This window comes from Chamaea fasciata, unplaced genomic scaffold (genome assembly GCF_029207755.1).
Source record: "Chamaea fasciata isolate MVZ Bird 193981 ecotype frontalis unplaced genomic scaffold, bChaFas1.0.hap1 SCAF_6, whole genome shotgun sequence".
In the NCBI taxonomy this organism is placed as follows: domain Eukaryota; kingdom Metazoa; phylum Chordata; class Aves; order Passeriformes; family Sylviidae; genus Chamaea; species Chamaea fasciata.
In genome coordinates this window covers 57,989,521-58,277,878 of record NW_027094091.1, presented here as the reverse complement: position 1 = coordinate 58,277,878, position 288,358 = coordinate 57,989,521, and the positions used below count along the sequence as shown (strand labels likewise).

At 42.9% G+C, this 288,358-nt stretch overlaps 3 protein-coding genes and 3 long non-coding RNA genes across 17 annotated transcripts in view; 1 reads left to right on the top strand and 5 right to left on the bottom strand.

The window, feature by feature from the left end:
* Window positions 1-43,882, bottom strand: part of LRBA (LPS responsive beige-like anchor protein) — a 364,153-nt gene extending 320,271 nt beyond the window's left edge. Inside the window, exons 1-7 of one of the 3 annotated variants that reach the window (XM_066186497.1) lie at window positions 43,676-43,882; window positions 42,874-43,345; window positions 4,953-5,184; window positions 4,719-4,819; window positions 2,406-2,501; window positions 317-438; window positions 85-211 (exon numbers count right to left, since the gene is read on the bottom strand). In XM_066186497.1, coding sequence (XP_066042594.1) covers window positions 85-211; window positions 317-438; window positions 2,406-2,501; window positions 4,719-4,819; window positions 4,953-5,184; window positions 42,874-43,095 — 900 coding nt within the window. In that variant the 5' untranslated portion in view covers window positions 43,096-43,345; window positions 43,676-43,882. The other 2 variants (XM_066186496.1, XM_066186498.1) reach the window with 2 other exon arrangements.
* Window positions 43,883-44,974: 1,092 nt separating this feature from the next.
* Window positions 44,975-47,918, bottom strand: LOC136291435 (uncharacterized). The gene is made up of 4 exons (XR_010721531.1): window positions 47,723-47,918; window positions 46,875-46,982; window positions 45,273-45,629; window positions 44,975-45,061 (listed from the first exon to the last, which is right to left on the bottom strand). It is a non-coding gene; the product is annotated as an uncharacterized lncRNA (long non-coding RNA).
* An 18,790-nt stretch (window positions 47,919-66,708) lies between these two features.
* Window positions 66,709-72,979, bottom strand: LOC136291436 (uncharacterized). Its single transcript, XR_010721532.1, has 3 exons — window positions 72,750-72,979; window positions 71,017-71,156; window positions 66,709-66,790 (listed from the first exon to the last, which is right to left on the bottom strand). It is a non-coding gene; the product is annotated as an uncharacterized lncRNA (long non-coding RNA).
* A 752-nt stretch (window positions 72,980-73,731) lies between these two features.
* Window positions 73,732-92,055, top strand: PPM1K (protein phosphatase, Mg2+/Mn2+ dependent 1K). Of its 2 annotated transcripts, none has more exons than XM_066186495.1 (7): window positions 73,732-73,828; window positions 76,805-77,251; window positions 77,801-77,901; window positions 85,044-85,209; window positions 85,704-85,848; window positions 86,676-86,810; window positions 87,327-92,055. In XM_066186495.1, exons 2-7 carry the CDS (start codon window positions 76,812-76,814, stop codon window positions 87,456-87,458), a joined length of 1,119 nt encoding a protein of 372 aa, XP_066042592.1. In that variant the 5' UTR covers window positions 73,732-73,828; window positions 76,805-76,811; the 3' UTR covers window positions 87,459-92,055. The 2 variants fall into 2 exon arrangements, with proteins under 2 accessions (XP_066042592.1, XP_066042591.1); XM_066186494.1 differs by having other exon boundaries at window positions 73,753-73,828; window positions 76,737-77,251.
* A 2,822-nt stretch (window positions 92,056-94,877) lies between these two features.
* On the bottom strand, window positions 94,878-246,695 carry WDFY3 (WD repeat and FYVE domain containing 3). Of its 8 annotated transcripts, XM_066186492.1 has the most exons (68): window positions 246,355-246,695; window positions 215,093-215,187; window positions 197,434-197,644; window positions 190,183-190,306; window positions 183,129-183,238; window positions 181,942-182,103; window positions 180,664-180,856; window positions 178,060-178,246; window positions 175,226-175,392; window positions 172,259-172,726; window positions 170,822-170,920; window positions 167,829-168,022; window positions 165,248-165,705; window positions 163,237-163,320; window positions 157,818-157,995; window positions 155,033-155,247; window positions 153,760-153,872; window positions 152,203-152,434; window positions 150,552-150,652; window positions 148,427-148,645; window positions 146,136-146,317; window positions 144,877-145,108; window positions 144,063-144,223; window positions 142,808-142,919; window positions 142,197-142,387; window positions 140,568-140,720; window positions 138,906-138,979; window positions 138,642-138,803; window positions 137,184-137,278; window positions 135,504-135,624; window positions 134,534-134,751; window positions 131,628-131,863; window positions 130,215-130,349; window positions 128,958-129,137; window positions 127,437-127,481; window positions 126,741-126,974; window positions 125,278-125,377; window positions 124,460-124,620; window positions 123,680-123,909; window positions 122,702-122,811; window positions 121,660-121,842; window positions 120,632-120,789; window positions 119,707-119,784; window positions 118,768-118,995; window positions 117,915-117,968; window positions 115,934-116,102; window positions 115,618-115,781; window positions 114,694-114,842; window positions 114,322-114,442; window positions 113,882-113,967; window positions 113,544-113,624; window positions 113,090-113,144; window positions 112,622-112,741; window positions 111,813-111,930; window positions 110,567-110,673; window positions 109,880-110,033; window positions 108,180-108,271; window positions 107,635-107,847; window positions 105,778-105,925; window positions 104,809-104,963; window positions 104,367-104,525; window positions 102,889-103,068; window positions 101,657-101,839; window positions 100,960-101,056; window positions 99,602-99,931; window positions 99,300-99,411; window positions 98,789-98,986; window positions 94,878-98,268 (listed from the first exon to the last, which is right to left on the bottom strand). In XM_066186492.1, exons 3-68 carry the CDS (start codon window positions 197,611-197,613, stop codon window positions 98,148-98,150), a joined length of 10,629 nt encoding a protein of 3,542 aa, XP_066042589.1. In that variant the 5' UTR covers window positions 197,614-197,644; window positions 215,093-215,187; window positions 246,355-246,695; the 3' UTR covers window positions 94,878-98,147. The 8 variants fall into 8 exon arrangements, with proteins under 8 accessions (XP_066042589.1, XP_066042582.1, XP_066042584.1 ...); XM_066186485.1 differs by lacking the exons at window positions 215,093-215,187; window positions 246,355-246,695 and adding an exon at window positions 209,842-209,980; XM_066186487.1 differs by lacking the exons at window positions 215,093-215,187; window positions 246,355-246,695 and adding an exon at window positions 209,842-209,980 and having other exon boundaries at window positions 131,673-131,863.
* A 1-nt stretch (window position 246,696) lies between these two features.
* On the bottom strand, window positions 246,697-255,276 carry LOC136291431 (uncharacterized). 2 transcript variants are annotated; one of them, XR_010721529.1, is made up of 4 exons: window positions 255,189-255,276; window positions 250,986-251,253; window positions 247,259-247,320; window positions 246,697-247,040 (listed from the first exon to the last, which is right to left on the bottom strand). It is a non-coding gene; the product is annotated as an uncharacterized lncRNA (long non-coding RNA). The 2 variants fall into 2 exon arrangements; XR_010721530.1 differs by lacking the exons at window positions 246,697-247,040; window positions 247,259-247,320 and adding an exon at window positions 249,794-250,063.
* Window positions 255,277-288,358: the final 33,082 nt, after the last annotated feature.

Here is a 288,358-nt window from a genome sequence, read left to right as displayed (position 1 = left end):
TAATTAATAACTACAACACAGACTCTCAGGCTACAATTTTAGATTAATGAAACATGTTTGAAAGATTTTATTATTTTCACTCACCTTTTGTGGCTTGAAATCAAATTTTACACAGTGCTGGAAACCTTTTCCCTTTGATTTTATGGACGTTACAATCAAGCAGCCTCCAACAAAGTGAGCAGAATAACCAAGTCCTTTGTTTGTTCGAAAACTGACAAATCAGAACAAAGTCAGCACATGCACAGATGGATGCAGAAATCATTGAACAATTAATAGAAACTGAACACCAGCAATATCAGCTTTACATAATACTCACCAATATAAATAAGGCTTATCCTTATCCACATTAATATTATTTACAGGATCCATTCTTAGCCAAGTGTGGAAAGTAAATCCATTCTGGTATGGCCACTTGGCTATAGGAGGTAAGGCAATAGCCTGAAGAAAGCAAAAAGTTATTCATGTAGAAAGATCAACACAATAGTAAAAGTGTGCAGCTTAAGATACGCTCTACAAATATATGCTGATAAACAGAGACCCACGGCAAATGTATACAGTTCCTCTATACTAAAGAAAAAAACCTGGCCTAGCTTCCGTTCTCTTTGTACTCGATTGTTACAATATTTAATTAACCTAAATATTTAATAACTGACCTTTACACCTCGAAAAAGATTATTAATAGTAACCTATGCTTCAAAATTTAAATGCTTTAGTGAAAGCCTCATGGAATAACAACTTCTCAAAATGCAAATTCAGATCAGTTTGGTTTTATGGTAACCTGACAGAATAATCAGTTCCATTTTCACTTAGTGTTGGTGTTCGGAAAAATAACTGATCACGAAGGGAAAGCTGGCCACATTTCACTTAATAAATTATTTTCTCTCCTGAAATTCATATCTATGCAGGCTTCCAGCGAGAATAACACAGAATTACAAACTTCCTCCAAAGAAACATAATACAATCTCTACCAGACAAAATCTTCATATCAAACACTGTGTTTTTAGTGCAAAGCCCTTGAGTTACAAACCGTGTGGCAGAACCCTTTGTTTCAAACAGCTGGGGTTTATTTTTTGGAGCTTTTCAGTTGACTGCGTTTTTTTAACACTACTATTAACTTTCTGCTGGTGTGCAGCCCAGATTCACAATACACATTTCAGTTAAGATTGCCATAACCTGTGATCAAAGATGCCGCCTAGATGATCAATACCAATGAATGAAATAATAAACAACTCAAGTGTCTCCAGACTTGTTATGATGTTCCCATGCTCCATTCAGCTACTCCTGTCCACACAAAATGCTATAAATCCTTCTGTATGCCAGTTAACTAACCAGTCTCCACATCTTTGCACCCAGCTCTTGGGAACTGGTAGCACAGTATCACTTGACTTAACTCACAATAGATCTCAGAGTAACTACAGCAAATACTTAATTTCTTAAACTTCTTAATTTAAATACATCTAAAAACACCTACATAAAGGTTACTGAGGCACCCCAATCTCATAAAATATGGTTCAAGCATTCAACATAATTAACAGAAGTTAAATACAAACCAGAAGTTAAATAGAAAACCATGAATAACCAAAATGAACACAAATATGCCTGTGCACTGCCAAGTTCTGTTGCATGTGATAAAACTGCAGGAGCACTTTTCTAGTAGTCTGCATTTTTCAGTCTCCAAAGTTCTCATTCAAAAAAATAATTCATTATGTCACCAAGTTGGTGAAATTCAATCTCAAGCCACCAAGGCAGAAAGCTAATGGGTTTATGTGAAGAAAACTGGAAAGAGTCATCTGATAAATCTTATTCAAATCCTATTTTGAATTAAGCATGAAATTTTGAACATAATTTTTCATTCTACAATTGTAGAAGCAAAAGTGCTGACATACTTGAATTCCATCAGAAGATTCTGCACAGAGTTTTCCAACTGCCTATTCAGTTTCAAATTCTTTTTCAAGTGAACACCACAAAACTTAGAAATGAATCACAGGAACAATTACAAAAAGACTAATCGATGCTAAATTTAATCCTTTTCAGTATTATTCAGCCTGTAAATGTCTAGGATCAATGTCTTCCCAAAGATTTCTCATCTACAGTGAAAAGCAGGTATATTCTCCTTGCAATGAGATTTAACTGAACCAGTCTGAAAAAATCCAACTAAATACAGAAAAAGCAGCCTCGTTTGTATAAATTCTTTACGTAATAGTATTTGTTCTTCTGTAGTGATATTGCACATCTATTATAAACACGATTTATTCAGGCACTAGTACAGGTGTCAGGCAGAGAAAAAACTTTGGTTAAAACTCTACGACAATGACAGATGAGACAAAGAACACCACAAATAAAAATAACCAAGGGCCTTAACAGAACAATGAACAAACAAACAGGAAATGTAAAAATCTACATACTGCAGCACTTTTTCCTGGAAAGTTGAAGAAGGCATCAGGTCCATACTTCTGAGGCATGTGTTTTAACACAGACAGTAACTTCCCAGCATGTGGTGGCTGACAAAGAGAATTACTACATTTGTAAATAAATAAAACAAATCCCTAAGAAAGAAAAGACTATACACACAAAAAGCAAACTCGAACACATTTTAAAACTTCGCACATGGTTGAAGAACACCCTGCTAAGACACTCAGCACTTTCAATAAAACAACATTAACAGTCAAGAATACCTTAACACAATATACAGTAGCTGCACTGAATTACAGTTAATTAGGTAACTTCACTAAGGACTTGAAGGCCAGAGCCACTTTCACCCAGCATAAACTAAACTGACCCTGAATGCTGACTCCTGCCTCTGTCTGTTCATTTCCATCAGCTCTCTGTATGATTTCGCAGTAAGCTAAAGAAAATGGACTAGGCCAGATGAAAGCTAGCTTTGGGAAAACAAACGCAAACCAATTTTTAATTACAGCTGTTCTGGGCCGTGGCTGAGTGAAACCTGTGCCAGCACAAGGGAGATGGGGAGTACCTAGCAAAAGGGAGAGGGAAGAGCAGCAGAAGGATTATTTTCATCAGGACTACAGTCATGTATTAGATTAAATTGATCTGGTTTATAGTTTCACCTAAGTCCATGGAGAAAGATTCAATTCCCAAAGGCAGTTTGGAGCACCAAAACTGAGTGCTCAGTGTGAATACTTAACACTTCTCCACCACCCATAACCTGGTGATTTTCCTGACTCCCCACCACCCATATACTGCAACTATAAACTCCAAATCAAGTGCATGAGCTCACAACAACAGAAGAAGAGCAAATAATGATCACAGCGACAGGACAATTTTGTGTGCTGTCTTTCACCACACCATATCTTCCTGGCAGATCAAACTACCATTTTATAATCCTGATATTTTCCTGAAAGTGCCCTTTTTCACCCTGTAGTTAACAGCTACCCTCTGAAAACCATGCATGATGTTGGAGCATTGCATGATGCATTACAAGTATTTCAAATGTACCAAAGGTGCAGCCAGCTAAGCAATGCTTCAAGAATCTGAGTTAAAACTGAGGAGGAAATGTTGAGAGCTGCTTAGATGTCTGCAGTGCGATAGAATTTGACCAGGTAAATTGTGTTGCAGCAAAATGCTTGGTCTCCTTACAGTTTTGCTGATTTTAAGATTTATGGAGTTGTACAACTCCTTGGCAATCCAACTGTGGCATTTTCCTCTTGCTTTCCCCTATATTTGGTCTTTAATAAGGAAAGGAAATTAAATGCAAATAGCAGGGAGACAGGAAATGAAAAAGTTAACGTTACAGAGACAACTTTAATTCACTTACAGTCAAATATACTCTCCATGTTCAATTATTAAGTTGAAACCATCTATAAAGTTTAAAGTATTTTTATTTAAGGAGGTTAAGATCTCCAAAGTTATGTATTTCATAGGACCTTTTAAAATCTGGACAATTATGTGTGCATACTTGCTTTTATATGGCATACACTTCTTAAAAATTATATGAAGTCAACAGAGACACTGCTACCTTACCCTTACACTAGCCAGAGTACCTAGAAATAACAGGAGCTGAATTAAAATTGAAAGCAGGTAAAATTATTGACAAAACAGTTCCCAAGTCCAGTGAAACAATTGTGTTGAAGAAAACTTTATCAGGTGGCCTCTACAACATACACATTTTTACTTTAGGGAAGATGGTTTCTTAGCTGTAAAAGGGACGCTTTCTATTCCACACAGGAACAAGAGAAAAATTATACAATTTTTCATTGGGACTTATTTCCTTTAGTTCAATTTCTGCCAAAATTCTCACTTCCCTAACTGGGTAATATTTTAATTTTCAGGTGAAATATAGCAATGTGAAAATGGGAGCAAACAGAACTGCCTATGTAGGCATTTTTTTATTATTTCTCTCTTCTGATTTAAAAAAAATTTAAGCCTTTTTCCTTCAATTCCACATAGCTGGAATCAAAAAAGCAAAATCATGTACATAGAAACACTCAAGAATCACCTGATTATTCCCAGGTGTTCAAAAAGACCAATATAGTCCACAGGTTCAGGAAGAAATTTAACTTCATCACTATTCTACTCCCTGTATTTTAATTGCTTTCAGGTAAAAAGATTCTTTATATAATATAAGAAAGCTTCCTACATTTTTTGGCACATTCAAAATTTGTTTAGCATGAAGTTTATGGAACAATCCTGACTTGTGAAAATTAGGAAAAATAAAAGCAACACGACAAAAATTGTTTCAGTTTTGTGCTTTGTTTTACCCATCTCCCTTTTTCTCCTTGCAGCTTGCTGAAGAATAACTTCAGCTCTCGAACTGTCAGGTTATAGCTAGCCAACACACCCAGCATGTCCACCAAGAGATCTGAAAAGCAAAAAGAACAGCGACAGAAGTGCTTAATAATAAATAAAAATTTTATCATCTAATCAGTAACTGAGTCCATGAGCTTTTGCCTAGAAGCAGCCCAGTTTGAGCCCCACACTGGGGGAGGCTGTACCTGCAATCATGTTGTCAGCTCTGTCGATCCTCCCGAGCACTTGTTCCACCAGCCCCACCTCCGTGCAGGCCTGCAGGTTCCGGATGCTTTTCTTCAGGATTGCTGTGAACATGCTCCAAACCTCAGCCTGGCATGTGATGTCACACTTGTCCAGTAAGTCCACCATGCAGGTGATGCCCTCTCCTTCTTGGATGATAAAGTTCATTTCCAAGTCAAACTGGCCCCCAACGAGCTTTCAGAGAAAAAGATTTTAAAAAAAAAAAAAAAAAAGCTTAAGGCAACTGTATCAAAGTATTACTCCACGTCTAAAGTTATTCATTCTGTGAGAAGAAAACTATGCCAGATGTAAGGGAAAAAAAAAATAATAATGAGGCCAATATCAATTTACCACCTTATTTTTCTTCTGTTTCAAATTCTGTTGAGTAACAAAGGCACCCTTAAGGTGTCACCAACAATTAGACAATTGCTGCAGAAAAACACTTGGGTAGTTTAGGATAGAGATGCCCCAAGTTGAGCAGAAAAGTGAAGACACCAAGTGAGTGTTCTGAAACAGGTGAGCCCAACAAAGCAGTCAAGGCATCTCAAATGACCTGGAGTGGCCCTAAAAGCTTTCCTTCACATTTGCTTAACAAATCTCCATTAAGAAGGCAATTTTAGCCAAAAGGAGCAGATGCACATCAGAAATATTGCCACTTATGAGCACTTATGAGGCATTCCCAAGACAGTGACTACAGCTGGTTAAGAATTGACTGCTAGGTTCAGCAGCAGTCCCAGGTACTCAAAGGAAGCACAGGCTTGCTGTATGTGCAGGAATGTGGAACAGCAGCACTGCTCCAAGCCTTTGGCTGTGATTTGGCTACGACACTTAAATCCAGTAATATTTCAGGTCTCCTAGAGGTAACTTTTGTTTGAACATACACTGAGTAACTAACCACATATGCCTGTGCAGAGGAGGTGGAGGGGGGAAGGAAATAACCTGCTCTGCTCTCGCTTGCCTACTTAATAAAACAAAAATTCCAGGTGAAGGCAAAATGCATTATACTAAGTTAACTTCTTTATACCAACTCCCTCCACCCACTCTTTGAAGTTCTCTTGGACTTTAGAGCTGCATTAACCTTAAAAGTGTGCCATGCTTACCAAAATACCCATTATATGCCAGCATGCAAACAGGAATTCAGATAGCATTGACTCAAATTATCAAAACGGACTCATGACCAGAAATATTTCAGCTTGTTCTGATTTCTGCAAGTTTGTGTTATTATTTCTGTCCTGCGTGGTGTTCCTTCCACAGGCTTTGACCATCAAGAGCTTCAGTGACCGTCACCTGCTGAAGCCTCACCATGTGAAAACTGCCCCAAAATCCATACACTAACTTGCTTCCATAGTAGCCCCAACAGCTTCTCTCAGCTAGGCAGGATCCAAAGATCAACTTACCCACGGAACAGAATACACACTCTTCATTAACCACTGAAATTACCATACATTTTCCTCAAGTGTCTAAACCTTGTCACTTTGAAGAAGCAATCTTTGGACTTCTGGGCATAAATCAGTAGTGCCAAACACACAGGAAGCAGAGAAAATTACCGCTTTTATGACAGAATAGACAATGTCTCATGGCAATGATTTCTAAACAGTAATTTACACTTTTCCATTTTCTCCTCTCTGGGTCATGAAAAATAATTATGCAATTTACTATCAGATGCTTCCATAATATCTCAGAAAACAGCAAGAACTGAATGGGGTGACTTGAGTTATATTCCCAGCTTCTCTATATCAACTCATGCTGTCAACTCAAACAAATCTATCAAATCATTACCACACTCCAAGCCTTAGTTTTCCCCTTCCAAAAGGTGGAGCAGAGGCCTAACTCAAGAAAGCTCTGCAGGGTATGCTAGGCAGAACAAATTAACAGAGAATTATCTCAAAACAAATGCAAAGAAAAATACACACCCCCCCTTAAAAAAAAACTCTCAACAGAGCATTTGCAAATGTAATATACCTTAGTGTTATACCTCGTTTCACTCTGAATTTGTCCTCTACAAAACTGAAGGATTCCTCAAGAAGCTGCTCTCCTTAAAATCAAGGTAAGAAACAAAAAACCACTGTGTTCAGTGTAGAGACAGAACAGCTGAATGTTAAATTCTGGCCACAAACCACCTGCTAATCCTTAACAAGAAATTCAACTCTTTATGCATTTGGTTTTAACTATCAGCCAACCATCAATTACCACACCAAAACCATATACAGCTACTGGAGGTGACCTTACCTTCACCCTATAGTCTACACCACCAATCTTTCATTTTTGGCTACATACACTATTATCAGAACCCACCCATCCAGGAAGCTGTCAAATTAGGTTTCCAATCTCATCTGCAAGCATAAGCATTTCAGCAAGCACATTCTAGGAATAATATGCTACGGTAAAAAAATAATTACCCTTTTAACACTTCCTGTGAGGGAAGTGAGGACAAAAAACATTGCCAGGGAAAGCAGAATACCCCAGGCAGGGTGCAGCTGATGTACAATGTGTATGCACACCCATTAGATGCACACAGGCACACACCCCCCCCACACTATGTCATATTAACCCTTTCTAATGGTGATTTGAAACTGATCAACCTTCAAAACACAAATTTGTTTCCAATGACAGGGATCATAATCCAGGTCCGTGCATTGGCTAGTTATTATCTCAGCTGCAGTAATGGCTGTGCACAGCAAAATGTAATCTTCCCAAATGTCACAGTAAGTTATGAATATCTGAGCAGCTTAATGCACCTTACTAGCCATGAAGTGTGAGAATGTAATCTTATTACCTTTTTTATGGTTGTATTTTTTTGAATAATGTAGCCTTTGAACTGATGTATAGTCTTTCCTTGCACTTTAGCATGATTTGGTCTCCTGTGTCGTACAGGACATTTTTCAAAATTCTCCAATTCAACGTATTTTAAGTCCTATGCTGAGCTGCATAAACAATCTTTATGGCAACCCACAGGGTGGCATAACGTTTTCTTTCTTCAGCACGTGGAATTAAGTACAAGCTTGCAGGAATGGTTTTAAAGGGCAGCATTCAAATTCATCCTCACAAATTTTGGATTTTGCCAGTTATATCCACCTTCAAAAATATATAAACTAAACCAATAGCTCGAGCTTCTCAGTAAAATGGTTCTACACTTAGCTGACTGAGAACAGGGAAAATACAGCAATTTTTGAATACACAAGCAGAAAGTGTATTTTTCCTCCCCTTAGAGAATTAAACTAATGAGAAGTCAACATAGTAGCACTGATTTTTAGTATAAAATAGCAGTACAACACTTCTAAATAACACCAAAAAAGACAATTTAAACACATTTAACCATTCTTTGCAATGAAATTATGTGAGATGTGAAAGAGATGGTTCACTGTTTGGGTGAGCGTCTAGCAAACCACTGCATGCAGAAAATAGCTCAGAATAAACAGTCAAGCTCCACTTTCCTGAAAGAACATGAGTTAAGATTATTCACCTAATTAAAATTATTTCTCCCATTAACAGATATAAAATATTTAGAAAGCCTGAAAGGCAATCCAAGAGAAAATATTTCCATGCCTATAACATAAAAAGAAGAAACCAAACCCAAAATCAGCATTTCTCCTGGAAAAGCCAAATTTACTACACTTGGAAGAATTACAGGGCTGGACCTTCACATTTTTATCTCAAACCTCAAAAAAAGTCTTCCCTTCTATAGAGTTTCCTTATCCTCCTGGTTGCTAAGATATGCCACATATCAAGTAATTGCTTTGTTCCCCAAAGTCAGGATGAAGGACTATTAACCAAACTGTGACCTCCCTTTTCCTCAAGATGATGATTTTTTAATATCAAAATTGTTTCTTTAGTAGGTCCAAAACAAGGAGTAGAAACACGTATCCCATGAAGAAAAAGAAATGCAGTCAAACAGGCTGGTTCAACCTCAGTGAATTTTTTTTTTTTTAATTTAATAAGAAACTGCAAAGCTGGGCATTTATAATACTTTTTGCCTATGTTTATTCTTATCTTCCACCAAAGAAATAAACCACCTCCTTGACTCTATCCTCTTTCACACACTCAGAAATACATTCTACATATTCAGAAACTCATTGAATTTAGTTGATTGATATTTATTGATCATCAAAAATAAATGCCAAAGATATGGGAAGCATAAGAATTAAAATCTCTTTAGGGTGAGAGTCTCATAGGATCATGGATGATGCCAAGTTGGTCAGATTCCTAGGGTACATAATAAACAGGAAAAGCCAGCACCATGATACACATTCACGATGTAATAAAAAGATGGCTGTGATTTGGAACGGCTTCCACAGAACAGAAGAGGAAAAACATTGGGAAAATACTACCTCAGACATACTAATAACTCAGAAATACTAATAATACTAATACTAGTAACTCAGAAATACTAATTTCCATGCATTCTTTTCCATCACTAACACAACACCTGGAGGGGAGTCCTAAAAAGATCTGGCAGGAAAGCCTGTTGATAGTTTGGTGAAGTATAACAAATAGTGACATCAGCATGAACGTCAAGTCAGTGAAACAGGGCTCAGGCTCAGAGTGGTTAACAGGGAGGGCAAGAAAGGGGCAGAAAAAGCCTGGATGTCAACTTTTTCTTCATTATATTGTTACTATATCAACAATAATGCGCTAGAAAAACTAGAGAAAACACAAAGAACTTGAGTGGGAAGACCCACTGAAGAAAAGTGAGGTTGCACCTTCCAGCAAGACACAGATCATTTAAGGTCATTTGGTACCTTGGTTCAAAGTTTAAAGTAAGTGAGACCACGAATGTGCAAGTGACCAGTGACGCCTTCACAGAAGGAAAGATTCTGCTCCAATCACTTCTGTAAGCAGAAGATTCCTCTTGAATCTTACTCCAGTTTTGGACTTGGTTTCTCCCATTTTCAAACAAAACCAGAAGTGACAAAAAACCCCCAAACAAACCAACAAACCAACCAAAACAACAACAAAGAGCAAATAGGTAATTTTTGCAGAAAATCGCAAACTTTTCCTGCTGATACCTCAGGCTGAAGTCAACGATCTCCTCATCCAGCACCACTCTACAGTTACACCACACCAAAAAAAAAGAATACTAATAGTACTAATCTACTCTACTTTCTAAACGAAAAAGGATGGTAAGGAAGGAAGGGAAAAAAACCACCTCCTTAATTAGCTGCCTTCTCTCCTATTACCAAATTCATAACGAAGCCTGCAACTTCATTTGCCTGGCAAATGAGAAGTCCATTTTAAACTAGGCATATCAAAAGTGACATTGCACAGCACCATTGCACCCACTTTAACCTTGACACTTCTGTAGGATTCTGTTAAACTGTTATTAACTATGATCAACGCTGGATCATTCGGGGGAAAACCATTCTCATTGCTTCCCTTCAAAGGGATGTAACAAAAATGGTTTGCATTAAAATAAAATTTCTTCAGGTCTGTCTCTCGTTTGGAAAACTGCCTGAACGTGAATTCAACAGGCACCCACAAGGTGTTAAGAGTCTACTGCTGCCACCTAATGTTGTATTTGAAACCATTAGCCCAGAATTACACATTTTTTTATACAGTGTCTCAGCACTGTATCATCCTCTTCCTCCTCCACACACCTCTATCAGCATGCTTTATCACAATTAAGAAAAAAAAAGAGCTCCAGGAAGTCAGACAGGATAAAACTTCCAAGTAGCGAAAGAGTTTACATTTAAGCACTGGCTTCTATAAAACCAAAGTCTCATTAACTTTGCAAAAGCTAACTACAGAAGGCATACAACTTACCCAGGAAAGACTGGCAAATATCTCCTACCCAGTTCATCTGAGACATAAACCACTTCACTAAAATTCTTCTTTAAAAATGCACTCAGCTAGGCATACATGAGAATCACTCTCTCAGTGAAAATAAGAAATGCAAAAAAGCAGAATTCTTGCCCATGTAGGTACAATACATCTGGTACATGGGTTTCTCCTTCCCAACAGAAGGAGGGGTGGAGGGAAGATAACTTAAAAATACAATTATGCTATAATCAAGTATAGCTAATAATCTAGTATTTTCACTCTATTTGCAAGCATTTTTATGTCTAATTAGTTCACTAAAACAATTAGTTCAGTTTGTAGCATGCAGTGAAAGCCCAGTGAAAACAGAGCAATGCAAGGAAGAATTACCTCTGCACAATGTTTTTAAACGTGGGGGCTGGGGAAACAGCCCTATGAATTTCCAATTTTATATTTTTTGTGTTTAATCTACTTTAGAAAGAGCCATTAAATATCTTTTAAGTACATAGCAAAAACTGAAAATCAGTGTCTTAAGGGAGCAACCTCAGCCTTAAGTGAAATGATTAGCAAAGTTAAATTCTATCCTACAGAAACAGAGAAAAAAAATTCTACATTTGTTTTATCAGTTGGGTATCCATTCTAAAAGGGATCTTAGTACAAACAGCTCAAATTAAAACACCATGCTTAAACTCAAAACAGCCACAGCATTCCATGCTAGATGATGCATCAGACCTCTTCCAACCAAGCCCTTCTGTGATTCTATGACACCCACCATGCCCTGTTACCTCTGTCTTCCCTTCCAGAAACTCAACAACAAATTCCAGATTCCAAAGAGGAGAGGCATAAACAAGCCCAATGTAAGGAATTTTTCCCTGCTCCCAATCTTTACTGCCCCATCAAGAGGTGAGAGAGCTGACAGACAAAGGATTGACAAGAACACAAAACACAAGTCCCAGGGACTCACAATGGCACTGACCAAAGAGTGGATAACACCCAGCATGCCTGCAGCCATTGCAAAAGTTCAGCTGGGAAAACAGGATAAAACTGATCCCCTACCAGATTTGGTCCAACACACAACACTGGGTATAAAGGCCCTTTGCTCCAAGGAGGCTGCAACACTGAGGTTTATTTCAAATCCCTCAGGGAACAAGGAATTACCAAGTTGGCTTTCTGCAAATCAAACAATTTCAAGACTAAATTACAACACTCTCCAAACAGTGGCTAAAGGTGTATTTACTACACATGGCAGTTTCCCTCGTTTGAGGTGCATCAGGTATTTCAGTAGATATTATCATAGAAAATATCGAAATCCAGCTGAAATTCCCATCATTCCAGTACCTGTATTAACAGCATTAAATTCTCCTTCTGTTTTAATTAACTTTTTTCAGTGTACCTTAACCTATGATCCTGTTCAAGACGTACAAGAAAGATATGACTGGGAGATGGTTTAATAACATGCAAATTTGTAGCTCCATACAGGAAATGAAACATCCTAAATCTTTGCATCACATCAGATTCATATGTGCATTGAAAGCAAATAAATCATTTAAACTATGATACAGAGAACCTTTTTAAATTTGCATTTATCTACAGTAAATACTGCCATGTTCTTTAATAGCTTGCTAGTGCAATCTTAGCAAACTAATGATTTATGGTTTTGACATTTTAAAAATCAGAAATCTGTCATTTTATGACACCCAGTAGAAAGTCTGCTGGAGTTGGAGTTACATTACTCTGAATTAAAACTCAGATACATGAAACATACATAGCAAAGCACTGTACCAAGTGCCCATTTCATTATTCCAGCACTTCCCTCCCTAGCTACACATCTAAAAGTTATCTAATGTTTTTACTTGAATTAATAATCAATTTTTTTTTTCATCGAGCAAGATACCTTTTTGTCATCCATCAGTGAACAAACCCAATCTGCTGCACACTGAGAGAACCATACTTCAGCCACCAAGCTGCACAGGTCTGCATCATGTCCTGCCTTAACCCCACCCCTCTAGGAAGGAGCCCAAAAGATAACATTTCTAATACCACATTAATCAACAAAAAGTCCAGAGTGGGGAACAAACCCCACAGTCAGAACAGCTTTACAGGGAATAATACTCTGCTTGCACACACATCACTCATGAAATTTATGCTGTAAGCAATTTTTTTTTCTGCCCACAGACTAAATCAGAAAAAACCCAACACTGCCCACCACTGACACCGTGCCTGAGCAAACAGAGGTGAGTTTACACATACTTAAAAATAAGGATCCACACAGAAGTTAGACAGGTAGGTTAAAAAGATCAAAGAGGACTGATTCCCACCGCCAGAGAAGAGTCTTCTCTGCCAATGGATAGTGACAGAAAAAAACTTCAACTCTGCTAATACATTTAGAGACACCTAAAAAAAAACCAAAAAACAATTACCTGAAGCAATTTGCCCAAGCTTTCTTGCAATTAAATCCCATTTTCTAAGGTCCTTAGTGTTCAACATCTAAAAAACTAACAGCCTGCTGCTTTTTTGTTACTTAAATGCAAAATATTACCAAATATATGTTTTCCTTCAACCAAGCTGGTGTGCAAAGACAGCCACCGTATTTCATCAAGAAAACATTTTAGGATGCTTCATTTAAACATTTATTTTACTTATGATTTTATGAAATACTGTATTCATTTCAATTTGGCAAGGAAAACCACTGGTGTAGAAAACCCACTCCCATTCTAAAGAAATACAAACAATTCTAGAATTTTTCTTGTGTATGCCACTTACACTGAACAGAAATGCTTCTAAATATATATACAGATATATATCCACAACAAGTAAATAATGTACAAAACACACCATATTTCAGCTTCTGAAAATTGCAGCTTCCCAAGCCAAGAAAACTAGAAAGAATGTAAATAATTCCCAAAGAATCTTTCAGTACATACAAAGAGAGGTATGAGCACCCAAGCAAGACATTCCTCTGGAACATGGAAAGAAAATACTTCTTGAATTATTACTAAAAAAAATTAAAATTAAAAAATTCCTATTTTCTCTTTAACTCTTTTTAATTCCTATTTTTGTATTTGTTATAATATGACAGACTAATACAGCAGCAGCAGAGATATAATTTATAAAAAATAGTATATATCTATTGGGGATGAATGACCATCTCTTCTTTTTTTAACTGATGGTTCGTGCAATCAAAAAGGTTTGGAGTCCATTTCCTTAGACATCAGAGAACAGACAATGTATCCCCATATTTTTCTCCAGATCAGAAAATCTGTCTGGTATTTAACAGTGGACTGGGGGCAGGAAGCCACCAGTCCTTACAGAATCTGAAGTTTACATCCTCCAAGTCTCATAGGAACAATTCTTCACAGAACTTTCTAACTTGTGACTTAAATTTGATAGCCACTTTGTGACAGTGACAAAGTACATTATTTTCAGAAGCGTGTAACAATATCAGTCTACACAAGTAAAAACAAGGTTATGAGTTAATTCTAGAAAATATGTTTGAAAGTGTTTTGCTAGCCTGTAGAAACTAGGGAATAACAGCTACAAGTAAAGAAGAAAGGTGAAAGAAACAAAGGAAATCAAAGGGAAATGACAAACCAGATGATCCAAACATGGAATTGTATACCGACAGCAAAAAAACTTACAAGGGAAATAAACCAAAGCTCAAAAAGCCAAGAAAGAATACAAGACGAAGAGACGAATCAATTTACTTATAAAGCTCTGGCAGGTTTCATCAGATTTAGCAACCACAATGCTAAACACTTCCTCTCCTACAGGAAGGTGCAGCTCCCCCCTGCCCTGTAGCTCCCCCACTGCCATCACCTTTCACAGCTCAGCAGGGAAATTGCTGGGAATTTCAGCACAACTAAAGGCACCAGCTTACAAACTCCAGCAGGAAGCAAGAACCAGCACATCTGTTTCCATCATTTCTGGCACTGCCTCGATCCAGAACAGCTGGAAAACACCCACCACAGTTGCCTGCTCAGAACTGGCAGAGTTTCCTGCCCTGGCTGCAGCAGAGACAGTCATGAGCTGGGATGCAAGGAACATTACTTGACATGCTACAGGAAATGTAACACTCAGCTTGCCCTCTTGCCCTTTTAAAAATTTTCTGTAGCTGTGATCAACATGGGAAAAACAATCAGACAACCCTGGCTAGAATAGAGGGTGCTTACAATAACTAACTTGGTTAGCTGCTGGTAAGTGCTACAATAACTTGCTTCAGTCTTACCAAGTAATAACTTTTTTTTTTCTGCTTTCAGATTCTGCCATTCCTTTGTTTAGAGTTTTAAAAAATGGGTAACTGGAAGCCCGTGTATGGAAATATTGCTAAACCAAGGGTTTCTACTAACCAGAAAACAAAAGTGCCTTTGTGAGAACAGGTACAACAGTAAAGCCTCCCCAACTAGACCATTTTTATTTTTATTTCTTTCAAGGTCCACAAGGCAATTCTGAAAGGAAGGACAGAATTGTGACTCTGACACTTAACGTTTGGTACAAGCGGCTTACATTTCTACATTTGCAAAAACATCTTAAAGCTTTCCCTCCTCCCTGATTTGCCACAACATATTTTTTTGGTTGGTTGGGTTTCTTTTTCCTCCTGATATAGAAACTACTACTACTCTAAGGCTCTACCCCACCTTGATTTCCCTCTTGGCCCTTTTCTCAGCATATAGGCAATGACTGAAACAAATTGTCTCCGAAGAAACAGGCACAACAGTAAAGGAGAGAAAAAGAATCTCACAAAACCACAAAGAAACAAGGAAGACAAAGACATTATCACTATCACCTACAAACACACTCTCCTGTTCACAGTGCTGTGACCAAGGTAATTTTAATTGCTGACCAGTGCTGCAATTAAAATTGGACCTAAAAAGGCAAAAGCAGCCCAAATTAATGCAAATCCAAATATATTCTGTTTCTTTAATTTGGCAATCAAATTACCAACAGCAACTGCCACACACTGTTCAGCAAACCTGGCAAGACCCTTCCATTCCCCATGACCAGCTGCAGTTCAGACTGGAGGAAAGTAACAACTGTTAAATAAAACGGGATTGAATTACATTTTAAAGCAAGCATTTAGCCAGTAAAGCCAGCATTTGCTTAGGCTTGATCTCTGCTGTTAACTTCAAAAAGAATTTTATTAAAGCATCAAATCCAACAGATTTATCAAAAAAATCTGACAAAAAACGCAGCATTAATGGAGTTCTCACCACGTTTTTATCAACACTGTCACATGTATCTGCACTTCTAAGGCAAAAAGGCTTTTTCTGGAATTACTACACTTGCAAGGATTCAAGCATTTAGAAGGATGCTTAAACCCTGTCCCATACAAAAAACCTGTGAATCAAAACTAAATTATTACCCACAAGTGATAATACATATAAGCTGAAAAGGGCTCCGTCCGAATAATGTACGAGTTTGTGACACGGTGTTTCTTAGAACACTCTTTTCCCTAGGAAAAGTGTGATTAAGTGAACAATAAATCTTGCTGCAGGGAGATGGTGAAGGAAAGAACATCTGCCACTATGGAAAGCTACTCAACTTGAACACAAAGAAAGTGTCATTATCAAAGGAGAGGTTAATGCCATCAAAACAAACAACAGTATCATCTTTTCAGAAAAATCTTCTCTTTCATTCCATATCCAAATTATTTTTCCTTTTTTCTTTTGTGATAACAGCCACTGTGCTCCTAAAAAACATAATTTCCCTCAAATTCTATACATAGTAAAGCTCTACAATAATAAAAGAAAGAGTAACCATCCTCCTAGTTTCTTAAAATCTCTCTCCTATATGAACTGTATTTCTTTACTAAATCAAGTTCCAAAGAAAACATAAAACATCTATCATAGTCACGGATTCTGGGGCTGCAAAGGTAACTACAGATTTTACTGACAGAAGAACATTTGGAAATCACAGAGGACTTCAATATTTTTCATCTCAACAAATAAACAGAAAAATAACTTCATCTTTAATGAAATCATTTCGATTTAAACTTTAAACCTGGAGATTTGGTGAAGCTTCTCTCAGAGGAGCTATTTTGTTCTCTTTCCTCCTACAGGCACATTAGCAATAAAGTTTTGCCAAGCAAATTCGGCACTATGGAGAACCACAGATGCATTCCTCAAGATTTATCAAATCAAGCTCCTAGTGACAGCATTTCCTGCAGCTTTCCATGCACATAAATATTTACTTAAATGAGCAAGAGGTTTCCCAATACACCAACGGAAGAAGTAACTGCCACAAAATCCAAGAAACAAGTTTCAAGGCAGCAACCCAATCAACAGTATAAACTGTGGTCTCTAAGGTGTGAAGCCAAAGTCCAGCAGCAGTATCTGATATTTGCAGTGGGATAACGGAGCATGCCGTGAAATTTATGGATATGTACGCCTTTAAGAGGAAGACAGAAAAAAAACCCTCACAACAACAACAACAACAAAAGCCTTTAATCCCAGGGTTTCCTTTTCCTTTCAGCCTCCACCTTACCCTTTGTTCCAGTGTAACTTGGAGAACAAAGCCCCAAGAGCATTACCATCTACCACCTGCCCCAGCAGCAGCACTGGTGGGTACACGCACGCTCTGCGCAGCTCACCACGCTTCTCTGAGTAGAAACACAACTTTAAAGTGGTAGCTACGACTTGGTGAGATTAAACCACCATTAACATCACACCAAATTTATTTATACACTGAGCTTTAGTGTTGGTCCTTTTTTTTTTTTTTTTGTCGAAGATTAAGTCATATGGCTCTGTTCCAAAGCTCCAGTGTCCTTCTAGTACGCACATTTCTGTGTAAGGCCACCAGTTACTCCCTGCAGCGGGTTGACCCTGGCTGGATGCCAGACACACACAAAAGCCTCTCCATCACTCCCCTGCACAGCTGGACAGGGGAAGGAAAGTATAACTAAGGGTTCATAAGTTGAGATAAGGACAGAGGGAGATCACTCACCAAACTGTCACAGGCAAAGCAGACTCAAATTAAAGACATTAATTGAATTTATTACTACGAAAATCAGAGCACTATAATGAGAAGTAAAATAAGACCTTAAAAACACCTTCCCTCCGTCCTTCCCAGCTCTACCTGCTTCCCCCCAGAGGCACAGGGAGACAGGGAATGGGGTCCTGCTCCACCCCTGTAGTCCCCTCAGCTACCAAAACCTGCCCACACAAACACAATACATCCTCACACCTTACCTTCTTCCAATCTATATTTCTCTAACCCCCTTAATTTTGCAACCATGTTTGCAGCTCACAGTAGCTGTAGTTTTTCCATTCATTCTGTTTCTGCACAGAAAATGTATATTAAAAAAATAATCATTTCATCAGTACTATTTCTGTTGCTGTTTGGAATTCAGGAAACTCTTCCTGAAGCCAGGATAAATGCAAAAGGAAGTTTCCTGAAACTTCCATCTCCTAGGCTTTAAGTCACTAGGGATCACAGAGCTGTTAGGGTTGGAAGGGATGTCTGGAGATCATCCAGTCCAACACCCCCTGCCAAGGCAGGGTCACCTGGAGCAGGTGACACACTGTCCAAGTGGGGTTTGGAACATCTGCAGAGAGGGAGAGTTCATGACCTCTGCGGGCAGCCTGTCCCAGTGCTCTGCCACCCTCAGGGTAAGGAAGTTTTTCTTTGTGTTGAGGTGGGACGTCTGTGTTTATGGCAACTGCTCCTCATCCTGTCACTGGACACAGCTGCAAAGAGCCTGGCACCGTCCTCTTGGCACCTGCCTTTGGGATATTTGGGATATCTCCAGACTAAACAGGCCCAGCTTCTGCAGTATCTCCTCATAAGAAAGAGGCTCTGGGCCCTTCATCATCATCTTCATCCAGCCCATCAGATGAGCTGGCACAAAACCACAAATATTTGATGACAGTGGTAATCCTGTCAGATTGTCATCACACGTTTTTTTCCAAACAGAATAAAACAGGGATGGTTTAAAATGGTTACAAACCAACCTACATCAAACTTGGGGTACTCTGCACACCAAATAAACTCAACTACACCTATCCAGCTCTGTTACCTATGCTGGTTGAACATCTCAAGCTCATACGCAGTTAGTTTGCAAAGTCACACCAACCAGAGTAACTGAATTAAGAAATCACTTTGTACATCACGTGTGGTCAAATCCACAGAGAGATTTTTTTTCCTTTTTGAAAAACACTGATCAAAGAGTACTGCACTAGCAGGAAGGGGTACAGACTGCAGAAAATAAGTTCAAAGAAATAAACGTGAACCTCAGTCACTTATACACGGTTTGAGGTGTAAGCAAAACTACAAGGTCTTTAAGCAGGTTTCCTACAAAGAGTCAGCTTAATTTATATGGATGATGTAAACAGGATGTAGTACATGAAAACTGACATTACAGTGTGAAACTCCTGATGTTACATTCATGTTTGTTTTCCCTGTAATGATACTTTAATATGAAACTTTTCATTCAAACTTTAGTATGAAAAAAATTCCCTACTGGACCATAACAAAAAGAATACTCACTCCTACTTCACACATTTCTCATAAGCCAGAGTCACTTGTGAGGCTGTAGCAAGGTGGGAGTTGCTCCCTTCTCTCAAATAACAACCAATGGGACAAATTAAAAAGATCCCAAGCTGTGCCAGAGAAGGTTGATATTGGGTATTAGAAAAAATTACTTCACAAAAAGAGTCCTAAAGCACTGGAACAGGCTGCCCAGGGCAGTGGTTGAGTCCCCAGCCCTGGAATTATTTAAATGATGTGCAGATGCGGCACCTGAGTACATGGTTTAGTGATGGACTTGGATGTGCTGGGTTAATGGTTGGACTCAACGACCTTAAGGGTCTTTTTTAACATTAATGATTCTGTGTACTCTGAACAGTCAGAAAATCCTGCCATTTGATTTTTTTTTAAATTATTCACACTTCAAACTCATGAAAAGCATTTTTTAATTGCTAGTGAAAGATTCCCAATCACTTATTCTACACCTGCTTAACCTGATCCCTCCAAAAACTAAGCAGGCTTGAAGTCAAAGCCAAGTCTGATGCCTTCTCTGCTTGTCAAGACAAGGACCCATTAATGCTGACAGCTGAGTGCAGGCAGCGTGCTTCGAATAGCTGACAGCTGCTGTGTCAAGGAACCACAAAATAGTAAATTTCAGGATACTGCCATCAAAAATTAGTTATTTTACTATGGTAGTAAATTAATTTAAAAAAGTTGATTAAGAAAATATATATAATTTGTTGTAACTGGGGGAACACCGTCCCACAACTGGTGAACTGGATGCAACTGCTTACTCCAAAACCTATTCTCATCTCAAACACAAGGTATTATAAGCATTGTTTGTTTCAAATCATAGAACCATAGAAGAAAAAGCAGTTCTTAGTGCAAAACAAAACTCACACAAGTGCTTCAGCAGTCATTTCAGTGTACAGCGGCTTCCCTAATGTAGAACAAACAGCAAGTGCAAAATACGTGTTTTGATTCTGAGAAAACTTTGTGGTTTAAGCTTTATTCTTAACAAATTTAAGACATGTACCATCAGCTCAGTAAAGAGTGATTTATTCAGAAAATCTGTTTATTGCCTATGTACCCACAAGATTACATACAAGGAGGTTTTTTGCTTGTTTGTTTCACATTTTTCTTTTTTCCATTTGTATGAAAATGCCCATACAAACAATCTTGTTTCTAAGCTGTGTGGTATTCCGAGCTGTAAAACATTCATTTCCTCAGAAACACAACTGCAATGTTTTTAGAATTATTATTACAAGACAAGCTCTCTTTACACTCCCCTATGAGAATGAAAATACTGATTCCTGGGGAACCGCACTTAAACTTAATTCTCTGAAAACGTACTCTCTTTGAAGTGTTCAATATGAAATTTGCACTGTGAGAAATACCAGTATCTGATGAGAAATGAGGTTTTCTGCACCATGAAATAAAAACACTTTTTGGAATGAAACAATTCTTACAGACATCACTTTTAAGAATTGTCAAAGGTTCGAAATTTGTGTTTTCGTCGTATGAGTTGTAGGCTCACATTCTCCTCATTTATACTGGCCCTACTTTCAGCTGAGCTATTTTTTTCTGACACCAACACAACAATCTCTAGGATTTATTTAGTAGTCTATCTTGACTTCTTCCATAATCAGCAACTTCCCTGAAGCACTGCAGCATTATTTCTTGTTAAATGAAACAATCCAAAACAAGGCAGGAAAACCTGCAAAGAAGTGAAGGAGAAAACAGATCTGAGGGCACAAAGAGAAAGGAATTATTTTTAAGGGACAATAAACAGAAGGAGAATTACAGACTATCATCTCAGTGAAATAGTATGGTGAGAAGACTAAATCTAAAGCAAATTGCCCAGGTTCCTCAGAAAGAGGGAAAGGTTGGAGGACACAAAGGGGCTTCAAGGGAGCAATACTGGAGTCTGAAGAGGAAAAGCAAATACTGCTTTTGTACTACATTATCCTGTATTGTAGAAATACGTACAAAAATCATATTCCGCTTGTTTCCTCTTCTGCATACACTGGTACTTTCTTCTCCTAGTTTCATTCATCTTTTGCATAAATATTCTCAGAGCTAAAATCTCCTTTACATAGGTTTTCTTGCACAGTGTGGACTAGGGTTGGAAAACTATTTGTTGTCACCTTGCCTTTTCATTCTTAAACCTTACCTGATCTTCAATTACTGCTCACATACGTTATCACAGAATCTCAGAATGGTTTGGGTTGGAAGGGATTCTTAAGATCATTTAGTTCCAAGCTCCCTGCCATGGGCAGGGACAACATCTGCTAAACTACGTTGCTCAGGACCCCATCCAACCTGCCTTTGAACACTTTCAGGGCTGGGGCTTCCATTATTTCTCGGAGTAACGTCTTCCTGGCCTCATGACCACCACAATTAAGAATTTCTTCCTAATATCAAGTCTAAACCTGGTGTCTTTCAGCTTAAAGCCATTACCCACTGCTCCACCAGTAGAGCTGGGTAAGAAGTGCCTCTCCAGCTCTCTTGCAGCCCCTTTAGGTACTGAACAAGTGAGGTCCCCCTGGAGCCTTCCTTCTCCAGGCTGAACAACCACAACTGAACAAACCCAGCCTTTCCCTGTGGGAAAGGTGCTCCATCCCCAACCATCCCAACACACACAACTCAGCATCAATACACAAATGACGCAGCTGCTCCTTTCACCATAATCATCAATTCAAAAATCAACCAGAAAGACTTTCCAAATCCTCCTTGCTCATCTCTCTCAGCCTCCAGTAGCTACTATACAATGATGCCAAATCACAGTCCAAGATTATTCTTTCTAAACTGTTTGTCCTGCTCATTTCAGCACATCCAGAACACCTGCAAATCCTTCTGTTCCAGGTGAAATCAAACATTCCAAAATGAAAACTTATATTTCCATTTTCCCAAAGGAAATTCAACCGGAACTTACTTTTTTTTTTCTTTTTCACCTGATACCAGAAGAAACCCTGCTTTTCAATAGATACTTATCTTTTACTTACTGTGGTTTTATTCTTGTCTTTGCTTTACTTCTGGTTTTGCCTCTATTTTTCTGTCAAGGTGCTCTTCTCAAGCACTTTAATATCTTCTATTCTATGCTGCCCTAGCACTGCTTTCAGCAATCACTGATAGAACTGAACATACAGGCAATTATCACTAAAGTTGCTTACTTGATCAAAGCTATAGTGATTTGAGAAAGAAAAAAAAAATAGAAAAAAGCCAATAAAATCACAAAAGAAACATTGATCATAGCACCATTCACAGAGTTTGGAAGGGAAAAGAAGTTCCCAGAGGAAATAGATTTTTTCCTATGTCCTCTTGGTCTGATTTAACTTGAGCAGCCTGTACAAAGATTGTCTTTCTACAGAACCAATCTTTGAATATCTCCCTTAGATCAACAGGTTTAAAGCTGCCCTCATTTTCAGAGGCCTGTAATCTCTGCTAATAATACTTAGCAGATACTTTCCTTGAGTGTCATCTTAGTCAATTACAGCAGAGGCGCTGGTCACTTCATCTCACTTCTCGTACAACCAACCCTTGTTCTCACACCCATCCATCAATATTGACAACTCCTTCCTTGGGAGTTCAGCTCTGTCACTTGTGTCCTCCTCCAGAACTCCCAGGTTCCCCAGACCATTCAGGTCACAACCCTCAAAATCACAAAAACAGTCTGAAACTCAAAGTGAAATAACTCATTTGGCTCTACCATGCTGCAGCCTACTGCAACTATTTCTGTAACCTTACTTCAAACAGAAGACTCTCAACTTCTGCCTCTTATTTTGCTGTTTATCTCCCCATCTTGCATCTACAATTACAGAGTACATTTTGAGAAAACAGCACTGGGGCTTCTAAAACTCAGTGCAGCTCAAAGACAGGCTGGATGAAGATTTGAGCAGCCTGGTCTAGTAACTGTGTCCCTGGCCATGGCAGGGGCTTGGAACTGAAAGATTTTTTAAGTCCCTTCCAACCTAGACCATTCTATGACCCTTCCTGCCTTAGTTAACAGGAGTTCAACATTTCTGTCTTCTCTCCTTGTTATAGGCTATCTGCATAACTCAAGGAAGAAACAAATCAAACACATCAACCTTCCCCAGAAACATTACAAAACAGAACACACTGCTGTAGATTAGTAGCAGAATGTTTTCTGAATAATAAAGAAAACTTCCACAGATCTTAGAAAAAAAAAGACAAAAGTAAAAACCAAGAAGGAAATAAAGCAGCACAAAAAGGATACATGTCTAAACACTTTCCCATCCTTTGGCTATTTAGAAACACATTTTTACCCCCAAAAAATAAGTGCTAACCTATCATTTGTGTAAACTAGCATCAAATCCATCTGTCCAAAGATAATCTGATATCAAGACTGGTTTTACACAAACTTCAAAAGAGCATAGTAATGGGTATTTTGTCAATTAATTCAAGGTGTTGGCAGTTAGTTTTTGGTTTTTTTTCTTTCTCTTAGGAAGGCAACAATGCCAATCACTGCATCCTTACTGGGTAGTCAGAACCATGCACAGTTCTGTTGCTGCACAGAAACAAGACTGATGAGCACCATCTCATGGGCATTTCAGGTAACAGATTTGAAACAGAAAAAAAAGAACTTAGTGAATTCTCCAGGCTGTGGATATACCTTCCAATATAAATACGTTGAAATTGAATGACACACAAGCATAATTTCAAAGTTTCTGATGCTTAAAATGTGGCTCAAATTAAGGATTTTCCTAAAAATCGTTCATGCAAATATATCTGACAGGAACATCGTCACATTCACACAGGAAGAATTTTCGAAGTATTTAGCCACTAAAAAAAGTATTTATAAGCAGTGAGGTACATAAAAGTAACACCACACCATTCCAAAGAATCCAGTTTCTGACAGAGGAACTCTAAAATAAATTCTTATAAAATAAGAGCGGTAGCAGCAAAACTCTTATTTCCCTTTTATGCACGTACGTAATTTTAAAAATAACTTCAAAAGCATGATTACACACTTGCATGTTTTATTTTCAACTGTACAATAATTAATGAGGTTCTAAGAGATTGCTTACATCCATTCCAGCAGATCCTAGAATGACTAGAACATGACTCCTTAAAAACAGTCTTGAGAGCCACACTGCTTGGGAGTGTTTGACATTCAACAATACAGTTCCTCTGTGGCCTGAAATTTTACCCAGCAACAGCAATACCTCAGAGAGAACAACCCCTTTCACTTGTCTACTAGTTCAGGTTACAAAGACACTCCTGTTGTAGCTCATGGCATTTTTATCTTTCTCCAGTCAATTGGAAAGTTTATTAAATTTACAGACAACTACTTTTGCTAAGCATATTTCTGATAAAATTTTGCTCACTATGGTTTCTGTAAGCTTTATTGGTAAAAAATCTTGTAAGTGCCACTGTCAAACTAGTTTTACTCCTTCGAGTGCTAAATTTTACCAAGCCCGCACTTCAAATGAAACTTTGTTTACTGTCTTTATTTATTAGACACCAGTTAACAAACAAACCAAGGACCAAACAAAAACAAAAGATCAACCACAGCACTTTTAAGCACCACTGCAAAAATTAGAGAGAATAGAGATTCTGCCAGCACAGGCAAAGCTGCTCCACGCTAGGCACTCCACTACAAAAACCAGATTTAATTCTAGAACAGAATCACGTTTTGAAAGATAAGAAGCATTGTCGTCTCCCTTGCCCCAAACACCCTCCAGTTATGGGAAAGGTGTTCATTAGGCACCTGGAAGAGGAGGCCACAGCTCTGCAGCCATTGTGTCACCTGCCTGCACCAGCTCTGCAATCATTCCCCTGCAGCTGAGGGTCAGGCCAGATCTACTGTTTCAGACGCAGATCAGGATGACTGTGTGTAAACCTTCCGAGCCAGCCCGACAGTGTTTCCTTGGCTTCCTTCCAAACCCCACTCACTGCAGTGACCCCTCTGCACAGCCTCTCCAGCACAGAGGCTCAGCCAGCTCCCCCTCTCACCGTGCATCAGCAAATTTGCCAGTCTAGATCCTCCCCAGTAGGTGAGAAGGAGGATAATAGGTTATAAATTCCTGTTACACAATTTGCCATGTCACAACGTGAATCTCCATAAAACTATCAGGATGCCTTTTCCCGAGTTCACTTTTACCAGGGCAAGTGTATCAACTCTCAATCAGCTGAAATAATTCTCCTAGTGAAGACAGGAGGCAGCAACCCACCTGTAGAAATTGACCACAGAAGAAACTACATTTGGTCACCAATCCTGCCAACTAACAAGGGTTTCCTGCCTGGTAACAAATACTTCAGCTCCATCCCATGAATCCCATCTCACATCAAAAAATTAGGGCAAGACACATTTTGTATGAAGCAGAAAATAATTATCACAGGCCAGACGCTTCAACATCTTTCCGTTCCTGACTCAGGCAGGTCTGTACCAACTCAAATATCATCTTACTCAGGTTTCCAGATTTCTCTAAGAAAGATGAGAGATTTCTGCAGGGCCAAACACACCAAGTTCCACCCAATGTACCAAGTCAATTTCATCATCTTTGGATGATGAGCATTAGAGCACTGAAATATCTTCCCTTCACAATCAAAGAGTTTATGCATCATGCATTGTAATAAATACAAAACCCAGGCTTTTTTTAATTACTCTACAATGCTGATCTGCATTCCGTAAGACTCCGTGGAACTGATTTTAGTACAGTGTTTCCAACATCTTCAAATCCCTAGCAGAACACCTCATATAGGAAACTCTTGGCTGTTTTTAAGTTTTTGCACGGTTAAACTTACTGCCATTCAAACCTAAATGACTCCAGGCTTATTGGCAATTGTTCTAAGCTGTCCCCTAATCCACTTTGCCAAGATTTATCATTACACTTAGTCTGCTGACTAACTGCATAAAATATTAGTTGGCCTTGTGGTTGATGTTATGCAGGAGGTCACATTAACACATTGATCCCTGGGTCTTATAATCTATACTTGACACTCTTTCAAGGGATGCTTTTATTGGCAACTGTAAACTTTTAAGTGCTATTCCAAGATAAGCCTTTCAGTAGCTGTGTCTTAGGAGGAATGTTGCTCTTCTCTCAAACATTGGTATCTTTTTTAACACTTGCACTTCCGCTGTTAGAAAACAACAGTCCCTGCTTTCTACGTTTTCATTTCAGCCACCGCAATTACGGCACAGAGCACTACACTTCTAAAGTTGGATCACTCTGCTTCAATGGAATTCTAGCAACTGGTTTTGTTCAACAGTATTACAGTTCTCTTATACTCCTGTGTAGTGCAACAAATTTTAAAAAATCCATAAGCATATCTATAGATGCCACACATATTCAACACTAAAGAGAGCAATACAGCATCATATGCAGGTAAACTTAAATAAAAAGCTACAAAAAGTCTGCAAAGCATTAGGTTTTGTTTCAAATTCAAAGAGTCTGAAAATAAACACTTTCCAAGTGTAAATTGCTACGTCTTTATGCACTAAGTACATTGCAAATAGCTTTGTACACTTCCCTGCAAACCTAACTCAGGCTGGTCTCCAAATGTAAATATCCCCATTGTGTTTTCCAGATCGAGTTAATATAAAAACCCAAAGTAAACCTGTCCTCTCCTCCTACAGGCATGACAGGTGAGCACACAATCTGTATTACAGAACACTTCACTTTCTGTAACTGAAAATTGAAGCAAGAAATACAAATACAAGTTTTGGCACAGACACCACATTATTTCAGCTCTATCAACTGCTGAGTTACGAAGAGTAAGAAAGAAAAAACTGTCTCTATTCACTCTAACACTTGCAGTAAGAGCTGTGAGGTCTTGGAAATCCAACTAAACTTATAAACCCTAAGTTTTCTGTAATGCCCTTAGGATGTTTGCAAAGTATGGGGTTTTCCACCCAGCAAAGTCTCAATTTTCCTTCTGAGATTTATGATATATCTTTTTCCTATTTAGTATTTACTTAAGACTGAATTATGCAGTGTGAGTGAAGCAGATTAACATTTTATCCACATTAATCCCTCTTCAAGGGAATAAGTCTGTGGAAGCACATGGGTGTCTCATGTATGACTACTTAGCCATACAATTGTAGCTTTCTTATTTTATAGAATGACATCGCTACTGAAGTATACTTCTCCTGTGAAATTGTAGCATTACACAATTTCAACAATCATGTTTGTTTGGGATTTTTATACATGTAAACTGAAATACTGAAAAAAAAATTGCCAATTACCAATACTGGGGAAAATACGAAGGCAATGGATGGAAGGTGAAAGGAAAAATATTTTTTTTCTTCATGTATAACTAAGGGATAGGATTGTTCAGTTCTTATTTATTATTGGACACTTTCTGCAAAACATTCAGCACAGAATACAATTCTTCAGAAACCGTTCTTATTTCAAAATGAACCCAAAACTTATTGCATCCTTTTGCTGCCATTCACCTGCCTTCTTTTATGTGCAACGCTGCTTTTGGCAAAATTTTTACCTAAGAACAGCTGGCCAATGACAGATCTGGAATACAAAAGGGTTGCTGGGATACAAATATTATTCAGAAGTTGAAGAGTACTTCAGTATAAAAATTTCAACTTTGTTCCTTCCTCTCATGTCAATTTCAAGACAAGAGACAGGAAAGGGACATGTGAAACACATTTATAGTCAGCCCAAGCAAATACTAATGAAACACATACGCAAATGTTGAGGAAGAAAAGCAAAAGTTATAGAAGAAGAAATTCAAGGTACACTTCTCTGTAACCTTATCAAAGTATAAAGCTAGTGTCAATCATGCTCTGACAAAATACTGCCAGCTACAGTTTGTAACCTTTGTACAAAGCAATTTACAGACAGGCCAGGAAAGAGAACAGCTTTCAGCATCTAGAAAAATTCTAACAAATGAACACTTGACTGCAACACCGACAAAACACATTCAAATAACCATGCTATCCCAGTGATTCTATCAACTCAAAGATCCCTTTTTTCAAAAACAAGATAAACTAAGCTTTAAGGAGAAATCAACATTACTTAAAACGCAACTGCTATTACAGTCACTACCTAACTGAATGACAAGTATCTTGCTGAATGTCAGTCCCCTTCCAAATCAAAAGGTCAAATGAAGCAAGATTCTATTTTTGATTTACGCACTTCCCATTAAGACAACTACCCAGAGTGCTGAGCACCTTAACCCCCTCTGCTTCTTGAACAGGCCATGACCTGTTTGCAAAAGTTTGGAGGTAATTTAGGTGTATAACTGCTGCAAATCCTGATGCCACTAAAGTAAAGAACTATCGTTACAGTGCTTCTCTCCCTTTCTGCATGTGGGCAGTCCGGGCCAAGAGGAGAGGCTGCAGCAAACGTAGGGTAAAGAACTAACACAGCTCTAGACTGAGCAGGAAACACAGAAGAAACAGACCATAACTGCATTCTCTCTGAGAAAACTTAGCAGTGACTAAGTTTTGCAAAGCTCTGCACTGAGGGGATCAACGGGGAAAGGAGAGGGCCGTGGAAAATAAAGCTACAGATAAAAACCCCTCTCCATGGTAGACAATTAAATTCCTACAATATTACGTACTCATTTGCTTGGCAACCATTTTTAATTTAACTGTGTTTATCCTATTAGACTACTTTAAGTATGTTACACATGGCACTACAGATGGTGCTAAATGACTCCAGGTAATCAGAAGAATGCTCTGCTGAGATAACAACATTCAAGAAGTGATAAAATTAGATTTCTTTTTCTCGTTATGTTCCAGTCCTATTTCTCACTGTGTTTAATACAAAACTAATTGCAGCTTTGTAGCACAGTAACATTTTTGGAACCCAAAAATATGTGAATGAAGTCAGTCATGCAAAAACCAAGACTTTGGTAGAATGTCATAACTAACCTGAGAGATGCATCCAGTTAAGGGAGAATTTTAAGGAGACTGGTAGGGAAACAGGAGGAAATTTCTCTGTTTATGCCTCCTATTACTCCGAAAATTAGGAATAGCTTTTATTCACAATACACAAAAATGCCACATTTGTGAAAAAATCCGATTTACATATTTCCAAATTTAATATGCGTTCTGTCCACGACTCACCCTACTAGCCTTAATTCTATCCATCAAATCCACAATTAGATTCTCATAAATTCAAAAGCATCATCCTAGGGGACAAGGGATCTTAATTTTTTTCAAATTACACTAGTCCAATTAAAAAGTTTTCCACACTGTGAGTATAAAAGCTCTTGTTTCTAACCTGGGATGGTTGCTGGCAGTAACCATGACTTTGGCCATCTGCAGTAATGGCAGGGACAGCAGCTGCAGCCAAGGCAAAGCAAGACAGAGACTTCAAATTATGATTATGATGTCCTTCCTCAGGCATCATCCTTCACACCTAGCATGTGCTGCACAAAACTGGGCAGCTTAAGGATCTGTCCACAATGTATCAGCTTCACATGACGTACACAAAGTCCAAACTTTAGCTGCTAACAGTTAGACACTTCAGATTTGAAAATCTGAGAATTTTCACTTCTCCCTCCATTCAAAGCCGCTTCTTTAGCATGCACACTCCAGGGAATTAGCAGTAAAACAGAAAAACAATTCCCAGTGTCACCTTTAGGGCCTAGCAAACAGGACCACCTCTGGATTTTCAACATGCTTTCTTTGGTAATTATTTTTCAATATAAAGAGCAAATATTACTTCTACCAATACACGTTAATACAAACAGCAACTGTTACTCTTCCTCATAGGTGTTATTCTTCACTTCAAAGGAAAATAAAGGAAGCATTTTGCATTCACACAACTACTATTATCTGGGTTTGGTTTCAAGCAAGTATCACACAAGTTCTAGCATGACTCCAGGTTTTAGGATACCCTACTTTAGGAATTTGTTTGCACAACTCAGCCTGTCTCCTGCCTTTACAGGAACAAGCCTCTCACTGCACTGTCAGTCACCAGGAACAGCTTTTGTGCTCAGTTCCCCTTGCATAGCTCAGTACTATGTAAAGTAGGGGTCGGCAATAAGATTCTCAACACAAAGATGAAAAAGTCTTTAATCTCTCACTGCAGTTAACAGAAGGCTAACTTCAGGGACAAATAGACAGTTTCAACAAAACACACAAGGCCATCATTTTCCTAACAGATTAAAAAAAAAAAAAAAAAAGAAAAGAAAAAAAGTTGTAGCTCCTCAACCCCAAGTCTATCAGAGGATTTGAGTGTTTACAAATATTCTTCAGTGACAAACTAAGGACCAAACCAAAACAAAAGATTATTCACAGCACTTTAAGCACCACTGCAGAAATTGTCTGCAATTGTCTGTCCCACTGTTACGGGACAGGTCACAACTACAGCAAGACAAAAATCTCAAACAACACAGCTTCATATTCAAGTGACTCCATGTTGTAGTGATATCATCCCTGCTAGAGCTTCAATCTCTAGAATATATAGAGATTAAAGATTATAGATTATAATCTCATTTCAGGTTTTAGGTAATTTCTTTCTGAAGAGCTTCAGTCACAGTTGTAACAGGTTAAAAACAGCTAGAGAAAATACCTGTATGGCAAATTACATCCTTTAAAAACTAGACTTCCCACCTCTTTTTTAATATTGTGCAACTACAGAAATAGCACATCAACATCTTACTGATAATCTGGCTCTTCAAGAATATTGTTCTTTTGGTGTTCACAAAGTGATTAATAGACACCCACATTGTCTTAGAACACTGAAGTTTAGCTCATTTGACAGTTTCCCAATTTCTAGTTCGCATTTGACAATTTCACCTATTACTTTCTTGTTTTTAAACAGATTTTTACTTTCTGTTATACACTCCATTCTCAGGAATTGGAAAACAAGTATCTAAATAGCAACCTACACATAGCAAGTACCCCTCAGAGGTCGTTTCAATAGCAGTGGAATCTTGCAGTATATTCTGATATTATTGACAGAAAATTGTATGATCACAGAATTACTCCACCTGTTTAAAACACCGGGAAATTAGAAGAGAAGGAAAAATCAGCCCTCCATAAGAAGGACTGCTTGTTACACCTTCAGAATGAGAACCCAGCTTCAGCCTTCCAGCTGCCCTAACAACAGAATTTGCAGATGAAACAGAACCAATTCTGTGTAGACCAGGTAGAAGAACAATGGGTGCTGCTGAAACTGCAATATTTCGTTCCAGTCTGTAAAGGTTGTGTGGCTATTTATTGGAAAAGTCACATTCTGAGTTACAACAAACAGAATAAATGTTTTCCTTTCTTCCTTTTAAATGCAAAAGGAATTCAGCCTTCATGCAGAAACACAATGCACCAAGCATAATGAGGCAGCTCTAGAGCCAGGTAGTTGGACTCAATACTCTTTGATTATTAAGGGCAATAGCTCCTCTTGGCCAAATTATTAACCTTCCACCTTAAACAAAGGCATCTTCGCCTTCAAAATTCTGGATATTAAGACTGAAGTTCAGGCACCTTTTAATACAGAAATTTGCACTGCAATCGAGAAATCCTTTACTCTGCATCGATCCCATTGTTATAATGATCGATACTTGTTTTAAGAATCCATATGGGCATTCAAGCATTCTTTCCAATTTGCACGGTAAGGTCACAGGCAAACAAACCCTTCTAGGAGTATCCTTGGTGAACAAAACTCCTTAAGAGTTGAGAAACAGAACTCTAACTACAACTCTAGCCTCATATATGTAAGCAATAGAGCTATAGGAAATATTAAAGCTGACTCTTAGAAGTTGAACATCCAACTGGAAAATTACTATAAATGAGCATTTAAAGCTGTTCACCTCCTTCCCCATATACCTATTTTAACAGGAAATTGAAGCATCAGGATCACTCAGTGTTACAGAACTCAAATGCACTGCCAACCTACGGAAGACACACTGTAAGTGTATGTCAAAGCTAAAGAACTGTCCTGCACAGCAAGTGTCATGCATGGTGCAATTTGGTCACTAAGCCCATCTCTGACCAGCCCTATTGTCAGTAACATGCAGCATTACTACACTGAAATGCACAGAAACAGCCTGTTCAGGATGATACTGGAATTCAGCTACCAGCACAGGAATGAGGCATGAAACACTCATTAAACCCCACATGTCAGCAATAGCTACAGAACAGTGTCACACCGCGGAGCAAATGAAAACACAGACACTAAACAATACGTGACAGGGATGGCACAAATCAAAAGCCACTGAAATAACTCTCCCTCCCCTCCCACCGCATGTACATTACGCTTAAACTTCTGGCACTCTTGCATACTTGAAAGTGGCTTTTCCCATAGAAATTAACAAAGAATTGTTAATTCAATTCAATCAGCAAAGTACAAAATCACCAAATGGTTTAGGAGGGAAAGGACCTAAAAGACCATCCAGTCCCTCTGCCAAGGGCAGGGACACCTTCCATTAGACCAGGCTGCTCAAAGCCCCATCCAACCTGACCTTGAACACTTTCAGGGGTGGGGCATCCACAGCTTCTCTGGGCAATTCCTTATCCAGTGAGTGGTCTGTCCATCAAACCCACACCTCTCCGGTTTATACACAAGGATGTTGTGCCAAATGCTTTGCACAAGTCCAGACAGATGACATCAGCTGTTCTTCCCTCACCCACCAGTGCTGCAACCCCATCACTGAAGGCAACTAAATTTGTCAGGCCCTTCGATGTGACCCTAGTGACAACTTGTTGGCTGACACCAATCACCTTATTTTCTATGTGCCTTCACACAATTTCCAGGAACATCTGATCCAGAGGTGAAACTGAACAGCCTGGAATTTCCTGGGTTCTTCCTTTCCCCCTCTCTTTTAACACTGGGAGTTATGTTTTCCCTTTTCCAGTCACTGGTAACTTCACCAGTCTGCCAAAACTTTCCTAATAGGACAGATGGTGACAAGATCCTGATATTTAGATAGTCAGGATTTGAACCCAGAAGCTTGAACTTGAAACAAATAGCTTATAATCAAGTTTTATAAAAGCACAATTACAGTGATTAAACTGAATTGTTCATGTGTGATGTTATTTTATGACAATTTCTTTGGGCAGCTTGGTTGCTCCTCTAAACTCTTAACTCTACTTCTATTCTTATGTCTAGAATGAGATCTCAACAACTCCTTGCATACCTAACTAAAGAATCCCCACAGATACATCCATCTTTAAAGAACAGCAACAAAGACATCAAGACTAACTCAGTTCTCAAGTGAAATTTGAGTCTGAGTGACTAGAAAACCTTATTCAAACACTTTAACCACAAGGTCTGACACTTGTTCCTTTCTGTGCCTTCTCCCCATACTCATGAACCTGGCGGGTTTTGCTGTTTATTAGCCTGGTCTTTGCAGAAGAGGTGGAACAAGTGCTCCTTTACAAGTCACTCACAGCACCCTCAATCCTGACAAATGGCAATTGGAATCTCCTGCTGCTAAGGAAAGAAATCAGGGTGCCTTTCACTCCTCTCAGAGGTGAGACTTTACCAAACCAGCAAAACTCCCAAAGAGCCACATACATTCTGCTCTAAAAGCTGTACACAGGAAGGGCACAAGTGTTCAGCAGCAGGTCTCAGATGAGTCATGGAATAAACATCTCCCCAAGGCAATGCTCCTGCCCATCAGCTGATCCACAGCAACTGCAGCACACAGGGGCATTCCCAGATTCCCAGCCTGCTGCAGATTCCAGTGAGTGCTCAGGATTCACTTCTGCAGCCAAGGATGAAGGCTGCAGGTGCCAGGTCATGGAAGAGGAGGCAAGGGGAGCAAAGAAAGGACAAAGCAGTGTCCTGGTGTGAGGTTAGGCAGTAGATAACCTAGCATGGCACAAGACTGGGACCTTACTTTTAAGGTAGAAACATGGCAATAATTTCCTCATAAGCATTTACTGATTTATATAAAGATGGGAAACCACTGGTAAAGTTTCCAATCCGGAGAACTCTTTCCACTGTACTTTACTGTTCAGTTGGGCACCACTGCTACCCTGTTTAAAACAAGGACATTTGAAGTGTTAAAGACATCATAGCTTCAGAAGGTGACCCTTAGCTATAGACTATAGCAAATTGGACAGAGAATCTTTTGCAAACCCAATTGAAATATCCATTTCCAACGACTCAGGTGTTATCCCACTCTGTAACAGCAGCAATATATTAAACATACACAGCTTCCCATCCCCTGTTTCAAGTTTCAAAACACATTCTAAAAAATGCAATCACAGTTACTCAGTCTTATACTCCCTATCAGACACCTAAAAGCCAGGCATTAGGGCACCTAAATTACACACCGGAACCAAACCCTACAGTATAAGTAAGCTCCCATTATACAGGGAGAAAAAAAAAAAAAAAAAAAAAAAAAAAAGCTTGCAAGTTCTTTTCAATCAAGTTCACAACCACAACTAGAGACAAATCACATGCTTAGTTTCAACAAAAACATTAGCAGGAGGCAGATGCTGACTGGACTGATAGTTTCCATTTGTTTATTTAACAGTCATGCACCATTCACATTAGTCATTTGGTTCTTCTCTTCCCCTCAATGGCATTGTTTCAAGGCTCATCAGCAATTCTACTTCTGTATCACCGGCCATACTTTGTAACTTTACAAAGTCTGCGATTCCACATTAAAAAACACTTTAGGTTTGGTTTTCGTGATGGGTTGTTTGGTTTGGAGGTTTGTTTGTTTGTTTTCTGGAGGGGTGAGGGGTGGTTTTGTTTTTGGTTGGGTTTGGGGATTTTTGGGGGGTGTGGATTTCCTCAAGCACTGCTTGATTACAAACAAGGCCCACCTGGATTGTTAACAATCATGCAAATGACAATTGTCCTTAGGAACACTCTTTTAATCCCAAGAAGTGTAAACAGCACAACTTAAAAGCTTCTCTATTAACAGACTACTAAAACTTAAAAGCCGTAGGATCTGCAAAGCCCTTATTGAGCAGTTCTACAACCACAGGGTTTACCTCACTCCTCACCTACCCCACCCAAATCAGTACAATTCCCACCCAAACATACAGTTTGATAAAGGAACCGCTTTGTGAGGGGTTTACCATGCAAACATCCAGCATCCTGGACTCCATAATCGCATATTTCCCAGTTCACTGGGAAATGCTACAGGTTCTCTTCTTGCTGCTCTTTCATTACAGAAATTGCCCTCCTACTGCAGTTACCTGCTGCTTCATGGTGCCTCTTGTCTTTCAGCATTCCCAAGGAGAGAATAAATAAGTTACAGGCCACGCTATGCATTGTTACAGTTACTGTTTTACAGGGCTAGTCCAGGACAAACCTAGAAATTTGGAGTATCCAAGTGGGGCAAATAGAATAGGCTCAATTTAGTGAATTTATCTCTGTAATTTCTGCCCACAACTCGGACAACAACTGCTGACAGCAAAAGGGGAAATGCTGACACACACAAAACACACTTTCATACAACAGATGAATCCTACACAGTTACTCTGGTTTTGATTTCCAACTGCAAAGGAAAGATAACCCAGAAGCTCTTCAAGTCTTGATTTCTTCAGTTGCATCAACAAAGGAGAAGAGGCTTTTACCTGAACGATTCCATTCCAGCTTTTCAATCACACAAAAAATAATCTGACTTTTCTGCATTGATGCAAATGGAATTTTTTTCCTAAACATATGCAGAAGGCAAAAACATCAACAAAACTCTTCATATGCAGGCTGCAGTAAAGAGACTTGCAGCTCAAACTCGTGGAACTTTTACAGGAGGCAACAGAGCACATCCTATTCCCACTAGCAATTCTCATTTAAATATCTTCTCAAGGCAGCTATTAATAAGAAAATCATGCCTGGGACATAGCTGCTCCCAGCTCCCCAGTTACAACTAGGGGAATCCAGCGCAACAGAAGGCGTTAGATCTCTCTTCCCCACAAATTAGTTTCTATTCAGAAACTATTTATGCCTACTTGTAAAGCTCTGGGGCAACGCAAGCTCTTCACAAATTATTCCAGGCTCCCAGTGTCAGCACAAAGCCCCCAGTGGCTGGGGGAAAGGTGCTGCTGCAATTCCTGCAGTATCATCACTCGGCGATACTGCAGGAGTCGTGCAAGGATGCAGCTCGATTGCTATCTGCCCTAAGCACAGAGCGCTGCACGCTGGAAACTGCGGTCTCCACGCAGAGCATTCACCAAGCAGGTGGCAATAGTATCCTGTTTTACCATATTCATGGAGACCTCAGACTCCTGGCGAACGGCCAAAGCTCACAGACAAAGCCTGAGGGTTTCCCAGAGTCAAAGAGAAGTGGCCGAACTAGCTTTCAAATGGGCAGTAACATGCTCTAGCCTGATATCAAGTCCACCAGAAAAATCCAGAATTAGTTAAAGCAGAAACGTAATCTAAATTAGGACATTAGTAATTAGGTCAAGCTAATACCAAAAACCATTATGCAAAACGTTGCGAAGAGGCCAGCAAGGCCTCCGGGGCCTGGGGAAGACACTTGAACAGCAGAAAGTTAGCTTACTGTAATTAGTGATTATGAACAAAAACTTTCTGCCAGATTGACCCATTTAAAATAAATAGAAGTTCTTTAAAAAGATATGCATAAATTTAATGCACGCAAGGCTGAATTTGACAGAATAGATTTTTAAAGAAGACAGAAAAAGACAGAAACACCAAAGGTAGCAAGAAGCTATTTCACATTCCAGTGACTAAACTGCAGAGCTTATTTCATCTGTGCAATGGATTAAAGCTTCTTCCTTAAGGCTCATAAAGAACTTGATGACTGCATGAAGACAGAAGCTGTCAGTGCTTTAAGCTGCCAACTTATCTAGCAAAAAATAAAAGGTCAGAGCACCATGTCAAGTGAGACGGCTCAGAATGAACCCAGGTTCACCAAGAGGTGGTAAAGCAAATATATAGATAGTGAATGAAACCACAGACAAAGCTCATTTTTATCTGTCATCAGACCTCAATCTGTAACACATGCCAAAAAAATATCATGCTTGATGATCTTCAGAAGACTGGGACTGCTCAGCAAACTTCAGCATCTGAACATACACCTGACTAGCCACAGAGTACTGAACCCTGTACCAAACCAACACTACCTCAAAAAAGAATTGAGCAAACGCTTCATTTCTGATTCTCCTCAACCTCTAATGTTCAGCCAACACAGCAACTTCAAAAGCCTTCTCTTCACTCACACTCATCTTCAAAAAGACAACTGGAGGAGTTATTCCAGTTAACGCTGGAACCAAAGCGTGCTGATTCGATGTGCATTTATAATTATCCATTTCTGTATCACTCTGCAACGTCCAGCCTCTGTGGCAACCTTGACATGCCATCCACCTGCTTTCCCTGATGCTTTTGACTAATTTCATTCTATTCCCTAATCCCCAGATGCTGTTCCTGAGCCACTCCATATGGCCCCTGGGTTTCTGTGCTCTCTGCACTGCTGGGTCAGGCCCATGGTCCATCCAGCCCAGGACTGTCTGGCAGAAGCAGCACAAAACACAACCCAGAGACAGCAAAGCAACTGCAACAGAAACCTGACTCCCTCTCCTCTGTTACCAGACACCACCTTGAAAAATCTGTCATTGAACTGATGTGCTCCCCTCTAAAGAGGACTTCTAAGCCATGCTACGAACATATTTTGACCAGGTTTCCTTGTAGAACAAACTGCTAATTAAAAATTGTCTAACAAATATTGCATTATTAAGACGTGATCTATGTAAATGCCCAGCTCAGCTTTGCTTTTTTGGCTTTGTTTTATGTTTGTACAGAGTCTATTAATGTCAGTACAGGATGCCAACACTGCTGGAAAACACAGAGCATGTTCCCAGGCTTTCACAGACACTTGAAATCCCAGACTGGACACAAGAAGCTATAAAAGTCTGGCAACTTAGTGGAAGAGTAAGCAAAACTGAACACTTTCCCATGCAGTCTTTAAAATTTTGTCCTCAGGATTCTGCTGCCTTACATTGTTTTTTAAACTGCAGTTACAGAAGTGAGTTGACACTACAGCCAAAGTACAAACCAGCTCCTCTTCAGAGCCTAGACAATTTTCTTCTAAATTGTTACATGCCTAATTAAAGGCTGCCATTACCACCTCACTACATTCCACAGCTTTCTCAGCCAACCACAAAATTTCCCTCAGTCCCTGCACATACTACACAGGGTGATTTTTCCACTAACTGCAAAGTAATGTCCGAGTTGCATCAACACCTGGAAAAAAAACCCCAACATGCCTCACTTCAATAAGTAAAAACCATGCATGACCTCTAAGACAGCTGAGTGTTCAATTTAGTAGGATTTTTCTTAAACAAACCCTACAAGCCTGACCCAGCTAAAGCCACAGACTCACCTTATCATCTGTACTGTAAGTGGACAGAAGTGACTGAACTGGGATAACTGTAGCCAGAGGTGTATTTACTGGGAAGCTACTAAGGAAGACTGCATCCATTAAGAAATACACAATATTCAGTGATATTCTAGGAGCTACTTGGTTACTCTCACCTGTCATCACCTTTGATAAGTTTACGTAGAAAATAAAGTCTCAGAAACATACAGTAATGTGAGGAAAGGATTGTCTTTCCTTTATTGTTATAAAGATATTTATGGTGGATTTTTACTACTGCAATACATTTAATTCTACCAGCATTAGCTTTGGGGGGTTTCTACAACATGACACATGCTAAATAAGTCTGTGACGAGACAAAAAAAAAGGGGAATTCAGCGTTCATAAAAACCATTATGAGTTACAGTGTTCTAGTTGCATCAGTGTGCCAAAACCATCCAAATTAGAAACCTGATCTATCAGCATGAAAATAACCTGTAAGAACTTTTTAAAGTTAGGTTGAGTTTTTGTTTGTGGCAGAAATGAAAGAGCTGACAAATTAAATTTACAAAGCAATTTAGCCTCTGCTCCTCAGATCCCATTATTTTTCCTCCAAAGGTGATAAAAACTTGTGTTTCTTCCTTATTTGCACTTTGTCACTCTTGGTGAGGATCTCATAATCCATGAACAGAATCAAAAGCAATAGCACATTCTCTTTACCAAAGAGAAACTTGAAAAAAAAAAAAAGAAAAAAGTCTTTCCAACACAGACTGAGGGGAAGAAATTGAACCAAATCAAGTAACAATCTATATAATATCCAATAAAACAATTAGAAGCACTAAAGCTTTTTAAAACAAAACTGGCTTAGAGTTATTTTAAGTTAGGAACAGATCCCACTGTAAGTAATTTATTTTTCCATTCTATCATCTTCTCCAACCAGGAGGGGTTTTTATTTTAATAAACTAAGGGAGGGTAAATATGAGGTAATGAACAAGAATTCACCTGATTTGTATGCAAAGGAAATTCAAGGAGTTATTGCTGCTCGAAGTCAATTAAAAATAAAATTCACAATGCATGAGGAATATATATCCATAGTTTAGCTTAGTCGGTCTAAAAAAGTAACAGAACAGATTAATACTTGAACAAGAACGTGCTTTCAACGTTTTCCACAAAATAATCAATTTCTTCAAAGCCCCTATTTCCCTCTTCACTTTTAAGAGGTGCTGAAATATACAAAGACAATCAGCATGGGCGGGGAAATTGTGTTCATTGAGAAAACTGACCACAACAAAGCAGATCAGCTTGTATATTTCTACGAGTAGAATTTCCAAAGACAACAAAACGAGACTAGTAAGAGTTTTGATGCTAGAAGTGAGCTCACTAAGCACTTTGTTACACTGCTGGACAGAGAAACTGTCAGAGGTGGCTCTCCAAGATCCAACACTGCTGAAGTGAACAACTTATTTGCTCAAGTAATCAGAACTACAGAGGCTTAAATTTCTTTAGTAAGCAGCAAATCAATTACTGAGCACTTTAGAATTCTGACCTCCTGAGTCTTTCACATATGGAACGTGACCATCTCTTAAATACTTAGAGATGAGAAACATCAAGACAGCACTTCTGTCTTTTCTTGATAACTCCCATATGCTACAGCAAGTTGGAAGGGCATAATTAAGACCAACACATTTTCTCAAGAAATTAAAATTAGGGCACACCTAATGTTCCTGTTTGAAAAATAATCTTTCACATTTGAGGGTGGTTATGCCGTAAAGAGTAAATATGCTAAGTAAGCCACCTTTCCACCCAGATTCGCCCAGCCCTCCTTGCACTCTGGCCTAAAGATGCCTCATCTTAGGGACCAAACAAACCCCAGGCAGCACAGGTGCCCTCTTCCCAAATCATGGGAAGCAGCCTAGCAGATCTCTGCTCAGTCCTAGTGCCTGCAGCTGTGAGTCACCACGCAGAATGAAACCAAACAGGAGAGGATATGTGGGCCTTAACCCCATCAGGCAGCAGCAGATCAGGGTGTGACGGTCATACCCCCAGCTCAACCCACACACACCTGAGGAAACGCGCTCCCAAAGCCATTGGGAAACAAACCACCAGAAAAGCCAGAGCTGAGAGTCACCTTTCCAGATAAAAGTTACAGATTTTCTGTACACCCACACAGAGAAAAGCAAGTACACCACTGCTAACCAGTACTTGGCACACCTTAAATTCTGGCCAGCGTGATTTCAGAGGCATTAATTGACAAAATGGTCGCACGGAACAAATGGACAGAGGCAGAACTCTGAGACATGTGAATGAGCATTGCTTTGAAGGGACACTTCATATCCCTCATATCACAAAAGGCCACATAAAAATGTCAACTTCACAGTTTTTATTAAAAAAAAAAACAAACTAGAAAGTAATGGCTTTCTGTAACAAAAACTACGAGTTTGCTGGCTGGTTTGACTTTTTTTTCATGCATTTCAGTTTTAACAAAGCCACTTAACCTTGAGACATCTTCTTCCAAAATACCTGATTTGCCAGCTAGCTGATGTTTTCCTGGGACTCAAGAGAAATTGAAGGGCCTACTGTTCTTGCTATTGCTCCAAAATTTGGATTTGGTTCTCACATATGCAGGCAAAGTGTCCCTACTATCAAACTGTGGGGTGTGAAATGACAGCCAGCAGCTGATAAAATAACATTGGGCATGAGCACAACCTTTAGCCCCCCACACGTGGGCAGGCGTGCTGAAATGGTTGAGGAATCTTCTCAGAGAGGTCAAGGATGCTGTTTCACTTGCAGAAAAAGTGAGAACGCTGTTTCAAAAATTTCCAATGCCAGAAACTCTCCCCTGTCTATCTGCGAAATGAAGATCCAGGAAAACACAGTCCACAGGTCAAATTCCCCAGACCTCTTAAATCTGAAGTCAAGGATACTCTAAATCATGCTGAAGTTTTTGCTCCTCTCTTGTCCAAAATGGAACAAAACAGGAACCACAGGAATCGAGGAGGTTTTACATTTTTAATTATCCTGATGAATAATTATTCTCTTTCCACTGTGCCATAAAATACACCTCCAGCACATCACTCAAAAGACCACACTAGAAGCAAAGTAAAATTTAACAAGCCCATGAACAACTTCCCCTCACACAAGTGTGAGGGGAAATTCTAAATTATTCACCAGAATTTCCTTTTGAACCTCATGTCCATATATGTGAGCACTGGGTTTAGTCCAGGACATTGTCAAGTGGACTCCAAGTAACTTAAATCACTTCCTCATACTTGAAGCATCCACGAAACCTCTGATTTGCACTTTGTCACTACTGCCATTGAGACTTTCATCCAAACAATCTAGGGCACTACATTGTTAATACAAAAATATTCCAAAGTAAATATTTATAATAACCCAAGAAGATAACACCGAAAAACATGAAACAAACTTGCACACAAATACTTAGTGACCACTACAACTTGCATGTAGCAAAGAACACTAATAACAAAATAACTGAAATTCAAACAGCATAAAAAAAAACCCAGTATGACTTCTGCCTCAACTTTCCTTGTTACTGAGCTTATTAAATGCTCTCACTTCCTGGTTTGTCAGAAACCACATTGTTTTAGAGTCAGACCTGCTCACTCAAAGGAAGAAGGAGGAACAATAATTGTTTTAAGAGATGTTTTAAGACCTCTAGTAATAGCAGAGTATCTTTGTAAACTCGAGAGTTTTTCTCCTAACGTCTGAGCTCCTGCATCAAAGAAAATCATGCAATTTAAAGCAATTGGCCCAAGAAGTTCAATGGTATATATTCCATTTGTAGCCTCAACAAGGGAAAGTTGTACCCTCAATGTTTAGTGAGATCTGTTATGAAATATCAGATACAGTCACACAGTGTTCACAAAACAGCAGCAAAAAACATGAGTCTCTAATTCATTAATTCAAAAAAAGACACTGAAACCATATTCTACTCTCCCCAAAAAGCAGACTATGTAACACACGTTTGAATTAACTGCTCCCTGACACCCTCACCCCCTGCACATGCAACATGAAAGTTCTACCTACTTCCAAAGCCAACAGGAAGCAAGAAGGGATGTCAACATCTTTGAAAAACTGCTTTGACTTAAAACGGTGTGTGTTTTGATGACAGTTTGAGTTACTAAATAAACATTTAACTTTCTTGTTGACCTGTTAAATGTTTAAACGTAACAATGTTTCTCAGTTCTAAATAATGCAACAATTTCTCGGAGGAGGATGCTTACAGTTGTTTCAAGTATTAAGTGTGTATATAAAGAGGCTCATACGCTTTTTTCTTTTTTCCCAGCTTTTGTGGTAAGTAAAAAGAACATGGTTGAAAGCCAGCACCGTGAAAGCGTAAACATGTAAAAAATTATTAACAGAAGAACAGCATCCAAAAACCTGCAGATTCCTCTGCACACCCATGCTGTTCTTTCCCCTCATTCAGACAAATCAACTTACCAGGTTAAACACAGTGTCAACTATGTCTCTGTTGGACACCTCACCAACTTCCACCAGTCCTGTCAGCACAGCGAATTTCATCTTGATGCCTCGGATGGGGACTCCTGGATTCAAAGGCTGCAGCACACTTCCCCCTTCGGCAGCATTTCCTTCTTTTCCCGCTCCTCCTCCTCCTCCATCATCACCTGTTGGCTGAACAACTTGTTTGCCTTCACTCGCCATGGCCAGTTCACCGCAGGCTACGGCTTCCAGCGCCAGCTCCACACGCTCTCCGCTCCGGGAAGACCTGGTCAGCCGGGAAGGTGAGCGGCGGCCCTCGGCTTCCTGCCCCTGGGCTCCGGCTCCCGAGGAAAGCGGCGTCCGGCGGGGGAGGGTGTCAGGCGGGCGGGGAGGACGCGCCCTCGGAACCGCGGCTCTCTCCTCGGCGGGAGGCGTCTGTCAGAGCGCTGCCCTGGGGCAGGTCTCGGCAGCCCTGAAGGACAACCCGAGGTGTGTTTCAGCCCGCGCTCCGTCAGGCGCTGCCCACAGCCCGCACGTCCCGGCCCCTGCCCGGCGCCCGGCGGGAGCCGCCCCGGCAGCGCTCACGCCTCTCCCCGCGGAAGTGCTCCCGGACCCGCCGCGCTCCGAGCCCCCACCTCAAGGGTTTAATCTGCTTTCTTCGCCTTTTTCTTTTTTCCTATTTCTTTTTTTTAACCTAGAGGAAACACGCTTGTCCTCCCCGCGCGGCTGCTGCCGCCGCGGCCCCGGCTCGGCTGAGGCGCGGCCGCGGGCAGGTGCAGCGCCCCGCCAAGTTCGCACTCACCGCAGGCTGCGGAGGGGGCGCGGGCTGCCCGACGCGCGGCTCCGGGGCCGGGAGGCGGCTGCGCTGCCGGGCTGCGGGCTGCGCTGCGCCGCGCCGGCCGCCGCTCCGCCCGCCCAAAGGCGCCTCAAGTTCCAGCCGCTGCTGCCGCCGCCTCACAGCGCGGTCCCGGTGAGCCCCATCTCCTTCCTGCCGGCGCTGCCGCCCGCTGCCGCCATGACAGCGCGGAGCCCCCGGAGCGCCTGCGCGGGCCGGGCGCGGGCGGGGCCGCGGCGCGGGGCGGGAGCCGCGGGCTGCGCACGCCCAGGTGAGCGCAGGTGAGCGCAGGTGAGCGGCTGCCGCGCCCGCCCTGCCGGCCCCCGCATCGCCCTCATCCCCGGGGATGCTGCTCACCTGTGGAGATGCGGCGCCCGCGTGGACCCGGCCGGTCTTGAGGCTGTGCGCAATAACTTGTCCCAGACTATTGCAGTGTTCGCTGAATTGCTAGGGAAGGGGCCTCTGGAGACCATCTGATCCATTCCCCCTGCCAAGGCAGGGTCACCTGGAGCAGGTGACACGTCCAGGTGGGCCTGGAATTTCTCCAGAGAGGGAGAGTCCACCCTGGGCAGCCTGTTCCAGTGCTCTGCCACTCTCAGTATAAAGTTCTTCCTCATTCTGAGGTGGAATGTCTTGTGGTTTGGCTTATGGCCATTTACTCCTGTTTCTGTCGCTGGGCACCTCTGAAAAGTGTCTGGCACTATCCTCTGAGCATCCACTTTTGTGATATTTATGTGCATTAATGAGATCCCCTTCCGTCTTCTCCAGACTGAACAGGCCCATCTCCCACAGTCTCTCCATAAAAGAGATGCTCCTGACCCCTCATCATCTTTGTGTCCCTTCGCTGGACTCCCTCCAGCAGCTCCTTGTCTGCCTTGTCCTGAGGAGCCCAGAACCGGACACAGCCGTCCAGACGTAGCCTCACTCGGGCTGAGTTCCGTAACTGTTCAGTAACAGAAGTCTGCCCTTCCTGAAGCAATTTTCTTTTGGGAGGAGTAGTTTTGGAGAAGGGACGGGTTTTTGTTTGGTGGGGTTTTTTTAATAATCAAACCGAATGCAAAGAGCGGGCCCCCAGCCGGATGGGGGTTCGCTTTCGCGGACCCTCCCCGGAGGAGGAAAACCGCGGCTGTACAGGAGCAGAGGATGTTTGGATGGTCCAGCCCCAGCTCTTGCCGCCGCCAGAACGATCCTGGGGAGGCGGCTGAGTCGCTTCCACCACCTAAACCTCCAGCACGGGCGGGCGCGCTGTCGTTCTTCCTCCTCCTCCTCCTCCTCCTCCTCCTGCTGCTGCTCCCTGGGGAGCGCAGGGGGCGCGAATGTGGGTCATGAGAGACGCCACCCAGATGTGACGAGCTGAGGGAAAAAGGGAGCAGGATGAAGGAAGGAAAACTCGCTCTCCTCCTCCAGGTGAAAAGCCTGTGAAGGCGGCGCCGGTTGTTTCGGTTTCTCAGAGCCGGTGTCACAGGCGCTCCCCAGCCCCAAAAGGTCTCCCCGAAGGGGCGGCAGTGCCGAAGCCCCGAAGCCCCCGCCGAGCCCCGGGGTGGGTGGCGGAACCTCCACGTACCACTAGGGTAAAGCACGAGAACTGCTGCCCTTTTTGTGCTCCCTCCGAGGGTGACGGGAGCTACAAAGAAGCATCGATCCTATCAAATTTATTTGATATTAATCTGAGTATCTGTTAATAAAGAAGTGGGAGGGTCTGCTCCTCTGAACTCTTCTTTCAAGGAGTCTTCAACTGTCCATTTTTAAGGAGACTGCCTGTGTTAATAAGGATTAGACACACTCCTAAAGGCTGTAGGGTCTTGCAGCAGCTGTTTACCACACAGACAAGTGTTTGAGGTTTATTAACGAAGTATCACGGCCAACGTGGCAGCATCAAAGATTTCCAAAGGAAGGATCATCTCAGGAATGTGAACATAACCTGCAGACAGACAGATATAGAAAACAAATATAAGCATACGTACATTTTAACTCTTCACATCCTCTGCGATACAAAAAGCTGTCATTTATGTAATTCTATGGAGGGAAAGGGAATGAATCTTTGAACTGGTAAAAATTTCTGTGTTTTGAAATCTGGCATTAAAGGATTTCCAAGAAGGACAACTGGCATTTTTATGGGAAATAAAAATTTCTCCTTACACTTGATACGGCACCAGTTTGGTGCACCTGTTTGGGACAGAACCATTTGGATGTACCCCTCCCTGACTGTGTTTATGCAGACAAAAAAAAGGTAGAAGCACACTCAAACCACAGTTTTTCTAGAAAATGCTTTTCTGAAGTGATCTGCAATGTTCCTTATAAGCATACCAAATATGATTGCAATTATTTAATATTAATTATTATACTAACTGGATTATTGCTATTCATATTAATATTATTAGCAACATCCTATAAAATTTTAACTTGCCTGTGGCCTGATTTCAGAATGCCATACTTAGTATGTGTAGGTATCAAATTTCCCATGCTTTTGGGGCAAAAAGTATGAGGCACTCAAGACAAGACACATTCCATTATAATGCCTGTTCCATTCCCTTCCTACGTAATTTTCTCACATTGTTACTTTTATCTATAGAGTGCATGTCAAGACTAGAACATTTCGTAGCTGATCTTCTGTTTGAATTTCCAAGTCCTAAGAAAAGACTAAGCTCCTTTTTTTCCTTTATTTTCTCATTTTCCTTGGTTACATACATAGGCATACATTATTAGGGAGGGATGGTAATCTCTAATTTGAGCAGCAAACATCTGCAGTTTCCTCCTCAGAATGAGAAATGTTTAGAACTGTAATGTTGACACAGTCAGTCTCTGCAAAACTACAGTGATCTTGTGTGGCTACACACACACACACTGTGTAATCTTGAAATTTTAATCTTAGTGTTTGCTGCTGCCAGCATTTCCCATGCATGTTTTGGATTCCTTACATCTACATCCTTGAGCTTCTCTGTCTTTCTGAGTCATCTGTAGTTTGCTAAAGTATTACGTTCCCTCTTGTGAGGAAGGTACAATTTTTATTTGAGCCTTTATACTGGTTAAGTACGCAAACACATAAATTTTTTCTGCCTGCTTTTAAGTGTCCCCTCTCTCCATGGTCAGCCTTTATGGTTTCCATCAGGCTATTCTCCACCAGGCAAAAGCAGAAATTAAATAATGTCTGAAATATTTTACACACCTAGTGCCTTGGAGTATGTGTTCTGTTTGTGGCCTCTCCTGTCATCCAAAGAGAATGTAACATTCGTTGTTAATATTTTCCTGCTTTCTTCTTTGTTTTAACATCTGACTAGAAAGAAAATAAATAAAATACAATAATTGCAAAAATCGAACTTAATGGTTTTCAGATGTTTTCATCTAAACTGCATACTCCAATAGCCAGCAAATCCAGCTTGCCAGGGAAAGCAGCATTGTCACATTGAATCCTGTCAGATCTTCCTGTATTTCCTTACAGATAAATAAATACTCCCTGACTGGCCTTGATTGTTACAGGCAGTGAGGGATGTGCATTAGTCAAGGCCAGTAAAGTTCAGCAGACCGCCAGTTTAGAGTTCCATAGACAATTGTTTAAATTTGATTTTTCAACCGGGAAAAATCAGTGTTAAATTCTTCAGCTGACCTGTTGATCTCAATTTGGGCTGGGCTTATATTCAACCAACCATGCCAAAAACCCGTTACCAAAGATCTGGAGAAACAGACTAGATTAGATTAAATAAAAATTATTTAAAAGATAGCTGAGAGTTGGAAGTAAAACCTGTCATTCTGAGCTTCCCAAGTGTGGTTACAAGCCCAGTGCTGGCTCTTCCTCCCACAAGCAAACTGGAAGTGTTGCACTAGGGGAATAAAAAATGATAGAAGTTTTCTGTAAAACTTACACTCCAAAAGAAAAATCAGAAAGTGTGGATTAAAAATGAATGTAAACCAGATCCTGGGAATGAACTCCACAAGTTCTTATGGAAAGTACTACTAAAGTCTCTAGAAATTTTAAGAAAAATTATACTTTCTCTTTAAATACCCTTAAAGTGTTACCTTGGGTTCTGGTTTAGAAGCTTTTTTTTTTTTTTTTAAATTCAAATCCTCTGAAGCCTCTGTTCATCACTGGTCAGACCCCTTTGGGGACGCTGTGTCCAGTCCTGGGCTCCTCAGTACTAAGGACACACAGGCACACTGAAGCAAGTGCTGGAGCAGGCCCCAGAGATGGTGAGGAGACTCAAGCATCAGGTGTAGGAGGAGAGCCTGAGGGAGCTGAGGGAGAGAAGCCCTGGGGGTCTTTTCAATGTGCATTAATAACTGGTGGTGAAGTACAGCAGCTGAGGAACAGACCCACTGCCAGCTTCATTGCATCTGTTGTAAGAGTAATTTTTGGCAGCTGGAGCCATCGCCCTTTAAATTGCTGCGGATAAATCTGAGCAGTGCTCAGGGATCAGATCTTTTATGTAAAAGCTTCCATTTAGTTCCTATAGGATAAGAAAGCAAGGGTCCACAATAACTCATATCTTTCTTCTGCTTTCACAGTGGAACTAAATTGATGTCCAGTTTTGTTAGGGTCTGAGGGGACTTTGTGACACCTAGCAGTGTCAGAAAAAGTTTTAAACTGAGTACATTTTAGCAACTAAATACTCTGCCTTTAAGCAAAAGGAGGGAAGTGAAATAATACATAATTTTATGACTTTTTATGACCAAATGCTTCTCAATCTTGAGCAATGGATGAGAAGAAATGGCCACAGGTTGTGACAGGGAGGTTGAGACTGGATATTAGGATCAAAGGGTTATCAAGCATTGGAACAGGCTGTCCAGGGTAGTGGTAGTCACCATCCCTGGAGGTGTTTATAAGATGTGTGAATGGGGCACCTGGGGACATGGTTTAGGGCTGGGATTGGCAGTGCTGGGTTCATGGTTGGACTCCATGATTTAAAAGCAATTTTTCCAACCAAATTGATTCGATGATTCTGTGATTTAGAGCTTCTTTAAAAATCCTTGACTGGATGTTAAAATTCAATTTTAAAAGCTGCTTTTAAATACTGTTCACCTTAAATATGAGAGGTCCTCTCAGTTTTTACAGAGAGCATAGTCCTTCAATAGAGCAATGTCATCCTAAAACAAAGATCAGCCTTGCCTAAAGAAGAAGTCTCCTTTCTTTTTGATTAGGTTTGAAGGTTTTTGCGGTATATTTTAGATGGAATCATTTCATTTTTTAGATATACTTTGGTGCATTTTTATAATTTAGGATTTTGAATTTTTATAATGTACTTTTAAAAATGTATATGGTGATTTTTTTCTCATTTTTCTTTACAAGTGTAATCAGTACAACTCTTCATTTGTCTGCATCATGTGCTCATGATTGGTGGATTGCTGCTATCATTGTTCTTAAAAGCACTGAATTAATAAATGAATGTCCAATGAGTCTCAGCTAGGTGGCATTGGAAAATGCATTTCCATTCTCTAAGGAATTTATGCAGGCACTGAGCTGAAGAAGCTGCTTTACCTCATTTCTTTGGTTCTTTTGACCTAGAAGAAATCTTCAAAACGTCAGTGTAATTCCTTACACTATACAGGTTATATCAGGAAATATCTCAGGAACTTTTTCCACAGCAAATTCTGAATAAATTTATGAAACATCTCATTGTGCACTACTCTCAATGAGCAGCCTTTAATTTTTGTTTTGATTCTGCATCCTTATTTTGTTAGCTTTTTTTTCCACTCCCACATTTGTACTTAAAGATGTGATTGTTGTTGTTGTAGTCCTCTTAAGAATCCAGCTTCTGCCAGCACTGAAAGAGACTTCTGCTTTGTTTTCTGCTTTGGTAGTAAAGCCTACATTTGTTTTGGGCAAAACAAAGGTGCCTGACATGAGCAAACAGAAGACACTAAAAACCATGTTTCTTCACCTGGGCCCTGTTCACTGAAAGCCAAATTTAAATTCATGAGGTCAGATTTCTGTGCATTTGCAGAGTGTTTTGCACCTGTGCTCACCTGCCTTGCTGTGCTGCATCCAAAGGATTCTGTGAGCCTGTGGAAGCAGCTGCTCCCAACTCTTCCCTCATCACATTCAGCTTGCACTGCAGATGTTTTTCATGTACTGTTCAAACTCTCCAGCCAAGCCTGGTCCGTCCAAAAGAAGCATAAAATCCAGAAATAGCTCCATATTAGAGTTTTGAGAGGGATTATGAGAGGTTTTCTGCATAAAACTCTAGTATGATCTCAGAGGATGTTTTGAAATCCCCAACAAATTGCTTCTCACAGAGGCTGGATTAAGATCTGTGGAGTAAATGCAGTTACAGGACTGTGCTACATTGCAGCAAGGAATGAGTAACAAACACTTGAATTATTACTATTATTATTATTATTATAAAAACAGCTCACAGTTGGTAGGTATTGTGATGCTTCAATCTTTTAGTCCTGTTGTACAGTTTGAACTACAAAGGTTTGAGATGCTCCTGTAACGGACACAGGAGCTGTATAATCTCCCTCTGGCTTTTAGTACTTCTCTGGATCACAACACTGAAGCAAAAACAGAAGAGAACACACAAGCCTGAGGATTTTGGCAGTCATTGTTTCCCAGAGACCACGTAGCAACTGGTGGCTACACAAAAAGGAAAAAAATAAAGGGGAGGGCGTGTCTCTCAAAATTCATGCTCTATTTGGTTTTCTTTTTTTAACAGCTTATGTACATTTTGGATTCTGTATTAATTTTGGCTCACCTGAAACCTTTCTATTATAGCTACTAATCCCTTACATTTTTCTGTCACACGTATTTTTTTATTACTTCATTTTCTTTTCAATACAGCTCCTCCTAAATTGATGCTTTTCTAAGATTCACAGGGAGGAGGCTCTGTGGGAGGGAGGAAATTTAATAGGGCTTTGTGTAGGAGGATGAGCAGGTCAAGGAAGAGAAGGTGATCTTCAGGTTTTAGAAGGAAGGAGAAGAACAATATCAAAATAATGAGATGAATTTAACAGAGGATGGAACAGCAGAAAGTGAAAGGAATTGGGACTAAGAGCCTGTTTTAGGGAAACAGGAATCAATGGCAAGGAAATGCCCAGGGAGACAGTCCATACAGAGCAGTAATGAATCTGTTCTTGCTTCAGGAACAGAATGGAAACAGGAATGAAATATTTAGAAGATTGCAGTTTTACCAACCTGCAGTGTCTTTCATTAGGTTATTAGAAGCATGCACCAAGGAACATTCTTTTACTTATCTACCTGAGGAGTCACAAAGTGATCAAGGATTGTCTGACTGGATTAACTGTGGTATTTTGCATATCAAGGCACTCAAACTGACTACTTTGCAAAGCAGTCAGGTACTGTAAGCCAGTAGCCTATTGTTAAGCATCAGGCACTGTGGAAGCCAGTATTTCCTGAAGATACAAATCTTTTACATAATCCTTTCTGTATTATCCCCTATATCCTATCCCCACTAGATTTATGAAATGAGCTATTCGCCACTGATCCTCGCCACTGATCCAGTTACTCCAGTTAGGACCAACTGAAAACAAAAAAAGTGCTTCCACCTCAAAATGCTGTGAGCATCTAGCTAACTCAGGGGAAATGGGAGAGCTGAAGAAAATCTACAGTCTGGTAGTGGGGATCCTATATTAGAACAGAGAATTAAGGTGAAATTAGGAGGTAGGATTAAGGAATTAATTGAGCTAAGGTAGATCTAAACAATCTCCATTGCATCATTCCCTCTTGGTCTGGTAACACTTGACCAGATGGTAAAACATTGATAAGAGGTGCTATGGATGTTACAGCAATTCATTTGTGCAAGCACCAACAAGGGACACAAAGCCAGTCCCAGCTGTTATCTTGATGAATACTCTGAGTGAAATTCATCTTCTTTATGTTGATAAGAGGTGAATTGCGGGATGAGTCCATGGAGTTGTGTGGTGACTTAAATATGATATCAAATGATCTCCCCAAATGTTACTGGTAAAAGCAGGACCATTGTTATCTCTGCAGCTGCCAGCCACCTACTCACCTGCCTAAGGGATAAGCTGATCCATTTCTGTTAATGAGGATTAGATGCTGTTGTGGAAACTATTGATTTATGTATGACCAGATAAATGAAATCAAACTTGTGATAAGTTATTGCACTTTCAGTAAAAAGCCCCAGCAGTATCCTAGCACTTGAAAACATTGAAGAATTCTGATCCAGACTATGATGCACAGCAGGCACATTATCCTGTCTAGAATTACCTTTCATTACTGCTATCTGCTGCAGAGTTTCACAAAGGTGCTTAAGTGTTGTTTCACTCTGGCTCCGGTACTACAATCCTGATAAATGCAAAAAGGCCCCAAAGATCCAGAGGTTTTTTTGTTGTTTGTTTGCTTTTTTTTTTAAACTTATTCTAATAGTTCTCAAAAATCTGAAATTCACAGAGAAAATTTCAAGAGAAAACATTCCTGGGAGACTTTGGTTTCCTCACATTCATGCACAGAAGGCTAGAGAGATGTTCAATAGGATTGTTTTAATCAATGATCTGCATCAGATGAAGAAGCTGTACACTTCAGGTCACTGGAAAATGCCAAAGGAGGAGGAAAACAGCAGAAAGTTAGCAATGCATATCATATTTTCCTAATTTTTGGTCTATTTAGGAGTGGAATTCTTTTCATATGGGAAAAGAAGAGAGATGGGAGAATGCTGCAGAAACAATTGCATGATTGTGATTATCTAACAGCCAAGTAGGCATTGGAAATCTCTAGACAGAACTTCCCAAATCACGGCACATGCAAGTGGTGGTACACAGACCACTGCCAAGTGCTGGTCAGGAAAGTGCCAAGAACTGCTGCTGCCTCAGGGGCTTTCAATAGCTACATCAGGTGCTGCACATCCTCCCCTTCAGGCCTGCCCAGAGATCCCAGAGCACATTCCCAGAGGCAAAGGCTCCTGTGAAGAACCTGGTGAATCCTCCTTCAGTTAGCACTGTCTGTGTGATTCACTTCCAGACACTTTGTAAATCTGAGGGAAGATGAACAGTCTAAGTTATCCCACATCCTACACTTCCATCATTCAGAGTGCCCCTGGTAGATATTACTACTTTTTTTTTTTTAAGTATAGCTAATTTTGCACTATAATAAATTTTTAAATTATTCCTAATTAACTATCTTTTTTTTTAAATCATGCAATTTTTAATTACTCTGCCAAATTCACCACTAATTGGTTCCCTATATATTAAAAAGCTAGCTTTCTTCTGCATGTTTCCATTTCTTTGTTATGTTCTTATGAGCTTGCAAATCTGTAAGCACTTTTCTCCATTTGCAGGCCAATGGGGGGAGGTCAGGATGTTTATAAAGACCTGGAATTCAAAAAAATTCATTTTGCATTTTAGTTTTGATTACTGCCACTTAAGCGTAATGCCAACATCCATCCAGTTAAAAGTTCAGGTTCATTGGAGATTGCTTTTTTTCCCAGTGAAACACTGCTAATCAAAAATGTATGAGCAATGCTTTCATGAGTAAAACAAAAAAAGAAAGGTAAAATAGTCTCATAAAATAAAATAAAAAATGGAGAGTGAACAACTTTCTGTTCTAACATGGCCATCTGTCATTCATAAAGACATCACCCCATTAACCTGTCTAATCAACTCCATTCTTTTTTCAAAGTTGGTTAGGTAAGTTTATGAGGAGACATAGACGTTCTCTTGATTAAATCTGTTGTAAAATGGCCTCCCTGGTGTTCTGCTTTGTGTGCATTTACACATATAAAGGTAATTACAAGTACATATCACTACTGTAAATTCCATGCTTGTCATATTACAGTACACGACATTTTCATTTCCTCCTGGTGAAAATGAAATCTGATATTTTCTGTTCAAGCAATAATGACCAATTAGAATTTGTTATTATTAATGTTTATCCAAAAGTACTCCAAGTCATGAGGTGGTTTCCTGCAAGGCAGCTGAATTTATAACGTGGAAAAAAGGGGGTTGACATGTCGCTATACCACCTTCAGCCATTCCCTCTCAAGCCTGGTTATTCCTTCAGCAAACAGGGAGATTCCTATGGAAAACCCACAATGTAAGTGTCTTGGTTTAGGAAGACAGGTATCTGCTAGGTAAAATTACAATCAGAGGCTCTTTGGCAAAGATTTGGGAAATAGGAACAGCAGTTCTTTACTAGTATGTAATACAAAGCAAACAAACACAAAAAAAAAAAAAACTCCCCCCCCCACCAAACAACTACAGCATTAATGACAAAACGACAACAGTACCAAGAACTTTGAGGGCTTTGTTTCACAAAACCCAGGGCAGTTTGGTTTCGGTGTCCCTGCAGGATTCTCAGAGCACCAAGCTGGAACAGTGGAAAAGTCCCGGGCTGGTAGCTGGGATGGCAGGGTGTCCCGGCAGGCAGGGGCAGGATGTCCCGGCAGCGCAGGGAGTGCAGGGTCACGCTGCAGCAAGAGGAGCAGCGCCGAAGAAGCTGAAGACGAGGCAGAATAGCGGCCCAGCTTCTCCTCGGCGTGCTTTGCGGCGGCTGAGATCCTCGAGGAGCGGCTGACACGCGTCTCCCGAACGCCGGAAGCAGAAAAGCCCGCAGCCGCCTCAAGCTGTGTCTTTTACCTGCGTTATCTCCCCCTTCCACCTTTTGTCCATCTCTTTGTTTCAGCCAAGCACTCTCAAGTATCCAACACCCGGTCCCCTTGGCAACCCGTGGGGAAAAAATTCCCCAGAGAAAGAAGGAACAAACCCAACCCCCAACAGTAAGGAAGAACATTACTGAGTTCAAGTTTAGAAATGAAAACCCTGAGATGAGCTCAGCTAGTCAGGGCCTGGTGCTAATAATGCCAAGGTTGTGGGTTTGATCCCGGTATGGGACATTGACTTAAGAGTTGGACTCCGTGATCCTTGTGGAAGCCTTCCAACTCAGAATATTCTCTGAAAACATTCCTTTCTTTTGCCCTCACAGAAACTTCAGAAGTCTCTCTCTGCCCTCTCCTCCCTGGCATTTTGCTTTTATCACAGGAAGCAGTGCTCAGCTGCCCTGTGGCAGTCAGAGGCAGTTGAGTTGCACCAGGCCCGGCACAACGTGGTCAAGTTATCTACACCAAGATTGCTTCAGTGCGCTTGGGTGCCACCAGCAACTGGGGGAGCTACTGCAAACTGACCCTCGGAAGAGCTGCCCAAAAATGAATCCAAACAACTGCGCTGTGCCTGGGAACCACAACAGGAAGGCTTCTCTAGCCTGTGGTCAAAGTTTATGGAGATAGCTCAAATACCGAATAAGTTTCAAATACCTAACTGGTCACTTAGGGAAGTTCAAAAACAGGTTGTATTTGACAAAATGCCAGTTTTTTCCACTGCAAATTTCAGCATTTGGATTATTTTTTAAATTGCCTACTCCTTTTGTTTAAAATAAAATACACATCCTCAAATCCTGAAATGTGTAGATTTACACATATTGAGAACTTTCCAAAATTCCTTCAATAGTGATGGAAAGCACCCTTATTTTTAGAGGGGTTTTGAGTCTGAGAAAAAAAAATTTTATTTGACATCTTCCCTCTAGAAACTTTCCTCTCTAGACGTAACCTGAGAGAGAGATGACACACAAACCCACAATGAAGAGAGAGGAGGAAAACCAGCTCTATATTCTTTGGAAAGAGAGAGAGGGTTAAAAAAGAGCAAGCAGTTGGAATTATGTTGTTGCATATCATAGGACAGAAAGCAGATGTTAACTTTTGGTGTGCTCCATTTGGAAGATGGATCAGATCTACTCTACTCTCACTGAAATTCAGTGGAGGAAGCTGACTGGGGAGTGTTACAACTCAAGGAATGGCCAGGACATCTCTTGACATGTCCCAGGGTATTAGAAATTCAAAGGCAGCCTAAAAATATCCACACATGAATCAAATACCCACAACCTTGTCTCAAGCATAGAGACAAGAAGAATGGAGAATCTGACTGGCCACTTTTTCCTCTTTCCCGGGTCATAAGCGCCTGTGTCACAATCACAGACAAAATGTGGCAGCTGTTTCACCACCTTCTTCCCTCTCTGAAGGAAACTGACACTTGGAAAAACAAGGAGTAAGCTTATGGCACCTTTATGGTCTGAAAAAAACAGGATATGATACCATGCAGCAGCTATTTTTAAAAAATTTAAAAATCATATAGTTTTGAATGATTTGTCCTTCACTGGCTCTTCCCTATTTTTTTTTTTCACTGAAAAGTGAAGGGAGTTAGTATCATAAGCAGAGAGTAGAAGTACCAGTGGCAGACAAAAAACTGAACTTCCACTTGTCCTGTCAGCCAATAGACAGGATCTCGTGAGAAGCTATGGATGTTCCATCCCTGGAAGTGTTCAAAGCCAGCCTGGATGGGGCTTTGAGCAACCTGGTTTAGTGGGAGCTGTCCCTGCACATGGCAGGCAGGTTGGAATGAGATGATCCTTAGGATCCTCTAAACTCAAATCATTCTGTGATGCTGTGACTCATAGCAGGGTGCTCTGAAGGGCAAAGGGCCACAGAGACTGGCCAGTCTTGGATGCCAACCTCCTGAAAGCACAGGGACCATCCACCCAGAAATGCAGGAAGATGGGTGTACACACCAGGCAGCCAGACTGGTTCAACAGGAAACTCCTACCTCAGTTCAAATGTGAAAAGGAAGTGTGTGGGGCTGGAAGTGGGGATGGGCTGAGGAGCAGAAACAGAAGTTTTGTGGCTCTGCAGGGATGGAGTTGGGTGTTGCTGCTACACGTTGCCAGACAGGGTGTGGAATCAACAACCTTGGAAATTTAAAAAAAAAAAAAAAAGCTTGAATGCATAAAACCCTGAGCAACCTGACTGCACTTTCCAACCTAAAATACTCAATGATTCTATGTTCTTTACAGAAATCAGAGTTGAAGAGGCCAGCCTTTCTTCAGGGCACTGTCCACCTGCGTTTTTACTCTACAGAAAGGCTACTTGCCATTTTAACTTAGTCATATGAAATGAACCTAACTTAATCCTTACCGTCTCGTTTCTGGCAGTCTTTCTTTTAAATTTGTGTGACATGTATGTACCAGTATATGCATTTCTTTCTTGAAGGGGATGTCAGTTTTCAAATCAGGATCTGCATTGTTATGAGGATTTAAAGACAGAATCAATTAACATCCTGATTTAATGCACGGTAGAATTGGTTTTTTCTAAAGAAATACAGACTGAAGTCTACCTTTTCATTGCTCCTTTCTATGTACACAGGCAGTTTATAAATGTATAATGTGATATTTTTTAATGGGTGGCACTTCAAGTTCTTGTTAAAAATTGTCTCATTTTGAATATTTGGGTTCTAAAAAAAACAGATTTAAAAACGTTTTCTGATAGCCAGTCACATCCGAAGGAAAAAATCCATGTGTTGTTAGCATGATGAAAACTAAAGAATACAAGAGTAGCAGGAATGTTCTACAACAATCACTTTTTATACAACATTATATATAAATGAATAGATCTAAAAATATTTATAGTAGGGAAGTGAACTAGATGACTTCTTGATGGCACTTCCTGTAAACTATTTCTGTGATTTCTTTGTCAGGATATCCCATTATTACAGATGTAAGCCCAGGGCTGAGAAGTCTTTCTGCATAAGCTCATGCATATTAAAATATGCTGAGGTCTCTTTAGTTAAATCATCGTATTTAGCTAAAAAAGATCCAATAAAGAAGGTCTCAGTGCAGAAATAAAGGTTTACATGATCTGGTAGTGCAGCTGGACTGATTTTGATGAAAATGTTGTGGGTCTTCTTTTCCCCCCTTTTATATTTTAGGTACACTTCCAGTAGAACGGCAAGGGTATTTATCCATTTCAGAAGAATCTCTCTTTTTCAACTTAAACTTGTATCTTAAAAGGATACAGAATTAGAAGAGGTGTTATCAGATGTTAGCATGTAACCTCACTGTTTAAATTTAATAAGTATAGCAAATTGGAATCTTGCTTAAAGAAAGAAGCAAAAAGTGAGCAAAGGGTTTGGGATTCAGCTGTAAAAAATAACTCTAAGCATCCATGTGTTTTTAAAGGCTTGAATTCCAGCATTACAGGAGTGTGAATGTTGTTGGGGACTGGATATAGTATTATTCTAGTGATAAGTCTATTTGTTGGTTTTTGAAAAAGAATTTTCCACTAAAATAGTAGCTGCCAAATTTCCTACACCACTTGCTTCCCTCAAATATTTTGGAGGCTCCCATCATCTTAATATAATCTGTAAAAGGGATGATTTGGCCCTGAGATCACATATGCAGCAGTTCCTGTCACACTTCAGACAGCTGGTAGTCTGAAAAGCACAATTTGAAAACACTTATGTGAGCAAATAATCATGTTCTCCACTTACTAAATTAATTTAATGAGCCACATTGTAAAATAATACTGCAAGCCATTCCCGATCCTTGAGATGAAACATGCTACTCTTCAAATAATGCTGTACAGTGAAATACTTATTCCTTGAAAGTGAAAAAAATCACAGAAATATCTTAATTTAGCTGTGGGATCTGATCGTTCATATTTTTAACATATGGACCCACTAAAAGTGATGATTGGGTAAATAGACATTCAGGTATATGCCTTTTAGACAAAAAACTTTAAAGTCTCATTTTCTTAATTTGCAGTGGGTGCTGGATAAAATGCATGAGGAAAGTCAGATTTTTTTTGCCAACTACAGCATAGTGGAAATCTTCTTGCATAATGAAGTGTTAACTAAGTCATGCTTTTGGAGAATGATTTAAAGTGTGATTCCAGCACCAAGAGACTGTGAAAAAAGCAGGGCACCATGGTGTCTCAGTAATTTCAGCATAGGATATGTTGAGTTTGCGAGGAAAAAAAGGTGGGAATGTTTGGTTTGGGATTTTTTTCCCCTTCTTAATTTCCAGCTGCCCAGACTCCTCCTCTGGGAGTTTTACATCTCATGCATGATTAAGTGGAATAAATTATCATGAGACTAAATTGCATGATTGACTGCAGCTGACTTGGCAGGAGAGAAGGGGAGATTTTAAGCTGCACCAGGGGCAAATTTGGTGGGCATTAACTGATAAAGAAAATTCTCATCCACCTCACTAGAGCTCTTTTACAAAATAATATCTTATGGGAGAATCAGAACTTTCAGAATAGCATAACAATGAGCTATAGCATAGCAATGAGCAAACAAGCTTGTATAAGAAGATGCATGATATCCAAGTTACAGGAAAACTCACTAGCAATTTTATGGACCAATTCCAGATTGTTCTATCAAGCATCAAGAAAAAAACCCAGGGAACTGAGAAGCACACAGATAAATAAAATTTTGATGATCAGTCCTTTCCTTAGGATAAAAAAAAAAAAAAGGAAAAAGAAGAGAGAATACACAAAAATGCCCTAAAACAGGTAAATCTGAACAATCAACAGAAGCATAACCTAAAAGAGCAGAGAATTATGGAGGACAGGCATTATCTGTCCCCCCACTCAGTTTAGATAATTTGCAGAAGTGAAAAATTAAGAGGCAGCATACAACATCTGGCCTCTACTCCCTACAGAGGCCACATTTAATTGTACTTACACTAAGAGACGATTACTTTGTCTTAACAGCTTTCTGCTCTTTCAACCAGAGAACTCTTAGGACTCTGGCTCTACCTGTGCCCTCCAAAGCAGCAGCAGAAGGAAATGGACGGAGTTTCTGGGAGAGAGGGCAGGAGTGGCCACTTCCAGGGAAGTGGGTAATATGAGAGGTGAGAGGGGCTGGAAATTCACTGTGCTCTCTGTTATTACAAAAGCTGGGAGGTGATCCATGCTAACGGTAGTTTTTTCTTCATAATTTATGTGTTATGCCATGATGTTTTGCTACAGTGGGATCTGAAATATTCCAAGTATTTTTAATTAACGAGGACCCACGAAGGAAGAATTATATATCCATGCAAGAAAATAGGACAGCAGGGAGGTTCTCTTGTGAGCCAGGACTCTAAAGAAAATATTGCCAATGAGGCATAAGGCTGCCTGCATCTGGACTTATACAGTGCTGTAAATATTTTGGATGAGTGAAATAATGTAAATTTGAAGCAAAATCAAAAGCAGAGCATTAAATAGGCTGCAGGAGTGCCATAGAAGAGCATATCCTCACCAAAAATGAACACTGGGTGACAAAGTCCTTGGACCTTGATTTTTTTCCTCCCTAAATTACACCTGAACTGTTGACCAATGTTATTCCCAATGAAATTCAGGTTTAACTAATCTATTCCTTAATACCTGTTTTATTTTGTAGGCAAAAATAAAGTGTTATACGTGTCAAAACTAAATATTTTTCCTAAATTAGAGTATTTTAATATAAAGTTAACTGAAGTGAATTTGCCATAGAAGTGGGCCATCAGGATCTGGCTGTGCCAAGGTACAGAGCTGGCTTGGCTTTTTTGCTGTGCAAGTTATTTCTGTAGATATACCCTGCCTGTAAGGTTTGCTAAACTAGAAGTGCAAAAACAGTTGTAGGAGTTATCTGAGAAGGGGAGAGGAGGATTTAAAACAAAGAGCTTGTGTTTTACTTTGCTTATAAAGTGAAAGCAAAGGGAAATTTGGAGATAATGTGTATTATGTTTGCTTTCTGACAACTAAAATAAAAGAGGAGATACTTTTTTTACATCTGGAAATAATAATTGTCTTGATTCAGATGCTAAATAAAATGTGGATAATTCCTCCCTCAAACATGGAGTACATAAATAAGTTATACAAGAATACTGATTTTGTTGTACAGTATATTCATAAATATTAGATAAAAGAAGAATCTCAGTTACAGAAAGCAACAAAAGCTAGTGTAGTCTCTTGGGTTTTCCTTTTATTAAAATAAATTAGTAGTGTTGCTTGGATTCTTAAAAAAAAAATTCTATCCAGAAGTTAAATATGTTTAAATAAATGGACTGCACAGATTTCCAACATTACAGTCAGATTTCTGGAGAAGGTTTCTTGTTTTTATTCTTGTAGATTGAAAAATATATTTTATATAGGGCACAGTTTCTGTTGATTACTTGATAATAGTTTTTATACGATGTATTTTTAAAAATGGTTTCTAGAAAAGAGTCTGTTTTGGTAGGAACTAAAAGTTTTCACTGGTGCTTTAAAAAAAAAGACACCATGAGGTTACATTTCTTAGGAACATTTAAAAATATCTTTGACACATGTAGCAATAAGAAAGTGTTATTCAAAGCTTGATCATTTAAAGAGAATTAATACAAATCCATTTTGTTCAGACTGGAAACCTAAAAGGACAAGACTAAACAAGACTTTCATACCACTTTTTAAAAAAGTAGAACTAACAGTCATATCCTGAAATGTTGATTGAGCTGTGCACTCTTAGTTCTCCTTGGCTTTAAAGGTGCCCTTCTCTTTGTCTGCAGTGTGTGATAAGGGAAGTGACTTCTCCTTTCTTAACCTGTATAAAGATCCTTGGGACTGATTTGATTTAGGGAAGCTGACAACAGGAAAGTTTCTGGCACTTCCATTGTCCTTACCTTGCATCATGGTTGCTAGCAAAGGGCACTACAGAACCTCTTCATGTTGAGGAAAATGTTGGCAAAGACCAGTAATTTTGGGTGGTATAGACAAGATCTCAAAACAGATAAGCAGTTGCATGGAAATGGACAAAGCTAGAGGGGAAGGCAAACTTTGCTTCCTCTGTGTTTCCAAAGATTTACAGGACACTACATAAAACATTCTGGCTTCTGAAGTAGGAAATCATGTTTATTCCTAGATGGGGGTTAAAGCCCTTCATAAGGAGACAAACAGTTCCTTTTCCCACAAAGGCTTTCAGCTAGAAATAGAAATGAGTTAGACCTTATTATTTAAAGTGAGAACTTCTTTAGACCTTAATCATTATCTTTACACATACTTTTAAAACCCAGTGCTAGCACAGACCTGTATTTCATTACCAGTTCTGACCATAGGAAATAATTTTGTCTGACATGGTGGATATAAAACCCACATTCACAGCTTACCTTCACTTCTGTCTCCTGCCAATCAGCAGGAACCCTCATGGGCTAGTCTGATGGGGCAGTAGACAGGAACACCTCTGCTGCTTACAGCCTCTGGTGAAGCCAGCTGTTTTCTTAGAGAAGTTCCAAAACCTAATGAAGCCCTTTACTCAGCACTGCTAATACCACACCTGGAGAACTGTGAATGCCCAGGTGGCCAAGAAGGCCAATGGCATCCTGGCCTGTATCAGCAAGTGTGGCCAGCAGGACCAGGGCAGGGATCCTTCCTCTGTACTCGGCACTGCTGAGGCCACACCCCAAATCCTGTGTTCGGTTCTGGATCCCTCACTACAAGCAGGACACTGAGGTGCTGGATGAACCCAGAGAAAGGAAAAGGAGCTTGGGAGGGTCTGGAGCAGAATTGTGATAAGGGAGATAAGGGTGTTTAGTCTGGAGGAGAGGAGTCTCAGGGGCACCCTTACTGCTCTCTAAAACTACCTGAGAGGAGACTGTAGACAGATAAGGGTTGGTCTCTCCTCCCAGGTAATAAATGACAGGACAAGAGGAAATAGCCTCAAGCTGAGCCAGGGGAGGTTGAGATCGGATAATTAGGAAAAATGTGTTCACTTAAAGGGTTGTCAGGCTGTGGAACAGGCTGTGTGGAGAAGTGCTGGAGTCACCATCCCTGGCGGCGTGCATAACCCATACACAACCCATTTGCTTTTGCAGTTTAGATGTGGCACTTGGGGACATGGTGTAGCGGTGGGCTCGGCAGTGCTGGGTTAGCGCTTGGACTCGATGAGCTTAACCCCTAAAGGTCCTTTACAAGCTGCAGGGCTCCGTGACTGTGAATCCAGCTCAGGGCCGGGATCAGGCGCACCAAGCCCGTGCCGCAGTGCCTCTGTTGTGCCGCCAGGTGGCGGTCGTGAGCGCGGCGCTGCCTGCCCGGCCCCGCCGTGCGGGCGGGCGCTGCTGCGGGGCCGCGCTCCGGGCACCAGGCGGCGCCAGCGAGCCCCGGGCGGGCGGCGCTGGGCGGGAGCGGCACCGCCGCGCTCCCAGCCCCGACTGCATCCCGGGGATACACAGCCTCTGGATGGCCCTGCGCTCATCCTGCTGGGAGATCTGCGCTATTGCGAAGTCACCCGGGGAGCTCGTTCCAGCATCCAGCGCGGGATGTTAAATTACAGCTGACGCTGTTTCTTCGCCCCCTCCGGGCAGGAAAAACCCCCAAGGCCAAGAGAGGAGGGGAAAGGAATGAAGCGTCTTGAGGCACAGGTTTCGCGGAGGTCACAGGACTCAAGTACACTACTTTTGCTGGCCATCATTATGGGAAATAAATACAAACGCGGACATCCTGGTCTCTGAGGAGGAAATAAGCTGCTTTTTGTCCCGCGTTAATAAGCTCCCGATAAAGTTTACTCAGAGGCACTGGGCAGACCCTGCAGGAAAGCACCCTCCAAGCCATTCCATTCCTTGAGCAAGGCAGACCAAGTGTTACAGTGTTGAAGGCAGTTCTTATCTGGCAATTACTCTGAGATACTTAAATCAACTTACTGTTACCATCTTGGTCCCTCCCCCAGTTAAGGAGTTGAAAAACTCCCATCTCTGCTGGAGTTCTTTTCCCGTGCACAGATGGAGATTCAATGCACAGGTTTAGCCATGGCAGAGTTTGCCGAGAGTGGGATGCCCTGGGAACCCAGATACCTGAACTACTCCTGCCTGCAGGCACCACCCTGCAGGTTTCCCTCAGAGACCAAACTGAAGCAGGGAATTTAAAATGTGTTTTCCAACGGTTGGCTCCTGTGACACTGTGCAGACAATCCCTATGACAGCTGCTGATGGGGGGAACCACAGCCCTGGCCAGGCACAGGCCACAAGAACAAAGATCTCATCTCACACACACAGGCTGCAGAATCTCAGCAGGACTTGGCTGGTACTCGTGTTTGTGCTCTTCTTCATGCAGCTGGCACTCACACCATCTATTCAAGGAAAGGGGAATACTTGCTAATACAAATCAGTGCAATAGGAATTGCAATGCTTTTTCTCTGACTGGCACGAGGGTCATGTTTCCTGGTTTATTTCTGTACCAGAGGCCAAGGTTATATTTAAGTGCCCTTTGCATGTTTGCTGGGAATGAGGGAGGCAGATGAGCAGACACAGGTCTCAGAAGAACTGCTGATTTCAGACCTGGTCTTGATGATGAGCAGCAAGACACAAAAGTAATTTTGTCAGTGAGCAATGCATTTAGAGATACATTGCATTTCCAGTGGAGCAGGGGTTGACTCTCCTGCACAGACAATGACACAAGGGAGACTGTGTCATTGCTCTGTAGGGAGACATATTTTTGCCCATGGAATGATGTAGGGAAAGGGCATTAGAATAACTTTGCAGCTCACCTGCCATCTCACTCGCAGCTTTTGGTGTTGCCCAAGATATCTATGAGCATTTTGGTAGGAAAAGACATTATGAAAAGCCACTGTGGTCCTGCATTTGTAATTCTTTGTCATGGTTTAACCCCAGCCAGCACTTCAGTCCCATAGAGCCTGAAGGGAGAGAATCATAAGAGTAAAAGTGAGAAAACTCATGGGTTAAGAGAAAGACAGTTTAATAGGTAAAGCAACAACTCCACACACAAGCAAAGGAAAACTAGGAATTCAGTCACTGCTTCCCATGGGTAGGTGTTCAGCCTCCCCCAGAAGAGCAGGTGACTTGGGAAGACAAACACCATCACTCTGAATAATGAACATCCTTCCCTTCTGCCTTTTTGCCTCACCTTTACATGCTGAGCGTGACTCCATGTGTTCTGGGATATCTCTTGGGTCACTTGGAAACACCTGTCCCAGCTGTGTCCCCTCCCAGCTCCTTGTGCAGCCCCAGCCCCCTCACTGCTGGGGTGGGGTGAGAGGCAGAAAAGGCCTTGGCTCTGTGTAAGCAATAACAAAAACCATACCTGTGTTATAAACACTGTTTCCAGCACAAATCCAAAACACAGCTCATGCCAGCTACTGTGAAGAAAAACAACTCTGCCCCAGCCAAAACCGGCACAGCCTGCTTCTATGAGAGGCCTCAGTTATTAAAAAGGAGATACGAGAAGGTCCCCTAACCACAAAAGGTTAATGCCACCTTTTGTGGGGACCCCAAAAGTCCTTTTCCTTTAGCACCCAAGAGAGACACAATCAAAAGCCTACATCTTTACCCAGCAAGGCTGCAAATAAAACCAAATGGATTTTATTTATATACCTCAAAATCTCCATAGCAATATACTCATTCCAGATAAACACAGCATCACAGACAGGTTTTCTTGGTGTCAGGCAATTAAGCCTTTATCAAGGTATAAATCGAAACACCAGGTTACAAATCCTTGTCATCAAACATTGCTGGAGGTTGTGTTTGCCTGACTCTTTTCTACAGCTCACTAACTGTATCTTTCTGGAATATGCTCTTTTAGATTTGTCAGAGAGTAATGCAGAACTTGAATTCAGGTATATGGATGAGTCTTAAAATATTGGAAATGACTTTGTGAACATTTGTTAAAGCTGCTTGTGCCTTCATTCATTGGCTGTTATGTTCACTTGAACCCATGTCATGTTATTATGGAGAAGTGAGCACAGACATAAAGCTCAGATATGTCACAGCTAATTGTGTTGGACTCTAAAGAGCCTGAGGGTCTGTCCTGTCAGCTGGATTGTGCACCTGTAACTGATACCCACCTCCCCAGTTTATACATGTTGGGAAGGTGCCCAGCAAGGAGCTGGGCCATCTGCCAGCTCACTGATTTCTGGCTGTCACAGACCGAGGTCTGTGAAATTTGACTTTGCTGTGCTACACTATTACTTAAGTGTATTACCTGCCCTATGAGGCAAACAAATCCAATTTGCTGCTGCTTCTGTACACTGTCTTGTACTGGGCACTGTGCTTTTCTTTATTCCAGCCTTACAGCATCAAAGCTCTCATTGAAATAAGATGTAAAATGGAAGGCAACAAACAGTCTGCATTAAGTGACATTTTACTGTGCAGGTCATGCTGGAAGGAATCCTGTTTATCTCCTCTCTGTTGCTCATAGTCAGATCTTTTAAAAAGGAGAATATTTTTGTATGGCTTTATCAAACATTTTGAATGTACTTTATGCAAAGGTCAAGTGTTCCTATGTGGTCAATAAGTGATAAGTCATGATTCACAACCATTTGAAATACCGGTTGAAAGACAATCTGAAAGTGCTGCTTTTCCAAAAGCTCATGCAGGATTCAGAACATGCTGAACTCAGAAGCAAGTACATCATGACTGCTGTGGGAAGTGGAGGCCAAGCAAAAAGGGACAAGGTGCCTGTGAAGAAGAGGAGCGATAAATCTTGCAGGAACAACAGCCAACTCCATTCACCCTTCACAGGGTATTAATGCTAACCCTAACAGCTGGCCTTGGTTCCCCTGAAATGAAGACACAAGGGCCTGTGTCTCTCCATGTCTTCCGTGTGCCAGAGTGCTGCTTTTCAGCCCCTACAGAGGTGTCCTGCAGAACAGCTGGGGCTCCTCCTCAGCTACGCAGAGTCTGCTTATGGACAGTGCATGTGGAAAGGATCCTCCACTCCCTCTCTGCAGTTTGGGCCCAGATGTAAAGCAGCATTTTGGAAAAGATGCACTCTAGCATCTCATTGGCTGTTCCCACTGTGATTTACAGCTGTTAAGACAGAAGCAGCACGTACACATGTTTTTGTTTGTCGCAAGGGCGTTTAAAACCAGACCTTGTAAATCTGCAAACAGCAGTGGTGTTGGCAACACACTGTGCTCTGTGCAAGGGAGAACTCTGGCCAACCATAGCTGGAGCATGAGGATCACAGGGAGGAAGGGAATGGGGCCAGAGAAGGGAAAGATTGAATAAAAGTTAAATGTGCTCTCACAAAGCATTTTGGCTGGTTCTGTGCTACAGGAAAAACTTTTCTTTGTGGCACCAAGCATAAAATAAGTTTTTGCTTATTTAAAAAACATGGGTCAAAAAGCATTAGAAAAAGAGTCATTTCACAGTGGTGTAGAAAAAGATGAGAACTTAAGTACAAGCTGGGAGCAACCTGAAACCCCAAATGAGAGAGAGGGAACATATTCATGCACAGATGCAACTGTGCAAAGTGACTCACCTGAAAAGCAAAAGGCTGAAGAGCTCACAAGAGACTCCAGCAGCAGAGACTGAAGGCACATGGAGCCAGGACCCATGAGAATCTGTAAGGGAACGCTTCTGTTTACTGAGGTTTCCCCAACTGATGGGATAACCTTACATGTTTTCATTCAGGACTACAGCCGGGCCAGGCTCCCCCAGGGTTAGAATACAGTAGGTTGCAGACTGAATCAGGATATGCCTACCTGCTCAAAATTACCATTCCCTTAGCTAGCTGCAAAAAAAACAGGTAGGCTCTGCCACCTCCTGTCACAGTAAAGCCAAGAATTAGGGCCATTCTTCATTTTTGTTTTCATCAGTATATACTATCGTTTCTTTCGAAACAATTCTTTTCAAAATAGGCTTCTGAATTACCCTCCACTTGGTATTGGAAACACTCAAGTAACATTCCTAAATATCAGCCTGCTCAGGTGGATTAAGCACAGTGGGACATTTAAGAGTGTAACCATCACACCTCCACCCTGTCAACCAAGCTAAATGCAAATATTACTTCTTTCCTCTCCCTGTATTGAGCTGTCCTGAGAACTAAGCAGACTTTCCCTTCAAATGCTGACAATACAATTTGTGTCATTCAATCAGCACAAATGTTGAGTTTCAAAATAATCAGAAGTGGAAGATGACAGCAGCAGATATTCTGCAAGTGCAGAATCACAGCACCCCAGATTCCCAGTGCCTGTAATGGGCCAGTACAGAAGGTAGATGGCAAAGCAGCTCAGATCACACACAGAACATGCTTCTGCCTGACACTCCCATGGCAAAACCAAGGATCACATGCAGCTGTAGCTTCCATTCCATGCTAGACATGATTTTGGATGCATCCATCTTCCTGTGGACCTGGTGCCATTCATGCTAAGGCAATATTAGGATTCTCCCATATTTCCATATGCTTTGGGTCAGGACCTGCAAGTTCCCAGGCTCACTTATAAACACAAGATTTCAAGAAATTGTTTGCATTTCAAAATGATGCTTCAGGATTTCATTTTGCATGTGGGCCCTGTTTTTTCTGGTTTTATACAAGCATATAATTATTTTGAATATTGCTTCAGTTTTGGTCTTACAGAAGAGGTATGGATTTACACGGCTGAATGATAATTATCCTATTCTTATTTGCTCTTAGGATAAAGCAGTAACCCTTTCCATAACGGCAGACGGTGGCTGGATAACAACTAGTAAGCAAAGATGAGTAGGAAATAAAAAGGAAATAAAAAGGAAAAGGATATAAAAACTGCTAGCTAGTACAAGAATGCCACAGACTGGGTCACATATAAGCTGTCTTCTGTATGACTTCTACTTTGAGGAATTTGTGCTGATTTCTACCTTCAAACCCACGAATACAAAGTAGCAATTGCTTTCAGAAAGCACTCTCTTTTTCTGTGTCAGTTCTAGAAAAGCCTTTCTCTTGAGGGTTCCAGAAAGAAAAGCATGGCCAAGCAGGAAGCTACTCCGACACATCAGGCTCACCTAAAGAAACACAAATATGAGAATCTCTTCAAGGATGCTTGTCAGCAATTACCTCACTCCACCAACCCTGTTTTCCAAGTCTGTCCCCAGAGACCCCAGCACTGCTGGGGCATCCAATGAGGCTCCCACAGGGCTGATAACAAACACCAGGCAGGTGCCCTCCATTAGGATCACTGTTTAGGAAATTCCTCTGAGCACCATTTGTTTTCTTGAAGATGCTCAGCTCAGTTCTGCTAAAGCTGCCTTAAATCCCAGATGTCCATGGCAAATAAGGAAGCCAATCCAAATCAGAATGAATACATTAAGTGGAAAGCTTTGGAGGAGAGCAGGAGATATTCTTCTCTACATTAATGATGCCTCCAGGATTCTCCATCATTAATGGCTTTACATTCCTATTGATCTTAAATACTGAATATGGGGTTGAAAGATAAATTATGCGATGCCTCAGACAGTTGAGATGTAAGACAAAAAAAAAAAGAAAGAAAAAGAATGCAGGCTGTGCAGCTAAGAGCTGTGCTTGTTCTCTCTTTTAGAGGGGAACCACAAGTCTCAAGTATTGTCTTGCAGTAGGGGGGTGAAAAGTAGATGAATGAGAAATAACCTCCCATTCCTCGGGGCTGCTGGACAACGCAGCCAATGTGAGCACGGCCAGCTCCTCCACCCCTCGGGATGCCGACGTCAGCTCACCAGCAAGAGGTGTGTCCTTGCTCGTCTGGAAAAAAGCCTGGCAGGCAGCGAGCTTCCCTCTGAGCTCCGGGGCTGCCGGACAGTGCGGAACTGCGCATGACCTGGCAGTGCTGGGAACAAGCGACTTCAATATTGCAAGGCGAATCCGAGTCCAGCAGGATACTTAATAGCGTGCGTCGATCTCTAAAGAAGAGTGGTTGCCAAGGAAACCACTTAAAAGCCTGCTTTAAAATATTTGCTACATATCCAAAAGCCACAATCATTTCCTGCTGTCAAATTACAACAGCTCTTCAAAGATCATTAGGAATATTCTTTAATCAACATGGCAAAAGGAGCCACGTGGTTCTTCTCAGTAGACAGATGACTGAATTCTGATCTGAAATATTATCTTTGTAAAACCAAAGCTATGACACTGAAACAAAATCAGCTCTGCTACTGAGCAGCCCTCCCAAAAATCAGATCTTTCAATTCCTAATACAAAGTTATCATACATGGCATTCTCATATTTTGGAGTATCACAGCTTTAACTTATGATACTTCCTAATAAAATCACACAATCATTTAGGTTGGAAAAGTTCAAGGAGCAATTCAATGTACACAGCTAACATGCTGTAATTGGAGAATGCCAATGGCACAATGTGAAGGGCTAGGAACGTTCTGTTCTAACTCACTTTTCCCTGTATTTAAGAAGACATATTCTTCACTAGGGGCACAAAAAGATCAGCCAAACCTTTTTTTAAAAAAAATCTGTTTCCAAATAAACTGCTTGAGTACTCCAAAGCCATTTAAAGTGTCAGGATAAACAATTCAACCACTTTCTTTTACTTTCAGAAAACACAGTGCACTGGGTTAGTTAATTTCCTCGTAGCAGCCCACAGTGCTGTGGTTTGTATTTGTAGCTGGAGCGCTGTTGAAAGCACAGCAGTGGTTTGGCTACTGCTGAGCAGTGCTGGCACTGCTCCCTGAGGAGGGGGAGTGGCAGTGGCTTCGCTTGTTGGCTGCTGTTATCCCACCACACTTGGGATCACCAAGGAATGAAAGCTGCCTTTGGTTTGAATGACAACAGGCAATCCCCTAGGCACGCTCTTGATCTGATCTTCCCACCACAGTGTTTGGATCCAGCTTATTTTCCATCTTCACAAGGACAGAAGCAAGCCATGTCATCTGAACTGAGAGGAATCCTGTGGGAACAGATGTACATCTGACTCCTGCCTTCCCTGTGAGTGAGAATGGGTTCAGAGCCTGCAGTTTGATCTGGGCAGTCCTGGGAGTGTGCTAAAGCTATACCACAGCCCTCCTGTTTCAGAATGCCTTCTCGTCTGTGATTAACCATGAGTCCCAAATGAAGTAGAAACTTATTGAGTGAGATAACCAGAGGAAACAAGATTACCATGTTGCAAAGTTGGAGCACAGAAACTTTGTCACACCACCAGTAAAAGTATTGAGCATGAGCTTGAGAATTGCTACACATCATTTGAGCAGTATCAAAACCAATATTTTTTTTATTTCTTGTTTCTAAACATAAGGCCTATTAGCCTACTTAGTCATGTTTCAGTGTTCACACTGTGATTATTTATGCAAGCCCAATACCTGGCAAGAGTGCCAAAAAGCACATTTCCCTGGAAGAAGAAAACTGCTTTTCGCCCACACCCTGAGGACTGTGTACTGCCCTCGTCAGCAGGGAGAAGCATGGCTGTTCCACCAGGGCTGGGGATAAGGGAATGGTGAGGCAGGCAGGAAGCTCCCTGGCAGTTCCATGGCACCTGAAGGAGAGCCAGGCCAGCTGGGGACAGCAACACAGGTTAGCTGCAATCCAGGGACCACCAAGCCTGACCACAGAGACAAGCCAGGTCCAAGGCCAAGACAGAGGATCCATCAACCAGGGAAGTACAGGATCAGTGAGGTACAAGGCCAGGCATGGGCACACCCACAGCATAGCTAAGGCAAGGGCCTGAACTTAAATTTGACTCCTGATCCAAGGAAAAGAGATCCCCAATAAGCTTTCCTGCAGCTCTTTTCTCATGACCAATGTCCACACCGAGAGCTGGACTCTCCAGAGCTGTCCATGAGCACACGCAGCCCAATGGCCATGGCAGGGGTGGCCTTTCCCACAATAGCTCACCTGATTTTGAAGGGCTGCCTTTGAAAAGCGCCGTGAGAAGTTACAGCTGTTGCCAGTTATTCGAAAGCTGGTGTTAAAATAGCAGCCAGTTCACCCCAGCCACAGGATGTTTTCTGGTCTCTTCTGACCTGCTAGCAGACCTAGATTGTACAGACAGATAATTTACGAGGAGTGTACCATAAGGAAAGATTCTTCATTTATGAGGATAGAAAGCAGGGTGTAAAAGTAAATTCCCCAACCTTTAATGTCATGTGCTGGTGAGAAGAACACGGGCTTCAGAACCACTTTGTCCTGCATTTATAGCTTGGTCTGAGATCTGATACATGGAGATTCCAACAGACATTTGTTTTCCCCCACCCAAGAATTCCAGCTGCTGTGTGTTCAGTTACAATGCTGGGCAGAACAGCACATAGACAACCAACCTGCCCCTGCTCCCAGGAGTTTGGTTTGTTTTCCAGCCACACAAGACAGTTCCAGAGTAAGGGTTTAGAATTTGAAGGTGGAAGCACACAGGAAAGAAAGATGAGTGGAAAAGGGAAGAGGCAGCAGGAGAGAAATAATCACAGAAAAATATGTGCAAATCATGAAAGAAAAGGAGAAAAAAAATAAAGTAGAATAGGTGGAAGTGGGGAGAAAGATCAGGAATGTGACAAAGCAGCAAAAACAGAGGCAGTAAGACAGAAGAGAGAGAGAGAGAGAGAGAGACAACCTTGCAGGAGCAGAAATTCCTTGTGAGGAGAGCTGGAATCTAGAAAACTCAAATCATTTTTTAGGGAAAATAAACTTGTGAGGGGAAAGACCCAATTAACTGTTTGCAGTCAAAACCAAATATTGCACAGTACAAGTTCCTGCCTTTCCAGTTTCAGATTTTTTTTTGCCTCTTGTCCTCCAAGTGCTATCAGAGGCCCTTCAAAATACCAAATGCTGCACTGCAGCCCATCCTGCCTGCCCTGTGCTCTGACCTGTTCCTCTGCCTGTTCTTGCCATTGTGCCCTGACCTTGTCTTCAAGCCTTCTGCCTTCTCACAAAGCTATTCTTATGCTCACTGCCTCATTTTTTCCTGCTGCCTCTCCAGATGCCTCCCACTTGCCTTCCAAAGCCTTGTAAAGATAAGAGCAGTTCTACTGCACATAAGGGCTCAACATGAAACATTTATCATTTCCATGCTGGCTTTTCACTGCCAACTCAACAGGGCAGAAATTGTCTCCCAGCACTTGTGCCTCCATATCGTGTAGGACCCTGGCACTTCTGGGAAGACCCCACTGGTGCTTCTCTGTAAATAGCAATAGCTGTTTTACAGATAATATGCTGGTTTTCTTCTCAGCAAATTTACTGTGCTAGCTTGGATACACTCCTGTATGAATCCTTTGTGCTCAGGAGAACAGCTGCTCTCAGCCCAATGCCAGGAGAGTTAGCAGGAGAGCTTTGTTTTTCCTGTCTCACTGAGGACAGGAAAAAGGGGAACCAGAGAACAACCTGCAGTGGCAGATGACACTATTGCTATCCCAAAAGACTCCCAGGATCAAATTCCACTCTAGATGCTGTGTGGGACACCACACATCTGGAAACCACAACAATCTAGAATGTGCTGCCATGCTCACCTAACCCTTCCTTCTACAGGCAGGGCTGTACAGTGAGAGGTCTGAGGAGTTTTATTTTTGCTTTTCTGGCCAGAAGAAGCTGGCTTTTGCAGCAACCAAAACCTCACTCCAGCAAAAGAAAAGCTTCTTTACCTTAGGAGAAACTCGACAGTGACCTCCTTAAGCTCCTAAGGAAATTGTGCTGACTCTCATTTTTCTCTCAGGTGTCTGTTTCCCAGTGCTCTGGTCTCTGGCAGACAGCACGAGGTGGAATGGACGACGTGTTTCAAAGGCTTTTGTAATCAGAGCCATCTGATTTGCCAAAGTGCATCAAAGGTCAGAGACTGGCAGTAGCACAGCGTGGAGCAAGTTATCCCTTTAAACTCCTGATGGGACACGGGTCACGTCAGAGGGCAGCAGGGCTTTGCTCACGGAAACAGCTGCCTCGGAGCAGCGCACCCAGCTTTAAATCTTTCGGAGAGCTGTTCCGTAAGGGCATCGCAGCTGCTTCCAGAGGCCTCTGGGGCAGCCGGTGGGCAGCAGCTGCAGGCGCAGCCCGGCTGTCCTGGCCTGGGCTCCCACCTGCCGAGGGCGGGCTGAGAGGCGGCTGCAGCCGGGCGGGCTCCGGCTCCTCTCCCGGGGGACCAGCGGGGCAGGACGAGGGGACGCGGCCTAAAGCTGCGCCGGGCGAGGGTCAGGAGTTGGACTCGATGCTCCTTGTGAGTCCCTCCAACTCAGTAAATTCCGCGATTCTGTGAAATTAGGGGGAATTTCTTCACAGAAAGGGCGATTAGACATTGGAATGGGCTGCCCAGGGAGGCCATGGAGTCACCTCTCGCTGGATGCGCTTAAAGAAAGACCGGACGTGGTTGGGCTCGATGATCTCTGCGGTCTTTTCCAGCCTAAATGATTCCGTGAAACGGCGGGCTGTGCAGGGTCACCTCGGCCACAGCCATTGACGCCTCCCCGCTCCCGGCCCAGCGCCAGGCCCGTGTGAGGGGCCGGGCGCGGCCGGAGGGCGGGGCGGGGGCGGTGGGGGAGGCTCGGCCGGCGCGGCCGCCGAGGCCGGGGCTGATTGGCTGGGCGGGCTCGGTGGGCGGAGCCGATTGGCCGGGCGGGCCCGGAGGGCGGGGCCGGGCGGTGGCGGCGGGGCCGCGCTGCAGCCTCGGCCGGGGAGGCGCCGCTCTCGCACCGCTGGGCGCTGCCGCCGCCGGGCCCGGGCGCGGGAGGAGGTAAGGGCCGCCTGCCCGGGGCATGGGCCGGGACCGCGGGAGGGCGGGGGGCCGCGCTCCCAAGCGTCTCCTTCTGTTGCCCCTTCCTCTCGCTCGGCTCTCCCTTCTCCTTCAGCTGCTGGGCGGGAAGGGCCGCGGCAGGGCTGGGAATGTCAGGGAGCGGGGCTGGCACAGCACGGAGCGGGGCCGGCGTTCCGCAGGGGCTGCCGCCGGACGCCGCAGCTTTGACATGCACGGAATAAACGCGGCCCGTGGTTATTCGTGATGAGCAAACTGCAGGAGAGACATCTTTATATTGCTGCTGCTCGTGTGCAGTTTGATGTCCAGGCTGGGAGGCGAGACTGGATTGTCACGAATTTAAAAAAAAAAAACAAAAACAAAATAACAACGCACCTGCTTTAAGGCGAGCTTAACACCCAGAACCGTACGGTCCTGCCCACATCTGTGGGGTTGGGAAGGCGCGCGAGGCAAGTGCACTTGGAGTTTTACATTCCTTTTTGCATACGTCGGATCCCCTGGGGCAGCAGGCATGCCTTCGCTTTCTTCCGGGTTTCCTTTTCTTCCCCTTTTCTCCTGGCAAACTGGAAAATTTCCATCTGCCGAGCAGCAGCCAGTCTGTAAAGCTACATTTTAAATCATCTCATCCCGCTTTAAGTGCTGTGTTTCCCTGCCTGTCTGTAGGAGCTGTTTCTCTGCAGGAAAATGTGTATACAGATGATCAGGATCAGATGGAGCACCTCCAAGCAGATTTCCATCTAGAACTGTCCGTCTTGGACTTTGCCTCTAACACCAGTGCCCCCCTTTTCATACCTCAGTGTTGTTCTGCCCAGATGGGTCTGCCCAGTGTTTGCAGACTTATCACCTGGGAAAGCACGGACTGTTTTGTGTCCAGAGCTGTTTACATAACAAACTAAAGAGCAGGTTCCCACTCCTGACTTGCAGAGACACTTGGAAGGCACAACTATCGTCACTATTTTTACTTTCCTGGTGAGAGTTGAATTTAAAAGGGAACATTTTTTTTTTTTAATTACCTTATGAGTTTGAACTGATCTTCTGATTCATGCTGGGGATCTGGGTAGTCTAAATATAGCGAGCATTTCATGTTCTCTTCTCAAGCTGACAGAAGTGAAAGCGAGCGTGGGTTTTGCTAATTGGCAGGCTTTCGTTGTGCTGTGTTTCACAGAAGGAAGTTACCATGCTGTTGTTACCAGTCAAGGATAGCAGGAAAGAAAAAGCAGCTCCAGGAAGTAAACCAGGTTTTAAATACCTGTAAGTAAGCTAAAAGTAAGGGTGTGATATTGCCATCACCCCGCAGTAAAATGGAAAACCTCAAGATTTCAAGTAGTTCCATGTTCAGCTGGTGCAACAACAGTGATTTCCAGAACATTCAGCCTTTTATCTAGTCAACAGTCAACCTCTAAGTGCTAAGTAAAGAAACCTTTCCTCCTTTCATACAACCTAAAACTGCATGAAAGGTAAACCCACAGCATCTGAAGCAACATGCTTTGAGCTGGGGACAACACGTTTGTTGAAGGCCTCCCAAAAGCACTGTGTCTGCCATTTTCTACTTAAGCAACCCCTTACTAAGTTACCTTTGGTTGCATGTTTTTTGCAAGTGCACAGATTTTTATCTGGCAATTTAAAAACATAGTTTTAACAAATATTTCAGATCTAGAGATGCAGTTGTGATTGGCTTGGGCAAAGGACAACAGCAAGGCACTGCAGCCCAGAATTAAAGTGTCTCTGGGGTACAAATGTTGCTTTTTGCTGCTCAATTACGTCAGAATATTCTGCTGTTTTTTTTTTTTTTTTCTATTCACCGTAAGCCTGGGTATTTTTAGATCTTTTGTTATGCCATATAATACTTTTCACTCATAATTTTGCCCTTAGCAAACTTTGAGCAATTAAGGTAGAAATCCCTCACTGGGCTTGTATCTTTCGTGTGGTTAGTTACAGTGATTTGTGTGCTCCAATTCAAATTACTCCAGTGCAACAACATGTAAATATTACAAACTGCATCCCAGCCTGCTGGACTTGGGTCAAGTTGGGTCTGCAAAAGGTCAAATAATTCAAGCTTTCTACACTTTTCAGCATGCTAGGTGAGTCATCATTAGCGAATTTTTGTCTGTGCTGAGCCAAGTGTGGTGTTTGAATTTATCTGGACTGGAAAAGAGATCTGAGAAGCCAGTAGAAGGCCTTGCCTGCCTGTGTTAGCCCATTTCAGGGGTTAGGTGGCCGAGAAATTCAAGCCAAAGAAAACAGCAAATAGCTGCATGGGGGTTTTTGAGGGGGATGTTTGTGTGTACAATTGTGGATGTCCATGGATACATGCTTAGTAGTCATTCTTGGCATTTAAAAAAAAAAAAATCACAATTAACTTACAGCTCTGTGTTAAAAAGTACTGTTCAAGATCTCCATAAATGTGACAGAACCAAATCTCATGTGCAGATAAAAAAAAATTTAAATCTAAGCAAATATATTTTTTCCTTTCCCCCCTGGGAGTCAGAGTGCAGCTATCACAGCTGGTGTTTGCAGAGCATGCGTGATGAACTCATTTTCACAACCTTACCTTGGATTTTCACACATTCACATTTTAGCATTATCATCACTCCCATTTGCTCCATCTCAAGCCCTCCAGCCTTTGAAAACTCGGGCTGTCTTTGTGCAGGGCAGCAGCAGAAGTGCCTCCCTGGCCCTGTGCGCAGAGCCGGGGCTGGATGTGAGCTGCTGGCTGTAGGATAGCTTCCCGGTGAGTCACGCAAGATCCCGCTGCAGTCGCTTCCAGGGAGTGCTGTGCTCCGCATGATTAGCGGGCTCTCGGGGTGACATTGCTTCCTGAATGATGCAACTGAAAATTCCCTTTCCTGTGCTCCTTGCTTCCTGATCGGTTTTCCCTTTGTTCTCCAAGAGGTTCCAGCAGCCGCACATCTTTTGTTCCTGGTCTTTTTTTTTCCCCCCCTACGAATCTCTGCGAAGACAAGTGATGTCCACAGCTACTCTAATCACCTTGGTACGGAATGGAGGGTTCCAAGTGAGAAGGAGAGCCGCGCTCTCGTCCCGCTTCCTGCAGGACGAGAAGCGCCCCGCAGGCGCCTGCTCCATCGCCACCTGCGAGCGCCGCGCCTCCCGCTTCGGCTCCGACGGCAGCGGGCGGCCCACCACATGGGACACCTTCGGCATCTGGGACAACCGCATCGACGAGCCCATTCTCCTCCCGCCCAGCATAAAGTACGGGAAGCCCATCCCAAAGGTGAGCCTGAACAACGTGGGCTGTGCCAGCCACATCGGGAAGCGGAAGGAAAATGAGGACCGGTTCGATTACGCTCAGCTGACAGAGGATGTCCTGTACTTCGCGGTGTACGACGGGCACGGCGGGGCGGCAGCTGCAGACTTCTGTGATAAGTACATGGAAAAATATATTAAGTAAGTGCTTGGTGAGGGAATGCGTGTCAAATAAATTCCAGCCGAGATTCCTTCTTTAGGGAACCCGTGGGTTGTACGTTGTAGCTAACCCTCCCGGGTTGTGTGGCCTCCTGTCCATATGGGACAGCAGGAACACTGGGTAGGACAGACATGCCATGAATTACTTACTCTGTGTGGGGGCCTGCCCTATTGGGAAAGCCCAAAAACACAGGAGGGGAAAGCACCATTGTGCCCCCCGTGTCCATGAAAAGTCTTGGCACACAGGGAGAGTATGGACTGACTGTTTTCACACAGTGATTGCTGACCTGTGGTTTGCTTACACTCCTCTGTATCTATCACATCCCTGGGTGCTGGATGAGGAACTTAGATATTTGCAAAATTACAGGATTATGCTTTTAGTGCTTACAGTTAGTATAATCACTTTGCCTTTTCACTCAAGTCCAGTATCATTCGGTGGGTGCAGGGAGGAGATAAGACTGCAAAAAACAGATTGATTAGGATGTATATTTCTTGGACGGAAGTTTAATTTCTTTGCTTGCTTGCTTCCAGGGAATTTCTTGCTGAGGAGGAGAACTTGGAAAATGTTTTGAGCAAAGCTTTTCTGGAAATAGACAAAGCATATGAAAGGCATGCTAATCTCTCTGCTGATGGTAGGTAAAAAAATATTCTACTCATATAGGTGTGGAGAATAAAGTTTATCTTATTTGCTCAGTAGTTTTACAGTAAAGTGCCAAAAAAAGCTCTTAAAAACAATTTTACTTAACACAGGATTTTGCTCTGGTCACTTACAGCAAATAAAACAATTATGCTTTAACTCCTAAAAATGGAATAACTACTGTAAGCGTCAGTCAAATTTACTGGAGGAGTTATCAATCTGAATGTTAGCATTATCATCGGTTAATTTCCCTTAATGCGATCCTGAAAAGGATTATGTTTGTCAAGGTAGCAAAGAGTGATATAGATTTGCAAGGACAATAATTTTACTGGTAAGAAATGTGGAGATGGTTGTTTTTGATTTGTTTTTTTGGTTTTTTTTTTTTTAGGGGTGGGGGGATTGGTGTTTTTATATGTTTGTTTGTTTTAAAGCTGTTACTCCTGTGGATTAAAAGCAAGAGTGTCAAAGTTCCCCTTCCTAACTTGGCTGCTGCACCTGAGGAGGAACGTAAGCCAAAATTAATGCAATCGATATTGCTTCTGCACAAACAGAATCACAGGAGTAGCTGAGTGGGAAAGGGAAAAAAGCAGTGAAGAGGAAAACAAGTTTGGCTGTGGTAAGGCTGTGGTAAAGCTGGCACCAGCCCTTTTAGACTCCCATTTAATCCTGGCTGTTAATGAAGTTCTTGTATATGTGTCTAGAGACTAAGTACATCTGAAGTTCCAGTTGCAGCAAGTAGAGCTTATAGAGAGTGACTTAGGAAGGGAGATAGAAGTGCCTGTCCCAGTTCTGTCACAGGAGCTTTCCCAGCCTTGAGACACAATTTTGAGAGTCAGTTTAGCCAGTCTTAAAAAGAAAACCCCAAACAAACCGAATTAAAAAAAAAAAACACCCCCCCCCCCCCAAAAAAAAAAAAAGAACCCCAAAAAAACCAAAAACACCAACCCACAATAGGAAAGAAAACCAAACAAAAAACCTGTCCCAGTGCCAGTGCAGGCACTGGCCAAATAACTGAGGTTGTTCCAGAAGAACAGAAACTGTAAAAATCTCCTCTCCAGGAAAGACTGGAAACCAAGAAGCCCTGTAGGGGCTGAAGTGATACTGCATTCTCAATCTGCTTTTCTGAACCTGTGGCTGAATAATGCAGTGGCTTTCTGCACTCTAACTGCTAGATGAATCTAGGTAGGCTCAAATGCAGGACAGGTAGCCTGACTGTTCCAGCACTGCCTCTTACCTTAGCCTGCACCAGGGATATGGAAAAAGGTCTTAATTCCTGAGATGCAGCCCTTAGAAAAAGGAGGATTGAATCTATAAAAGTAATTTTCCTGTTGTATTTCATGTGGGAAAAAGGATCAGAGTTACTTTTGACCTATGGGCTGGGTTTTAGCTGAGCTCATGAGAGACATAAGCAGAGCAGGTGTGCTTTTCATCTCAGAGCCTCCTTGCAAATATATTTTCTTACCAACACAAATCCAAGACAGCATTTGAGTACTAGTTTATGTGCTTCCCTGGATCAGACCATTTCATTTTCAGATATAATTGTCCCCTTCCCTTTCCCTTTTGGGAGTAAGACAGCTCTTGGTTTTGGCTCATTGTAGTGACCTCTGTGTCAGAGCAGCTCCTTGAGGAGAAGGATTGAGAACTGTACTGGATGTATTATTCTGTTTTTCTGGAAACTGTTTCCAATCATAACACTTTGTAGGTGACACAGAACTGGATAAGAACAATATTTAACAGACAAACTGTGCAGCAAGCAGATCATTTTAGAACTGCTCATAGGGTTTTTTTTTCATACCATTTAACTAACTGTTGCTGCTTAATGCCAGAAAAGGTATGCAACGGTTACCAGGATACTGCACAAGCCTCCTTCATTAAAAAAGCAACACAGAGGGTAAAAGAGTTGCCAGACATCCACAGGGGCCACGCTCTGGCAGGCACTCAGTGTTTCTCAGGTAGGCTGAGCACCTGCAAGCTCTTGCAGGAGCCTGAGGCATCTAAGAGAGCCCATTGTTCTTGGCTGAAAATCAAGCTCTAAGGCAAAGAATGGAGTAACAGGGTGCAAAGTCAGGTCTGGATTTCTGAACAGATTAAACTCCTTGCATATCTGTTGTTAAAGTAACTCAATACTGTGTTGACTGCTTTGTGTGGATATTTTTGTTGTTGCTGATGTTTTGAAAGTTACATAAAATTTCAGTGCTTGGCATGTATCTTTGTTAGAAGGCTACTTCCAAACCAATTCAGTTTGCCAGCAAAATTTCTGATTAAGTGTGGCTATTCTGGATGTGACAGTCAAGACAGTTGCTAGAGTACCTTGAAGATACAGGTTGATTGTGTGACTTGGTGTATCTGGGTTACACTGGATGCTCCCCAAGTCTGACCTCCTTTTGAAACCTGGTCATAGCTGATGAAATGCAAAATAGTAGCTTTGACTTGTTCCAGCAGGTGACCCTTCCAGGGTTCACTCCCTTCCCTGTGCCTGCAAAAAAACCAGTGTACATTCAGGATGTCCAGGCCTTTACTAACACACAACCAGCTTTAAAACTTGTACCTGGGTGTTTGAAGGAAGCTAAACCCTGGGACAAATCCCTGTGGCCAAAATGGCACGTTGGAGGCATTGTTTATAGTACTATTCAAGGGGTAAAACCTTACAGAAGGCACAAATTTACCAGGACTAAAGATGTGCCTTGTGGGAGACCCCAGCAATGCCTTCAAGGGCATGGCCCTCTGTAGGTCACTTAACAATGGTACAATATTTGAAATTAGAGATGGAAAATACATGGCACGGTAGTTGCTGTGACCTTTCAATAATAAAAATGGTTTATGAGTGTGCTCCAGGTACTGCTGCTGTGGCTGGCATGCAGTTAGTTCACCAGTGCTATTGGAACTGCAGCCTGGTCCAGTAACCCCTCTGACAGTGACCTATACCTGTTGTTTCACACAAAAGCGTAAGAAACTTGCTCTAGGCAGGTCTGGGATAATCTGTGCTCTGTCTAAATCCTGTGTAATCTCAACAGCTTAGGGCCATGTCTGAGCCCTGAAGCTTGGTGTTTGGTGCCTCTTCAAAAACGCATTTTCATTCCCTTCTGTGCATTTAAATATAGCCAGTCACTTTCAAATCACTGCTAAATTTAGGTATAGAACATCAAGGAAGCTCACATCCAACAAATGACATTATCCATGGGACAACTGCCAGAGATGGGCAGAATTTTCTGCTATTTTTTACCAGCCATAAGAAGTGAAATCTAAAGGCTGAAAAGCTTTGCTCAGCAAGGATGGAAATAAGAAATTAAATTCTATGCTTGAGGAAATTTGAACATTTCCCTGGAGAAATGTGAGACAAATGTGAGACTCCTGGCCTGCTGGAGTCCTACCAGGTATTGTTACTGCTTCTGTTCACTGTGCACCAGAGAAAACAAGAGGGAGTTTGTCCAGCAACCTTCACAATCAGTGCATCCAGCTGTAATCACATTGGCCACTCACTTCTGGAATAGCCATCTGATTAAAATACAGCCAGGTATTAACTTCTCTACCCATGTTTGAAAGGGTTCTTACTTATGGAATCTTCTTATGCTGTCAAACAGTAGAAGTTATTTAAAAGTAATTACATTTTTAAAGTAATGTTTGTTTTGTTGGGTTTTTGTTTAAGTTACCATTCAAAAGAATGATTTTTATTTCTTTAAATATGTTAACCTGCAACACTGAGGAAAAGGGAGAGCTGCAGAAATTGTATTTGAATATTTCATAAATTTATCAGCATTGTAGAGGCAGCCTTTTTATCCAAGGGCCCTGCTTATTACCTAATCAATTTAGAAGATACTAATTACAATATTAAAGGGATGTTTATTTTGCCTGTTTTTCCATTAGTCAGATAAATTCATATACTTCTATTCAGTGCCTTTAAGATGGCCCCATTTCATTTGGCACTGGTTTGAGCTCCTCATAATGGTGTAATTACCTTGAGGGAGAAGATGTTCTTCAGAGTGGCCACTCTTGCCATGTATGGGAAAGCTGGCTCTCTAAGCATTGATAAAATTCTTCATTTGATCTGTCAGTTGGTTACTTATCTCCATAGGGGAAGCAAAATTCAGATTTTATTTGGGCTGAACTTAAACTGGTTTTGTCACAGTTTTATCACGAAGGCAAGAACAGTGGCAATTCCCCAGAAATGCCAAGGCTGATTTGCCAAGGCCAAAGATGCAGGTGCATCCTAAATGACCTGCACAGGGCACTGCAGGCAGACCTGAGAGCGCCCCTTTTCTGCAGCCCTTATTCTTGCATCTCCAGTGTTGCAGGTTTTTTCTGTTTGAACAAAGTCCCTGGGTGAATTTCCTATTTGCCTCTGTGTACGTGTTATTTGTGGCAGACACTGTACCTGGTCAGCAGCTCTAGAACTGGAGGCCCTGGACACTTTAAGCTGGGCTTCAGTGGAAAGAGAGATCTGCTTAATTTTGTCCCAGGTGAAGGAGTCCAGCGGTTCCTAGCCTGGACTACTGGAAGGTTTCCACATCCTCTTTGTCACATTAGTTGAGATGACTTGCAGTAGAAGTTGTCCAGTGAGTGTTAAGAACCTATTGAAAGATCTTAGTTTTATAGTGATACTGTTAGGAAAACAAAATAAACTCTTTAATTGTTAAAACCAATACATGTGCTGATGCAATGTATTTTGTCTTAAACAAGCAGCAGTTGTAGAGAAGCATTAGAAATGTTATCCCATCACCATTCCTGTGGTTTTGAGCTGTGCTGGAAATCACATAATGCTATGGTTGGCTTCATGCATATTCCTGCATCCCTACCCAGAGCATGAACTGGATCCAAGGAAGAGATTGTGAGCAGCGTGTACTTTTTTCTAGGACTTCTATTTAACTAATAAACAAACAAAGTTCAAATCACTATGTCTATTACTACAGTTCTGGACAATATCTTGTTCTTTAGTACCAGCCCTTGATTTTGTGATAGCAGCTCTTTTCTTTGGGAGTGTGCACTGTAAAGATGCAGATCCGCCTGAATTCCAAAGGTTTCCAGTCTTCTGTGAATTGAAGACTATGATTTAACTTTTTGTATGTTTCTCAGCATAGTTCTAAAACCACAGAATGAAATGGGAAAGTAGCAGCAGTTCTGCATTAATTTTAATGTCTAAATAAAATGTATCTTCTGTAAAATAAAAAGGTAGTTTTACATAGGTTGCTCTATTTCACTTGTTCTAACTGTTGGCTAAAACAGGTATTTTACTGGTCCTACTAAAATTTCTCCTTGCACTGGTACTTTTTAATATCTTATTTTCATAATGTGCCTCAAAGTGACCCTGCACTGGGCTAGTCCTTGCTTCAGATGAGAAACAGGATGTCGGTGCCTATCCACCTGGATAGTCAGAGGCTGCCACATCCAGTTTCCAGTGTCCCAGCCTGAGGTGTGACCGTGGCTGATGGTCACCCCTGACCTGCTGGTTCAGCACTCAGCTAAACCCAGTCCTTGCTGCAGTAATAATACCTGTTTTAAATAATAACACCAGCTTAGTTAACACCGGGTTGTGGGGGTTTGTGTTTGGGGTTTTTTGGATTCATGGACTCACTGCTTTCACTGCACAACAAGGCTCAATGCATCTTCCAGAGCTTGGTGACTTCAGTGTGCTCCCAGTTTGACTTACAGGGTGCTGAGACCTCCCAGGGCTGGGGAAGGAGGCTGTCAAGGCCTCACAGCCCTTGCATTTCTGTTGTTATCTGTTGGCAGCTGGTCAGATTTGGGGATGCCTGGCATTCCTTGAGATCAAACACAAAGTCCTGTCTCAAATCTGTCCCACGTCTCTGGGGTCAGGGCTGCAGGGCCAGAGGTAGAAGCACATGTAGTTGTAGCTGATCTGCAGAAACAGTGGTGGAAAGACAGTGACATGTTAACTGTTAGTTACATGAAAACAAGAGTATAACTGGGGAGTCACATTCCTAAGGAAGCCCAAAACTCAGCTCAAATTGGCTCGCTTTGAAAAACTGGAACAACTGGAAAAGCCCAGAATGCAGGTGACCTACGGAGGGCTTTTCAAGGGGATTTGCATTGGCTGCAGATGCAAATGTATTCCAGGCAGTAGCTGGTCCTGTCCAGACATTTTGGTGTAATACCTCAAGTCAGCAGGAGCTTTGCAGGGCTCTCTTGCTGAGTTACCTCTGCAGAATTTGCAGGAAGAGAAGATAATAACTGTAAAGTGGGACTTGCCCTTTCAAAAAGCAAAGAAAATGAGGAAAGCTGGGCAGTATTTGTGGCATTTTCCTCGCTGCAGATGATACTACAGATCTTTTTCCTGAAATAGGCACTTGGATTTCTCTTTTTCAAGAGGGGTTTTTTTTGTTGTTTGTTTTTTTCCTCTCTCCAGATCATTGTAGCAATTGAAATGAGAAGCCCTTAAATCTGCTTGCATGAGTGACTCCAGGCAGGTCCCTGAGTGCAGTCAGCCAGCTCAGCTCACTCCCTTCCTTTCCCTGCAGAGAAAAGGAGGGCAGCACCAGGGCTCTGTTTTGCCCTCTGGGCACTCACAGTGACCCCTGTCAGGGGATCCCAGCAGTGCCCTGGGCAGGCTGCCCAGACAGTCACTGCCACCTGCACCAGTTTGCAGGCACAAGGCAAGGCTGAATCCCAGAATCCAGCTTCACTATAATTGTATATTACTATACAATTGCCTGCTTCACCATCTAACAGAAAGAGCCATCACCTTTATGGTGACCTACTTGTGCACTTGTGCAGTCACTGTGCCCAGGAGGAAGGACAATAATGCTGTAACTTGAGGTGAGCTCAAGAGGCTGAAAAACTCTGCTACAAACTGAAATGAAGCCACTGTACCTTATACTGCTTTTATCCCACTTGCCCTGTTTGCATGGAGCCATGTTGTTGCACAGAAACACTTAATCCTTCCCACCTCTCCTCTCTTCCATGGCCTACATGCATGCTTCTTTTTTTTTTTTTTTTTTTTTTTTTTTTTTTTTTTTTTTTTTGTATGTGTAAATTTAGTTTAAACTTAAAAGCAGCTACTTGATGATTAGGTAGAGCACAAGTTGTCTTCCTTTTACCAATTGAAATTGTTTGTTGCTGTTTTTAATGGCTCCACACTTTGAGGCAGTGCTAAAACCTCTCTCTCTCTGATGACATTTGTAGCAACTCTGCTGAGCTCTGGGACCACTGCAACAGTGGCTCTGCTCCGGGATGGAATTGAGCTGGTTGTGGCGAGTGTGGGAGACAGTCGAGCTCTGCTGTGCCGGAAGGGAAAGGCCATGAAACTCACCATTGACCATACTCCAGAGAGGAAGGAGGAGAAGGAAAGGTACCTGCTGGCTGATGATGTGGCCTCAGATGGGATGGGCTTGGGCTCTGCTGCTGGGGAGGCAGGAAGAAAGCAGAGTTGAATATAGAGCCCAGAAACTACTCTGAACTGGCAGTACGCTCCAGTTAATGCACCGGGTCTTGTTTAGAGGACCAGGGATGTGGAAAGGCCTCCATGAGCATAAACTGCCTCAGCAGTAAGATGGGCATTACTGAGATTCAGAACAGAGCTATGACCACGCGGTTCACACTTGTCCAAAAGTGCCAGGTTAGAACCTGAGGAAATGTACTGTGACTCCCAGGTCAGGACACAGCCCACCAAGACACATCGCCCCCGTGGAGCCCTTCAAACAGCCAAAGCCAACCCTCATCTTCCCAGCTTAGCTCTCCATACATCCTTCCTCATTCTAGCTAGTGACAGAAATAGAGGATAGAGATGGGGGTAATGGTGAGAAGCAGTAACTCATTCACTTTTTCTTTTGTGCCTCTGGACAGGATTAAGAAGTGTGGTGGCTTCGTTTCCTGGAACAGTGTGGGACAACCTCATGTGAATGGTAGACTTGCTATGACGCGGAGCATAGGAGATTTGGATCTTAAAAACAGTGGTGTGATAGCCCAGCCAGAAACAAAAAGGGTTCAGGTAAAAGAAGGTCTGGTTTACAGGGACAGCAACACTTGGACTAAAGGGCTTCATAGGTATTTGATGCTGTGGTGGTACCCACATGACACGAGCCCAGGTGAAGCCTGATGGCCAGGCATTTTTTTTACTGAAATAACCAGAGAAAAACTCTCATTAAGTTGTTTCAGATTAACACTAACAGGACAGAAAAGAATCTGGTACTAAATTCGGATCAACTTCCAAATCCTATTTATGACAATAATATATATGATGAGGGAAGAAAGATAACACATGATATACATTACAGGTGTTTGTTTGGGTCCTGTGGTCAAATGGATAATTTTGAGGTTAATGCTGGTATAAAACCATCACTGAGAACTGGGTGGGATATGGATGAGCTGCCATCCAAAAAGTAGGATGTGTAGAGACTTGCAGAGTTGAGAGGGGGAGGAGGAAAGGACAGCTGCATATATCTTACCAGAATTCTGTAGTGGTCTAGAAAACAAATTTAACACTCAGAAGACATTCAGCCTCCACTTTGGCAGGAAGCTCTCCTGTCAATTCACATTCTGTTCGTTACTTTTCCCCAGTGCACCTCCCAGGGCCCCAAGAACTTATACCGTTTTGGTCCCAGTAAAGTGAAACCCACTAGGTGTTTGGGGAGATGACTGAAGTGCAATCATGTCTTCCTTGAAATCTCAGCTTCAGGAAAAATTTTGCAAGGGAGCACGCAGCACCCCCAGGAAAAAAAAAAAAAAGTGCTTTGCAAGAGCGTAAAACCAAGCGGGCAGTTCCCTTGCCTTGCAGCACTCACCCAGGGTGGTGCATCCCGTGTTCCTCTGTTGCAGCTGCACCACGGGGACGACAGCTTCCTGGTGCTGACCACCGACGGCATCAACTTCATCGTCAACAGCCAGGAGATCTGCGACTTCATCAGCCAGTGCCACGACCCCGCCGAGGCCGCCCACGTGGTCACCGAGCAGGTACTGCCCGCGCTGCTCTGCGCACCAAGGGCTCCTGCCTGCCCTGGGCTGGCTTTAAAAAAAAATGGGTTTTTTGTTTACACAATACCACACATTCAACTGAATTGAAGGTGCTGGCTGAGACACTCACCAGTACTGCTGGCCAGCCTTTTTTCCTTACCCTGGGTCGCACCACGTCCTTGCAGGCATCACATCAATTAGCTCGCTTGGCTCACAGTCCGCTGAACTGCATGGGACTGTAACTGCAGCGTGGGCCTCTGCTGAAAATGTCACCGTCATAGACAGAAATGGGCGGTTTCTGACCATGGTCCTGGATGGTGGCATGTCCTATGGGAAGCTCTGGGGCATACCAGAATGGAGCATCAGAGCCGGGAAGGGGCAAAGGAGTCTTGGGCCTCAGGGCTGTGAAGGGGCACGGAAGTCTCCAGCCTCAGGATGTGCTGTCCAGGTGAAGCCAGACACTTGTTTCCCTTTCCAAGTGAGACACCGATGCTGACACTTTGTTTCTTCTCTCAGGCAGAGCAGTTTGGCTCTGAAGACAACAGCACAGTTGTCATAGTGCCATTTGGAGCTTGGGGCAAGTACAAGAACGGGGAGGTGACCTTCTCCTTCAGCCGCAGCTTCGCTTCCAGCGGGAGGTGGGCGTGAAGACAGTGCCACAGCCATCCTTCCCTGCCATCACCTGGACACAGCGTGCTACAGGAGAACACCTCCATCTGTTCCTAGGCTGCCTCAGTGTCTTGTCCATCTCTTCTGTTCCCAGTGTTAGAAGGTGCCACTGCTCCCTTGGTGCGTAGTGCCCGTTGTTGCTTATGGCTGACCGTGTCTCGCTGCCCGCGTTATTCCAGGCGGCATCGGGGCAGTGTCCTGGGTTTGTAGCCTCAGCAGCTCCACACATCACTTTGTTCACGCAGACGAGGTTCTGGGCTTTCACCTGAGGCTGGAGGGGGGTGCACAGTCATGTCATGCCTACCTGTATTCCCCAGGACCCTCAGTTCCCTGGCAGCTGTGAGTCCCTGAGCCACGTGCTGGCTTCTTGTCTGATAAAACACGGGAACAAACGCACAATGTTCTTAGGTAGACAGAAAGAGGGTCTGGTGTCTTCTTCTGCTGCAGCCACCCAAAACTCCCCTGTGCTCCAGGAGAAGTGGGTGAAAAATAAAGGAGAAGTTTTGGAATGTTTAGGTTCTGATGCCAGTGGCATTTGGTGTAGCTGTACAAGTTCCTGAGACAGTGCTGCTTTATGCTCTCACTGCTGTCATCTGTGATCCTCTAGCTCCAAGGAGACAGACCAGGCTGGAGCCATGTGCTGTTGGACAGATGGGAACCTTTCTCCATTGGGTCCAAAGCCTGTGCAGTCTCTGTGGACCATGCAGCAGCCCCTTGCACTGTCTTCTCTTTGCTGTCAGTACCTGACAGATGCACAGAGGAGGGAAAAAGACGCACAGTTTTGATATCCAGAGACTCTCATCAACTTGAATTTTTTTTTTTTAATAAAGAAAATATAATTTCAAAGAATTTACTCTTCAAGATCTGATGCGTAAGACAGTTTATTTCTTCATACATACCTGAGGATTTTCCTGCCCTCTGCTGAAGTTGTCCGAGTTAGTTGTGATCTCTCATGTCTCTTCATGGTACACAAGGAGGTATAAGATGCCCCAAACGAGCTAGAGAGAGAACATTATAATAATGTAAGGTAATTTTTGTAAGTTTTGACTATAGTTTCTAGTAGATTTCAGATATACAGAAAAGAGTTTTATACTTAAAGGATGTGTTTCCACTTCCCTTCTTGGAGGGGAATCTGTATCCAGTGAGGCATGGGGACACCAGGGCTCTGATCCAGCTCATATCACTGCTGTGACATGGACTGCAGGTGACATGTTGGCACAGGTGAAGATCTGTCCCAGCGTGCCTTGTTCAGACCTCTTCCTTCTTCCATTCCATGTCAGCTGTCAGCTCCTGTGGCAGTGAAATATGGGCAGAGAAGTATTGGTCTTTTCTCAGCCTTGCCACAGTATTTTTCCTTCTTTGGATGCTTCCAACAGCACAATTGTAAAAACAAAACAAAATGAAAGAAAAGTTGCCTGATACTAAATCGCCTTGTAAAAAAAAAAGAATTCTGAGGTGCCTGGCTTGATTCTGAATTTTCCAGTGTGAAATACATATCTTCTTTACTTGTATCCCTTTCCTTTCAATCCAGGGTTACCCCTTAAGCAGTCACTCCATGCATTTTTCCTTGTCTACGGTGGAAGGCCCTGCAGCAGCCTGCAGAGCACTGTGTTGTGCTGACAGCATTAAGTACTGTGTGTTCAGAGTGCCCTGGTTTCGTCCCTTCACTTGGTGTGCACAATGTACTTACTTGGGTTGTAACTGCAGTGGTGTGTGTAAATCTCTGCTGTACTGGATGCTGGTGCTCTGGGCTGTGTAGTGAACACACCACTGGTTTACAATCCTAATTCCTCTCTCTCCTCAGATTTTCTCCAGGCTGGGATTCAGTGTTCACCTAAAGATGGTTGCTGTTGGGGGTTTTTATTTCTCCTAACGGTGTGGTTGTCTTCTCAGGGGAAGGATCTGTCCATAACTTCTTTCAAATTTTACCAAGGAAGGGATAAGACAAAGCTCTGTGAAATAGAGGATGATTAGATGAAGGTGTTTTGGTGGTTGCTATTCTCTACCATTGCAGAAACACTTGGATTGGGAAGGATCCTGGGCACCATCTCACCTCTAGTCTTTTCTATTGGACCCCTTGTTTCCCTTGTCCGGTTTCTTTTTCAATCCTGGAGCGATTCCTGTAGCTGCTGTTGTTGTTTGAGTCCTGCTTCAAGCCCAGCCCTGTCAGACCACTGAACTGAGGCTTGGCAGGCACAGGCCAGGCCCCAGTGTGGGGCAAAAGCTGCTGGTTTTCACTGGGGTGGGCAAGGCACCCCTCCATCAGGTGACTCAGCAGTTTGCCAGGGTTGTTGCCCGTTCAGGTGTAAAGTCCCAGGCTCTGGGAGGTGATCCCTGTGCTAGGAACCTGCCCAAATCCTTCCACACACCCTGCCAGCCAGGAACAGCCGCCTCAGGGCGTTTCTCTATTGCCTCACCCCCAAAAATCTTCACTTATGCCATGATGACACCAGATTCCACCAACCCCATTAGATGCCAACAGTGTTAATTAGTTACATTAGCAGCTCATGTAAACATGAACAAGGATCTCTGGAACTGACACAATCATCCACACCGATCCAGAATGGAGATGTATTCCCTCATCCTCTTGAGGAGACAAGACAGCTCCCGCAGCGCAGCAAGGCCATCCATGCCGGGACACAGCCCAGAGCCATTGTTTGCACTAACACATTCCCAGCTTTCTAAAGGATAAGGAGTACAGCCAGCGAGCTCCCTGACTCCCACAGGAGGTTGCCACTGCTGTAGCAATAACACACTGGATACAAAGCTGCCCTTGCTCTGTGTCCCATGCTGGGTGTCAAAAAGGACCGTGGAAGGTGGACCTTGGCTGGACAGCAGTTGCCCACCAAGCTGCTCTTATCACTCCCCTCCTCAGCAGGGTGGGGGCTGGGGGGAGAAAATAAGATGGAAAAAAACCCCCAAACCTGGTCAAGATAAAGATAATTAATAGAGTGTTACCAGCCCCTTTTCAGGGGCCAATACCCAGCCCAGCACTGTGAGGATGCAGTGGGGAGATGAGCTCCATCCCAGCCAGGTCCAGTAAACACTCTGGGTTTTCCATCTGGTCACTAGGCCTCCCACAGCCCGTGGCAGCTCTGCCAGCATCAGCTCCACTGTACCCCCCAGGGACTGGCAAGAGCCTCCAGCACGGCCGAGCTCCTTCAGCTCGAGGACAAAGAGCAAATTGTCCCAACAACGGCAGCTGCCCTTCAGAGAGGTTTGTTATTCCAGGACAGTGAAGGATCTCACACTCTGAATGAAACAAAATGGAATGTTTGCTCTCTAGCTCACTGTCTTTCCCGTGCATCTGAGGTTTCAACAAAAAGATGTATTTTTTGTTTAAGACAGACTGAACCAAACATTAGGGGTGACCTGCTGAGCAAACTGCAAAAAACGTTTGCTTTTTTCTACTTTTTAGAAAATGGATTTCTGAAATCCATTGGATTTAGCAAGTATATTTTCTTGCCTGAACATCCCCCCTGGAGCAGTGGAATCTCTCTCTGTACAGGCACAGCAGGAGGGTGGGCTGTGGGTGCAGAAAGAAAAAAATGCTGTCCAGCTAAGTATTCATTTTTACTGTGAGGATATGAAGGCATGGGGGGCCTCAGGTTGCTGGAGGATTTACTAGGAGAGGTGTTGAGACTGCAGATGGATTTCCAACTTAAGTCTCTCCATCACTTGGAAAGGTGAGGGTTTCATGCTTTATAGAGGGAACTCAGAAAAAAGTAATTTGCAGTCTGGATTTAGGAGAGCTGGTCTCTCTGGATGATGAACATAGCACAGGAGACTGAAATGGGGCAGAGATCCAGTAATTCATTTAAAATAGGCCTTCATTACAGTCAGTCCCTTCGGGCTGAAATGCTCAGGGCTGGAGAACAATCTTGGAGCAGCTGAAAACGGGGGTGAGGAGAGAAATCAGCAATATCACTGCTTTTTAAGTATTTGGAAACTGAGAGGAGCTTAGACTCACCACAGGAATTCTGCCGAGTTCCACGGGATCAGGGTTCCATGACGCACATTTTCTGTCTCAGCCGGTGGGTGTGCAGGGGTCAAAGACGTTGGGATTTTTAGCTAAGGGAGAAGCACAAAACAACAGCCACCAGTGAAACTGGTTTGATAATAATTCCTGTAAAACACCTGAAGTTGGGCACTGCCAGGTCATTGCTCACTCACCCAAGAAGCTGAATGTACAGTACAGCAACACTCCGGGTGTTCCTTGGTTCCCAACTGCTGTTCTGGACACAGAGATACACACCAGGTGCCCTCTTGACCCGGGGTATGGAGTGCTTGGGCAGTGGTGCCTGTCATGACTTTCTTACAGACTTAAGTGCAATTGTGTACATTTGTGACATGCTTTGCCTCGGGGCTGCGTGTAATGCCTGTGGTTTGATGTTTATCTTTGGTGTAATCAGTGTTCGAATTTCATCTACTGTGAAGTTTTAGAGAGGTATTCATCTTGCCTTTTTTTTTGCTTTAAATTTTTTTTTCATCTTCATCAACTCAAAGCTACAGTAGAGCAGCTAAGTCTGTACTGGAATGCTTACAAGACCTTTCAATAAAGAATTGGCTTCCAGGAGCTGTGTCACTACAAATGCATTTTTCTTCTTCCACCCCACTGCCAACTGCCAGGAAAAAAAAAAAAAAAAACCCACCGAAAAAAAAAACTCAGCTGCGGTTTCTCAAGCTGTGTCACAATTGTCCTGTTAGCCCTGGGCGTCAGCCCTTGCCATAAAAATCTTACGATAACCACGGCTTTGCCTACAAAGACATTCTCCCAGTGATAACCAGGACAAAGTGTCTCCTGTCTTTGGGCTTTGCTGTGCCAGGGTGTCACGTTCTAACTCGCTATTTCTGTCTGCCGGGTGGTGTCACGGTGAGCAGTGCCAGCCTGTGACACACTGCAAAGACACCAACTGGGCCTCTTCTGGAAAACAGAGTTTTGCTGCTGCATGAATTCAAAGCTGCTCTGTTACACATGAAGAAACTATAAGGAAAAAGTAAGAGCCGAGGGTTTTAACTCATCTGCAGGAGTAGCCTGAAGATCACTGGCGTATTTAGTTAATACAGCTTTTCACGGCTAGGCTCAAACCTATTTTACTCTCTCTCCCTTGAAGGCAGCAGCCTTGACTTCAGTGGGGTCTTAGCAGCTTCCTACAGCTGAGTCCCGGCATTTCTTTTTAGGAACAGAATCCTTTCTTGTTCTCCTTTGTTGCCAATCTGTGTCTCAGCTCAGTTTGGAGCTGATCAGCTCTTGGATAAATGCACAATACCCCATGGTGGTCTTGTGATCACTGCTCACACAGGTAAATTTGGAGAGCTTGGGGGGGTGTGTGTTGGGAAACCTGCTGGACAGCTCTGCCCCCTCACCGCAGCTGGGAAATGGCTCTCAGGGTTTTTCTGCAGTTGGAGCACTTACCCTGTAATGAGCATCCCTGTGAGCTGCTGGTTTGTGAGGAGAGAGCAGCCAAGCACCAGCAGCACCACGGTGGTTCCCTCCCTAGCTTCAAGGTGGTCTTTGCAGAGCAGCCAAGCTTTAAGGAGAACTTAAAGCTCTCAGAAGCTGCCCCTGGAAGGGCTGGGAGCTCTTCCCAGAGTCCGTGCGAGCACCACCCTCCGCACCTCGCCCACGCGGGATTTTCATCCCTGCTGTGGGGCAGAGCCTTGCTGCAGCTCCCCCCACCTCGGTGTTTACAGTGGAAACACTCCCACACAGAGGCTGGCTCTGCTCCCGCACCAGCCGCTCCGGTGCCCTCTGGTGCAGACAGGATTGCATTCAGGATCATCTGTGACCATGTTTTGGTTCCATTCCTTATAAATTGCCCTTTTTTGGGGGGCCAGGCCCACATCCAACAGAGTGTCACACAACTCTTCTCCAGGAGGACAGGGCAGGATTTGGCTCCCAGTACATCAGCCCTGGTCCTGCTTACCCCATCCTCCTCTCTACGTGGTGTGGCACAGTAACCTCACTGGTGAATCAAATCTGTGTCCTGACATGGAGAGAGATGTGTCCCACTGCCAGGAATTCCTTAAAAACACTCATGCATTTTATACAGAACACCGAGCCTGGAAAGCCGCTCAGCCTCACCTTTCTGAGCTGAGTTAGTGCACCTCTCATGAAAGACAATTTGGTCACAGCAAATTGGCCACAAATTTGGTTTTACCTGCTAAATGGAACGTCTGGCCCCGGGCAGTGCTTCCTGGCAGGAACCGTGGTGGAGCCAGAGCTAAAGGCTGGGGCACTTGCAAGGAGCTGCCCTGTCACTCAACAAGTGCCTTGTTTCACTGGAAACCTGGCTGCTGGCCCAGCTGATGCCTGCTGGGATTTTACAGGGCTGGGACTGCACTTTCCCAGTCAAAAGGTCCACCAGGACTGTGGGCTCCACCACTTCCCAACGTTACTGGCACCTCTGCTCTCCGCCATGCCTGGAAAATGAGCCTGAAATACTGCGTATAGGAAATAACCCAGCTGCACAGAGCAGCCTGGAGCTGCTGTTAGCAGGAAATCCCTCCCAAAAAAGCGTGGGAAGCGATGCCAGGCCCCACAGTCCGGAGCTGGCATGGTTACCTGGCTCAGAGCGCTTTGGTGACGTTCATCCGTGACCTGCTCCCTGGCAGCAGGACACTCAGGCTGTGGCTGGCAAATGCTGAGCACAGTAACTCCCCCAAAACTGTGGAAGAGAAAGCGTTTTTTTCAGAGCATGTAAAGATTTAAAATGTGGAAATGGCCCAGTGTGAAATACTTGAACCTATGAAAAGTGGACAATACCATCCTATATGACCAAGACATGGCTCAGCAAGGCCATGGAAATGGCTTCTGTAACTCCCTCCTTTTTTCCACTGCCCTTATCCAGCACGACTTAATTCTTTTGTCTGCTTTCGTTATATTGGCAGAGCCTGTTCTACACACTGTCAGATTCTGCTGAATTCACACTCTACAATTTAAACCAAAAAAGAACAAACAAAGGCACGTTGTTTGATGCTGCACTGTCATGGATGGCCATGCCCACACTCAGAAAGCAAAACTGTGACAAGAAGTAGAAACTTACCCCTCGTGATGACACAGAAAAATGTTACTCCTTAGTCACCGCTCCCGAGTTAAAAACATTTATTCAGCTGCAAACGTTGTGTCTTTCCAACAAATGCAAAACAGCTTTTTGGTGGTAAATAGCAGGTATTTATTTGAAATGAAAAAAAAAATACTTCAGTACCTGAACTATTGCATTTAATCATGTATTGTTGTAATTGTGTTACTCTACCTTTTTGCATTGGAGACAAATATACAATGAACATTCAGATATCACAGATTGCACACTAGATAGTAAATCGTCAGGCCTTTTACATAACCACCAAAAAACAGATATTGGATTCTGCAATATAGTACAAAATTCCACACTCCAGTCTTAGCCAGTTATCTTCAATTTACTCCTGATGCTGTACAAATAAATGGCCATTTAACTAGGGCTTACAAGTTAATAACAGGACAAAAAAAATATACATTGCACTGACACAAAAAGTCAGCTGTGTTAATAGTCATGCAACAAGTAACCAAACTTGCTGAAATTAAAAATACTTTCTAAAAACAGTTTTAACTGCATAAGTATTTTATACACAGTTCATTTACCGAAACAAAAAGGAGTCTTTAAATGATACAAAGCAAATATAAGTTTCTACCAATTTTATACATAAGAAAGTGCAAAATAACTTATCTAAAGTGTTTTGCTATTGAACTGATGAATGTTGGCTGGAAGCAGCCAACCCCCTCTCAAAAGCATGACATTACAGTTGCACACTACATACGAATGTTAGGAGTACATGGATAAGATTACTACAAAGAACAAGGCAGGAGAAGACATGTGAGGTACTTGCAGAGAATACAGTCTACTGATGTTAGTGTACATGAGTATACTTTTGCTCAACGGATTTTTACATGGAAAACAAAGCAAGTATTTGCATTAGAAGCTCGAATGAAATGGAAAAAAAACCCCACTCCCACGTGAACACCACAGTTGCCCACAGCACCAGCTGCCAGAGGAAATACGAGCAGGTGTGTTTGTCCCCCTCCGCCTCCAACAAGCAAAAACGTGGTTTTTTGGGAACGGAATTAAGTCAGAGGGCTGTGGTGGTTTGCTTGCAAAATGTAAACTGGGCCTAGCCTGCACACTGCGGAATTTGTAAGGGATAAAGGATTTCTTTTGTGCGCTGCCAACGCCGCGGGCGCGGAACAACACCCGTACGACGCGCCTGCGGCTGACAGCCCCGCACTCAGGACCCCACAGCAGGACTCTGTCCTGGCTTCAGTGCTGGATCACATCAGTGTTGTTGGCATAGCCTTGCTTTTATCAGGGTTTAACCACGTGGCTGTACACGCTGCAGTCCACAGAAAAGAAGGCTACCTTTAATTTGGGGGTGATTTGGAAAACTGGAGGCAAGGGGAGGAAAACTGTGGACTCAAAGGCATTTAAGAGTTGTTAAAACAGCCTTTTCTTCAAACAGAAAACGTTAAGGCCACTAGCCTGTCTTCTGAACTATGCTGGTTTTGCATCATTTTGGGAAGGGTGAAGGCAACGTTAGAGAGAACAGCTGAACACAGAAATTCCAGTGCTCTGCACATGCTTACCGAGGACCTCTTCCTGTTTTTAGGGTCAAATCTGCCAGGTAGCCAGTAGTCAGTGTGGCTACTCGACCATCACTCTTTGGATCCAAAATTTGGGTCAGCTAAGCTCAACAAACCTGCATTTACTCAACAGTGTGCAAGGGCTCTAGAGAAGCCTTTCTGTCCATTTGGGGACCTAGTATACATACCAAAACAGGAATATATCTCATTTTACAGACCAGCACATACATAATAAACAAACAAGTATCAAAATACATATTTAACCTTCAGTGCATAAACATGTGATACCAGGGTAAATAGTAAGTGGTCAGAATTAACAAATTATTCACCACTAAAAGCTCAAATCAAGAGAAGACAGGGGTGCCCCCACAGTGCCAGGGAGCCTCTGGAAGGAGCTCACCCCAACACAAGAGGGCCTGGCATTTTTGATGGTGTAATTCCAACAACAATGCTGGTTTTAAGGATCTGCCATCCCAGGGCCAGAACCTGCCCAACTCATTCCAAGTAAAGGATAATCTCACCCCTTTGAGTGACAACATTCACTCAAGTACTTTCAGAGCCACCTGTCTTCTGTTGGTCTGGGTCATATCCTTACCTCTATTTAAAAGAATCCATTGTGAATATACCTAGCTCTAGATCAGTTTGTCACCCATTTACAAAATATATACACATATGTTAAAAAACAAAACCAAACCGACCACCAACCTGCCTACTGCCCTCCCTCTCCCCCCCTTGCCCAACAAAAACCCACTGGCAAGACCTCATGCAGTAATTAAGTCCATGGGCCTATCCCAATGCACGTGCTCCAATCCCAGCGGATAGCAGTGTCTCTACTTCATCCCACATGTAGTGCAAAATAAATGACAGAGTAGTAAAAAAATACTGCAATTAAATTCATATTGAAACTTAAAACCATAATGGAAATCTACTGCTGTCCTCAAGCTGATGGTGTGTGCTGAAAGACAAAGAGGGCTCCGAGGAGCATTTCTGACATGACCAAGATCACCCTGCTTTAGAGCAATGCCTGTTGTTCCAAAAAGGGTTTTTGCAGAGAAGCTACGGGACAACAGCGGTTAAATTTTATGCACAAGGAATTAATTCTGTACCTATATGCAAAAGCCAACTGCTATTGACTAAAGAAGGTAAAAGCTGGTTCTTGCACTGCATGAATCAGCTGTTAATGAACAGTAAGTAATTAACAAAACTGCAGCTCTGACATATGTATAAAAGAGGCCTCATTAAATATGAACAACACTGAGGTGGTAAATAGTTTGGTATAAAATGCAACACAAGTGTACAATTTAGTTCCTGGTTATCTTACAGCTAGAATAAAATACTCCAAGTTCCTATTCTCAAAAATGTTTTCTTTTGAAAAAATCCATGTAATTCTATGAACAGCCTCACTTAAATTAAGATACTGTGGGCAACTGAAAGAACAAACATGCACAGACTGGATTTTTAACAGAAATACACAGAATGCCTTCGAGTTTTCTGGTTTTGTTTTTTTTTTTTTTAAACATTCGTATTTAAATTGATAGATGAGATAAAGATGCCACACAAAGTACAGTGGTTAATCTGAAGTCCCATGTAACAGGCAGTTAAGTTCATATTTAGATAAAAAGGCCATTATACCTATTTACAATATACACAGTTGCTTGCGAAGAAGGCAGATTTACAACTATCTTCTAAAAAGCCTTGCCCTCCCCTCCCCCCAGTTAAGATGACTAACTCTACAAAAACAAGACAAGAAGGGGTGTTTAGGATAAGTGAGGATTTTCTCGACAGCCACGTCAGCATGGGCTTAGGGGCTGCCAGTTCTGTTGGATTTGTGGTTATTAACCATGTCTTCCTGGGCCTTGCTCTTCTCTCCTTACGCTGTTCACCTCCTCGTCTGCCTTCTGTCAACACAAACCAATGCAATGATCCCTTTTGACTCTTAGTGCTTAGAATGCAGTATAAACGTAAGTGTAAACAGACAATATTCCAATTCCTTCCGATGCTCTCCCTGGTTCCTGGAGTGACAGCGGGGCTGGATGAGGTCTGCCAGGCCCCCATCAATTTCTGGGCCCCTCCTCTGAGCCCCGCTCATGCTGCAGGTTGTAGAAGCAGTTCTGGCACACCCTGACCGGTGATGAAATCTTCAGCCGTTTGATTTCCGACTGAAACCGGCTGCACCTGTGGAGAAAAAAAAAAAAACCATCCCTGAACACAGGTCCTCTCCACTTCTACCCATTTTCTACTGAGCTGTGGGAATTACCACCATGACCTCAAACAGCAGAAGACTGTACTAACTTACCCGGACATAAGAGATGCAATGCAGTGTGACAGAAGCAGAATTTAACTCAAATGATCACCACAGAGTCAATGCAGTGAGACTGTGACAGCTAGCTTAAAAACAGCTGTTGTCACCAGTTTAGACTCAGGCATATAAAACCAGAAATATAATCTCTGACCCAGTGGATCAGAGAGGAGATTTGCACTTCAGTTTGTGGGTAAGGGGAGCTCACACACATCCTCTATGTCATACATTTTGTCCGAGGCTGCCTGCTAGTGGCCCCTAAATCCACATCCTCACAATCCTGCGCACAGTTTAAGCAGCCTCAACCTTTCACCAGAGTTCTGTGATATTTCACAGCTTTCCCCCACCTTAAGTCCTGTATGGGAAAGAGCCCAAAGGAGGCTGTGGGCTGCTTACTTCTGGCAGAAGAGCTGTCCACAGTTCCTGCAGTGGTGCCGCCTCTCGGTGAGCGAGAAGCGCACGGTGCAGCCCGAGCAGCTGTCGCCGCCCTCGTCCTTCACCCAGTGGTCGGCCGCGGACCGGCCCGGCTGATCGCTCACGGACCAGCTGAACACCCTGCCCCGGCCGTCCCCGATCAGGATCCTGCTGTGATCCCTGCAAGGAAAAGCAAAAGCGGTCCTGCAGCAACTCTGGCACAGCCATCAATGCCTGATTTTACAAGTCAGAGAATGTAAAAAGGTGAAGTACTGGCATGGGAACTAACACCCCAATTACCCTGCTCTGAGAAATGGAGCTGCAACACTCTGTGTAACATAGTGCAGCTGAACAGGTCTCACTCTCTTCAGTGTTTTTATCTCAGCCCTTGAAGAAGGCTGCCCCAAACAGAAAACAGCATTATGAACAACGGTACCACTGCCTGCTGACAACATCCAAAGATGTTTGGAGTCCTCATGTGTGAGCTACTCACTTGGAGATGCCGAGCGCAGTGATTTCTGCTGGGTGTGCGTTGTCTTTGCGATCAAATGCCGTGTGCATAGTTAGTTTGCTTCTGAACACCAGCTGACGCTCCCATCTGTATCCTACAAAGGAGTGGGAAGTGGGAGGGGATAAAGCAAATTTGCTCCTTCTCATTTTTGTTCCCTCCTCCCCCAATGTACTTGTAGCTGCAACTTTGTAGAAGAACAAAATCTCCCTCAGAGGTTCTTTTTCTCTTTTTCTATAACATTTCACTCAGGAATACAACTGAGGGCTGTGTGCAGTTTCTTTTACCTGGTTTGAGCTTGCTGTAGTGCCGTGCTTCAGCATAGCTGGGGTGGGGGTGGTTAACCTGAGCATGGGGATGCATTTTCGCTTGTCCCTCCGAATAATTCACAAAGATAAATCCATCTTTCTCATCCAAGCTGAGCTGGTCTGACCAACGCCTGGAGTCATCAGAGCCGCTGTCTGCTGACCACGCTGCTGCTGCTCTGGCTGATGATGACCGAGGCCTGTGGCTGGTGCTGCTTGGTTGGCTCTGGCTCTCCTGCACTTTTGTGTCCTGGCCTATGCATGGATCATCTGCCTCGGAGTCACTGCTGTCCTCTTCATGGGCTTCCTGCCCTGGATTGGCACAACAGGGGACAAGGCGCTGTTAGTGAGCCTGGTCCTGGCCTGAGCTTTTTCCTTATTCTGCTGCTGCACTGCCTGCAACCCATCAGGCACCAACACTGCTGAGAGAGGGACAACTGCATGCAGGCATCTCAGAGCCTTTTCAGAGATTCAGCTCCTGCCAGGAATCATACTGGTCATATTATTTTTGCACTTTTTTCTGTTGCCAGAGAACGACGTTCCTTAGCTGAAGGAGCTATTGTATTTCCTACAATAGTCCCTCTGAGGATGGCTATGATAGACAACAGGAGCAAGAACTTCAGAAACACTCAAGTCAGCAAAACTTTTCAGGAAAACTCACACAAATAGCATAGTCAGCTATGCTGAAACTCTGAGGAATACGATGTACACTTGTTAATAACAGGACTTGTTAACACAAAAAAGCAATTACAAAAGACATTTATACTCCAAGTGACACTGAAAATAACCAAAAGCTGTATTTATATAATAATTACTAATGAGTATCACGAGATTCAGATCCAAATCCACATCATATCTTCAATATGAAGAGGGAAAGAGGAAGATGAGATGGCTAAAAAACACAATCATAAAGCACAGACCAAAATCTTCTAAGAGCAGAAAGGGATATCATTGTTTGTCTTGTTTAAACTATTCCATCCATAGATTTAGCTCAGCCGCTATGCTATAATTCCATTTCATACTAAAAAATATCTAGTTTCTGGACAATCCACTGAGAGTACTAACAGCAGAAATAAATACAGAGAAAAGTTCCACCTTCACAGAAAAAAAGCTACAACGGGCAACATTTTTTCCTACTTGTAGCAATATGAAACTACCTTAAGCAAGGTGGTGAACACAGAACTGAGATGCTCTGCTCATTGTGCCCACTGGATGTCTATCACCTTTTGAGATAAAATCTCCATCATTCCATTCTGCATTGTATAACCACAGGACTTCACCTAGCTATAGCAAAGATCAGATATAACAGGGAAACAGCAAACACTTGTCAGGAAACATACCTATTTGTGCTTCCTGGCAGTCCTCTTGCATTTCCAGCATCTCCACAGGCTCTGGAGCTGGTGTTTCTGGCACTTGCAAAAACTCCATCCGCCAGAACTGGAGGGACAGGGAATAACCACAGTGGCACTCACTAAACTTTTGGCTTTTTCCTGAGCTTCTTGTAGAGTTGAAACAGCTAAGTAGAACTGCATATTCGCACTGGTAGCATGCAAGGCAGGTCACATCTCCATACTAAACCCTGGTTTTGAGGACTAGAATCCATAAGAGGACATCTGTGTTCATGCCTGACCAGTAGACTCTGGTTGAGGCTGCACACCAAAGTACTGAAAATTGGGTTAGACTTGTAGTGATCAGAAATTACACTAAGTTTCTCTTTTCTTTCTAGGCAGCAAAATGAATTGTCTCAAGGTGTGTGAAACCAAAATGGTGAACCAAAACAACAGTCTTCAGGCATTAAAGCTCATGACCAAAACAGAGCAGGAAGGAAAATGTATGCTCTGCTGACTATTGCTGACATCCCAATGGGGGCATCAAAAAAAGGAGAAAGAACTGTTCAGGCGAAACTCCCAAGTACAGCAGGACTGGTTTTGGTCCTGGCCAGGACACTGTGCTGTCCTGGATAGGCATGACTTGTCAAAATACCACCACCACCAAGGCATAAATTTCATTTTCCAGGCAGAGATTCCTGGTACTTACCCGAACAACTCCATCCGAATGCCCCGTTACGATGACGTTCTGGGTGTCCCACTCGTTCATCTCCGACACAAAACAACACATGATTTGCTGGCTTCGGCCAGTGAAGGTGTTTACACTTGCAGTAGGGCTGCCATTAATGCTCCACACATGGATGTAAGTGCCAGCACATGATACAATGTCTCCCTGCAAAGACAAATAACACCTCCAGACTTCAATACAAAGTTGCAGGTATTCTTCAGCAAAAAATAAAAGTCAAGTTCATTGGTAAGCCAAGTTGCAAGGCTGGCTCTTCTCAGGAAGTTCTATTCAAGGGGAATCTAGCCAGCTGAAGAAACCTTCATATGCATATCTATATGCATATTTTTTTTTAACTCAACCTAGAAAACCACACTTAATAGAAACCTATTTGTTCTATTAGCAGCATAGAATGAGTTGACCAATTCCTCCACTTTTCATAGCATAAAAATCCAACAGCCTATTTTTAGTACTTTCAGTTTCCAATGACTGCTCACGTTGACCCAACTCTTTTACACAAATATGTCTCACCTTAAATTTCATTTGCTTCCTTACTGGGAACAGTCCAAACTAGTGGAGAGGGAAACAGGAGCTGCAGCTTAAAGCACTGGCAGCACTACAACCAGACCACCAGCAGCTAATAAACTGTGCCACTTGCTAACCCCTGCTTGCATTACAGCCCTCTCTTGCCTTAATTTCAACTCCAGCTGCAACAGGGTCCATCCAGCCCTGGTGGCCATGCATGGGAGCTGGATAAATGGGACTTGCAACTCACAGGACCACCAGGAACAGAAGCTTTTAGGATACGTCTATTTCCACTACAACTGGCACTGCATTTTCACCCCAGGTATCCCGTTTCCTTTAAATTCAGCTTAAGACAAGAGAAGCCGACCAAGGTCATGTATGAAAAGCTCTTCTTAGCTCCTGTGGCAGGTCTGGCAGCTCACTTGGAATGTCACACTAACTATACTGCTTTCCAGCACTGTTAATAACCCCTTCTGAGCTCAAGCCACTCTGCATGGAATGTACCCACGTAAAGTTCTGGACAAATGACACAAATTATTCCTTAAACCAGTTGTTAATCAGTCTTCAAATGAGTTAAACCAGTCCTGTCAAATTAACAGAAGAGGCTAGTGTTTATTTTTCCTTTGGTTTAATGATTTCCAACTCTTGCTACTGTTCCCAGTGCAGCCTGGTGGACGGAGTTTGGCTCTCACCGTTAATTCATTGATACAGAGTGCTGAAATGGGAGCCCTGTGCCCACGGAGCTGTGTCAGGAAGGAGAGTTTATTGAGATCCCAGATGATGCAGGTTCGATCCCGGGACCCGCTGACAATGATGTGATACGCCAGTGACGCCGTTAAGCACGTGACAGTGTCAGTGTGACCCAGCAGTGCCTGCAAAACACAGTCAGGGACAAAAGTGGAAATCAGGAGAGAGCACAAAAATTCCACATCAAACCCTCTTACCTGAAAGATTCAGGTAACATAACCAGAATATCCTATCAGAAGATGCAGCCACCTTCTAAGTCCTTAGTTGGTAACTATTGCCATAACTGACAATGGTAAAAGTAATATTTTTTTCCATTTAAAAAAAACTCTGACAAAACAAAATTTCAAGGGTCTAACATTACAGATCCTTCCACTGAGGAAAACCCCATTCTGCATCAGTAGCCTGTTTACAAGGTCAGAAAGTGTTCCAGGCTGCACCTGAAATTACATTCTGAAAATATAGTAACTGCTGATGACTAAGAGAAGACAAAAGAGACAAGAAAGAGTTGTAACCAAAAAGGCAAAGTCAATTGGAAGGAGGAGAAAAATATGAGCATCTACTCATATTAGGCCCTATTTATACATTTTAGGCTTAATCTAGCTATTGGAAAAAGAGTCTGAAATGCAGTCAGATTACTGCACCGTACTCAGTTAAAATAAAACTTGTTGAATACAAATATGCTATCCCAAAATTCACAATAGTGTTTTATCCTGTATGGTTTTTAAGTTAAACACTTTAGAAAAGAAGCTTTGGACAGCTGACTACTGCACAAGGGAAGTTATTAAATAATTTTCTAAATTTCTTTTCATAAATTTGAGGAAAAGACTTCCTCTAAAAAAAGAGTCCTGCTATTAAGATGCTAACCTATAACAATGATACCCAGCTGCTAGAATATTTTGACTTAGTTGTGGCTGGGTATTTTTGGTTATATTTGATGGGTTTGGTTTTTTTAGTAAACACATAAAACTTACCCTGCACTTAGCTGCAGCTGACATTAAAGCACGGGTGCTTGTTTTAGATTAAAAAGTGCTGTAATTAAAGTAATTATTTTTTTTTTTTTAAAGAGGAAAATTAACCTTTAAGGCAGCCTTCTTCCACTATCCTTCCCGATACAGTTTTTAGATGGGGGTATTACACATAACACTACAAGGCAGATCATTTCACAAAACTCACCTGTATGATTTTGTCAGCATCACTACTGAATTGCCTTTCTCTCCAGAAGGCTCCAGGTGATCCACTATTCTTAAGAACAGTGCAATTTTAAAGATGCAATTTGCTCACTTTCAATGCAGATCACTATCTCAACTACTCCATTCTCCAGAGATCTGCTGGACTCACGGTTTCAAAGGCGAGCAACACTCATTAAATAATTACTTTGATCTATAGCATAATTTACATGAAAGACAGTTCTATTGTATTTTACCTGTTTCAGTGTGAGGGCTTTAGCTTTTTCTTTGGAGACACCCATTTCCCACACACACACTGCTGTGCTTGTTCCTCCAGTGATAACTAGTTTGGGGTTGGGGCAAATGGCACACAGGATCTGACCCCATTCCGACAAGCATTCGTAAACAATCACGGCCTAAAAATGCAGAAGACAAAGCATTACTTGCAGAACTAGCACTCTGCAGGATAAAAATTAAAAACCTGGCTGCCACCTTGCACTCATGAAGTCACTCAGGCCCGGTTAAAAACTATTAAGAGTTAATGTCATTCTGCCAGCATTCTGATGAAGACGCTCAAGAGGGAGCAATAAAACTGATGCAGCAGGAGATGATTTCATTCACATGTGAAATAAACGTCCATTGTCAGATTATTTTTCACTATTGAGTACTGATTGCTGGAAGAAATTTCAGATTACAAACCTTGTCTGACTCATAGGTCCCCAGTCTGCAGCTGAGGTCTGCATAGCCCCAGGCAAACGTTTTATTCCACGTGGGTGGGATGAGAACCTTGTTCTGTTCTACTGCCAGAATGCCTTTATCAGTACACACAATCTGCCCCACAGGCTCCTTGAGCTCTGAAAGAGAAGACGGGTTATGTTTTATTGCTGGGAGAGACAAATACTGTGTGATCCCTTTAAGTACCTGCTGCTCTGCCAAAGCAAGGTCTCTGTAGTGGCTATTTATATATTCTTTGCTTCAGCTGCAGTGATGGCAACTTTTGCTCCATTCCTAACAAATGTAGAGCCAAATATAGATTAGTGCTTTCTAATTTCCTGACTTAAGAGTCTTCTCTCTAAGCCCTGCTATGCCTCATTTAATAGAATGTTCTTCTCTTTACAGCACAGAGTCACAGATTCCTTTACTCAGCTAGGAAAGAAAACCCTGTACAGCGTTTACCTGCCTTACAGACAATTAAGTTTTGTTCAGTCCAATGTCAGATATGAAGTCAAAACCCACTTTCTTTTGTCAAAGTGCAGCTACCAACGCCACACTTTCCTGACAACATTCCTTAGTATTTCTCGGCACTGTGATAAATAATCCTTTTGCTGTGAAAATCACAAAAACAGAGGCTTATCACAGGCCCAGAAACAACATATTTTGAATGTGGTTTGTTAAATTCAAACCTATAAAGAGGTGCTTGGGCTCCATTTTATCCCTCTATTTAAAAAATGTCATATTAAACTGGTGAAGCAAAGGTGTTTCCCAAGTTCCTTTAAGGTAGCTAAGACCAATTTTAGAGCATTAGGATATTTTGAATTTGTCTGCCCCACAAAACCACAGGCAGTAAGATTAGAAGTAAGAAAAGATGGAAAAGAGTCTACTATCTTGCTGAAACTCTGAATGCTTGGGCAAAGAAACAGCACTAACTACTGTGGGTTTAAAGTTTACCTTTCACTGGGGCAAGAGACGGCCGCAGGTTGTCCAAATGATGGAAGAAGATCTTGTCACCTGTGGAACCAGGGGGCACAGAGGTCCCCACAGCCTCTCCATTCAGACGGCTCCTGACACGCTTTGGTGGGTGGGGTTTTTTGAAGAGCTGAAAATCATCAAGGAATTTATGATCATCAAAAATTACAGGTTTCCAAGGGCACAAGCTTAAAAAGATCATATAAATATGTCCATTATACCTTCTAAAAATTCTGCAGGTCAGCAAAAGTTACTTTACTGCTCTCAGTATTCATCAATAACTGATGGTGAACATTTCAAAAACCTTCAACAAACAATATGAAAAACAACAAGGAGCAAAGCTGTTCTGCCCCCTCAGGCTGTGGCATCTCAGCACCCTCACAGAGTCTGTGAGAGCCCTCTTCCAAACATACCACCAGCTCTGCAACGTTTTGCATCACGAATTTTTAAAATTCAAACCCAAACTGGCAGGCACATTACTAGTGGAAGAGATGGGATAAAGAAGATGCACGCTACATCGTGCAGGAAAGGAGTGCGAAAACACACAGCAGCAGCACAGTGTCACTGAGAGAGCCTGCACTGGATCCCCCATGGAAAATGACAGAGGGGAACAGCAAAACTCTACAGTTACACAAAAATGTGCTCCAAGAGCACTCACCATCAACAAAGCCTTAAATTTTGAGTTGCTCAAGTTTATTGCAGTCTATTTCCTCTAGCAAAGCACCATGCAATTCCTGGTAGATTTCACCACAGGTTTGTACCTAACTGGCATCTGACGACTCAGGCAGAGCTTTGGAGTCAGCTGCAGTGCTCTTCTATTGCCCTGCCCTCTGCCTCAGAAACCTGTCTGTCCATCTGGCTTTAGCTGGGCCACATCTGATTATCATCACAACACAGGGATTGGCTATTACATAAGAGGAGAAAACCCTACAGCCACTACATAATTAGATTATTGAGAGAGAGAAAGGAAGGAAAAGGAGAAAAGCCACAGAAGACAGATGAGCAGTTCTTAGCCTTTCTTCCAAGCAACGAGAGACAGCTCTAAGTGGCTTGCCACAGGAAATATCCTGTGGCCGTTCTGAAACATTTGCTGAGAGTTGAGTTTAGAGTTTCCAACACATGGCTTGAGTTCCCAGCAAATTGCTGAAGGTATCTGTGGCTTCCACCAGATCTAGGATTGGAAATGCTCACCAATGATATTTACAATTTTCACTGGACGGCAAAAAGACTCCAAAGAAATGCCGAATAAAAAACCCAAATCAAAACAACCAACACTTGAGACCTCCCAAACCTGAACTGCCAGACTTATTATTACCCTGATTTATTTAATGTTGTCTCTTGAAGAGAACACAACTTTAAAGCTGCACCAAAAATGGGTCTTTATAGCTCCTCAGCTACAGCTGCCCTACAAGAGTGAATCACTCATGAGACTGGGGTAAAAAAAAGGAGCAGAAATCATTATAAAAATTATTTTATTGCAGGGTGATTTCGAATACCTTAGCACTAGGCATTACGTTGAAGTTGCACTCCTCTCCTATGACTTTGCGGCAGGAACTTCCCTTTTTTTAAATGCTGACTTTAGAGTTGAGCAATAATTTATTATGCCTTTGTTTTGAGGATGTAAAGGGGGAAGAAAAGACATTCCTAATCTCACAGGCAAAGCCCAAGTCGATCTTTGTGCAATTTAGGATGGAAACATAAATGATTTTGTATTGCCGGAAGAATATTTATGAATAAACACTCCCGAGAAGTTTCACTCCTAAAACACCTTCCTGTTTTATACTAACACATTTCAATTTGAGTGTTAACTGGAAAATAAGAATTCTACAATGAGCATACCTGCTTTGGTATCTGTCCAAAGTTATTAATGAATCCTATGGTAGCTGTCTCTTTTAAGGGATCATTGATGTTATATATGTCCACTTGTCCCTCATAGAAGAGATGGTGGAAGACATTTACAGCTTCTACTGCAGCAGGACCTTGCTGTTTATAGCCAAAGATCAAGTCAATCCACTCATGTAGGTGAGCACTCACAAAGTCACATTCCAGAGCCTGAAATTCAGAAGGCATGCATTAATTACAGACAAATTGCTCATTGGTTGAGTTTACTACACTTGCCACAAGGAGAAATGCAGAATATGATTTAACATATTTTTGTTACATTTTGTTAAAGCTTTTCATTGAAGTAAGTCTTGCCTCAAAGTACTCTGTAGCCAAAAAGGAAGGGGAGGTGAGGGAAACACTGGTTCTACAGACCTTGGCAACAATCAGACACCAACCCTGAACTCACAGACTGGCCTGACTGCACAAATTGAGCTTAGAAAAAAGTGCAGTGGAAAGTCCCAACAGACATTTTCTAATGTCGCCATTAAAATTCAAATTACCTCCCGGTGGACTCTGATAAACTCACGAGGATCTCCTTTTGCCCATGGAGGGAGTATTACATCACCAAGTTTAGTGCCATTTTGCTTACAACCTAATAACAAAACAAAAAGAAGGAAAAAAATTTAGACAGAAGCACTGAAACTGAACTGCAACAGCAAAGGTGAAAAAAAAAGTGAAAAAAGAAGAAAAAAAAATCAAATTCTAATATCTTGAATGTATAAAGGAAGCTATTTCAGTCTTTCCTTTAAAATACTATCTCGGTTTTAAATGTCTGGCAATAAAACATGAAAACTTCTGCCTCAATTGTTCATGTAAGATTGCTTTCAGGAGAATGAATCCAAATACTCCTCACTAAGGCTTCTGAAGAGAAGAACAGTGTTGTATCATAGAATGAAATTGTCATTTTACTCCTGAGAATAGCCTGTACTTCTGATATGTGTAGCCAAATTCTCATTTCCTAACAGTGCAGAGCTAACTGGTATCCCGCACAAGCTCCATGCCCAAGGATACTGGCAATTCCCCTGATGTGCCCATGGCCTGGGCACAATACTTTCACCTTGTCCTGGACAGCCCCCTTCTCACCCTGGACATTAAATGGTGCCAGGCTGTGATCACCAAAAATATATTTGGCAAAATTCCTCGGTTATATTCTTGTTCTGTCACTTGTTGTCAAGAGACAATTCCACACTTCCTGTAACTCAGAGGAACACCAACCAATTTCCAACTTCACAGAGGCACACAAAAAATAAATGCAATGCTCCAACAGAAACATTACTTGCATCACTAAACTTCAAATCTTCACATCTTTTCACCTGGGGGGAAGGGGAGCAGAATTGCTACAAATTACCACAGTCAAAAGTACCTCAGTGTTTGACAACTGTTCCTAAAAAAACCCTATTCTACTGTTGGCCCAAATGCTTAGTGAAGAACTTCCAATTGTTACAGTCCAAAATTATCAGATACAAAGGTAAGTGGACAAGAGCTCAACATTTTTTCAGTAATACCCACATTCTTCTGTGTAAAATATAGCTGGGAGAGGTTTTGCAGGGTGTTCTTTGGGTTTTGCTTTTCTTTTTTTGTAAGGTTATGCTTCCAATCTCTTAGAATAGATTTTGAGTAAAGGCTTTGAGAGGCCATTAAAACCTATGATTTGATTAATCTTTATTACTGCTATTAGATCCACAGCACAGAGCTCAGAACATAAGAGCTTAATGTAACTGTTAAGAGTGACATATAATAAGTTACATGCACCTCTAACAAACAGGTCTCCTACATGACTCCTGTTGAATAATCACTGCCACAAAAGCTGTGACAACTCAAAAAACCTTTAGGAATATTTTCAAATGAAGCTCTAAAAGTGAAGATTTGTCAAACAGATTTTGAGAAGCTTAAAAAATGAACAACAAAGACGGCAAACACTATCATTGACTAGGTTACACGAGGAAAAATGCAAAGCAGAGAAACTCCAAGTAAAACATGGTTATCTGAGGATTTTGAAGTGGTAAAAAAACCCCAAATTGACAAAAATACACCACTCCAATCAAACTAGTTAGTCCCTTCAGGGACTAACTAGTTCTGCAGTTCTTAGAAGACGCTTTCCATTAACTGCTTAAAATGAACGCTGCTTGAGAAGATATCTGACGTTTGTCTGGCTTTGTTCTCCCACCCACAGCGCTGCTATCAAGCTCTACCTACTTACCTAGGTCAAAATTGTTGGAGTTGAGCAGGAACTCGGGGAGGTAGAAGAACTCTGGGATGAGCTCCTTGACGTCTGCCATGTTGTGCTTGGAGGCGGAGTACCAGGCCTCGCGCACGCTGTGGAACATGCGGTCAGCCAGGTCGAAGTGCCCGCCCTGCCGGGCAGAGAGAGCAGCACGTCAGTGGCACAGCACCCCTCAGCAGGGCAGCCCTGGCCCGGAAGGCAAATCAGAACACCCTCTGCCAAATGAAGACACTAGAACATAGCACATTTCTTTCTCTCACACAGCCAATCTGCATTACTTTCAGGTACGTGGTAACAGAAAATATAGATACAGATATACAGAACTTTAAGAAGAGAGTCATCTGTCTGATTTCAAGTTGAGTCTCTTTCAGAGAAACAGCAAAATATTTTTCACAATAAGAATTTGGGTTTTGTCTGCTGATACTTTATTTTGTGTACATTCAGAAAAATGTTCAAACTACAAAGGAAAAAAAAAAAAAAAAGGTGAATTACATCATGTTTTTTAAAAAGACACATCAAAAACCTGCCAGGCAATAAGAACTCAGCTAAAAGGTATTTCTTCTATGATATGTGATGAAAACAAAGCTGACTGATCTTATTTCCCAGTGATGTCTGAAATACACAGCAGGCAAGAAACCTGAAATGAGGTGATGTAATTTTTACCTGCAACCGTAAGAAAATCTGAGTAAAAGGCTCCATCCGGACAAGATAGGAAGCCACGATCATGGCTGAGGAATAGTGGGTCCCATAGTGATAAGCTGGGGTTTCACCTGCAGATTAAAAATCATAAACATAGGAGAAAAAAAGTAGTTAGATGACAGAATCAGTACTAATGGAAGAAAAATAACACTGTATTTTAATTACTCTGTGGCCTTGGACACATTCAAAATTGGAACTTGTAATTTTCATTCTCAGATGTCTGAAAGCTTTACATTTTGTCACATGAGTTTGGGCTGCAGTGCAGTAGCCCTAATTCAACAGGGTTCTGCAAAGCAGTACTGAATGCTTACTCACTTTTTATTTTAACTAATTGAAATGTTGCAGTGCAACATCGGTGATTTCTGCCGAAGAAACATTTTTAAAAAGATCTTTCAAAAGAAGTTTTTGATCTTACTTTTTACTATGGATTTAAAACCTTGGGCAGAAATACATATCAGAACTGTTACCTACAGATTTTGTACAGCTTTTACTTTCTTAATTTCCTGGCAAAACACCTGCATAGGCACACTTAGAAAATACTGATTTGTTTCTAGAAATGAATGTCTTTACCACCTACTGCTGTTTGACACAGAACAGCACTGCAGTAGTTAAACAGGACTCTATCTACAGTGAAAGTACACAAGAAAACTCGTCTTGCCAAACACAAAAGTTTTATTTTCAACATATAAGGAAGCTCTAAAATCAGGAATAGGTAACTTAATTGCATCTCATTCTAAGGCTTTTTTAGCTAAAAAACTGCTGTTTCCTTAGCCAAAGAAACATGCTTTAAGATTAGGAAAAAAAAAAAAGCTAGAATACTGCCAATGCAGAAGCATTTGCATTCTTTGTACTACTAATTTTCATGCAGCAGCAATCAAACTGTATTAGCAGACACAGCTGGTTGTGTGCTTCATGTGCCTGCCCATTCCAGTCTTTAGATAATGTTAAGCTCATCTAAACGTGCAACTGTTCTTTGTTTCTACATATAAACAAAGCTGTCATTTGGATTTAAAACGAACAACACAGAAAGAAAGCCAATGTCCATTTGTTCTAATTTAGTCTTTGTTGGCCAGTCACTAAAATCATGGCGGAGAGTTCTGCACATCTATATCCAGATCTCTTTACCCACATTATAAAAAATCTGTGAGTCCCTCCCATGATGACAGGCACACGTTCCTCTGCTCTTTCTGCAGGATGGATTATTACTTACCATTGGGATCTTCCCAATCCTTGTATCGCTTCTTGTACTGGGCTAACCTGTCCTCTGTTTGAGCTCCCATGGGCTTAGCCAGGTTTCTGAATGTTTTGGGATTTGTAAGATCCAGTTCCTTTAAAAATAAAACAGACAACAATTTTATAAAACTTAACCACATCCTTTCAACACTGCTGATTACCACCAGTTAACACCACCTACCTCCTAAGGCTGTTATCCCTGCTTTCTACACACACAGCAAGTGCAATGTTGGATATGCTTAAAACAGTCCTTCAGTCTGATCCAAGAGAGCCAGAGTGTTTTATTTTAAATCACATCTGGGCTCTGCATAACTTTTGCCCTGCTCCTCTTTTCCGGTCCCCAGTTCCCCCTAATTTTTTCACAAATGCTCAACAGGCCCCCTAACAATATTTTAGGTAATGGTCTGGTTGGTGGCAATGGCTGTCCACAAAAGTATTAATAGGATGCTTCATCTTTTTCAAAAGCAAATTCTTTCACAGTGGGGCTAGATTTCATAGGAGCTCCTACCACAGTCTTCTGGACAAGGATGTTTTCTCTGTGGGCTTAGCATACCTCAGGATACTCAGTTTAAAGCTAATGCAGACATTTACAGGAACTGCTGCAAGGCAGAGGGGCAAATGTCTCTCTGGATCCCAGCCCTCACCTGTGCACAGACCAACAACATCTGTAAAATCAGCAGAGCCAAGATTCTCTAATACCCTCCCTGTTGGGAAGTGGGACGAATAAAACAGCAGCCTCCTACTTATAAAAAATTACTAACAAGGCTGACAAGATGTTTCATTTACCTCTGAGTCATAGTCTGCAAGGATCCAGGGAAAGACAGGGTACTGCATGAGGTCGTTATATGATCTGCCAGCCAGAGTGTTTAAGTGCATCAGGTACTGGAAGTTACTGATTTCTCCTCTCTTAAGGAAGACAGATAACAGCACAGTAAAGTTTTCACTTCACAACAATCAAATGTCAACCTGCCACTGTCTACGCGCAGCCCTCCCCAAACTTAGAAACTTACTTCAATATTGCAATGCTCGCTCTACTTTTACTACAGCTCTCCCCCTGCATTTTCAACAGTAGAACCATTTCCTATTTGATGATGGTATCATGAAATAATAAAAATTAAATGCTGAGATACACTTTCTATAACAGTACGTCCCACCTGTTAGAATAAGAGGATGCAACTTATGTGTACTGATTATTTATGTATCACTACAAAATGTGGAATTTGATACAAAAAACTGCAACATTTTCATACTTACTTCCCATCTTTGAGTAACAGATTTTTCTCCCACTAAAGTGCTAAGCAAGCCAGACCTAGCGGGAAGAAGAAAGTGAATTTTTTGACTTGGCAGTAAGAGCTGGGTTACAAGACAACCCAAAATTTCAAGATGAAAAGTTATAAATTGCAACAATTAGAAGAACATGTCTCTGTTCCTTTTTGCTCTAGCGGTACCTTTTCTTAGAATTCTAAAAACACACTGTAAAAATTAAGCATGTTAATTATGCAATTCAGTGCAAGTGGCGGCTGATGAGTAAAATATTTTTAACAACTTGGATAAATCTGATGGCTTCAGCACTCCAATTCCTTTCAGAATGTATCTGTATACTGCTAACATGAATTCTGAAATTCTGCAGACAATCCTGACATCAATGCAAGCATCATTTCTTGGAAACTGATGAGCCACAGAGGCTGTGAGGAACAGAACCACCTACCCTTGCTCTACGCTGGTGTTTGGTCTCTGCCCAGACACCGACTCCGAGCTGTCAGTCAGAGATGGCACCACAGCCAAAAACCTGCAGCAGCAGTTAAAAGATTATGATTAGTGTTTCTGTCCTGAGAAGCAGCATGCATTTAGTACAGTTACAGACTTCCTTTTGACCAGCTCCACAACATCTCCAATAAAATCACAGGAGCCTCTTCTCACTGAAGGCATGTAGTGCCTTCTAGTGGCTCTTTCCTGCAGCAGTAAGGTGCTAGCAGGCACCAAAAAAGCCTCCACACAGGTATTTGCAAACATTCACGTGAAATGTTCTAATTTCTTTTACAATACCTTTGATAAACTTTGTTTCTAACTCCTTTCTGGAAAGCTAGAAGATAGTTCCGTCCATCTCCTGAGAAAACTTCAATCGCAATTGGCTGAAAACAAAGAGGACAAGTCCATGTCAACACTAACTTTTTTTCTTGTCACCTCTGAAGGTCAGGCACAGACCAGTTTAATCATGCTACATGTGGCACCAAATTATGGTAAAGGAGACTTTGCTTAGTGCAACCAAATGTTTTATTTTTGGACCATGACACTGACACCCCCAATAAACTAAACCTGAGTAAGTTATAACAAGGATGCCCAACCCAAACGCTTCAATTTCAACACAGTCAATAGCTTCACTTTCCAAATACTCATCAGTTATGTACTGATTTTCATTTTTAAAAATTACATCATCAAAACACTCCAAATATACCTCCCCCATCCAAATAAGGTGTCCAAGTTACCTGCAAAAGGTATCTCCTTTTATGAACCTCCTTGATATCTTCATATGCAAAAATGCTGCAAGTTCTTTTGAGTTGACTTGGACCTTGCCTTGCTCCCCTAGGTATGATTGGCTCATGCATCCTGTAAAGGAACGTAAACAGGCAAGACAGAAGTGATTAAAAAGAGGAGGAATTAAAAGAATTATCCGATTAATTCATATGAGAGTCCAGTTACAGAAACAGCTGTTTTCCCAATATACCATACTACAAATTGCTCAGCACCTAAGGTCTTCCTGCATCTTACGTTATCTTGGAGCTGACTCCTCAAAACCTCACCGAGTACTCCTTGTTCAGCTTGTGAGGATCAAGGAGACCCCCTGTGAATGCACTCACTTTGGCGGCAGTGTCTCGATGTCCCGTATCTCCCTGGTGGCTGTCATGGTGAACCCATCGATGACGTAGAAGTGCTCTTTCCCAAAGAGAAGCAGCCCCTCGCTGGTGTCCAGGCCCTGAACCCGAGCACAGCGGTACATGTGCTGGATCTGGGAAGAAAAGCAGATGCTTAGGGAAAGCTGGGTAAGGAGCACAGGCTCAGACTACTGCTCTGTTAGAACAAGACCCAGACACTGCTTTAGCATTTGTACATACAGCAAAACTCCTGTCAGTCGCTCCTTTAATCAGACCTGCTGCCAGTGACTAGTAATCAGGGAGGAGGCTGGATAAAGCCTCCTTGGCATGATATAAATGCATCTATTTACCAGTTTATCCACTTGCACGATGCTACCTGAATGTATTTTAGAACCTGCAGCCTACTCAACCATGATCACAATGCTATTTAATGGTATACTTCAAATGGACAAAGTCTGAAATACCAAATACGCAGCATGGTAAATCAACACCGATCTTGGGGATAAAATACTACTTTTCAAGGTTTCTCATTCTAATGAAGGCAACAATTAATTAGGAACAGTGTGCCAAGTTCAGCACTTATATTTTCAATGTTTATTTTCTATTCTGATCATTAAGTTGACAGGACAACAAACCAAGCATGGGATAGCTCATAGCCTTTATTTCAGGACTATTTTTCCCTTGCAGGCAGAAGGTTAAAAAAACAGAAAAAAAGAAAGAAAGAAAGAAGAAAAAAAGAAAAAAAAGTTTCCAGTACAGCATTTTAATTTTAGGGTCAGGCACACAAAATACACATTTTAAGGACGAAACTGATGAAATATACAGATCAAGGAAGGTATTCAGGCTTAGGACACATAATGAAGAAATTCCAATGCTTTAAGTTTTTAGTGTGTTTGAAACACACAGTACCTTCTCTCCTTCTTCAAGAAGTCGAAGCAAAGTTGTATTGTCAGTCTTCTCCTCTTCATCAATCGAACTTCCCTCAACAATTTGATCCTGTGACTGGTCCTGGTTCTCATCATCTCCTCCATCAGGAGCAGAGCGAGATCGTTTCAGGGGAGGCTTCACCAGGCCTGGAAAAGAACAAAGACCAATAACAAAAAATTGACTTCTCAAAACCTATAATCTTTCAAATTACTGACCCAATGCTAAAACAAGAGTCCTGCAGGACTTATGCTTGTCTTCATGCAAATACCTGAGAAGGTGACAAAGCAAACCATCTAACCTTTGACTCTTGCAATAGTGTCCTCCCCGTGCTCTGGCTCCTGCTGAGTTGTCTCCCCCACCGTGTTCTCCTCTATGGCGTCCTGGAAGACCGCGGGGTTTCCGGACGCCAAGCGCATGTAGTACTCCTTGCTGTCGTAACTGATGGCCCTCCGGTAGCGAGCAGGTTTCTTGGGAATAATGCAAGAAATCACTTGGTCAGCCAAATCCTCACTCAGCCCCTCAGTGAAGGTGTTTCAGGAGCAGGGTGTGCAGCACAGTGCATGCCCATCGAGTGTTTTGCGCGCGCTCATACACCGACACAGACAGGAACAGAGACTCCTCGGGAGATCTGATTTGTTGCCTAGTTTGCAAGGACCTATAGAGCCACTCAAGCAATAATGGGGTTGCAGAAAAGCCTGCAGGTAAAACTACATCATGGGGAGTAAGTGTAGCCAGTATGTTCTGAACTGTCATAAAAGGCTGGGATTGTTGTGCTTAAGACTGATTGCTCAGAAGGCCACTTCATCATCTTTTTACTCCCTACTGACATATGCAGTTTATTCGTTAGCCAGCTGACTTCTTTGTTAGGCAATAATAATAAAAAATTGCCTCAAGAAAACACAGCGATGTGGAAGCTGGTATGAACTAAAAGCACCCAGGGATTGGCTTTAAAATTCAAAATTCTTCATTAATTCAGTTGCCCCGCTTTTTAGTTTCTCATGGCTTATGGTAGAAGACTGGCATGAGAATACGCACATAGCTGAAGTAATTCTTTGAGCAGTGTTTGTACCTTTGTGTGGTGTTTGTGTTTTTTGGGGTTTTTTTTTTAGGTGGGGCGGTTTTTGCTCTCTTCAGCATTTGTTGTTTGGGTCTGGGATTTTTTTTTGTGTGTTGTGTTTCCTTCCGCTTTGTCTGTCCCAACCCCCATCACAGGGTAATTCTTACATTCCTCACTTAATTAAGGAAGCAACATTCAGAATAGAAATCAAACTGACTTTATCACAAGTTGATGTTGGGATGATAAAAATACTAAGATCAGCAACACAGAAATTTATTATTCAGGTCAAATTGGCTGCCCCCAAAAATCAAAAATTCAAGGCACTGTGATGTAATTTGATCTCTTATGCTTAACCAAGTCTTCACCCCTTATCGGCACAAAATTGCCACTTAAAAATGCTTAAAACATTTGTGGAAATAACTTCTACATAACCGACAAAGAGAAATCCTTTATAGCACCGCTAAGGTGAAGAAAGGAAAACAGGAACAATTTACATTAGATATTCTGTGTAATAGAATTACTTGCATTTATACGAATTAGTTTATTGTTGAATGTAATTCAAAATGAGTGAATGCACAGTACACACTGTACTTAGTGATGGGCAAGACTGAGACTCCAATTAACAGAGAGAGGCATAATACTGAAATGCTTGCAGAGAAGCCACTTCCAAGCGTGTCTGCTCTTTCCAAGACAGGATGCATATTTTCTAAGCAAATGTGCGCATTTTATTAATAGCAAAACAGAGAAGAGCCAGCTGAGACAAAATTAATATGGGCTTTAACAAAAGTCAGCCTTTTAAAGCCCATTATGGCCAAAAAGGAGGAAAAATGCTCCCCAGATCCTCTCTTAAAAGGAAACACTTCCCCAGTAGGTGCTTCCAAGTGATGTGTTGCCCATTACTAAACGTGTTCCACTGACCAGTAGTTTCAGGTCCCAAAGCCACAACACTCCACACAGTGAGAACAGTGGTAGCACAGCCCAACACAGCCTGTTAGTGTGCAGCAAAGAAGGGAAGGTCTACAGAAAGTTTTATTAGGTGAAGATTGAGGACAGCACAGCAACATCTTCTAATGTGATTACTGAAAAAACCCTTAGGTCTGGAATTATTTACTGAAAGAGCGAGTTGAAAGCCAAACGTAGAAGCCTTGTTAAGACTGCCTAACATGCAAGGAGAAGTTGTATTTATTTTACATTCTTTCGGTCAGTGTACTTGTTTCTTTACCTTTTGAGGAATGGTATCATCAGATGTCTCAGGAAGTCTGCTTGAGAAGTCAGACTGGAAACAGGGCATCAATTACATAAGCATCAGAGAAAGAACACTTTTGAGAAGAATCTATGTTGGCATGTTCTCTACCTCATGTGAATTAGACTGTCACTACAGCTACTGTGTGTCAGACCACAAGCAGGCAAAAATATCTAATAGTTTCAGACTGACTTCTATGTTTTCTCTCCTTTGTAAAGTACTTTGACACTCAGGCATAATTTGAGGGAAAAAAAATCTTGCATGAATTCATGCATGCCTAAAAAGACACAAAGACTGCTTCATTTATTGAAAACAGTGTTCTAAAATTAACAGGCACTAACTGCTAAGCTTTCAAAGGCCACACACATTTCTGCTACACAGCCCACTTTCCTCTTCATGGATTGATAATAGTACATTTCCCAAGTGCACCCAAACCAAGGCCTGTAGCCTTTTTTTTTTTAGATTACTGTTTTCCACATTATCTACATTAGGGCCAGGAACCTAGACACAACCTCACAGAGTTACAGTAATTTCAGTCTCTGGAGGCTTGTGAAGATGCCTGTGCTGTTGGCTGGCAGGATCACTCAGCACCCTTTATGCTGTAATCTCTTCAAGTTTGCTCGGTTTTGAGCCAAGTGATTCAGTCCATTCCCTAAATATACCACGAAGAACAACTGGACTTTACCAACCATTTAGGAACAGGCAGACAGACAGAATACCAGGTCATACCAATAGAGAAAAACACATTTCTTAAGAAAAAACTACAAAAAACCCCCCAAAACATTTTGCAACAGCGCCTACAATCACCCATCCCAAACTCCTGAATGCTTACCAGCAAGTTTGTTTCCTGCTCAGCCTCGGGCATGTAGGGATACTGAGTATAAAACATGTCATTGCGCACCATCTTTTTCCTCATCCTGCAGGGCCCCTCCGTCATCTCCAGCATCCACTTGTCCAGGTGGGAGCCGATGGGGGGCCCCCAGAGCCCCCGCTCCCGCAGCAGCTCGTACTCGATCTGGGACCACTCCTCCGTCACGTACTTCAGCGCGTTCTGCTGGCGCTGAACACACAGATGTGTAAGTGCAGGGAATTTGAAATATGATTTTAAGAATGAAACCAGAAATTGCTTTGGAGGGCTTCCTGTCTTTATTTGCGCAGGAGACAGAAGTTCAACAAAGAAAAGTTTGGTGGGTTTTTTTTAATAAATTGCTTTGAATGACCTGTTTCTCAGAAGTTATTTCTTAAGATTTATAGCATGTAGCTCAGCTAGTTTGAACCAAATGTCTTTGGGAATGTTTGGCAGACACCACAGGGTGGAACAATTTCATTCTGGAAGGCACAAACCAGCCACTTTCTATCACTGCATGATACCATAACATTTTCTTTGTGTTACTATTTAGACACAATGCTTCTCTACATGTCCTCTTCGTTTTTCTACAACGCTTTAGGAAGACAGTGTATTTCCAGTCTCTCTCTTTTTGTTCCCTGCTTTGGTTTTCTTCACGCTTTTAAGGAATTTAGGCTTCTTTAAAAAATTTCAGATTTAACACGTGACATTGCTACAAGAGTTTTCATCTACAACCAGGTCAAAATGAGTTTCCTCATTCGTTCATTTGATTGCATTTAAAAATAACAACTGTATGTAAACATCCAAGCACTACACCTTTGAGAACTCAGTATTTCACAAGCCTCATACTGAGAAACAGCATTGGTATAACCTAACAGGCCAAAGCATCAGTGTCAGGTAATTAAGACTGCAAGCCATCCATACCTCCTGGTATTCTTTATACTGCATATCAACCAGGTCCCGAACCACTGCAATGTGAGTAAACATCCACTGGGAAATTTCCTAAGACAAAAACAAGGTGACAGACAGAATAACACTTCATAAACAAGAGTCTGTTTGAATGAAAAGCCTATGAATACTGTGCTAAACTTGCTCACAAAGAATAGTTCTTTAAAATAAACATTTGGAACATTCCTAAACAGCCAAAGACTGGCACTGAGAAAGACTTTTCCCTTCTTCCTTTTAAGTAATATTTTGTGGATGTTGCCTAGTTTGCTGGAAATCCTCAAGACATTCATCCCTCCTCACTTTGTTGCATGGTATCTCTGTTTTCACTTATCGCATCCTCTCCTGACACAAGCATGAACAGTTCCTGTCAGCTCTGCTTGTAAAGTTCTTCCCTTTCCCTTTCATTGTATGCCTGCTCACCAGGAAAAGGACTGAGAGCACTGAGAATTCATTAATTTCTCAAAGCCACCTACTAATTTTCAGCACAGAAAGAGAACTAACGACATATTTTCCCACAAAACTTTCAAACCCCTCTTTCCATCCTGAGGGCAGGATGGAAAAAAGGACCAACATCTTTGACAGCTTCCATTTCAGTGCAGTATGGCAAACTGGACTTAAGACCCAGATTACCAGAGTCATGAACCAGAAGCAGTTGAGCAGTCTCTCACCAACAATGAAGGGTTAACTCTCGGCTTAATGTTATAGACATGCAGATGGACCTACTAAATTAGGACACACAGAAGCAAGAAGCCCAGTCTGGATAGTCAAAAAAGGCAAAGAAAACCAAGCACAAGATAATACTTCACACACCGCAAGATTCCCCACCTTGGGATATTTACCACAAACCCTGAACATACATTGCTGGATTTCAGACTGGATGTTATTACTTGACAGAAATTACCTGTGTAGAGAGGTTGTGTTTACTCAGCCCACTCTCCTTGCGGTTTCTCCTGGAACCAGTCAGTTTAGAGAGGCCAAATCCACTGCTGACTCGTGAAAGTTTGGACTGTGTGGTTGGAACCAAAGCCTCTCCTCTACTGATGCATTTTTTCTCATGAGCTGAAAAACAAAGTGTTGGGAGCACTTTTTAGAGGTTTCTTCCCCCTCGCCCATTATACTTTTTTTTTTAGATAGAACGAGAGTGTAGCTCTACTCCAACTATTTCTGCAAATATACTGCCCATCAGGGAGATACTGGACACCTGAGCAAACATCAGCCAGGAACACAGAGAAATACAGAGACTGCAAAAATAAGTATTCCAGGTTTCCAAACATGTTTTCTGTACATCCAGATTAGCCTCAATTATTTCAGAACTGCGAAACCATCAAATGAGTCACATCTATGGAATCATAATTTCTGCTGTCTAAACTCTTGCTAATTCAGTCAAGTATCAGTTGATCTTTATTACATGGATGCAGAGCTAACTTATCCACCAGGATTCCCAGGTCCTTTTCCTGCAGAACTACTTCCCATGCTGAACAGATTTCCCAGCCAAGAACTGGCCACAGCATCACCGCTGCTAGAGAAGGACTGCTCAGCTACCCATTTCCCCTCTCATCACCAGACCAAGAGTTTGCAGGCTGCACCCAGACATGCTCAAGAGGATCCCCCTGCCTGGCTAGCACATCTAATCCTGGAAATGGTAACAGAGGTCACCCCAGTGCAAGAGTTCATGGTGAAGGGCTAAATGCCTCTACCACTGTAACCCACAAAATGCTATTTGCTGACTTACAGAGGGCTCTGTGCGCTGGAGTGTAAGAATATCCTGTTTATGGTCCAGTTTCTGAAGGATTCTGTGTTACACAGTGCCAGTTAATAGAGTATCTACAGCTACAAAGAAGTTAAGCCTGTATTAAAGCATCCAATGCATACAGCTCATTCTGAGGAAATCCACCCTTCAGGACAGACAAATCCTCAGTCAGGACTTACCCAAATGATTTTGCCAACACTTTAAACTTGCTTCCTCAATGAAAGGTCTGGCAACAGTTATATCCACTTGGCCACGATCATTGACAGGCAGTGTCACCTTGAAAACGTCTTCCAAAACCTGTTTTTTACTGTGGATCAGCTCTGTCCACACTCTATTTATGGCTTTTAAAAGAAGCTGGCGACCTGCATAAGTACAAGATCACAAACAGCAAGCTCTCTACGGTGCTCATAGAATTGGTATTTTTACAGTAGTGAAATGAATAATTTCTGTGATTACACTGTAGTTTCTTCCCCCCTGCACGATGTGTGAAATGCCTTTGGCCAGAGTGCCTTTTTTTGCCATTACATCAGAAAGCATCAAACAAAGCACCAAACAATTGATGTTGGCAGTTTTTTCTCTGTGAATTTAAAGCACTGTCTTTGATTAGTTGTGATTCATCTCCCACATCCATTTATTAACAAAATGAGATTGAAAAAAATTTATAGGAGTCTGTGTCTATAAATATATATAGTTCTATACATATATTATGCTTCAGCATTTTTACATAAAAAGCGTGCCTAAGTCCCTGCATAAATATTAAACACACACATTTAAGAATCACTGCATACTTTCTTCCACAGCTAGTTCATAAACTTCCCTCGAGTGAAAGATTGTAAGCATGACACAAAGTAGCAATTGTATAGTTTATACCATATATTTCTTATCTTAAAATAAGCCACTTCTATTGCATTTAAAACAGTGCCTATAAAACTGTATTTCTAATTCTGGAGCATGTCCAGAAAACAATGAAGAGCTCTTACTATTTTAACAAAACAGTAATTTATCCTCATTGTGTCTATTTTGGTATTTTCAAGATTATTTTCATCTATTTTTAATATATTTTTGTACACACACAGCTCCCTCACACCCCTGCAGAGAGTAGCTGGGTAACACACACACGCACCACAACCCCCTGCCCCAAGTCACTGGGGTAAAAGACTAGTGATGATAATACAGAAGTGGCATCATGTGGCATCTGTGGCTTTGTCATTCTCAGATTACCTTCACTGACATCTTGATTGTAGACTCCATCTGGTTCTATATCAGAGGGGATCATGATGTGCCAAGTTGTCATCCTGGCTTCTGCTTCCAATCCAAACCCATCAACATTGCTACAAATACACAATAGATTAACAACCATCAGAATAAAAAGACACAAAAACCCAAGCCAAGATAAAGCATTTGACTGTGTACCAGATTCACAAAGATTAATACACACTACTACTGCAAAGCATCTTCACTTCTGTCCATTTGACAACCTGACAATCCATAGTCAAAAGTTGAACTGAAGGTTTATGAAGAGATGATGTGACATGGATACTGGTGTCACTAGAGGAAGATGGCGATATTTGAAGAAACACAAAACACAGAACAGACAAGGCCAGAAATGGAGAACACTGGGGTTTGATGACTGTTGCCAAGTGTCTTTGGATAAAACACAAGTTGTGCATCCTCTTGGAAAGAACAAATGAAAATGCCAGGCTGGCATTTGCGGCAATGCAGGAAAGTGGGTGTCTACTGCATTTGTCACAGACACCTGATTTAATGCATGACTGGCCTTACTCAATGCTATACAGAAGAAATACACCAAGATACTGAACTTGTATGAAATGATTCAACAGACAGCAAGTCCAGTGACAGGACCCTCTGACTATTAATTACCTAGCACCAGTGTTTCCTTCTATCTTTAAAACATTTTGATTTATAAAAGGTTAACAACAAAATAGCTGGATAAACACATTTGTCAGTATTTAAAATACCTCTGCAAAAAGGGTAAAAATGTTCTCTTATTTTCAGGATCTTCAAACCTAATTTTGTCTCAAAATGAAACTCTTAAGCTTGCTTGCAATTCACTGGCTGGAAAACTATTAACAGGCCTCCAAAATTTGCTGACTTATTTGCAAGGTGAGTAAAAAAAAGAGGTCATTTTAGTATTTCCCAGTCCTGGTTCTAGAATGCACTTCTGCCTAAAATATTTACCTTCCCACGTGCAGATTAATCAAGCAGTGAGCTAGGCAGCTGATGAACTCCTGATCATGATTTCCAGGTCCCAAAATTAAGTTTCTGTTCACAGTAAGGACCCTTAGGGAATCAAGGAGAGCCACTTGCTGAGGAACAGTTTTGTGCGCTCTTGAGAACTGATACAGGATGGTTCTGTTCAGGCAGTGATAAATGGCATCCAGAGAGAGTCCCTGAGATCTTCTTTTTGACTGATGGGAAGTAAAAAAAACACAAGATCAGAATTAGCAGCAACTCATTTTACTGGCACACAATCTCCCCTTGAATTGACCCAAGCTCATTTCCCAAAACTGGCATTTTACTGTAAGTGTCAATTCCATGAATTTCAAGAACTGAAATGACATTAATGATTAAACACTTAGAATTTTAACATCTATAAAGATGCTGCTGATTTCTAAAACCCATTAAAATCTCCAATCTCCAATAAAAGTGTGTGAGGAAGCTTCCCAAAAACATCAAGGTGAATTTAAGGAACTTCTCAAAATTAATGAGAGGCATATTTCATTGTTTATTTGGGGGGATTTCTAAAAAATAATGTGATCTGAGAGCAATTCTTACTCAATTGCTCTTCACAGAAAGATGTGCTAAGAAAGCTCAGTAAAGAGAGAGTGAGCCTGAGAAAGAAAAGCATATTTCTGTGCTGACCCCAACACGCAGACTGTTTAGTGACATCACTCCATGCATTTCAATATAACCTGCAAAAATGGTTTTTCAGGCAGGGTAGTACAACAGCCCTGTTACCTGTGCAATGAGCTGGATTATGAAGTCCACAAGAAGCTTGGATTCTTTGTTGAACATGCCCTGCCAAAGCTTATCTACCACACGCTGTGTAAAATAAAACACATTGTTCACCAGCACTTGGTAGCTTCCTCCACTCGTTATAGGCAGAGATGCATCTTCACCTAGGTAACAAGAAACCCCAAAGTTTTCTACATTTATCAAAAAACCCCATCTGCATCAATACATTCACATTAGGTTATGCTTCCCAGACTTCCATAAAAGAGAAAGAGTCAATGAAAGCTAAAATCTCATGGCTTCCCTACAATTGGACTTTCCCTTTGATGTAAGTAACCATGGTTCTGGACTTTTACTTTATCTTTTAAAAAATGATTCTGGATTTTTAAAACATTATTCTGGATTTATTTTATTAATGCACTGCACCCACAGGAAGACAAATTACTGCTGTGGCAAGAAATGGGGAGTCTTACAAGCAAGTTTGAACAGAAATGCATCCAGTCCCTCATTGCACCTGGGATGGAGGCAGAGCAGCCCAAGAGCTCCTGGGAAGTCCAGCAAGTCACCATGAAATGTAACTGGACCCCCTAAGACAGGTAGCTTTTATAAATAACCCATTTTACAGCTTTGGCACAATCAAGGTAGGGAGGGAACATGTAAGCACACCAACACCATTTACACAATAAAGGAAAGGAAAGGGCAGGAGAAAAAAAAAATTAAGATGATCAGGTTGCAACAAAACAGAATATCAAAGAAGGAAAAGTCACAGAATCAAAACCTGGTGTCCAAATCAACAGATTGATTATTAAACTTTGCTATATTACCCAATAAAACATCAGCTGCAAGTAGGTGGTCCATCACTCCATCCAGAACATACGTCTGAAACTCTTTCTGCTGTGTTCGTGTTGATCTTTCAGGAGAAGCCTAAAAAAAGGTATTAAAATATTAGGATAATTAATATCTCTGAGCTAAAAAGAGGGAGGGTGTTCTAGGTGATTTCCTTTTCTCTCAGCTCCCATGAACTTTTTTTTTTTCTCTTAACTTTCTGTCTCAAGTATAGTTTTGGCTTTATCAAAAAATGTAAGCATGCATGTCAAGTATACATTGGCTGCATGCAGTCTTGCAGATAGGTATTATTCCTGTTTAAATCCAGGAAATTTATCTTCTGCCATAATAGGAACTGGAATAGAACACATTCTGAAAATATGCATGAAACTCTCCACTATAAACATATGGCCAGCCTGTGATCTCGTCAGCTGACATAAGTCACCTCCTTTAGTAAACAAAGAGTAAACGGGATGGACCAAATGTTCTGGTTGTAGAAAGAGAAATAACAGTAAGCTTAGCAGTGTGTATCCACCCAATCCTATTTATGCTAAGGGCCCAGTAGCACTGACAAGTGATAACAAGTTAAAAGAGCTGTAAAGAACTGCAGCCACTTGAACATGGTCTCAAATATGCCTCCCAGTGTCTGTGGATAACTGACATCTTCTGACATTTCATTTGGTTTTGCTTTGTGACGGCAAAGAGGTGCTTAACTGCCCCAGGAAATTTGTTAGGAAATACACCAGCATGCAAGCATGGTCCAAAATTCCTGCAGCTTTCAAAAAAAATCAGGGAGACTCAGCAACATGTAAGATGAGGTAACTAACAGGTAGGTCAAGGAGAATGAGAAGTGATGTGAAGTGAACATTTCAAAATGTACTGTCTGAAGGTGTAGGTAGTTAAATAGTAACTAAACTCCTCACCTCCCTGCCTCACCATTAGCAGGACAATGCTTTTTTCAAGAGTCATGAACTTCAGAAGTTGATTTACAGAAGGACAACAGTTATTCTGTGAGATTTTATAGTATATGGCTCCATATGTCTTTTTATCTAACAGGCACCATCTATGGGCACAATTTCTTTTTATCTAATACGAACAGAACAGAAACCCTAATATTTCTGCAGGCGTTTTATATTTTGAACAATGTCAATATAGATGTCATGGTTGGAAAGGTGTTAAACCACTGTATCAGACTCCACAAAAATAAACCTTGAGGATAGCTACAACTTCTCATGCTGGTTTTCCAAGCCATTAAAGAAAAGTGAACAAACTACTCTTTATGAAACACGAGTGTTTTTTTTTTTTTTCCCCACTCTTATTTCAAGACAATTCACTGAATCTCAGGTCATCACTAGCCTAATTTTGTAAGGCAATAGAAAAAAAAAATTTAGGGAAATAAGGTGTCACAACTAAGCTCAAATAACAAAACCAAACCAAAACACAAAGCCCAAAGAAACTCTACCTCCAGCAGAAGGTCCACCAGTGGAGTCTGTTTGCTGGCAGGTGTGAGACATAAGTTATCAATGATCATCACACGCATGAAGTCGAACACAAACTTCTTGGCAGGGTGGTTGGTCAGGTAGGTCTTGGTGCCCACATTGCAGTATTCTGACTGGCTCCTGTTCATGCCAGAATCAGCTGCAAAGGCTTTAAACTCTTCAGCTGGGGACCCAACTTCATCATCGAGATCAGTGACCTGTAAAAACCAGCAAGTTAAAACTGTAGAGATCAGCTAATTAATGGCAGTTTCTTCACTTCTCTGTTCTTCGCTTGTCTTTATAAGGGCATTTCACTTCACACTTTGCTTCTTAAGAAGCCTTTTTAGAAAATTATGGTGTTCAGGATCAGTTCCCCAATATGGAAACATCCAGTTTTGGATTCCCAAGGCAAACAATGATCTGGCATGAGTTACATTTCATGCTCCCTGGCCAACAGAATTACTTGGGTGATTTCTAGATACTTGGCAAAAATAAATGTTCTCATTGCAAAAAAAAAAAAAAAAAAAAGAAAAAAGAAAAAAGAAAAATTTTTGAAAAAGTTATTAACTAAAGCAGTTAAAATAAAATCAAGACAGAAGCCAACTAAAAAAGGCCATCAAGCTTACATAACATAAAACAAAAAAGGAACTGAGCCTTTTTTTTTTCTTTTAATACAATACCTTCATCAGAGTGCAGTTATGGGTAAGCCGGTTTCCCAAAAATCTCTAAAAGAAGAAGAAGAAAAAAAAAAAGGGTCTCCACAGCTTTCCCATTTCTGATGAACAGAAACCTTTGAAAGGCTAGCTCTTAAAGAGGACTGTAACAAAAGCACAAACAGTAATGAAAGCTGTCAAATGCAGAAGACTGACTCTTTTTATGCAACTCCCTTCTTTAAATGAAAGAGGAGACAATATGATTTCCCTCAACAGGCCTCTTGCATCACCAGCTTACGTGTCAAGTAACCAAATGTTTTGAACATTTGGTCTGCTTTAGCAGGAAAGTGTTCTCAAGAAATTAAGAGAAGGCCAAATATGTATTCTTTCTGTTTTTAATAGCAATCTCAGAAAAGCTGAAAGACCTTTTAAAAAGTTAAGAATATTTTCTCATGGCTGAATTTAATTATGTTTTGTTGCAGAAATCTGTCTGTGATTCAGCTATTTCACCAGGCATTGATTAGTACTACACAATTGGGCAGAGGAGTAAACTAATTTGGAGTGAGGAGCACCCTCAAACAGCAAAGAGCTCAAGTTCCCAGGCAGCTACACAGAACTTCAAGGGATCTAGTAGTTAAAGCCTGCTCAGAGACAGAAGGCTCCTCTAAAAACTCTGTACAGGTGAATGCCAAATCAGCATTACCAGTTTGTAAGTGGCACTTTCTTTTTGAGAGAGCAAGCTTCTAGAATCTACTTTAAACACAAATTCAACAAAAAAAGGAAAAAAAACCCCATGTGTTTATGAGACACCAGCAGGCACTGTTAAAAATTGGTCTCCTGCTTTTATTGACAACAAAAATAATAGCAGACCCCCAGTAATTATCTCCTGAAGTTTTTTATCATACTCTCCATAGTTCTAGCATTTGGTAACCTCTAGACTAATTATCTTCCCATGTTCTTAACAGAATTACTTTAAGATGTTGGCTAACAATATCTATTTTTTCCCTTGCCATTCATACTCTAGAAATAGTATCATTTGCAAATGACACTAAGCTCAAAGAAAACTTCAGGCAGCAATGCAAGCAAAGCTGAATTCACACCCTCGCCTGGCTTGAACTCAGTAGTTTCAGGAAATAGAAGAACACTGTTTTGTGGTTAAGCCACAAAACAAGAAATGGGAAGTGTGAGGAAAAAGAGGTTTTAGGTTTCATGACATCCTCCAGAGCTGAGAGCTGACTCAGTCTAGTTTGCTTTTGTAAATCTGAGCTAACATTTTTCATACAATTGAATATAATCATCCACCAGAAAAGAAGCAAACTGCTGCCCCTAAAATGCTGCTTTTGGAGTCCCTGCACAACAACCGCCCTGTAGTTTGACACACTCTTCTCTCAGTTCCACAACCCAAGCACAAAACAGCCAGCTCAGCCCTCACGATGATCTCTTGTGCAAGGTGAGTAGAGCTTTATCTTGGTACGATGGGTAAGCGATAAATCCTCAAAAGTGACACTCATGTGAAAAATAGAACAGGCAAGTAGCTGGATTTCCTACCATCTCAGAGTAAGGTCGGATGTTGAAAGGAAACACTGTTGCTGCCAGCGCACACAGGAACTCTGGACTCATCCACAAGGAAATGAGGTCGGGTACATTGTGATACAAATACCGGAAGAACTGCATCAGGGTGACTGGGTACTCCCGAAGCCAAGAGCCTTCCTCCTCTGACTGCCAGGGCTGGGTTGAGAAACAAACATCAGATTAGCACAGACAGCACCAATCCAAGAATACATCAGAAAGGACGAGCAGGCTTTCAGGCACATCTCAGACAGGTGGCTAACTGCATTTTACAGCACATCACTAAAATGTGTGCCCTATCATGTAATGACTCAGAAATACTGGCAAACATGACCAGACTGGAGCCAACCCAAAATGTGATGACACAGCTGAACATGTCTGGTGACAGCACACAAGACACAGCACATGTCTCTAACCATGTCTCAAGTGTATCCAAACAGGTGAGGACCAAACACCATGATGGGTCACCAGCAGAGACAGAACATGTGACAACAGGAACAGGTACTGCAGCAGGTACAATTGTCCACAAGATGCTTCTGGACATGTTACCTTGGGAGAAACATGCAAGCAATAGAGCACATGGCATACACATGACGACCCAACAGGTGACAACCAAACAGGTGCTGCTTTTCAAGCACTTCAGGAGGCAATTTTCAGCAGATAACACATTCTGGCTTCAAGGAAATACAACATTTTCCTGCTGAGAAACCAACTTTCCCTACTCTTGACATTAGACTCAAAGATGAGAAGATGACATTTCTCTGGCAGTAAATTCATTTCCTCTGGCATGGGGCTATTCATAGTCAGGGACTTCTCTGCATGAGGAAGGTTCACGAAAGAAATCTGCAACTCACATAGCTCTGAGCATATGGGATACAGAGTCTCAAACATTCTCCCATGATGTTAACTGGGAAAGAAATTCAATTATCCCTGCCAAGGACACTGTCTCCTTCTGCTTTCTTGTTTTGTTTTAACTGGAGCTAAACAGAAAGCTCAGCTTTTTTTGTGAAAAAGCAGAGAGAGTTCTGTGGCTACTAATATTTCTACAGATACTGGAAAAAAGTAACATAGAAAAACTCAAGGAAGTTATAATTTTCACCCAAGTATTACGAGCCTAACTCACAGCTAATTTTGTCATGATACTATAACAAAGCGTTGACCTTTCTAATTTGGCTTTTGACCATGTGGAAACTCAACACAGTATACTGAAATACAAGCAAAATTTTTAATGCTTACAGAATTCAGCATGCTCCTCAGCATTCCCAGTAACAAGAAGGCAGCTTCTGTGCAAACACTGTGTATTGAGGAGGTAACAGTGCCACAGGAGGCAGGAACTCCAAATATGAATGTCCAGATGGAGTCTAAATCAAACTGTAAGAGGTGAAAGAGAAGAAAATACATGAAATAATCCCTTTCTTCTGTGCAACTGTATACTGCTTTTTATTACAGATACAATACAGTCATTTGGCAGTAGATAAAAAATTAGTTGTTTTACATCCTTCAAACTTTATCACCAAACTTCATATGAAGGTCATATGTCACCGAAGAAAATTCCTTTCAACCATGAGCTAATGAAACTGCAGCTCTTATCTTCTCACATAGTTCTCATTTCTCATAAAGAATATAAGTGTTTTGAAACAAAAGAATTGTTAGCACACATGCTGCACAATCAACTTAAATGACTCACATCCAGCAGTAAAATCCACATGGCATCCCCACAGCAAAAAAAAGATACCAATAACACAAACAAATCAAGTTGCATTTTCCAGTAAGTCTAAATAATTAAATCAATTAAAAATAAATAGGGACCAAGTATCCACCTCTAACATTAAGAGTGCTACCAAGTAGTTGAATTTAGTTTCAGTTTAACAGTGTCATACTTCAATGCTGTAGGGCAGAGGAGTGAGTTTCATCCCTCTACCCATGGTAACAGAGTGCTAAATGTCCTGTCAAGAATTCCTCCTGAGAAAAGAAGGCAGAGGCACCTTCTGGTTTGAAAGTTTTACTTCTCAGTTCCCACTGATAAATAAATGTCAGCACTGCACCCATTCTAAATAGGCACCTTGTCTATCTGGAATGTGTGTGGCTTTTCTTCATAAAGCACAACCCTGGTGTTTCCTAGGACCGTGGTAGGTCATATAGTATCTACTCACTTACTTCAAAAAAGCCCAAAATAACCCATTCAGAATAAGAACAACCAATCTTTTTCAGCAACAACTGGATTGTCTACCTATAAAACCATAGAGATTTTCTGAAATAAAAGCAACCTGTTCTGCCTGTAACCCGTGAACTCTCTTTAACACAGCAACTGCCCACTCCTTAAAAAAAAAAAAAAAACAAACCACAAAAACCCCACCTCACAACCAAAGAAAGAAAGCAAAAGATCATGTTCCCTTTAATGCCCACAGCATGCCAGCTTGAACTAGGGATCTGCTTCTCATTTGACCCCAAAATGGACCAGAGTGACACCAGCGACAGCTAAACCATAGCAGGCTGGCTTCTACATACTCCCACCCCAAAGAGCTTAGCACTAAACACCACATCATGACTGTGGGTCAGCTGCAGGGAAGAAGGAGAGGGCCTGGTTAATCCATCATTTTCTTTCACGACAAATAGAATTGCATTCACATCTTACTGGATAATCCCTACCTTGGCACCCTGATTACACTGGCTGCTGATGACAGGTGCACTGACCTGCAGGTTTTCAGGCAGTTCAGTGACTGGCTGCTGCAGGAAAAGGGCCATGAGGAGGAAATAGAGTGCAGGCACATTAGTGTGCTTTGGGAGAAGGGACTGCAGGACGGGGAAGCCCGGGAAGTGACAAGCGTCCCGGTTAATCTCCCGCACCGTCGATCTGCCGCCGGCGCTCCGGCCGACATTGAACCCTACGAGAGATAACAAGACACAAAGCCAGCAACGTTAAGAGGGACAACAATAACCTGTGAGGACCCTTTCTGCTCACCTGGTGAGATTCAAAGGGGACCTCCTCAGAAAGTAATGCTGTAAAAAGCAAATGTCAGCATACAGACTATCACACACACATGACACCATTCGGCATCAGAGGTCTCATTTTTTTAAACAATTTAAAAAACAAAGGAAATTACTACTTCCCAGTACCACATAGACAACACTGCTCCGTACAGACTGCTTAAGACAACTGCTTATACACACAGATCCATTTTCTGGCCGTGCCCAAAATTTCTGACTTTTAAAACACCCAAAAAATATCTCTGAAAATAGATATTTTGCTGGCTGAGAGTGAACTATCACCTTAATCTCAGTTACAGATAATGAAGCAGCAACCCACGGTAGATTTAAGTCTACGGGCAGCTAATTTGTGTCTCGGGGCATCTTATTTCAGATATTTTGTTAAAGATTATTCAGCTGGTAGTAGAGCATTAAATCATCTTATTTTATTTAAGTGCTGCCAGAACCACCTTTTGTGACTGTGCTTCTACCTACGTATTTCAACTTCGTACTTAAAGAAAAAAAAATAAAATAATACACCCAGGTGGCAGAAGCACTCATTTTCAAGCAAGAAAAGAGGCAGGAAGACAGTTCAGTCTCCACATCAGCACTGTGAGCCAGTGTTCTGACACTGCCAGAGGTCAGGTGGTTTTTCTGAGGCTCAAATACAGATACACTTTCCACCAGAAATTGACTTTTTTAGCAGAAAACATCTATCAGAAATCAGACTACTGAAATCTGCGCTACATGGTTGCAGAAATTCCATCACTAACCTTCAACAAAAATGCATTGTACTTAGTTTCACGAGAAATCATGGAGCCAGTATGTCATGATTTATTAAAAATCACACTGTACAAAAATTAGATAATCTGTCACTATCAGGTTATGACACTCAAGTTTAAAAATATCTTTTTCACCACAGTCTAGCTTGGATTCAATTAAAGTGATACTGTAACAGGAAAAATAGAGACACTCAAAAAATGCTTTCAAATGTAATTGTAAATCAAAATCTCACTTAGATTTTGTGACTGAAGAAAACATTTATGCTATTAGACATTTAAAGTACATACTAAATAAAGAATAGTCTATTCCCTAAAATGCCAATGGCTTTTAAGTTTTTAAAGCACAACCCATGCAAGGGAAATGCATATGCAAAATTGTTTCTTAAATAAAATACAGAACCTCAATCAGAATGAGCCAAACAACAGATGCTTTTTACTTTAACGATAAATATTTACATGTGTTTTACAGCTTCTGAAAACCTATTTTCCTTAATCCTCCCAATTTACTGGCAATGCAGAGAACCATCCTATGCTCGTAGCTGAATATCCTGACTGATATATTGTGAGAAACAGCAAAAAGAGTTTTCTCCAAGCAAAAAATAACAAGATACTGTATTTGAAATCTATCAAAGATACAAAGCAGAAAGAAATATTTTTTATGTTTTTTGGTATTTTCATTTCAGGAAGAGCCCTCTTCCTGAAGGAAGATCAATTCAACAATGCTTCAATTACTTCCTTATAGTAGACCAATTCAGAAAAACTTTTAGTGCAGTAACAGATCATGAACTGCTGCAACACAGACAGGTGGCTCCTTGAACAGTTATTTTAGGAACAACAATGAAGTTAAAAGTACTATTGATAACACTGCTCTGATCTAAAGGCTACTGAGGCTCATGAAAGACCCTCATTAAATGTCAATGAATTTGCACCAGGGCCTGAACAGACGTTCACCTGAAAAGCTACTTTATTTTGACTGGGGAAAAAAAACAGGTCAGTGGGAAATTGCCACTACATCTCTCTCTAAAGAGCTGACAAACATTATTTTAAACATTTGGAGATACATTTCAGACAGCTCAGAGATGCTCAAAATGAGTCCTGTAGCACTAAAGTCATATACACATTCCTTAAACAATTCCAGGTCACAAGGGGTAATTGAGAGGTCTGATAACCTAGGTAACTGAGGATTTAAGAATCAGAAAAAAAAGTCTTTAATAGAAAGTGTTCTTGCGTACACAAGAATGCAGCAGAGGGAAAGGAAAAGGCATGCTGAGATGATACTGTGAATGCAGAAATTTCCAAGACAGAAAAAATCCAAACTGGTAAATCTGATGGACACAGTATTCACTAGTCAAAGCAGCTCAGATACAACACTGCACAATGCCCTATTAAAAGTGAACAAGTAAACTCTACTGAATCTCTATTAGTTCTGTGCATAAGGTGCTGCTCTGTGCTCCCTTTGCATGTAGCTCAGCCATGCCTGTCCACGGGACACACTTAACCTTACCTTGATGGTTAGAGAAAAAACCAATTAGCTACAAAGGCTTCATGCAGATCAGCCAAAGCTGAACTACAATGACATCTGTGTCATGTCAGCCAAGGGCAGCTCTGTCAAGCCACTCTCTTTTGCCCAGGAAATCTTAACTCTTGCTTTTAAGAAAAATCAAGTGCAGAAGCATCTGATGGCAGCACAGACAAGAGTAAGAGAAAGGCCTCAGCCAGACAGCATCCACACAATAACCCACAGCTCAACAGCCCAGCACAAGTGCTCCCAGGAACCCCTGAGCCCCAAGGGGCTGAGATGCCTACCTAGCACAGTACCAATCTTATTGGTCAGGACAGAATCAGTCTGATCCAGCCAGCCTCCTCCACTGAGACCCTCCTTAAACTTGATAAGGATGGACTGATTGCTCAACAGGACCACGAGAATTCGCATGGCTGCCGTGACTGTGGTGGAATGCAGATGTTCTTCCATAAACATCATAATCCAATCAAAACCCAGGGTCTTGACCAGTTCTTCACAAGCCCTAAGCGAAGTGAGGAAAAAAGAAAAGTCACATTTTACAGCATTTAGTTTCCTTCTAGACAGCAAAAATCGGTGGCCTCCACTGCAGGGCAAACTTTAGAAGAAAAATCTTAGTTAAGTTTGCTACAAACAAGAACTATCACTTATCAACTCCTGTTAAAAGAAACAGCCAATGTGCATTTTTTTTAGAAGAAAGGAAAGACTAAATACAGCTCCTGGGACTAATTCCATTGCATGAGATTTCTCCAATTGGTGCTTTTGATAACAAATATGGAATTCTGAACTGAAATCTTCTTGTGAACAAAAAGTTTTCCAAATGAACTGGTATGAAAAAATGAAGAAGGGTTGCTTCTTTCTTTGTTTTTATTAAGGGAAGAGTTGCTTGGGAGTATTCAGAAGGGCATTTTGAAATTTTAAGGGGCATTCTAGAGTCGATAATCTTAGTGATAACTCCTACTGAAGCCGACTATACCAGTTCTCTAAAAATGAAGGTTTTCTCTTTGACAAGAGAAAAATTTTGACTATATTTTTTCTATAGCCATGCATGAAGTTAAGAGAAAATAACAAAATTAATCATGTATCCCATTTCTACTAGCACACCTGAGAGTAGTTCAGTGACATCTGAATAAGCCATTCAACAGCTCCTATAAAATGATGCAACTCAACTAGTGAATTGAATGGAGGCTGTATAATTCTTCCCCTTGAGATAAAAAATTACATCCTTTCTCTGCCTCAAGGGATTATTGTACTTACTGCAAATTAACAGTTGTCTTTTCTTTAGATGTATAGAGAAGTTTCAGAAGGATATCCAAAAGCCTGTTCCGTAGCAGAATAAGATTAGCTGAAACAAGTCCTCCAAAATCATCCTCTGTTCCTAAATATTAAAACAAAAACCAAAACCACAACAAAACAAGAACAAACAAACAAACAAAACCCAAAAAAAACCAAACAAAAAAAGAGGCAAAATTAGGATTTTGGAACTTGGGCGTTTTAAAGGCTATTCATAAATTCCACACATAAGCAAACACAACCTGACGCCACACTACTTATCATTGTCACACAGAGTTTGGGCAGTATAAAGAACAGGTAAAAGAGAATCATAGCTTCTCAGAAAATAACCTGAACTGAGGTGGTCACTATCTGTCACCATTCCTTCCCATGCCTCTCTTCTCTCAAAACCGCAAAACATGGCAATTAAATACACATTTTGCATTTTGAAAGTGGAGAGGTTGGGAAGATGTAGAAATCATAAGGAATAGACCCTGATACTTCCCAAATTCCTGCAAATCTAAGAAATGGAGACAAAAATTAGTTTCCTTTTCTTTCAACACATCCCCAAGCTCATCAGCAGTTGAAAAACACATTTACTGCAACCAAGCCAACCCATGCAGCTCAGGACTAACTTCACAGCTATTCTGCAAATCCCTCTTCCTCTAGCTTATGCTGTCGAGGGAAGACCCCCGCTTTCACATTATTTAAAGGAAAAAATGAGCAGCAGAGCTTGAGGCAACATATGCAAAAAAGAAGACAGACAGATAATTTCTGGACCAAGGTTTTGTGCACAAGATGCAGACACAAAGGATCTTCTATGGCAGAAATCCAACAAAAGTGGTGAACACCAGTAGCCTAAAAATCACCTGCCCTTTGCCTCAACAGCTTCTCTTTTCATTTCTGCCACACCCTGAATTTCTCCCCAAGGTTCTTCAGCCCCCTACGTATGCAAAAAACAGCTCAGGCTGCCATTAGCGTGAGGGGAAAAAAACCCCAAACCAAACAAAAAACTGATGGCCTGTAGTGAGAACAACCTGAACAATTAACTGTAAACGGAGAAACCTCTCTCACTTGTCCCTCTGCACCAGTATATTCCCAAGAGATGCAGAAACAGAGGTTCTTCAGATAATCCTTCTATTTATTTGGCTGACATCCACTGTGGGAGTAAAACATTTCTGTTCAGGGAGACTGGTTGAAAATGCAATTGTACAAGGTAAATAAGGGTAGAAATGGTCTCAAAACAATTCAATGTAAGAATTATTGAAGGATAGTAACATTTCTTTTTTTACCTAAAATAAAGTAACTAGGCTGTCTTAGTCAATTCTTTCCCTTCCTCCACACCTGGAGGGCTGATGGACCTAGTAACAGGTTTTTTGGTCTTTTTTTTTTTCCTTTTCCCACAAAAAAGCAGAGATGCACAGCTGATTGGAAGTAGCAAGTGGAGGAAGGAGAACAAAACCATATGGTGTTGAATGACAGAAACAAAAAAAAGTGTTTTGCTCTGCAGTCAATACTGAAAACTAAAGCCCCACGAACTGGAAGCCAGGTTATAACAAAATTGCAACATCGTTAATGACACTATTTCTACATCTTTTGTATTCAAGCACAGAAGAGACCACACAGTATTTTATTCTCCTGCTTCTAAGTACTGGCAACACTTACCGCTGTCAAGCTTTTCTTCATTGTTTATTTCCATGACCACAAACTTCTCACAGACTGCAAACGTAGGTAAAGTGGAAGAGATGAACTGTCCAAACCTTGATGTATACAGAAAAAAAAATCAGTCATTGATATGACAGATGCACTCTCATCTATCAATAATTCACCTCAAGTGTAAAACCATGACACCAGTGACAGGGAGGTATCCAAAAATGTCATCTTTCTTACATCTGAAGATTGATGAAAACGATCACCATTTAAAGGTACTAGCCAAAACACAAATTAACTTGTAGTAATTAATGGAATATTTGCAGACAAGTCTGCAGGTAAGGGTCCTTGAAAATGCTAGGATTCAGGAAAGGGAACTGGGAGACACTGCTGAGTCCTAGTAAAAGGAGCACCTCAAGTTAAAGGAGAAAAAAACTTTATTCTCAACCCCTTACAGCTGAACAATTAGTACATCAAAACAGTGGTTACTCAACTCTGGAAGAACATTTATGCCTATAGCTCGGGGTTATGTAACACAGGGTCATGGTTTTCCATGACAAGACACTGATGTACCACTCCAAGAAAGGAGATGCGATAAACTCCTCTTACTTCTGCAGCTAACCTGAAATGATCCCCAGCTAGCGCAACTTTTCCCAACTCATGCAACATTTTTCATTTCTAATTGCCAGGAAGGAGATAAGGGAACACTGGTCTACAAACTATTCTGTAAGCATTTAAGCATAAAATCAATTGCTTTATTCTTCAATAATTCTTGTTCTGTATAATTAAAGCAAAGACAGGTAAGATGCTCAGGTTGAGGGTTCTGATACCTATAATTGTACATAAAAGTAAGAAGCTGAAAACATGAGCACGCATATGCTAAGAGCTCCTCACAATATTTTATCCATTTCCATGAAATGAGAGATGAAAAAAATCAAGTTATCAAGGAGTTAAACTACTTTAAAGCATTTCAAATACTCCTGTACATATGAATTGCAGTAAATAGTGTAATTTTCATCAGGCAGAATTAGTTTTACTATATCTGACAGCCTTAAATACCTTTTCATACAGTGATGATTAAGAAAAAATCTGGAACTAAACCTTGCATTCAAGATAGTAATCAAAACTGCATTTTAACCAGAAGTATCTTCTTAGCCCATCTCAAATAATATTCAATGGTATTCAGGAGGAGTGCTCGTGCTTTACACGAACCAAAGGGGCTGCTCAGCACCTTCACTTTTCACCTGTAGAACATTAAACCAGTTTGATCATTCAACCATGATGCAAACTGAAAATCATAAGCAAATCAAGGCTTCAACATATTGCTGATGTCTAGTTCAATCTAGTTCATACAGGAAAAAAACCCAGTACATAAGCATTCCATGTTACACACTCGTCAGCAGTATGACCGTGAAGTACTTTTGACCAAGACAACAGAACCAAGAAAGACAGAATTATCCAGGTGTGGGCTACCTGAGTAGGTCATAGCTGCTGGGAAAGCCCTGGAGTAGAAAGCTCAGCACGTTGCTAATGGCAGCAATAGTGGGCTGGGACAGGGACATGTCTCGAAGAGTCAACAGCAGTCTTGGGATGAGCTGGAATTCCCTCATTAACTTGGCATTCTTTGCTGCTTCACTGGAAGAAGAAAAGAAATAGAATGGCCATTTAAAACTGGAGTGTCCTCTAAATATCACTTAATCCTGTAAATCCCATTACTAGGCTTGCATCAGTTCATACCTTGACTCAGTAAGGAGTTCAATGAAGTGCTCAAATAATGACAGATGAAGCTCATAGGGTGCATGAAGCCAGACCTGAAATACAGATAAAACAGTATTTTTTGTACACAAATTGACTTGTAGGTTAAAAACAAGCATTAATAAATCTAAAGGTATGAAGAGATTAAAATCATTCATATACATGGCTGTTTTCCTGGCCACGAAGAACCACACATCAGTTCCAAAAATATTCCGTGTAAGGGTAGGCTTAAACTTAAACAAGGCTGAAAACTCACAAAGGGATCTAGACAAAAGGTCACACACCGTCTTTTTGCACAAACTTTAAAAAGACAGTGCCATGACTCCAAAGGAGCTATTGGGGTTTACAAGGCTGTGTTGAATTTATTTGGTTTAAGTGAAGGATTATGTCTTCATAAAATTAACTTACTACCTTCCACCAAGATTAAACACAAGGTCTTCCTTGATTTTATTTTTTACCCAGCACTGCCTGCACTTAAATTATTTAGATCCTCTACCAAAAAATCCAAAATATCAATTGTTCAATCAATAAAAGTAATAGAAGATATAAAAGCCAGAAAGCTCACAGTTGCAGCTGCAAATCTTAACATTGATTTGCTATTGAACAAAGCATAATTAATGCTTGTGCTCTGGTGTATAAAACTGGCTTAAATGAAAAGTTTTCTAGCTTTTGCTGTTCCTCTAATCTTATAATTTAGCATGACGAGAACAAATCTTTTAATTTCCCTGTTCTGCATGAGTAAGAACATCTAATTTATCCAAATTAAGTGAAATGTTTGGGTCACTGATTTCTGCATAAAGTAAATAATTAAAAAAACCTCAAAAAACTGAAAAAAACAACAGCCCAAATCTCAGACTTTTGGAAAGTTTCTTCCTAAATAAGGTTTCCAGGAGTGCTTTGAAATACTCAAATAGACATCTAAAAAAAAGAAAACTATAAAGTCTATTAAGTCATTTGTGCAAAACTGACTTGCAATATTAAGTCAGCACCTTATAGCTGGCTTAGCAGTGGTAATAGGGTTTTTACTTATTTACTTTAATGTACCTGACTCAGAATTCTTTTATTCCGTCTATGTGAGGTACAGATAATGCCAAAGAAGCACACACCACACTGGGAATCTTTTATCAGCCTCTACTGCATTAGCATTTCTCTCTGAAATTTGCTACTTTCCTTACTTTAGCACATTTAAATATTTCATAGGTCATGCAAACAGAATTTTAACTCCCTTACTATTAGCCTTGCAGGAAACGCGTGATAAAGTGATTCCCATGTGCTGCGTTGAATATTTACCTCCTACTTTTACTTTCAGGGCATTTTTCATGCCTTGATATATGTACTGCAATCGAACACGCATGTGAAAAGAAATGGATGAACAGACAACTACAGAATGCTATCTACTAAAACAACAAAAAGCAAAAACACCTGTGCCACCCATCCATTGCTTTTGCAGAGATTCAAGCTGTTTCAGCAGGAAAACTTACCAATAGTCTTGCTGCTCAGCTGCCTTATTGTACTACATAAGAAATACGAAGTTCTCAGGATAACAGCCTTATTTGCTATTGTTGAATATTTAAAGTACACTATCAACATCTGATTTAATCACTATCCAGCATCATAAACACTTTTCTGTGCAGCTCTACATACTTCAAAATCACAGAGCAGGTCCTGGAAGGCAGCAGAATTTGGGATAATGGATGTCTCGTGCCCGCTGTCAACAGTTCCCACCAAGGAAAAGGTCAGGTGGAGTATGTGGCTGTTCAGAAGGGACCGCTTCTTCTTTAACAGCATTGCCAGCAGCTTGAACAAGAAAACAGAAAAGGAATTAGTCCTGTGAGCACACAGCAATGTCGTCTAAGCAAGCAGGAGAACAGATGAAATGTTTCTGCCCCTTTTGAGAAGGCGCCTAAAGCATGTCTCCTGGTTGATACTGTTGATGAAAGAGTTTAAAAGTGGCATTACAGCTCATTGCAAAAGTGGCATATCCAGAACACTCTCCAGCTCATAAAATATCTGTTTACACCACAGACAGGATCTAGGCCCTGAGGATTAGGGACACCCACCCCCCCCCCCCTCAACTCTCTGGCAGTCAGTCACAGTTTAAGACAGGACATCCTTAAACAGTTGTGTTCCTGGACAGCAAACATGGACATGGCAGACAAATGAAGCAGGCCTAGAGCCCTGCATGCCCAAATGAGAGGTATTCTGGGACTGAAAAAAAGTAACATAAATCTCAAAAAGCCTCTCTTTTTCTTGCTATGCTTTGTTCCCCTAGGCATGACTGCAGGCCCCACTTCTGCTGTAACTTCTTATAATCTGGGCTGGGAAAGAACCGTTTTTGCCAGATTTACTGTTACGGTTTCTTGTCTTCTGAAGCAAACTTGTTTAAACACTCACCATCCTGGCCTGTTCAGCTTTACCATCCTCACTGAAACACTGAAGAAATACAGATTTCTGGGAATGTCCCTCAAACCACACTATTTGCTGATGTCAATACAAGTGGAATGTAAGGTCATTTGTAATGATCCACTGACTACTCGTGGTACATGAAGGACACCAGGACACCGTCTAGACTTGTTTGGTCACAGTAAGCCAAGGTCTGCATCAGGCTCCTTGGATTGATATGTTTTGATGTAACTGCACCAGGCATTAGCATTGTAAATACAAAGCCCAAACCACAGAACTTTCCATTTCAGTAAAGCAGCCTCCATGAGAAACAAACACATTGCTCATGTGAAGACCTTTTCAGATCAGTGAACCAATCCTTCTGCATAACTGATTGCCTTTTCCCCATCCCAAAGGAGAATTAATGTCTTCAACTTCAAAGGAAACAACATCACTAACTACAAAATGCACGCACAGTCTCCTTAAAAGGATTCTTCTAGGAGTTCACTTGTTTGGATTTTTTAATGTGTCCTTATCTTCTCTCTTACTGGCACATCAGAGACACAAGCTCTCAGGCTTGCAGGGGTGGGTTCAAAATCACAAGAAAAGAATCATTTAAGTATGATAGTTGTGCTCTTCTGTGCTGTTACTCAGGGCTCAATTTCAGCCATGCAGCTAAGTGAGCATTACAGCTTAGCAAAAAACTTTTCACCCTCTCCTTTGAAAGATGTCCTAAATAATACATCTATGCTAATTAAGCAAGAGCTCAAGAAACTTTAAAACCAAAACTCGGGTTACAACACAACGAGAGATTTCCATGGGAACTGTGATGACAAACAGTGAAATTCAATTCAATCAGCCTGGTCTGTTTTAAAGACATTTCTTACATACCTGATAACCTTTGATTCTCTCCATCTCTTTGCTGGCCAGTGGGTTGCTCTTCACCACACAGACCAAGGCTTTCACAGCTGCATACAGCCCTTCCACATCTGATGCCATGGCTACAAGTCCCAAAATAGCAGCAGCCCCACCAATGTACTGCAGTGTAGTGGCAACAGGTTTGGGGACAAATGTTCTTACTCCTGAGCACAGACAGGGGAAATGAATTAAAATACATTCAAATCTAATTTTTGCAAGAAATAATTGTGAAAACATGAAAGCAATTTTCATTTTAGCACTACTTGAATTGTAAAAAGAATGTTACTAGAAGAATTATGACACCTCAGAAGAGGAAGTGAAGGAAATGTAGAACAATAGTTTATAACTGAAGGTAAAGTAATTGAATATATTTTCACAATGAGGAATCATAAACTGAAACAAGCATCCCATGTGAGCAAAAACAAAAAGGTAATAGTACATCTATAAAATACAAAAATGTTCAATAAATAGAACGATGCACCATTAACAATCATCAATCACATGATTTATCTTCTAGACCTAAGTTCTTACTGACAAGTAATTAATAACTTTAAAGCATAATAATTTTTAAGTGCTCAACTCACCCAAATACCCTATCAAAGCTGCACCAATGGAGCGTGCTGGCCCATTCAAATGCCCAGCTGAGTTATGTAGCAGCTTCACAGGTGTGGCATTTTCATGAGAAGAAATTGCCAGCTGAGGAAACAAGAAAAAAAAGCAGGGGTTGAAGACGCTTTTTTAATGCAAGCCTAAAATTCATAACTTATGATTTTTCCTGCTGTGATAAGGAACAACATACAACAAACCCAGATTAAGCCTTTCCTCTCAGGAGAGATGCTCCATTACTCTGATCATCTTGGTGGTCTTCCCTGGACTCACTCCAACAGGTGCATTTCTTTTTTGTGCTGGGACCCCAAAGCTGGATGCAGCATTGCAGGTGGGCTCTCACCAGAGCAGAACAGAGGGGCGGAATCCCCTCCCTCCCCTGCTGCCCACGGGGCTTTGGATGCAGCCCAGGACATGTTTGGCTTTCTGGGCTGAGTGCACATTGCTGGGTCATGTCCAGCCTCTCACCCACCAGCACCCCCAAGTCCTCCTGGGCAGGGCTCCTCTCCATCTGCTCATCCCCCAGCCTGGATTGGTGCTAGGCATTGCCCTGACCCAGGTGCAGCACCTTGCACTCAGTCTGGTTAAACCTCATGAGCTTCCAATTGGCTCACTGCTCTGGGCCCACCTAGCCCTGGAACTCATCCAGATCCCTCTGGATGGAATCCCGTCCTTGAAGTGCGTCAACAGCACCACTCAGCTTAGTTTCTACAGTGAATGTGCTGAGGATCCACTTCATCCCTCTCTGTCATTAATGAAGGTATTAAATAATACTGGCCTCCATATGGACTCCTGAGGGACAGCACTTGTCACCAGTTTCCATTAGGACTCTGAGCCATTGACCACTACCCAGTGGATGCAACTGTCCAACCACTTTCTTATCCATCTTTCTCCAATTCAGAGAGGAGAATGTTGTGGGGGACCATGTCAAAGGCTTCACAACAGTCCAGATAAATGACATCTGTAACACTTCCCTTGTCCACTGATGTAGCCACCCCACCACAGAAGGCCCCAAGGTTGGCCATCTAGTGTCTAGAGAAGCCATAAATTCTCAGGAAGTATTCATGGTCAGGCTGGAATGCACTCTGAGCAACCTGTTACAGTGAAGGTTGTCCTTGCCCACAGGAGGGGCATTGGACTAGATTGTTCCTGGCTGCATTGAGTAAATCGTCTTCAAGCAAGCTAAAAAAAGGGAAAAGTCATACACATTAACCAAGTGATTTCCCAACATACCTGTTTGGCAATAGCTTTACTATCCAACTTGTTGTAAACTTTCCTTATTTTTGCCACTGTAAATGAAGAAACTGACAGTGCATAGAGGCCAAAGGAGACCTTCTCTTCTGGCACCAAAGATACCGGTGATGGATTGATTCCTTCAGACTTCGAATCTTTACCTTAAAGACAAAACAGAAGCTCCCTTCATTCATGGCGTTGTTTTTCTTTGCATTTGAACAGTAAAACCTTAGGAACTTTTACTGCAGAATAGGTATAAAAAAAAGATTTTGCAAATAGCTGAGATGTGACATTGTCCAGCCTAAGGGCTGTAAACTTCCCTTCCCTTCTGAAGGAAAACAAGGCAATCAAAAGCCAAAAAAGCATTTGGTAAATCTGCATCTTCGCCTGTGACAACTGGCTTTTTACTACACTTTGCTAGGAAAACTGCCTTGGAATGCTATGAGAGATGCAAGATTCAAAGAGAATATATAATACATATCTAAAATCTTTAGAATTTGGTATCCTTTTTAATTTCACTTTCTACAGATAAACAAAGCATACAGTATGAATAATGACAGCTTTAAGCATTTCTAGCTGGTTTAAAACCAAAGTGAAGAATAAAAGCACTTCTACCATAGCTCAGTACAAGAATTCAGTACAAGAATTTGGATTTCTATCATTCTCTTCAACGGCAGCTACTCATCATCTTCCTATGAACAGCAAGCTTTTCCTCTCTGCTCCTGCATACTGTCTCACCTCTTCTGCCAGTACCCACACAAAGACTCCAGCACAGCCAGCCCAAGTAACCAGGTGCCACCTGAGCTGTACTTACATGGGACATAAACAGCTTGGAAGCTCCCGACATAGTTTGGTCCCAGCTCGTAAATGGTGCTGACCCCCGGGGCAGGCAGCACTTCCTCCAGGAAGTGTGTGGGGCCCAGGCGCCACACCAGGGAGGAGAGCTGGCGCTGTGCCGGCGGCGTGCCGATGTACGCGTACACCGTGCTGACCACGGGAGGGTTGGCAGAGCCAGAGCCGCTGGGGCTGCTGTGGATGTAGTGAAGCTGGGGGGGAGCAAAACATAGGCAAGTTAGGGAGAGAGCAAGGGTACGGTGACAAGATCAGAAATTCAGTCCAGAAATGGCTTTGCAAGCCAGGGGAGGCATCAAGTGATTGCTATGTAACGCAGGGTATTCTGATGCCGTACTGAACTAGACAGGGAAGAACACTAAACAGAAAGGAAATGCGAGGACCAGAAGTAGTTACCAAAAGATGAAGGTGTGTATGGAAAGACAGGAGGAGAACATGAGAATTCTGTGCCTAAAGAGGCTGTATCTTGATTCTAAAGGCCAGGTGCTCAAAGCAGGGCTGTCTCTCCTTTCCCAGCCTTTGGAAATTACACCATTTCAAGCTAAAGTACAAACATGATTAACTAAATTCGGCAGAACTTTTTAAACAATTAAACAAATACATGAATAAGATCCTGGCCAATATATAAACCTCACAGGCTTTTTTTCTATTTACCTTGTAAGAATTCTGTTAGCAGCTATTGAATGTAAACATACATAGCCAGAGAGATGGCCAGCTAGACACTCAGGTATTACAGCTGTCAGTATAATCACTGACTGTAGTCCTCCTCTTGCACAAGGAAAACTGGGAGGTAAGCTTTGAAAGTCAACATGTTGTTTTACCTACAGCAGTACAGTAACATTGGCTAGTTTAAACCCCACACCAGGTTATGCTTTATTCCTTTAAAGCCCACACGTTCCAGATGTCAAATCATGTTTAGATATCTGTTACAGCTTGGGAATATTTTGTGCTCAGTGGATAGGCCCACAGTGCTCTTCACTGCTCTCTGCAGTTTCTTCCATCTAACAATGAGATATTGACCTTTGCAAATAAATGTGGTGTTTGCTTGTTGTTTTTTGTTTTGTTGCTTGGGTTGGTGTTTTTTTCCTAATCTGTTGGGGGCTTTGTTTCTGCACAGGGTGTTGGTGGTTAATTTTGGGGTTTTTTAAAGTTTTTTTTATTGCACAGAGAGAGAGAAATCACTCCAACCAGTAAAAACGAGCATTGAAAGATTTATTTTACCTTAACAGTGTTAACAAGCTGTCCATCGAGGTAGAGTGCAGCTGTGCTGTTCTTCAGCATGCCTTTACTCATGACCAGAAGTAGATGATGCCACTGGCCTTCCACAATGAGGTCACCGCAACGGAAACGGGCACAACAGGGAAGAATTTCATAAAATGATGATTCCTCACTGAAGTCGTCAACTAAAGGAAAAGCACCAGTTAGTGGGCACCAGCAGAAATGTTATAAGAGCTTAAAAATCTCAGGATATATTCAGACTTTTGACAATTGTATTTTACTTCTCACCTTCTCCTCTCCCTTTGAAATTTTAGGTGGAATTACTAGTTGGCTCAAGTTCTTACATTCTCATGCTGCCATGCAAGTCAGAGGAAGATCTTTTGTTGTTTTCCTAAAGAAGTTTCTACAGCAGCAGTCACCAAGAAACAATAGATGTCTCTCCAAACCCACAGAGCTATTTTTCACTTTGCTCACACTGTGGAAAGGATGATACCCATACTCCTAGACTTTTTATTCCCACTTTTGCCTCACAAAAATGACCCTTAGTCTACTTAAAAGCCGTCCCAACAGAAAAAAAAAATCCCCCAAAACACAGGGAATGTTTCAACAGAAACCACAAACTTTTCAGATCCCTGTTCATTCTTTCATATGAAGGAAAAGAAACCAATAATCCTCTTACCACAACAGCTGCCTGCACAGGGAGAAAACTCATGTCTTTAGAAACAGCACAAGTAAAATGTTAAAAGCAGAGTACTTAGAACTAATGTTCAGATATAAAAACAATCTCAAGTTCTTCTTCTCAACCAAACATCTCTGAGCACAACTCTTACTCTCAAGAAGAGCCATTAAATCACTCCATTTATTCTTACAAGAGACTGTTAGCACTGCCAATCCTTATGTTATGCACAGCAATTCCAATCTCAGTTCTTCAGGTCCCTACCTGCTCAGCACTCAACAGTACACCACCAACTATGATTTAGACACAACAGGGTAACACTTGAGTGAAGCAAAGTGTCTTGGTTCAATTAAAAAGGTGTCTTTATACTCAGACACCTTCAGATCTTCTCTGACAAAGCCTTTTCAAATCCAATCTCTTTCAGGGAGTCTGATTATAGGTGCTCACTAAACTAAAAACATATGAACTATAGCTTCAGTGCAGGCTAAAGCAATTAGTGTGAAGATAAACTTCCTTCATTCTCTAAGAATTTGGTCCTCTGAAAAAGAAAGCATTGTCAGTATCTTTGTAACTTAGGAAGTTTAATTCCTCTTTTATATTAAGGGTTTTCAGCTCTCAAGTTTCAGGTTTTGAACCTGACTTCTACTAAGAGAGACTGCTGCAGTCAATGACGTGGATATCTGCTTACAGATTATTTTTTATTTTAATGGTAACAATCCACTTAGCTGTTTGTGGGAGGTTTTTTTAGAACAAGAGTTGTACAAATTCTTTATTAGTGTCCCCTACTCAAAAGTAAAGAACAGAGGCAGGCAGGAACAGGTTTTTAACACCCATTTGAGCTGGTCTGGTGAAGAGCGAAGCCTGAAACAGGCAGAAGGCTGCCCTACTCCTCTCAGCTCCTCCACAGACTCAGTGTGTAACAGTCTGTCAGAATCAACCACTTTTGGAGGCTCTGATGGAGGACAAGGCTGGAGACAGGAAACAGCTCATCCTCAAGCCCCTGAGTGCACTAATAGCTCCCTCTAGGAAATTTACTGGTATCACCAGCTTCACTTTGATTTTCACTACAGCTCCTGAAATTCCTCCTTTGGTCACAGATACTGAATGAAGATACAAACTGTTTCTGAAAACTGACCACAGCAACAAAGCATGAAGTGAATGACTAATTGCCTTCAAAAACCCCTACAGTACTGGGACTATCCAGACTGAAAAAGCCTTCAACCTATTAGTTTACTATTTCCAAACTTCTTCAAAGCAAAGACAGTTAAAATCTGCACCTCAAGAGATGATGTCTAAAATGAATGACGTGAGATAAATCAAAGGCAAAACCTTTCCAAATCAATGATGTAACCATCCCCTGAATACATAATACCTGGGATTTTGGTAAAAACTTTTCTTTTATATACAAACATCAAATCTTCTTTGGAAATTATAAAAGCTCCATAAATTAACGTTTACATTTTGCATTTTTCCATTGTCAAAATCAATCAGGAACTGGTGAAGCAACAACGAAAGTTCCAGCACATGCAGTTCTTCTGGATACTGGGTTAAAAATAAATTTGCTGCTGCACCCCTCTAATACTGTGAGCGTTAGCTGATGACATGGCACAACTCTCACCATAATTCTGAAGCAATTCTTCTTTAGTTGAAACAATCAGCGAGCGGTCTTTTGCCGAGAGGACAATGGCGAGGCAGACATAATGCTGCTCCGAGGAGTTCGCACGGCGCACTACAGTGAGGAGCCTCACAGGATGGTTATTGGGAGGTGTGCTAAAATGTTCAATACAAAACCAAGTCGAGTAGCTTAAGCCAGATGGTGGTGGGAAAAACCTTTCACCTAAAAATAAAAAGAAAGCCCATTACATAGCTGCAGTAGGTAGTACTTAGGACACCTACTTGATCCTGTTACGTTTTTCATATCAGCTCATCTTATACCAGCTGTGTTTTGTCAGATGCTGAAGAAGCCTCTGTTGAGGGAATATCTAATACATACATCGGACTCCACTTAATATCCTAGGATGCTCCCACTAATTCTGTCTTGCTGCATTAAGCCATCACATTAGTTTTTAGACTTAAGAACTTTTTTAACTAAGTGTCCCTGTTCAGTTAATCCCACAGCACACCAGGTTCCTTTAGGGTGAATAACCTACAGCAATACGTAAAAGCGATAGCAAACAATTTAGATGGGGCTTTTGTGATGGTGTGTGCAATTACACCTGTAATAAACGCAGTCAAGGATTCAGCAGAACAAGGTCACAAGTACAGCATTAGAATTCATTCCACATTTCTTATGCTCCAAACAGTACTAGCGCAACTTTTTCCTTAATGCCACCTGGGTTATTATTCATACACCCTGGTTGATTACAATTTAACCTTCTACTTTAAGCTTTGCATTTTAAAGGAATCACACATATATATTTTATGTTGCTTTTCATTGTCTTGGGGGCAACAGAAACACAAACAAAAAAAAGACACAAGAAGTTCTTGATTGTGAGTGCACAGCGCCCAACACCAAATTATCCGTACACAGCTAACCAAGAAGTCTAAGAGAACTAAACATCACGTGCAAAACCATGTTTGTTACTGTGGGAAATACTAAAGGTGAGAAGGCTTCCAGAAAGCTGCGAAAGCAGGCCCCAGAAACAGAAAGAATTTAGAATTAGCTGCAACTGCAAAGCTTGAAAGTAGGAGAAGTTACAATGGTACAGCAAGCAAGGACATGAAACACTAGTTTGAATCTTAGGTTTGGCTAGGATAGATCTTAAGACTGCAGAAAAATATGCTTAGCAAGATAGTAGAAAGTTTTAAGCTTAATAATGGAATATTGTTTATCATTAATAGAAAGCATACAAGCAAGCACTGTTTGAAGCAGGCATACGTGTGCTTTTAGTGATTGGCTAGAACAATTGTCTGTAAGCTTTAGCAATATGCTGTTGGCTAGGAAGTTTTCAAAATGCCCTGTAACAAAGAAATCTTTGACCACAGCTGCCAAGACGTGAGCTATTGCCATCTTTCAATTGTCTAAAGCCCTGTTATGAGGCTGATGCCGCAATAAAGGCTTGAGGAACGTCTTCCAGTGCTCCCATCCTGTTTGTGCAAACCTCCAACAAAAACTGGTACCCCTTGAGGCAGGGGATTTGTTTTAAGACTCCCTCATGGACTGTTTGTAGTCAGTGTTGGAACCCCCAGATAAATAAATTGGACTCTCCTGAAAGAAAGAGCTGCTCCCGCTCATCATGGGCCTCAAACGGAGTAAGGTGAGAAGGATATCTGGGGAACGTTAAGGTTGGACAGTATTTGTCCAAAAAGAAATGGGACATTTTTAACCAGCTTGAGACATTTTTACAAGATAAATCATGTACAGATATCCAGAAAATGAACTGAAAGACTTGCTGACTTGGATGAATACAAACTTTCAATCTAGAAACCCAAAGTCTGTTTAACTTATGATTTCTGGGACCTGGTGAGCTGGAAACTGTATAACGCCCTCTTTGTTAAGAGAGATGAGACTGTCGTTAACTTCTTTAGTGTATACCGGGCATTGCTGGATATCTTTCAACAGATTGAACCTGTAGCCCCTCCGAGGCCCAAGACTGAACCCGTGGCCCCCTCTGGGCCCCAATAGGGCTTTCCAGCTCCCCCTGTGCTCCCCCGTGATTCTCCTCGTGTCACAGAGCAGGCTCCAAATTGCCCTGCTTCCCCTCACCTGATCTTGGCAAAAGCAGTCATGCTGGAGTACTCACCAGTTCCAATTCCGCTCACAACGGCGCCATCAACAAGCCCTGTAGTAACAGCATTGTTCGTAGGTGCATTGTGGGGAGCCAGACTTGGCAAGAACAGGCAGCTGTTAAACACAAGACCAGTGACCACTTACATTGACTTCCATAAACTCCAGTGCGAGTTCAATACAAACAAAACACGGGTTAGGAAAATATACCATCAGCACACATGCTTTGTGACTTTATGTAGTAATGAAAAACAGGAATTAATTCTCAAGGTTGCTCATTGTGAGTCTAAATTATCTCTAGAATAAGAAGATTTGGCAGCGTGTGCCTTTGGTGTGAAGGGACAGAGTTATGCCCATGTGGCTCCACAGCCTAAGATGTTCCCTTATGGGCACCTGCATCTTGCAACAGCCTTCGAGTTGTTCTGAAACTTACAAACAGACCAAATCACCTAAACAGTCAGAATGCTCTGGCAACTGCAGACGACGTTGTTCTGTTCTTAAGAAAGCATGCTCTCACACTAACATCATCTTCCACCAACTTAGCTATGTTTGGTCCTTACAAGAGCCACTGATGCTGGGACACAATGGAAATCAATATAAGGAGAAAAGTTCTTAATTATTTTTTTTTAATTTATTGTAGAAGCCTTCTTAGTTGACTTGCTGAAATTACAAGAAGTCACAGCTGCATTATGTGATTTACTTCTGGACATGTTACCAGCATCCACAAATCTCCTGAAGCAAACACAGTGAAAATTCATTTTGCGAGCCTCTTTTAAGTTCTTAGGTCCAGACAATTTTCTTTTCTCTTATGAAGGATGTAGAACACAGCTTAGAGTAACATTTGTTTAATAAAAAAACAAGTCTGTCCCTGACTGTATTGGACATTAAGGCTAGATGGAAAATGGGAGTTCCATCCTTGCTTTGCAGAGCTGAAAAGAATGTAGAGAGCAGCAGAACTCCCAGGTATTCAGGTTTTTCTATTCCGTTTTTATAACCAAAAAGACCAAACATTTTCCTTTAACAGATGTTGAGAACAGTGTCATGTTTTCATCTTCGGAATAGTTAAATCGTATTACATGATCCTCATAAAGTGCCTCACTCAGCAGGTGTTTAATTAGAGAGAAAAACAACTAAGTGGTGCTAAAAGAGAAAAATGAGCTAAGCATGATATCCAGGCTATGCCTTCAGTTAGTAATACTGGGTTTTTATCAGTTATTTGAACGCATCATAGCTGCCTTGTCTGCTTTATTTGTATTTCTGATTTGCCCACTTACACATTTCCATGTTCTTCAGCAATTTTAAGTGGGTCTCAGAATACCTGTGCCATCCAAATGTCATACATAAATCCCAGCAACCCTTCAAGGGTATGTTGGCATTCCTTTGTTTTAAAAGGGATGTGAAACCCAGAACTGAGAGGGTCCTATCAATGATACATACTTTTTTCACTTTCACACATGGCAAGCAGGCAGTTTTTTATCAAGGTATTAATGAATGAGGAAGTGGAAATTTACGTGACTTGAAGCATTCCTTTCTCCTCTTTAAAGAGTTCATCTGTTCCTTACTTGCAAACAGTCTATTAAAAATTGCAAGCATTCCTTTGGAGAAAATGGAAGTAAACGAGCACTGCACTGTGCCCCACGCTACTCGAGAGCACGGCAGGACCTTACCCGAACCCTTCCAGAGACGTGTCAAACTCGATGAAGGCCGGCGTCACCGATGATCCGTGAAGCCTGATATCGTGGGGGGTTGTCATGGAGACCAAACACTTGACTCTGGTCAGGGGCACTGTGCTCCCTTCTGCTGGCTTGAGCAGGCTCTTGCTGATCCGGTAGTGGCTGTCCTCATGCACACCAAAGACGCCGTCGGGACCCAGACCTTCCATGGAGGTCACCATGCTATCTACAGGAGGAGCCAAGAAACAACACAGCATTGCAAAAGGGAGGCGTTTGCAGGCTGTTTATTTGGACCTTTCAAGTCCAGTGGAATAGCTGGATTGTCAGTCATAGTTCAGCCTCGCAGAAGATAATGAGCTGGGCAGCACTGCTTTGATCATAAAAATGCTCAACCAAGGCAGAAAGATTAGCATCTTGCGCAACACCCCAAGGAAAATTTGTGGTAAAGCCAAGAGGCCCTCCCATTACCTAATGTCAGCACAGTGCCCTTTTTGCAGAGGCTCCTCTTCAGATGCATTCCTGCTACCTGACTTAACAGGCAGGGAAAATTTTCCTTTGTGCTTCGCAGATAAAGTAACTCTGAGCTACAAGTCTCAGAGCTCTTAGTAAGCAGAACAGCTCAGTAAACTTAGCTTAGGCAATTTAACTAACTTGTGGTATTCAGAAGGTAGCTTTGTGTTCCCTTTCCTCGGCTAAAAAGTTTCTAGTCTCACATTTTCAGTGTTTATTTTTCCCAGTGATAATACCCTAATGCAAATATCTATATATATAAATAAATAAAGCACTGGCCAAGAGATAAATTGAATCTCTTCTTCTCCCTTCTTTTAAAATTTACAGAACATGATAATATAACATGAATTAATTTAATTTATTTTGTTCATCACATGAATTAATGCTTAATCAGTATCATCTAAGATACTTTCTAGTTTCTTTTAAATAATTCAAAAATTTCAACAAAGGTATTTTTAACGATATGTTACAGCCAGCGATACAATGACCAAGCTGACACACAGAAATAAACATCTCATACTTTAGAAACTTTTCAACCATTTCTTTGGATTATAATTTACTGAGACTCTACTACATGGATAGCCATTCCCAAGCTCTACAACTCATGGATAATAATAGAAGATTGAGCAGTTATTTTTTTATCTGACACCTTACAAAGGTGTTGATCTGAACCCATGAGAGATACTACACAGATATAATGATTTCTGATGTGGACATGAAAGTAGCTGAGAAAAAATAATTTTACATAACTACAAATACAGGTCCTACTCAAGACTTAAAAACAAACTACTACCATATTTAACAGTTACTGTTCCTAAAATAAAAACCTATAATTACCTTGCTGGATATATATTCAATGTAAGTATTACATTCCCTCTGGTTTTAGAACTTTTCCAGTACAACTGTTTTGATGATTTCACATTCATACAAAGCTGGGGTAAAGTTAAGTTTTTATGTATGCCTAAAAATTTTAAATAGGTATGCCATGGGGGACATAAGTGAAACATTCTTTACACACATTTTTAGCACTTCAGCACTCACTTCTCATTTCTGGTTCAAAACTCAGTGAGCTGGGTTTGTGCACTCGGTACTGTTTCAACAGCTTTTTGTCCCAGGCTCCACAATTCAAAGGATTTCCCAAACGTAAAAATTCCCTAAGAAAGAGAATAAAAAAATTTAGAAGTAATTTTCTCTATTTATTTGCCTATAATGGCACCAAATCTAATAGCACTTTAAAAAAAGACAGTAATTGCTTACAAGAAACATAACTTTTAATTAATAAAATAAACCAATGTATAATTATGATTTATAACTTACTTGATCCATTCAAAACTATTTAATTTTGGAACACATGCTCTCAAAAGTTGACACTACTTTAAACAATCAAGCAATTTTGATAAAGTAATTTATCACAAAATAAAGCAATTTTGATAATTCCCTTCTCTTCATTTAAAATCTTAGCAGGAGGCTGCTGCAGGAGAGCATCAGGACATTCAATGGTGTGTGTTCAGAAAGCTGAAATCTTCTGGAGAGGCAGATCCTAGGCTAAAGTAAGCGACCTCAGCTTTGTCTTACTAGCGTGTCCTATTTGGTTGGGGGAACCATTTCACAGCTATCAACACCTGTACCTTTAGATAATTATGGTATCTCTCTACAGAACTACCCAGGCAATCAGTGTGTACACTTAGGGAAGCTTAGGTCCCTGTAATGTGACTACCAGCAAGAGGGCTCCTTGCAGAATCCCTTCTGACACAACTCCACATCACTGAAGGGAACCGAGCAGCTGTCCTGGCTGCAGGTCAGCCAGCCAGTGATCCATAGGAGATAATACAATTAAATTCCCTCTTACAGCTGAGAGCACAGAATCCCAGGACGGTTTGGGTTGGAAGGAACCTTTAAAGGTCATCTGGTCTAAGCCCTCTGCAGTGGGCTGGTACGGCTTTCACTTACACTAGGTGGTTCAAAGCCCTGTCTAACCTGACCTTGAACAATTCCAGTGATGGGTCATGCACAGCTTCTCTGGACAATCTCTTCCAGTGTCTCATCTCCTTCACCGTAAAAAATGTCTACCTCACGTCTAATTTAAATCCAGCCTCTTGCAGTTTAAAACCTGTGGCACTGGTCCTGTCACTACAGGCCCTAGTAAAAAGTCTGTAAAGAGACAATCTATTTGATGAGAAATAAAATGGGATATCATGCTATCACTATCACATCAGGTCACTAAGGCTCTCTACCACTGCCAGCCATTTACAGTGAGCCAGGGACAGTGCAGGCTGCAGGGCTTAGACCAACTGAGCTTCAGGGCTATCCTGACCTCAACACCATAGGCTGCAGAGCCTGGGAAGCCAGCCTTTCAAACATTCTTTGGAGTGGTGGATGTAAGGAGTGGTCCTCATCTGCCAGAGCAGCGCTGCATCTTTGCAGAAGTCGTGCATGGAGCCCAGCTTCACACATGACTTGCTGGTTTCTCTCTGTATGCACCAGAGATTGTAGGATGTTGGCCACTGCCAGCTGGAGATCCAGTGCATGCTGAAAAAGAGAACAGCACAGGGCTTGAGAAAGTGCAAACTGAGGCGGTAAATAGAAGCAAGGCTTTATATACAGTAATAGAAAAGAAACTACCATTAGCAATAAATACAGAAAATTAACCGTATTTAAATATATGTGCATGCACTTGTGTGTTTTTGGGGGGGCGTGTGTACATGCGCCTTGTGAAGAAACAGTCTGTACAAAAAAGGGTAATTAGTTTGACAAAGGATTACCAGAACTATGGTCAAGAAAAATAATTCAGGCAAGAATGGTTAAACTAAGCTCTACTTTTCACCAGCAAAGAGAGGCAGCTTAGAGAGAACTAAGAACTTTTATTTTTCTGATTATTAAGCTATTCCTAGTAACTTAACATAATCCTTTAGGTTGGAAAAAAACCTTTAGGATCACTGAGTTGCATTCTTACCCCAGCATGGCCTAGCCCACCACTAAACCATGTCCCCCAAGTGTCATATCTACATGTGTTTTAAAGACTTCCAGGCCTGGTGACTCAAACAGTGCCCTGGGCAGCCCATTCAAGTGCTTTTGGTGAAGATGTTTTTCCTAATATCCAACCTAAACTTCCTCTGGCACAACTTGATGACATTTCCTCTCACCCTCTCACTTGTTTGACATGTTGAGACTGCCCCTGCCCTTGCTACAACCTCCTTTCAGGTAGTTTTAGAGAGAAATAAGGAACCTCCTGGAGCTTCCTTTTCTCCAGGCTGAACACCCTCAGCTTCCTCAGTTGCTCCTCACAGAATTTGTGCTCCAAACCCTTCCTCAGCTCCTCTGCCTTTCTCTGGACATGCTGCAGCACCTCAACCTCTTTCTTGCAGTGAGGGGCCCAGAACTGGATACAGGACTTGGGGTGCAGCCTCAGCAGCACCGAGAACAGGGGGACAATCAATCCCTGCCCTGCTGGCCACACTACTGCTGATCCAGGCCAGGATGCCATTGGCCTTCTTGGCCACCTGGGCACAGCTGGCTCATACTGTAGACCGGCACCCCCAGGTCTTTTCCAGCCACTCTTTCCCCAGCCTGTAGCACTGCCTGGGGATGTTGTGACCCTAGGGCAGGGCTCAGCACTTGGCTTTGTTGAACCTCTCACAATTGCCCTCAGCCCATCAATCCGGCCTGTCCACATCCCTCTGCAGGGTCTTCCTGCCCTCCAGCAGATCAACACTCAGGCTGAACTTGGTGCCATCCACAAGCTGACTGAGGGTGTACTTGATTCCCTCATCCAGATCAATACAGATACCAAACAGAACTGGCCCAGTTCTGAGCCGTGGGGAACACCATTTGTGACCATCTGCTGGATGGGTGTAACTCTATTCACCACCACTCTGGGCTCGGCCACCCAGCCAGTTTTTAACCAAGCAATGAGTCTACCCATTCAAGCCATGAGCAGCCAGTTTCTCCAGAAGAATGCAGTGGGAAACAGTGTCAAAAGCTTTACTAACGGGCAGGTAAACAACATCCAGAGCCTCATCAACCAAGAGTGTCACCTAGTCACAGGAGACCAGGTTAGTTAAGCAGCACCTGCCTTTCCTAAAGCCATGCTGGCTGAGCCTGATTTCACAACTGTTCTGCTGCAGCACAGGATGTGTAATGATCTACTCCATAGCCTTCCCCAGCACCGGGGCCAGACTGAGAGGGCCTGTGGTTCCCCTCATCTTCCTGGCCAGTCCTGTAGAGGAGCATCACATTGACTAATCTCCAGTCAGCTGTAATCTTCCTGATTAGCCAGGACTGCTGGTAAATAACGGAAAGTGGCTCCGTGAGCACTTCCACCAGCTCCCTCAGCACCCTTGGGCAGATCCCATCAGCCCCATAGATTTGTGAGTGTTTATGTGGTGTGTCAGATTGCTATCTACTTCCTCTCGGATTATATGTGCTTCATTCCACTACCCACCACCACAACCTCTACAAAACTCAAGACATATGCAACTTAATTGTCAAATTTATGTCGTGAGGACAGAAAATGACCACACTCATCACCAGCAGAGACCAAGAAAGAGGGATCTAGTAATTCTTCCAAGCTTTTGGAACTCTTTTGTTTTTTTTAATAAAAAGTATTATTCAGGGAAGACATCTCAAACAAAAAATACATAAGCAACCTCCAAAAACGTCCAACAAATCCTTCACGTACGAAGTACCAGCAGACATTTTGGGCTGGCAATTGTACAAAGCAGTTACAACTTTGGAACTAGAACATATTCCAGCTACTTCAAACAGTTTGTATAGCCTGAGCTATGATGTTCAGTGCTGTATCCTCCTCATACTATGCATTAATACCTGATACATGAGGGAAAACACATATTAATCACAGTGCTCGGAAACTTATCTGATAGCCACTTCAGACCTTTCTTTATAGAGATAAACAAAAGAAAGCCTATAAAATAAAGCAATTCCTGTCAGACCACTACGCTACCAGTTATTCCACTCAACCTGTGAAATATATTAGTTTTTCAGCACAAAATCAGAGGACATCATCAGCTTTCCTATTTCCCACAGCCATCCTTTTCCCCAGCCACTCTCAAAGCTTCAGACCACACATTTTTTTCCCCTACCTCTGGGTGTGTAGCTGATCCAACAGAGGCCAGAAGATCCAGCATTGCAAGCATAGCACCAGGGTGAATAATGACTGCATCAGAGCTTTGTATGGACGTGGGTCCTGTTTGGAGTTTCACATCAGCTATGTTTTTCTGAGGGCAAACAGGAGGTGTTGAAACAGAATGATATGCGTGCCTGCAGGACAGAAAACATCCCATGGTTACAACACCCAGCTATTATGAGCTCTGCATTTTTCAAACAGCTGTAAAATTGTACTGGCCTATAGATGTTACTCCCCTTTCCTTTCTCTTCCCTCAGTTAGACAGAACAAGTGTTCCTCTTCTCAAACCTGTTGGGCATGTTTCCCTAAAGACAGACTGGAGAGGTTTCAGTTTCTCAACTATTCTTGAACCTGGAAGTGTCTTCCCCAGGTTCTATGTGGTTTGAAGAACTGGAGTTTGTTTTTATTGCCTCTTTCTTTTTATTCTAGTTGCAGTGGCAGCAACTGCGGTGAGCAACCTACCACTGCTCCTGTTCTCTGGATATGTGTCTCCCCATTTGCTTTTCATAAACAAATGATTATGAAATGTGCTATCACAAAACTCTCAGCAATCTCTAATCAGCCTAGGGGAATGGAAGGGTGGTCTCTGTGTTTACTCATGCCAGCAATCTGTAAGTTCTTAATCCTCCCATGACTGCTATGACAATTTGGTTTTACACTATGATGCTCTAGTCTGATCTAGGGAAAAGAGGATTTGACACACTGACTTAGAAGCAACCACTTGTCCTGAGAAATGCAGACATGTTCTTCATTGAAACTCTTGGAGATAGCAGCTTGATGCCACTCTTCTTTCAGCAAGGGTTTCAACACACAAACAGCATGAGCAGCTTACTGAACATATGCTTTCAAGATGGTCCTTTAGAAGCAAAAGTGAGATCAAGACTCATGCTCACCACAAAAGAAGAAAACCAAAACACACAAGAAACCCCCACAAGAAAAAACCCCACAAACCCAGAAAAACCCCAACCCAAATCACCCATAGCCCACAGTATTTATCATATATGCTTATTTATTAGAAGAAATAGAACAAACTCTGGGTAAGAATTGTTTTTGACCATCGCATATTGCCTTTTGTTTTACAACTGAATACAGCAAAACAAAAAGGGTTTCTTCTTATCAAATCAATTGAAAGAGATGTCTCCTCCCTTCTGTGTTCTCAGTGACAGAAATTTACTCAAACCCTGATCCTAACACAAGTTAAGACTCAGAGACTCGCTGTGCCTCACTTTTTAGACACTTCCAACAAGGCAATCTCTTTCTCCTGGGAAAAACAGGACAGAGATGGGAGATGAAGAAAGCTGCAAACACAATTCTGCCCTAAACAAGCCACCAAGCCTAATCCCCTAGCAAGAAACACATCTGTGGGGGAAGGCTGAGACTTCAGATTATTCAGCCTAAGACAACAGGAAGCACAGCACAATCTTCTTGTGCTGGCTGGAAAACGGGTTCAATAAATAATGCTCCAATAAAAAGACTCCTACTGAAAAGCTTTATGGCAGATCAGCAAAAACTTGGCACCTGAACAACCCAAGAGTACTGTTCTAAAGAGAGTTTTTAAGAAAAATTAGATTACTGATGCTTTACTCACTCAGCTAATGCTTACAGGAAACAGAAAATAATACGGCAATTCTACTGAAACCAACCGCTAAAAAAAGATGTCCCTAAATGAATTTTTCTAGTGTTTTTTTACAAACCCTTTAGCCATTAATTTTCGAAACTTCTCTGTCAGCCCCACCACTTATGGAAACATCTAACAGGCAAGGAAGGCTTCACTGTTTCTTTTAAAAATAAATGGAATTAAGAACAGTGTAACAACTGCTAATACCATCACAGAGAGATGTTATCTCAAGCCTCAGCCCTGAGTTACTGCAGAGATTGAAATGCAGGCAGTTGTTTCTCATGCATCCTAAAAGCACTGCTCTTCATCTGAAGGAGAAAACCGCAGCCTCTTTCCAATGTCACCTTGAGCATCTCAATGCAAGTTTTACAGGATGCAAATAAAAAACCTAAATATCCGTTTATATTCAAGAATTCTCTTCAGGCTACTGAAATTCCATTCCTTAAGACATTCTTCCCACTTTTAAGTACAAATTTTACTTTTCACCACACTGATCGACATTATAACGTTCATCTTGTTAGGTAAATTGTGAGGTTATAACATGGTAGTACATGGAGAGCATAACAAAAACATTGCCCAGTGCGAGTCACAAACACAAATGTGATCTTGGTCTCAAAACACCTGAACTGCAACATTCCATACAACTGAAAAGATAATACTGTCCAGACTGTTAGCAGCCTAAGGAAAAATTATCTTCTTAAAGCAGATATTATTGAAAATTTTTTCACATAATTTTAAAATTAGTTTTTCCATATGAGGAGTACTTCTATCAATTCAACAGGGGAAAAAAAAACCAGTTTGCAAAGATATCTCTACACGGAAAAAAGAAAACAGATCTTACAAAATCCTTCCAAAATATTAATTAAATGTTGTAGTTCTCTGGATCAGGGTAGAACTTGCAATAAATTAATTTAGCCACGCTTCTACATTCTTATATGACTCCTTTAAGGAAGAAGAAAAGAAGCAGATAATGGAATAAGGCAGTGTACACAAGATGACATGTATCTATCTGTATGTCTAATCTGTCTAATTTAATAAAAAAATATAACTGAAGGAAAAATAATTAATTAATATAACTTTAGTTAAATAATTAGCTACAATTCTTGATGAAAATTACAACAGCATTTTGATCCAGAAAGAAAGAAGTTAGATTTACTGTAGATAAACCCTCTGCATACCGTTCCCCAAGAGTGATCACCATCCAAACTTTTTAAAAACAGTGGCTAAAAATACTGCAAAGTCAAAGCTACATTCTATTTATTCTCTAGTTTACCCTGTCAGAACCAAAATAGCCAAAAAAAAAAAAAAACAAAACCGAGAATGCTGATTTCTGCCAAAATTTACAACAATCAAAGAGTTGAAAAAGCTGGAGTTCTTGATTCAAATTACACAGGTGTGGAAGAACAATGCATTCCAGGTAACAGTGAGGACTGCTTCCACAAAGGAGAACGCTTGGAGGGCAGCACTCTGCAGGGAAATACAGCTTTGAGAAGTGACAGACACGTCTGAGAGAGAATATTAGCATATCAGTGCCTCCAAAACTGTTCTAGACTGTGTGAGAAACCAGAACTGCACTATTTTTGTTTATAGGAACTATTTGTGTGCACAGTGTCTGCTTGCTCTTTTAGCCAAACAACAGAGAGCTATTTCTCAGGCATCGGTCTTACAAGTCAAAAAGCAGAAAACCAGGCCACAACACCAAGGGAGAACCCAGGGATGCAAAGCAAAGGAGAGATAAAACAATAAGAGAAGAGCAAACACTTCTCTGGGAAGAGTCAACTTCGACAGAATCTGACGTATCTGACATTTAGGAGGAGAAAAAAAATACTATTGGACTACAAACCCCAAGCTGCTTATTTTTGAAAGCAGAAAGATCACAGCTATTGGCACTGAATTCACGAGGAATGACAAACATGATGCTGTGAGAAAGCAGACAGCTGTTCAAACAGACTTTTTGGAAAGCCTAGTTCTATTTTTTTACTTAAAACATGCTTTTCAGAAAGGATCTGAAAGTCACCCAGGCAAGCATGATCATTCTTTCTGTCCACTTTTACTTACGCAACTTGTTTCAACCCAAAGGCCGTTTTTGTTTGTGAAGATGCGTTTCAAAGGCACTTAACCCCATGAAGTACCTACATCACTGTACTGGAGCTTACCTGAATTGCTGAAAGCACCTCACAGGGATAATGACTTTTTAAAACAACCTAATCTTCACCTTGGGTTTTCAAGCAACTGCTTGAATTTTCAGTAGTACAAAAAACCTGAGGGAAGCCTAACATTTCTCTTCATATGCAGCTATATTTATATTTTAATTTCCAGATGGGTATCTGGCACTCTTGTTCATCACACCCTGCAATCAGCCTGTGTTTGACAGGCCCTGCTTGTGTTCTGATGCAAGCCTTTGCATATCTGGGTGTTTGAGTAATTCAGTGAACCTGAGCAGCCCTGCCAGCTACACCTGTGAGTACAGCAAAATGTAGCAAAGGGATGGGCAATCTGCAACACCAGAGCTTAATGCAGGGCTGAAGCTGTAAAGAGCCTCCACAGGAAACAGTGTTTTCTTACATGATTCTTCAGAGTAAATGACAGGGAAAAGACTTTGGCAGCTAAGGTTTTTCTCTGTAAACTATAACATTTGTTCTTAAATGCTTCAGTGTTAAAAAGGAAAGGTAATGACAGTCCAAGAGGTTCTGGGTTACTGGGAAGGTGCCTTTGTCCAAGCCACTCCCTGTAGAACACCCAGGTACGACTTGTATAACACCACTCAGTAAAAAGGTTTTCTTTACTAACCTGCTTTAATATAAACATTCCTTTCAAATCAGTTTCCAAAAGCATCTTTGATTGTTTTCCTTTGCACAATATTTACATTCCAACCATGAAGCTTGATGGCATATCTTAAGCAGTATACCACTCAAGAATGATCGTATTTTCTACACGTGGCACCTGTATCTCAGATAAGCCTGTGTCTTTAAAATGCCTTTTTAGCTTTCAAAAGCAAGTCTCTGTCTAACCTGCATCTGTAGATAGTGAAGGGCTGCTCCTTCCCCTGGGGAATCTAGGAAAAAAAAAATTTGGCATTCCCACAAGCCTGTAAGTAACACCGTTCAGACAGTAACCTTCATTTAAAAAAAAAAAAATTAAAATCTACCAGACACATTAAGATGCATAAGAAAAGACTGTAGCTTGGGATTGAAAGTGGGTGCTTGGATTTCTGAATCGAGCCATTTGTGCTTGCTTTTCCAACCTTTTAATTCTGGGTGTCTCTACATCATTTGGCAGTCAAGTACTGACAGGTTCATTCTTTATGTTTTATTCTCTGCAATTACTAACAAATGAGCACCTTTACAAGCCATTCACCTTCCACCAAAAGTAAGCTTTCTTGAAAAATCAGTGAGGAAAAAAGAAATCCTGCTGTATTCATTGATCTACTAGCATAGTTTGAATGTCTTTGAACTGCTCCTGAGTGTGTCATATCTATCTCCCTTAGATCATTTCTCATACTAGGCTTTATTTGGTTTTTAAACACGAGCCTTATTTTAAGTGCTATGGGAATCTGGAGATGTCTCTAATCTCATTACTGCCTAGGACTCACTATGAAACATGCCTTTACATTTTTTTATCCAGTAAACACACAAGTGAAAATGCACTTCTCAGAACAGCAACTTAAGAGAAACATCCCTCCCCCCAAAACTAGGAAACACAACAGCGAGAGAGAAAAATCGTAAACGAGATCAGCTTCTCTTTGAAAGGTCGGTACCTTTTCCTGGACAAAGCTGGCGTACCCCAAGGAGAGGGGAGAGAAGTCTCATTTGTCAGGCAAGGAGGGATCTGTTCTGCACGACTACAGACAAAACAGACAGGGGTAGGACAGAGAGGTTAGAGAAGAAACCAGAGGCCATAAGCTTGTTAGTTTTACAAAAGCACCAATAAAATCGTTACTCGGATCCATCCTTCCCAAACAACATGGATGACAAAGGACAAACGGAACGACAGCCTCAGGTGAACACACAGACATGCAAAGTGTGCACAGGTCTTGTGGTGTGACTCTGCACTGCTTGTTCATTGCTCCGCTGAGATTTACTGATACCAGCAAAGCAGAACATCCTTCAATGTTCGACAGCAGAAATTCAGAGGAGAAAGTAAAGCTTCAGTAAATTAGATACAACCAACAGAGGGAAGAGGTAAAGTCAATGTAAATGCAATAATGAATGATGAACAGAAACTTTAAAGAAGGAAAAATCACTGAAAATAACAGCCATAAAAAAAAGTAACTCAGTGTGGTACCTCATACAACAACACCATGGGATTTACTTACCCCATAGTTTCCTCATTCTCTACTGTTAGCCAGTGTCAACTTCTACAGTACGAGTAACACATTCTTAATACAAATTGTCCTCCTGCTACCTGAATGCTTTAAAATGAGATCAAATAAACTGATTTCTGAAGCTGGCTTTTTGGTGAGTGTGTGAGAGTTGAGTGTGTGTGTGTTAGGGCGGTTTTTTTGTTGTTGGTTTGCTAGTTTTTGAAGTTTTCTTTAAAGAAGAGAAAAGCATTAAGATATGCTGCTTTGGGGGTAAGATGGCCCACCTTATTAGAACAGGGTCACACGCATTCAAAGGCAGGGGTATGATTAGCTTCAAGGTCCCAGATAAGAAGCTTAGGTCTGTGTTTCATGTTTTGTACCTTAAATTGTGGGCAAAAATGACTTTAAGACAAGCCAATGTTCAATACATACTTCACAAAGTTCTGTTGTCATTTTAAACCAACTTTAAGACACATTTCTGTTCATTTTGAGTCTCGTTATAATTTAAATTCAAGTTATTCATCTCTGGGAGCATCTCCCAGTTAAATTTAAAAAACCCCAATAATTTACAGACTACCTAGAACTTTAAAGAACAAGCAAATCCATGTAAAACAAGATGTCAGTCTTATGTGCTAGCAAGGAGAAAAGGAGGCACAGGGAAAGCCTTATCAGTCTCTAAAACTACTTGAGAGATGGTCATAGCAGTAGAGTACCCACCTCTTCTCCCAAATAACTAGCCAAAAGGCAAGAGGAAATAGCCTCAAGTTGAACCAGGGGAAGTTCAGATTTGATAGTTGGAAAAAAAAAATTTCACCAAAAGGGTTATCAAGCATTAGAACAGGCTGCCCTGGGATGTAGCTGAGTCATCATCCCTGGGGGTCTTTAAAAGATGTGTAGATGTGGCATTCGAGGACATGCTTAGTGGTTGACTTGGTAGTGCCAAATTTATGGTTAGATCTGATCTTAAGAATATTTTCCAACCTAAATGATCCTATGTTTCTAAATTATTTACGGTATTATATTTCAAAGCTCCATATCAAATGAAACATGAAGATATGACATTCAACAATCAAATTCTCATTTCACTTAATAAAAGCATAAAAATCTAGTAGTTCAAATGATGATAATGCAACCTGTCAGCCTATCAACCAACAGGTTGCTTCAAAACATCAAATATAACCATGACCTGATATCTCTATCTTAACTGCTGCCATGATAAAAACATCCAACATCAGAGAGAATGCTGCACCCCCTGGAGAACAACAGCAAGTTAAGTCATTATTGGTCAGATGTTGACATCTTATCCTCCTCTCAGTGGAGCGAAGGAAGAAAGAAGTAGATAAAAATGGAAATACAAAAGCTTGCAATGAAGATATCCGAAGAGAACTATTTTGGGGAATATTGGCGTGAGGCAGGCAGAGAAGATGAAAGAAAAGGAAGAAAAAAAAAAAAGCAAAGTTCATACCTGTCAAAAGAATCTGTTGCTACCTTGTAGAGGTAAATAAAAAGTTTGCTGCAGTGTCTTAGAGTAGGTGACACAGAATCCAGGGATATTAGGTCATCATCCAAAAGTCTTTGAAACAGTTGTGTATTTGAAGGGAAGACATTCAAGGGACTTATTTTCCTCAAATCTGAGAAGCAGCCAAGCAGTCGAACAGCATCTGCCAGTTTTTCATACTGGATCTCTGTCTTGAAGAAGTGAGAGTTGGCTGGCTCGTAGCGCATTGCTGCAGTCAATGTGCAGAACACAGTGTGAAGCAGTTCAAACACTTGGTTCTGGTTTACTTTTTCCCAGCCATTCTTAGGTGGTGAGCACAAAGATCTTTCCATGGCAACCAGTAAAGATGTTACGTACACAAATCCACCGACTTTCCTAAAAACAGTTCTTGTGCGGTGACTCTCTCTCAGCACCAAGAGTAGGGCCTGTGGACAAAACAAACAATCAAAACAACAGCCACAACAAGCAGCAGCATTACAAACAGCTTGGGAAAAGGTAGAAACCTTTTTCTTCACAAAACACTGTTGTACTAGCAAAATCCTCATGTCATTTATCAGAATTGCCTGAAGTCTCTGAAGATCAACCTTCTACTATAGAAATTTGCATACTCAAAAGTTTACCAAAGAAAGAAAAAGAGTAGGGGGAAAAGTAGAACATTGCCCCTTATTTAGAAATATGAAATTACCTTCCAAAAGAAAAGACCTGACGGAGTCCAGAATGGAACCCAAAGTTGCCATGTAATTCTCTTAGTGACAAGTGGAGAATATCTCTGTTAGAAAGAAATCTTCTCTGCCATCACACTTCACAAACAATTTCAAACAAGAGCAGGCAAATGACTTCTTGCAGCAATGAGAAATCTAAACCTTGGAGCATCCTAACAGTCTCCTAGAAATCAACAACGCAGAAGTACCTGGCAGCTATGAAGCCACAACAGCAGTCAAAAATAACAACTCAGTTAGCAAATGCAGGCAGTAAAAATTAGCCAAATAAGCCTACTTATTTTTAGCTTTCCTCTATAAATCGCTGAATTGAGACTGAGACTATATTTTAAAAGTTTTTATTCAAAAATAAGCCATAGAGGGAAACAAAAGTGGATAAAATCTTACTTGCTGAAGGAATAAATGCAAAGCCATGGTATAAGAACAGCAAAAAATACATCAACGTAGGTACTAGAGAATAATACTGATCTGTGAAACCAGGGGGTGGAGAAGCCCCTCCACACAGCCAAAAACAAGCAAAAAGAACACCTGTCATGGGAAGTTTGACCCATATGTAAATATAGAAGAAAAAGTCTCCCTACAGAAAGCATCATAAACAACAGAAAAATGTTATTGATACAGAAAAACAGGCCAGGGGGAATTTTCCATGACCAAAAGTTTGCTTCTTCAGAATCAGGCTGCTTTTTTAAGCACTCAGAAGATGGGTAGTGAAATAGCAGGACTGTCATTCCTCTGAAGGCAGTATCTCCTTTCCTGACAAACTTGAACAAACAGTAAGAGACACATCCCCACGCTGTTCTGGGCTGTCAGTTCCATAACCAAAACTCCTGAGAACAGCACCAATGGAGACAAGTACAACAGGTCAAGAGAAAGACAGAAATCCTGATTTTCTGTTAAATCCTCTGGGGTACTGCAATATCTTTTCTCTTCCCTTAAGTATGGTGAATAACACATGCTGAAAAATTACTGAAGCCCTTCACAGACACCACACAGTAAATGAATAATCGTACTACTAGCTTTCCTGTTTTTTAGAATAACATAAAGCTGCTCATCTGCCAGAGAAATACTACAGCTCCTTTGAACAGAGATGAACCTAGATGTCGGAGTTCTCTCCATTAAGATTCATTTGCTTTCTACTATTTGCTTCAGCTTTTTTACCCTAAAATAAGTAAGTGTTTTGTCAATTTAAAAAAATAACATTAGCTACTCTGAGAAGAAATTGTGGGTATAGATTAGCAAACAGAACACCTAATACAACAGGAAACAGAGAAGAGGTTTTTTGCTTCTTCCTCCACTACCAGCCTTACTTTCTTACTATTTCACTATCTTGCTTAAGCAAGCAAATTCTTCAGCTTTATCTTCTGTGATCATTACAATTTGCATTTATATTCATTGTTTCAACATTCAGAGATACAAATTGCTAAAATAAGATGCCACAGAAAATGCAAGCCAGCACTGGAAATAAACATGTTACTTGCTTACTTTTTTTTTTTTTTAAAATACGTATTTCTATTTTTTTTTAACTGAATAAGACCCCACCAGGAAAAATTATCGTAACTCTAGAACCTCATTTTCGATCCACAAAAGTAATGAGGCTAAAAACATATTCACGGGCCTACATCTCCAGTTCTGAAGCCTACCACAGGTAGATGGTAGAAAAAAACCACCCCCACGCATCAAATATGGTTATTTCAACTCCAGAGATGATCTACATACAATAGCTAAACACCCCCCATGCAATCCAGTTCAATCCAATGCCCTTCTCAGTGTCTTCTCCCTTGGAATCACACCTGCGGCGCAGGAGTGCTGAAGAAGAACCCTTCACCTACCCTTAGGATGTCGGTTTTGAGCTGCAGTTCCGTGGGTGGGGCCGAGTGCATCAGCCCCAGCAGGGTGCCCATGTCGTCCTCTCCACTGGGTGACAACACCAGCTGCTGGATGATCATCAGGGCGTGCTGGCGGCACTGCGGGTACTTGACGATGTTGTGCACACACCTGGCACCACCAAACTCCCTGAAAATGCCTGCTCGGAAACAGGGCGGCAGGGTTAAGTGCTTTAAGAGTAAGCAAAATATAACCAGTGGCAAAAACAACAGCAAAGGTGTTTATTTTAATGTCTACAAAATGAAGGGCAGAGTTTTAGCTCTATGGATGTGCGTGGGAAATGGATTTGTAGAGAATTCTCAAAGCACGACAGAGGGCTCCCATAATGTGCATCTGTATGCAAGGTTTGAGATAAAAAATGCTGACTTGGAAATGTCATGGACAATAGGACAGACATTGTTGAGAGAGAAATGGAATTAGAAACAAATTTCAAATGATGGCCTTGCAAATAAGACTAGGTACTATGGAGAAATAGAACTATGAAAGATGCATTGTAGTAGGACTCACGAGGGGTAATTTTAGATGATTGGCTTTAAGGCATTAACAGCATTGTGTGGCAAAAGCTGATAGCCCAGGAACACTTATAATGTACTGTAACTAGGAAATACTTTGGCTTCTGATTTTGATGGTGTGAATGGTAACTTCTGTACCGTCTCACCCTTCACATAAGACTGAAAATGGAACAAAACTCTTTAAAACCCCACTCAATCTTTGTGTCAGAAAAAGGAATACTCTGACAAACTGGTGCCCCAGATGTGAGGCACATAACTCAGCTAATTTGATCCGACCTGTTGGAATGCCTTGAGGTAATTTTTGTAAAGTGCTGCTGAAAAATGTGCTACCCCGGACTGCAATTGCAAGGATAGAGGAGTTGGGTTTCTACCCTCGTCACTGGCTCGATCAGGACTGAGATCTGACAAATCTGTAATGATTTACTACTATTTTTCCTCCCCAAACACAAATAAAAACAGAACTTCTATGTCCCCTGACAAAATTTTTCACTAAAGGCATTGTGTACAAGGATGGATTATCAGCCCCAAGAATTTCCTCAATAATTCTGTTATTCCAACAGCAGTCACTCTTTTCAAGCTAGAGGCCAAAGGGTCTCAGGATGAAATAAAAAAAGGTACCAAATGTACCTCCATGTTTTGTGAAGACCGTATACTGTTCTGGTTTAGGGTAGTATTTATCTTACATTTAGCAATGACCTAAATGCAATATGAACTAAAAATATAACTGGGATGTTTCTGGACAGGAGCGCTGGTCAAGAAGTGGTTCAGTCTATCCACATCATTTGTAAGATTCTGCAGAAGATTATTTTTGTGCCAAGACCTATCTCTGTAGAGATTAAGCTTAAGTCAAACAATGGTTTTCAAGCTTACTGGCTAATGCAATAACTGAAAATTATATGAAAATCGATTTTGAAAACATTACAACCTCCAAAATAGAATATATACGGCATATCTAATGTGCGTTTAGTACAGCGTCAGCACCTAGAGCATTGCCCCATGTTAATTACCGAAGATGAAAACTGAATGGGGAAATGGATCAATGCTGCATTACTACATCAAAAGGGATCAGTTTCCATGTGACTATAAACTCAAAGAGCAGTTTAAACCACCAAGTTCAGGATTAACAAGTTGATTCCCTCTAACATTTATATACAAACATTATCCCACTATCCATTTCCTGCCTCCTGCTTTCTCTGATGTCCTTTGGATCAGAGATGGACTCGGTGCAAAAGGAGACGCCCCAGACCTCAAGACGGGTGAGTTTATTGCACCCCTTCACAGGTAAAGCCCATCTCCTTTGTGGTCAGGTTTTCATAGAGACTGGATAACATTTTGTATTTCTCCCACTCTCAGTGTAGATTCTCAACTACCTGTGTGGGTCAGGACACCCAAATTTCCTGTTGAAATGTAGTTAGTAGTTATGCAATACACTGGAAAGCTTATCAGAGACACTGGTTTAAGATCAGAAACCAAGCACTGAGTGGGGTATGAATCACTGCAAGGCTGTGCCTACTCATGCTTCTGTGATGACCTATAAACTCTGCCAGCCTCTGGACTCAGTGCCACTGCACTCACATCCCAGTACTGACAGCAGACAAACTTTTTGAGAAACAGTTTCCCAGTTCCTCCGGTATGCTCTGTCCTACTCCTGAACTGGGAGAGTTACTGATGAAATGAGGCCCTTGAACTCTCAAGATTCCCCTGAAACAACATCTGTGGCATCATCCCAAAGTGCTGATGTCTTTTACACTCCCACTGTTGTTTCTCCAGTGCATATACAGAGATTAAATGAGTTCTGAGAAACAGCAAGGAGGTTCTGATGGCTGATTGATGCTTCCTAGGTGAGGTCAGGAATGCCATCTAACAGCAGCCAAGGATTTGTCACAAGGCAGGTGGACACTACCACGGTTCCAAAATCACTAAGTCCTGGTTAATGAAGCATACATAATACAAAACTGCCTGATCTAGAAAAGGACAATTGTAAGAGAGCCCTGTCTGTACGTACTGACTGGGAATAACTCTTTAAAAATGAAAAGACATCTTTAACTAAAGATACAGGCATTACATCAAGTAGACATGATACCTGTGAACACTGAACTACATTTCTAATTATGTGCTTAAATTTTTAAATATCCAAACAGTGTTACAAGCACTACTATGAATTATTGCAGAATTGTTGAAGAGTGATAGGGTCCGGTGTTTGCCTTCAAGTAAACAATACCAAATAAATTCAAGTTAAACACTACCTTGTTCTCCCTTATTTTATGCACTCTATGTAATGCTGTCTATTCACTTTGCTGGCAAAACTTGACCAGAGAGAAAGTGTATTTCAGTGTATTTGAATACTGGTCTGAAGATAGAAAGTCAAGACATGATTTTCTGACTTACTTTTTTATTCGTATCTTGACAACAATCTCTTTACTCACCTGCATTTGTGTTTGATCCTTGTAGTAGTACTGTCAGGGTCTCCATAACCAATAAAGCTAGCTGCTTTTGGTCCTCAAACGAACTGTTTCTTGAATCCACTACAAAAAAATTTCAGAAGCTAAAGTTGTAGAAAATATCACTCTTTACAAATATGCTTCTTGATACTTTCCATCAACAAAAACTTCTATTTTCTTTGCTTCCCCAGAGAGCATGCAGCCCCACCATTTTCCAAAGCAAGTCGAGATTTAGTCTACACATGCATTCCTGGGAAAGTTTAACCATCAACCATATGAAAAGTTAGTTTTATAAAGACAAGAATTTAAACAGAAGTTTTAGAGCACTGTGAGTGCCTGACATTGCAGCTATTGTTTCTTCAAGCCACAAAACTACACCAGTTGAGGATGAACTGCATCTGTTCTTGTTCACTTTTCAGTACGTGAAGAGAGAAATTCCACACAAAACTACACTCACATAATTACAGCAAACGTGCTGAATGCTCAACAGGTCTAACAGACCAACACTGCAAGCGGCATAGTACACAGAGAGTAACACTCCAGGAAAAACAGTGCGGTTTTGTTATTTTAAATTACTCCAATAAAAAGTAAACCCCAACACAAGGCCAGGTGCACCCAGGTAGCACCCTAACTGGATGACAACTTCATCTGTTTATTTACAGGAACATGAGAACAGACTGTTTTTCAATGGAGTTGCTGGCAACAAAGCTTTCTAACTAACCTACAGCTACCACTCACTAATGAAGCTTCATACAATTAAACCCAGGTTACATCCAGCAGTTATGGTTAAAAATGAAGTGTCGCTGATGCACAGAAGCTCAACTGCAGTTTGAATGAAGAATGTAAAAAAAATTGTCTGTGTGTGCATGCATGCTCCTACAGCACAGGGCAGAACCTGCTCTGCAGGCCTAGCAGCTGTGCAGCTTATCTGGGATGCTCCAGTCTGGAGTTAATTGATCTGAATTCCATTTTTTTTAATGCTTAGAAAAATGTAGACCCAGCTTATAAAAAAGTCTCCTATTAAGAGCTCAGATATGCACTCATAGTATTTTTTCAAAGCTGGGGTTAAACTCGAAGGTACAAAGTACCTTTTGTCAGGAAGAACATTGATGCTATGTATTGCTCCTTTACTTTTTTCATGTTAAGTGACAAATATTGAACCAGTGCATCAAAAGAAAACATTTAAAAAGGAAAATATGAGCTCCTACTACTTTGCATTCATACAGCATCATTCATTAAAGTTAGCCTTGAGCTACTCTCAAGAAACTGAGAGAAGCAATTCCAATGAGCTTTTAAGATGGCCCAGCAGTCTTCAGCCCTTGAGGTACATGTTCAGACTCTCTCGTTTCTCATAAATGTTAGACTTCACTATTTCCAGCCAAAAAAAGACAAGTATTAGCAAAATGGAAAAGGACACGCTACCTTGATCATTCAGTGCCTGAGTGGGATCTTTCAAAAGGGCTGCATATTTATGAAGAAGATTTACCATCACCTCCAGAAGCCCCACTTCCCTGAAGACATCCTTAAAGATGTAGTCATGACGGGTGAACTTCAGGAGTGTCTTCATGGCAATGATGCTACACTGAAAAGAAGTGCTGGATTTTAAAAGGATGCTCACACTGATCAGTTCTTTACAGGGTATGTAATTCAAGCTGAAGACAACCAGTTCCAGCATCTCAAAGTATTTGGTCTGCACTTCTGGAAGTTTAGGAATTTTCTCTGCAAACTGAGACAATGTGTGCTGCGATTCCAAAATGAAGTAGTTGGCATTGTCCGCCATATAAATATTCGTGATGGCATCAAGGATGATTTGTGCTAGATAGTTGGTTTTTGCTCTCAAAAATGCATTCTGGAGGACAGAAAATGCTTGAATATTCCTCACACTATGACCTAAATCAGGAAACAAAGTGGGATGGGAGGAAAAAGGAAAGAGAAAGATCTTAATCATCATAAACAATGAATACACTTTTTAATAATGATCCATGCATTTTAATACGTGGGAATAAAATACCAGTGTATGAGGTGACTTGTAACAAAAAAAAAACATTAAAACTAACTTCAAAAAAGCCTCTGCACAACCACTTACACTGCAAATTCCACACCTACTATTCTTTAGGATGGCATCTTCATCTCTGACAGTAAGAGTTTATGTAAGCAGCTAAAGATGCTAATCAAAAATAATATCTTTAAAACAGATAAGAACACTGATTTAGTGTTAAAATGTATGCAGGATACAGTCCTAGAGACAAAACAAAGCCTGCCCATCATGTACCCAGGCCATAGGAAGACTCATTATAGCCACAATGATACGTTCTATATTCTGTAGTGCAGGATGCAACCCTTGCAGCTGGGAATCAAAAAGCTTTGGCAGGGTCCAGCACTATTAATAACTAAGGAATTAAAACACAGGGAAAGAGTTCTAAAGCATAAAGTAGCTCTAATATTAGCACACAAACATTTCACATCTTGAAAGCTCAGTCACATTTCTTCTTGTAAGTACCTTTCAAGTTGATTAAAATCTCATTCACTCAGCTAAAGAATGCATCATTTATGAGTGCTCCCCAAAATTTTCTATGGGCAGGTATTCTTATTGTACTCAAAAGATCCCTTAAATTCAACTTTTTAAACCTCTGTAGGAATAGTACAAGACACAGTGGACAGATCCCGTGATACACAAAACAACTAACAATAAAAAATAACTAAAAAAATAAACAATCAAGAGAGAGAGAACTTTAAAGGCATTCTAAACAAAGAATTTAGGTTGTTTTAACAATAAAATCTTTTTTTTTTTTTTTGCAAATAAAGGTATTTGCCAACTGTTGACCTGTTTTGAAAACCCTTTCATGAACAAAAAATTCTTATTCATTACATATTCTCTATGGCGCGCTACTCTCTTCATTTTTGTAAACTAAGTTGTCCAATCGAACAGTAAATTCAATTATCTTCATGCCTCGCCTCCCCACCTTCCATGTCAGTATTTCTCCAGAAGGCAAGAGAAAACTCCCTTTAAATGAACATTGGAACAATTTCACATCTGGAAGAGCATTAGTTACACTGTAAGTCACACGAAGTTGTTCCTAAAAAGACCTCTTTACATGCTTTCTTTACTATGGAAAATGTTCAAATGAGGGGATTTAGAGCTTATTAAATGTGACAGGAACATAGTGGTGTCAGATACAACTATTTCTATTCTAACAGTATCAGTAGATGTTCCAGGCAATCAAGCAGATGAATAAATTATTTTTGATTCTTAGGAGGACCCATGAAGAAACCAAATTCTAACCAGCTCTCAGAGTTCAAGAACTAAAAGGATTTAAATAGAAGTAATTGAGAAAATGAGTAAATTGAGAAAACACAGTATTCAAAAAGACACAATTTGCCAACATTATGAAAAGCAGGTAAAAGGAACAGAGATGTCCTGACAATTACCACAAAGTTAAAAAACTCTCTTGCAGATTGCAACAGACCATGGTTCTCTCATAGTATTGTATCAGAAAAGCTGATTAGCCTAAGAAACCTTAATATTATACTCAAAACATGGAGAAATTAAACTCCGAGTGTTCACCTTCTTTCTCTATTTAGTGCAAAAGAAAAACAATTCCTAAGAACAATGAACTGTCTCCACATCAGAGAAAGGAACTCACTGTCCAAGGAACCTAGGATGTATATTCATTGGTCTATAAATCTAAAAATGCAATCCTAAACAAACTTGTCTTGTGCAGTGGTACATCTCATAAGAAGTTCAACAAACTAGCTCCACAGTCACTATTAAATTCCAAACTCCTTAGTTACATACAAGACTAACTTGAATTTTAAGTTTATGCACAGGATATGAAACATAAGTTTATTTTTATACAACCTTTTGTCCCCCAAGACTTCCTCAACCTTATCTCCAAATCATAATTGACTGTGGTTTCAAGCACACCACAGATTTTATCACTCTGATCACACTGGTGATGAAATAACAGATTTCAGCTCACAAGATACATTTGCCTGAGCTGACAAAAGCTAACAGAAAGCAAACTGGGGTGGGGGAAGGATTAGCACATCAGCCTTTCATATCAGTTCAGTAAGAGCAGCTTAAAATACCATAAATCAAATCAGTGCATCTCTCCAAAAAGATAATCTCTTCAAATCTCCATGTAGAAAACTGTCAGCTTTGCAGTTAAAGAGGCTGGACCTGTCCTCAAAGACAAAAGCCCTAAGCTTTCTTCTTTGGGTACCAACCCCGAATTAAAATCTTTGAGACCAAAATAACTGAGCATTTGATACACAATCTTAGATAAAGAACCTAGACTTGGTTGCAAAAGGTTTGTGCAATACACAGCTGCTCTGCATTTTGTCATTTGCAGCAACAAAAAAGTAAACAGAGAAAGAAAGCAGACTCACCTTTGCCTGCAGGCTGTGGGACTGCAAATCCAGGTAGCAGGAAAGGTACTCCAGTGGTAACACCTGCTGGCTTTAATTCATTGACACCGTATGTTGTTAAGGAAGTTATCAAATTAACTAAGTCCTTCAAAGCATCCTTAGATTCAGCTTCTTTTGCCTGTTCTAATCTAAAGAAAATACAACAGGATCAAGTTAGCAGCACTAGTTTATCTGAACTCAAATCACTTTAGTAAGATCTGTTTTATTCTATCAATTTAGAGACCAGTTTTACTGCCTTATTCCTGCAGTATTTTCCATATTCATATGTGATACCATTTGGTCAAACATTGGACTTCTAAGAGCAAACAGTTATTTGCCATAGGAATTTACCTCAGAAATCTCTCCCTGAACTCAACAAGTTCTGCTAAAAACCAAGAGACATGAAAATTACATTAAAAATCCTCTCACAGACATGAACATAACTGCATAGGAAAGTACATGGATAGTCTGCAATTAAATAGATCTGTAATTAACTTGCTAGATTACATCTGCTACTTTGAGACTGAATATTCTGTGCTAATGAAATGGTATCTTGGTAAAGGCCTAGCACTTAGAAGCATGGGACGAAGCACCCTCACTAGAACTACAAACTCTTATCACCTCTGAACCCAAAAGGATGGAAATGTTAACATCTCATTCCAGCCACTGTTTACTGACAGGACACACCATCAGACCAAACCCTAAACACCAACTCTGAATCATAAAACCATCCTCATTTCCCTGTTCCTTCACCACAAATAAAACCATGTTTACTTGTGTACTAACTGCAGATCTCAGGAGTAAACTGGGAATCACATTCGTCTATTCACTCAGGCAGTGCAAAGCTCTGCTTTGCTTCTTGCTGACAAGTGACTGTGGGAAACCTTTACAAGCAGCTCATTCTGCGTCCTCCATCTTCTTCTCAGTCAGACGTGGCTGAGGAAGGAACTTCTTTCAGTCACTACAGAGGCCCTGAGCTCACCTGTGATCATTCCACTAATCCTCCACATGCCCTGCCCCTTTCGCATCATCCAGGTGAAATTACCAAAGTGCTCCTCTTGTCCTCACGCATCTTCTGCAATTTCTTACTGATCTACCTTTTTCACGCATGCTTCTGCTTTTCCAGTTCCAAAGCCTCCCCTCTTTGCAGCTTGAGACCCAATGTCCCAATTCATACTCTTCCTTGACAGTTATCTTCACAGAAGTGCCCCAGAGCTGACCAAGTCTCTGTGGGTAGGTTTGAGCCAAAGCAGGGAGAACACATTACTGTGGTCCATCACTGACCAATACATGGGCTTCTTCAAGATCACTGTTTTTTGAAAGGAACTATTTTCTTCTAGAAAACCACCTCAGGAAGAGATGATAACACATTCCTATGCTATTAACCTTTACTGGTGTCACCTGATGATCCCTTTTTCAATGAGACATGCAAATCTCCAGGCTTCCTATTCATTTGGCAGAGATTTCCCATTCTTTGATTTAAGGATGAGCAAGCTCAGGAGAGAGAACTTGTTTAAAACACTTGATCTACAGAGAATCACTTTTGTACCTCAACATTTAACATGACAGCATGTTCACCTCATATTTCCCCTAAACTTTGGCTCAAAGTTTCTGGAAAACAACTGCATTTGAATTACACTGCTTTAAATTAATGCATTAGTGAATATAATGTACTCCAACACTTCACTTAGAGAACAAGAAAAATAACAATTCCTTAACAGGAATTAAGCTTCAGCTTTTGTGGCACCAAAGGTAACTTATAAGTAACTTTAACTGTGATGAAAAATTTCAAACGCCATGTCTATGTCTGGTATCCATTTAAAACAAACAAAAAATCCCCCTCAGAAGTACACAATGTAGTGGAAAATTTAATTAAAATATTTGGGTGCCAAAATTCAGCATACTAACACCAAAAATAGGGAGATAATATTAACATTTCTCAGCAATAATGCCTTAAGCATCTTTGACCCAAATATACTTCGTTAGGTGTACACTTACAGTTATCCAGTATATACCTTGGATTTATAAAATATATATATTTTACAACAGCAACAGCTAAACGTTCTTCCTCAGAACTTCATATCCAAACAAAGCCACATAGACTCCCCACAGATTTTACACAAATAGAGCAACAGACACTATCCTTTCTCAGTCAGAAAATTAAAGAAGTTTCTTTCATGGAAAAAAAAAGAGAGACCATGGATAGATCATACACCAAGGTTTTTTTTGGGCAGGCATTTTCATTACCATATTTTTAATCCATTAGCAGCTTAGAAGTACTTTTAATTTAAAAAGTAAAATTATTCCCTCATAGCACACACCACATTTACATACGTGATTTTTCATTATGAAAGCATGATAAGGCAATAATACAATTATAGAATTATTTAGGTTGGAAAAGATCTTCAAGATCATTGAGCCCAGCTGTTAACCCAACACTGCCAAGCCCATCACTAAATCATCTCCTTAGACATAACAAAAACTTCAACCAAACTCAAAAATCACTAGCTGCAGCCAAAATTTTATGTTCTGGATTCTCTCTAAATATTTAGGACCAGTTGTTTTCAAGCAACTGCTTTCTTTACAAAGCAAGAAACATTTAGTAATAAACCAGTACGAAAGAACAAAAAAGTTAAAGAATGTAGTTTCATAAATGGAGAGAAGCACAGAATTCAATGTTTTGGTCCTAATATCTTCATTCTATAATGATCTATAATCACTTATTTGTTTAAACCTATTCATGTACTCTTTATCAAGAAAACATTTTTGAAAAAGCTCAGTGATCTGTCTGCATTTCTTCAAGCACTTTTGCCTACCTGAGGAGGAGGTCACAGAGGAAGTTGTAACCTTGCCATATCCTAAAATCATCCAACAACGTTTGGGATACATCACTGGAGTCCTTGAGAAAACAAGAAAGTCCAGCAAACATCTCAACTATTTCTAGGGGAGAAAGGTCATCAGACTGCTGCATGTTCTGGACACACGTGGACAAACATTCCTTTTCTGAAAAGAATTGCAGTGGAGAAATTTAGGATTTTACCGACATTAATGACAGCAAGAAGCATAACTAACACACAAAACACAGCAATAAGGCAACTTATTCAAGTATCTCTTGTCATAGAACACTTAATACCACTTGAGGATGAGAAGGATTCTCAAGTGGCTTTGGATCAGAACCCTAACCTCTTTTTGCCAATCCCTTCCTCCCTTTTACAACTCTTCTAAGGAGGAAACTGTAGATAAATACTAATTTTTACCTAAAAATTCTGACCAGGTAACAGAATAAAAAAACAAATCCGGCAACTGGAAGTAATTCTAAACCATATGTTTTTCTTTTAAAACACAACGTTATACAATGCACCGACTTGAAGTGTTATTAAAACTCTACATATAAACCTTTACACCATGTCATTTTATTCCAACTCTGGGGTTAACATTTCATTGGCTGGCATCAAAGAGAGCCAACTTGTCTTGCCCTGCATAATTCTCACGTTCCATCAGTTCATTAGGTCAGTAACAAAGTTTTCGCAAATCTATTGTGAGATTTTAAGTTGCACTCTGTTTTAAAGATGCTCCCTTTAATTGTTTGCTATTTTAACTTTGCAGCATGCACAACACAAGCACAAATCTTTCGAGCTAGATTGATAACAAAATTTCCCAGAGATTAAATCAGAGCATAAGAGGGTGAAAGGATGCTCCTCTGCATATGATGAAATATCTTAAATTTTTCCTGAATATAAGATGAGCCTTGTGACAGATGTTGTTATCTCAAGTCAGGTTCACTTTTTTAATCAAAAAGCAAGAGGCAGTGCTGACTGGTTTTCTTTTTAAGATTCCATTTCACTTTTTAAAGAACCTACAGTATCTTTTCACATGCCAGTTTCACTCCTCTATGGATCAGGCCCATAGAGAAAAGCAATAATGGTAACAGCTGTAATATGCCAAATGACAGTCAAAACTCCAGTTGTTTTCTTTGTTGCAATTAATAACATCTTCACACACACATACACCTTCTACCACTCATCAAAAGCCCACTAGAAGTCTATCACCTTCTAAGTCCTATCTAAAAACACTCAACTGGTGGCTATGCTGTGCTTTTGAGTGATACTGTACAATCACATCTTTCTGACTGGAACTGGAAACACACTGCTAGCACAAGAAAAAACACAGACTGAAATTTTCTGTGAAGTATGTGGGAGCAAGGTGATGTATTTAATAAACCATTAAAATGGTTCTGCAGAGCCTTGTAACTACTTGCTTCTCAGGGTGTGAACAACTCAAAACTGTGGGTTTCTTTTTTTCCAATTGGTGTACACTGCTAAAATATATAAGGATGTTCGTTCACTTCCATAGTCAGTCCAATTTAAAAACTACAAATGCTTCCAATGTAGCCCTACAGTCTAAAAGCCTTAAATATAGTATTACAAAAATATTTTATCAGATTTCTTTCCTCAAGTCCTACATACCGAAACACCCATACAGTTTTCAATAAAAGCAAAAGGAATAATTTGTATGCAAAGCTGCTTCCAGGCAGCTAATATCCTCTCCAACACTGCTTTTCATCTGCAAGTTGTTGTGAACCAGCTTGGCACCTGCCTCTTTACCAGCTCCTTGCAAAGATGCATGATGGGTAAAGTACTACTTTTATTAGCTACCAAAATCTGTAACCAGCTACAAAATTGTCCCTGTACACCACAGTCTCCATGCCAGCAACAGCCAGGATCTACTTGTCTTAAAAGATGGACAGGAGACAAACTGGAATGAGTCTGGATGCTTCACTCATTTGGTGACTTTCAGGCTGGATTAAGTCCATGAGATAACTTTAACTTGGCCTTCAGGATGCACAAAATCTTCAATCTGTAATCTCCAAGGCAAGGTGGGGAAGACAAGGGCCTGGCAGAAGAAATGCAGGCTGACTGAAGTGTCAGCAATCCAGTCAGTGAGAGAACAGGGAAAACACAGGGGCTCCAAACCCATCCAGCACAGGTGTGGTTCTCAGCCAAGCAAAGAGCCTCCATGGGCCAGGCCCTAAGAACAACATCCTTGGGTTGGGAAAACTGGGCTGGACCACAGGGGAGGAAGACAGCTGCCTGTTAAGAATTAATGCATCTTTCACAGCAAATATTTTTCAATACAGGCAGCTACTGAAAGCCTTTCCTTTTGCTTATCATGAACTCTACAGCAAAACATGAGAGGAAACTACCCTTCCAGGTTAAACTGAAATGTGAATGACAGACTCAGCTAAAATCACCTCTCTCAATACACAAGGACATAGAAATGCTACCTGTATGTAAACAAGCACATGTCCAAACTAAAAACCTGGAAGCTTCCCTATTATTTTCATGCCTATATCCCAAATAAAACTATGAAAGAACAGCAGCAAAAAATCCCAATAAATACTACTGAGGAAAGACACATACCATGGATGTATTTCACTACATTGACACTAAGGCCATGACGAGATATGGTCATTAGTACTTCTCCTGCACTCTTCCTCCAAGGCAGGTTATAGGGAGGGCACCATGAGGTTATTGCACTGAACAGAAGCTGGAGATCATCCTTCTGAGCCAGTTCTTCCGCCGGGGACACAAAACTGCACAATTTTACTAGGATCTGAAACAGGAAGTCATTCAACAACTAGCATTAATACCTTTATCATTGCTAATTTTGCCTGGACTTAGTAAAAGGTGAAGCATTCTTCCATTAAGGAAACACATTAAAAAAGGTAATGTGCTGCTTTCCTTTGTGTGTTTCTGTACTTTGAACACAAGACAAGGTCATTGGACACACAGTTATTTCAAGTCCCAGTTCAGTTTAAAATGCTTACCAGAAGACTGGAAGCAGAGTTTAAGTCTCTTAGGCTGACACAGCATATTTGCATGAATACCAGGATATTCCATTCTTGGAGAATCTGCAAGTTGCCTAATTTGCAGGTCTAAATTTTGCACACAGGGAGAAGCACTGTGGGGCAAACTGCTGTATCCCTTCCTAATGCAGGAAGGTGGCTATTGATGGGTTGTTGGCAGAGCAGCAACCATAACATCTTGGTCAAATTAAGTTTGTCAGGAAAGTCTACAGCAAAACTGCAGACCTACGTGAATAACTGGCACCTGGATGTGAATTTCCTAACTACCAAAACAAAATGCAGCCATACAAGTGAAGCTACTGCATCGCACTCCCTTTCCCGCATGTTTTGAGGATGTCTGATCTTTTGCATCTTGTGCAGGAAAAACTCAGGCTCCCTCTCAGAAAACTGGAGGAAGGCTGTCTGCAACTGGAGGCGGAGGTCTGAAACCTCACCCATTCCAATCAGTTTTTTTGAGAGCACCATTTTATTATCAATACTAGTGGTTTTTACTACATCTATTTTAATCAGTAACAGCCAAAGATAACGAGTACTAGGACCAGTTAGATGAAAACAGAATAGTAGTCCACATGTTGCTCCTTTTAAGTATCTGTGCAGAAGAGCTGCATGCATTTCTGTGCAGGAAGTGTTTCTCAAAGACAAAAACTAGAGGAGGAGTGGAAATTTAACCTCAGCTGTGCTTGCAGGAAAATCCACCTCTCTCTTAGCTATCAGTTTTTTTAAGAATCAAGGAAGAGTAAAACCTGGTTCAAGCGAAAAGTTTCTAGACTTTGCTCACATGAAGTATTTACTTTCCTCTTGCCAATTCCCTGACCTATTTTACCTCTCTTACCTGTACAAAGACTTTCTGTAGTAGCGCTCGGCGCTCTGCGAGAGGTAGTTCATTCTGTGCTCCTCCAACTACCTCAGGCACGTGTGGAAGGTCAAAAAACAGATATAGACATTTAACAAGTGTGGAAGGCACTGACATCGTAGTCATGCAGTCCACAGTTTTCTGAGGAAGAAGAAAACACAGTAAAAAATACCAGTTCAGCATATTATATATTCAAAACATCAATAATAACACAGTTGATTGAAATGCTGTTGTTTCTTTCTCACACCTTTGGTGAGGTGTTGACACAGCCACCATCTACTCTTAAATGCCTATCCAAACAGGAATTTTAAAAAAATGATTTATTTACGTGACAACAGCACTGCAGAGCCACAGTTTAGAGCAGTCACTGCACAGGACAGAAACAAAACCTGTCAGTCTCTGCCAACAGAAGTTAAAAGTTAATTACAAGACCTTCAGCCAAGCCCTCATCAGCTACCAATTCTTTGTAGCAGGAGAAATGGGAGTGGGAGGAGGACTATTCAATTTATGCTCTCACTTGGCAAGAAGGTGTAAGGAGCCCTAAGAAGCAAGGCAGTAGAAAATATGAAAGTATCAGTGGGAAGAAAAGGCAAATTGGAGGCTTATGACATACTAAAACAGAGAGAAGATGATGTTCTGAATCACAAAGGCAGATTAGAGCAGAAATAACAAACCACACGGCTGCCCAGTGTACTGCCAGAGACAGCTCCCTGATGGAGGGGCAGCACCAGAAGCAGAGGCAGGAATGATTCACTACCACCCACACATCACTGCTGCTGGCCTTGCTTTTTACAACTGCTATGGCCCTCCTCCAGTGAGGTGTGCAAAGTTCAAGGTCTGAACTATTTAGGGGCTGTATGTGCCATACATCTCATGGGGCACTAAGCAGCAGTATGCAAGAGAAGCCTTTGGGCAGCAATAAAAGTTATATGCATTATTCAAAAGAACAAGATAAATTTAAGTCTCAAAACGACTTTTTTTTCAGGCAACTGAAACCACAAGGAGCTAAAGCAGAAGTCCTGTGGCAGTACAAGAGAAAGAGGACCTTAAAACAGAAAACCAGAATATAGTTACATTTTTAGTGAGTGTTCATGCAGTTCATTTTATTATTGCTCCTGTCTCTTCCACCCCATAATTTGCTTTTAGCTTTGCTGTTTCAGACTAACCTGTCCTGATGAAGCTAGTAAATTGATTGTGGTGAGCAGCATCCAACCTCTACTTGCTTCTTCACTTTGATTGACCTCCAGAAACTGGACTATGGCACGACTTGCAGCCTCTGTAAGAGGCAGTAAAAAGAAGGAAAAGCAGTAAGAATTCAGTCTGCAGAAGGGAACACACCCTCCCCAGCAGCCCCAAGCACTGAACATAAATTCACCTTTACAGCACTACTTTAAAAAAGGCCTAGGCTTGGGCCTATGCTTTCCAGACACACATTCCAGTCTTACACACACACTTAGCTTTGACACTGGCAAGGGTGTAAAAAGTACATTCTTTGGTAAGGCATCATCCTTTGACCAGCAGACAGATTTCAGTAACCTGCAGTGAGTTTTGTTTGGGTAGTTTTGCTTTATCAGATACAATATACTTTTTCCAAAGACACAAAGTTACCACCAGTCAGTGGCCTCCAGGGAAACAGCTGAAATTTCTGAAAAAAAGCACTGCACTGAAACAACAGTATGGGGGATAATGGGGATTGGAGGGAAGGAGAGGTGCTGAAAGACAAAAGGAATAAAAAACCAGAGAAAAAAAGGAACCTTAAGGCTATGATCAGCAATTACCACATCCCCATCCTACATTTTTTGAGAATGAAAACAGTAACAGCTTATGGATAATTCTTATGATCGAGAACCACTTCTGGATGCTATTCCATATCAGTCAGAGCCAAAGACAAACACTCAGACTAGTAAACAAGTTATCAGCCTCAATAAATAAATCAAGAGAAAATGCAACCCTATTTCACTTCTGCCTGAACACACACTTATGTAAGAAGTCTATAGTGCCAGTTGTGATGTCTGCCCATTAGCTTTAAGAGACATCTAAAAACATTTTTCATTAATAACTGTGTATCAATCATCTCCTGTGCTTTTAATGTCAACTAGAACAGAACAGGAAGGTGAATAATATCACATAAAAAAGAAATTACAAAGGAATTACTAATGGAGGAATAAATCTGCAACTGAAGAAAAATCTGACTTTAATATTGGCTTGTTTGGTTCATCTGCTCTTAAGATTCCCCAGCACATACCTGGGAAGGAGTTTATTCAAAAGGCAGCACATTTCATATGGCAAAGTACTTATCAAACTTGTAGTATCAACTACATTGAGAAGATCACATTCTGAAGCATCATACTGCAAGCTCTGCAGATTTGATTCATTTGTGCAATGGCTCCTCTCTCATGTTTTTTGTTTGGCAGACTTCTTCCCATAACAGACTTTTGTACAAACCATTGGCTTTTCCAATTCTGGTGCTAAAGTAAGGAGAGCCCCCTACCACTTCCCTCCATGAGACTGAGATAAAGCTTGAGATCCCAAGGTGAAAGGTAAGGCAATTTATAAAACTCACACAAACAAGGACAAGTAGGAATTTCCCAGCATGCTGACCTGAAACTATCAGTGCAAAGCACTGGTCCAGGTGGTTGGGAATATGAACAGGCCAACTTAGAAAGCACAACAGCCACGATACAGTTGCATTTCCTACACTAAAGGCATAGGCAAAATGCCAGAATTCCTGAGAAAAGCCATTTTTCCTCAGTTCTGAGAGCTAAGCATGTCTAAAGCATGCAGTGCTGCTACAAGGACAGTGCCCCACCAGCCCAGCATGAGGTGTGATTCTGTAGGCCTGTTCTCTTTCTATCCCACCACAGACAGAGCTGGGCAATCAGCCTCTGCCTGCAAGACTGGTACCAAACTGGGTGTGCACAGCCTCCTTTGGGCACAGTTTCCAAAGTCACCTGTGGAACAAGGGCTCATTCAGTCATCTTTGAAAGTTAACTCAGGGGTTAAGACCGTGCTTCTGAAAAAGTTGTCACACTGCTGGCGTCCTGGCATAGCAGTGGAACACTATAAATAGCAGTTTCAAAACTGTCACTCTTAATTAAGCACTACCTAAAAACACAGACAGCATTTTAAGTGCTGGAAGACGTTCTCTTGTCATCTGCTCTGAGCAAATTTGATAGCGCTATCATTTAAGATTAACTTCTATCATCAGCATTAGCCTTAATTTATTCCTTGTACCTTTCCCCTGTTTTTCAAGTGCCCAAGTCATCATTTAATATAACATCCTCTATGTGCCTCACTCAGATGTCCTTAGCCCTTCAACTTCTGCTGCAGAAGAAAGCCAATTCAGGAGCAGGATATGCTAACCAGTAAAAACAGAAAAAAGGCAAAGAGAAAAACCTATAAAATAATACGTAAATAAAACTATTGTGACAACTGTGCAAGCATGTACATGTGAGTACGACCATGATTATGTGGTTACATGGTTAATTCATGGAGTCAGATTTTCCAGCATGAATTCAGTATATATGAGATAGAGGCTTGGTAGAATCAAACACCAAAATTTGTTTCACGTGTAAGAGGTGCATTGCATCCTGGACTTCAGAAAACCAAGAGGTAGCAAGCAAGGGAATTAGACTCATTCAGGTGGGTAGCAAAAAATCAGTGCTACAAGCACTGCAAATAATGTTCTTGTCTATAGCAATAGCACTAGGGGCAAATTCAGTACAAGCTTTTAGTTAGATGGTCTAGAATGATAAACAGCATATAATAGCATCATCAGACTCTTGTATAGCTTATTCTGGAGGGAAATATTAGTGAAAAGAATATCTGTGCATGTGCCATGGGTGGAAGGGGAAGTGCAGTAAAAGGTATGGATGGGTGTGTCAGGGGGTGGTGAAGGTGAGGCTGAAGTCAGGGATCCCTCTAATGACGCCTTCTAGAAGTCTCTGCTACTTTTGGGAAATGCCTGATGACACAGTCAGGTACCTAAAGTTACAGAGTACAAATAATTCCAACTACCTAGACAGTAAGAGATAAGTACCAGCCCAAATAAAAACGTGATGGCACAAAGTCTGCCTTCCATCACCAGGAGCAGAGTTGGGCTGTCATCACACGTGGCGGATGTGAAGTGGCTGATGCCTTTGTAGCGTGCAGAAGGCTTTCTAGGATCTCTTAGAAAGGCTCTATATTGCACTACACTTGCCTTGCATAAGATCTGGTAGAAAGCACCAAAAGTAAACAGAAAGTTGACCAAAAGTAGTAAGATGTAGGAGCTGTTGATCAGAACTGTCTCCTGATGAATAGTAGCTGACAGGACACTTCTTTTCCCCTTTCAGAGCAATTTCAATAAACACAAACCAGAATCACCTTGGAAAGCAAAGTCCCCCACAGAACATGAAAAACATACATATGTAATGAAAAAGAACAAGATGTGCAATCCCAGCACGTGAAATAATTTCCAACAGTCTCTTCTCAGCAGAAGAAAAGTTAACATACCAAAAAAGTCTGAAAGCAGCCCCTAAGTGCACTTATTTTATTGACAAAGATCCTCCCTATCAGGAAAACTTCAGACTTTATTAGGGGAGCAGCCTGAAAGGACCTCAGTAGCAGAAGACGATTCCCTCAACTATTATCTGTAATTCACCCAAATGCAAGATGCATTTAAACAAATTATACTAACTTCTGTGGATTGAGGATAAACATAAAATTAGTTCTGCTGATGTGACAGAGATAAACTGCAAAAAAAAAATTAAAATAAAAACAGTTTGCAGATCGATGGAACTTTAAGAAGAATAAAGGTAGGCATTGTTAGAGGCTAAATACAAAACACTGATGTGGTTTTCTGCAATGATGATGAATGTTTATCAGTTTCATCTCCCAAAATGGTTTGAAGATGAGATAATGATAGTCTTCCAGCAGATCTGCTAGAAAAATGCCTGAAGAGGTTAAAAGCATTTTCAGTGGTGAAACAGTTTGAGTAGATCCGTGAAATTAAGAGGAAAAGAAAAACTGGGGGTAGAACCCCTTCCCCCACAAAAAACCATAAACTAAAAAAAAAAAAAAACAAACTTTAAAAAACCAAAGGAAAAAAAAAAAAAAAAAAAAAAAAAACAAAAAACTAAAAAGAAGGGTGGGGAAAAAAACCAAACTGAAAACAAACCAACCCACCTCTCATTCCTCTCCCCAAAAATAACCCTTTAAAAAAGGCAAAATCACTACAACATTCAGAGGGTATAAACAACAACTGAAAGTGCTGGAGGTAGGAAGGATTAGCTGAACAGCCTAGTAGTACAGTACAAATAAATTTAGCATTAGTAAGTACTGAAACAAATACAAACAGAAAACATTATAGATATGAAATTAAAAACTGACTGAAATTAACAGAGACACAACTTAACTGAACTTAAAAGATACACAAAACAGCGATGCATACTAACCAGCCAAATAAAATCATAAAAAACCAAATAAACTTTTGAAAAGGTCTTTGAAAAGAGGCTAAAAAGTTCCAGTCCTGTGAAGTACCACTTTGCTTTCTCATTGTTCAGTTCTCTACCCTCCCTCAGTTTTACCTGTCCTTGCAACCACTTATTCATATTGTGCCTACAGTATGACTCTGCAGGTAGCAGGACTGTCCATCGCTTAGGGAATTGTTCTGAATCTCCCTGGGATAAATGTTAATACATTAAATCATGGGCCCTGACTGGATGTCATTTGGTGTGCTCACGATGCAGAGTTAGATACTCATTTTAGTAAAAATGGAATAACCACTACCAGGTACCAAATCACAGGTTTGCACACCTTCAGCTGATGAAATATGAGAAGCTGAACACCGAGGTTGAGGGTCCAGTTCACATAGGAGCCACTGACTTAAGAGCTGGACTCGATGATTCTTGTGGCTTCCTTCCAACTCAGAATAATCTCAAATTCCTTCCTCAGCAGCTTTAGTTAAAAGACATGCTCTTGGAATACCCGCAAAAACACAGAACTACCAACTGCATCCATGTCTTCAGAAAAATACATTAAACAAAAGTGGTGCTTCCTCTCCAGCCAAAGTAGCCGTATTGATTCTATCAAGTTTCAGCCCTCCCTGTTCCTTTTATCAGAAGTCTTTTTCAGCTCTGAGCCAGATGCACTTGCTCCCAAAAGAAAGGTTCATTTCAGAACTGAGTCTACACTAGAAAGAGATGTTTGAACATATATTTTACATAGTACTACCACAACTTTTTGATCAATTCAGACACAAAATTGGACTTATTTGTGGCAAACGTGGAAGTTACAAATCTCAAGTATATAGAGCTATCTCACCCATGACCCCACCATCTTCTAAACAGATTAGATACTCCATGGCAAGGGAAACTTTTCACTAATCCTCACAGTTACTGCTGTCACCGGAAAATCATCACTGTTGTACAGCAAAGACCGAAACCTGCAAAATAATTTAACTCAGATTTAACTGCTTTTTCAGATTTTTTTTATTATCCTTACCAGAGAAATAAGGCAGTTGACACTGTAGCTGAACACACAACTACAATGGCAATGTTCAGAGACCACTTAAGACAGGGTGCTGGCACAGTTACTACTGAATCACAAAACACTGTTCTGAGAAAACTACTACAGTCTGCCAAGAATAACTGAGATATGCCTCCACCATGGCAGGCACTACTTACACAGCTATTAGCATAAATATTCAAAGGCCTGATGAAAATAATTGCCCTGTGTTCCATTATCAGATGGAATAGGGAAAAAAAAAAAGAAAAAGCAAGGAAAAAAACCCAAACAACCACAACATACTGACAGGCAAGATTAAACCAAACCACATTCCCTGCTGTAAAATACTGCCAACACATTTACAGAAATCAAGTTCTCGCAAAATTTCTTCCCAAAGTTGACTTTGTAGGGAAAGCTTGTCTCTAACACAGCTATTTTGTTGACTTACATGGAGCACTTCACATCATCAGGAAGTTGCACTTGTATATTACCAGACACATTTCCTGTGTGCTGTTGTCACTGAATTTTTTTACTTTTAAAACCACACTAGGAGATAGCGTGGTAGGAGATAGATAATAACACATCCAAACCACCACCATCAACAAAAATCTACCTCTGACTTGTGATGTTTAAAGAACTGCATTATCTTGGAGAACAAGTGGAGCTATGGCTGAAGTAATAACACACAAAAATGGTTATTCCCAGCAGAATCCAACTGACTAGCAGGCATAACAGATGTTCCCTGGGAAAAAAGGTCAAGTGAACACCTCCGTTCTGCCAGCACGACTGTTGGACATTTATTTCCCCCAATACTCAAAGAAAAGACATTTTGCGCCTGTTTACCCATAGAGAACAGGTTTTGTCTATGATATCTGTTTAGCCATCTGGAATGTTTCACTGTTAGTCACTCTACTTAAAATGGAAATATATTGTAATTGGCACAGTTTGTGACTCCTGACTTCCTGCACAATAATTTTCACAGCCTTTTCCAGTCCTCATTTACCACCAAATTCAAACTGAGAACACAACACAGATCTTAAAATTATCTAGTAGGGAAAGACTTGATACTTCTTGGAAGCATTCCTCTTCCAAAAAGGAAGTCTAAGAGGAAAGCTAGTGAAACTGCCCTCTTGATGCATTGTCCTCAGTTATGCAACTGACAATACAAGATCAGGTCCTGATACATTCAGGGGTCAACAGAACCAAATCTCACCCTGACATTCAATAATCATAGAAGAAGAGGAGTCCACTGACATTTTTCTAGGGCTGGTAGTGTTGTCCCTAACGTGGGAATTGCTGTACTTTCACATCTTATTAGCTTCCTGGCCAGCAGCTAATTTAAAATGCATAGTTTTGGAATGTTAACGTATCCAAGTGACACAACACACCACCAACAGGCACCTCAGGCAAGATACAGCAGCTGTTCACATGCATGTTCTTGGCCTCCCTCTCCTAGTAGGTCATGCAACTCAGTTAGCGCCCCTCTCTCTCTCATCTGTTGGAATTCTGTGGAACTCAGCTTTCTCCATAACCCAGGGAGGAAACATCTAACCTCTTCTACCTCCTCCTCTCTCTCTCAGTCCAAAGAAACAAAAGACAACACATTTTCCTTGCTAAAAATTCTGTTTCTGAACCTGCACAGTTGCTGTGAATGGCAGCTCCCAGTATTCTGACTGATCTGAAAATCATGATGCACAGATGTGGGAAAGGCCACCCTCCTGCCCCATGCAATACCTGTGGACTTATTCGATGCTCTCCGTCGGATTTCAGTCACCATCAATCGTGACACTTGAGTAGTAAACTGCAGGAGGTCAGAAAATTTCTCTGTCATTGTACTTGGAGGAGCATTTCCAAACACCTAAACCAAGAGAAAAATGGAGGCATTAAAATCATTCCATTTACAAGGATCACTACAAACTACCATGTTTCTTTGTGAAGAGGTAGTCCTATGGAGATTACAAGTTTTTCTTTACATGCTGCAGCATTCATCACTGCACTGGTTTGCACAGTCCATGCTCTAAGATACATTCAGAGCTGGAATTCAGACTCCATTCAGGGAGGTAAAATGTGATTAATGGAGGGGAAAAGAGAGTTGTACATTTTCTTGCAAGATGAAAACCCTGCAGAACCCCAAAAAACTGAGATTGCATTTAATGGCGTAAAGAACAGGTACCAGACCAAATTCTCCAACAGGACTCCTGTTTTTAAGATCAACTCCTTTACTACCTACTGGACCTAAATAGAATGACACGTGTTTAGTCTTTTAAGGGACTGAGAATCAGAACTGCCCTGTTACGTCCTTCCTCAATAAACTGACAATGCCAGGAAGCCTCCCATGTTGCTGATATCCCAAGGACTTACACTCCTCTTCTGAGATCCTCCTGAACACAACAGCAGGCTTTTTTTTAATAAACTGTCACTTAATTCTAATAACTTATTCTTCATGATTAGGCATTGATTTTGTTATTAAATAATGTATTAAATCACATATAACAGGGAGAAATGTGTTAACTCTGTGGTATTGCACTAAGCTGTGGAACACATTATCTCAAAATGGATTAGCTAGTTGCTGCAGTAATTTACTCTTTATTCAACACTGCACAAAAAAGAGCCCTTATCCACATTTCCAATGTAAAACTTGTACTGAAATGGTCACAATAAACCCACGATATTCGTTACCAAACCATGCAATCCAAATTATGCTATCATCACTTGTGTTAGTGCTAAAGAAACAGAATAGCCTGCTCAACACCTGAACAGTCTCTGCTTGTTTAAATTTTTCTCCCTTATAGATATTTATTTAACCTTCAGGAGTATCCCTGATGAGCATAAAAGACAACGGTATTTTTCTAGCAAAACTGAAGTTCGACTGGTTATGCTGGCCTCCCAGAAGCAGGATGTGTTCCACAACAGTACAATTGATTTGGACTCAACAGCTGCTTCACCCTTGTCTCTTTTCTCTGGGTGACCCAGTTATCCTATTACAGCTGAGCTGCTGACATACTTGGCTAAGGTCACGCTCAAGTCCAGGGACAACCAGTGAAATCCATGATTACAGCCAACAGGGATGCAAGGCAATTCTGGTGCCAGCTAACCTTGGAACCCCTAAGTCACTGAAGAAGACTTAAAAGGCAGAAGGAAGAATAACCTTTGTACAAGTTTGACTTCTTACCTCCCTTAGTATCAGTTGCTCCGGCACATCACAAAACAGCCAAAAATATTTTTCCTGTCTACTTGCATTGCAAAGTCATGATGAAATGGAGCCAGAAATACAACATTGAAATGAAACACTCAGTTTCCTCAAAATAAAAATAGTTTTCACCAAAGGCATAAGTATTTCTCACACTGGAAATTTCAACCACCATTATCATTAAAGCAAGGAAATGGGAGACCAGACATTACAGGCAGACAACTGTTTTCTGCAGACCAAGAAAAACACCCCTCATTTGAATCCCAGACTACACAACGGTACCTAGTACAGACAATCCAAGTTTCCCTAAATATTTCACAAGGCCTCCTTTTGCAGTTGTCTGCATCATCTGCCAATTCATCCAAGAGTCCCTAACTTCCACAAAGCAGTAAGGAAAGAGGGCCTTGAGGTTTGCATGTTCACGACAAAAGCAAGATTATCTAGACCAGAGTGCACACTATCGTCTTGTCATCACTAATTGTTTAAAGCTCTTTCACCCAGACCAAGTCAAGAGGAAAAACTATGGGCCCAAGTTACCTGTCCTGAGCTTGCTCAGATTTGTCAGCAGTTTCCAGGAAATGCAGAGAACTCAAAGTTACAGTAAAAGGTAAACTGAGGTCAAGTGGATTTTAATTAGTTGCCCCATAAACGAGTTTGCACTCTGTAGAATAAGCATCTCCATTGGATATTTGTATACTCATTGACTAAAAGTGATACCAAAAAACAGGATGTTACACATTTTAGCAGTATATCATCTTTTTAATAAGGAAAAGCAAGGCTCTTTTAAGATAATGTAACAATGTACCACTTATTCAAAACCAGCCTCTTCATCATTCCATCCACTTTACTCACATACTGCACACGCATTACCAGCACGCTGGTAGAGCAGTGCTTCCACAAACCCACTGAACTCTGAAAGGAGCCTTTTGAGTACTCTTCCACAGGGCCAATCTTTTGTTAATTATGCACCAATTTAGCTTTTCATTACTACGTGATTCATCATTTCACAAGCCTCCCTGAACAATGAAGAAAAAGAAATGGTCTGTAAACCCACTCATTACCAGAACTAGCAAGATTGTTTTATCTACAGCAGGTTTGAGACATGCTCTACCTATAAACCAAACTTAAGAATGCTTTAGCTCTGCTAAATTTACTGATTAATAATCCTCCAAATAAAGAAATGAAGCTGCATGTCACACAAAACTTGAGATGCCTCTGATGAAAGGAAGAAACTCAAATCCATGGCTAAGCAAGAAAGCCTCAAAAGAGCTCCTGGATATCCTGGTTTTTTAACTGGCTGCCTACTGCTAGCCACTTGGATGCCTCTGGGAAGCAGAGTTACCGTCTTCACTCTACATCTCTGCACTCAGCAAAAATAATGCTTCTCCCAGGACTCCTTACTGCATTTTGTGCACAAACACACACATTGATTCCGGCCAAAGAAATGCAGCTCCCACTTCCAACAGCTCACCGCTCTGGTATAGGAGACATTGTGGACTACACAATAAGGGATGGCACAGAAGTTTTGATTTGAGCTTTACAACTTGTTTGGAGTTTCTCCTCCTAAAATAGACATCCCAATTCTTGTAACAGAAAATGCTTTTATGATACACAATTGTTGCAGAAGCCCTCTTTTAGAGGGTAGAAATGAGCCCAGACACAGACTTTTTGTTACACACAGCATGAAAAGGGTCCTGGTTTATTCCTCTTTACAGCTTAGCCAGTCTGATTCCAACTATTCACTGACTCTGGCTGCAGCAAGCTCCCACCTGAGTTTCCCTTGCAGCCCCCGACTGCAGGTTATCTCCTGCTAAACTGTGACTGCAGGGATCAGGGCGCAGACTGACTGCAGGTTTTTACCCAGCTAGACTGTGACCGCAGGTTCCAACAACAGGCTCTGACTGCAGACCCAGACTGACCTCACAGCAGGGATTCTCTCACCCCAGGATCCTTCTTCTTCTTCATCCTCTCCTATTCATGATTCTCCTCCACCATCATTCCCCTCACCAGCTAACCCACTCCCTTTTATCACACTTATCTTTACTGGTTACAGCTGTGACTCCTCAGGGGTGAGGCTGTTTGGGGTAATTAACGCAGCTGTTACTTATCAGGGGCAAGGTCACCTATATTCCCTTCTCATAACCTTTGCTTAAGGCAGTAACAGAAAAAGTAATAAATCACATTTAAAAATCTTCAACAGAATAAAGACAACCATGCAAAGTAACTGATGGATGGATTCAGAGTCTAAATTTGAGTGAAGTTATTAATTGATCACTTAAAACATCCGCAGCTTTGGATTATGTTTGAGAAACAAGAAAAAATTTAGAAAGGAACTTCTAAATAATGTTCTAGTGATTCCTGACAGCAGAAGTGTCCCTTCTCAGAGAGAAGTTGTGTCAGAATTTTAGAGTGAACCAAGATTTAGCATATCTGCCACTGCAAGCTCTTCCAAGACTCTTTAGAAAATGAGATTTTTTTTCTTGTACTATTTTTTATTCCAATCAGTTTGTCTTGCTGTGACCTGCAGAGTTGCTAAGTTAGCAGGATTGTTCCAATACAAGCTGTACCATCAAGAGCTGACACTCCAGAAGACATGAAACTAGACGAGCTGAGGATGCCACCACAGCAGACTCTGTATGTGAACATCAAAAGAAGAAGGTGGCATTAACCAGGAATCTACAGGTAAGAGGTAAAGAGGTAAACTGCAAAAGTGGAAATAGATGGCATCACAACTGCTCAGCCTCTTGAATACAGGAAAACAAGAATCCCTTTACATGAAATACAGGGGGAAAATCCCCCTATAACAGAGACAGGATGAGACCTGACTGACCAAGAAAAATCAGTTTTGTTTGGGTTTCACTATCCCAGTTCATCGATGACTGATAACAGTTATCAAGGTCTGCAAGAAAGGAAGTGAAAGAGCAGAAACAACACCTGCTTTCCTCAACATGCCAAGCTATGATCCAGATTTTAGAGACTAAAAACTGAAGTGACAACACCTGGCAATAGGCTGCATCTGTGGCACAAAGGACAGCTCCAAGAAGCTCACAAGCTCAAAGGAGGTAGAGCTTGAGGACAGTGATGTCAAAACTAAACAAGAAAACTGAGGAGGGGGGGAAAAAGGAAAGGGGAAGAAAACAACCAGAAGTAGGACTGAAAAACACAACATCTGGCAAACACGTAAGAATGTGACTTCACCACCAAGTTTACTTCAGTAAAGAAGGGTACAAAAGAGTCTCTAGGACTCAAGAGAAAAGAGCCCATAAACAAAACTAGGTGGATTCTGCCAAGAATAGATGGATTCTGCCAAGAATAGAAAAGAGACATGGGGAACCTGGGAGAGGAAAAGCTACTAGAAAAAAGAGGAAAACTGAGGAAAAGAGTAGCCAAGATGCATTCACACAGACAGAAATCACAGAAACCATCGATCTGTTCAAGAATATAAACGGTACCTGAGATTACTTAAGATAAGAGCTGATTTGGATGAAGTAAAAAGAAAACTTGGGGCTACCGATTTGTTTTTCAGAATGCTTCAGCACATGAGATGAATGAAGGACAGTTAGAACAAGTGGTGCAAAGACATGAAGTAACTTCAACTAGGCTTCAGCAGAGTCCAGAGGAGGAGTGGAGAATTAGGACAAAGCCAGCAAGTGGCGTAAAGGGAGGGTGAAGATGTGAATTAAGAAAGAAAACAGGAAACAGAAAAGGCAGAAACAATGGAGAAATTAAAACTTAACTTTTTTTTTTCATCTCAGAAGTTTAATCAAAGTCTTTCCTTAGACTGCTGTACATGCATTGCTACCCTAGTTTTACTTAAACTCAGTAGTATCACCAACTGCAATTTCTATAGATATAATGCTTCTGCCAGTTACCACATAGGCTAAGAAAAATTCTTCTCCACCTGCAGATCAGAGTTAAGTGCTGAAGAAGCTGAACTGGGGGCATTCTATTTTTCAGAAGCGTCAGCCTCATATAACCACCAGAGGGAGATTTCTAAGCATAACTGCATCAAAATAACCTTCAGAGGCTCAAGGCAAGATTAAGATTCTACTGTGCTAATTTGTAAAAACAAATCAAGAAAGTCCATAACTAAAGGGCATATAATCCAAGAAGCTAAATCAAAGAGGAGGCATATGAACTGAACTTACTTCTCCCAAACTCACACAACAGGTTACCAGTAGAAGTAAGACCTAGGGCAACAGAATGGCATTCAAGTGATCCATCCACTAAAGCACACCACCTAGTAGACTGAAAATCCTAGAAAAACTATGTCTTGACTAGGATTAATTTTTCTACACAGCATTGTTGTAGTTTAACCTCAACTGGCAGCTAAGCACCACACCAGCTCATTGCTCTCAGGTGGAACAGGGCACAGAAACAGCAGGGTGAAAGGTAGAAAACTCATGAGTTGAGATAAAGACAATTTAATAGGGAAAGCAAAACAAGGAATTCATTCGCTGCTTTCCATGGGCAAGCAGGTGCCCAGCCTTCTCCAGGAGAGCAGGGCCCCATCATGAGTGTCTTGGGAAGACAAACCACCCTGAACATCCCCCCACCTCCTTCTCCTTCCTCTCCCTGTTTTATAGGCTGAGCCTGACAGTGTATGTAAGGGATATCCACTGGGTCATCTGGGGTCACTGTGTCTCCTCCCAGTTCCATTTGCACTCCCAGACTCTTCACTGGTGGAGTGGGGTGAGGAGCAGAAAGGCTTTGCCTCTGTGTAAGCACTGCTCAAGCAATAACTACAACACCCCCATATTATCAGCATTATCTCCAGCACAAATCCAAAACACAGCTCACACTAGCTACTATAAAGAAATTAACTCTATCCCAGCAAAACCAGCACAAGCATGCAAGCAGCTCAGTGTCCAACTCCTTCATAAGCCACGCTTTCAACTAAATAGCCTCTTGGTTTTTGGATTATTCCAGTCCTCTGGGGTAGCATAGATAAGCACAAAGCTATCACCCAAGAAGAAGTAAGGAGTAAGAGCACACAGCAGGGGAAAAAAGAAAGAAAGCCGGATCTGTACCTACTGGTCTTTCATGACCCTAAAGCTACCATCAAAATTATTATTCACAATAACCTGGCAGGGTAACTGAGTGATGTAAGATATATCAGGAGCATTTAGTTCCAATTAATTTCAGTGACTGCTGCCATAGTTCTCCCTCCAAACAAAATCTCAGTGCCTGAGTACAAGGGAGTAGTGAAATATGAAGGCCACAGTAAAAGTGGCCATTATATCTTCCCTACAGATCGCTTGTCCAAAATCTCCCTTGTCCACAAAGGGGGATTCAGACTCAATACGTAAAAAAAGGCCTACAAGGATGATAAGAACATAGAGAACATATCACATGAGAAATTAAAATTGTTCAGCTCATGTAGTCTAGAAAAACCAAGTTGACAGGACATATTATGATTGCTACCTCTAAATATGCATCAGTACAATAAACGCAAAGAAAGGAGAAGAGTTATTTAGACTCAAGGACAGTTCTGCCACACAAAAAAAAAAGCGAATATAAACTTGCTCCCAAGATTTAGGTTGGAAATCGGATGACTGTAATAGCAGTGAGCACAGCAGAAAAGCTGTCAGTCTACATGCAGCTGTGGGTTGCACTTGAGAAAAAGTGATAAGAAAAGGAAAACTCCAAAGGTAAGCTTTGGAGGACAAGGGGAAAACTGAAAGGATGCCAATGGGAGAAAACCTCTTGTGCTAGAACCAAAAGGTCATGGGAATACAAAATATGAGCAGACAATTCAAACAAAGAAAACACTTCTTGCAAATTGCCCGGCTTACCCTGTTGAACACTGGTAACATCATGTAAAGCTTTTCTTCCTGCTCTTTCTGGGTCATGTGCCGTGGAGGGTGACAGAGCTCGGTGAAGAGGCGCCGCAGGTGCATCAGGCCCAGCGCGTTGTCCTGCGGGCTGCACTCCTCCTGCCGGGGCCGGCCCATGATCCTCTTCACCATATTCATCTTGGCTGACTTCTGGAAGCTCCCTCGTATCCTGTTCAGAAGGGAAAAGGAACCTGCTGAGTACAGGAGACTGAGGCATTGTTCCATCAAAGCCTTTAAATACATTGCACCCTCTCTCACAAGAAGTACCACACTGCAGTTAAGAGCATTAGCTAATTTCATATGCCAGGCATTGATTAGGACATGCCTGGAGGATTTAAAGCCAACAACTTGAAAGAGAAAAACATCTGATATTCTCCAGCAGAAAGCAGGCTGGCCGTGCTTTGAACAGTGCAAAATGCTTTGGTACTTTTTACTGGATGAGTTTTACAATCCTTTGGTGCACATCCCACAGCAATTACAACAGTGTTATCTACATAATGCAAAGTATTCTCAAATTGATTCTAGAATAACAACAGTACTTTGAAATCTAATCACACAAGACCTTCCAACTCTCTCAGACACTGGCATTATCATACAGAGACAAGCATAGATTTTTTTTCTCAGACTTTCCTATGGCAAAGAGACAAAGCTATCCAGTGGAGCTATCATTCATCTCACCCTCCAGCTAACGGCTCTGCAGAATAACACCCCAGTCTTCCAACCATGGGACTGAAAGTCTACCAGGCAGGACCTTACACGAGAGGTGTGAGGGTCAGAGCAGATAAATCCCTAAACATATGTAACCAACTGGAGACTGCAGCAAAAGGGACTAATCTCACAGCCACGTTCACGTTAGGGAAGGAGTAAGGGGAATACACTGAAAACAGTTTCTGCTCCACATATAAAGACCACCAACAATGAAATACTCCACAGAATTGCAATGCCTACATCTCGCTGCTTAAATGCAGCTGAAAAAGCAAAGGTCAGTAACAGTTGTAAAAATCATTCAAGAGTAGAAAATGCCTTGCAGCAAGAAACGCAAAGCACTTAATTATTTAAATTATCAAAAAGAGAGGTTATCATGGAAGGTCAATTAATAAAAGGAGAAGTGATGATTCCAAAGGTGCTGTAATTAGAGTAACTAAGGGAAAGTAGACATTACTGAAGAACTCCAACCCAAAGGTTAAGTTGAGATGAAAGACAGTAGCTGGATGCTAAAGCCAGGAAAATAAAATCAATAACAAACTGGACCTATGCTTGTAAAAGTCAAGGTTTTATTACCTTTATTCTACCAAAAAGAAACATTAATAAAAGAAAAATATTCTCTCACTAACACAAGAAAGAGATACCATTCTGGAACATGTTCATAAAACATATTCATAAAGTATTTTACTAACACACAGTAAAACATAAGGAACTAATGCTAATGAACATTTTGGTGCCATGCAAAAAATAGTTCAGGAGATGAGAAGTCATCAAAAAAGCTACGCTAAGTTACAAGCCAGCAATAGTCAGTTCATGCTGGCAATGTGCAGTGGCTTTTCACAATCGAAGGAAAATTAGACAGAATTGAATGTGTCTTTTAGCATATCATCCCTAAGAAATAACATAGGTTAGACTTCAAATCAGCATTGATCACACAGCTAAAAATAAAACAACATAGTTTCCTCCAGAAACCCATAGCTTTTCCCAAACTCCTCAAAGTCTGGAGACGCTTCTCTTGCTGTAACAGGTAAACTGATAGAACACCACATCTAAGCTCAAAGACTCAAACCTTTACTGGCTAAGCAGCAGGAAAAAACCCTGCATCTTCTTCTGCAACATAAAAATAATATTATTTTTTTTCCCCCCAGAAGTAACTGCATTCCACAGTAGGTACTACTTCTGGAGTAGTATCCTACTCCAGAAGAGTAGGAGACAGAGTTGTCTCCTAGTGTGTTTCTTTCTTTCCTTTTAGAAAAAATGCTAGTGTGGGCTCCAGGCAATGTCATCTGAAATATATTGTACATGAAAGCCGAAAGAATTTCTGTGATGTATTTTTGCCTGCCCAAATCCAGTGATATTTTCTCTGATTATCACAGCATAATCACAGATTATCCACGGGAAGAGAGCTGTTGGCTCTGGACCCTAGTTAGTCCCAAATCTTAGATATGTTAAAGTGAACAGTGAAAGAACACTTATATTGCTACTTTGTCCCGTACAAATATTTTGAATGGCGTTTTCTTTGTTTAGAATTTGGCCTGCAGGAGAAAAAGCAGTACACCTAAACCATTTACTATAAACAAAAAGTATCTAGAAAAAAGGGTCTTCCTATTCCACTAAGTGAAAGCATCTGCACAATCCACAGTCAGTTGCAAACATCACATGTGACTTGAATTCAGCATTGAGGCAGACTCCTTAATGCCAAAAATGAAAAGATTCCAGTATTTTCAGTAATAGTCACTTCACCTGCTCACAACTGCTTGTTTATAGCACATGACAATCAAGCACCCTGCACAGTAATTAAGAGAAGCAAACTCAAAAGTTAGGGAATACCTGTCTTGTAAATGATTGTAGAGCTTGAATTTGGCCTGGCTCTGCACATGCCTCGCAGCAGAGTCTTAAATTGCACACTCACTTCCTACAGTCCCCAAAGTGCCTCCTGCCTCTCTCAGCAGATGCTTCATGAGCAGCTGGTCAGTATTTTGTTACTTCATCCCTCTGAGCATGATGCTACACCTTGGTTCCCACAACCTGGACTGAAAGGGTGCTCTGCACATCCATCAGTGCATTTCCTTAGGGATTCTTCTGCCCCACTCAGCCCTGCCAGATCAGAGTGCATCACACCTAATAAACCAACTCCCTTCCACAGATACGCCCCACAGCACAGGCATTGCAAGAGCCTCAATATCCACGCAAAGAACACACACACACATCCTCCCTTATGCTAAAATTGATGATGTCTAATAATTTGGTATCTATTTGAAGATACTTTGGAGAGCAGTTAATCCTACAATCTTGTAATGCTTGAATCTTTCTCCTTCCTTGTGTTGTGTCCCTTAAAGACCAGTTGATGTCCTTCTCCTCTCAGCTCGTGATCTCAGAGTTAAACACCCAGTACACAAAGGATGCAATTAGAGGGCAGCTCCAAAAACCTCAAGAGGAGTTTTGTGGAAGTGGCAAGGACAGAAACCTGTTCTCAGCACAGGAGTCTCTTCCCTGCCTCACATTCCCTCTTCTGGCATGTACATCCAACTGCTGCCACACATTCTTTACGACACAGCCCTGATGAGTTTCTTCCCCCAGCAGGTCCAAGCAGGTACACCCTTCATAGGGAACCTGTGAGCTGAACATTCCAGCTGTCGGGTCTTTGTCTTTTTTAAGCTGAGGAAGATGTTGGAAGTCATTCTGAAAATGCAAACTAAGCAAGTGGAAGTTCTATGACACAGCCCCACTGTGACAGGCACATGGTTTATCAGGAGGGTTGAAGCATTTCAGCCTATTGTGCCCACCTTCTGCTACTAGAGTTAAAAATGTAAATTAATGGCAGCTGCAGAGCATCATGTTCTGTATGGACAAAAACTAAAATAAGACACTTGATGAGTAGATTACAAACATGCACAATAAAACCACTGCTCTTGTAATAAACATTACGGGTTTCTCTTAGTGGTAGAAGCAGAACAATCTCCATGTGAGAAGAAATGAAGCAAGCAGTGAAAGCACAGCATAAGCATTCTCACTTCAAAAACAGCCCTTTGTTTTTTTGCACAGGCTGTCAGATGGCTGCACATTTCCCCATGAGCGTAAGTGAGGCTGACCCATTTGAGCAGCTCTGATATAAAGCCATTCACACCAAGGTTCTTCACTTTTCCGTTAAATTTATGAGGGAATCCCACAAGATGAGATTCTCCAGAAATTTCACTGGAGTTAGTGTAAGAGCTAACTTCCACTCTCCAAAATATTTAAAAGTGTTTTCTACTGTTAGTGGAAGCTGTTGGAAAAAGGATCATAAATCATGTGACAGAAAATACCAACAACTTACAAAGTTCAAAGACAGACACTGCGAGAAAAACACAACACACACACGTAATCATTAACACAAGTTAGGGTATGATAATGTATGGGTAATACTACTACAGCTATCAAAACATTTGTGAAGAAAAAAAAAAGGTAGACAGACAGAAGCTGCATGAGACACACTCATTTTCACAACAGCTATTATAGGTCCGAGCTGTGCATCTAGTTCCAAAAGGATGTTATTTAAATAAGCAGCTAGGTAATTATCTGCTTAGTAATTACAGTCACAAGTGTTTCTCCAGGCACTATACTGGTATTACATCAGCAGCTTAGCAGTGAAACAGGAATCAACTTCTTTCTTTGCAGATTATAATAGGACACCAGTACACGCCTCCCTCCCAACTATCTCAGGAAAAAGAAATTTAAGTCTTCTTGCTACAATGAATTATAGAAGTCCATTAGGATCAGTAAATGCCACACCTGTTAGTTCCCCACCAGGTCTGTTACTTCTTTCCTGAATTTCAGATTCCTTACCCATGTAGTTAATACTAACATTCTGAAGATGATCACCAATATGCACTATTCAAAAGGACATTGTCTGGCCTTCAAAGGAAACAATAAGGAGCTGTTACTGGCTAGATACACATCCATTTGTGCTTAGAACTGAGCAGGAATAAAAAATTCTCTTTGTAGACAAAAACATCAGCAGGAGGGGAAGCGAGGAACACAACTACTTCCTCCCATTCCCTTCCCCCCAACCAGTCCTGCCACCAAACACAAAACAACTAACCACACACAAAGAAAATCATGCACAAGCAAGCAGTGTTGCTGAAAATGATGCCATGAGCTCTCCCTGACAGACTGAACTTTGGGGAATGTTGCCTGCTCCCTATAAGAGAGCCTGAAGCAAATCTCATATTCTGTCCCAGTAATAAAAGTGCCTATTCCCATACTATGCTTTCCTCTTGTTTAACATCCAGTCATCTGGCTGAAACAGGAACTATTTCATTGAGAAATCCCCCCAACAAGAAAACACCACCAACTCCCACGCCACCTTTTGTATTGCTGAGTATTGTTACAGAAGGTGTGCAGGAAAGGATTTGAAAGGTCACACTAGTATTTCAAGGTCATGACTTCTGTGTGTATAGTTTGGTTTTTTCTTCCCTTGCACTGAAATAATTCAAAACTTATCTTGAGGAACCTTATGTTACCACCTAAAAACTTAATCTTGACTTTTTTAGATGAACAGAAGAGCTAACAGTGGTCTGTTTCTATAGGTTGAAGAGTTGATTACAGAGGTGTCTCAGTTCACAGGGTAGTATCCAAACCTGAGAATTCAATGCAGCTATTTTTAACACCTCTGAGAAACAAACAAACAAACAAACAGCCCTGCTATCCTGAATCCAGACATGTTTTTCCTGTTCTCTGAACTCCAGTCAGATGACAGCTAAAGATACAATTTCTGTTTTTTGCAATATTAGAAATGCAATTCTTATGCTCAAACCGACCTTAATGCCTTGAAATCTCTGCAAACAAAAATTCCTAATGCTTCAACAAATATGAAGAACTTTAGTAACTGTTTATTGAGAAAGATAAAGATATCAAACATGGACTATCAGTCATCTTCTTCCATTTCCCACAAATTATTCATGATAATGACACATAATAGCAAGTGCTGATAGAGTAGATTTCCTGTGGTTTGTATCCTCCTGAAGGTTTTATATTCAGTGTAAAAGGACAACAATTAAATAACAGTGATACTTTTGACCTATGCTGCAGGGATGGAGGAGAGCTGTCTTACTAAAGACTAATATTGCACATATTCTCACTTAGTAATAACTTAAATGAAAATGACCTTTAGTTATATCAACTTTTTGCACTTCATTTTGTTCAAATAAGAAAATAAAGTACTGCTTTTGACTTCTGCCTATTCTTTTCCTGACTTACGGTGTAAAGCTTGTATCTAGAAGATAACTCTGTCATTGCATTTTCTAATGCTTCAACAACCACATTTCCCAAAATGACTTGCACTACTCTAACAAAATATTTCCAGGCTACAAACACTTCTTTCACCACCTCCAAAAACCAAAAGCCTGTAAACCAAAGTGTTAAATCCTACCCCAGCTGAAAACAGTGTGTAGTACTTCTCCAAACCACAGCTGAAGTTGCATCACTTTTCTTTGCTGCTATTTCTGCGCAAGAAAAGCACAGACAACTTTGATACTTCAAGTGCAGTCCCACCATCCAGACTGCCCTTGGGACTGGAGAACCTGCTTCAACATCGTTGTTCAGAGCAATAGCAGAGAACAAGGGTTACCTGGCATGAAGGACTACATGGAGGCAAAGGATGTGACTTCAATCATTGCTCACAGACATCTGGGGATGGTGTGCAAAACTCACACCTTGATGAAACAGAAGATACTTTTACAGAGAGTGACGATGAGACAGTGCACAAGGAAGCAAATGTGTGCCACCTTTTCCTACAAGGAACAAATCTGTCCACACTGCACCTAGAATGTGATTTTGGCTGGATGATGATAATTCCACTTCCTACGTCTTTATTTTGCACTCATTATGATCTGTCATCACCATGAACCCAATTCTCAGTACTGCTTTTCTTTAAGCAAGTCTTTGACAAGATTTAAGGACTCGCATTTTCTCAGCTCAGAATAAACTGATAACCAAGCTAAAGAATTAAAAATGCCAAAAAAGCAAACTGCCAGAAAGCTCAAATACAGGCCACTTAGACTGAAGACACATTGATTTAAGGTGTCTGCCTTTCTACACTTTACATAGTTTTCAACTAAAATGAAAGATGAATTCTTATTTTGTCTTGAACTATCACACACAATCCTGAGAACCAAAAGGTAAATCTGCTGTTGTAAGCATTTGAATAGGTACATCCACCGCCTGTTTAAAAGCAGCATTTGAAAAAGGTCAGGGGAACTGAATGAGTAATTTTGACTTTTCAGAAGCCAAATGGCATATAATGAATATTGCATCCAACTAGAAGGAGCAGAAAACCTCATCTTTGAGGTATCTGTAACAGATGGTCCTTCATCTCTTCACAAAACAAGACCGAGAAATACCATCCAACCAACCCTAAGGCTACCTGAAATCTATATCTGACTGCTGGGTTCTACACACCTTCATCTCTGAATTTCAATGCAAAGACTTAAACCACCTCATCTGCATATAAACACAGATCTGATTTCCAAAAACCAGTTTAGGTTTGCTAGCCATCAAAGGAAGTGGAAATTTCCATGCCTCAAACTGTTCTTGCCCCATGATATCTGCTTAGATTGGAGAAAAGAAGCAGTATTTATACCAGAAAAAGGGTTTTAATAATTTGTGCAAGGCAGAAATAGATTGCCATTGCAGGGCTGAGGACCAAACAAAACACTTCACGTGTAAAAGAAGCCTTTCTGCTTTACGAGATGAGGAATGGTCATTCTAGAAAATAAATCCATCTGTCCATGTTTCATTACCCCTAATCATCAGTTACAGTGAAGACCAAAGTACAGGCCTCTATACAGCTATTACATTAGAAAGGAGACATCTGCATTAGCACCTTCAGGTGCTTCATTCATAGACATCCAGGCTCCAAGAAACCATTTGCCCATGCTTGTGCAATCATACCACTGAGGCATTTTTTCCACTCCTCTGACCTATTCCAGTGTGGTCTCAAAGCCAGCAATCCAGCTCTGACTGCCATGAAGTCTGAACTATCTCTGGACATACAATTCCTCCTCTGCTCAAGGAATGCAAAGGACATTTTTTACCAGAAAAATATGCTAACCGAGGAGACAAAAATATGTGTAACACAAAAATCCTGACAGGCAGAAGCAAAGTCCAACTTGGCTGGAGCAGACACAAAACATGACAAAAATAGAGACATTTCTCACCAACGTGTATTTTTGAAACACTTATTTATAGAAAAATGATGCCTAGTAAGTTAACAGGTTTCAGATGGAGGGAACAGAAATTCTGTTCTTCAGTGTAACCAGTATGAATACATTATAAACCCTGCAGATTACTTTTGGAACCTAAAATTTATCAGTCTAGCGTTAATCTAGAACTTTGTAACTGAACATTAGAAGTCGGAATGATCCCCATTCACACCTGCTGGTTGACAAGACAGTAGATAAGCCAACTCATATTATCCTGCAAATCTCAATGCTGCTATAAACACCTGGGGCTGAAAAACACATCAAGGAAAAGTAAATACTGAAACATCATTTTGGTTTTGAACATATGCTGGCAGAGTTGAAACATCTCAGAAACATTTGCGACTCAGCAAAATCATCTGAAATGGAGGAATCAATGGGAACATTTTTACTGGAAGCTTTCGAACCATATTTTTCCTGATGCTAGGCAGCATCAGGAAAAATATGCAGAACACCACGAAGATAGGTAACAACTGGTTAAAAAAATTCAAACCAAAAGCGAACAGACTATCTGTTTCCTGAGTACTCTTGGAGAGCAACTTCTAATTGACTTCCTTAACATGTTCCGTGGTAAAATATCTTGAGCATCTTTGAATGCTGATTTTTCTTGTTTTGTTTTGTTTTCAAAAGGCCTAAATAAACTGATTTATATTAATTGGACAAACAGAATACTAGTTACAGCCCATTGGGAAGAGAGCAAAACTGAAATTTTAGCTTGATGGCCTGAACTGCATGGCAATGACTAAATCATGAAATTCAGGAGAGAAAATTCTGCTAAGAAGCCCCTAGAAAACAAAAAAGAGAGGATGAGAGGGGAAGGGACACAAAACAAAAAAGCAAAATAATCTGGGATCTGAAGAGACAAGTGTGTGCTTGGTTGGCATGCAAACATCAACAAATGCAGAGGAATAAAAACACTGCTCTGGAGAGTGGCTCTTATATTCGCAGTTAACAAGTAAAGCAAAAAAAGCCTTCTTAGGAAAGTTACTGCACTCGAATCAACAGAGAAACACTGAGCCACCATCAAGAATGGGGAAGAGTGCTTTGGTCTATTCACCTTTCCAAGTAATGAGGAGTGGGAGGGTGCGGTGGGGAAGATGGGGAAGAAAGCCAGTGAAACTGGAACAGGAGAGAACCTGTTACATCCTCACCGTAAGGCCACGCAGGAAGCGACATAACCCCAAACAGGGCACGTTCAGTAATGACAAGAGTGACTCTAAGCACGGTTCTCATATTTAGCTAAAAAAGCCACCAAATTTTTTTAACAGGAGCACGGTCCCCATTTGTGCTGCTGGTGATAGTGGGTTTTCCTCTCAACATCTCTAAAGCAAAAAACTTCCTGCAGCCATGTAAACCAGCCATTTACACACCGAAAAGAAAACACTTCTTCTGCCTTTAGGAAATTTGCATATGAAGGAGCAGCAAGTAGAAGCCCATTACCTGCAAAATTTGTCTCCATAGAGCCACCCTTGTTTCTAACAACACGTATAAGAAAAACAACAGAATGATCCTACCAGCACATGTTTGGCTGATGTAATAAAATTCCTCTCTCTGCTACCATCGAGGCAGAAAGATTGCAACAAAAACAGCAGCGTATCTGCATTTAAATCAGCATTAAAGCCTGGACACAAATGCTTGTTTATTTCTAAAGCAAGAGGAAGTAAATAAGGGTGAATAATCCCAATGTTTTAAGCTGCATGTTCATAGTATGTGCAAAGTGCAAAGCAAAATACAACAGCCCAACTCCTTATAAGTAGCAATTCAGTTCAGAGATGAATGGAAAAGCAGCACAAATACTTGCATACATTTATCTACTACCTGAAATTAGGATGGTCCAAAGGCATCCACTGGAATCAAGTTCTGCATGCCATACAGTAGAGGACCAAAAGACCACATAGGCTGGAAAAGACCTTTAAGATCATCAAGTCCAACACCTAACCCAGTGCTGCCAAGCTCACTACTAAACTATGTTCCCAACTGTCTCATCTGCACATCTTTCAAATACCTCCCGGGATAGTGACTGGAGCAGCCTCTTCTCTAGGCAGCCTCTTTCTATGCTTGATAATCCCTTCTGTGAAGAACTTTTTCCTAATATCTATTCAAAGCCTTCCCTGACACAACTTGAGAACATTTGCTGAGGCCAATGGGATCTTGGGGTGCATCCGGCAGACTGGGGGAGGTGATCCTGCCCCCTACTCGGCCCTAGTGAGGCCACATCTGGAGTGCTGTGCTCAATTCTGGGCTCCTTAGGACAAAAAAGACAAGGAGCTACTGGAGAGGGTGCAGAGGAGGGACACAAAGATGATGAGGGGTCTGGATCTCCTCTCATAGGAGGAGGGACTGCAGAAGCTGCACCTGTTTAGTCTGGACAGGACTGAAGGGGATGGCATTAATGCCCTTAAACATCACAAAGGTGGGTGCCCAGAGAATGGGGCCAGACTCTCTGGCAGTGCTCAGTGACAGGATATGGAGCAACGGCCATAAACTAAAACACAAGAAGTTCCACGTCAACATGGAGAACGAATTTCTTCACACTCAGAGTGACAGAGCCCTGGAACAGGCTGCACAGGGAGGTTGTGGAGTCTCCTTCCTTGATGACATTCCAAGTCCAACTGGACGTGCTCCTGTGTCACCTGCTCCAGATGACCCTGTCTTGGCAGGGGGGTTGGACAGGATGATCTCCAGAGGTCCCTTCCAACACTAATGATTGAGTGATTTCTTCTCATCCTGTTACTTGGGGCAAGAGACTGACATCTACCTCACTAGCACCTCCTTTCAGGTAGTTGCAGAGAGCAGGAAGGTCCTCTCCAAGCCTCTTTTTCCTCAGGCTATACAATCCCACTTCCCTCAGTTACTCCTCGTAAGAGGCACCACCACTGGAAAAAACAATAAAGATTCCTATGCTTTGTGTAACTAAGCAAGTATTTTAACAATGGGAGAAAAGTACTGTCTCTTCTCCTCATCCTCCCTCTCTTCTGCTTCTCCTTCCCCTGACCTCTCTCTGTTGGGTGGCAGATGATCCCCTGGGGATGACGGTCACAAACTGCAGATAAAACAATTCAACCCCTCTCAGTCTCATCTTCAGTCTTCAAACACCTGAGGATTGCAGGTAGAGCTAGATTATGTCTTTGGCTCCCAGCCTGGTTTTGGATCCAGCTCCACCAGGCTGCACATGGAAACACTTCTCAGAAGCCTCCCATGGAGCAAAGAGTAAAGACAAAAGAGCTGATTGTGAATCTTTCCTTACAGAATACAGCTCTATCTCCCCAGTAACACAAGAGACTGCTGCTCCCAGAACACAGTCCTGCAGAGAAAACCTGGGGCAGATCCAAGGCAGGACTGAGCTGTTTGGATTTAGAAGTAGCCCATCAGAGCTACAAGGTTTCCATCCCTAGCAGTGAATGTGCCAGATAAAGGATTAAACAGGAAAATATAAAAGAGGGGGGAAAAAAGACAAAACACCCCACACAAAATCAACACTTAGTAAGAAAAAAACACAAACCTACAAAGCAGACTAAAACTGCAGTCTTTTAAAGCAATATTAATTACTCAATGAATGGATTCATCCAGTTCTCCAGTGAAAGTTTTTTCAATGGCACACTTATTAAATGACCAAAGCAACTGTAGATATTCTTGTATAGTAAAGTTGATGTCTCTCAAAGTGAAAAAACTGCAACATTTTAGAAAACCCATACTTATTTGCTTATTTTTGATTGCCAGTAAAGAGGCTGGTATATTTACTATTTACCATAACTACTTTAAAAACTATTCTTCTTTTTCTCTTCATTACTCATGTTCTAGCCCTGCTTGGCAATAGTGCCAAAATTAAAGCTGTATTTCACAGTGAATAAATTATTTCTCAACACCAGTTTGCAGTGTGTTACAAGATTAAATAGGACAGCTAGAAATCCCCCCAAAAGTGAGTTTCTCTACTCAAAGGGAAAAAATGAAGCCTATAGCACTCAAGAGAGAGGGAAAACACTATCTTAATAGTGTTTTCTCCAACTTGCTTAGATTTCTTTGAAGATGTGTAACATAACAATCTGGCTTCACAGCACAACTACCGCACTCAAGGGTCATTTTAGCTGTATTTTGAAAACTACCCAAGTGACAAACTAAAATCCATTATTTTCTTCCTTAGCTGGGATGATAAATGTAAAGTACCTACTTTTGACCTACATTTCTAGAGCCAACATCCTAAACACAGAAAATTATGCACTGGTACATTACTCATTTTATTCAAAAATATCACTAAATGTCTGATCAACCTCAGTTTTGGTTAGCTTCTATAACAGCTGGTCTGACAACAAGAGGTACAACTTCGCATGTGCTAGACACGGAATTAAATTTTAGTCTGGGGGGGGAGGGAAGTATCATGCAAAGAAATAAAGAGTAGCTGAGATTCCTTTAGGTCTCATCCTACCTTGAATTCTTGAAGTTAAGTGCCAGCATCTTAGTTTTCAAGTCCTCCCCTTGTAAGACACTAGAGACAGGAGACAAGCTCCTGTGCCTCCAGGGCGCTGCCAGCCCTTGGTCAGTAAACATCCCTCCGCGGAGCTTTGCGCCGGCTGTACCAGCACCCAGGCGGGAGGGATTGTGAGCCAGGAGCAGCTGCTCCCACCCAGCAGGCTGGGACACCAAGGGCAGGGATCCCTCCTCCTTGCAATGCACAGGCCCCAGTCACTGATACAACTGCTTCACAGAGAATAAATCAAAATCGCACAAGCGCAGGATCAAGATGAAAAACCGTGCGCTTGAGCAAAACGACATCTGGTCGGCAGCACAATCACCGCAAAGGAGAACGACGTATCATGGCTTACAAATTAATTTGCAAGATGACATTTTCCTGCTTCTCTTATCTCACAGGAAAGTAAATACATTTCAATTTTGGTTACAGCAGAACTAATTATTTTGGGGGAAAAAATAAACCAAGGACAAGAGACACTCCTTACTAGAATCTAGATCAGATGCAGTGTGGATTTTCTTGATTAACTCTTCTGCTTTTCAGGGGTTTGTTGTTTTGTTGTGTTTTTTAAGCACTGTTTACTACTCTAGCTTGCAATGCTACTTTCATGCACAGCACCATACAATCTAGACCTGCCAGGTGTTTCGTTTCAATTACAAAAACTATTCAGAAGTGATAGTATTTTCCAAGGAAATCCATTATGTTATGCAAACTTGCATGTTATGTCTCACCACTATACTTGCCCCTTCCCCTAGTAAAAATAACCAACGGTACAGAAAACAAATTACAATTGAAGCAGCAGTTCTCTGAAAAGAATTCTCCCAGAATGATACTCAAACGACTACAGTGGACACTGCTTTCCAACTAAATTTATCCCAGAAGAAAGGTTGAACGTCCACTTAGTAAAAGCACAACTACTGACATGGAGTTTATTCACATTTTCCCCCTGGATTCACCTACACATAATACTCACCTAAGGAAATAGACTTCCTTCCTGGAGGAAAAAAAAATGAGGAAGAAAACAAAAAAAGAGAGAGCAATCATCTATCAAATGCACTGCAATGTCATTTACAGGTACATAAATCGCTGAGTAGTTATTTAATGCAAGTCCTTGCTTCTGCGGTGCACCTGTGAAAGTGTATGGGCTCACTTAGATGACCTGCACCGTGCTCGGCTGTTTTTGCACGCAAAGAACCTGGTGACAGAACTTGCTCCCTCCACAAGAAAGAAAAACAAGACTTTTTCAGTGCTACCCCTTTTCTCTGGTTTTGTGTTCCTTTTAAGCTTTGACAGTAAGCAGTGTACAGAATGAGGATAACTACTCTTTTTTATTTTTAAGATAAACAATGCAATAAACAGAGTGAAACCAAGCAACATGCTGACAAACAAAGGCACATGAAAGAATTAGGTAAATAAATGCTCAATACTAAGATTTAATCGCAACAACGGTATCACAGCGAAGGCTTCTTCCCTTATACAGCCATATATTCCTTCACAATTTTATCATACATTTCTTTCTTCAATTTGATTTTACTTCTCTGTCTTCCTCTAAGGTGACCTTTTAGCAACACCAAAGCATAAACAGTACTTCTAATATACTCTCACTGCAACACAGGCAGGTGGTAGCCCACTTCTGCACTATTATTTCCTCACTTATAAAAATTGCTGCACATCAGTTTCATCTCCCAGCACTTTGAACAGTCATTCTTGCGTTTACAGGAATGTGCCTTTGAGATTTCTCCCAGGCAGCTTCCTGAAATTAAAATCAAACAAGGGAAAGCTCTAAAACTAGGTTTACTGTGCCTCCAGTTTGTTTCAATTCATGAGACTTAAAAGTCTTTCCTGGGACTGCCTAAGGCTTGCTTTTCACAGGCTATCACTTATCAGCAGTGGCTCTTGCAACATCCCCCCTCCCTCTGGGACAGAAGATGGGGCATGAAACTTTCACAGCATTCTTGTAATTCCAATTACACCACTGGTGCACCACTCTGCTGCTAAAGGTGTACCTTCTTAATTTGTAGTTTTGCTAGAAAAACATTTGCTAGGACACCAGGGAGAAAACCATACCCCAAGAAGTCAGGAAAACAGCAGCAGGCATCACAGAAACAGAGAGCAGCATCTCCACAGAGATAATCTAAATAGAGATTTTTTAATTTTTTTTTTTTCCTCACTATGCTTCACATCCATAAGAAACTATGGCATCACAGATGGGAACATGTCAGAGGGGGTTTCAGGCATTAATCTATTGCTGGCAAAAATTACTGACTCAGGGTGAAATATTGGTGTTTACCTCTAAGGGAGCCATGAAATGAATCTTTCATGATAACCTGACAACTATGAGAAGAGCATACAAGAGCATGGCACACAAACACCCCTTCCTATCACACAGGGAATTGAAAACAAAGCAGTGTGACAGACTTCTCTGACACCATTCCAAGATGACAATTATTTCCATATTTCATATCTTTTTCTACAAAAGCTCTTAAAAAATATGGTCACTCCTCCCAACTCATACATTTTCTCCCTGTGGCAGAATAAAGAAACTGCTACAAATAAACGAACACTTCCTTTCAAGTTCTGGGTTTCAGTGCTGCAGTTTTCTAAAGGATAGAAAAGTACCACAAGCTGTGCTGTGAGTGTTGGAAGAGGCCACCCAACGCAGTAAACTCAGCATAATTAGGTTATACACACTGACTGAGCTCCTGTGGTATAACAAATAAACACAGGGTGAGTCAGGTCGAGCCAACACACACACTTTGCTTACCCCAGTGACAAACAGCTTTGTATCAACACGCTGGGCTGCCCGTTCTGTCCACTCCCTGACATCACCTGCACAGTTCGTAAGTAAACTCTGCTCCATGAACTAAAATCTAAATCAATGGGTGTCACTGACAAATCCAGCCATGACTGGTATGGAAGCCTACTTCAAATGTCTTTCCAAGTGATCCTGAATCCCTATTAAGTGCGCCACAGAACCATTTTTAATAAATTTTGCTCCTGCAATATAGTAATTTAAGGAAGATTCCATTAAAAAATCCAAAACACTGCACATATTACACTCAAAAGAACATCCTTTAAAACCTTATACGCTTCTATTTGTATCACTTCTATCCCTTGCCTCCCTTGTGCACTAATCCAATTCATCCGTCAAGGAAGCAAACTAATCAGTTTGACACAATTTTCTCCCTGGCAAATTTATGTTAGTTGGCTGTCTTCCCTTATCTCATTATCTCCTATGTGCTCATAAACTGCATCACAATTTTTACTATTACCCATGTAGCTGCAGGTAAGTCATGCCACAGCTGGAGAGAAACTCGACGTGGCCCCATGGAGAGCTCAACCAAATCAAATACAGCAAGCTTGGGGCTGAAAGGAACATAACCACAACCCTAAAACCAAGCTGTTAAGCTCTGCCAGTTCATGCATGTCCTCAGAACTGGAAGAACAGGATGCATGAAGTGCCAAGGAAATATTCCCTACATAAGTATCCGAATAGCAGATCGGGATTCTAACAAGACAGTCTTCACAGACTCACAAAATAGTCTGCATTCAACAGGCTGCTTGAAACCAAACACTTTTACAATGAGGGAGACTACCATAAGAGGAGATGAACCTTTCATCCTCTTTTATTCTCCATAAAGTAGTATACATGTCTCAAAAAAATCTAGACACAATAGGTTGAAGGGTGCTAGGCATTTTTTATTAAAGTAAAAAAAAAAAGGCATCATTCCGTCAGACCCCCTTGTGGACAGGTTTGTGCTTTTTGCTAATGAATAAAACAACAGAAACAAAAGCAGCAGCATAGAGCTAGAATGAAAGCATTGATGCTGGAGTGCAGGATTTCACATGGAAGGATGTGCTTTGGGGTTTCTGTCTTTTTGTATGCTTTTGTTAAATTAGAAGTGATACCTCACCCTTGAACACTTTACAAATCTCAGTTTTATATGAAACAAGATAAAGATGGTGAGAATACATCAACGACTAAAGCTCTTGATAAGAAGTGGCAACACTTGCAGTTGTTGAGCTCTACATGCCTCAAAGAGTGATGCCAACTAATATTCCCTTGTCTTTTCCCACTGGGTCACCTCTTCACTTTCAGTGTCTGTGACATGCTGCAGCTGTTTTTCTACTCTGTTGTTTTTCCTTTTGCTCCAAAATGGGTCTGTATGCCAAAGGGTGTCCTAGCAAAGCCTGGACATTACTCTTCAGTAGCAACACCACACACACACACCCCTATGCTTGTAAAGTAAGCTAACAAAGATTAGAATCCTTTACCGGACAGTAACCAGTAAATTAGTAAACCAGAAGATTTAACAGATTTTAACTCAACTGCTCCTATGGAAATTCATCTCTTTGCTTTAGGAGCACTTCAACAGGCCTACCTCCTCCCTCTCCCCCCCCTCCACTGCTCCATCTAATTTTACTTGCTACATTCATTTTACATCAGCAAAATCAAGCCTGACTGAATTTAACAGTTACACATGCTTATCTTTATATCACTAGTTAAAAAATAATCCATTAGGTGATAAATATACTTAATCCTTGCTGGTTTTCCAAAAAACATGGAAGTAAACTAGACTGAATGTTCTAATTGCAAAAGGAAGCCTCTTGTAGGCCATAACATTTGTAGCAGGACTACAGAGCTCAGGGGAAAAGCATTCACAGCAAGAAGTCTATACAGTTTGTACAAACCCAAATAAACTAGGATATAACACCGAATACAAGTCACTTGAGGCAGAAGTGGAGATAACATTACCTCTGTGCGGATACAGAATGGACCCTTCCTAGCCTGTCAATTCTCCTGAAGACCAGGAACGTTCTTCTCTCAAAGTAAAAATGAGACTTGAGAAATTCAAAGAAGAATTAGGCACCACAGTCTCATGTATTATGATCATTCTTATCTTTTCTTTAACCTATTGATTAAAACTTCCAAGTTTAATGCAGCTTGTCTCTGAGCATGCATCACACCCACACAACTTTCTGTGACCACCCAGCAACGTATTTCCCCAGCATCTCCACAGATACACAGAATCCTAAATTTTGTTTGGGTAGAGCAATTTTAAGCTGACTGTGTTCTGACAGTGCCTGAATTAACTCCCTTTCTGTGACAGGCAAATGAACTGCTTCACACAGAAATTACTGAAGAGTGTGCCAATTACAAATCAAAAGGCAATTTCCACAAAAGCTCTTCAACATTCACGTCACTAACCTCTACAGCATTCCTGGGATCAGGGCAAACAGCTTCAAGAGAACAGGGCCCATTCCTTTGCGAGGTTTCTCTTCAACACCAAAGCAGCTCTCTCACTAGGTAAAAGAGAAAAAGGTTAGAATAGAAATGTGACAATAAAGTCACAGAGCTCTGCTCTTCTGAAATGAAAGAGGAGTCATCCCTATGACAACTGGACTTGCACAAACTAAGAAATCCTTTAAATAGCTCTGGGAAAAGGAACTGCAGCAAACTAGAAACTGACACACAGCAGTATTTCTCTGATTAAATGATACTCACTGAGAGCACATGAACTGCTAAAAGGGTTAATACAAAGTACAAACTCAATAATTAATACACTGACAGCCCATGATCAGCAAGAGCATCCCTCTGAGGAACCAAATGATTTCTCATCATTACAGGAGGGGAATAAGAACTAAGCTACATTGATACTAACCCAGCTGAGCAACTGTGAAGCTACTGAATGTGCAGTTTTCCCTGGCTTCTCCCCTAGTTTGTCTGCCTCTTATTTTCAGAGTTATAAAATATTCATCTTAGAATTTGCAAGCAGACACACACACGCCAACAAGGGGCACTGATCTGAGCTCACTTCAGCACGACTCCGTGAATCCATCACAAGGCTCTCCAGCTAACCCAGGCAGGTGGCAGAGGCAGTAAACCCAGCAGTGGCCACTGTAGGACCTGGCAAATACCTAGGTGAATGCTGCACCTTGGTTATTAGCCATGAGATGGCAGATCTCTGATTATTTTACCTCTGATTCCCAGTCAGCCCCAACTGGCACTATTAGTACTTTGTTCCTACACTCCAGAGCACTACACAGTACAGGCATACCTAAAGCAACTGGAAAAACTTTATAATACAATTTATATCATTTATTGTTTTATTATTTTGTACATTAAAAGGAGGAGATAATATTTTGGTGGGGGGAAATCGACCAGGGTAAAAAAAGCAGTACAGCATCAGGTACCTTTGAACGGCTTTGTAAGAGAGATGGCACTAACGTGAAAATCTTGCTCACAGAGATATTGCGGAGGTTAAAATAATATGAAGTTTTGTTATGATGTTGTTCTATGCTCTAAAATATAAAGTAACTTTTTGGAAGTGCAAGTGGTTCTTCTTCTCTCTAAAGGAGAATTTCTCTCCTAACTCCACTGTCCACGACTGTGAAACCTTCTCCCACCAGTTCCATCTGTTCATGGGGAAAAATAAGGAGCCACCAGCCAGAACCAAATACCACCTGTGTGCACAGCACATAAAACTATAGAAGCTGGACCATGGAACTCAGAAATACCAAAAGTAGGGAGAGCACTTTGATTTTATCTCTGCTGAGGCAAGTAAATATTTAAACTAAGATGATAAACAAATGGTCCTTTTGTCATAGGAACAGTCACTGGACAAACCTTAAAACAAATAAGGAACTGCCATTTCAGCTATCTTCATTTCACCCTATTAAGAACTTTATTATATAATCAACCACCTCTCACGTTCAAAATTATAGACTTTTGTTTTTAAATACAGACAGTGGAGGTCTCAGGCTCCAAATCAGATCAGAGTGTGATTGCACTAAACTTAATTAACACTTACTATATTTGCAAAGCTGAAATGACCAGTTACACTGCAAGTACTCAAAACCCACAAGCTTCCTTGAGCAGAAATTAAAGGTTAGTATCAGCATCTTTTCCAGCTAAAACTGTAAAAAAGGCCATGAGGAAGTAAAACCCTGGAGACAGCTTGCAACCCTATTGCATATTGTGTTATTTACTTGGTCCTGTGCCAAAGTTTATCTATGGTCTATCTATATTCCCACAGTACATTTGGAATGCCTTGTCTCCAAGTCCTGACTCCTTTACATTTATCTTACTTCCATATTTTGTCAGGGTCACAATAGTTTGAGAAAGACTTTATCAAATGTATCTGACACAAAGTGAATTGTTTTGATTTGCAGTCTCAAAACCAATAAACACAGGGGAGCAGGAGGTCCTGTTTAAACATAGTTAACAAGAATTAAACACCTTCTGTGGTGTCAAAAAGTAAAGCACTCCTACTTTACTTCCATCAACCAATCTTCAGTACTGCCCAAGCTTTAATTCTCCCTGTGGTCATCAGTCAGCAAAAGCGACTCCAAGACCAATAGCACGTATCTTCCATACTGCAGCAATGAGAAAAAGGAAGATGTTTTCAACCTTCAATATCCCAAAACACCAACATCCTCCAAAGAAATGTAACTAAACTAAGTAACAAAATAGGTTCATTTTGAACCACCAGTCACAAAGAGCCAAAACCTGGAAAAGCAAATGACTTCAGTTTCCTCACACCCTCCATCCCAGCGAAGGGACAGAAGCCCTCAAAAAGAAATGGCAACTACTCTGACAAAAACCCTGCTGCAAGCTCTGAGAAAGGAGAACCAGCTCTGGTCAGTGCCAAGGGGGCGGCATAGCTTAGTCACCTTCCTGCCTTATTGAGTCTTCAGTGTAAAGGAGAAATATCTCTAGGAAGTATACTGACTGGCATGTTCAACAAAAACTTTCCTGGAGGAAAGGATCTATGTTTTTCAAACAAGATTCAGATAAAGCTGTCCCAGAGGATTTCTTAGGGCATTCACCCTCTCTCCATCCAAACTAGGTTCCTGACTTTCCACAGGGACAATGGATCTCCTGGTGGCATGCAGGCAATATGGTGCCATGGCTGTGCTGTCAACAGGCTTCCTCACCCACCTGTCTACTGAAAGGGTGCAGAAAGGAACATAAGTTCACCCTGAACCCCTCCAGACAGGCAGCACCTTGCTCTCTGGCTAATGGCTTTCCCACCTGCCGATCACACACTATCCAGAGGCTGCTCAAACCCACAATGGAAAAGCAGCACAGCGAAGAACCAAACTGCCCATTCCGTATCCGGTGTCTGCTCCTGACCACTGGACAAGCATCTCAAGTGGCAATTACCTCCTGAAAAAGTACACCAGAAGTAACAAATACAGCAGGGAGTTACGGTGGTTCCACTTACAGCGCAAAGCAAACGGGGCGGTGATTTCTCCTCCCCAGAAGGCTGCAGGCACAGGCAGCGTCTGATTCAGCCAGAGCAGACAAGCTCTGTGTCACCTCCTTTTCATGACCCACCACTGAACCCTGGCAGCAGCCACGTCTATTATTTTCCAGAATCCAAGTGTCACTCAGCAAACAAGTCTCAGACACCAAAAACACCCCCACCCATGGCTTACATAAAGCTCCCTGCTGCACTGAAGGGCTTTCCTTTGGTCCAAAGAGTTGGAACATATCATTTGCAACTATTTTTTCAAAACGTAATATCAGGGTGGACAGCTTGAGCGTGACCAATAAAAACCTAAGTGACATTCACGGCAGCTACCATCAATTTTAACAGACAAGTCCCAACCTACAGGCATTTCTTGAAGAGTTGATTTCGGTAATCTGCGTAATTATATTAAAAAAATTTACATAAGTTTTCCATAATTAAAAATATTTTTTCCATCATACGAATAAAAGCTTTTTGGCTTTTCTAAATGCAAAGTCCATTGGGTCAACATGTATTTTATAACAAATGCACTCTTGCACTATAAGCTCGGGGGGTTTTTGTGTAAACACGTTTTTGTTTCAGTGTTAACTGAACTTGAACTATTTCTTATCCAAACATTCTCCTTCAGAACCAATGCTAAAAAGTTTAAATCAAGTCCTAACAATATGTATTCATGACTAGAACAACTTCTCTTAGATGCCATTACTCCTTTGTCCTTGTCATTTAAATAACTTGCTTGCTGTAACAAAGCTTCCAGACCTGCATCCCATCAGGTATTCAACCAGGTGTTTTAGGTCTCTTTATTTTGCCTCCAGTATCTCAATACTCACTATTTCTAGAGCTTAACAAATCCACAGAATTTGATTGTTACCCCCATTTGATTGCTATCAGTCATCATACAAAATTGCTAAATAACAAAACCTCAGCAATCACAAACCACATGGCTCCTGCAAAGAAGAAAACTGATCAAGTAGCACCATTAAAATTTGCTTTTATGCACATCTTATATCAGAAAAAGAAATACAAACGTTATGCAGACTTCCATCTTAGCTGCTTTCCCCTTACTTATCTTCCAAGTATTCCTCTGTGGATAAACAATGTTTATCAACTTTATCCATACCATACTGGTGCCATCAGAATATTAAAAAACAAAAGCCCTACAAGAGCATAAGGTTTCTTCTGTGCCTACACAGACTCTACAGGTATTCAACAGAAACCTATTCACACCTGACCAGCCATTTTCCTCCCTGCTTCCATGTTTTGCAAAGTTACAAAACTCACTCACAGTGTTACATCAAAGAGGAGTCAAGGAAGACATTACATATAAACTGTTGTTGATAGGAATTACAGTAGCTGAGTGCTAGCACTTACTCCACATCTGACAGAGATAAAAATCCTGTCTTTGATGGAAAGAAATCAAAGGGATCATAAACATTATGTGATCCAAGTACATTTTCTGCCTTTTCTGGCAGAGATGTGAGCATGCATTCTTGACCTCACTGGTTCACTTTCAGACACACTGCAAAGGATGTGATGTCAAAGCCTGCCTTTAGCCAGATGAGGTCAGAGGTCAGGACCACAGACCAGCAGGAGCCTGGATCTGAATTCACACTGCCTACTATGATGAGAAGTAACTTTGGCAACAACATATTTCTGCTGTACATAAAGTCTGAGAGAAGAAATACAAATGTGGGCAATATGTTGTCTAAGTACTTCCAGCTGTTTTAACAGTAGGATCAGGATGAAAGAGAAAGAGCCAGATGTTTCCCTCCAACAAACACAAGACCATAAGAGGGTTATATGGGTCAGCCCCATTTGTAAAATAAACAAACAAAAACCTCAAACAGGTAAAAAACTTCAGTTTCTGGCTCCCTCCAAAACACTCTTTCATTACTGTTTCTTATTCCTTACTCCTGCTAAAACAAACTCTAATACTGTGAAACTGCATGCAGGAACAAGTAAAGGAAGGTACCACATCTGTTTCCAGTAAAGTTCACAACTCCAGCACCTGGGAACTTTCTTCTCCTCACCAGTATTCCTGCATTCTTTTGCTTTTTGTTCATAAAGCCAACTCTCAGCAATCTTGTCATACTTCCAAATGAATGCATACTTCCTAGTGAAGACCCCATTTACCTCCTCCTGCTCAGGAAGGATGAAGGAAGGCATCAAGGCGCACACTTCACCTTCTCAGAGATCAACCCCAGAGATTCACAGTAGGAAACAGCAAAAATGGCACACCCAAGCCCACAGACACTTGTCACAACAGACTGCTTAAGATTTTTCACTGACAATTATGCCATTCATCTGCAAATTAGAATTTGGTTGAATACCTGTAACTTGGTTTTCCTGCTGCCCGCAAGACTCAGTGTAACACAGCTTGGAAACACTACAAAGATGACACCCACGATGAGCACAGAAGAAACACCACCACAGCTTAAATACAGTTTTCTGGAGATGGAGGGGAGATATATAATCCCAACAACTAACCATGTTTAACTAACAGGTAAAAATTAATTGGGTGGGAAAAAAAAAAAATGAAGATACCTCACTCTGTGCAACAACATGGCAAGTTCCAAGTCAGCCCTCAAAATACCTTCACACTCAAGAGCAAAGGGAAGGATGGCCACAAAAGGGGTCTTAATGACAGACATTTACAGCCACTCTACTATATACAACTCTGAAATGCTGCTCCTCTTTACAAATATTGTCTAAGAGTCAAACACAAACAACAGAAACCCTTGACAGATCTCTTGGGCACCACACACTCTACTTTTAAAAAGCTCCTCCCTACCCTAAAAAATTCTAGTGTTGCAGTTTCAGCCAGGTTCTTCTCTACAGCAAAGCCTGAGAAGATGTAGATGCAAATGGCCAGCCAGATACAATAAAAGCAGACATCACCCAAGTGAAACTGCTTGACCTGCAGCTGCACTCACATCTCCTCCAGAAGCATCCTCTACACAGAGAGGCAGAACACAGAACAACTTCAACAATCTTGCACTGGGTACAATTTAAAGGCAAGGAAAAAAGTGTAACACCAACAATTTAAACTTTTTTAAAGCAAGGCAATGAAAGTCAAGGAAATAAATCCAGTCTCATTTATTGTGGGCAAGCTCTGTTGACAGCCCAAATCTTGCTTCAGTGTAACTGCAGTCAGGAAGACCTAATGCAACACCTGATTTCTATGCCACTGGAAAGAAAAATGTTCCATAAACTGCACTTATATTAAGTCAAAGCCAAAATTAGTCTGAAAAAGGAACAAGAAAATTGTCATACACGCTTCATGTTACTTCACCTTTTAATTACTCCCTAATTAAATTTGCATGCTTTGATAATATCTACTATTCTAAGTTGATGCTTCAAATGGAAATAAATGCTAATTCCCTCTGCAAATGAACCATCAAAACCATGCACATTTAAATAGATTAGTAAAATTTATTTCAAGTTGTCTTCAGAATGCTCTCACCTACTGTACTCAGTCCTCAATTTACAAAAGTCTTTGCCAAGGATGCATTAATTCAGTCACCCATAAACAGTCTTCTGCTCTTAACAGCAAAGAAAAGTGCTTCTTGTAGAAATAAATCACAATGTGTCAGTGCTAAACTCCAGATGCTCCCTGCATAGACATGCTGAACTGACTTGCAGGTCACCTGTGACATAAAATTTCGTTAATTATATTGCTTTGATAAGAAGCACTGTCTTTTTCACAGAGAGGTTTTCAAATTAAGCAACTGGGTCTCAACACAACAGCACCGTGATCTCTGTCACTGAAATACTGGATGTTGTTTGCATTTAACTACAGAATGATATAGGATGGAAGCTTCTGTGAAGCTCCGTGCTCAGCACAGGGGCAACTTAAATCAGTTGCTCCCATGAGCTCTGAGCATCTCCAAGAGTGGAAATTCCATTGCTCCCTTGAGAAACCAACTGTGCTGTTTACCTTCATGGTATAAATTTCTACCCTACTCGTAGCTGGCCTTGTGCTGCTTGTGTCCAATGCCTCTCATGTTACCTCTGTGCGTCTCTGAGAAGATAAAGATAGTCAAAATTTCTGCAGTGATCATCTCTTCCAAATTACAGATTAGTGACCATAGAGATACTTTATAAGTTGATCAGTTATCCAAGGACAGGGCCCTTAATCACATCAGTCAGGTACACACTGAAACAGTGAGAGGGTTTTTTTATACAAGCTGTTATTTTTTTTATGAACAAATAAAATAAACCTATATGAACACTCGTAACATTTTGCTTCATCAAACGGGAAATAAAGACCGGAATAATAGCGAGGACACCTGGCTCACTCTTTAGCTTTCCACAGGATGAATAAAACCCTCTGGATATAGAGACAAACACTGATTATCTAAACCACTGGTATCTAAAATTCTGAAAGTCAAAAGTCAAATACCTGCCTGGAGGACAGATGCTTTGGCATTCCAAAGAACAGGTCAGTTACCTTGGTATTTGGAGACCTGCAACACAATTTTAAATACTACGTTCAATTCCCTCACTGATGGGTGTACGGTTATTTATTTCTTTTACAAAGAGAAGTGTGTAAGTTGTTGCAAACAATACACTCAAAAGTAAATAAAGATTTTTCCCTCTCAATTAGTGTCTACATGCTAGCTTGCTCGATATAGCTACGCTCACTGATGCTATATTGCATAATGTAATCAATATATCACTATGTTATCCCTGCCGTTAATTCCAAGCTCATATGCATTTTTATTTACTTTAATTAATCACAAAGTTACAATTTCCTAACAAGGACTGAAGGCTGACCTATATTAAAAGGTGCCACAGGCTATTGGCAAACCAAAGACAAAGTCAGGCTTTTCATAGCACTGCATGGTGGGAGGACAAGGGACAACAGACATAAATGGATACAAGAGAGGTTCAGACTGCACATAAGAGAAGCTTTATTCCCCCACTGAGGACAGAGAGACACCAGAATGGGGCCCAGAGAGGCTGTGCTGTCTCCAGACTTGGAGGTTTTCAAGACACGACAGGATCAAGCCCAGTACAACTTGGTCCCATCTCACAGCTGGTCCAGTTGTGAGCAGTTGGACTACAGCCCTGCCAAAGTTTCTCCCAACCTGAGAGACCTTGAGAGGTTCTCTTCCCCACTGTCATGTACAGAGTGAGTCTTAACCCTGGTGTCCCGTTCCAGGCGGCTGACTTGCTGCCCTGCTTTTCCAAACCTTCCAACTGCATGGATTCTTTCCACTCAGCAGCCTTCAGCTTCCTGCCTATCCTGACACTTTACAACAGGGCAGGTAACCATTCACCAGTGGACATAATTTTCTCTCCAGGCATCTACTTGAGGGCTAGAAAACCAGCCACTAAGTCTGCAGTACATGAAAAACAGGAGGAAAAAATCAGAAAGCAGACGGACTACAGAACACGCTGGGCAGAGGACAGGCCCTCCCCAAACACACAGACCTCCTGACTAGCAGTCTTTTGTATTTGACTCACATCCAGCCCTACAAGTTCCAAGCAGGTTCCTCCAGGGCTCTACCAGTCACCCAGTCCAGCATGTTAGTCCTGTGACAAGTTTTTCTCCAGCATTTGCAGTGTAGGGGCAACATTTTGGCCTGTGCTAACAACCCTTCCTTAACAAGGATCACAGAGAATCTTGGCATGACAACATTTTGGTGGTCTTGCCTGGAGTCAAGACTAGGGTACTACTCGAAGAAGCTGTCCTGGGGAGCTGCCTTTGACAGCAGCACAACCATTTACATGGTGCTGTACTTCAGGTAACATTTTAATAAAGGTAAGAGCTGTCTTGCTTCAAGGTAATTCTTGCATCTGCGAATCTCTGCTTTTGTCCGTCTGCAACATGGAGAAATTGTCCCAGAGCTAATGGAGCTGTAGCTGTCCTTCCTGGAGAGCAGCTTTAGCCTACGTGCACTTCCTCAACAGTGCCCTCACCCTCAAACACAGCACTGGGCCACTCATTCAGAGTGTGACGAGAGAAAGGAAAATTAGGGCAGCGGGCAGAGAGGAAGATGATTTCCAGGTAACTGGCCAGCCAGGCTGCACACACTTCCCACCAGTGCTCCTGCCCTGGGCTCAGCACACAGTTCCCAGGCTGTGTGTTGCACAGCTGGTGTCCAGGTATATCCAGGGATCAGAAGAAACAGATTTGCAGCGGAGCTTCCATTTCTGGGTTTCCAGGTAGCTATTTCTGTTCTACAAGAACTCTCTTCTGGTCAGTGACTTTTGGCTCCAAGCCTTGAAGGGCATGTATTTCAATAAATTGCTTCCTTGTTCTTAAATTAAATGTTACTGTTCTGAGAAGGTCTGTGGGTCATGTCTCTTTTTGACAGAGAATTATGCCAGCTCAGATAGAGTTAAGACAGCAAGTAGCCTGTCCACCAAAAGAACAGATCAGAATATATTTAAATGTTTATGAATAGCCTAAAGATTCTGTCCAACATTACAACTGACCAAGTCAAAGTTGATAATATACAGGAATCCTAATAATAAAGATTTATTTATTCTATCACACACTCCACCATCAATCTTAAGTGTTGCAGCAGCCCTCTTATTAGAGGGTAAAAAAGAGCCAAGGCACAGACACCACGTTAAACACAGCATGAAAAGGGTCCTGGTTTACTCCTCTTCACAGCTCAGCCATCCTGACTGCAACCATTCACTGACTCTGGCTGCAGCAAGTTCCTATTGCAGGTTTCCCTTGCAGCCTCAGACTGCTGGCTGTTTCCTGCTAAACTGTGACTGCAGGGATCAGTTTTCAGGCTCTGAATTCAGGCTTTTACCCAGCTAGACTGAGACTGCAGGTTCCAACAACAGGCTCTGACTGTAGACCCAGACTGACCTCACAGCAGCGATTCTCTCTCCCCAGGATCCTGCTTCATGATTCTCTCCTTCAGACTCCTCAAGGTTCCTCCTCCATGATGATCCCCTCCTTACCAGCCAACTCCCTCTTTTATCTCACTCATCCTTATTGGATACAGCTGTTACTCATCAGGGGCAAGGCTGTATTGGTTAATTAACACAGCTGTTACTTATCAGGGGTGAGGTCACCTGTATTCCCTTCTCCTACACTTAAGCTCCCAGATTCTGTTTCCAAGGCCCATGTAGAACTATAAAAGTTTTGTAGGTATTTGGTGCTTGTTGTATCACAACTTGCCAGCCTTCACCTCTCTTGAGACTGCCTGCAGAACCCTGATTCTCATCTCACAGAAGAATCTTTTTACTCAGCTCCTTGAACTCCCACCCATAACGAGTTGTTCATACTCTGCCAGTTTGAAAGGCTGGACAGCTCACTCCAGGTCCAATTTCTAACTTAAATGAAGTAACAAGGCGCTGTTAGAAAAGGAACATTAGGACAACAATTTACACAAATGCCAATTTTACTGCACAGCTTACCAACATCTGATAGTAAATGAGATAATGTCTTATTCTAGTAACTGCATGGAAACAAAGAAATTCACTGAACTACAGCCACCATCCTGAGAGAAGACAGACACTCTGAACAACATCCAAGATCATTTACCGTGTTCCTGGGAGAGCTTGCTCTGCAGACTGCCTGCAAAGTCCTCACATCTTTGGATTCTGCCTTCTTGGCAGCTGCCAGGGATCTCATTTTGAATCAAACTTCTGTCTTGCCCAGCTAATACAAGTGTTAGAAATAAAACTTCTGAAAATCCCTACAAACATCAGCACACTAAAATGATACTGAATATCCCAATAACTGCTTCAGTCTGCAATGTGAAATCAAGGAGTGTCCAAAGTAATAAGTCAACTTCTTATTTAGTGACTCCCCAAGTTGAACAGACATCTCCCCACAAATGGGGGTCAGACATGCAGCTCATCATTGGTACTTAAACTAAGCTAACTGACTTTTCTTTTTCCTTGAATCAAAGGGAAACTAAGGTACTGCAGAACAAGTCCTACAAGAAAAAAGGAGTGTCTAAATGGAGTCACTCTTAAAATCATCTGCAAAAATTATGACCATGTACTTCTTTCTCTTCTTTCAGAAAGCAGCACTCACTACTTGAAACATGCCAGTCTGATTCTCAAAAGTGTCTCCCTTGACTATTCCTTCATTCCTCAACTCATTCATTCCTTTTTCCTTTTTTCCTGAGATGGCAAATCCAAGAGAGATCACAGGCCAATAAAGATCTCACAATACCCACTCCTTATCATTATTAACTTAAATCAGATTTGGATGGGTAAGTAACACCCATTTTTATCCTCCAAGTAACAGTATAACTTGGTGTATTGCCTAGCAGTCCTAAGAAGTTAAAAGTGTAAGAATGCAGATAATAGATTTAGTTTTCCATGTTTTCTTTCTGTCCATATTTTCTTTCTGTCATTTCACACAAAAAAGCTTCCTGCCAAGACTTCACACGTGATGTCTTAACATAAAAAACCATGGGTGAATATTCAGAGCAAAAAAGCTAAAAGACTGGTGAGGTATGAAAGCTACTTGTTAACACTATTTAAACTGTTGTTTATTTGTGTTTGGATGTATTTTTCCAGGGGAAAGGAAGTGTCTTCGCAGTTACTCTGAAAAATTAATAATGACACCAGGTAGCCATAATTTGATTATTCTAGATTCCCATCCATTCTGTAAAGAAACGTCACATTTGGCTTGCTGTCCACGTCATTGAAAAACAAACCAAAGTTCACCTGATATTACTTTGAAGGACTTGAGCTTTTTACGACATAATCAGAAATACTAAGGTTTGCTCTGACAAAATGAGAAGCAGCACTGAACACTGCAGGGTGTCAAAATAAACACATTTAAAAACTGAGATCTGGTGAAACAGAGCTCAGGAAAGGTATCAGAAAACACCATATATACTTCTCTTGTATGAGACAAGTCATTAAGCTTATTGATGGCTTCACCTTCCTAGCTTATAAGGACTCCAGTTCTTCTTCATCAAAAGAAGCTGAATTAAGATAACATACTAGTTTTTCATGCTTTTCAATGTCCAAACAAAATAGTTTTTCATATCGCAACCAAAGTCTACCAGGAGGTGTCAACTTGCAGTTAGTTTCTTCAGAGAGACCAATGCAGTCAATAATATTTTGCTGTATTTGCAGTGGAAAGTTACCACCTCAGTTCTCTTCTCAATCTAGGTTTGAACTGCAAACAGTCTTTAAATAGTGAGATCAAGTACCACTCTTGATCAAAATTCTTCTCATGTCTCTCCTTACCAGATAACACAGTTGAGATTTACCTCTTGGAACAGTAATGGTACAATGGACAGATCAGTCTGAAATATCTTTTTAGAGAATTAACATTTCATGAATATGCCCCTAGCAGTTAATTAGAAAATCCAAACAGTGCTTAATAGGAAAGACAGTACAGACTGAAAAAGAAATTCTTCAAGAATATTACTGAACTTGAGCTGCTGTTCATTTCCAGTGTGTGTTCCTAATACCATTGTAAATTGGTACCAACCCTCACCTGCAATTCAACAGAAGCATGTGTGGAATTATAATTTCTCATTGCCCTCAACAGAATAGAAAGCCTCCACTAACCAAACTCAGCACTGCACTAAGGGGAGATTTAGGTAATAGCAACATGGAAAAAAAAACCAGATTTAAAAACAAAAACAAAGAATCTTTTCTCTACAGTAGAAAAGAAAGCTCTTCTTCCTAAATTGTTCAATTCCTAAGATTTCTAACTCAATTGCTGACTATTTTTTGAAAACAATAGTAAGAAAAAGCAAGTACTTTTAAGTAACCAGTCTACACCAGACCTTGTCATCTAGTCACACACTAATTTAAGCACCTATTCATTGAAACAGCTGAACAGTTAAATGCTTCTCAGGGATCATACCACTTAACCCCTTGATGAAACAGTTGGAAAAACTACATATATAAAGCAGAGACATGGAGGCAAACAATAAACACTCCAGGAACACACTGCTATGAGGACCACAGAATATTTCACTAAAGTGTGAAAAGCAATTTCAAAATTCCCAATCAAGTTTTCTACCTTACAAAAGCACTGCTTTTGTGAACTCTGCTTTAGACCAGGGCATTACCACCACCATGCTGACAAAGAATTAGACATAATACCACACCTTTTTTTTTTTTTTTTTTTTTTTTTGGTTTTATGTATTTTTCCAGAAAAATCTTTACAACCCTTCCCTTCTCATCATTACTTTCTGGGTTTCTCCAGTACCAGGTGCTGTGATAAAGTACAACATTCTCGTATTCACAGTGCCAGAACTGCAAGGCTGGGGAAAGAATTCTAGCAGAGCCTTCACTAACAAGGGAAATAATCACGTACGTCTGTGATAAATGTGGCTGCAGCATACAGTGTCTTCCAAGCCAGAACTCAATGTCTCTGTCATGAGAAACTGGAGGGGAGAGATGTAAGTTGACAAGACTGAAGCATACATGCTATAGATCCAGTCTTTTGGTTGCAAAAGAGAGTATCTTCCCTGTGCCTGGTCTGTTGAAGGCAGACAGGGGCAGACTGCCACTGAAGGAAAAGAAACTCCAACAAAAAGAGCCCAGAAGAAAGGACCCCAATTTCCTACAAATGACAGCACCTTGCCATCTCTCCAAATCTACAGTACAGACACTGTGAGCAAGAAAACACAATCTTTGCACTCCATGTAACATCTTTAGCATAAGACTTATAAACTAAATAAGGACCTTAAACCCTTAACCCCAATTTATTTCCTGATATAGGACACTAAGCACTAGAGCCTATTTATGACTGATGCAGATCACACTTGACATGGCAACAAGCAGTGCAGCCAACAGTGTGGTATCACAGATCAACTATTATTTCTCCTCTACTGAGTGAGACTTGTAGATGGTATGCTCAGCTCATCTCTAAGCAGGGAATAGCACTGTAGTCTACAAGTCTACAATCTCTTCTCTCATCCCTAAATGTTTTATCAAGGATCAAAACAGCCTGCCTTGGTCACTTACGCTCCCAGGAAGCCATGTAACACAAAGTGGAAATGACATGACATAAAACTGGAACTGAAAATGAAGTGTGAATAGGGCAAACACTTTTACAATATATTAACTGCCTTTATTATACTGCAGTGAGATCACTTGGCTGTAAAAGCATGAGATTTACAACTACCTCATCTTATACACAGGAGTACTATATTTTATTTGGTGATCCCAGGGCAGAGCCAGGGGGAGAATTAACAATTTCTCTCAGGCCCACCCTTTGAAAGAAGAGGAAAAAAACCAACAAACTAAACAAACACCAGTTATTTACATGCTTCTAAAATCATGAGAACATGAACTTGTAACTTTTGACCTGAACTCCAACAAAGGCCATCTCCGATATTTCATTTCGATCCAAGCAAATGCCTTTCCTTATGTACCCATAAAGTATCAAGCTCTTTTATTTCCCTATACATTTCATATTTCCCATCATGTATGAGGGCACTTTGATTTTGCAGCATAGTGAATTGAAGAACGAACCGAAAAAAGTCACTGTCTCACTGGCACTGGAAAAAGAAGGAAACAGCAACATGGGGGAAAAAAAATAACTTGTTCACAAACAAATCGGGGAGGGGAGGGCAGGGGGGAAGAAAGAAAAGGAAAAAGCAGCAACCAGAACATAAGCAGCTGGTGCTCAGGGACTGGGAAGGACTTTGGCTCCACAATAACAGGATCAGTTGCATAATCGCTGCTGCCTGAGAAGTTATACAATGTCTGCCCTTCTCATCATTAAGAAAACAAATAAGCAACAAAAGTCTTTTTAGGGCACAGAAGCTAATAAATGAAATACCACATGTGAAATCCTACTAAAGAGAAGGCGCTCTGTAGCTTCGAACATTACTTTTTAGCTTACTGAAATATTAAACATCAAATTCTATGCTGACCCTTGCTAAAAACATCTATTTCCCCTAAAAGCAACATGTCCTAAAGCCAGTGCCAAGCCACAAGAATTTACCACCTGGCTTTTCCAGCCCTGCTCTCAGAAGACATGTTTGCATGGGAGAAAGCTGTCCCTAAGGCCAACTTGCATGACATGTGACCTCTCTTGCTGCTGTAGAACTTCATGAATTCTGTGGCTATCGTGGCATTTGAACCAAAGTCATAAACTACAAAAATATCCCAAGCACTAACACGATTCTAATTGTCTAACTGGATAGTCTGCAGATACTTACAGGAGAATCAGTGTAACATTTATAGAGAAATTAAGACAAATCAACTTATGAGGAATGACATCACTGAAGAATGAGCAGGATAGAGGTTTTCCTGAGTGGTCATGTATTGTGCAGACCTGACACTGAGGCATCGCTCAAAGAGTGAAAGTGAGGATTGATTCAAAACTGAAAGACCATAAAGACACTGCATGCTAATTAAGAGGCAGTTGAATTTGAGTTTGCCAGCACTGAATCCATAAAGATAATTCTATCCTAACTATAGCTCTCTCATTAAGGACTTGGGCCAAAAGAACAAAAGCTCTATCTCCTCATCTAAAATTTGCATTTCCCTGTGATTACCTCTCTTCTGCTCCAAGTCTTGCCCATTTGGTTCTTCTTACCTCTGGGTCAGAAGTTTTTTATCTTTTCACCAGGATTTGGGCTCACAGCCCAAAGCTACTGCATTGCAGAATCAGCAAAGACATGATGCAGCAATATTCCTGAACTTCTTTGGATGTGGAAACACATGTCATTGCTGCCAATCTCTGAAAGCCATCCAGATAAAATTCAGAGGCCCGTGGCATTTCAGAAAAAAATGTTAAGAACCCACAATGATGACACTAAGATGGCCATCTTGGCACTTTATGTCCCACTGTTATTTTCCAGCTAGCATCTAGAACACTGCAAAACTCACTGACTGTGCAAAGAGAGAACAAACATTCACTCTGCTACTCACCCCTACAACTCCAAGCAATACCTCCTGTGCTCAGCACACACCACTTCCAGATACAATTGTAGGAACTAGCAGAGAAGTGGAAATACCAGGATCTGTATTGCAGTGGAAGCAGACCAATTTCAGAAGGAAGGGAGACACCATATACAATCTGTATTCCTCTTGCCTGTCAGCTCCTGGATAAGCAGACAGAATGAGAATGGCCCCATCCCCAGTGAAGGGAAAGGCAGCTGCTAACCTGAAAGCCTGCACAAAGGAATATGCTAGCCAGATGCTGATTCTGTACATACAAGACATTGAGGGATCAGTAATTAGAGAAAGGCCCACACCTTTCTGCTGAATTCACGAGTGCTGAACTTGCCTCAGGAAGATGCAGCAGCTGCTGTTCTGCCTCACCAGCCTCACTACACTCAGCAGACTGCCTTGACCACTTACTGCTCCAGAAACAGTGGCCAGGTCACAGCAGCATTCCATTAGCAACCACCGTAACAGGAGAGCAGCACATTCCAACTCCACCTTTCTTATAATTCTTTTTCATATCAGGGATTGCTGCAGATGGCAATAATCCAATCCTTAAAGCCCCTTATTGTGAATATGCTACAAAGCAGCACAGCTTTATCCATAATGTCTCAGTTCTGAATTAAGTAAGCCACTTACCTCTCCTAATGCTTCTGCAACAACTCAGAATTTTGATTAATGACCTGCTCTGCAACAAGCACCCGTTACACCAACTTCATCAGCAGTCCCCTCACTCTCCTCCTGGCTCTGGCAAATGCTTTGAACAATTCTCATGTTCAGGACCCAGGGGAGCCATTGTACCTGCTCAAAGAGTAAAGCAACACCAGGCAACTCTCAAGACACTACTGTACACTAATCCAAGTGCAACTGGAACAGCTATTGTGGATAAAGAGTGTGATGCCCTGCCTTGTGGAAAAGAAAGGAAGATCTGAAAATTCCACCTACTCTCCCATTCCTTTTGGAGCTGGTGCCAAGGAAGGAGCAGAAGGAGAAAAACCACAAACATGAAGTGCTCCAGGACACCAACAAGAAAAATCTGGCACTGTAAAAAATTCACTTGTAAGACAGATACTAAAAATGCTAAAAACTAAGTAAATAGTAAATCTCACAGCTAAGCTTCCAAAGCTCCTCACTCTGCTACTCACTTTCATTAGAAATGGCTTACAGAAAAATGTTTCTTATTAATAAACTCACACACCAAACAGACAATTAACGAAGTGTCAAAAGACACTTCTTAGGTGGCTATGGTTGCTCTAGAGTTGATAATTTCTGATTGAACAGCTCTCTGAAAGTATGATCTTCAAACCAACACCTAAGGTAACTGGAATTAAGTACCTGCAAAAGACAATTATTTCCTCCCAAGGCTGTAAGGGCATTCCACACTCTGTCTTGATTTTGGACGGCTGGGTTCACACACTTGTGAGAGGTGAATTCTGCCCTCTGTGCAGCTCAGCTGATGAGCAGTTTCTCTTTATCACCCACTATCTACTATCAGATACTTCAAGTCTATAATGATCTCTTTTCCAATGAAGAATGGACACACAAGTAACTCAGACTCACTGCAGAAGCCCTCCTAAGACTCCAGGCTTCTTACATCCAGGTAATTTGTCTTCAGGCTTCACAAATATAATTGAGGTTCATTCTGGGTCCTGAAAAATCTTCCCCATTACATTAAATCTATCTATCTTTCTCTTCAAAGGGGGAACAGAGAAAAGAGCAAACTAGGAAGAAAGAGCTAAAAAAACCCCAAAGGGCAATTATCAGTGCCTAGGAAAAAAATGACAAAATTGAGCAGGCAAGTTCTGGATGCAGGAGGAAAAAAGGAGAGGCACCCAGAAGACATGAAGAAGATGCAAAATGGAAGACAGACTACAATTCTGTGGACACACAAGTCCTGAAAACCTATCTACTTAAACCACAAGAAGCTCAAACACAGATGCTCAAATCTGATTATTCCTGCTTTATAACCCTAAAGCTTAGTTTCAGAAGAGGTCAAAAAATAAAGGCAACAGTAGCATAAAATAATGAAAATAATTGCCATTTGCTTTTCTCTTTAAATCATTAAAAGGCTTTTGCCTGCTTTGTCAGTAGCATAATCTAAGAAATCTCAAACCTGACTGTGTTTTGGCCTAGAAAAAAAAAAAAAAAAACCAACCAAAAAACTAAGAACATACCACTTCCTAAACCTGTCAAGTCTTGACAACTCTCCTGCTCAGCAAAAGAAAAAATCACAAAACTTTCATCCTTACATCATCCCAGCCAACAGGAAATGAACACAAAGAAACAAGATTAGGATTTAGGATTTACATATCTTGTATAAAACTGAAGTTAACGCACTGACCATCAATCCTATGGACAAAAGGGAGCCATTCCAGATTCTATTCATCAGAAATAATTACGCTGATCCCAAATTACCTGTGCATGTACATGCTGAAACAAAAATAACAGCAAGTGATTTATCTAAAAAAAGCAATAATATTTAGAACATCAATGATATCCTGGATTTAGATGAACTGAAATTATAGAAGCAATTAAGAGGGGAAAAAAACCTATTTAGTCTTCAGTGTATCCTCCCTTTGATTTTTAATGATAATTAGTAAGATCTCCATATTTAAAAAAAAAATAAAAAGGGAGGAGGAGCAAGTTCTGAGATAGGTCCAAGTGCATCAGGCCCATGCCGCTATCTGTGGTTTCTCTCCTGCTCTGACGCATTTCCAGGAGGGCACTGGAGGAATTCTCTGTAGTAATCTTTTTCCGAGCAATATTTTGGCATGAATCCAAAGCACTTGTTTTAAAACAGAAGCCCAGCAGTCTGTATCAGCAACAGACCAGCAAAAAGACCATAAAGCATAATTTTCTTTCAAGGGCAGATCAGGATTGGCAGACAATTGAGATTACAGTGAAAAAAAAAAACAAAAACAAACAAAAAAAAGCAAACAACAACAACAAAAAAACCAACCTCCAAAAAAAAAAATCTCTCAAACCAGCAGAATGGATAAATGAATGCTCTGACAAACCAGCACAGACAGGCACACACCTCTGCTTTGTTTGCTGTCATAAGCAGCATTTTTTGCAAGAGCAAAACATTAAAAACAAACCAATAAACCCACCAGGCCAGCAAAGGGAATTAAAGCATTTGTGTCATTTAAAGCACTCCCAGGAGCAACAGTGGCACTCACATGTCAGACTTACAAGAACAAACACTGCAAGAGAAACACTAACTGTGAAACAGAGATGGGTCACTAAGCTGGGTTCTCTGACTTGTGGCAAACTGACATATTCCTTCTGTCTGCCTGTCCAGACTTGTCAGCATTCCACTTGGAAGTGGCTGAAAAACCTATAGCCATGCTGATAACGTACAGTACATTCAGAGAGCACCTCCCCCTGTATCAGCCCAAAGGGAGAACTCCACCGGCCAGCAAGAAGCGCCCAACAGGGCACAAGGGTAACAAGGTGTCACTAAGCAGTCACATGAAGGAGGAAGGCAACAAAGAGTACAAATGACTGAAGAGCAAACAGTGTCAGAGGTACAAAAGGAATATTCCCTCTTAAATCTACCAAACTTCCTCATCCAATTAAAAAGCAGGGACAAATCTCTGCCTGTGTCCAAGTGACACTGACCACCAGTGCTATTTCCTAAACTAAATTATGATGAGGAAAAGAGCAATCCATGATAACTGCAACACAATTTTCTTAAACTTGCAGATCATAAAGATAGTTCAGAAGAGAAACTGTCTTCCAAGACCTACTATGGCACAAATGGCACTGCTTTGTGTCCACTTCCATCTCCCTGCCCTGTTGACAATACAACCAGCACACTGGAAGTCAAAAAGAAACAAACTGGTTTAGTACCGAGAGGACCTCATATTCTGAAATCATCTGACATGCTGAAACTATTGAGGGGAAATTAAAACAAAAAACCACACCCCGATAACAACAAAACAAAAAAAAAAACCACACACCAAAACAACACCAAAGCCCCACAAACCAAACAAACAGACACAAAATCCCAACTCCCTCCAAGCCCTCACCTACTGGGTTGAGTAATGAAATTTCTACCATTTTGAGTCTGATTTGTGACTACGATAATGTTATTTAGACAAGCTGTATCGGTTCAGATTTGCCAGACATCTTTCTCAAAGACATTTATATTTGCTATCTCACCTGCATTATTCAATTGATCACTTTCAGATAAGCCTGGTATCTTCACAGAAATACACTCATACACTCCCAGAGCTGGCACGTGCTGCTCAGCATCATTAAACTGATACCTTCAGCTCAGCAACCTCCCTTTAATCACATTAAAGGTACACCGGCTAATACAAGAAATGGAAGCCAGTAATTCATGCACCTGGATGAGCACACTGGGGGAGCAGGTGGTAATTACAAAGCAATTATTTGGATACAATTATTCCCACCTCTTTGTAGACAGGGCCCCTTCCAATGACACCCATTTTAGTACCTCCAAATGCATGGCTACCTGCTAGAAACCAGAGTGGGAAGAAAGGATCTGAACACACAGAACACAAAACCCAAAAGAACCAGCAAGCCCATGGCAACACGAGTTACATGACCCTTGGATGCAGCAGGAGGCATCCCTGAACTGGGGAAAGAGGGGAGGGTTTCAAAGCAGGAAAGAAATATTACTGCATAAACCAGCACGCCAACAGACTACTCTGAGACATCTAAAGGTCAGCCTTCTTAGAGCTCAAGAGAGCAACCAGAATACAAATGACTACCAAACACTTAAATATATTTTATTACTGAAAGCTAAATTTATTATTGAAGGTCAAGATAAAGTTAAAAAGAGCCTGGGTCGTCATCTCTGCATGCAGATCGTATTTACACAGCTCAGGGCTCTTGGACCAAGCAGATAATGGCATTACAACACACACTGGAAGGTGAGCAAACTCACTTTCAGTATGAAAATGAAACCTCTTAGGAGTGGTAACTGGCCAGGAGAACAGATTTTTAACCATGTAAGATCTGCCCTTAACACACAGTCATTAATTACACAGAACATCTTTTTAAAAGAGACACCTACATTCAAATAAAAGATGTTGCAAACAATGCAGCACAGCTTTATGTGGATAATCATTTCTTACTACAAAAAAAATTACAGTCACCCAAAGTTGATCATCACCACTGAAGCAACAGATTCTTCAGAAGGCACCTGTTTTTCACTACAAAAGGACACCACACAGAAGGAAAAGATGTCAAGTACTGTAATTACAGTGCTATGGTACACACATTTTTCCAATATTGCTCTGGAATGTTCTCTGTCCTTATCGCTTCCTCTCCTCCTCCTTTACCATGCCTTTTTATTGAAATAAAAATTATTTTAGACTGGGCTAGCTATTCTTCACGATTAATCAAAACGATGTTTCATACCAAACAGAAAATGAGAGTAACCTATTAAGGAGGTATAAATTCTGAGAGCGCCTACATACTTAGTACAAGCCTTCAGCTCATGAAGTTTCACCATCCTCCCCCCAGACCTGTTCAACATTCTCTGTGAGGTCTTAGAGGAGTCCCATCTCAGGAGTACTCATTAAAAACGTTATAAACCAACATCCAAATACTTGAGCATAGCAATGAAAAAAAGAAATGGAGGGCAAGAACGTCACTTTCTTTCTGCAAGAGAGGAGTAAGGAACAGTATTAATACAATATCCGCAAGCACATAGACTCTACGCAGCTCAGCCTAAGCATTATTCTAACAGTACCTGAGGAGAGATCTGGAGAGCAACACAAAATTTATTCACATCACTGCTGCCCACCACTCCAAGAGCAAACACAGAAGTCTGAGCAACAGACCAGTTATAAGCCCAACAGTGGACAAAAGAAACCAGTTACAGTAAAATATCCAGTACTTTCATAGCCTATCACATTAAAAATTATCTTACTATCTTCAGCATCACATTAAAAAAAAAAAAAAAAAAAAAGAAGAGAGAAAAAAAAATCACTCTCTGCCTATCTGCCACTGAGATTCACAGTGGACATGAAAGATTCCCATGTTTTCATTTGCTATTTAAAGCATACAAAAAGCTTGTCCCATACCCTCACCTCTTTCTGTAAAAAGTCAGGCCTCTAAACACCATGCTCCCAACCTCTGCAAATGTCCTGCTTCAAGCATGATTACAGATGTCCCTTCCAACCAAAATTTGTCTGACGTGTTCAAACTTTTCCAGGTGAACTTAAAATTTGAGTCCTTCCTCACATCACATAATAAAGATGAGCATTCAGCAACAGCAGCAGTCAGTCTATTGAACCGAAGTCAAGAAAATGTATTTCAATTTACTACGACCCTGCAATGCTTGAGGTGCTCCACTTCCCTACTCATTGTGAGGAGCATTACAAAGGCAGACAACAAGCAGGTCTAGGGATTTACTTCCACCTCAGCACCACAACCCTCAGCTTAATGCAACAAGACAATTCTAAGCTGCATTCCACACAATATGAACATCTACTAATGATGGTACCCTTTTCTTTTCCTAAACTATTTAAATAAGCTTATTCTCATACTTTGTGCCATTATGTTTTCATTTGAAATGGTCATCCTTACTCAGGAGGTAAGTTCAGCTTCATCCTGCGAAGGATGATGGAAAAGAGGATAGATAGGAAAGAGGAGGAGAGTTTTCATCTTTTAAATTTATTCTGTCTGTGCCACAGGAATCTAAACCCTCACCTTGGTATATCCTCTACTCAATCTGGACTACTTCAGAAAAACATCAACTATATTGATCTCCTTCTATAAAGAAAGATCACAATGGAAAGACACACAGCTAGACTAAAAAGGTTTTTCCAAGTACATTATTTGCAGTACACATACCTCCTCTGCTTCCTTTTATTAAAAAGGAAGAAAAAACCCCAACCAAACCCAAACAAAGAAAAACCTAAACATTCATATCGTCATCTGTATTTGAAGCATATAATATATATATGTAGGTGCTTTACTGAAAGTAAAAGAGGTTATAACTTTAAAGGTTTAACTGAACAGTAGGCTATCCCAATTCACACCAAGAAACTCTATGTGCTGTTTTTTTGGCTGGGGTAGAGTTAATTTTATTCAGAGTGGCTGGTATGGGGCTGTGTTCTGGATTTGTGCTGAACACAGGGTTGATAACATAGAGATGCTTTTGTTATTGCTGAGCAGGGCTTACACAGAGCCAAAACCTGTTCTGCTCTTTGTACCAGCCATGCCAGCAAGGAAGCTGAGGGTGCCTGGGATGGTGGGAGGGGACACAGCCTGGACAGGTGACCCCAACTGACCAAAGGGACATTCCAGACCACGTGACATCAAGCTCAGTATATAAAGTGAGGGGAAGAAGAAGGAAAGGGGGCACATTTGGAGTGATGGTGTTCATCTTCCCAAGAAACCATTACCTATGATGGGGCCCTGCTCTGCTGGAGATGGCTGGACAGCTGCCTGCCCATGGCAAAGCAGGGAATTCATTCCTTGTCTCACTTTGCTTGTGTGTGTGGCTTTTTCCTTCCCTGTTAAAATGTCTTTATCTCAGCCCACAGGTTTCCCAGACTCTAACCTTCTGATTCCCCCCCCCAATCCTAGTGCAGTGGGAGCAAGTGGCTGCAAAGGGCTTGGTTGCTGGCTGAGGATAAACCCTGACACTGTACAAGTAATTTTAAAAAAATTTCCTGCTACTTATACAGCCTATCCAGAGTCCTGTCTGTACAAAAACATCACCAGTCAAACCACAAGGGATTACAACAGACAGCAGGGAAGCCATGGTCTCCCCTATCCTGATCCAACACTGCTGAGAACATGGCCATGTTGCTGGAAAGAAATGAAAGCAAAATATTTCTGTCTCCAGAAATTCCTACAGTCAAAGTAAGACATGTTGCTACGGTGCCTTTACACACTCTAATAATGAAAAGCTTGAAAAGATACTCCCCGGTTACTTCATGACCCACTCAAAACCTAAATTAAGTATTCGTCACTAGTTTAGGCTCACTGCTCAGAACTGTTAAAAAGAAACTTTTGCAAACCTAATTAACAAGCAAATTAGCATTCTCTTAGATCATATCCATAGAGACTGTGTTTTTACATTTGTACTGTGGCTCACTGCTCAAGTGCTGACTCAAGTATTAGTATTTAACTTGTGATGCAATACCAAAACCGTTCCTATGCCTATTCCACATGACTGCTTATAAAATTATAACAAACGTTTACTTCTGCCTGTTCAGAGAGGCATCCTTTCTTCTGCAAGTGTAGAGAAACTCTCAAATAAAATAAATTTCACTCCTCCTCAGTCACTTTATCGGACAGGAAACCAGTGATGATAAGAATATAACCAGCTCTGATCACAGCTTTCTCAATCTCTTTGTACCTGTGGCACCCCAGCCCAGAGCATTTTGCCATATGAAGATTCCAAAGATGATGTAACCCTCACGGTTGTGGGAAAAAAATGAAAACTGCATGCTTAAGGCTCAAATTCAAAAAAGAAATCAATTTGGTTTGTGCTTCCAATGCTTTAAAAGTCAGAACTAGAGCCAATCTCACTACTGAGGGCCTACACTGTGACATTTCAACTCTGAGAACATCACAAGGCCCAACTTTTACATTAAGAAATGCACTCTTTACCTGTTTTGTCTGTCATTCTGCCATGTGATACATTCTGTACTCTGTGCACTCATGCAATACAAACCAAGGCCTCATCTCGTCCCTGGCTCTCACTTGAAGACCCAAGGACCTCCTTAAAATCCCATCAGAAGTAAACAAGCCTTGGCAAGCACACAAAAGCAGAACAAAATCCTAAAACCATCAATGGCACTCTGAATGCTATCAAGGTGGTGAATTCCTGTCTCTTGGTTCCCATTACTCCTTTGGTTGCCTTCAGGCAACTGCTCAGTTCGATTTTTTGTTGTTTCAGGGGTTTTTTTGAGGCTTTTTGGGGGTGTTTTTTTGTTGGTTTTTTGGGATTTTTTCCCCCCCATACTTAAGTATCATTTCTGAGCTCGCTTCCATGCATTGCTCACCCCTGCTCCGCACACTTGAACGGCTGCAGGAATCACGTGAACCAGAACTGTCACTGATGCCTCCACATCATAAAAACAAGCTTCCCCTAGAACAGCTCTTCTACCACAGGCCAATACTCCCCACTGGTCTAATAAACCCCAGACAAAAGCTCAGGCTCATTATGCCAAGTGCACTTACATCTGATTAACCTTCTCAGGGATCTTTACCTAAGGCACTCTGAACAGTCTCTCCCTTTCAGGGCTGCCCATCATCCAAGCACTTGAAGAGTCTTTAGAAAGTTTTATTACCAAGCCAAGTTGATATTTTAGCATATTTTATCCTTTTGTATCCTTTAAACAACATATCTTCTGGATACCCTAAGCATTGGCCTAGCCCTGCAATTTCTCCTTCTAGTCCCCTTATCTCAAATTAAACAAAAAAACCAAAAAAAACAAAAAAAAAAAACAAAAAAAAAAAAAACAAAAAAAAAACAAAAAAAAAAAAAGGATATGCTTACAGTGCCAAATAACCAAAAACAAACTTCCTAAAGTTCCTGCTGTACAAACCCCATCTTCCTGTTACAGCCCATCTGTGAGCTCAGACTTTGCTTCTCAGCAAGAACCAGGGATAAGAAGCAACGCTATTTATCAGCATGGATTCAAACATATTCCACTTTCTGAAGCAACATCCCATCACCTATCACTTCACACAAATCAAACCATTCTGCTTTGGACAACACTGAGATTTTTACCATGTCTTCATATGAAAATAACAAATCATAAAAGAACATATAACGTGGTTCACTTGCACCCACATTCCACCTGGCAGAATGATACTGAGAAAAGTAGCACTAGATAGAGCTGCTCTCTCATACCCAATGCATGGTGATAACTCTGACAAAAGCTGCAGTGAAACAGAAAGCCAGATGTACATTTCTCTCAAGAGCTACTGATCCACACTCTCACTGAAGTCATCACGTTCCAAAATTGAAAGACCCCAAAAAAACCCAAAACACCTAAGAACGTGTAGGAGTATCTTCTCCTTCTAGCCATGTGTCTATCTTAGCACTACCAAATTGTCAGCTCTGAAGGTTTGGGATTCTTTTCCCATTTGCTTATCTGATATAACTGGATTAAGATAAGGATCAATCTTGATAACTCCCCCTTAAGTCTGAAATCCTTCACTACAAATCCTCAAATGCACATTCAAAATCAAAACTGTTACAGCCATTAGTAAGAAAATGGATGATTCAATGGAGGGACCAGCTTTATAGCTAAAAGGGTCTGACTTCTCTAAGGTAGATGTTCTAGAACCAGAAAAAGAAGCTTAAGTTACTCATGTAACTGATGAATACCCACCCAGCTGAAAAATCAGGAATTTATCCCTTACATGCTTCCAGTGCAACAAAAAAATTCTGTAGAGCAAGAAAGAAAGGGATGAAACAAGCCACCTGGAAAATCCACTTCTTCCATATGTTTTCAAATTTACTATTGTCTGTACATTAGGTTAGCCAACCTGATCAAAGCTTTTTCCATGTCTTATTGTAATAAAAAACACATGGAAACAACAGTACTGGTGAAGGTGTAAGAACTAAACATTCTATTAATGCATATCTGATTGTTGTAATTCAGATGCATCCATCTCATCCTTCGCTGACATTTTTTTAAATTTGCTCAGAAATGAGGTTACCTGCCTTCATATCATTCAACATCCCTTACTGTTTACGGCTCCCAAACAATTCCCTCCTTCTTAGCACAACACTGTTCTACTGTATTTGAGATTTCAGAAGGTATTTTTTACAAGTTCTGCAAATCTGTTCCTATTCTGCGATATGTGAGGATCATTACAAGTCACATGGTTAAGACAGGCAGAAATCCATCACAGGGTAGTGATGAAACACCAAAACCAGCAAAGCAGTCAAAGCCCTCTTCCCTCAAATGAGAAAGATCCCAAAAGATGGCATGTAGCTCTCACAGGAACAAAGTAATTCCAAAGAAACATCAAACTTTCATTTCCCCCCAAATCTCAATACAGTTTTACTTCCACTGTCACAGTTTTGCTCAACAGGTAGGGAGAGAAAAAAGAAAAAAAAATTACACCATCAAAAAAGCCAAAAATATTCCCTGCTGTCATTCAAAATTTCAAAAAGATCAGCACAATTGTCAAAAATCACATCAATTGCACACTTCCACACAGAACAAAAATCAGAAAATTTTGCCCCAGAGCTGTTCACGGGAAAAAAACACAAGATGTAGGTCATCCTCACTCACAAAAGACTTAAAGGAAAGAAAAAAACAACCCCAAAAAACCTCCTGCACACTTAGAGCAAAGCAAATAGAAAAGGAACAAGACTTCCTCTTCCTTCTTTGGACTGGACAAAGCTGCCCTTTGCACTTGATTTGAAAGCCTCAATACCAGCCAAGGGCTCCTAGCAGGTGTAAGAAAGTTCTCGCAACAGTGACACCAGCACCTGAGACCACACCACAGCCTCCTCAGCAAGATGCTGCCATCCAGTCCTCAGAGCAGTCACCAAGTCCCTGTGTGTACCAGGGAGGTGCTGTACACTCTTACCTGTAATATCCAGAAGAACAGGTGATGTGATCAAAAAGCCAAAGCCTGCACCACTGCCTCATCAAATATGGGTTGTTTGCCAAAGAGATGCTCTCAAGGCTGGAGCACCACTAGTGCATACTCAGTCCTGCAAAGCTTGCAGCGCTCTCACCTGAGCCAAGAAGCTGCTCTCACCACCCCACCAACGACTTCAGTTAAAATGTTACATCCTGCCAGCAGGATTTTGTACCCAGCAAAAGGACATGGCAACACTTCCCACACTGTCTGCAGGACAGCAGCTTAAAACAAAAGTGCACAGGGATCTTATAATTATGTCCTGTTTTCCCCTCCCCAGCCTGGACAAGGTATGAACAGCCCAGCAGCAGGATGCAAAGTCTCCAATAGAAGATAAACAGTTTCACTCTTGTATAGCTCCTGTTATTACCAAACTCTAAACAAAATTACAAAGTCAAAGAGAGCTGTTCTAGCACATGTGACAATCTCACATCAATGCACCTCAGTCCTTCAACACATGAAGGCTTAGAGACTCAAGCCGTTGGTTACTTAGGACAAGCAAGTAATAAAAAAAGTAATTTTAAAAGCAATCAGCATTCCAAATACATCAAAGAAACTAACACTGTTAAGTATTTGTCATACTTGGACATTTGGAATAGTGTACTATTGCAAACAGCAGCACCACCATCATGAAAAAAGAATCAAGAAGGAAACCAGTGAAGTCAAAAGCTTCTATATTAAAGCCATGGGGAAATAATTTGTTTTCCACCTACACAAATATCCTGAAATTGTACTGTGGACCAACAGAAAACTCTATTTCCCATTACAAAATGCAAGTTACATTCTAGTAACATACCGTAAGAATAGACTTCCATGGTACTAATTATCAGAAAAGCAAGCAAGCAATAGGGGGTAAATTGTGACTTAGATGTACGGTTTCTCACAGCATACTTTATCTGCACTCTTCAAAATCTGTTTATTTTGGACAAATGACACAAGACTTCCTCATGGCAGGAAGTCCTGCAAGTCAAAGGCCACTGCTGAAACAGTATTTCCACTATTTTGCAACAGGGACTTAAAGTCACTTTTAAACATGAACAAAACTGCTAATTAACATGAACAGATTTGTCCTTTGGCAATTTAACCACCTGAGTGGGAACTACCATCTTCTCTTTACATTTTCCAGCTGAGCACATCTTCAGAAACCCAAGCGAATGCCCAGAACCCAGCCACGGAACAGTTAATATCAACATTTGGGAAGTGAAACACCATGCTCCAACACCAAAGTTTCCAAACAATCTCATGACAGTCCTGAGCATTTCAAAGGGCAAGCAGAACATCTGCCCACACTCGCTCCCATTCCCTTCACATAAACCACCACTGAAGTTTCCTGGACGCTAAAAATCCCACAGAACACCGGCAGAAAACTATGAATTAGTTAATGCAAGGTTGGTGGATGTGAACACACTGCTGAACGCCTCCAACAGCAGCACACATCACTACATCCTGAAGACCTGCTCACCTTGCACACTTCTGGCAGTTTAGCTCTACTACACCAGAGTTAAGTCCCAAGGTTTGCGTAGCCACAAGGATGGCTGTCACAGATCGCCTCCTCAGACGCCTCCCGTACCAAGAGGCAACAAGACAATGTAGCTTTGTTATGTCAAGGTTGAAATTATCAAGGACTATAATTATTTTTTTACTTAGCATCCTTCTGTTACCATTTTGAATAAAAAGATAAGCGTTCTTTTCCCACAGCACTGTGTGGTAGCAGTACTACAAAGTAGCTGATCTCGATGTACTGAACTGGAAATAAACAATTGACTGGACACACCAACCCTTTCTTAAACCTTGATATAGAAATGATGTAATACATTTTTAAGTGGGTGCTGAAGATATTAAGTCACAGCAGCACCATGCTTAACTTGCTTCAGCTAGATAATCAGCTGGCTAAGAGATGCAATATGACCACAAAACCCAAAACACACCACATTTTTATCCCGAGTCCAGCAGCCTAAAATTGCCCAACAAACTAGAAAAGCAAATGTGTCCAGTTCCTAGCAAATACATACCAAACTGAAGAATACCATTCACCATCCTCCCATCTGATATTTTAGGGATTCTTCTACCCAAAACACCTTTTTAATAACAGTGTTGAGTATTCCAGAGCTGGTTCCAATTGAGCTCAACAGACCCACATGACATAGTGAGGAGACACGCACTCCCGGTCCAAACGTGCAGCCGAAGTTAGACTGCCAGCTCTTTTTGACCAGGGCCATGGAACAAAGGCACAATGCCACGTTAACACGGACACACTTCCAGGACACAATGCCTGCCTGCCTACAACCTAAAAGCAAAGAAAAGGAATTTCACTGGCTTACTGCCACTGACCAATTCCCACACCAGCTAAGTTCATATCTTCAAATGCGGCATGTCTACCGTGATTGCACAGAAGGAGCGAGATATTGCAGAAATGCCAGTTTATGCAGACTGTAGAGTTTGTTTGCATAGCCTACTTCAAGATACTGTTACCTTATCACCAAAATGTGCCAAGGATGCAATCAAGGTGGCTCTCTGCAGAGCCTGACTGGATAGGAGTTTGTGAGCTCAGGAACATCCTACAGCTGTACAGCATGCACAGGGACCAGGGCACAGAGGCATGCAAAGGCACCGGGGAGCAACCCAGCTTTGGTGGAGAAAAATAACTTCTGTTAGCTAAAACATGCAAAATTTGCTTTTCTTAACAGGAAACTCACCACTTGTTTTCCATACCAAAATTTCATGGTACAATATGTAGACATGCATGGACCTTGTCACAAACCAACACTACCAAGAAACCAGAATTCAGTCATTAAAATAAGGCCAGGACTCAGAGGTCTACACTGAAATCTCACAAGTTACGCTAGTTAGCAAAAAATTTCAGTTAAATAATTTATGAAACTATAGGTCAAAATAAATACATCTAGTCCTCTGCACTTCTTCCATAAGTGTTTCGCTATGCAGGCACAGCTAGAAATCATAGCCCTAATCGTTCAAGGTGAACATCACACAGGGTTTCAGCACCCAGCACTACTGACTGGTCTCTATGCAAACCTCTCCATTTGCGTGGACCACCTCCCAGAACTGCAGGGCGAAAACCACGCTCAAGACAAGGAGCAGGTACTTCAGCAACCTCGCAAACGCCCCCAACACCATGTTCCGAACCCTCCGGGAGCCACGACCCCCCTGTCCCCGGGGACGCACCGGGGACAAACCTGCCGGGTTCTTTAACTTCATCGTCCCTTGCCGCACCGCGGGGTCGACAGCTCGAGGCTGCCGCCAAAATCAGTACCCGCATGAAAAATCAAAATGAAACGCGGGGGGCAAAAAGCCGACCCGACCCGCCGCCTGCGAGCCGCCCGGCGCCCGCGGCGGCCCGGGCCGACCCCCCCACCCTCCCTGCAGGCCTCCCCAGGGCCGGGGCCGGCGGGCCCCTCCCGCACCCCGCCGGGGCTCCCGCGGGAGCACCGCCCGCCCCAGCCACAACAAAGGCGGCCGGAGCGGCCCAGCGCCCGCGGGGCTCCTCCGCGACCCCCCTGTCCGCGGCCCCGGCACAGCCCCTGCATTGGAGCCGGAGGGGGGGTGCCCGCGCAGTGACAATGATCGGCCGCCCCCCGCACCTGCGCCGCCGCCCCCTCCTCCAGCCCGGCCCGGCCGCTCGGCATCCCCGGGGAGCGGGGCCTGCGGCCGGGCCGAGGGGGAGCCGGGTCTCCCCGGGCCCGCCGGCGGCGCAACAAAGCGGCGGGGCCCCGGGGGGCGGCGGGCAGCGCCGGCGGACACTCACCGGGGGGCGGCGGGGTCCCGGCGGTGCCGCTGCGCCGGCCCGGGGAGGGGGCGGCGGGCGGTCCCGTCCCTCGTCGCTCTCGTCTCTCCGCTGCGCTCTCTCCGCGGGCAGGGCTCGGCTCGGGGGGTTACGCGGCGCGGCGGCCGCGGCCGGGCGGTGCGGGCCGGGCCGGGAGGGCGGCTCCCCCCGGGCGGGCTCCGGCGGGAGGCGCCGCCGCCGCCGCTGCTGCACCGTCCGGGCGCCGGGGTCGTCCCGGCCCCATCAAGGCCGGGCCGCGCCGAGGGGGCCGCGGAGGGAGCGGGGCCGCTCCCCGCGGCGGCTGGTGGCCATCTTAGTCCTCCTCCTCGGCGCCGAGTGCCCCCTCCCCGCCCGGCTGCCAGCGCTGCCTCCTCCCTCCGCTCCTCCTCCTCCTCCTCCCACTGCTCCCGGCTGGCTGCGGTCGCTCCCGCGGCCCGGCGAGGCCGCCCGAGGAGAGCCGGTTGGTCGTGGCAGGCCGCGGGCCCGCTTCTTAGTTCTGGGGCTTTTTACAAGTATCTTACTTTTTGGAGCGGTGGGTTTGGCTTCTTCCCGTTGTCTGACAGAATTCCCGCTCCTCTAGCGCTGAGCGCCCGTGTCCTTTTCCCTCTGCCCCGCCGCCACAGGCCCGAGCAGTTGACACGCGAGGAGAAGCCGTCCCGAGCAGGAACCTGGATGTGGGATGAGGAAGGGAATGCAGGTCGATGCCGGAGCAAATAACCCAGCCTGGAGCCGGGCTTGAGGTGCTTTCCCTTTCGCTCTTTGTCAAGTGCACATCTAGGGAAAGTCCACGGGATATCCCAAGTGCCGACCACAAAGAGGACCGTGTGCCTGTGCTGACCAGCCAGTCTCATCTGTATGATCCAGATGTTTAAACAGAAATAGTTACCCTTTCCGTACTTAATCCGGCAGTCGCGTTGAATTCCCAACAGCCGAAGGACTCCTTTTTATCTGCAGGACAAGACATCAGTTTAGCCACGTCCTGGGCACACAGTGCAGAGGGTCACTGCGACCCCCAGGCAAGCTTCATCCGCTTGGACACTCCTGAGGAGCAGTGAAAAGGTGTGTCCGCACATGTGTGACCAGATACCCTTCTACCTTTTTCCAGTCTCTTATAAACTTACCTCCTCTAAGAAATCAGCTGCTAGCAGCTATTCACTCTCTAGCTGTTTTGTTTGGGGCATTTTGGTTTGTTTGTTTACAAAATCTCTCCTGAAGCCTTCATTGAAAAAACAAAGTATCACTTTGGAGAATCTGGCTGCTGGGGTAAAAGCTGCGATAAACAATGCACAAACCATCCAAAACCTCTGTTTTATTGGCAAATTATCACAAGCGCCAGGAACCAGGACCATCGCCTCTTGTCTATGCTACAGGGGTTTTTTAAAGGAAGCTGTGTACTCTGTTGTGCTGGAGGACAAATGGAGTAAACACCATTTATCCATTCTTCCTTCTCTGGCCGTTAGCATCAAACATGTAAATCCACTTAATGTTTTTTTTCTGGCTGATGTTCTGCTGTTCAGCTGGCAGCGGAAATTATCTGGTCCCATTCAGGTGGGGAAAATTCTGCTTAAAACTTATGTATGTCTTGACTGAGGCTAGCTCTCCTTCAGCTCCTAAGAAGCGCTCACTGAAGACAAAAGTATGACTCCATACAAAGAAAGCCTACTTTTCCCAACTGGAAAACAAAATAGGCAAGGACAAGCATGTAACATCCTTGCCTACACAATACGGGGCCGCATTTACTTGTTAAAGATATCTTCAGGCATTCAAAATTCACTGTGTGGACAGGAGCAACATCTAGCCCAGCTCAGGAGAACAGTCCAGGGTATAGTTTGGGGTGGAATGGAGTTGACTGTCCTTTGCAATACCTGCATTTTTTTCTGTGCAGGACAATCAGTGAAGAACAGGCACTGAGAGAGAAATCATGCACAGTATATCAGCTGTAGTCCTGTCACAGCAACTATAATATGATCAGTGGCAGAAACTCTTAAGACAGTTGCTATTCTTGTGTCTCTTGAGAAAAACTTCAATTTTATTCCATGTGTATCTTGTTTTGCCCCTCCTAATGAAATGCTTACGTTTGCCTACTTTTTGGATGTAAAGTACTGTAACAGCTTCTTCCCAACCACTCTTTGCAGCCTCCTATTCCCACGTCACCTGCTAACACCTGTAATTGTCACTATCTGCTACAGAAAAAAAAATACAAAAAGCCATTTGTCTATGGCTAGGGCCATATAGGGCACTCACCAGGTTTTGTATGCATCATGTAGCCATGTATACACAGAAGGAAAAAAAAGTGTGTTGAGTTGCATGCTATCACATACCAGGCTGACATAATTTACCCCTGGAGTGAAGGCTCAGCTCAGGAATCAGTGGAAAATACGTTTTTGCTACAAAACCAGCAAGGTCTCTATCTTAGTCCATTCAAAGCCAACGTGCACTGAGTTTTTAGAGGTGCATCCTCCGGCCATGCCAGTCTAGAAGCAAAACCACAATGAACTCCTCTAGGCAGAATTTGGCCTCGTTTGATGTTTTCATTCTGAACTGCAGCAAAGAGGAGCACTGATTCCATCAGCTTGTTCCGACAGTTATTTCACATACTGTGCAAGATGCAGCCTGTGAATGTTACATAGCAGTTACACTTCACAAAACAAACAATGTTCTCCCTATAATTTATGTGTAGGAGGAGACTTGCATCTTCCTTAGGTAAAGGTTTAGCAGGACCTATCTGAGCCAGCTCTACTGAGTAAGAATCAAAGCTAACAGAGATGGTGCTGTTCCTAATTCATGATAAGTAGTGGGAAATCAGCAAAATCCCCCAGGATGGCAGTGGGAGTTGCAGGGACAGCTGTGTGCTATGCCAGATACACGTTTTGCTGCATGCCAAGTTACATTGGTTTTTTTCTTCTTGCTCAGCTAATGTTCATTGCATTCCTATTTATAGTTCCCATCTTTCAGTCACAGTTCCAAAATAAATAATGGCAAGCTGTAATGCTCCATACTGAGTGACACCAGACACTCTTTTTACCTTCCCAGTGTCTCTCCTCTCACAAAACTCATCACGGGTACCTGCTTGTCTTTCTCAGAGAAGGTGCAAAATAGTAATTATAGCGCTAAAGTTAGACAAAAGAAAGTATTTACAGTTAATCTTTCTTCCACTTTGCAATGCAACTGTGCACAAGGGATTGCATCAATCATGAAAAGACATAGAGATATATTTAAAATTTCTTTGCCTCTTTTTTTAGAGGGTAAGGTGAAACCAACACAACTGACTTCCAGTGATGCAATGCCACTCTGCTTTCAGGTAAGATGCTCATATACTTTCATTGCATTTATTTCACACATCTTGGGCATAAAGCTACATCTGTCCTCTTTGCATATACCAGCTTATGGCAAAGTACAGGCATATCCAGAGCTGGAAAGAAATTGCTACAAGAAAGTGAAATAAATTTGAAGTAATTTTAGCCTTTTTTTTAAAATTAGAATGTTTTTAACAGAAGAAAATAGCGCTGCTTCCTAAATTTACACAGCCTAATGTTTTAATCATACAGAATTCTTAATACTTCCTCTGAGAATTACTCTTCTCTCCCTCCTTCTTGCTTGTTTACAGATAGTTTTTGGTATTAAATAAGAGGAAGGGTGGGGCTGTCGAGGGTCTGGTGCCCCTGTCCTGTGACGCTCATGTTGAATTTGGCTGAAATTTGAAAAATAAAATAAAAAGTAAATTCCCTTGTCACACATGTTCTTCAGAAAAATAATGGCCTGCTTGTCAGAAGTTAATAAATTATACAATCCTAAATAGTCTACTGCTGAGCTCATAGCATTTGTAAAGCATTAACACAGTCACCACAGCAGAAACACCAGCAACCTGATGGAGTAACAGTCAAAGAAAGCAGCAGCCAGGGCTGCTACTCTTTCACCCTCTGGGGCCCAGCAATCCAGGTCCAATTTGGATAAAGAGCCTTTCTTCTGCTGTCAATGTTAGTCACATAGTTCAAATAAATAAATATTTGCATCCCAGTGCTGCAGAATCCAAGTTTAAAGGTGGAGGATTTAAGAATAGTTTGTTACAGCTGGACATAATGTGTGGGGTTTTTTTCTTCTTAGACAAAACTACTAACAAAGCAGCATTGAAAGCAAGAACATGAGGATGAAGGGAAGAAGCAGAACAGAGGATGGTGAGATAAGAGAATTCCCTGCCCACAAAGCTTTAGGCCACATCTGTAACTGCAAAAAAAAAAAAAAACAACAACAACAAAAAAAAACCCCAAACAAAACCACCCAGAGCATGCAGTTTAGTTCTCAAAATCCCTGACCTGCTTCAGATTATTTGTTCAGAACAGAGTTCTTGCTATGGAGGTTACAAGTCTAGCAGTGCATAACTTGTCCTACATAACTTGTATACAATGAAATATTATTCAAGGAGTAAAGCACTGACAGAAAGGGACACACGCCAAATTTACTTGTAAACAAGTATTGCATTGTGCATGCGTGTGTATGGAAAAGAGGATGTAGTTAACAAGAACATCAAATAAACTTCATGATACTTAATATTTAGAGGATATGGGAAATTTAGAGGTCAGAGCTGTATTTTCTGGGTCTAAATTTTTGCATACCTGCATGCTAATGATTCTTTTTAGACTCTCCGACCTGCACAGGCAAAAGGCAATCACAACTTCAAGGGCCTGGATTGTGTTCAGGCCACCTGAATGTGACTCTGCACGTCCAATAAAAGTAGGAAAAAGGAGCAGGTGGCAACAGAGGAGGTGCAGTTCAGCTGAGGTCATTGTGGCTTACGCAGCCTCAAAGCCTGATGATCCCAGGAGTGAATCCGAGAGGATGAGATCACACTCAGTGAGGGAAAAATGCTGCCATCTGGTGCCTCTGGAGAAAAAAAAAGATAAAAAAAAAAAAAAAGGATTATGTTGATGGTGTGCTTCATCTGCAGTGGTATCAGTGCTGCTGGTTCAGTCCTGCAGACCACCAGCTGTCTTTTTGTTGTTAGGTGTTACCATTCTGCAAGTCTTACTTCAAACAAACAGGCTGAAAAAGTGCATTTTACAGTGGTTTGCCCACAAGAGGAATATCATTAAGTATTAATGTAGTCTTTAAGGCAATTTTAGGAAAGATGGTTTCAAACAAAGTCACCTCTGAGAATAACATAGACCTGATTTATTTTAATGAAGTTATGCATATTCAGACCAAGAGATTTCAAAATGCTCTCCTATCACAAATCCTAAATATATATTTTACCATTATGTAGCAGAAGAAACCTGTAGGCTGTAAAGTACATCTGAGAAAGAATGAAGATGCTGGGTTTTGCTATCAAGTTGAGTGAAAAAGTTTAACAGCACAGGAATTCAATGCATTTCTTTTGCAGAACTGACTTTGACCTTGACCATCACTGCCCAGCCTCTAATGCCCACTATTTTATCTTATGAGCATTGTAGATTATACTGAGTGCATGTCAGAAGCCTCAGAGGATACAGGACCAGACACTAAACACCACTTACTTTTATAATTCGCCTTTTACATCAGCCCATTTTGGATTGTTGTTGATAGAGCCTCAGAGGACGTGCCAAATATGTACTGAGACACTCCACAGTGTTAGAATGAGGGAGTGTTATTTTTGTCTAAGATATTTTTATTTTTACAAGCTTTCACAGAAAGCCATAATGGTAGCTTGGAGAGGCTGAAATTACTGATTAAATTAAAACCCATGCATTGCTCTATTTTAGATGTAATAAAGATAGCTCTTTCTGGGAACTTAAATTTGTTTATCCCTTGACTAAGGGAAAAGCTGAGGGCCACAGGTCAGCTTCCCACTGAAAATAAACTGAGTAAAGTGGTTCATATACCATATTAATTTTTAGACACAGGATTTTTGTAATAAAGTGGGCACAAAACCTCAGGAATGAAATTCACTCTTGCAGATAAACTAAATCCTGCAACACCATCAATTTCCTAGGAAGATACTCTAATCTAAGAACAGCTTCAAACTCATGGAGTAACCCAAGGACCAGAGGGTCTCGCAAAAGATTTATTGTACAACTCCGCTGAGCAAAGAAAAGGAATATGTTCCATTTAGTTCCTAACCTTAATGTATCTACAGCCACTTTATATATGTTTTTCCTAAAAAAATCCCTACATTTTCATTCAAAACAGAGCTAGATCCTTATATCACTAATGTTGCATTGGAAGAACTTGGAGTTTCTTCCTCTCCAACACTGGAATTCCTTGTGGATACATGGAGGGAGTCTGGATTTTTTAGATGTGTATATAACTTATGGTAGAGGAGTAATTATTTTGACAGTCCCTTGACCATGAACAAATCAGGCAACTTGAAGCCCTTCGAATATTTTTAGCCATGTCATATAAAACTATAGGTGTAAGAAACAACAAAAAAGTTTTGTCAGTGCCTGCGGCAGCTTTATTAACAGCAACTTCAGTCATCAATCTCCCTTTAAGTTACAGTCAGGGAAGGGCATTTCATTTCACACATAAAAGTGGTTGTGCACAACTTCCACCTCCAAGCAGAGTAACTGAATCACACCAGCAAGGCCATCCAAAGAGATTTATTACTAGCAAAACTTTTGGTTATTTTCAAGGGAGATGAAGAGAGTTTTCTTTAGTAGACTGATAGATGGCTAAGCAATCTTCTAAGTAAGCCATGGGAAGTGTGGCTGGAAAGAGCCCATGCCTTGTCAGTGGGCTTATATTAACCTGGTCTACAGGGTCCACATCTCCACTGGATCACTCTTTAGGTTCCTGTCTTTTGAGAAGAGTGGGAAAACACCAGGCTAAAATAAGCAGGGCTCCAGATATCCATGGCCCAAAGAAGTGGAATTATAGTAGAGATAAGCTACAGCCCTGGTGTATTTGTGGGATCTTGAGGATAACCAAACACAGCTCATGCTCTCTAAAATGACTTGCCCAATGCTTTCCAAATGACTAGATGTGTTAACTTCTGGGCCCAGGTTGCCACGATACCATGAGATTTCCTTACAAATCCAATTAGTTTCTCAGAATATTTTAGCCATCGGCCTACAATCATTGCTCAGTGCACTCATGCATTTCAAAACCTCCAATGAGGGCTAAAAGAAAGATGTAGCATGTCTTAGCTTTTCCTTGATTTATGCAGACGGGTGCAGATAATTATCTGTCAGCACCATTGTCCATCTGTGCTCTAGCATATGCTACTTTAAACATGTAAAAATGGCACTTTGCCTTCAGTCACAAGAGGAAAGCAGTGACTCCTGGCTTTTTTATGTCATCCCTTTAGCCAGCCAGCTTTTGCAAAGAAGTTTTTTTGATACACAAAATGGATGCTTAACCAGTTCTGGGAGAAGATTTGTGCAAATATCCCGTAGTAAAACTACCACCAGCTCAGTACGCAGGCATCAGCTTCCTTATGCTTTTTTAAAAAAATTTCATGCGTAAATGCTACCTAAAAAAATGGCTTCTTCTTTCAACATCCAATTGCCACTGTCAGATGTAGAATGTCAGCTTCTGAAAATGAAGCAGACCCCTCAGCTACCTCCTGAAGCAGAAGAAGTAGTAGCTTCAGCTTGATGCAATCTGCTTCTGTAGTTCAAGTCAGCCCCATGGCTGATCACACAGGATGGGATTTGAACACTGCTTTGCCACACGCACATCCATCCAATGTTTGTGGTTAGCACGTGCACTTATTTTACTGGGGATGTATAACATGTCCGAAAATAAGTCTTGGGTCTGAAAGGCAGCAGTTTCCTGCATGATTTTAAGCTTGGGGTTTATTTCCCCACTAAATCAGCTGATCAAAAAGTACACAAACTAGCTTGCATGATCATTTTAATCCTCTCATCTATTCTCCTCCATCATGTGATACTTTCTTCCTCAAAACACCCCACAGCTTCGTACATTGTCAGCAGTAAGAAATCAAGTGCAGGACTCTCCACAATTTCATGGGCCTTTGACAGAAGGCAGACCTGAGCATTGTTGCACACTTGATGTCTCTGCAAGAGCCACCCTGCTCTCTCAAAACATCCAGTGAAGACTCTTGGAAAACAGTCCCTTCCCATACACTCTTCCTGAGAGTATTCCTTCATTTGTAGAACAAATCTTTCCTGTCAACAGATTTGCTTGCTCTTCTCATCATTTCCCCCTGTGCCCTCTGAAGAGATAAACTGCAAACCCTGCAACTGGCTTTTATTTCCTCATTCGGGCACTGACCAGAAAGGCACGGGGATATTCTCTTGTTGAGTCATCAGCATAAAATGCTGACTGTCTCAACTGAGCAAAGAGATGGCAGTTCCTGCAAAATCTGTGTTCTGGGAAGTGGCCTACAGAGCTTGAATAACCTCTCCCAGCTGGTTAGAGGGGGTATCCACTAGTACATCTGAAACATTACATTTTCCAGCAGAGACTAAGGGAAGGAAATCAAGGTAAAGGAGAGATATTTATGAGAAAAAAACCCAACCCTCAATTCAATTTCTTCTAATTATTACAGAGATGGACCTGTGCAGAAAACATTTCAGCTGTTCCTTCTCCCTATCACCTATTGAGAAATCATGCAAAGAGACTTTTCTCTCTCTTTTGAAGGAAAGCCACAAATCCCATTTTTAGGAGGAGTGCCCTGCTTATCTGCTCTTCCTAAAGCCAGAGAGGTAGAAGGTAATGTTTGCAGAAACAGTTGTTGCAGTACTTCCATTCTCCAGCATCTTCAAGAGATGCCAATCTTTTGGCCACCAAAACCTCAGTTATCCCTCATAAGGAAGTCTTTGATCTGGTTTAGTCTGAGATTTTTGACACAATGTTGAATTATTATAAAAATGACTCACCTTTGGTCAGAGATGAACTGCAGGAGAAAAGCTGCTGGCCTACAACCTCTGTGATATGTCTCACCAGATTCCTCTTGTTTCCCTTTGCCAGGGAATCACCCTCAGATACAGTCTTCTCATTCTCCTCACCTGGGATCACAGCTGGTTCTTAAGCCTACCTATTGGAAGTTTGTAGGTAAGAGTCTTATGAAAGTAGTCTTCAGATTCTACTAGCACAATGACTGAAAGGGAGAAATGAAGAAAATTTAAACAAATACTAGGACTGAAGCAGAGAACAACATCCTATGTTCACGGCAGAATTCATGCTAAGAACAGAATTTGTGGTAGACTCACAGTATTGGATTAATTTAGGGGATTTTAACCTTACTATGCCATCTTAAACAAGAAATATTAATTGGGGAAAAATCAATATAATGTTAAGTCACATGATTTATCTTTTCCTCCATGACTGTCTAAAGGCTGGGTGAAGGCAAGAAAAAAACAAAAAACTCAATTTCAATTGGCTCACTTGACTGACTCCTAATACTCTGAGAAACACAATTTGGTGACAATTTTCCAGCAGTAAGAAAGCTTCTAAATTAAAGGTGAGATTGCTAGGTCATCATTGGTGGTGTAGTGGTACCTGCTGTAGGGGATTGCATTACATGACCTATGATTACCATTCTATTCCTACTTCTCTGTTGCACAAACATCCCAGCAGAATTCCTAAAATTGAAAGGTGACTCAATCTCCCTATCCAGAAATAACGTTGATATTTTTTGCATGGGTATAAGCTCTAGCTTGCAGTGTGATGATAAGATAAAATCCTTCCTGAGACACCCAGGGAAGGTCTCTACCATGTAGGAGTTTCCATCACTGTTCCTAGAGGCTTACTGAGCAATTCACATGCCTCCCACGTACCACATTTCCACCATCTGCAGCTTCCACGTGGTTTCCAGATGTCCTATTGCCACCAGCAGCCGTTTGTGAAGCAGCCTCCAGAGCAGGGCTTTCTCACCGTTTCCAGGGCAATGCAACGTGGCCGCACAGTAGCCCCAGCTCACCAAAACACCATCTCCAGCCTACACAGCATCCCAGCACCTTCTCACCACCAGCCAGAAGGCTAAACTCATGCCAGACTCACCTTGTCTTACTTGCACAAAGTGATTCAGAGCAAGAGGAATTGCATCCAGCAGGCTGCAGAGGGGATTTTTTTGAAGGTGGATTGCAGGGTGTGAGAGGAGACAGGTGCCAGGAAGGGGACAGACCTCTTGGGGGATGGGAGCATTTTCTAATGGAGGTGGCCTGAAGAATATAATTTGTGTGCCTGAGCAGGTCCAAGCAGGCTGGCCAGCTTCAGCTGGGAAATGCTACGTGTTCCTTCCTGATCATGAAGACCGATCTCAGAATTGGCTATTTTGCACAACTGCTTTCATTTCAGGTCATCTCAGTCCATGCAGAAAAACCCTCATCTGCTTCCTCTATCATTCTCTTTCCCAAATACAGAAAAGCTTTTTTTTTTTTTTTTTTTTTTTTTTGGTCAATGAGCAGGTGAGAAGCATAAGTGGCCAATTCAGAAGGATGGTCTGTCCCAAAATTGCAGGAGATATTTGCATGCTCTTTTGAAAAAGATGTGACACGTCAGTAGATTACTTGATTTCCAAGTTGTTGCACCTAGATGGGAGTCATAAGGTAGAAACTCACTTGGTGTTCTAAATAGCTAGTTCTGGCAAAGTGTCACCTTTCCCTCAGGTTTGGGGAGTTTGGTCTGTGAATACAGCTAATTTAGGCATTATACTGCATTCTCTTGTCTGGGTGGGTATTGGATCAGGTGCTTGTGGCTCTGTGGGACCACCAGGTAGGGGCACTCTGCAAGGCCATCCTCAGTGCCAAGAGCTGCAGGCTTGCCTTCAGGGTGGCTGGAACATGAGAATGGCACCGCCAGCACCTAACACCCAAAGAACCCCCATTCTTAAGCCTTGGGCTCTGATCTGAGGGGTTTTTTTAACAATACCCTGCAGAGGAGATGCCTGTCACAATCTGTGTTTCACAGCCGAGCAGGTGGATCCTGCAGGAGGGCTGTAGGTTGCAAGGGGAGGGAATCAGTATCTCCTCTGAAGCTTCAAGCAGCTTCTTCTGGGGGCAGGCACACAAACAAACTTCCTCCTCTCCTCTCTTACTGTACTTGTCAAATCCGACAGTGCTTAAAAAAAGCTAGTCTGGTTTTGTGGAAGCAAGGGCTGTTCTCTAAAGATGTTGGGAGCAGGTAAAGCATCTAGCTTGGTCCTTTTGTCTAAAGGAGACAGGTTTCATTTGAACTACGAAAACATATTCCAGATTTTTAGTCCAGGACACAAGTACTGTTTTTCAAAATACTGCATCCAGCTGTCAGTCTCTTCCTATGTGAATGCACTTGATTTCTGTGTTTCTCCTCAGAAGTCTTGCTGTAGAAATTTCTGCTTTAGGGTTTTGTGTGTGTTTTTTAAAATAAAAATTATTAGCCTCCCCAAACAAATGTCCATCTTTACAGCATATAGAAAAGGCAAACATAAAATAACCTGTTTACTGACAGCTAGATAGAGTACAAAGCTGAATGCTGAGAAGGTTGATTTATAATGCATTTTCCCAAAAAACGATTACTGAAAGGAGGATGTGAGAACCAGGCTTAAGCAATGGAGAAGTTGCTGTAATAATAGTAATAATAATAATAATAATAATAATAATAATAATAATAATATGCTATATTAATCCTCAGTAAAACAATATTTTAGTCTTTCTCCACTCTGGAAGTACACTAAACTACAGTCTGAGCAAATGTAATATCATTCATCCAACTGTGTTCTCACTTCGGTCAAGTTTAATTAAGACTTGTCTTAATTCAAACAGTAATATCACATCCCTGATAAAGAGCAAGTTAAACCTCCACTTGCATTGAACTCCATCACGTTCCCAAGAGTTCCAGTGTTAGCTCAAGTTAATTATGTTTAAATTATTTCCTTTAGCGAGCCGATGTAAAGATCTGACCCCTTAGAGCAGGAGCAGCGAATTAAATCTTTCTGCCACTGCCAGCAAAGGCTGCCTTACCACTGCACCCTCGTGGTGGTTTGCCTACCTTGAATTCTAACACTGAAGAGCTACATAATGTAAAAGTCATTGCTCAATTACACTGCTTGGCTTCTTACCTCTCGAGATTCTTTCAGGGAGGCTTTCAAAGTTCTCAACTTCCAAATATCTTTGTCTGGCAAGGGCATGAAAAAAAAAATCACTGAGCATAATTGCTCACCTGTGGAAGTTTTTAAGCATGGGAGGGTGTAAATTTGAAGCTGTTTCTGTCTTACAGCACAGCTAAAGACAGATAACATCCAGGTGAGGCAGCTAAGAAAAACTCCGTGTTTCTTTGGCAGCATTACCTTTTTGACGTTTAAGTGAGCCCTTCAAACAGGCAAGGGACAGGAATGCAAGAGACTGGACAAAATTGCCTCAAATCTGTTTCACAAGTTTTTGAAGTTTTTAGCCCAGAAACTTTAAAATTATCAGACAATTGGGACCTTATTCACATATTGTGAGTATAGAGATGCTCAGGCCACGAAACCAAATCAAACAACCATGAACCAGAAGAATTTGTTTGTAGTTAGTGGTATCAATGGCCTGAATAAATCATCCTTGTGCTGAAGACATGCCAAATTTCTGCACAAATTAAAAACCAACTATGAAGTACACAAAGGGACCTTGTCTGATTCTGACAAATGCTTTCTTATGACTTTTTGTGGTGAATTTCTACACTGTAAATAAATAAAAAATGACTTAAGGGTTTCTCATAGAGATTTACACTTTGTGATCTGGTGGCTAGGGATGATGCCACCTGCAGCAGACAGGCCATTCTTTTGTCCTGCAGTACAGGTGTTTTCACAGAAAAAAAACAAGTTTAAAAGCAGCAGAAATCGACAAGCTGTTTTTTCTTACAGCCTCTGTTCAAAAAGGGTGGCATTATATTTGCTGCATACCAGATGAATAAACATGATAACCTCAATGCTGACAAATTGTTTAAGAGAAGGCAGAAGGCAAATACTACTTTGTCTTCTAGCCAAAGCTACAGAGGACTTTGTCCTTGGTTTAAAAATGAGGTCAAATACACCAATGCCTACAGACTAGCATTCTTTTCAATGCCACCCTAGCAGGGGGCTCAAAGTCCCATCCAGCCTGGCCTTGAGTGCTGCCAGGCATGGCAAGTTTAAAGCCATTCTTCCTTCTTCTATCACTGCATGCCCTTATAAAAAATCCCTATTCATCCCTCCAGTAGCCCTTTTCGATACTGGAAGGCTGCCATAAGGCCTCTTCAGAGTCTTCTCTTCTCCAGGCTGAACAACCCAAACTCTCTTAGCCTGTTTTCATAGGAGAGGTGCTCCAGCCCTCTGATGATCTTTGTTATGTCCTCCAACAGTTCCATGTCCTTCTTATGCTGGGAACACAAGTACTCAGGGTGGGGTCTTTGGACAACAGAGTAGAAGGACAGAATCACCTCCCTTTACCTGCTTCTTGTGTCACTTTTCATGCAGCCCAGGACACAATTGGCTTTCTGGCCTTCAAGTGCGTGTTGCTGGGTCACGTCAAGCTTCTCATCCACCCACATCCCCTGTTCTTCTCAGGGCTGCTCTCAATCCCTTCACTGCCCAGCCTGTGCTTGGGATTGCCCTGACCCAGGTGCAGGATCTTGCACTTGGCCATTTTGAACTTAATACGGTTCACATGTCCCCACCTCTCAAATCTGTCAAGGTCCCTTTGGATGGCATTCATCCCTCCAGCGTGTCCACCACACCACACAGCTTGGTGTCATTGGCAAACTTGCTGAGGCTGCACTCTGTCCCATTGTCCATGTCACCCACTAAGATTTTAAACAACTTCTTTTCTAGCTGCGCTTTCTTTTTCCCTTTGAATAGGAAGTGTTTGTAAACATGTATTTTTGCAATGTGAAATTACTTTAGTTGCGTAATGACTATAATTTGTCAGTTTACAACAGAGCAGGCTAAGGTCAAAATTACATGCTGCTTTTGAAAGTACATTTGGCATTAGAAGAGCCAAGGATGCTGCAAGCTGAAGAAAAAAGCTTCCCCTCACCTCCATTCACTTTGCCAAGTAGCCTCCTTAGTTTTTGTTTGAACCCTTGAAGTAGTACTGATTGCATGGGGTAGGAGCAATTTGGCCACTTTGCTCAAGTGCCTGGATATAAAAGCCTCTAAAAGAAAAACCATCAAGATTAAAAAAAAAAAAAAATCTTTCAGATCAACACAGTATATTTCAATTAAGCCTGCTCCATTTAATGTGAAATCTAGAGTTTCATTTAGCCTTTGCTGCATGTTTGGGAAGCCATAACCTCAAAATACATTTGAAGTCACTTTTGTTCAGACAAACAGAAAGATTAGAGGGTACTTAAATACCCAAATCCAGATATGTGTTCTGCAGGATTCCTGCTAAGTGATCCTGAAGGTTTTTGACAACAAAAATGGCCACCAGTTTTCAAATTAAAGCTCCCCATATTCACCAACTACTGCTTCTGGCACAACTTAAGACATGAGTCTCTTTCAGCCCGAGGATTAGCCTGCATACTCATGTTTATCCTGAGCACACCACACCCAGATAATGGTGTGCCACCTCCTCCCCTCTAAGGTGCTTGGCATGCAGCGTCTGCCAATGACAGCTTTTTCCAGAAGAGACCAGAAAGACGATTGCTTCTCAAGACAGAGTACCTGGAGTTGGGACCTGCAGCTTTGGAGGTCTATGCCTTTTCCTTTAGGATAACTAAACATGGAGTTTCCTTCTCAGACAACCTCTGCATCACAGCATTCTGCTAAAAACAGCCACTGTGGGAGACAGGGTCTCATTTCTGACACAGTACAGAAGTGCTCTCTAGAGACAACAAGGAGACTGGAACCTGAGCTAGCCACTGTTGTATGCTGAGTAGACAAGGAGGGGTGATAGCTGCATCCCTGCCCCGCTGCTGGATGTGGAGGGAATGATGGTCCTTGCTTGGCTCTCAAGAGAGAAGAATTTGGTCTCTCTCTTAAGCAGCAGGAGGTACCTCACTATAAATCACAGCACCAAAAGACACTGTATTCTAACCAAAAATTTAAGGGGCTCTAGGATGTACAGGAAGTTGTCTGCAGCTGACTCTGCCAGCTCCTCATTCTGAAACACCCAATTCTTGTAAATGTTTTTAAAAATGTCTGTTACTAAGATTATCCTGAAATCCCCAAACACATCAGAACATCCGGATTTCTAGCCTCAAAACAGTGTATCCCTGGTGCAACCGGAAGTCTGCTGAGACGCAGCTTTGCCCAGTAGAAGCTGTCCTTTTTTCCTGTGACCTCTACCACGGCCGGCTGTCCCTTGCTATTCTTTCGGTGAAGGAAAGTTTCCTAATACCCAAGCTGTATCTCCCCTGGTGTAGCTCATCCTATTGCTTGCTGCCTGGGGGAAGAGACTCACCCCCACCTCACTACACCCTTTTCTCAGGTAGTTGAAGAGAGTGAGAAGGCTTTCCTCATCTCCTAACCCCGCCGCTCGGCGGGAAGGAGGAGTGGGATGAGGCGGGATTAGGAGGAATGCGAAGGGATGAGCGGACAGCGGGGACCCCTAGTGGCACCGAGGCCCGGCCGGCAGAGGTTTTCGGTCCTGCTGCCTCGCGCAGGTACCTGGTGAAATGCTTGCGGGAAAAGTGAAGTCTGTTTCTTTGGACCGCTCTGTTCAAAGGAGGGGAAAAAACAAGTTCAGTGTGAGTAATTGCCACGAAGCCGGGTCCACAGAGTGTGGCTGTTTACAGGTGACACACACTTGTGATTTAGCCTAACACTCGTCAAGACTTACAAACCAAGCTTAAAAAGGGAGCTGAGCTGTGGGAGAGGAGAAGGATGCTACATTCCAACACGAGTTGTATTCAATCCAATCAAGCCCCACCTTAGTATCCTGTGTCCAACACTGACATTAAGCAGTTGACACCAAAAGCATAAGGCCAGAGCCTTCCTTAAGACACTCCAAATACTCTTCTGACTTTATAATTTTCAGCTCATGCCTAGGCCATGTACCACAAAACTGGTATTCTCTATTGGGGATATCTCAGTGTAGTGCAGACATGCCTTATACTCATGGGGCTGCAGGGGTGCGGGTCAGTGGCTGACCCTGGGGAGAGGGAGGCCCATCCCATCCCATCCCATCCCATCCCATCCCATCCCATCCCATCCCATCCCATCCCATCCCATCCCATCCCATCCCATCCATGGCAAACACGTGCCTGGGTCTGCCATGGAGCCACCAAGACCACGTCAGGTAGGTAAGAGCTGCTCCTTGCCCTCCTGCTGCACGAGGTCTTTCTTAAACAGATATAAGAACTGTAAGAAAAATAGTTCTGATGATAACAGGAGCTGTCACCTGCTTAGAGATAATAAAAGTAGTCTCTGAAATTTTAAACTGTACTTTTTCTCAGCTTTTTGAATTGAACCGATTTTTTGTATGCACACAAGTCAGTTAGTCGGGCTACATTGAGAGTTTTATTGAAGAAAAATTATAACCTGTTCTATACAAATGCATATAAAATACAGTCTATTTGCAAAATGTGAGTGGTAAAATGATGAACCAGATCTAATTATAGTGTGTCTGAAGGGGAACCGTAGGCTGGTGTTAACAAGACATGGCCGAGAACGATCTGGCAGCAGGATGGCCTGGGGACAGCCAGAAGCCTGAGGCACTGTCCCTGCATCCATCCCTGCTGTGTGTCCCTGTGTCAGTCTCCCAGAGGACGCTGCTGAGGCTCAGAGCGGCCATCCTCAGGCACCTGCCTGGCGCTGGGAGCAGGGCACTACTGCTGCCGCCGCCGCCGCCGCCGTGGGCGGTGGATGCCAAGGAACGCCCTGCACACAGCCCTGAGTGCCCTCCTGAGCAGGGATGGTGGCTGCAGTTGCTCCGGGGCACGAGCGGCTGTGAGGGAAGGAGATCTGTCTCCAGGGGCCTCTGAGGGCAGCAGGCGAGCTCCTGCCTGCACTTCTGGCACTGAGGACACTTTCCAGGATGGAGTGCGTGGTGCGTGGCCAGTGCTTGTGGGTGCGGTGCTGCTGGCCTTCCCTTGCTGGTGAGATGCGTGAGTTGGGGACGTGGCTGGCTCATGCTTGGTGCCCGTGGAACCAGCCAGGGCAGGAGACGTGCTCTGAAGTTTGTCGATAGCCTCTCCTGTTGCTGCTGTGCTCCCGTCTTCTTCCCATTGAAAGTGCTCTTGGCCATTGTACTCTTTTGACACGCGGCGGGACTCCTGGCGTTGGCCGCTGTCTTCCCATCTCTCTGAGGGCAGCGGGCGTGTGATGTCCTCTTTCAGTATCTCACGGGTCTGCTCCTTGTCCGTCTTGTTTTCGCAGTCCTCGTCCTCCTTGGCCAAGGTCCCCGGATCACTGGGAACGTAGAATTCAAGCCACCACAGCACCTTCTGCCTCCTCCAAACGGCCTCCAACTCCTTCGGGCCTGCTGGCAATGGCCGCCCAAGGTGGAGAAATGCTTTCCCCTGGCAGGTGAGAAAGGAGAGAGGGGCATTTCTTGGGGAGTTCTTCCTCAGCTTGAGCAAGAACTTCTTTACACTTAGGTGGCAGAGCCCCGGAATAGCCTATCCAGGGAGGTTGTGGGGTGTCCCCCTCTGGAGGCATTCCAAAGCCAGCTGAACTTTTCTGTGTGTAACCTGCTCAAGGTGACCCTGCTCTAGCAGGGTGTTGGACTGGACAATCTCCTGAGATCCCTTCCAATCCTAATACCTGTGATTTTATACGTGATTCAGTGATCCCGTTATTTGTAAAAGTCACCTGGCTCCCTCCAGGAAATGCCTGCTGGAGACCTGGCAGCAGCAGCTGCTGGGGCAGGACTGTGGGAGATGATGGGGCTGCAGTGGTGAAGTGCAGCAACTGGCCCTGGTCAGAGGGAGGCTCATTCCCTTGTCCCATCCTGTCCCATCCTGCCCTGTCCCATCCTGTCCTTGGAAGTCACCTGCCCGAGTCTGCCACGGAGCCACCAAGACCATGCCAGGGAGGCAAGCTGCCCCTTGCGTTCCTGCTTTGGGAGCTTTCTCCTCCAGGCTGTCCTGCTGCCATGGCAGGATGGCATTCCTCTGCAGAGGACGGGCCTGGCCAGTTTTATCCAACCCTTGCAGAGGCTTCCGCTCGTTTGACATGATGGCTGGGGGGAGCTTCCTCCATTCTGCGAGCTCTGTGGGCGGAGGAGAGGTCTGAGACTGTCCCCATGGAGGGACGTGGCCTAGGCCTGGCTCTCCAGAGGTGCTGCCTCTGGCTGCCTGTGACATCCCCTTGGGAAGCGACACCAGGAGGAGGAAGAGGAGTGGGCTGAAGGCAGCTGCCTTGGCACAGCGTCCCTCACAGTGGCAGCAAGCCCAGCCCCGGCCCCCAGGCAGCTCCGTGCGGCCCCATCCCACCACGAGCCTGTCCCTCCTGCCCCGTCCCTCACCCGGCGTACCCAGTCCAGGCTCGGCAGGCCCCCGTGTGTCGGAGAACCGGCATCCGTCAAATGCTTCTCCATGTCTGTCTGTGACCCTCTGCTGCAGAGCTGCCAAGGGCTCCAGGGGAGGTGCAGCCGCCTGTGGGAAGGGCTCTGCTGAGAGTGGGCACGCCAGGGCTCTGCGCTCCTCTAATCCCCCACGGGCCTGCGATGTCACAGTGGTCTCTGGGCATGATGCAGCGCCCGCCATCACAAAGGCCCGGCAGCTGAGCCCAGATCCCGCTCCCACTGCACCTTTTCCATGACAGACAGAAGCAAATATACAAAACCTTTATATCCCTCGCTTCTCGTACCTTAAGCAGGTAGAAGAACTATAAGACAGATGGTTCTGATACCTGCAGGAGCTGTCACCTGCTTAGAGATAATAAAAGTAGTCTCTGAAATTTTAAACTGTACTTTTTCTCAGCTTTTTGAATGGAACCGATTTTTTGTATGCACACAAGTCAGTTAGTCGGGCTACATTGAGAGTTTTATTGAAGAAAAATTATAACCTGTTCTATACAAATGCATATAAAATACAGTCTATTTGCAAAATGTGAGTGGTAAAATGATGAACCAGATCTAATTATAGTGTGTCTGAAGGGGAACCGTAGGCTGGTGTTAACAAGACATGGCCGAGAACGATCTGGCAGCAGGATGGCCTGGGGACAGCCAGAAGCCTGAGGCACTGTCCCTGCATCCATCCCTGCTGTGTGTCCCTGTGTCAGTCTCCCAGAGGACGCTGCTGAGGCTCAGAGCGGCCATCCTCAGGCACCTGCCTGGCGCTGGGAGCAGGGCACTACTGCTGCCGCCGCCGCCGCCGCCGTGGGCGGTGGATGCCAAGGAACGCCCTGCACACAGCCCTGAGTGCCCTCCTGAGCAGGGATGGTGGCTGCAGTTGCTCCGGGGCACGAGCGGCTGTGAGGGAAGGAGATCTGTCTCCAGGGGCCTCTGAGGGCAGCAGGCGAGCTCCTGCCTGCACTTCTGGCACTGAGGACACTTTCCAGGATGGAGTGCGTGGTGCGTGGCCAGTGCTTGTGGGTGCGGTGCTGCTGGCCTTCCCTTGCTGGTGTGATGCGTGAGTTGGGGACGTGGCTGGCTCATGCTTGGTGCCCGTGGAACCAGCCAGGGCAGGAGACGTGCTCTGAAGTTTGTCGATAGCCTCTCCTGTTGCTGCTGTGCTCCCGTCTTCTTCCCATTGAAACTGCTCTTGGCCATTGTACTCTTTTGACACGCGGCGGGACTCCTGGCGTTGGCCGCTGTCTTCCCATCTCTCTGAGGGCAGCGGGCGTGTGATGTCCTCTTTCAGTATCTCACGGGTCTGCTCCTTGTCCGTCTTGTTTTCGCAGTCCTCGTCCTCCTTGGCCAAGGTCCCCGGATCACCGGGAACGTAGAATTCAAGCCACCACAGCACCTTCTGCCTCCTCCAAACGGCCTCCAACTCCTTCGGGCCTGCTGGCAATGGCCGCCCAAGGTGGAGAAATGCTTTCCCCTGGCAGGTGAGAAAGGAGAGAGGGGCATTTCTTGGGGAGTTCTTCCTCAGCTTGAGCAAGAACTTCTTTACACTTAGGTGGCAGAGCCCTGGAATAGCCTATCCAGGGAGGTTGTGGGGTGTCCCCCTCTGGAGGCATTCCAAAGCCAGCTGAACTTTTCTGTGTGTAACCTGCTCAAGGTGACCCTGCTCTAGCAGGGTGTTGGACTGGACAATCTCCTGAGATCCCTTCCAATCCTAATACCTGTGATTTTATACGTGATTCAGTGATCCCGTTATTTGTAAAAGTCACCTGGCTCCCTCCAGGAAATGCCTGCTGGAGACCTGGCAGCAGCAGCTGCTGGGGCAGGACTGTGGGAGATGATGGGGCTGCAGTGGTGAAGTGCAGCAACTGGCCCTGGTCAGAGGGAGGCTCATTCCCTTGTCCCATCCTGTCCCATCCTGCCCTGTCCCATCCTGTCCTTGGAAGTCACCTGCCCGAGTCTGCCACGGAGCCACCAAGACCATGTCAGGGAGGCAAGCTGCCCCTTGCGTTCCTGCTTTGGGAGCTTTCTCCTCCAGGCTGTCCTGCTGCCATGGCAGGATGGCATTCCTCTGCAGAGGATGGGCCTGGCCAGTTTTATCCAACCCTTGCAGAGGCTTCCGCTCGTTTGACATGATGGCTGGGGGGGGCTTCCTCCATTCTGCGAGCTCTGTGGCCGGAGGAGAGGTCTGAGACTGTCCCCATGGAGGGACGTGGCCTAGGCCTGGCTCTCCAGAGGTGCTGCCTCTGGCTGCCTGTGACATCCCCTTGGGAAGCGACACCAGGAGGAGGAAGAGGAGTGGGCTGAAGGCAGCTGCCTTGGCACAGCGTCCCTCACAGTGGCAGCAAGCCCAGCCCCGGCCCCCAGGCAGCTCCGTGCGGCCCCATCCCACCACGAGCCTGTCCCTCCTGCCCCGTCCCTCACCCGGCGTACCCAGTCCAGGCTCGGCAGGCCCCCGTGTGTCGGAGAACCGGCATCCGTCAAATGCTTCTCCATGTCTGTCTGTCACCCTCTGCTGCAGAGCTGCCAGGGGCTCCAGGGGAGGTGCAGCCGCCTGTGGGAAGGGCTCTGCTGAGAGTGGGCACGCCAGGGCTCTGCGCTCCTCTAATCCCCCACGGGCCTGCGATGTCACAGTGGTCTCTTGGCATGATGCAGCGCCCCTCATCACAAAGGCCCGGCAGCTGAGCCCAGATCCCGCTCCCACTGCACCTTTTCCATGACAGACAGAAGCAAATATACAAAACCTTTATATCCCTCGCTTCTCGTACCTTAAGCAGGTAGAAGAACTATAAGACAGATGGTTCTGATACCTGCAGGAGCTGTCACCTGCTTAGAGATAATAAAAGTAGTCTCTGAAATTTTAAACTGTACTTTTTCTCAGCTTTTTGAATGGAACCGATTTTTTGTATGCACACAAGTCAGTTAGTCGGGCTACATTGAGAGTTTTATTGAAGAAAAATTATAACCTGTTCTATACAAATGCATATAAAATACAGTCTATTTGCAAAATGTGAGTGGTAAAATGATGAACCAGATCTAATTATAGTGTGTCTGAAGGGGAACCGTAGGCTGGTGTTAACAAGACATGGCCGAGAACGATCTGGCAGCAGGATGGCCTGGGGACAGCCAGAAGCCTGAGGCACTGTCCCTGCATCCATCCCTGCTGTGTGTCCCTGTGTCAGTCTCCCAGAGGACGCTGCTGAGGCTCAGAGCGGCCATCCTCAGGCACCTGCCTGGCGCTGGGAGCAGGGCACTACTGCTGCCGCCGCCGCCGCCGCCGTGGGCGGTGGATGCCAAGGAACGCCCTGCACACAGCCCTGAGTGCCCTCCTGAGCAGGGATGGTGGCTGCAGTTGCTCCGGGGCACGAGCGGCTGTGAGGGAAGGAGATCTGTCTCCAGGGGCCTCTGAGGGCAGCAGGCGAGCTCCTGCCTGCACTTCTGGCACTGAGGACACTTTCCAGGATGGAGTGCGTGGTGCGTGGCCAGTGCTTGTGGGTGCGGTGCTGCTGGCCTTCCCTTGCTGGTGAGATGCGTGAGTTGGGGACGTGGCTGGCTCATGCTTGGTGCCCGTGGAACCAGCCAGGGCAGGAGACGTGCTCTGAAGTTTGTCGATAGCCTCTCCTGTTGCTGCTGTGCTCCCGTCTTCTTCCCATTGAAAGTGCTCTTGGCCATTGTACTCTTTTGACACGCGGCGGGACTCCTGGCGTTGGCCGCTGTCTTCCCATCTCTCTGAGGGCAGCGGGCGTGTGATGTCCTCTTTCAGTATCTCACGGGTCTGCTCCTTGTCCGTCTTGTTTTCGCAGTCCTCGTCCTCCTTGGCCAAGGTCCCCGGATCACTGGGAACGTAGAATTCAAGCCACCACAGCACCTTCTGCCTCCTCCAAACGGCCTCCAACTCCTTCGGGCCTGCTGGCAATGGCCGCCCAAGGTGGAGAAATGCTTTCCCCTGGCAGGTGAGAAAGGAGAGAGGGGCATTTCTTGGGGAGTTCTTCCTCAGCTTGAGCAAGAACTTCTTTACACTTAGGTGGCAGAGCCCCGGAATAGCCTATCCAGGGAGGTTGTGGGGTGTCCCCCTCTGGAGGCATTCCAAAGCCAGCTGAACTTTTCTGTGTGTAACCTGCTCAAGGTGACCCTGCTCTAGCAGGGTGTTGGACTGGACAATCTCCTGAGATCCCTTCCAATCCTAATACCTGTGATTTTATACGTGATTCAGTGATCCCGTTATTTGTAAAAGTCACCTGGCTCCCTCCAGGAAATGCCTGCTGGAGACCTGGCAGCAGCAGCTGCTGGGGCAGGACTGTGGGAGATGATGGGGCTGCAGTGGTGAAGTGCAGCAACTGGCCCTGGTCAGAGGGAGGCTCATTCCCTTGTCCCATCCTGTCCCATCCTGCCCTGTCCCATCCTGTCCTTGGAAGTCACCTGCCCGAGTCTGCCACGGAGCCACCAAGACCATGTCAGGGAGGCAAGCTGCCCCTTGCGTTCCTGCTTTGGGAGCTTTCTCCTCCAGGCTGTCCTGCTGCCATGGCAGGATGGCATTCCTCTGCAGAGGACGGGCCTGGCCAGTTTCATCCAACCCTTGCAGAGGCTTCCGCTCGTTTGACATGATGGCTGGGGGGGGCTTCCTCCATTCTGCGAGCTCTGGGGACCGAGGAGAGGTCTGAGACTGTCCCCATGGAGGGACGTGGCCTAGGCCTGGCTCTCCAGAGGTGCTGCCTCTGGCTGCCTGTGACATCCCCTTGGGAAGCGACACCAGGAGGAGGAAGAGGAGTGGGCTGAAGGCAGCTGCCTTGGCACAGCGTCCCTCACAGTGGCAGCAAGCCCAGCCCCGGCCCCCAGGCAGCTCCGTGCGGCCCCATCCCACCACGAGCCTGTCCCTCCTGCCCCGTCCCTCACCCGGCGTACCCAGTCCAGGCTCGGCAGGCCCCCGTGTGTCGGAGAACCGGCATCCGTCAAATGCTTCTCCATGTCTGTCTGTCACCCTCTGCTGCAGAGCTGCCAGGGGCTCCAGGGGATGTGCAGCCGCCTGTGGGAAGGGCTCTGCTGAGAGTGGGCACGCCAGGGCTCTGCGCTCCTCTAATCCCCCACGGGCCTGCGATGTCACAGTGGTCTCTGGGCATGATGCAGCGCCCGTCATCACAAAGGCCCGGCAGCTGAGCCCAGATCCCGCTCCCACTGCACCTTTTCCATGACAGACAGAAGCAAATATACAAAACCTTTATATCCCTCGCTTCTCGTACCTTAAGCAGGTAGAAGAACTATAAGACAGATGGTTCTGATACCTGCAGGAGCTGTCACCTGCTTAGAGATAATAAAAGTAGTCTCTGAAATTTTAAACTGTACTTTTTCTCAGCTTTTTGAATGGAACCGATTTTTTGTATGCACACAAGTCAGTTAGTCGGGCTACATTGAGAGTTTTATTGAAGAAAAATTATAACCTGTTCTATACAAATGCATATAAAATACAGTCTATTTGCAAAATGTGAGTGGTAAAATGATGAACCAGATCTAATTAGTGTGTCTGAAGGGGAACCGTAGGCTGGTGTTAACAAGACATGGCCGAGAACGATCTGGCAGCAGGATGGCCTGGGGACAGCCAGAAGCCTGAGGCACTGTCCCTGCATCCATCCCTGCTGTGTGTCCCTGTGTCAGTCTCCCAGAGGACGCTGCTGAGGCTCAGAGCGGCCATCCTCAGGCACCTGCCTGGCGCTGGGAGCAGGGCACTACTGCTGCCGCCGCCGCCGCCGCCGTGGGCGGTGGATGCCAAGGAACGCCCTGCACACAGCCCTGAGTGCCCTCCTGAGCAGGGATGGTGGCTGCAGTTGCTCCGGGGCACGAGCGGCTGTGAGGGAAGGAGATCTGTCTCCAGGGGCCTCTGAGGGCAGCAGGCGAGCTCCTGCCTGCACTTCTGGCACTGAGGACACTTTCCAGGATGGAGTGCGTGGTGCGTGGCCAGTGCTTGTGGGTGCGGTGCTGCTGGCCTTCCCTTGCTGGTGTGATGCTTGAGTTGGGGACGTGGCTGGCTCATGCTTGGTGCCCGTGGAACCAGCCAGGGCAGGAGACGTGCTCTGAAGTTTGTCGATAGCCTCTCCTGTTGCTGCTGTGCTCCCGTCTTCTTCCCATTGAAACTGCTCTTGGCCATTGTACTCTTTTGACACGCGGCGGGACTCCTGGCGTTGGCCGCTGTCTTCCCATCTCTCTGAGGGCAGCGGGCGTGTGATGTCCTCTTTCAGTATCTCACGGGTCTGCTCCTTGTCCGTCTTGTTTTCGCAGTCCTCGTCCTCCTTGGCCAAGGTCCCCGGATCACCGGGAACGTAGAATTCAAGCCACCACAGCACCTTCTGCCTCCTCCAAACGGCCTCCAACTCCTTCGGGCCTGCTGGCAATGGCCGCCCAAGGTGGAGAAATGCTTTCCCCTGGCAGGTGAGAAAGGAGAGAGGGGCATTTCTTGGGGAGTTCTTCCTCAGCTTGAGCAAGAACTTCTTTACACTTAGGTGGCAGAGCCCTGGAATAGCCTATCCAGGGAGGTTGTGGGGTGTCCCCCTCTGGAGGCATTCCAAAGCCAGCTGAACTTTTCTGTGTGTAACCTGCTCAAGGTGACCCTGCTCTAGCAGGGTGTTGGACTGGACAATCTCCTGAGATCCCTTCCAATCCTAATACCTGTGATTTTATACGTGATTCAGTGATCCCGTTATTTGTAAAAGTCACCTGGCTCCCTCCAGGAAATGCCTGCTGGAGACCTGGCAGCAGCAGCTGCTGGGGCAGGACTGTGGGAGATGATGGGGCTGCAGTGGTGAAGTGCAGCAACTGGCCCTGGTCAGAGGGAGGCTCATTCCCTTGTCCCATCCTGTCCCATCCTGCCCTGTCCCATCCTGTCCTTGGAAGTCACCTGCCCGAGTCTGCCACGGAGCCACCAAGACCATGTCAGGGAGGCAAGCTGCCCCTTGCGTTCCTGCTTTGGGAGCTTTCTCCTCCAGGCTGTCCTGCTGCCATGGCAGGATGGCATTCCTCTGCAGAGGATGGGCCTGGCCAGTTTTATCCAACCCTTGCAGAGGCTTCCGCTCGTTTGACATGATGGCTGGGGGGGGCTTCCTCCATTCTGCGAGCTCTGGGGCCGGAGGAGAGGTCTGAGACTGTCCCCATGGAGGGACGTGGCCTAGGCCTGGCTCTCCAGAGGTGCTGCCTCTGGCTGCCTGTGACATCCCCTTGGGAAGCGACACCAGGAGGAGGAAGAGGAGTGGGCTGAAGGCAGCTGCCTTGGCACAGCGTCCCTCACAGTGGCAGCAAGCCCAGCCCCGGCCCCCAGGCAGCTCCGTGCGGCCCCATCCCACCACGAGCCTGTCCCTCCTGCCCCGTCCCTCACCCGGCGTACCCAGTCCAGGCTCGGCAGGCCCCCGTGTGTCGGAGAACCGGCATCCGTCAAATGCTTCTCCATGTCTGTCTGTGACCCTCTGCTGCAGAGCTGCCAGGGGCTCCAGGGGAGGTGCAGCCGCCTGTGGGAAGGGCTCTGCTGAGAGTGGGCACGCCAGGGCTCTGCGCTCCTCTAATCCCCCACGGGCCTGCGATGTCACAGTGGTCTCTTGGCATGATGCAGCGCCCCTCATCACAAAGGCCCGGCAGCTGAGCCCAGATCCCGCTCCCACTGCACCTTTTCCATGACAGACAGAAGCAAATATACAAAACCTTTATATCCCTCGCTTCTCGTACCTTAAGCAGGTAGAAGAACTATAAGACAGATGGTTCTGATACCTGCAGGAGCTGTCACCTGCTTAGAGATAATAAAAGTAGTCTCTGAAATTTTAAACTGTACTTTTTCTCAGCTTTTTGAATGGAACCGATTTTTTGTATGCACACAAGTCAGTTAGTCGGGCTACATTGAGAGTTTTATTGAAGAAAAATTATAACCTGTTCTATACAAATGCATATAAAATACAGTCTATTTGCAAAATGTGAGTGGTAAAATGATGAACCAGATCTAATTATAGTGTGTCTGAAGGGGAACCGTAGGCTGGTGTTAACAAGACATGGCCGAGAACGATCTGGCAGCAGGATGGCCTGGGGACAGCCAGAAGCCTGAGGCACTGTCCCTGCATCCATCCCTGCTGTGTGTCCCTGTGTCAGTCTCCCAGAGGACGCTGCTGAGGCTCAGAGCGGCCATCCTCAGGCACCTGCCTGGCGCTGGGAGCAGGGCACTACTGCTGCCGCCGCCGCCGCCGCCGTGGGCGGTGGATGCCAAGGAACGCCCTGCACACAGCCCTGAGTGCCCTCCTGAGCAGGGATGGTGGCTGCAGTTGCTCCGGGGCACGAGCGGCTGTGAGGGAAGGAGATCTGTCTCCAGGGGCCTCTGAGGGCAGCAGGCGAGCTCCTGCCTGCACTTCTGGCACTGAGGACACTTTCCAGGATGGAGTGCGTGGTGCGTGGCCAGTGCTTGTGGGTGCGGTGCTGCTGGCCTTCCCTTGCTGGTGAGATGCGTGAGTTGGGGACGTGGCTGGCTCATGCTTGGTGCCCGTGGAACCAGCCAGGGCAGGAGACGTGCTCTGAAGTTTGTCGATAGCCTCTCCTGTTGCTGCTGTGCTCCCGTCTTCTTCCCATTGAAAGTGCTCTTGGCCATTGTACTCTTTTGACACGCGGCGGGACTCCTGGCGTTGGCCGCTGTCTTCCCATCTCTCTGAGGGCAGCGGGCGTGTGATGTCCTCTTTCAGTATCTCACGGGTCTGCTCCTTGTCCGTCTTGTTTTCGCAGTCCTCGTCCTCCTTGGCCAAGGTCCCCGGATCACTGGGAACGTAGAATTCAAGCCACCACAGCACCTTCTGCCTCCTCCAAACGGCCTCCAACTCCTTCGGGCCTGCTGGCAATGGCCGCCCAAGGTGGAGAAATGCTTTCCCCTGGCAGGTGAGAAAGGAGAGAGGGGCATTTCTTGGGGAGTTCTTCCTCAGCTTGAGCAAGAACTTCTTTACACTTAGGTGGCAGAGCCCCGGAATAGCCTATCCAGGGAGGTTGTGGGGTGTCCCCCTCTGGAGGCATTCCAAAGCCAGCTGAACTTTTCTGTGTGTAACCTGCTCAAGGTGACCCTGCTCTAGCAGGGTGTTGGACTGGACAATCTCCTGAGATCCCTTCCAATCCTAATACCTGTGATTTTATACGTGATTCAGTGATCCCGTTATTTGTAAAAGTCACCTGGCTCCCTCCAGGAAATGCCTGCTGGAGACCTGGCAGCAGCAGCTGCTGGGGCAGGACTGTGGGAGATGATGGGGCTGCAGTGGTGAAGTGCAGCAACTGGCCCTGGTCAGAGGGAGGCTCATTCCCTTGTCCCATCCTGTCCCATCCTGCCCTGTCCCATCCTGTCCTTGGAAGTCACCTGCCCGAGTCTGCCACGGAGCCACCAAGACCATGTCAGGGAGGCAAGCTGCCCCTTGCGTTCCTGCTTTGGGAGCTTTCTCCTCCAGGCTGTCCTGCTGCCATGGCAGGATGGCATTCCTCTGCAGAGGACGGGCCTGGCCAGTTTCATCCAACCCTTGCAGAGGCTTCCGCTCGTTTGACATGATGGCTGGGGGGGGCTTCCTCCATTCTGCGAGCTCTGGGGACCGAGGAGAGGTCTGAGACTGTCCCCATGGAGGGACGTGGCCTAGGCCTGGCTCTCCAGAGGTGCTGCCTCTGGCTGCCTGTGACATCCCCTTGGGAAGCGACACCAGGAGGAGGAAGAGGAGTGGGCTGAAGGCAGCTGCCTTGGCACAGCGTCCCTCACAGTGGCAGCAAGCCCAGCCCCGGCCCCCAGGCAGCTCCGTGCGGCCCCATCCCACCACGAGCCTGTCCCTCCTGCCCCGTCCCTCACCCGGCGTACCCAGTCCAGGCTCGGCAGGCCCCCGTGTGTCGGAGAACCGGCATCCGTCAAATGCTTCTCCATGTCTGTCTGTCACCCTCTGCTGCAGAGCTGCCAGGGGCTCCAGGGGATGTGCAGCCGCCTGTGGGAAGGGCTCTGCTGAGAGTGGGCACGCCAGGGCTCTGCGCTCCTCTAATCCCCCACGGGCCTGCGATGTCACAGTGGTCTCTGGGCATGATGCAGCGCCCGTCATCACAAAGGCCCGGCAGCTGAGCCCAGATCCCGCTCCCACTGCACCTTTTCCATGACAGACAGAAGCAAATATACAAAACCTTTATATCCCTCGCTTCTCGTACCTTAAGCAGGTAGAAGAACTATAAGACAGATGGTTCTGATACCTGCAGGAGCTGTCACCTGCTTAGAGATAATAAAAGTAGTCTCTGAAATTTTAAACTGTACTTTTTCTCAGCTTTTTGAATGGAACCGATTTTTTGTATGCACACAAGTCAGTTAGTCGGGCTACATTGAGAGTTTTATTGAAGAAAAATTATAACCTGTTCTATACAAATGCATATAAAATACAGTCTATTTGCAAAATGTGAGTGGTAAAATGATGAACCAGATCTAATTAGTGTGTCTGAAGGGGAACCGTAGGCTGGTGTTAACAAGACATGGCCGAGAACGATCTGGCAGCAGGATGGCCTGGGGACAGCCAGAAGCCTGAGGCACTGTCCCTGCATCCATCCCTGCTGTGTGTCCCTGTGTCAGTCTCCCAGAGGACGCTGCTGAGGCTCAGAGCGGCCATCCTCAGGCACCTGCCTGGCGCTGGGAGCAGGGCACTACTGCTGCCGCCGCCGCCGCCGCCGTGGGCGGTGGATGCCAAGGAACGCCCTGCACACAGCCCTGAGTGCCCTCCTGAGCAGGGATGGTGGCTGCAGTTGCTCCGGGGCACGAGCGGCTGTGAGGGAAGGAGATCTGTCTCCAGGGGCCTCTGAGGGCAGCAGGCGAGCTCCTGCCTGCACTTCTGGCACTGAGGACACTTTCCAGGATGGAGTGCGTGGTGCGTGGCCAGTGCTTGTGGGTGCGGTGCTGCTGGCCTTCCCTTGCTGGTGTGATGCTTGAGTTGGGGACGTGGCTGGCTCATGCTTGGTGCCCGTGGAACCAGCCAGGGCAGGAGACGTGCTCTGAAGTTTGTCGATAGCCTCTCCTGTTGCTGCTGTGCTCCCGTCTTCTTCCCATTGAAACTGCTCTTGGCCATTGTACTCTTTTGACACGCGGCGGGACTCCTGGCGTTGGCCGCTGTCTTCCCATCTCTCTGAGGGCAGCGGGCGTGTGATGTCCTCTTTCAGTATCTCACGGGTCTGCTCCTTGTCCGTCTTGTTTTCGCAGTCCTCGTCCTCCTTGGCCAAGGTCCCCGGATCACCGGGAACGTAGAATTCAAGCCACCACAGCACCTTCTGCCTCCTCCAAACGGCCTCCAACTCCTTCGGGCCTGCTGGCAATGGCCGCCCAAGGTGGAGAAATGCTTTCCCCTGGCAGGTGAGAAAGGAGAGAGGGGCATTTCTTGGGGAGTTCTTCCTCAGCTTGAGCAAGAACTTCTTTACACTTAGGTGGCAGAGCCCTGGAATAGCCTATCCAGGGAGGTTGTGGGGTGTCCCCCTCTGGAGGCATTCCAAAGCCAGCTGAACTTTTCTGTGTGTAACCTGCTCAAGGTGACCCTGCTCTAGCAGGGTGTTGGACTGGACAATCTCCTGAGATCCCTTCCAATCCTAATACCTGTGATTTTATACGTGATTCAGTGATCCCGTTATTTGTAAAAGTCACCTGGCTCCCTCCAGGAAATGCCTGCTGGAGACCTGGCAGCAGCAGCTGCTGGGGCAGGACTGTGGGAGATGATGGGGCTGCAGTGGTGAAGTGCAGCAACTGGCCCTGGTCAGAGGGAGGCTCATTCCCTTGTCCCATCCTGTCCCATCCTGCCCTGTCCCATCCTGTCCTTGGAAGTCACCTGCCCGAGTCTGCCACGGAGCCACCAAGACCATGTCAGGGAGGCAAGCTGCCCCTTGCGTTCCTGCTTTGGGAGCTTTCTCCTCCAGGCTGTCCTGCTGCCATGGCAGGATGGCATTCCTCTGCAGAGGATGGGCCTGGCCAGTTTTATCCAACCCTTGCAGAGGCTTCCGCTCGTTTGACATGATGGCTGGGGGGGGCTTCCTCCATTCTGCGAGCTCTGGGGCCGGAGGAGAGGTCTGAGACTGTCCCCATGGAGGGACGTGGCCTAGGCCTGGCTCTCCAGAGGTGCTGCCTCTGGCTGCCTGTGACATCCCCTTGGGAAGCGACACCAGGAGGAGGAAGAGGAGTGGGCTGAAGGCAGCTGCCTTGGCACAGCGTCCCTCACAGTGGCAGCAAGCCCAGCCCCGGCCCCCAGGCAGCTCCGTGCGGCCCCATCCCACCACGAGCCTGTCCCTCCTGCCCCGTCCCTCACCCGGCGTACCCAGTCCAGGCTCGGCAGGCCCCCGTGTGTCGGAGAACCGGCATCCGTCAAATGCTTCTCCATGTCTGTCTGTGACCCTCTGCTGCAGAGCTGCCAGGGGCTCCAGGGGAGGTGCAGCCGCCTGTGGGAAGGGCTCTGCTGAGAGTGGGCACGCCAGGGCTCTGCGCTCCTCTAATCCCCCACGGGCCTGCGATGTCACAGTGGTCTCTTGGCATGATGCAGCGCCCCTCATCACAAAGGCCCGGCAGCTGAGCCCAGATCCCGCTCCCACTGCACCTTTTCCATGACAGACAGAAGCAAATATACAAAACCTTTATATCCCTCGCTTCTCGTACCTTAAGCAGGTAGAAGAACTATAAGACAGATGGTTCTGATACCTGCAGGAGCTGTCACCTGCTTAGAGATAATAAAAGTAGTCTCTGAAATTTTAAACTGTACTTTTTCTCAGCTTTTTGAATGGAACCGATTTTTTGTATGCACACAAGTCAGTTAGTCGGGCTACATTGAGAGTTTTATTGAAGAAAAATTATAACCTGTTCTATACAAATGCATATAAAATACAGTCTATTTGCAAAATGTGAGTGGTAAAATGATGAACCAGATCTAATTATAGTGTGTCTGAAGGGGAACCGTAGGCTGGTGTTAACAAGACATGGCCGAGAACGATCTGGCAGCAGGATGGCCTGGGGACAGCCAGAAGCCTGAGGCACTGTCCCTGCATCCATCCCTGCTGTGTGTCCCTGTGTCAGTCTCCCAGAGGACGCTGCTGAGGCTCAGAGCGGCCATCCTCAGGCACCTGCCTGGCGCTGGGAGCAGGGCACTACTGCTGCCGCCGCCGCCGCCGCCGTGGGCGGTGGATGCCAAGGAACGCCCTGCACACAGCCCTGAGTGCCCTCCTGAGCAGGGATGGTGGCTGCAGTTGCTCCGGGGCACGAGCGGCTGTGAGGGAAGGAGATCTGTCTCCAGGGGCCTCTGAGGGCAGCAGGCGAGCTCCTGCCTGCACTTCTGGCACTGAGGACACTTTCCAGGATGGAGTGCGTGGTGCGTGGCCAGTGCTTGTGGGTGCGGTGCTGCTGGCCTTCCCTTGCTGGTGAGATGCGTGAGTTGGGGACGTGGCTGGCTCATGCTTGGTGCCCGTGGAACCAGCCAGGGCAGGAGACGTGCTCTGAAGTTTGTCGATAGCCTCTCCTGTTGCTGCTGTGCTCCCGTCTTCTTCCCATTGAAAGTGCTCTTGGCCATTGTACTCTTTTGACACGCGGCGGGACTCCTGGCGTTGGCCGCTGTCTTCCCATCTCTCTGAGGGCAGCGGGCGTGTGATGTCCTCTTTCAGTATCTCACGGGTCTGCTCCTTGTCCGTCTTGTTTTCGCAGTCCTCGTCCTCCTTGGCCAAGGTCCCCGGATCACTGGGAACGTAGAATTCAAGCCACCACAGCACCTTCTGCCTCCTCCAAACGGCCTCCAACTCCTTCGGGCCTGCTGGCAATGGCCGCCCAAGGTGGAGAAATGCTTTCCCCTGGCAGGTGAGAAAGGAGAGAGGGGCATTTCTTGGGGAGTTCTTCCTCAGCTTGAGCAAGAACTTCTTTACACTTAGGTGGCAGAGCCCCGGAATAGCCTATCCAGGGAGGTTGTGGGGTGTCCCCCTCTGGAGGCATTCCAAAGCCAGCTGAACTTTTCTGTGTGTAACCTGCTCAAGGTGACCCTGCTCTAGCAGGGTGTTGGACTGGACAATCTCCTGAGATCCCTTCCAATCCTAATACCTGTGATTTTATACGTGATTCAGTGATCCCGTTATTTGTAAAAGTCACCTGGCTCCCTCCAGGAAATGCCTGCTGGAGACCTGGCAGCAGCAGCTGCTGGGGCAGGACTGTGGGAGATGATGGGGCTGCAGTGGTGAAGTGCAGCAACTGGCCCTGGTCAGAGGGAGGCTCATTCCCTTGTCCCATCCTGTCCCATCCTGCCCTGTCCCATCCTGTCCTTGGAAGTCACCTGCCCGAGTCTGCCACGGAGCCACCAAGACCATGTCAGGGAGGCAAGCTGCCCCTTGCGTTCCTGCTTTGGGAGCTTTCTCCTCCAGGCTGTCCTGCTGCCATGGCAGGATGGCATTCCTCTGCAGAGGACGGGCCTGGCCAGTTTCATCCAACCCTTGCAGAGGCTTCCGCTCGTTTGACATGATGGCTGGGGGGGGCTTCCTCCATTCTGCGAGCTCTGGGGACCGAGGAGAGGTCTGAGACTGTCCCCATGGAGGGACGTGGCCTAGGCCTGGCTCTCCAGAGGTGCTGCCTCTGGCTGCCTGTGACATCCCCTTGGGAAGCGACACCAGGAGGAGGAAGAGGAGTGGGCTGAAGGCAGCTGCCTTGGCACAGCGTCCCTCACAGTGGCAGCAAGCCCAGCCCCGGCCCCCAGGCAGCTCCGTGCGGCCCCATCCCACCACGAGCCTGTCCCTCCTGCCCCGTCCCTCACCCGGCGTACCCAGTCCAGGCTCGGCAGGCCCCCGTGTGTCGGAGAACCGGCATCCGTCAAATGCTTCTCCATGTCTGTCTGTCACCCTCTGCTGCAGAGCTGCCAGGGGCTCCAGGGGATGTGCAGCCGCCTGTGGGAAGGGCTCTGCTGAGAGTGGGCACGCCAGGGCTCTGCGCTCCTCTAATCCCCCACGGGCCTGCGATGTCACAGTGGTCTCTGGGCATGATGCAGCGCCCGTCATCACAAAGGCCCGGCAGCTGAGCCCAGATCCCGCTCCCACTGCACCTTTTCCATGACAGACAGAAGCAAATATACAAAACCTTTATATCCCTCGCTTCTCGTACCTTAAGCAGGTAGAAGAACTATAAGACAGATGGTTCTGATACCTGCAGGAGCTGTCACCTGCTTAGAGATAATAAAAGTAGTCTCTGAAATTTTAAACTGTACTTTTTCTCAGCTTTTTGAATGGAACCGATTTTTTGTATGCACACAAGTCAGTTAGTCGGGCTACATTGAGAGTTTTATTGAAGAAAAATTATAACCTGTTCTATACAAATGCATATAAAATACAGTCTATTTGCAAAATGTGAGTGGTAAAATGATGAACCAGATCTAATTATAGTGTGTCTGAAGGGGAACCGTAGGCTGGTGTTAACAAGACATGGCCGAGAACGATCTGGCAGCAGGATGGCCTGGGGACAGCCAGAAGCCTGAGGCACTGTCCCTGCATCCATCCCTGCTGTGTGTCCCTGTGTCAGTCTCCCAGAGGACGCTGCTGAGGCTCAGAGCGGCCATCCTCAGGCACCTGCCTGGCGCTGGGAGCAGGGCACTACTGCTGCCGCCGCCGCCGCCGCCGTGGGCGGTGGATGCCAAGGAACGCCCTGCACACAGCCCTGAGTGCCCTCCTGAGCAGGGATGGTGGCTGCAGTTGCTCCGGGGCACGAGCGGCTGTGAGGGAAGGAGATCTGTCTCCAGGGGCCTCTGAGGGCAGCAGGCGAGCTCCTGCCTGCACTTCTGGCACTGAGGACACTTTCCAGGATGGAGTGCGTGGTGCGTGGCCAGTGCTTGTGGGTGCGGTGCTGCTGGCCTTCCCTTGCTGGTGAGATGCGTGAGTTGGGGACGTGGCTGGCTCATGCTTGGTGCCCGTGGAACCAGCCAGGGCAGGAGACGTGCTCTGAAGTTTGTCGATAGCCTCTCCTGCTGCTGCTGTGCTCCCGTCTTCTTCCCACTGAAACTGCTCTTGGCCATTGTACTCTTTTGACACGCGGCGGGACTCCTGGCGTTGGCCGCTGTCTTCCCATCTCTCTGAGGGCAGCGGGCGTGTGATGTCCTCTTTGAGTATCTCACGGGTCTGCTCCTTGTCCGTCTTGTTTTCGCAGTCCTCGTCCTCCTTGGCCAAGGTCCCCGGATCACTGGGAACGTAGAATTCAAGCCACCACAGCACCTTCTGCCTCCTCCAAACGGCCTCCAACTCCTTCGGGCCTGCTGGCAATGGCCACCCAAGGTGGAGAAATGCTTTCCCCTGGCAGGTGAGAAAGGAGAGAGGGGCATTTCTTGGGGAGTTCTTCCTCAGCTTGAGCAAGAACTTCTTTACACTTAGGTGGCAGAGCCCCGGAATAGCCTATCCAGGGAGGTTGTGGGGTGTCCCCCTCTGGAGGCATTCCAAAGCCAGCTGAACTTTTCTGTGTGTAACCTGCTCAAGGTGACCCTGCTCTAGCAGGGTGTTGGACTGGACAATCTCCTGAGATCCCTTCCAATCCTAATACCTGTGATTTTATACGTGATTCAGTGATCCCGTTATTTGTAAAAGTCACCTGGCTCCCTCCAGGAAATGCCTGCTGGAGACCTGGCAGCAGCAGCTGCTGGGGCAGGACTGTGGGAGATGATGGGGCTGCAGTGGTGAAGTGCAGCAACTGGCCCTGGTCAGAGGGAGGCTCATTCCCTTGTCCCATCCTGTCCCATCCTGCCCTGTCCCATCCTGTCCTTGGAAGTCACCTGCCCGAGTCTGCCACGGAGCCACCAAGACCATGTCAGGGAGGCAAGCTGCCCCTTGCGTTCCTGCTTTGGGAGCTTTCTCCTCCAGGCTGTCCTGCTGCCATGGCAGGATGGCATTCCTCTGCAGAGGACGGGCCTGGCCAGTTTCATCCAACCCTTGCAGAGGCTTCCGCTCGTTTGACATGATGGCTGGGGGGGGCTTCCTCCATTCTGCGAGCTCTGGGGACCGAGGAGAGGTCTGAGACTGTCCCCATGGAGGGACGTGGCCTAGGCCTGGCTCTCCAGAGGTGCCGCCTCTGGCTGCCTGTGACATCCCCTTGGGAAGCGACACCAGGAGGAGGAAGAGGAGTGGGCTGAAGGCAGCTGCCTTGGCACAGCGTCCCTCACAGTGGCAGCAAGCCCAGCCCCGGCCCCCAGGCAGCTCCGTGCGGCCCCATCCCACCACGAGCCTGTCCCTCCTGCCCCGTCCCTCACCCGGCGTACCCAGTCCAGGCTCGGCAGGCCCCCGTGTGTCGGAGAACCGGCATCCGTCAAATGCTTCTCCATGTCTGTCTGTCACCCTCTGCTGCAGAGCTGCCAGGGGCTCCAGGGGATGTGCAGCCGCCTGTGGGAAGGGCTCTGCTGAGAGTGGGCACGCCAGGGCTCTGCGCTCCTCTAATCCCCCACGGGCCTGCGATGTCACAGTGGTCTCTGGGCATGATGCAGCGCCCGTCATCACAAAGGCCCGGCAGCTGAGCCCAGATCCCGCTCCCACTGCACCTTTTCCATGACAGACAGAAGCAAATATACGAAACCTTTATATCCCTCGCTTCTCGTACCTTAAGCAGGTAGAAGAACTATAAGACAGATGGTTCTGATACCTGCAGGAGCTGTCACCTGCTTAGAGATAATAAAAGTAGTCTCTGAAATTTTAAACTGTACTTTTTCTCAGCTTTTTGAATGGAACCGATTTTTTGTATGCACACAAGTCAGTTAGTCGGGCTACATTGAGAGTTTTATTGAAGAAAAATTATAACCTGTTCTATACAAATGCATATAAAATACAGTCTATTTGCAAAATGTGAGTGGTAAAATGATGAACCAGATCTAATTATAGTGTGTCTGAAGGGGAACCGTAGGCTGGTGTTAACAAGACATGGCCGAGAACGATCTGGCAGCAGGATGGCCTGGGGACAGCCAGAAGCCTGAGGCACTGTCCCTGCATCCATCCCTGCTGTGTGTCCCTGTGTCAGTCTCCCAGAGGACGCTGCTGAGGCTCAGAGCGGCCATCCTCAGGCACCTGCCTGGCGCTGGGAGCAGGGCACTACTGCTGCCGCCGCCGCCGCCGCCGTGGGCGGTGGATGCCAAGGAACGCCCTGCACACAGCCCTGAGTGCCCTCCTGAGCAGGGATGGTGGCTGCAGTTGCTCCGGGGCACGAGCGGCTGTGAGGGAAGGAGATCTGTCTCCAGGGGCCTCTGAGGGCAGCAGGTGAGCTCCTGCCTGCACTTCTGGCACTGAGGACACTTTCCAGGATGGAGTGCGTGGTGCGTGGCCAGTGCTTGTGGGTGCGGTGCTGCTGGCCTTCCCTTGCTGGTGTGATGCTTGAGTTGGGGACGTGGCTGGCTCATGCTTGGTGCCCGTGGAACCAGCCAGGGCAGGAGACGTGCTCTGAAGTTTGTCGATAGCCTCTCCTGTTGCTGCTGTGCTCCCGTCTTCTTCCCATTGAAAGTGCTCTTGGCCATTGTACTCTTTTGACACGCGGCGGGACTCCTGGCGTTGGCCGCTGTCTTCCCATCTCTCTGAGGGCAGCGGGCGTGTGATGTCCTCTTTCAGTATCTCACGGGTCTGCTCCTTGTCCGTCTTGTTTTCGCAGTCCTCGTCCTCCTTGGCCAAGGTCCCCGGATCACTGGGAACGTAGAATTCAAGCCACCACAGCACCTTCTGCCTCCTCCAAACGGCCTCCAACTCCTTCGGGCCTGCTGGCAATGGCCGCCCAAGGTGGAGAAATGCTTTCCCCTGGCAGGTGAGAAAGGAGAGAGGGGCATTTCTTGGGGAGTTCTTCCTCAGCTTGAGCAAGAACTTCTTTACACTTAGGTGGCAGAGCCCCGGAATAGCCTATCCAGGGAGGTTGTGGGGTGTCCCCCTCTGGAGGCATTCCAAAGCCAGCTGAACTTTTCTGTGTGTAACCTGCTCAAGGTGACCCTGCTCTAGCAGGGTGTTGGACTGGACAATCTCCTGAGATCCCTTCCAATCCTAATACCTGTGATTTTATACGTGATTCAGTGATCCCGTTATTTGTAAAAGTCACCTGGCTCCCTCCAGGAAATGCCTGCTGGAGACCTGGCAGCAGCAGCTGCTGGGGCAGGACTGTGGGAGATGATGGGGCTGCAGTGGTGAAGTGCAGCAACTGGCCCTGGTCAGAGGGAGGCTCATTCCCTTGTCCCATCCTGTCCCATCCTGCCCTGTCCCATCCTGTCCTTGGAAGTCACCTGCCCGAGTCTGCCACGGAGCCACCAAGACCATGTCAGGGAGGCAAGCTGCCCCTTGCGTTCCTGCTTTGGGAGCTTTCTCCTCCAGGCTGTCCTGCTGCCATGGCAGGATGGCATTCCTCTGCAGAGGATGGGCCTGGCCAGTTTTATCCAACCCTTGCAGAGGCTTCCGCTCGTTTGACATGATGGCTGGGGGGGGCTTCCTCCATTCTGCGAGCTCTGGGGCCGGAGGAGAGGTCTGAGACTGTCCCCATGGAGGGACGTGGCCTAGGCCTGGCTCTCCAGAGGTGCTGCCTCTGGCTGCCTGTGACATCCCCTTGGGAAGCGACACCAGGAGGAGGAAGAGGAGTGGGCTGAAGGCAGCTGCCTTGGCACAGCGTCCCTCACAGTGGCAGCAAGCCCAGCCCCGGCCCCCAGGCAGCTCCGTGCGGCCCCATCCCACCACGAGCCTGTCCCTCCTGCCCCGTCCCTCACCCGGCGTACCCAGTCCAGGCTCGGCAGGCCCCCGTGTGTCGGAGAACCGGCATCCGTCAAATGCTTCTCCATGTCTGTCTGTGACCCTCTGCTGCAGAGCTGCCAGGGGCTCCAGGGGAGGTGCAGCCGCCTGTGGGAAGGGCTCTGCTGAGAGTGGGCACGCCAGGGCTCTGCGCTCCTCTAATCCCCCACGGGCCTGCGATGTCACAGTGGTCTCTTGGCATGATGCAGCGCCCCTCATCACAAAGGCCCGGCAGCTGAGCCCAGATCCCGCTCCCACTGCACCTTTTCCATGACAGACAGAAGCAAATATACAAAACCTTTATATCCCTCGCTTCTCGTACCTTAAGCAGGTAGAAGAACTATAAGACAGATGGTTCTGATACCTGCAGGAGCTGTCACCTGCTTAGAGATAATAAAAGTAGTCTCTGAAATTTTAAACTGTACTTTTTCTCAGCTTTTTGAATGGAACCGATTTTTTGTATGCACACAAGTCAGTTAGTCGGGCTACATTGAGAGTTTTATTGAAGAAAAATTATAACCTGTTCTATACAAATGCATATAAAATACAGTCTATTTGCAAAATGTGAGTGGTAAAATGATGAACCAGATCTAATTATAGTGTGTCTGAAGGGGAACCGTAGGCTGGTGTTAACAAGACATGGCCGAGAACGATCTGGCAGCAGGATGGCCTGGGGACAGCCAGAAGCCTGAGGCACTGTCCCTGCATCCATCCCTGCTGTGTGTCCCTGTGTCAGTCTCCCAGAGGACGCTGCTGAGGCTCAGAGCGGCCATCCTCAGGCACCTGCCTGGCGCTGGGAGCAGGGCACTACTGCTGCCGCCGCCGCCGCCGCCGTGGGCGGTGGATGCCAAGGAACGCCCTGCACACAGCCCTGAGTGCCCTCCTGAGCAGGGATGGTGGCTGCAGTTGCTCCGGGGCACGAGCGGCTGTGAGGGAAGGAGATCTGTCTCCAGGGGCCTCTGAGGGCAGCAGGCGAGCTCCTGCCTGCACTTCTGGCACTGAGGACACTTTCCAGGATGGAGTGCGTGGTGCGTGGCCAGTGCTTGTGGGTGCGGTGCTGCTGGCCTTCCCTTGCTGGTGAGATGCGTGAGTTGGGGACGTGGCTGGCTCATGCTTGGTGCCCGTGGAACCAGCCAGGGCAGGAGACGTGCTCTGAAGTTTGTCGATAGCCTCTCCTGTTGCTGCTGTGCTCCCGTCTTCTTCCCATTGAAACTGCTCTTGGCCATTGTACTCTTTTGACACGCGGCGGGACTCCTGGCGTTGGCCGCTGTCTTCCCATCTCTCTGAGGGCAGCGGGCGTGTGATGTCCTCTTTCAGTATCTCACGGGTCTGCTCCTTGTCCGTCTTGTTTTCGCAGTCCTCGTCCTCCTTGGCCAAGGTCCCCGGATCACTGGGAACGTAGAATTCAAGCCACCACAGCACCTTCTGCCTCCTCCAAACGGCCTCCAACTCCTTCGGGCCTGCTGGCAATGGCCACCCAAGGTGGAGAAATGCTTTCCCCTGGCAGGTGAGAAAGGAGAGAGGGGCATTTCTTGGGGAGTTCTTCCTCAGCTTGAGCAAGAACTTCTTTACACTTAGGTGGCAGAGCCCCGGAATAGCCTATCCAGGGAGGTTGTGGGGTGTCCCCCTCTGGAGGCATTCCAAAGCCAGCTGAACTTTTCTGTGTGTAACCTGCTCAAGGTGACCCTGCTCTAGCAGGGTGTTGGACTGGACAATCTCCTGAGATCCCTTCCAATCCTAATACCTGTGATTTTATACGTGATTCAGTGATCCCGTTATTTGTAAAAGTCACCTGGCTCCCTCCAGGAAATGCCTGCTGGAGACCTGGCAGCAGCAGCTGCTGGGGCAGGACTGTGGGAGATGATGGGGCTGCAGTGGTGACGTGCAGCAACTGGCCCTGGTCAGAGGGAGGCTCATTCCCTTGTCCCATCCTGTCCCATCCTGCCCTATCCCATCCTGTCCTTGGAAGTCACCTGCCCGAGTCTGCCACGGAGCCACCAAGACCATGCCAGGGAGGCAAGCTGCCCCTTGCGTTCCTGCTTTGGGAGCTTTCTCCTCCAGGCTGTCCTGCTGCCATGGCAGGATGGCATTCCTCTGCAGAGGACGGGCCTGGCCAGTTTCATCCAACCCTTGCAGAGGCTTCCGCTCGTTTGACATGATGGCTGGGGGGGGCTTCCTCCATTCTGCGAGCTCTGGGGACCGAGGAGAGGTCTGAGACTGTCCCCATGGAGGGACGTGGCCTAGGCCTGGCTCTCCAGAGGTGCTGCCTCTGGCTGCCTGTGACATCCCCTTGGGAAGCGACACCAGGAGGAGGAAGAGGAGTGGGCTGAAGGCAGCTGCCTTGGCACAGCGTCCCTCACAGTGGCAGCAAGCCCAGCCCCGGCCCCCAGGCAGCTCCGTGCGGCCCCATCCCACCACGAGCCTGTCCCTCCTGCCCCGTCCCTCACCCGGCGTACCCAGTCCAGGCTCGGCAGGCCCCCGTGTGTCGGAGAACCGGCATCCGTCAAATGCTTCTCCATGTCTGTCTGTCACCCTCTGCTGCAGAGCTGCCAGGGGCTCCAGGGGATGTGCAGCCGCCTGTGGGAAGGGCTCTGCTGAGAGTGGGCACGCCAGGGCTCTGCGCTCCTCTAATCCCCCACGGGCCTGCGATGTCACAGTGGTCTCTGGGCATGATGCAGCGCCCGTCATCACAAAGGCCCGGCAGCTGAGCCCAGATCCCGCTCCCACTGCACCTTTTCCATGACAGACAGAAGCAAATATACAAAACCTTTATATCCCTCGCTTCTCGTACCTTAAGCAGGTAGAAGAACTATAAGACAGATGGTTCTGATACCTGCAGGAGCTGTCACCTGCTTAGAGATAATAAAAGTAGTCTCTGAAATTTTAAACTGTACTTTTTCTCAGCTTTTTGAATGGAACCGATTTTTTGTATGCACACAAGTCAGTTAGTCGGGCTACATTGAGAGTTTTATTGAAGAAAAATTATAACCTGTTCTATACAAATGCATATAAAATACAGTCTATTTGCAAAATGTGAGTGGTAAAATGATGAACCAGATCTAATTAGTGTGTCTGAAGGGGAATCGTAGGCTGGTGTTAACAAGACATGGCCGAGAACGATCTGGCAGCAGGATGGCCTGGGGACAGCCAGAAGCCTGAGGCACTGTCCCTGCATCCATCCCTGCTGTGTGTCCCTGTGTCAGTCTCCCAGAGGACGCTGCTGAGGCTCAGAGCGGCCATCCTCAGGCACCTGCCTGGCGCTGGGAGCAGGGCACTACTGCTGCCGCCGCCGCCGCCGCCGTGGGCGGTGGATGCCAAGGAACGCCCTGCACACAGCCCTGAGTGCCCTCCTGAGCAGGGATGGTGGCTGCAGTTGCTCCGGGGCACGAGCGGCTGTGAGGGAAGGAGATCTGTCTCCAGGGGCCTCTGAGGGCAGCAGGCGAGCTCCTGCCTGCACTTCTGGCACTGAGGACACTTTCCAGGATGGAGTGCGTGGTGCGTGGCCAGTGCTTGTGGGTGCGGTGCTGCTGGCCTTCCCTTGCTGGTGTGATGCTTGAGTTGGGGACGTGGCTGGCTCATGCTTGGTGCCCGTGGAACCAGCCAGGGCAGGAGACGTGCTCTGAAGTTTGTCGATAGCCTCTCCTGTTGCTGCTGTGCTCCCGTCTTCTTCCCACTGAAACTGCTCTTGGCCATTGTACTCTTTTGACACGCGGCGGGACTCCTGGCGTTGGCCGCTGTCTTCCCATCTCTCTGAGGGCAGCGGGCGTGTGATGTCCTCTTTCAGTATCTCACGGGTCTGCTCCTTGTCAGTCTTGTTTTCGCAGTCCTCGTCCTCCTTGGCCAAGGTCCCCGGATCACTGGGAACGTAGAATTCAAGCCACCACAGCACCTTCTGCCTCCTCCAAACGGCCTCCAACTCCTTCGGGCCTGCT

Coding starts and splice junctions, on each gene's coding strand:
- PPM1K (XM_066186495.1), top strand. CDS start 76,812: ATGTCCACAGCTACTCTAATCACCTTGGTACGGAATGGAGGGTTCCAA. Junction 77,252..77,800: donor TACATGGAAAAATATATTAA/GTAAGTGCTTGG, acceptor GCTTGCTTCCAG/GGAATTTCTTGCTGAGGAGG. Junction 86,811..87,326: donor CCCACGTGGTCACCGAGCAG/GTACTGCCCGCG, acceptor TTCTTCTCTCAG/GCAGAGCAGTTTGGCTCTGA.
- WDFY3 (XM_066186485.1), bottom strand. CDS start 209,963: ATGTTTACTGACCAAGGGCTGGCAGCGCCCTGGAGGCACAGGAGCTTG. Junction 152,435..153,759: donor TTTTGAACCAGAAATGAGAA/GTGAGTGCTGAA, acceptor CTCCTCCTGTAG/ATAGCATGGTGACCTCCATG. Junction 104,964..105,777: donor GTCTCTTGCCCCAGTGAAAG/GTAAACTTTAAA, acceptor CTTCTCTTTCAG/AGCTCAAGGAGCCTGTGGGG.